The 268456-nt window shown below is 38.2% G+C and overlaps 1 protein-coding gene, 2 long non-coding RNA genes and 1 pseudogene across 3 annotated transcripts in view; 2 read left to right on the forward strand and 2 right to left on the reverse strand.

Moving 5' to 3' along the window:
* Nucleotides 1-59853: 59853 nt before the first annotated feature.
* LOC128662185 (uncharacterized) lies at nucleotides 59854-233419 on the reverse strand. The gene is made up of 3 exons (XR_008402716.1): nucleotides 233366-233419; nucleotides 121368-121456; nucleotides 59854-59872 (listed from the first exon to the last, which is right to left on the reverse strand). It is a non-coding gene; the product is annotated as an uncharacterized LOC128662185 (long non-coding RNA).
* Nucleotides 135495-135613, reverse strand: LOC128665238 (uncharacterized; annotated as a pseudogene).
* Nucleotides 200619-208897, forward strand: LOC128662184 (uncharacterized). The gene is made up of 2 exons (XR_008402715.1): nucleotides 200619-200692; nucleotides 208018-208897. It is a non-coding gene; the product is annotated as an uncharacterized LOC128662184 (long non-coding RNA).
* A 26318-nt stretch (nucleotides 233420-259737) lies between the features above and the next one.
* The window catches only part of ABHD17C (abhydrolase domain containing 17C, depalmitoylase), a 131397-nt gene continuing 122678 nt past the window's right edge, over nucleotides 259738-268456 (forward strand). Inside the window, exon 1 of the mRNA XM_053719364.1 lies at nucleotides 259738-260600. Within this exon, the coding sequence (XP_053575339.1) occupies nucleotides 260056-260600 (545 nt within the window). The 5' untranslated portion in view covers nucleotides 259738-260055. The remainder of the gene's footprint in view (nucleotides 260601-268456) is intronic.

A 268456-nucleotide genomic window follows, 5' to 3' on the forward strand; every position in this document is an offset into this window, starting at 1 on the left:
ATTTACCCCTTTATGCTATATATATATATATATATATATATATATATATATATATATATATATATATATATATATAATTATTTTGGCCTAATGCACCATTTTACATCTCCATTGTGATACATTATACTTATTTAATTTGTCCAACGCCACCATCATAGCTTCATGGTAAGATCAGTCCTGAAGACACCTGAAAAACAACAATCTATAATATGTGTTATTGGGGAAAAACTGGAAGGAAAGGTGAGAAGCCTTCTATCTTCATTGGTTTTCTTCCTGCAAGATAAGACTTCAGACAGTTTACATAGAAATGGTATTGCATGTGGCCTCCCAAAACTAATCACAATGGAGGTATCTGTTATTGTTTTTTTAGAAAGAGAATGCATCAATTAACTATACATTCTTAATATTGGCATTTAAAACTTAATAATGAAAAACACTTAAAATTATTAATTGAACTTAAAACTAAAGTACACATTACACGATGCAAATGTACTGCAAACAAATATGCTTATAAAAAAAAAAAAAATAATGATTTAATTTGAGCCCTCCAGCTCTGTCAGTTGCTTCTTTAGAAACCCAATTTGATCTCTCATTCTCCTGTTTTTTTGTTTGAGTTCCCAATAACTTAAGTTGGCCTTATTGTTTATCTCATTTGACCTCAGCCTCCAATTTTCTCCTCTGTTAATATCGCCATTTAAATTCCTGTCTCTCCAGTTTCCTGTATTTGATGCTCTACTATTCTGATATCCACAAACATTCCTTCTATTGCCCCTCTCTGATTCCTGCCTGTGAATAGTCAGATTATTCTCCATTGACTGCTTCACTGCAGAATTTGCCTTAATGGTGTATGGGTGATAATTCCACCACTTCTCAGCTCTAGTGAGCAACATATGTAGGTTTGTGCAGTTTGGATCATACAGCTTTACAAACTCCTGACATTTTCTGGGGAGAGCTTCAAGCACCCTCTGTATGTGAGCTGGTGACCCCCAGACCATCTGTGGCTGGCGCAGCACACACCAAAATAAAACTCTTTTTGCTACTTCAAATGGCCCATCTAGTGGTCTCATGGTAATTTCACTAATCTCTTTCTCTAGACTAGTAAAATTGAAAAAGGTTTTAGCTATCCTGCCAGCCTGATCACATATACTTGAATTAAATCCTAATAACCTGTTGGCATAGGGGCCCATTGCATCTTGAAGCAATTCGGTCCATTCCGGCATGCTCATACCTAATTTTATGGCTTTTTCAGTTCCCTTGTGAAACCAATGTGAAAAGTTATTAAAGCTGTTTGTGGGGATTGTGCCCCACCATTTCTTAAAAATGTCTTTATCTGCTACAGTCATTGGCCTAGTCTGATTTGAAAAACCTGTAGGAACTTTCAGGTTGCTAAATTTCTCAGAAATTATGACAGGGGCAATTGGAACAGAACTTGGGTTTTTAGTGGGGCCCATTTGCATTTTATCTTGTTTTACTAATTGTTTTGGCTCTTTCCTTTGTGGCAGTAAGTTATCACTATCTGCATTGTTCCCAGAAATATCACTAATTATTTTTTCTTTTTGTTCAATTTTCATCTGTAACTCAGTAATTTTGTTTGAGTATTCGTTACTGATGTGTTCTGTTAATTTTAATTTACGTTGTAATTTACTGATCTGTATGGTGTTAGTTAAAGCAGAAAGCTTAATACAATCTCTGTCAGTCTGTGTGTTATCTAACTTTAATTTAAGGTCTTTATTTTGCTCTGTAAGTTCTCCAATAATGTCTGTTAATCTCTTTATAGTTGAAATCACTGCCTGCGCTATCATACATTTTCTTTTATTATTATTCATCTTTTTAAGACTTAATACCTGTGTTAGTATATCTAAAACACTTTCACACTTGTTGTTTTTAGCTTCTGGGATGAGGAATGGACCATTATATTTATGAATGTAATCGTTAAAGTAATCACAGATTTCCTGTGAAATATAGTTTTTTCCAGACATTTTTAACAGATAGCCGTTAGAACTAAAATAATAATAAAAAAAAATTCTATATATATATATATATATACTAGAATAGTGTGTCTCTTACAGCATAGTAGTTTTTTTTTTTTTTTTTTTTAAATGTTAACACAGGATGTACAAGATACCATTGAGATGCTAATTTTACACAACAAAGGACATAGCAGTTAAGCCATGTAGAAATGGTAGTAATTAGATCTGTTTATAAGCAGGTTAGCATTCCAGCAGAGGTGGTAATATAGTTAAATTTAGTTTTTCTAACCACTGCTGATTATTCTTTATTTTAAATCTGGGGAACAGACTATTGTGTGTCTCTCACAGTATAGTTTGCCAGACTATTTTAACTTCCCCAAATGCAAGGAATTATAATCTCTATAGGGCAATGAAACTAAACAGAAATTAAGCAGAACAAAATTAAAAAATTAAATATTGTTCTCTTTTAAAAGGTGTGAACCATCAATAATACTAACCTAAATAAAATAAATGAACAAAGCAAAGCAAGGAATCCTTTTTACTGATATTTTCCCAAATTGAGGAAAAATTATAAAAATATTTTAAGTACAGGAAGATTCTATAGAACTTCTAAATGCTAATTTCAACTGTAGTTTTGGTTCCAAGATCTGCTCCAAACACAGGAAATGCAAATTTTTAACTTTGTTACCCAAAACAAAGCTTAATTAAACTGTAATTTCTTAACTTTAAATTCTACACAATTTCCCATACAATTCAAAATTAAATTTATGTATAGGGCAAGCTACAGCTCTGGGTGTAACACATTCACAGAAATGAATCCTTTGTAAAAAGAAATAAATAAAAAAACCTTACTGTTGGCAGCTATTACATAGTACTGTAAAGCTTTTGTTTGTAAAAACATTTAGATGGGACCAACACAACACATGTCTCTAAAATTCATTAGAAAACTGATAGAAAACTGGCTCAACAATAAAAGTATCCAGTTTCCAAAAACAAGAAAAATACAGTCTAGTATAATCAACTTCACAATTTACTTCCATCATCAAACTTGCTTTTTTTCTCTTGGTATTCTAAGTTGAAGCCAAACATAGGTAGGCTCATATGCTGGTTTCTAAGCCTTTTAGGGTTGCCTCTTATCACATGCTTTTTTTAAAAAAAAAATCTCTTTTCAACACAAAGAGACACTGTGGGGGTTATTTAAGATTTAGCAGGCTACAAAACAGGCCTTCCCCTATGCAAATGCAAATTTATACAGACCAGAAATACAGGTTTTTTTAAAGCCATGCTTTTCTTGAGAAACATACAACAGGCCTTTGAAACCAACCACTATTTGCGCTTTTTAAATAAAGTACTACATACAAAACTTTGCTATAAAACACCAAATCTACATTTACTGCAGTTAAATTTAAAATAAATCAACATTCATTTGATTCCTGCAAAACTAAATGGCATATGGATTCGTCTACAACTTCATGGCCGCCAAAATGTGGTTATCTATTAATTTAAAATATCTCTACTTTCTACTAAATATAATATACTAAATCTCTATTGTGAAACCACTAAACCCAACACAGATAAATTGTGAAATAAACTCTATGAGGGTCCTCTATTATTTGTCAAACAGTTTATTTAGGAATCAATATATGTTAATAATAAGATAAATATTTACAGGTATATATATATATATCAATCTATTTTACAGATACAGTCCACATTTTAAGATACAGGGCAACTTTTCTAAACTAACCCCAATTGTGCTACACAGAATATTATCCCAGAAATACTTAGCCAGATTCTCTGTGTCCAACATCATCCATCTTTTAGCAGGAGCAGGATACAAAAGAAGAGGCAGAGGCTCTGGTGTTACAGTATTTTATAACCCAATTCAAAAGGGAGTGGCTTATCAAATGCCACTCAAAAAGACCAATGGGAGTGTCTATAGTTCAGAGAGAAAGGTGTACCTGGGGGAAGGGATCCCAATAACAGCTAAGTGAATATTCCAGTGATAAAATGTCACCACATTTACCACCCCCCAACATTACAACCCATCACCCACATACCCCTAATCTAACCCAAACCCCCCTTGGTTCAGCCAATCGGATTGAACTTGAATCTGATTGGCTGATTCAATCAACCAATCAGATTTTTCTACCTTAATTCCGATTGGCTGATAGAATCCTATCAGCCAATCGGAATTTGATGGACGCCATCTTGGATGACGTCATTTAAAGGAACCTCATTCGTCGGGAAGTCGTCGTGCCGGATGGGTGCTCCGCGGCGGAGGAGCGAAGAAAGAAGATTGAAGATGCCGCTTTGCTTGAAGACATCACCGGATGGAAGAAGACTCTCTGCTGCTTGCTTGAAGACATCGCCGGATGGAAGAAGACTTCACTGCAGCTTGCTTGAAGACATCACCCGGATCGGATTAAGAGTTCTGCCCGGCGGGGTGAATACAAGGTAGGGAGATCTTCAGGGGGGTAGTGTTAGGTTTATTTAAGGGGGGTTTGGGTTAGATTAGGGGTATGTGGGTGGTGGGTTGTAAATGTTGGGGGGTGGTATTGTGGGTTTTTTTTTTCAGGCAAAAGAGCAGTTTTCTTTGGGGCATGCCCCGCAAAAGGCCCTTTTAAGGGCTGGTAAGGTAAAAGAGCTAACTTTTTTAATTTAGAATAGGGCAGGGAAATTTTTTTATTTTGGGGGGCTTTATTATTTTATTAGGGGGCTTAGAATAGGTGTAATTAGCTTAAAAATCTTGTAATCTTTTTTTATTTTTTGTAATTTAGTGTTTGTTTTTTTGTGTAATTTAGTTTAGATTATTTAATTGTATTTTAGTTTAGATATTTGTAGTTTATTTAATTTATTGATAGTGTAGGTGTATTTGTAACTTAGGTTAGGATTTATTTTACAGGTAAATTGGTAATTATTTTAATTAGGTAGCTATTAAATAGTTATTAACTATTTAATAGCTATTGTACCTAGTTAAAATAAATACCAAGTTACCTGTAAAATAAATATAAACCCTAAAATAGCTACAATGTAATTATTAATTACATTGTAGCTATCTTAGGGTTTATTTTATAGTTAAGTATTTAGATTTAAATAGGAATATTTTAATTAATAATATTAATATTAGATCTATTTTAATAAGAGTTTAGTTAGGGATGTTAGAGTTAGATAGGGTTATTATACTTAATATATATAATATAATAACGATATTAACTATATTAACCCTAAATCACTTGAAACTGATGCAGTATAACTGTAAAAAGCTGACAGGAAAATATCACCTGAGCATCTCTATGTAAAAAAGGAAGATATTTGACCTCACAATCTCCTCAGCTCAGCAGAGTAAGTTCTGTGTAAAAAGTTATACTCAGCTGCTTCCAGTTGCAGGTAAAAATAAAAAAAAATAGAAAAATGAACAGCAGCCAATCAGCATCAGCAGTGCTGAGGTCATGAACTCTTCTGTGATTTCATGAGATTTGACTTAACTCTCATGAGATTTCATAGTAAGCTTCCTTTACCTGATTGGTGAAATAATATGAGAGTGCACGATGCTCATCCCTTCAGATGTCCCAGGACAGACACACTAAAATGCTGCTTCAAAAATCCTTTACAATGGGAGGTGGCTACTGAGGAACTTTTGAGATAAAATATCTTTCTTTTTTACATAGAGATGTTCAGGAGATATTTTCTAGTCAGCTTTTTACAGCTATACTGCATCAGTTTCAAGTGTTTAAACATTTGGGTATTATGGCCCTTTAATATATATAATATAATAACTATATTAACTATATTAACCCTAATATAATTAGGGTTAATATAGTTAATATAGCTGGCGGCGGTGTAGGGGGATTAGATTAGGGGTTAATGTGTTTAATATAGGTGGCGGCGGTGTAGGGGGATTAGATTAGGGGTTAAATAATTTAATATAGGTGGCGGCGGGGTAGGGGGATTAGATTAGGGGTTAATTAATTTAATATAGGTGGCGGCGGGGTAGGGGGATTAGATTAGGGGTTAAATAATTTAATATAGGTGGCGGCAGGGTAGGGGGATTAAATTAGGGGTTAATTATTTTAAAATAGATGGCGGCGGTGTAAGGGGCTCACTTTAGGGGGTAGGTAAGGTAGATGACGGCGGGGTAGGGGCTCACATTAGGGGGTTATAGATTTAATATAGCTGGCGGCGGGGTCCAGGAGCGGCGGTTTAGGAGTTAATAACTTTATTAGGTGGCGGCGGGGTCCGGGAGCGACGGTTTAGGGGTTAATACATTTTTTATTGTTAGGATAGTGAGGGGGGATAGCAGATAGAGGGTTAGACGTGTCGGGCTATGTTTAGGAGGCGTGTTAGACAGTACGGGTGATTTCATACTTTAGTCAGGTTTTGTAGGCGCCGGCAGTTTCTAAAGTGCCGTAAGTCACTGGCGACTCCAGAAATTTGTACTTACGCAGATTTCTGGACATCGCTGGTTTATCCAACTTACGGCACTTTAGCCTCTGACGGCGCCGTAAATGGGATAGCTCGAGTTGCGAGCTGAAACTGCGGGCGGCAGGGGTTCCCTCTCTTGCGCTGCAAACTACGCTGCATATTGGGTCGCGCCCCAAGTGTCTGAATACAGCTTACCCTTCCCTCATGGGGATATTGACAGCCTTTTCTAGAAATAACATAGTCTGTCTAGAAAAAAATAGACTGAACATACCTTAATGCAGTTTAGCCTGCAAACTGTTCCCCCAACTGAAGTTTTCCTGTACTCTTCAGCCCTTGTGAGAACAGCAGTGGATCTTAGTTACAAAATGCTAAGATCATCATCATCATCCTTGCAGAAATCTTCATCCCTTTTCTGCCAGAGAGTAAATAGTACACACCGGCACCATTTAAAAATAAAAAATTTTTGCTTGAGAAAATAAAAACCTAACATTTTTGTCACCACACTCCTCTTGCCCTTCCTAGCAGTTAAGCAGGCAGAGAGAATGACTGGGGGTGGAGCTAAGGGGGGAGCTATATAGGCAGCTCTGCTGTGGGTGCTCTCTCTGCCACTTCCTGTAGGGGAGGAGAATATCCCACAAGTAAGGATGAATCTGTGGACTCGATACATCTTATAAGAGAAATGTAGTTTTTGGGATTTTTTTTGTGTACAACAGAATATTAACTATTGATAATAAAATATATGTGTATTTATCACATGAAAATAAAGATGATAAATGTAGGTATAGCAAGAAACAAAACACCATGGATCACTCTGTTTTGCAAATTTACATGTCCTCCCTCCAAAACATTCCACGCAATACCGGTAGTGGTTTTAATTTATAGATCATGCTGAAGAATGCCAGCTGAGCTCTGACGCTTGTCTAGACACTGTCAAATGTTCAGTTGTTCTGTCAGATTCTGCTCCTTTGTCAGAATCTGCTCCCTCTGACTGCGCATGCTCTGTATGTCGTAATCGCACTCCACATATGTTAAATAGGAATGTGTGGAATGCGATTATGTCAATCAGCAACATGAGTACTGAGAAGGAGCAGATTCTGACAAGGAAGTTGTGTCAGATCTTGCTGCCGCTACGCATGCAGTGTTGACATTTAATAATGTCACACAAATTAAAAGTGCATGTTATATATATATATATATATATATAAGTTCAATCACTTCTCACAGCGATGAAAAATACAATGATAAAAGCACATTGTCGCATATTTCATCACCTTGAGAAGTGATTGAACTTTGCCCTGTGTATATATAAAATTAAAAGTGTATATATATATATATATATACACTTTTAATTTGTGTGACAGTATTCAATTTCAACAGCGTATGCGTAGCGGCAGCAAGATCCAACACAACTTTCTTGTCAGAATCTGCTCCCTCTGAGTGCTCATGTTGCTGATTGACATAATCGCATTCCACACATTCCTATTTAACATATGTGGAGTGTGATTATGTCATACAGAGCATGCGCAGTCAGAGGGAGCAGATTCTGACAAAGGAGCAGATTCTGATAGAACACCGGGTTGGGGAGGTCTGGTCTCCGTTAGGCACTACTACCACTGTTTGGAACAGTGCCTGTCTCAGAAGGTTATCAATCACATGGGCCAAAGCAGATAATTGGCAGTCATTTACGCAGCCAAGCTTAAACAGCCAGAGGGACTGTCTCTCACAACATACACAAAATATACTCTACTCCGCCCCTGTAATATTGTGTGAAATGGTGCCGATTAAAACACTGACTCAAATTAAAAAAATTACCCGCTGATCTGGCTCTAATCATCAAGCCTCAAAAACGATGTGTGCATATATCAAAAGAACCCATACAGAAGTTGTGGTAGGGAAGCGGCACTGGATTTGAAATTTAAAGCAAACAACTTTTTATTTTTTACACAAAAAGAGTGCAGCTTCCCTACCACAACTTCTGTATGGGTTCTTTTGAGATGTAATTTTCCAAGCTGGACACCCTGGTAATTGACTATTAAGTGAGCGTGCCTGCCTTTTTCAGTTTTATATATATATATGCACGCACATTTTGTGATTGGCTGATAGCTGTCACATGATATGGCAGAATAAAACTGGATGAATTTGATATGAGCAGTAGAATACTGTTTGGCAAATTTCAAAGTAAGTGGTATTTTACTACCTGTGTATTTAGTAATGATTTAATTCTATTGTATTTAGTGGTCCTTTAAGGGTTCATTTATTAAACAACAACTGAGGTAGGTGATGACCAAAAATTCTTTATATGAAAAGTCAAAACATTTATTCAAATTACTTAAAATGTATACATTCTAGTTTATGATTTTGGTTCCTATACAGTGTAATGCACTCAAGCAACTGGTCATTCTTTATGCTGGCTCTAATTCATTAACAATTCCAACTATCCTAATTTTGTTAAGGAATAATCTAGATTTTATTAAAGAGACAGATACGATTATTTTGCATAACCTTTTCCTTTACTGCTCAACAGCCATTCAAATTTAAAAGTAAACAATTTAAATATTTAACATAGCAATAATAGAAATGAATAAAGTGACCAATGAAAAACAACCCTGGATGCTGTGATCTAAAGCAGACCAATCAGAAAAGTTAATTCTGTTACAAACTGTCCACAATGTATCCCAACTGCCTCTTTGATCTTTGATGCTGGAAAAGAAATAGTTGTTTTGATCTTCATATATTAATCCATAAACTGAGAGAAAAAAACATGAGTAAGAAAAAATACAGAAAAAAATAGTTTATTGAAATCCTGGAAAAGTAGAAGTAGTTCCACAAATGAATTCTTGACCTCAAAGAGAATCACCTAGATGAGTGAGAAGTTCAGAATCCAGAAGAGGAAGGAGCTGGAGCTGAAAAATATATACGTTAATTATTGAAAATATCAAAATGTATAACAGGATAAGGTTATAGGGAGGGAAAACAATGTCTCTGTCTCTTTAATAAAATCTAGATTATTCCTTCACAAAGTTAGGATAATCAGAATTTTATTACAAGGACAGATACTCATATTTAGCAGGTTTAAAGCTAAACTACATCAATCTAAAAAAAAGATGCGGAATAGAATGAATACGTTTAAAATAAAATTGTCAAACAACCGAATCTGAAGACCAGACAGCAGCATTTAGAATTTCCCAAAGAGAGGTCGATTTACAAAAAACTTGTGAAGCAGCAGCCCCTCTGATAGAGTAGAAGGGAAAAGATTGATCTATACCAGCCTCATTCATAACCCATTTAACCCACCTACTAATAGTAGTAGTAGAGACAGGAAGACGAGGAGGAGAAAAAGAAATTAAAGGTTGATTAGAAGAAGGAGAATTTCTAAAATAAATAGTTCTACATTCATATTCTTTGAGACAAAGGACCACACATAAAAGAGGACATTCAGAAAAATAAGGGTAAAAAATAGAAGACAAATATTTAGTTCTTCTAGAAATAGTAAAAATAACTCCTTGAGGAGAAAACATCTTAGATGCAAAATCAATAGCTTTGACATCAGAGGCTCTTCTGCAAGATAAAAGACAAAGAAGAGTAGCAAGTTTACAAGAAAGTTGTTCAAGAGAAAGAGATTTGTTAGAAGGTCAGGATTGAAAAAGGGAGAAAATTAAGTTAACATCCCAAAAGAAAGAAAATGTAGCAGAAGGAGGTCTTTTAAGTTTAATAGACTTCATGGGTCTACAGACTGAAATATGTTGACCTATAGGGGAGTTATTAAACAAGAGAAAGAGATTTGTTAGAAGGCCAGGATTGAAAAAATAGAATGTATGCTTACCTGATAAATTTCTTTCTTTCCGGAGAGTCCACAACGTCATTCCAATTAATAGTGGGATATTCACTCCTGGCCAGCAGGAGGAGGCAAAGAGCACCACAGCAAGCTGTTAAGTGTCACTTCCATTACCCATAACCCCCAGTCATTCAGCTGAAGGGAGATGGAAAAATAAGATAACACAAAGGTGCAGAGGTGCCTGAGGTTTAGAAAAAAAAATGCTGTCTAATCTTAAGGGTGGGGTCGTGGACTCTCCATGTCCGGAAAGAAAGAAATTTATCAGGTAAGCATACATTTCAATTACTAGTGGGGACCAATACCCAAGCTAGAGGACACGGAAGGAACAGGGAGAGAGAACAAGACAGGCAGACCTAAACAGAAGGCACCACCGCTTGAAGAACCTTTCTCCCAAAAGAGGCCTCAGCCAAGGCAAAAGTATCAAATTTGGAAAAAGTATGCAGAGAGGACCATGTGGCAGCCTTGCAAATCTGTTCCACAAAAGCTTAATTTTTGAAAGCCCAAGAAGAGGAGACAGCCCTAGTGGAATGAGCAGTAATTTTCTCAGGAGGCTGCTGTCCAGCAGTCTCATATGCAAAATGAATCATACTTCTCAACCAGAGGGAAAGAGAAGTAGAAGTAGCCTTCTGACCCTTACACTTTCCTGAGAAACAAACAGGGCAGAAGAATGACAAAAATCCTTAGTAGCCTGTAGGTACAACTTTAGAGTTAAGTTGTGCAACAGACGTTCCTTATAAGAAGAAGGATTAGGACAGAGAGAAGGAACAACAATTTCCTGATTAATCTTTCTGTCCAAAACCACCTTAGGGATAAACCCCAACTTAGTATGAAGAACCACCTTATTTATCTGCATAAAAAATAAGGTAAGGCAAATTGCACTGCAAAGTTGAGAGCAGAAGAAAAAGCAATAAGAAACAAAACCTTCCAAGATAACATCTTAATAGCTATGGAATGCATTGGCTCAAACGGAGCCTGCTGCAAATCTCTAAGAACTAGGTTAAGGCTCCAAGGAGGAGCAACCGGTTTAAACACAGGCCTGATACTGACCAGGGCCTGACAAAAAGATTGAACATCTGGCACATCCGCCAGACACTTATGTAAAAGAATAGATAAAGCAGAAATCTGACCTTTCAGAGAACTGACTGACAACCCTTCCTCCCGGCCTTTCTGGAGAAAAGACAAAATTCTAGGACTCCTGACCCTACTCCAAGAGTAGCCCTTCAATTCACACCAAAAAAGGTATTTACGCCATACCTTATGGTAAATTTTACGAGTAACAGGCTTGCGAGCCTGGAGCATGATATCAATAACCGATTCAGAAAACCCACCCTTAGCCAGAACTAAGTATTCAATCTCCAAGCAGTCAGCTTCAGAGAAACGAGATTTGGATGGAGGAAAGGACCCTGATTTAGAAGGTCCTTCCTCAAAGGTAACCTCCAAGGAGGAAGAGCTGACATCGTCACAAGGTCTGCATACCAGATCTTGCAAGGCCAAGCAGAAACTAGAATTACAGATGTTCTCTCCTGTTTGATACGAGCAATGGCTCGTGGAAGGAGCGGGAATGGAGGAAACAGGTATGCTAGACTGAATTCCCAAGGGACCGCCAGAGCATCTATCAGAGTGGCCTGCAGATCTCTTGACCTTGAACCGTACCTTGGAAGCTTGGCATTCTGACGAAACGCCATCAGATCTAACTCTGGCACCCCCAACTTTAGGGTGAGCCTCTAGAACACCTCCAGATGAAGAGCCCACTCCCAGGGATGAAATGTCTGTCTGCTCAGAAAATCCGCCTCCCAGTTGTCCACTCCTGGAATGTGGATATCAGATAGAAAACAATTGTGAGCTTCCGCCCACTGAATAATCCGTGCCACCTCCTTGATGGCTATGGAACTCCGAGTTCCCCCTTGGTGGTTGATGTAAGCCACTGAGGTGATGTTGTCTGTTTGGAACCTGATAAACCGGGGTAAGGAAAATGGAGGCCAAGCCATCAGAGCATTGTAGATCAATCTCAACTCCAAGATGTTTATGGGGAGAACAGACTCCTCCCGAGTCCATAGGCCCTGAGCCTTTAACGAGTCCCATACTGCTGCCCAGCCTAGAAGGCTGGCATCCGTGGTCACAATCACCCAGGAAAGTCTCTGGAAGCATGTGTGTGTGTGAGACAGATGATCCTGAGAAATCCACCATGAGAGAATCTCTTGTCAACTGGTCCAGATCTATCCTCTGAGACAGATCTGAATGATCTTCATTCCATTGTCTGAGCATGCATAATTACAGAGCTCGCAAATGGAATCGAGCAAAGGGAATGATGTCCATGGAAGCGGCCATCAGACCAATTACCTCCATACACTGAGCCACTGATGGCCGAACAGTAGACTGTATATAGAGGCAAGAGGAGAGAAGCTTGGATTTTCTGACCACCATCAGAAAAATTGAAATAGATAGGGAATCTTCGATGGTCCCTAAGAAACAGACCATTGTAGCTGGAACAAGGGAACTCTTCTCCAGATTCAGTTTCCATCTGTGGGAACGTAGAAAAGACAACATGATCTCTGTATGAGAGTTTTCTTGTTGAAAAGATGGTGCCTGAACCAATATGTCGTCCAGATAAGGCGCCATTGCAATTCCCCAAGACCTGACCACTGCCAAGAGAGCCCCCAGAACCTTTGAGAAAATTCTGGGAGCTGTGGCAAGGCCAAACGGAAGAGCAATAAACTGAAAGTGCATTCCTAGAAAAGAAAATCTCAGGAACTGGTGGTGATCCCTTTGGATAGGAACATGAAGATATGTGTCCTTCAGGTCTATGGTCATCATGAACTGACCTTCTTGGACCAAGGGAAAAATGGAATGAATGGTTTCCATTTTGAAGGATGTAACCCTGAGAAACCTGTTGAGACACTTTAGGTCTAAAATGGGTCAGAATGTTCCCTCTTTTTTGGGAACCACAAACGGGTTTGAATAAAATCCCAGACCTTGTTCTCTTACTGTAACTGGAACAATCACTCCCAGGGAGGAAAGGTCCTGAACACACTGTAAGAATGCCTCTCTTTTTACCTAATCCACAATTAACCTTGAGAGGAGAAATCTGCCCTTGGGAGGACGAGATTTTAATTATATTTTGTAACCCTGAGATACTATGTCCACAGCCCAAGGATCTGGGACATCTCGTATCCACGCTTGAGAAAAAAGGGAAAGTCTGCCCCCCACCTGATCCGATCCTGATCTGGGGGCAGATCCTTCATGCTGACTTAGTCTTAGCTGAGGGTTTCTTTGATTGCTTCCCCTTGTTCCAAGACTGATTGGGTCTCTAAGAAGACTTGGACTGCTCCTGCTTAGAGGAGGAAGAGGAAGGCTTTGTACCTTTGAAGTTACGAAAGGAACGGAAATTACTTTGACGTCCTTTAGGTCTATTCTTCTTGTCTTGCGGTAGAAAGGACCCCTTTCCACCCGTAATTTCAGAAATTATTTCTGCCAGACCAGGACCAAACAAGGTCTTACCTTTATAAGGCAGCGACAGAAGCTTGGACTTGGAGGTAATATCAGCTGACCACAATTTTAGCCACAGAGCCCTATGGGCTAGAACAGTGAAGCTAGACATATTGGCTTCCAGTCTAATAACTTGCAGTTGACTAGTTTGAGAGCCTTAATCATATCTTGTATCTCCCCCAGCGGAGTCTCTTCTAAAATCAATTCAGACAAAACATTGCACCAATAAGATGCTGCACTTGCTACTGTGGCAATACAAACTGCAGGTTACCATTGAAGACATTGATGAATATATATCTTCTTTTAATAAGCCTCCAGCTTTTTGTCCATGGGATCCTTAAAGGAACAGCTATCCTCAATAGGGATTGTAGTTCTCTTAGCTAGGGTAGCCACTTCTACCTTAGGCACCATACACCATGAATCTCGAATGGAGTCAGCAACAGGAAACATCTTTTTAAAGACGGGAGACAGGGAGAAAGGTATCCCCGGCTTCTTCCATTCCTGTGTAATAATCTCCGTCACACGGTCTGGAACAGGAAACACTTCCACAGAGGAAGGATCATCATAGTTTTTGTTAAGCTTACTAGATTTCTTACGGTTGACAGCGACAGGAGAGTCAAAGTCGTCCAAAGTAGCCAGTACCACCTTTAATAGTAAACAAAGGTGATCAAGCTTAAATCTGAAGTTTACTTCTTCAGCATCAGACAAAGGAATTATACTGTCCGAATCTGAGATTTCACCCTTAGAGGCTACTGAGGTATCCTTCTCATCAGACTTATGAGGGAGGGCAATCTCCGTAGCAGCAGACAGGACAGACATACTCTGAATTTTTTTTAGATTTCCTCTTGCACTTCCCCATCATGGGAAAAGCAGATAAAGCCGCTGATACCGCAGAGGATATCTGTGCAGCTAAATCTGATGGCAAATAAACTCCTCCAGGAGGCTGAGAGGAACTGCAGGGCACTGTATGTGAAGCCGTGGAGGCTTGGGACGTTAGAGGAGAAAGCTGTGGCATTTCCTGAACAGCATCATCCTTAGAGACATTAGGCTCAGAAACAAAAAGTTTACATTTCAAAGTCTTTTCTAAACATGAAGAACAAAATTGCATAGGTAACACAATTTGGGCCTTAAGACACAATAAACATTTATGCATATGAGCAGACTCCTGTTCCATGTCCATAGGTAAAAGAATTCCCAATAATTAAAGGAATGACTGATATATGAAAATGACACTGTCACTTTAAGAGAAAAAAAAACTTTTAATCTCCTCAGAGCAATATTCAAAACAAATAAAAAGGCGCATCTACACCTCATGCAGACTGAGGTGCCCTACCTTAATCTTCAATTCCCAAATTGTTAGGCAAGCAGCTGTATGATGATCGAAAAAACGATCCGACACCAAGAAGCTGTCCAAAATGACGCCACTCTGCTCAGGAACTCAGTCAGGTGAGGGAGGGGTCACATGACCAGGAGAAAAAGAAACTGCGCAGCAATAACTTAAAGCGCGCGTTTCTAGCAGCAACTGCCTAGTAAAAACTTTATACAACGGGGGGCGTGTCCGAACTGCGACTGTGGACGGTCGCATCTTCTTAGTGCTCTTGCTGAATATCTAACAAACCGCCGGTGTAGGATAATCAACACAGTGAACGGACATATAAAGTGACCAGCACTACTGGGCTAGTGGATGGAACATAACAACACATATTAGTCGCTGTATTTGTGAAGCTGGAGCACAAGATTGGGCAGTAAAGGTCTGGAGCGGCAGCTCACGACAGGCACCGGTATCCCCCTCAGTCTTCCGAGGTTTCTAGTCAGGACTGGTCACAGAAAGAACATTTACAATTTCACAGCTCAGTGACGCAAGCAGGATCTTTTTATTGCAGAGAGCCTAAAACTACCGGACATTTGCCACTACGCAACAAACATGTCTGCCGAGAAAGATTCTAGCTGCATGTCTCGTTTAGATGACATCTTAGAAAAAATAGAACCCCCGCTTTAAAGACCTAATACAGAGGGCTCCATGGGACTTCCTAATAACATTGCAGCTGTCTGAGACTGACACAAGGAATAAGCTGGAAACGGCAGAGGTGATATACAGGGGGGATGGGGCCGCAGCAAATGGCGCCCACGTGGTCTCCTCCACCCTGCGAGGGAAAGAGATCAACACTAGTAAAGTAACACCTTTGCAAGTCTCACCACGAGTGCATCTGTCTCGGGCGATGACTAGACCACCTATGATCCACTTACATCAAAATGCCGACTCGATTCAATATGATGATCCGCTGTCTCAGCAAAAGCAAGCCGACAGTGCACGCCATGTTATAGCTTTTAAACATCCTAGGAAGCTCAATACCTCAAACTGTGTTATACCGAAGTCTGGTGCACTTCGCATGAAGGAAAGGTCTAGCTGGGAGAATAAAGGAAAAGTCCGATTCATCACACCTTCGGATAATACACCATGCACAACATCTGAGAATTTACATTTGCAGGTGGCCGTGTCTCATCACTCAGATGACGGGAACTCTAATAATCAGTATAGTAGGGGCTACTGCCGGGACTTCATGAAGCCAGACTGAGGAAAGTTTGGTACTGTCATATATGTTCTAACACTGTTGGCCCAAATATGTTAATTGTTTCTCAATGATGTGTTTTTCTTATAAAGAGCGTGTTTGTTTAAAAGATATTAGAGTATGTTTAGATCTCAGCACTTCCCTGCTTTTCTAAATTCTGAATAATCTGGCTTTAGGCATTCCTGGTGTTTTTTTATATAAAGTACAGACAGGTTTTGGATGTATGTACACACCAACAATCTGTAAGAGGCACAGTAACAACATTAATGCCCTTTTATAATTAATATGTTTCTTGTGGGGTTTAGTGGGTGGCCCCTAGAGGGACATAGTTTTATACTTGTAAAAAAGGGATCTATACTATGTATGTAGCCTCAGTTCTTGGAAGGAAAAGGTTAACAAGGTGGGTCCCCCCAAGGTGGTCTGCGGCCGGGGCCGAGGTTGGGGAACCAAGTATCTACCATTAAAGACAACAACAAGAACTAAGCCTTAAAAGAAGGTTTTAAATTGTGTGTAATGTGTGTTGTAAATCAGGGTCTGTACCATATTTGTATGTTCAGAGAGGGATGTCTGACAATCTGTTAAGAATCTATATTTTTAGCCGCTCAGGACATCTCATTTAGATTATATTTTCAGGGAAATAATTATTTATCTGTTTTGCCAAGTTTTGCAGTTTCTAGTTTATATATGACAGCTGCTCACTTTTGCGTGATATGTGTTATTATAGCAACCAGTCCTGACTCATGCATCTATCACAATTTTTAGGAAACAAGTAGTTTCTTCATTTTATGTTTAATTTTCAAAGGATGCAGTTTGTTTGTTTTTCTTTGTAATCTTTTATTTTTGATGCATACATAACATTAACCCCCTTGGTCTCAATTAATCATCAGAAAAGGTCCAAGAGAGATCTGTATTGCTGTATGGGGGGACTGAAAGCATAAAAAAAAAGAGGAGGATTTTCAATATTTTTGTACATTCATAGTCAGACATGACATGATCATCTGCTGTATTATATTCACTATCTAAAATGTCTGTATCTCTTTTCTTCAATAAAAAATTAAAACATAAAAAAAAAGGTTAATCTTAAAAAGTCAAGTTACTCCTTAAAAAAAAAAAAAAACTTTATACAACAAAGTAGAGCCCAACAATCACATTTCCTAATAAATAAAAGTCCCAATAAACTGAAACTTTTATATAGAAAGCCCCAGAGAAAACATTCCATAACCGCATGAAAAGTTAACCCCATAGTCTCCACACATACATAAAGTGCCTGCACCCTGCCCAGATCAATCCTTCGTAAAGGATTGACTATGTCCCAATAATTACTGCAGGAAAAGATTCTCAAGTGCAAGTCTCCAATACCTAAAAGACAAAAGCACTTACCTGCAAATCCAGCTGTCCGGCAGGAAGACAGCTCAAAAGGCATGACAGGACACATACTCCTATCAGAGACCTGCATAAAAAGAAAGAACAGATTAACCAACTCTGGCTTTCTATACCAAGGGCAGTAGACATGTTAGAAAACTAAGCAAGGACTACCTCACAACTTTCTAACTGCTTAAAAGCCACCACTACTCTTACTCAAGAGATTGACATGGACACAGCTAAACCCATAACCTTGCTTGCAGGGAAAAGTAGCTGAAAAAGGAATCCATTCTTCAGACACCGAACTTTATCTCCATTGACAGAGGCAAAGAGAATGACTGGGGGTTATGGGTAAGGGAAGTGACACTTAACAGCTTGCTGTGGTGCTCTTTGCTTCCTTCTGCTGGCCAGGAGTGAATATCCCACTTGTAATTGGAATGACGTTGTGGACTCTCCATGTCTTAGGAAAGAAAAGGAGAATATTAAGTTAAAATCCCAAAAGAAAAGAATATGTAGCAAAAGGAGGTCTTTTAAGTTTAATAGACTTCATGAGTCTTCAGACTGATATATGTTGACCTATAGGGGAGTTATTAAACAAGAGAAAGAGAAGGCCAGGATTGAAAAACAGAGAATATTAAGTTAACATCGCAAAATAAAGAATCTGTAGCAGAAAGAGGTCTTTTAAGTTTAATAGACTTCATGAGTCTACAGACTGAAATATGTTGACCTATAGGGGAGTTATTTAACAATTCATGACCAGTCGAAATAGCCAATCTATATACATTTATAGACCTATAAGCTAAACCTGACTCGAATAAAGAGGTAAGAAAATGTAAAATTTCAGTTAAACGAGCTGACAAGGGATCCAAAAGTCTTTGATGGCACCAGCTAGACCATTTAGACCATGAGAATAAATAACATTTCCTAGTGCCTGTAACCCTGGAATCTTGTAATAACGATTTAGCTGATGATGAAAGACCTTTGGAAGCCCAGGATCCCCTGAAATTGTCTATGCAATAAGTTGAAGATAACCTTGAAGTACTAGGTCGTGAAAATCTTAGTTTGGGGTGTATATGAGGAAAGGAACTAGAGGAAACAGGATTGGCAATTAAAATTATATTTCTAATAGGGAAGGGTACCATGACTGGGTCGGCCAAAAGGGAGATATCAGAATTAGGGAGATCTTGTTCCTCCTGTCAGCTCCTGATGACATTCAGCACTCACAAGAATCATTGAGAACAGAGGAAAGGCATAAGCTCCCTGAAGGGACCAGTTCTGGAGAAAAGCATCTATGGCTAGAGCCTCTGGATCCGGACGCCAACTGTAAAAGGGAAGAATTTGATAATTTCAACGAGAAGCAAATAAATCTATGGAGAAATGACCTCTGATAGATTGTAAAGTCTGAAAAAGATCTGGATGTAATTTCCAATCACTTGAGTCTGTGATATAACGGGAACCCCAATCTGCTGCAGAATTGGAGAGACCTGGAATATATTTTGCTCAAATAGAAATATTGTTCTGAAGACATTGATGTATAAAAGTCTTTGTGATATTTGACAATTGTTTGGAATTAGTTCCACCTAGAGGATTCAGATATTCTGCATGGGACCATTTACCCCAGTTATTTGAGAACCGCATCTGGCACCCCAACCAGAATTGCTTGCATCTGTTTCTATTATAATATCTGGTGCTTTTCCAAATATATCTTTGCTATTAATTCCATGCTTCTATATTGGAAAGCCACCAGCTCAAATCTTGTCTGGCTACTTCTGATAAAGAAATTTTGTGAAAATATAAAAAACCCATCCTTAAATAGTACATTTTTAATCTCTGCAGGGCTCTGAAATGTAAGGGTGCTGGGAATATTGCTTGAATCAATTTGAAGAAAGAAGTCCCACAATTCGAGAAATAGTCCGAATAGGGTACAAATTTTTCTTCAGAAGATTTGAAATGTCTAATTTTATCTTTTTTATTTTCTCTGAGGGTAAACAGAGTTGATAAAGTTGTATCTATTAAAAAACCTAGAAAAACAAACTTTTGAGAGGGCAAAAGAACTGATTTTTTTTAATTGATTAGGAAACCAAAATTCTTTAGAATATTGATTGTTATTTCTAAGTGTAATAAAAGAAGAGAAGGATCCTGATTCATAAGGAGTATGTATTCTAAATAAATAATCAAACAAATACCTCGCAACCTTAACCAGGCTACTACAGGTTTTAAATTTTTTTGTAAAAGCCCAAGGGGATGAAGAAGGACCAAACGTGAGACAAGTACATTGCCAAATAGAATCTTTCTAAATAAAGCAGAGAAATTTGCGATGAGAATGATGAATGGGGACTGTTAGATAAGCATCTGTTAGGTCTAGTCTCACTAACCAGTCTATGTCCATAAACAATCTCTCAGAAGAATGCCCTCCATCTTGAAATGATTGTAAGAAAGGAGACATTCAGATTTCTGAGATTTATCACAGGACGGAGAGAAACTGCTTTTTATGAAGTACATATTGCTTAGAAATGAATCTATTGAATCTGGAGTAAGTTCTATAGCTTGTTTTAGATGGAGATTTAAGATTTCCTGATCTAATAGTTTTGTGTCTATTTCTGAAAAAATAATTGGATTTGGGGGATATTTTTTAAACGGAGGGTACAAGAAATCTAGGAGAAAACTTGATATGGTCTGTAATACCCAAGAATCTGACGTTATTGAAGACCAGTTTTTTATAAAGAGGTATAATCTGCCCCCAACTTTATGAGGGAAAACATTTGTGTTGTGTAAAGAAAATCTTATTACCTGTGTAGTGGTTCACACCTTTTTCACTCATAAGGTCTGTGATGATAGCAGGATGTGATGTCACTAGCATGTGGGCGGGGCTTAGGTCCGGTGTCTGTGTCACAGTTAGTTTAGTACAATCAACCTGTCTGGATGTGTATTGCTATGCTCTGTAATAAAATAGAGTTGTACCATCATTGCTGTGTCCTGCATATGTCCTGCATCTCATGACATGGTGTCAGAAGTTCTGGACTACGCTTCTGTTTCTGATGATGACGATGTCAAAGTTTACCCCACCTGAGCCTTTTGACTTTTCTCAGCCTGCAGCTTGGCCCACATGGCGTCAGCGGTTTCAGCGCTTCAGGATTGCATCCAAACTGAACAAGGAGAGTGGTGAAGTACAAGTTAATTCTCTTTTATATTCTATGGGGAAAGATGTAGAGCCAGTGTTCAATGCTTTTACTTTCCAAGAAGGGGACGAAGTTAACTTTGATATAGTTATGGATAAACTCAGTGCCCACTTTGTGCCCAAAAGAAATGTGATTCATGAGAGAGCTTGTTTTCACAAACGTAATCAGCGTGTGGGAGAATCTGTGGAGTCATTTGTGCGCAGCCTGTATGAATTAGCTGAATTCTGTGAGTTTGGTGTTGCTAAAGAAGAGCAAATCAGAGACAGAATAGTTATTGGAATTGCAGATGCTGAAGTCTCCCTGAAGCTGCAGTTAGAGCCTGATTTAACGTTAGACGGGGCTATTAGGATGGCCCGCCAGAGTGAACTGGTGAAAAAGCAAAGTGCTGATCTGAGGTCTGAGAGTATTGTGGATGAAGTGCAACAGTCTAGGAAAATTACTAGTGAAAGGCACAGTGTGAGCGGTAGATCTAAAGTACTGGAAAGGCCTAGAAGTGGATGGGCGCAACATGGCCGATGCACACGGTGCTACCGGGCTCATGATCAGAGTGCTATATGCCCGGCCAGAGATAAAAGATGCAGAAAATGTAACAGAATAGGCCATTTTGAAGTGGTGTGTAAAATTGAATACATTAAGGAGATGCAGGTGGACAGTGACCAGGAGGGTCAGGAAGTGTCTTTTGTGGGGTCTGTTGTGGAACGGACAAGCTCAGAGGAAGATTGGAAAGTTACCTTTACTGTAATGGGAGCCAATGTTGATTTTAAGATTGACACAGGAGCTGATATCACTGTAATGTCTTTTGCTGAATTTATGAAACTGCCTCGACAGCCCCAGCTGGCGAAGGTTACTACAAATGTTCATAGTCCTGGTGGCCGCATTGATTGTGTGGGGAAATTTCTTGCCAGCTGTGAGTACAAACAAAGGAAGTTCACCATGTGGGTGCATGTGATCCGAGGTCAGTGTGTTAACAGTTTATTGAGCAGAAAAGCAGCCTGTGACTTGGGCCTCGTGGCCAGAGTGAATGAGATCTCTGAAGATATGTTTGGCGAGTTGGGCCTACTGAGCTGCAAACCTGTCCGTATAGCACTTAAAAGTGACGCAGTCCCGTACAGTATTTCTACTCCTCGTAGAATTCCGTTCCCGCTCATGCCTCAAGTGGAGAAAGAGCTCATGCGCATGAAGTCTATGGGGGTTATTGAAGAGGTTGTTGAAGCAACTGATTGGTGTGCCCCCATTGTTCCAGTTGCAAAGAAAAACGGAAAGGTGCGCATCTGTGTGGACCTGAAAAGGTTGAATGAGGCAGTGAAGAGGGAGAGATTTGTGCTGCCGACACTGGAAGATATAGCCCCGAAGTTGGCTGGGGCGAAGTTCTTTTCCACATTAGACGCTTCTAGCGGCTTTTGGCAGATCCCCCTGGATCCAAAGTGCCGCAAACTGACTACCTTTATCACTCCGGTAGGTCGGTTCTGTTTCTGCAGACTTCCCTTTGGGATATCCTCCGCTCCTGAGATCTTTCAGAGGGAAATGAGTTCTCTCCTGAGTGGCCACGTGGGCACAGCAGTCGTCATGGACGACATTCTAGTGTATGGGTCTACAGTGGAGGAGCATGATCAGCGTTTGAGTTGTGTGCTGCAGGCTATCAAAGAGTCTGGGCTGAAGCTGAATAAAGAAAAATGTCATTTTAGGAAAACTGAATTATGCTACTTTGGGCATATCATCAACGGGGATGGCATCAAGCCGGACCCCGAGAAAATTCGGGCTATCGAACAGATGAAAAGCCCTTCTGATGTACATGAGCTGAGACAGATATTGGGCCTTGTAAATTACGTGGGCAAGTTTCTTCCAGATTTATCTACAGTTTTGCACCCTATCACGGAGTTGCTTAAGAAAGATGTTGCCTGGGTCTGGGGACCCTCACAAGAAAAAGCGTTCCTGCATGCTAAGTCCCTGCTGGGGTCTGCCCCAGTGCTGGGGTTCTACGACCCTTCAAAAAAGACTGTGGTTAGTGCTGATGCAAGCAGTTATGGGTTGGGGGCTGCACTCCTGCAGCTGAATGACAACAAACTACAGCCCATCGCCTACTGTTCCCGCACACTGACGGCTGCGGAGTCAAAATACGCTCAAATTGAGAAAGAGTGCCTGGCTGCAGTTTGGGCCTGTGAGCGCTTTCAGCGTTATCTAGTGGGTTTGGAGAAATTTAGTCTGGAAACTGACCACAAACCGCTAGTCCCTCTTATCAATTCTTATGACATCGACAAAACACCCTTGAGATGCCAGAGACTTTTAATGAGACTACTCAGGTTCAATGTTCAGGCAGTGCATGTGCCGGGGAAGCAGCTGGTTGTGGCAGATACACTGTCCAGGCTCCCGCTGGCTGCTGCTGAAGAATCCTCCACAGAGTCGGATGTAAAAGTGTATGTTGATTCAGTTCTGGCCTCTAAGTCCATTTCTTCAAGGAAACTGGAAGAGATAAAGAAAGAGACATATTTGGACACAGATCTGCAAGAAGTTATAAGGTACATAAGAGATGGCTGGCCCGAGAGCCGGGCAGCCTGGATGTCTTTAAATGCTTACCAGCCAGAGAGGTCGCAGCTCACGGAGCTGGAGGGGTTGGTGCTGTTCCAAGACCGTATTGTAATTCCTGTCAGCATGAGGAAGGAGATGTTAAACAGGATTCACGATGGCCACTTAGGCATTACAAAGTGCAGAGAAAGAGCAGCTACAGCTGTGTGGTGGCCTGGGATCAGCTCCGACATTGCAAATCACGTGTCTAAATGTGCCTTTTGCCGGGAACGCCGGCCTACTCAGAGAAGGGAGCCCTTAATGTCTACTCCGCTGCCTGCGGGGCCGTGGCAGAAAATAGCTGCTGATTTGTGCGAACTGCACGGGAAAAAGTTTCTTGTTGTTATCGACTACTATTCCAGGTATTTGGAAATAGCACCCCTGAATGATATCACAAGTCAGGCCGTTATCATTCGCCTGAAGAGCTTGTTCGCCCGCTGGGGCATTCCAATGGAGCTGGTGAGCGATAATGGCATGCAGTTCGCTTCTACAGAGTTCAGTGCTTTCAGCAGGGAATATGATTTTGTACATTCCACGTCAAGTCCACATTATCCGCAGGCCAACGGAATGGCTGAAAGGGCAGTTCAAACAACAAAATTCATTCTAAAGCAATCTGAACCGTACCTAGCCCTCTTGTCATACAGGGCAACGCCCATTCAAGCCACCGGGTTTAGCCCGGCACAGCTGATGCTAGGACGCCAGATTCGCACCACTTTACCCTCAGTGGGTGTCTTCAAGCCGCCTGGCCCTGTTCCTCGGGACGAAGTCCTTAGGAGGGATGAAGAGGCCAAAAAGGGTTATCGTTTCTTCTACGACAGGAGACATTCTGTCAGGCCTTTACAGGAACTGAAAGCGGGCCAAAGTGTCAGAATTAAACTGGATGATGAGAAGAAATGGAAGACGCCTGCTACGGTAGTGGGCCGCTCTCCAGAACCAAGGTCTTACACAGTCCTTACAGAGGGAGGGACGGTTACACGCCGTAACCGAAGACATCTTCAGCCTGTACCTGAGAGTCTGGAACCGGATACCTCAGTACCACCGCCGGTGGGATCCCCTGTTCTAAGAGAGGTGCCTTCCCCTCAGCAAGATCATAGCGGGGATATATCTTTGCCTCCAGCAGACTCTTGTTCACCATCTTCTGTATCAGAGGACAGTTCATGCAAAGTTACATCAAGCGGAAGAGTGGTGAGGCTTCCGGCCCGATACAGGGACTGACTTTAGCTAGAACAGTGACCGGAAGTATGGGCAGAATAATCCCATGGTCACTGTGGACTAGGGTAGTCTACCCCGATGTCCAAGTCAGGATGTAATTTATTTGTTCATGTTTTCTAATCTATCTGTTTTTATAATGTTCTAAAACAAAATGTTGTTGTATACCCTGTTGGTGTACCTTGTTATTTAATATATGCGAATGTATGCTTTGTCTTTGAAAAAGGGGAAGATGTGATGATAGCAGGATGTGATGTCACTAGCATGTGGGCGGGGCTTAGGTCCGGTGTCTGTGTCGCAGTTAGTTTAGTACAATCAACCTGTCTGGATGTGTATTGCTATGCTCTGTAATAAAATAGAGTTGTACCATCATTGCTGTGTCCTGCATATGTCCTGCATCTCATGACAAGGTCTTAAAGCACAGTTCTATTGAAATATGATTTTCAAGCACTGACCTTTAATAGTATACCAGTGAAACAGGTCTCATTTCTTATAAAGATTTGAGAGAGAGAATATTGTTTTAAAATACATTTTTATTATGCAGAAAAATTAGCTTACAGAAGTAATAAAAAAATGAAATTTATTTAAAGGGACAGTCTAGGCCAACATAAACTTTCATGATTCAAATAGGGCCTGTATTTTTAAATAATTTTCCAATTTACTTTTATCACTAATTTTGCTTTGTTCTCTTGGTATTCTTAGTTGAAAGCTTAACCTACGAGGTTCATATGCTAATTTCTTAGACCTTGAAACCCACCTCTTTTCAGAATGCATTTAACAGTTTTTTACCACTAGAGGGTGTTAATTCACGTATTTCATATAGATAACACTGTGCTCGTGCACGTGAAGTTATCTGGGAGCAGGCACTGATTGGCTAAACTGCAAGTCTGTCAAAAGAACTGAAATAAAGGGGCAGTTTGCAGAGGCTTAGATACAAGATAATCACAGAGGTTAAAAGTATATTAATATAACTGCGTTGGGTATGCAAAACTGGGGAATGGGTAATAAAGGGATTATCTATCTTTTAAAACAATAAAAATTCTGGTGTAGACAGTCCCTTTAAAATCCATTATACATACACAGAGTTAAATTGAATTTATAAAGCTTGCTTATATTAATAATTGTTTACATACCACTCAAAATGACTATTTTTTTAGATGCTCTAGAATAACCTGTCAGATTCACCTGCCTACTGTTTACAACGAGGTGCAAACTTATTAGTGTTTATCTATTGTTTTCATTTTATATTTCATTTTAGCATCAACATAAAGGCAACAAATCTTATCTCTCTTTCTAGCATCACCATTTTTGACAATAACAGCTTGGCCTTGAAAACATGTTATACAAGAATTAGACATACGCACTTTTATTTATTGAATTATATACATGAATCCTCCATTTTAGGATTTGCTAATACAAGGTTAAATAAACCTCCATTTTAGTATTAGCAAAAAAAAAAATCAAACAACATCACTTGATAGCATTTGAATTTCACTAAACACATTTAAAAATCTTGTATTGCAGAACAACTTATAAACACATTTATTAAAGAATGTAAAATGATTTGTATTTAGTAGCTGTGAGAGTCTTTCTAAAGAATGTAATTCTAACTGATGGCATAGCTTTGTACTCAAATAGACATAGTACAAAAAAAAAACTTTATTGCAATGTTGTCTGTGAAACATTTTTCCAGCAGATAAAAAGCAAACATTTAATGCAATAAATACACAGATTGCAGCCAGTCTATTACACCTGTAAATGGTCTTGGATGAGATCTGGATCTTGAAATTCTTGATTCCATGAACGAGATCTCGTGGAAAAGAAATTTGTGAGGGAAGGGTTTGGAGGTGGGAAAGACTGAAATTGAGGCCTATTACTGAAATAGGGGCGACTCGTAAAGCGACCTCTTCCTTTCCCAGCCCAGTCAAAAACACGATTTGGTTGAGTGTAAAAGATTTCCTTTGTATAAGTTTTAACTTTGTTTAATGAATTAAAGGTGTTAACATATAAATTTAGCTCTTTTAAACCCAAATCTAAAAAAAAGTAATCCCTCAGCCTAAGGCCCGATTTCAGTAGGGGCAAAATCTGAAATAGCTTTGTTAACAATTGTCTCTTCAGACAATTCAATTTTTTTTTTTTGTTGGACCCAAGGTATCTAGGAATTTATCCTGACATACTTTTAGAAACCTGTCAGGGCCTTTTTAAAAATTAAAATTCTTATTACCCACAAATTTAACTATATTTGCTTAAATTTCTGGGGTAACAGATGTTTTGTAAAGTAAATTGAGTTGTGAGAATTCTGCCTTTAGGGTAGATCTTGCTTTATTTGATAGGGATTTTCTCATGTAATGGTCTAGAAACTTAGCTACCCTCTTGGAAGGCCTCCAATTAGAGGAGTGAGGGTGTTGAAGGTCTTCTGGCTCTAAATATTCTATTCCCTCATTATCAAGCAGTTTAACTTTTGATAGTTTATTAGATTTTTTGTTTTTTTTAAATCTTTTTATTTTTGGTGAATAATCAAATGATGAATTATCAGAAAATTGTGGGGTATAGAGTGCCAAGAATTATTATCAGTATCCATATTGGAGTCCGAAGACTCAAATGTAGATACTAACAGGCCCATTTATCAAGCTCCGTATGGAGCTTGAAGGGCCGTGTTTCTGGCGAGTCTGAAGACTCGCCAGAAACACAAGTTATGAAGCAGCGGTCTAAAGACCGCTGCTCCATAACCCTGTCCGCCTGCTCTGAGCAGGCGGACAGAAATCGCCGGAAATCAACCTGATCGAATACGATCGGGTTGATTGACACCTCCCTGCTGGCGGCCGATTGGCCGCGAGTCAGCAGGGGGCGGCGTTGCACCAGCAGCTCTTGTGAGATGCTGGTGCAATGTTAAATGCGGAGAGCGTATTGCTCTCCGCATTTAGCGAGGTCTTGCGGACCTGATCCGCAGTGTCGGATCAGGTCCGCAAGCCCTTTGATAAATGGGCCCCTAAGTCTATCTTTCTCTTACCAGCACATTTTTTAGGAGCAATATTCTCAGAATCTGAATCTGAAGAAGATGACAGATTAATTAAATTACGAGAATGAACGCTTAATAATACATTTTTAAATGTTTTGGATAAATGTTTTTTCTTTTGGGTAGCTTTTCTGGGTGAACCAGAATTTTTATTGACAGATTTAATAACTGTCTGAAATTGATCTTTTAATTCTTTTATAGAATTATCTATCATATTTTTAACTGATTCCTCAGGTAAGGAATGAGAACCTTCTTGAGACATCATAAATAAATAATTAATTAATAAATAATTAATAACTAAAGTGGGTTAATAAAATTATTAAAATACTAAAGAAACAGGACAAATAACTAAATGTATAGAAACGATTATAACCTAAAGGATTGTAAATCAAACAACAAACTATGCTAATGAGTACTATAACATTTTTTAAAATTAGAAGCTAATTGTAGCGATATATGTGGGAGTGAACAGTGAGGTAAGAAGATGAGCAGGAATGACATTTTCCTCAGGCAGAAAGAAAAAGCCAACTGCGTCACAGGGGGCTTGGTCGCGAGACCGAGAAGCAGGAAATGGCGGACAGGAGAAGAAATTAATGCCAAAGAAAAAATATCTACAAAACAGAGGTAAGACTTGAGAGCTCAGAGATAGAAGATCCAAAAGACATCAAGACAAAACAGGTAGTACAAACGAAAAAGAAACTTAAATGGACAGTCTACACTAGAATTTGTATTGTTTAAAAAGATAGATAATCCCTTTCTTATCCATTCCCTAGTTTTGCATAACCAACACAGTTTTATAAATATACTTTTTATCTCTGTGATTACCTTGTATCTAAGCCTCTGCAAACTGCCCCCTTATTTCAGTTCTTTTGACAGACATCCATTTTAGCCAATCAGAGCTGGCTCACCTGAACTCCACGTGTGTGAGCACAATGTTATCTATATGACACACATGAACTAACACCCTCTAGTGGAGAAAAACTGTCAAAATGCCCTGAGAGAAGAGGTGGCTTTCAAGGGCTTAGAAATTAGCATATGAACCTCCTAGGTTTAGCTTTCAACTAAGAATACCAAAAGAACAAAGCAAAATTGGTGATAAAAGTAAATTGGAAAATTGTTTCAAATTACATTCTCTATCTGAATCATGCAAGTTTATTTTAAGCTAGACTGTCCCTTTAAATGTAGAAAAAACAAAGAAAAATAAAATAAAATAAAAATTATTGGAAACAAAATATTTATTTGGGAAATAAAGTATAATGAGAAAGAAAACAATGTTAAGAAGAGGAAATTACAAATTTAAAATTACGAGTTATAAAATAGGGAGGATTATAAATCTACCAAATTGATCTCACAAATATTATACTTATCTTATGAGCAGCAAAGAGAAAAGAGGCAGTTGGGATACATTGTGGACAGTTTGTAACAGAATGAACTTTTCTGATTGGTCTGCTTTAGATCACAGCATCCAGGGTTGTTTTTCATTGGTCACTTTATTAATTTCTATTGTTTCTATGCTAAATATTTAAATTATTTACTGTTACCTTGAATGGCTGTTGAGCAGTAAAGGAAAAGGTTATGCAAATTATGGCCTAGATTTGGAGTTTGGCGTTAGCCGTGAAAACCAGCGTTAGAGGCTCCTAACGCTGGTTTTAGGCTACCTCCGGTATTTGGAGTCACTCAAAATAGGGTCTAACGCTCACTTTTCAGCCGCGACTTTTCCATACCGCAGATCCCCTTACGTAAATTGCGTATCCTATCTTTTCAATGGGATTTTTCTAACTCCGGTATTTAGAGTCGTGTCTGAAGTGAGCGTTAGAACTCTAACGACAAAACTCCAGCCGCAGGAAAAAAGTCAGTAGTTAAGAGCTTTCTGGGCTAACGCCGGTTTATAAAGCTCTTAACTACTGTACTCTAAAGTACACTAACACCCATAAACTACCTATGTACCCCTAAACCGAGGTCCCCCCACATCGCCGACACTCGATTAAATTTTTTTAACCCCTAATCTGCCAACCGCCACCTACGTTATACTTATGTACCCCTAATCTGCTGCCCCTAACACCGCCGACCCCTATATTATATTTATTAACCCCTAACCTGCCCCCCACAACGTCGCAGCCAGCTACCTACAATAATTAACCCCTAATCTGCCGACCGCAAAGCGCCGCCACCTACGTTATACTTATGTACCCCTAATCTGCTGCCCCTAACACCGCCGACCCCTATATTATATTTATTAACCCCTAATCTGCCCCCCTCAACGTCGCCTCCACCTGCCTACACTTATTAACCCCTAATCTGCCGAGCGGACCGCACCGCTATTATTATAAAGTTATTAACCCCTAATCCGCCTCACTAACCCTATAATAAATAGTATTAACCCCTAATCTGCCCTCCCTAACATCGCCGACACCTAACTTCAAACATTAACCCCTAATCTGCCGACTGGAGCTCACCGCTATTCTAATAAATGTATTAACCCCTAAAGCTAAGTCTAACCCTAACACTAACACCCCCCTAAGTTAAATATAATTTAAATCTAACGAAATAAATTAACTTTTATTAAATAAATTATTCCTATTTAAAGCTAAATACTTACCTGTAAAATAAATCCTAATATAGCTACAATATAAATTATAATTATATTATAGCTATTTTAGGATTAATATTTATTTTACAGGTAACTTTGTATTTATTTTAACCAGGTACAATAGCTATTAAATAGTTAAGAACTATTTAATAGCTAAAATAGTTAAAATAATTACAAAATTACCTGTAAAATAAATCCTAACCTAAGTTACAATTAAACCTAACACTACACTATCAATAAATTAATTAAATAAACTACCTACAATTACCTACAATTAACCTAACACTACACTATCAATAAATTAATTAAATAAAATTCCTACAAATAAATACAATTAAATAAACTTGCTAAAGTACAAAAAATAAAAAAGAACTAAGTTACAAAAAATAAAAAAATATTTACAAGCATAAGAAAAATATTACAACAAAAAAATGCCCTACCCTATTCTAAATTACTAAAGTTCAAAGCTCTTTTACCTTACCAGCCCTGAACAGGGCCCTTTGCGGGGCATGCCACAAGACGTTCAGCTCTTTTGCCTGTAAAAAAAAACATACAATACCCAAGCCCCCCAACATTACAACCCACCACCCACATACCCTTAATCTAACCCAAACCCCCCTTAAATAAACCTAACACTAAGCCCCTGAAGATCTTCCTACCTTGTCTTCACCTCACCGGGTTCACCGATCTGTCCAGAAGAGCTCCTCCGATGTCCTGATCCAAGCCCAAGCGGGGGGCTGAAGAGGTCCATGATCTGGCTGAAGTCTTCATCCAAGCGGGGCAGAAGAGATCTTCCATCCGATTGAAGTCTTCATCCAAGCGGGATCTTCTATGGTCATCCATCCGGAGCGGAGCTGCAGGATCCTGAAGACCTCCGACGCGGAACATCCATCCTGGCCGACGACTGAACGACGAATGACGGTTCCTTTAAATGACGTCATCCAAGATGGCGTCCCTCGAATTCCGATTGGCTGATAGGATTCTATCAGACAATCGGAATTAAGGTAGGAATATTCTGATTGGCTGATGGAGTCAGCCAATCAGAATCAAGTTCAATCCGATTGGCTGATCCGATCAGCCAATCAGATTGAGCTTGCATTCTATTGGCTGATCGGAACAGCCAATAGAATGCGAGCTCAATCTGATTGGCTGATTGGATCAGCCAATCGGATTGAACTTGATTCTGATTGGCTGATTCCATCAGCCAATCAGAATATTCCTACCTTAATTCCGATTGGCTGATAGAATCCTATCAGCCAATCGGAATTCGAGGGACGCCATCTTGGATGACGTCATTTAAAGGAACCGTCATTCGTCGTTCAGTCGTCGGCCAGGATGGATGTTCCACGTCGGAGGTCTTCAGGATCCTGCCGCTCCGCTCCGGATGGATGACCATAGAAGATCCCGCTTGGATGAAGACTTCAATCGGATGGAAGACCTCTTCTGCCCCGCTTGGATGAAGACTTCAGCCGGATCATGGACCTCTTCAGCCCCCCGCTTGGGCTTGGATCAGGACATCGGAGGAGCTCTTCTGGACAGATCGGTGAACCCGGTGAGGTGAAGACAAGGTAGGAAGATCTTCAGGGGCTTAGTGTTAGGTTTATTTAAGGGGGGTTTGGGTTAGATTAGGGGTATGTGGGTGGTGGGTTGTAATGTTGGGGGGCTTGGGTATTGTATGTTTTTTTTTACAGGCAAAGGAGCTGAACTTCTTGGGGCATGCCCCGCAAAGGGCCCTGTTCAGGGCTGGTAAGGTAAAAGAGCTTTGAACTTTAGTAATTTAGAATAGGGTAGGGCATTTTTTTTATTTTGGGGGGCTTTGTTATTTTATTAGGGGGCTTAGAGTAGGTGTAATTAGTTTAAAATTGTTGTAATATTTTTCTTATGTTTGTAAATATTTTTTTATTTTTTGTAACTTAGTTCTTTTTTATTTTTTGTACTTTAGCAAGTTTATTTAATTGTATTTATTTGTAGGAATTTTATTTAATTAATTTATTGATAGTGTAGTGTTTGGTTAATTGTAGGTAATTGTAGGTATTTTATTTAATTAATTTATTGATAGTGTAGTGTTAGGTTTAATTGTAACTTAGGTTAGGATTTATTTTACAGGTAATTTTGTAATTATTTTAACTATTTTAGCTATTAAATAGTTCTTAACTATTTAATAGCTATTGTACCTGGTTAAAATAAATACAAAGTTACCTGTAAAATAAATATTAATCCTAAAATAGCTATAATATAATTATAATTTATATTGTAGCTATATTAGGATTTATTTTACAGGTAAGTATTTAGCTTTAAATAGGAATAATTTATTTAATAAGAGTTAATTTATTTTGTTAGATTTAAATTATATTTAATTTAGGGGGGTATTAGTGTTAGGGTTAGACTTATTTTTAGGGGTTAATACATTTATTAGAATAGCGGTGAGCTCCAGTCGGCAGATTAGGGGTTAATGTTTGAAGTTAGGTGTCGTCGATGTTAGGGAGGGCAGATTAGGGATTAATACTATTTATTATAGGGTTAGTGAGGCGGATTAGGGGTTAATAACTTTATAATAATAGCGGTGCGGTCCGGTCGGCAGATTAGGGGTTAATAAGTGTAGGCAGGTGGAGGCGATGTTGTGAGGGGCAGATTAGGGGTTAATAAATATAATATAGGGGTCGGCGATGTTAGGGCAGCAGATTAGGGGTACATAGGGATAATGTAAGTAGCGGCGGTTTACGGAGCGGCAGATTAGGGGTTAATAATAATATGCAGGGGTCAGCGATAGCGGGGGCGGCAGAATAGGGGTTAATAAGTGTAAGGTTAGGGGTGTTTAGACTCGGGGTACATGTTAGAGTGTTAGGTGCAGATGTAGGAAGTGTTTCCGCATAGCAAACAATGGGGCTGCGTTAGGAGCTGAACTCGGGTTTTTTGCAGGTGTTAGGTTTTTTTTCAGCTCAAACAGCTCCATTGTTTCCTATGGGGGAATCGTGCACGAGCACGTTTTTGAGGCTGGCCGCTTGCGTAAGCAACTCTGGTATCGAGAGTTGAAGCTGCGTTAAATATGCTCTACGCTCCTTTTTTGGAGCCTAACGCAGCCTTATGTTTGTAAATATTTTTTTATTTTTTGTAACTTAGTTCTTTTTTATTTTTTGTACTTTAGCAAGTTTATTTAATTGTATTTATTTGTAGGAATTGTATTTAATTAATTTATTGATAGTGTAGTGTTTGGTTAATTGTAGGTAATTGTAGGTATTTTATTTAATTAATTTATTGATAGTGTAGTGTTAGGTTTAATTGTAACTTAGGTTAGGATTTATTTTACAGGTAATTTTGTAATTATTTTAACTATTTTAGCTATTAAATAGTTCTTAACTATTTAATAGCTATTGTACCTGGTTAAAATAAATACAAAGTTACCTGTAAAATAAATATTAATCCTAAAATAGCTATAATATAATTATAATTTATATTGTAGCTATATTAGGATTTATTTTACAGATAAGTATTTAGCTTTAAATAGGAATAATTTATTTAATAAGAGTTAATTTATTTTGTTAGATTTAAATTATATTTAACTTAGGGGGGTATTAGTGTTAGGGTTAGACTTAGCTTTAGGGGTTAATACATTTATTAGAATAGCGGTGAGCTCCAGTCGGCAGATTAGGGGTTAATGTTTGAAGTTAGGTGTCGGCGATGTTAGGGAGGGCAGATTAGGGATTAATACTATTTATTATAGGGTTAGTGAGGCGGATTAGGGGTTAATAACTTTATAATAATAGCGGTGCGGTCCGGTCGGCAGATTAGGGGTTAATAAGTGTAGGCAGGTGGAGGCGACGTTGTGAGGGGCAGATTAGGGGTTAATAAATATAATATAGGGGTCGGCGATGTTAGGGCAGCAGATTAGGGGTACATAGGGATAATGTAAGTAGCGGCGGTTTACGGAGCGGCAGATTAGGGGTTAATAATAATATGCAGGGGTCAGCGATAGCGGGGGCGGCAGAATAGGGGTTAATAAGTGTAAGGTTAGGGGTGTTTAGACTCGGGGTACATGTTAGAGTGTTAGGTGCAGTCGTAGGAAGTGTTTCCGCATAGCAAACAATGGGGCTGCGTTAGGAGCTGAACTCGGCTTTTTTGCAGGTGTTAAGTTTTTTTTCAGCTCAAACAGCTCCATTGTTTCCTATGGGGGAATCGTGCACGAGCACGTTTTTGAGGCTGGCCGCTTGCGTAAGCAACTCTGGTATCGAGAGTTGAAGCTGCGTTAAATATGCTCTACGCTCCTTTTTTGGAGCCTAAAGCAGCCTTTATGTGGACTCTCAATACCAGAGTTATTTTTATGGTGCGGCCAGAAAAAAGCCGGCGTTAGCTACGCGGGTCGTTACCGACAAAACTCCAAATCTAGGCCTATGAGTCTCTGTCCTTGTAATAAAATCAGATCCAAGACTTGAGTGGTAACTGTAACAGATCCAGTTAATAAAGAGGAAAGAATTAGTAAGCAGTAAAAGCTCAGGATAAATAATAATAGCTAATCCAATTTATTTTATAGAACTGAGAACATGGTTTTCGGGCTGTTTTTACATCATGATTCATTGATAAACAAGCATTCAAATAAAATTGATCATATGGTGTTGTCCACTGAAAAGACAATCTTGGTTGTGAAGCAAATGAAGCATTTGACTATTTTCATGCATCGTATTGCATGATTTGATCCATCTTTCCTCTATGTGTTTACAAGATACAGATACAGAAAGCCATGAATAAACATATTTGTTTCAGTAACGGACAGTAGTACATTGCTTTTCCTGAAGCTACCTAGATATGCTTTTCAACAAATTATACCAAGAAAATTAATCAAATTATATAATAGAAGTAAATTGGTAAGTTGTTTAAAATTGTATTCTTTATCTGAATCATGAAAACAAATTGTGGGTTTTATGTCCCTTTAAAATTTAGTTATTGTAATGTTAGGTTTTACAAACATGTTCTAATACATTCTACTTAAAGGTATAGAAAGGTCAACATTCTAATGTGCAATGGATGCATTTCAACTTCAAATAGAAGCACTTTGCAATATACTTCCATTAGCAAAAATGCTTCTAGTACAAGTAATTACTGTTTGTCTCATATGCTGTGAGGGCCCGTTTACCAATAGTCAAACAATACACTTTCTCAGAGAATCAGCAGTGGCTTATATGACACAAATTCACAGTCACAATACATCCCCCTGCTAGCTCTCTGAGCTTGAAGACTGGCACACAGTCACTCACAGCATATATGTGTATGCTGCTGTAATAACTTTTACTAGAAGCATTTTTGATAATGGAAGTGTATTGTGAACTGCTTGTATTTAAAAATGCATTGCACATATTTCCGTTTTGACCATTCTTTCCCTTTAACTTATCATATCAAAGATATTCTCATAGCTTACTGGCATAAATATAATAGTTCCACACAGCCATGTCATTTTTGTTGCCCTTATTTTACTGTGTTCTAAAAACCATGGTTTGAATTGCTTTTTAAGTGCTGATAGACTAATAACAAACATCATAAAATTATTTATAAAGAACTAATTTTTTTTTTTGCATCAATTTAGACACCAGTATAAACACTCACATTTAATTATAGTAAATTATGTATCCAGCACTGACAAGCTACACAGATATTGACGTCACCCATTTATTTGTAACAGGTGGGAGGTTCATCATTTTATAACATATATCATCACTCTTAGAAGCTTTTTAAGTAAGAAATGAATGTTATGTTGTTGACAACATAATATATACTAGCTAAAGTCTGTCCTGGCTTCAAATGCAGAGCAATGTCTTTGCAGTTAGTTACTCTACAATTCATACCATTGTTTGTGAATGGTATGAATAAAGTATGTAAAGCATATGAGTCCCTGATCCCCTGTTCTCATTTACCAGCAGATCAATACCATTATGCTGTCAAAGAAATATAATTTTACAAATAGCTAAACAGGTATCAAACCATTCCCTGTGTTTCTCTCAAGGAGAAAGCATTTTGAATCTGTGATATTCTGACATCAGTCTCATATTAAAGATATTTTGAAAATGCTTTGATAAACCTGCTTTGTGGAAAAATGTGTATTTGTGTGAAAGCATTTCATGTGACCATCTACAGTAGATTAAAATGTCCTTTACAGATAGCTAGACCTATTGCTATACTAATAGTAACATTACATATTAAAGAAACCTAACCCTACTCAAATTATTAAACATTATTAAAAGTACTAAATTACCACACAAAAAAACTAAGTTACAAAAAACAAACAAACAACCACATTATGAAAAATAAAAAATAATTACACCTAATCTAATAGCCATATCAAAATAACCCCCCCCCCCCAAATAAAAAAAACCCTTGCTTACAATAAACTACCAATGGCCCTTAAAAAGGCCGTTTGGGGGGCATTGCCCCAAAGAAATCAGATCTTTTACCTGTAAAAAAAAATAATACAAACACCCCCCAACAGTAAAACCCACCACCCAACCAACCAACCCCCCCAAATAAAATACCTATCTAAAATACCTAAGCTCCCCATTGCCCTGAAAAGGACTTTTGTATGGGCATTGCCCTTAAAAAGGCATTTAGCTCTTTGACATGACCAGACCCTAATCTAAAAATAAAACCCACCCAAAAAAAACTTTAAAAAACCTAACACTAACCGCCGAAGATCCACTTACAGATCTTGAAGTCTCGCTTGAAGGATCCATCCATCCGGAGATGTCGCCACCATAAACTGGAACTTCAATGCAAGTGACGCCATCCGAGATGGCGCCCCTTGCATTCCTATTGGCTGAAAGATTTCAATCAGCCAATTGGAATTAGAGCTGCTAAAATCCTATTGGCTGTTGAAATCAGCTAATAGGATTTGAGCTCTGATTCTATTGGCTGATTGGAACAGCCAATAGGATGAGAGCTCAATCCTATTGGCTTATTGGAACAGCCAATAGGATTTTAGCAGCTCTAATCCTATTGGCTGATTGAAATCTTTCAGCCAATAGGAATGCAAGGGACGCCATCTTGGATGGCGTCACTTGCATTGAAGTTCCAGTTTACAGCAGCTACCGTATGAAGAGGATGCTCCGTGCCGGATGTCTTCAGGATGGACCCGCTCCTCGCCGGATGGATGAAGATAGAATATGCCGTCTGGATGAAGACTTCTTGGCGTCTGGATGAGGATTTCTCCGGATGGATCCTTCAAGTGGGACTTCAAGAACTGTAAGTGGATTGTTGGGGGTTAGTGTTAAGTTTTTTTACGTTTTTTTTGGGTGGGTTTTATTTTTAGATTAGGGTCTGTGCATGTAAAAGAGCTAAATGCCTTTTTAAAGGCAATGCCCATACAAATGCCCTTTTCAGGGCAATGGGGAGCTTAAGTTGGTGTAATTCTTTTCTATTTTTGATAATGTGGTTTTTTATTTTTCGTAATTTAGTGGGGGGGTTTCGAACTTAATTTTTTTTGTTGGTAATTTAGTACTTTTAATAATGTTTAATAGTATATTTAAATAATTTGAGTAGGTTTAGGTTTCTTTAATATGTAATTTAGTTTATTTAATTGGTAAGTTTAATTTAATTGTAGGATAATAGTTAGGGTAGGTTAATTAATAGTTTAATATAGTTTATTTTAATTCTACAGGTAAATTTAAATTTATTTGAAGATAGGGATGTTGTAATTTTAATTTAAAGTTAGCGGCTTGTTAGGTTTAGAGGTTAATAGCTTAATTTAGTTTTTGGCGATGTGGGGGGCTGATGGTTTAGGGGTTAATAGGTTTAGTTAGTAGTAGTGATGTGGGAGGCCAGAGGTTTAGGGGTTAATACGTTTATTTAGGTTGCGGCGGTGTTGGGGAGCAGCAGGTAAGGGGTTAATAACTTTATTTAGGTTGTGGCGGTATCGGGGAACAGCAGGATAGGGGTTAATAACTTTATTTAGGTTGCGGCGGGGTCGGGGAGCAGCAGGATAGGGGTTAAACATTTTAGTATAGTGGCGGCGTTTGGTGACAGGGTATGAATACATTTGGGAAAAAGCCAAATAGACGCGAAATCGATGACTGCTAGTTAACAACAGTCCGATGCTCATCACCCCATACTTGGTGTGCGTCTTTTTGCCGGCTTTTTTCATAAATAAGGAGAGCGTATTGAGATAAGCGGCCGCGATGTTAGGTGAGCGTATTGATGCCGATGAATGCAACACAGTTGATGGCTTGATAGATATCCCCTATGTATACAATTTGTATACATAATTAGCTCATCTGATGTATTTATTATAACTATTAGAAGTTACAATTAAAAACAATATTTAATCTAACACTGAAAGTAAAAATAGGATAAAAAAAAGATTAAAAACTTAATATATAATACAGGTAAATTTGATTAAAGAAAATCCCTACATTTAAATTGGCCACTCAAACACATGGATGGTGCTTATTCAGTAATCAGATTCTCTCTATGCTTGAACATTGATAGTGTGAAGTACAGAAGACAGTGACTCCAAGGTCCGAGTGAAATAAACATAATAAAATATTTAATAATTAAACAAAAGGAATATAAATGAGACTTGTTACAAAATATGCTTGTTAAAAATAGTGTAATTTATGAGGTTGTTTTGATGTATATTTAAAATAAATTTCAAAAACTTCCATAGTAGGGATATTTCTAGATTTACTAAATATTTGAAGAAGCTTTGATTAAGAAAAAAAAATACAGATTCCTTCATTATCCTGTATGAGTCACTAAAGTAGGCGGTAACTCTCTAAATTATAGTTAAAGGGGCAGTTTACTATAAAATTGTTTTTCCCTTAATGTGTTACCAATTACTTTTTTTACCAGCTGCAGAGTATAAAATGTATGAGATTTGCTTTTTAAGGCTTATTTGTGTATATGAATTAGCTGATTTTGTGTTTTGAAGCCACAACCAAATAAAATGGGTTGAGCTTGTAGGTATAATCAGATCTCATTACTTTATCACATTGTGTACATATACCTGCTTCTTTATCTTATATCTGCCCATAAACCAATCACCAATACTTGGAGAGAACAATGGAAAATTAAAATTTTATTACATTATCTCTTCTATAACCCACTGGGAGTGTAATTTCTTCTACTGGCTGTGTTAATACAGCTTGGCCTTGTGGCCAAAAACATTCAGGATGGGTGAGGATACCACAGGCTAAATAAACTAATTCAAGTGCCAATATAAGGGTAATGGAAATACTTGTAAACAATTCAATACATTCCAGCAGGTAAAGTGGATCATTGGGAACAAATTAAAGGAGAGAACATTTTTTTAGTAAACTGTCCCTTTAAAGGGACAGTAAAGTCATAATTAGACATTTATGATTCGGATAGAGCATACAATTTTAAACAACTTTCCAATTTACTTCTATTATTTAATTTGCTTCCTTCTCTTGTTATAATTTGCTAAAAAGTTTAACTAAACAAGCTCAGAAGCAGCAAATAACCTAGGTTCTAGCTGATGATTGGTGGCTGCATATATATATACCAATTGTCATTGGCTCACCCATGTGTTTAGTTAGACACCAGTAGTGCATTGCTGCTCCTTCAAGATAAGATAAGATTCCTTTTATTGTCATTGCACAAGTTAGAAAAAAACAAGGGCAACAAAATATATTTAAAAACATCTAACCCAGGCATTGCAAATAAATAGTATAAGGTGCAGAAGCTAATACAATAATAATCCTAGATAATTAAAGATTATAAAATAAAGTATCTTAAGTGTTGAATACATACATTGTGACATATGTAATATCGATAATTAAAAAGTGATATACTCTATGTGTGAATGCATAAACAAATATGTGCAGTATAGGTGTAATATGGCAAGAAACAATGGTTTACACACTGACAATCCCAGTGTGACCATAATTCAGCATAGTAAAAAAGTGCATTGTGCAAATCAATATCAACCAGCAAAAAAAAAAAACACACAGAAAAGGTGTAACAGTGTAGTACAAATTATCAATGTTTTATGGATAAGTGCATAGTGCAATCCGTGTAGTAAGCACAGATAATGAATAAAATATGAGTGATAAACAGCATATATAATCCGAAATAGCCTACAATTAAAAAAAATGAAATAGTCTAAAAAGATATAATAAAAAATTAGCTAAATCAGCACTAGGTATTTGTGTTCAGCATAACAACAGCTCTGGGAAAAAAAAAATATTTTGTAGCCTGGCTCTCTTGCTATTCAGACTCCTGAACAACCTCCTAGATGGCAAAGGAACAAACAGGCCATGGCTAGGATGGAAGAAGTCTCCAATGATGCAGCGCGCCCTTTGCAGGCATCGCCTATGTTGAAGTTCCTCAATAGACGGTAGCTGAACACCAATGATGTACTGGGCAGTTTTCACTACCCGTTGCAGAGCTTTCCGGTCGAGATTAGTACAGTTGCCGTATCACACAGAAATACAGTTGGTAAGAATGCTCTCAATGGTGCAGCGATAGAAATTAACCAAAATCTGAGAGGACAGATGAACTTTCTTCAACTTCCTTAAAAAATAGAGTCGTTGTTGCGTCTTTTTAACTAAAGTGGAGGTATTTAATGACCAGGACAGATTTTCGGTAATGTTGGTTCCCAGAAATTTAAAACTAGTCACCCATTCTACCTCAGACCCATTAAAATAAATGGGCATGCAGGGCCGCCACTACAAATTTTGGGGCCCCTGACTTAACCATTGATCAGGGCCCCCGCCCCCCTTTGACATGTGCAATTTTTGACCAAGTGACTAAAACGTATATGCACTTTATTCTCAAGTGTCTATTTAAACTTGGAAATTTTGTAAAGGTAGTAACATACAAACACACAGACACACTCATACACTGAAACACACACACACACACTCACACATAAGGATTCACATATAGACACTCTAGCAGACACGCAAAGAAACACACAAACACACTCAGACACAGACACCCAAACAGATACTCAGCACTTGATTACATTGACTTGACAAGTAATGAGGTAGACTACAGTTTTGTAAAAAAAAATTTAGAAAACAAAATATGGAGTACTGATTATCTCTTTGTAAAGGAAGATGCCAACTAAATGACAACAGCATGCAGTGGCTGAAAGGAAGGGCCCTGAACTGCCTAAACGATAATTTAAAGGTTAAATGGTGGATTGGTGACTTCCGTAAAGGTCTCATTAGTCTCAAAGTCTGTAGAAAGATGTGAATAATCAGTAGTAAGGTCAAAATGTCCTAAAAAGGAACAGACAACTGCAGAAATTAAGAGATCACTTTTTAAAGAATCATATTTGTAAATGTGTAAACAAAAATAATTCAGTGAATTCAAAAAAGTACTTTTAAAAGGTTGACATATGTTTGTTTGTTTTCCCCCCATTTTCCCCAACCAAGAGCACCACTTCAAATATAGTGTACAAATGTTCCCATCTGTCAGCTGTACTTATGGATTTTGAAAATGCTGTACTCTATATGGTCTTGGTGAAACCATAAGCTGTGGTACTCATACCATTAGATCTGGTTAAATGCAGGATTTAGGCTTGTTGGTATGTATTTCAAAACTAAGTCAGCTGTAGTGTAAACTGAACAGTTTTAAGTTAACCTGTCTCATTTCAAACACTGAGCAATCTTAGTCTGAGAGTATAACATGTTATGCAGATGTAAAAATCTTAGATAAAATGCCTCCTTGTATCTGGAAAGTCCTTGCATAAAGGGGCAGTAAACTGGAATGTAATATATATATATATATATATATATATATATATATATATATATATATATATATATATAAATGCATATCTGCCAAAAGGGCACCTACCATTTGTTTATTGAGGAGGAAGCATTTCTGCATGGTTTTAAACATAGAATTTCCACTGCATTGTCAAATAATCATAAATACACTGCTGCTAAAAAAAAATTATGGACCCCTGGCCTCTGACTCAAGCACACACTATACAAACAAAGTGCGAAGTCTGTCTAACCCTGTGCATAGTTGTTTAGTGCACACTCAGAAATCCTCTCAAATGCTAATACTTTACTCCTTGTAATAACATTTTCCATGCTCAATTTGCATTCTGCTGTAGTACCCACTGGTGGCTGCCAAAATGTAAAAAAATAAAAGATTTTTTTTTTCTTTTTTTTAAGTTCTTGCCTCATGAGTCACCCCTGTCACCCCCTGATGGTGGCCCTGTAGGCATGTGTGTACAGCGTTTGGTCTTCCTGTAGTCCACAATAATCTCTTTGGTCTTCTTGGTATTAAGAGATAGATTGTTATCAGCACACCAAGTTACCAAGTGCATTACCTCCTCCCTATAAGCCGACTCATCATTATTGCTGACCCTGCCTCTGCCTACCACAGTAGTGTCATCTGCAAACTTAATGATGGTATACAACACAAACTTAAGCAGGCAGTCATGGGTAAAAAGGGAATATAGTAGAGGGCTCAGTACACAGCCTTGTGGAATTCCAGTATTAAGGGTCAGGGTAGAGGAGATGAAATTGCCTAACCTCACTGACTGAGGTCTATTGGTCAGAAAGTCCAAGGTCTAATTACAGAGCCAGGTGTTGATGCCCAAGTCATGAAGTTTCGCAACCAGCTTTGTGGGAATAACAGTGTTGAATATTGAACTGAAATCAATAAAGAGCATCCTTACATAAGTATTGTTATTGTCCAAATGGGTCAAAACAGAATGTTTTGAAATAGCATCTTCTGTTGACCTATTTTGGCGGTAGGCATATTGATGAGAGTCCAGTGTACATGGTAAACAGTCTTTAAGGTGGGCCATGACCAATCTCTCAAAACACTTCATGATGATTGGGGTAAGTGCAATAGGACGGTAGTCATTCAGACTCACTGCAGCGGATTGTTTTGGCACCGGCACAATGATTGCTGTCTTAAGGCACACCGGGACAACCGCCTGAGCCAGTGACAGATTAAAAATGTCAGTAAAGACATGGCCGGGAATACCATCTGGGCCGGCAGCCTTGCATGCATCTACCCTAGAAATTGTTTGATACACCTCAGAAACAGAGGCCTAGATTTGGAGTTTGGCGTTAGCCGTGAAAACCAGCGTTAGAGGCTCCTAACGCTGGTTTTAGGCTAACTCCGGTATTTGGAGTCACTCAAAATAGGGTCTAACGCTCACTTTTCAGCCGCGACTTTTCCATACCGCAGATCCCCTTACGTCAATTGCGTATCCTATCTTTTCAATGGGATCTTTCTAACTCCGGTATTTAGAGTCGTGGCTGAAGTGAGCGTTAGACATCTAACGACAAAACTACAGCCGCAGGAAAAAAGTCAGTAGTTAAGAGCTTTCTGGGCTAACGCCGGTTTATAAAGCTCTTAACTACTGTACTCTAAAGTACACTAACACCCATAAACTACCTATGTACCCCTAAACTGAGGCCCCCCCACATCGCCGCCACTCGATTAAATTTTTTTAACCCCTAATCTGCCGACCGCCACCTACGTTATACTTATGTACCCCTAATCTGCTGCCCCTAACACCGCCGACCCCTGTATTATATTTATTAACCCCAAACCTGCCCCCCACAATGTCGCCGCCAGCTACCTACAATAATTAACCCCTAATCTGCCGACCGCAAAGCGCCGCCACCTACATTATAGCTATGTACCCCTAATCTGCTGCCCCTAACACCGCCGACCCCTATATTATATTTATTAACCCCTAATCTGCCCCCCACAACGTCGCCTCCACCTGCCTACACTTATTAACCCCTAATCTGCCGAGCGCACCGCACCACTACTATTATAAAGTTATTAACCCCTAATCCGCCTCACTAACCCTATAATAAATAGTATTAACCCCTAATCTGCCCTCCCTAACATCGCCGACACCTAACTTCAAACATTAACCCCTAATCTGCCGACCGGAGCTCACCGCTACTATAATAAATGTATTAACCCCTAAAGCTAAGTCTAACCCTAACACTAACACCCCCCTAAGTTAAATATAATTTTTATCTAACGAAATTAATTAACTCTTATTAAATAAATTATTCCTATTTAAAGCTAAATACTTACCTGTAAAATAAATCCTAATATAGCTACAATATAAATTATAATTACATTGTAGCTATTTTAGGATTAATATTTATTTTACAGGCAACTTTGTAATTATTTTAACCAGGTACAATAGCTATTAAATAGTTAAGAACTATTTAATAGTTACCTAGTTAAAATAATAACAAAATTACCTGTAAAATAAATCCTAACCTAAGTTACAATTAAACCTAACACTATACTATCATTAAATTAATTAAATACCTACAATTACCTACAATTAAACCTAACACTACACTATCAATAAATAAATTAAATACAATTCCTACAAATAACTACAATGAAATAAACTAACTAAAGTACAAAAAATAAAAAAGAACTAAGTTACAAAAAATAAAAAAATATTTACAAACATAAGAAAAATATTACAACAATTTTAAACTAATTACACCTACTCTAAGCCCCCTAATAAAATAACAAAGACCCCCAAAATAACAAAATGCCCTACCCTATTCTAAATTACTACATTTCAAAGCTCTTTTACCTTACCAGCCCTGAACAGGGCCCTTTGCGGGGCATGCCCCAAGAAATTCAGCTCTTTTGCCTGTAAAAAAAACCATACAATACCCCCCCCAACATTACAACCCACCACCCACATACCCCTAATCTAACCCAAACCCCCCTTAAATAAACCTAACACTAAGCCCCTGAAGATCTTCCTACCTTGTCTTCACCCTACCAGGTTCACCGATCCGTCCTGAAGAGCTCCTCCGATGTCCTGATCCAAGCCCAAGCGGGGGGCTGAAGATGTCCATGATCCGGCTGAAGTCTTCATCCAAGCGGGAGCTGAAGAGGTCCATGATCGGGATGAAGTCTTCTATCAACGGCATCTTCAATCTTCTTTCTTCCGGATCCATCTTGCAGACCTCCGACGCGGAACATCCTCTTCTCTCGACGCCTACTAGCCGAATGACGGTTCCTTTAAGGGACGTCATCCAAGATGGCGTCCCTCGAATTCCGATTGGCTGATAGGATTCTATCAGCCAATCGGAATTAAGGTAGGAATATTCTGATTGGCTGATGGAATCAGCCAATCAGAATCAAGATCAATCCGATTGGCTGATCCAATCAGCCAATCAGATTGAGCTCGCATTCTATTGGCTGATCGGAACAGCCAATAGAATGCAAGCTCAATCTGATTGGCTGATCGAATCAGCCAATCGGATTGAACTTGATTCTGATTGGCTGATTCCATCAGCCAATCAGAATATTCCTACCTTAATTCCGATTGGCTGATAGAATTCTATCAGCCAATCGGAATTCGAGGGACGCCATCTTGGATGACGTCCCTTAAAGGAACCGTCATTCGGCTAGTAGGCGTCGGGAGAAGAGGATGTTCCGCGTCGGAGGTCTGCAAGATGGATCCGGAAGAAAGAAGATTGAAGATGCCGTTGATAGAAGACTTCATCTGGATCATGGACCTCTTCAGCTCCCGCTTGGATGAAGACTTCAGCCGGATCATGGACCTCTTCAGCCCCCCGCTTGGGCTTGGATCAGGACATCGGAGGAGCTCTTCAGGACGGATCGGTGAACCTGGTAGGGTGAAGACAAGGTAGGAAGATCTTCAGGGGCTTAGTGTTAGGTTTATTTAAGGGGGGTTTGGGTTAGATTAGGGGTATGTGGGTGGTGGGTTGTAATGTTGGGGGGGGGTATTGTATGTTTTTTTTTACAGGCAAAAGAGCTGAATTTCTTGGGGCATGCCCCGCAAAGGGCCCTGTTCAGGGCTGGTAAGGTAAAAGAGCTTTGAAATGTAGTAATTTAGAATAGGGTAGGGCATTTTGTTATTTTGGGGGTCTTTGTTATTTTATTAGGGGGCTTAGAGTAGGTGTAATTAGTTTAAAATTGTTGTAATATTTTTTTTATGTTTGTAAATATTTTTTTATTTTTTGTAACTTAGTTCTTTTTTATTTTTTGTACTTTAGTTAGTTTATTTCATTGTAGTTATTTGTAGGAATTGTATTTAATTTATTTATTGATAGTGTAGTGTTAGGTTTAATTGTAGGTAATTGTAGGTATTTTATTTAATTAATTTAATGATAGTATAGTGTTAGGTTTAATTGTAACTTAGGTTAGGATTTATTTTACAGGTAATTTTGTAATTATTTTAACTAGGTAACTATTAAATAGTTCTTAACTATTTAATAGCTATTGTACCTGGTTAAAATAATTACAAAGTTGCCTGTAAAATAAATATTAATCCTAAAATAGCTACAATGTAATTATAATTTATATTGTAGCTATATTAGGATTTATTTTACAGGTAAGTATTTAGCTTTAAATAGGAATAATTTATTTAATAAGAGTTAATTAATTTCGTTAGATAAAAATTATATTTAACTTAGGGGGGTGTTAGTGTTAGGGTTAGACTTAGCTTTAGGGGTTAATACATTTATTATAGTAGCGGTGAGCTCCGGTCGGCAGATTAGGGGTTAATGTTTGAAGTTAGGTGTCGGCGATGTTAGGGAGGGCAGATTAGGGGTTAATACTATTTATTATAGGGTTAGTGAGGCGGATTAGGGGTTAATAACTTTATTATAGTAGCGCTCAGGTCCGCTCGGCAGATTAGGGGTTAATAAGTGTAGTTAGGTGGAGGCGACGTTGTGGGGGCAGATTAGGGGTTAATAAATATAATATAGGGGTCGGCGGTGTTAGGGGCAGCAGATTAGGGGTACATAAGGATAATGTAAGTAGCGGCGGTTTACGGAGCGGCAGATTAGGGGTTAAAAATAATATGCAGGGGTCAGCGATAGCGGGGGCAGCAGATTAGGGGTTAATAAGTGTAAGGTTAGGGGTGTTTAGACTCGGGGTACATGTTAGGGTGTTAGGTGCAGACGTAGGAAGTGTTTCCCCATAGCAAACAATGGGGCTGCGTTAAGAGCTGAACGCAGCTTTTTTGCAGGTGTTAGGTTTTTTTTCAGCTCAAACAGCCCCATTGTTTCCTATGGGGGAATCGTGCACGAGCACGTTTTTGAGGTATCGAGAGTTGAAGCTGCGTTAAAAATGCTCTACGCTCCTTTTTTGGAGCCTAACGCAGCCTTTATGTGGACTCTTAATACCAGAGTTATTTTTATGGTGCGGCCAGAAAAAAGCCAGCGTTAGCTACGCGGGTCGTTACCGACAAAACTCCAAATCTAGGCCAGAGAGTGTTAAAGGATGTTCCTCTGGATCGAACATAACTTTGATGATTGGTTCATTATTGTCCCGATCAAATCGTGCATAAAAGTGATTTAGCTCGTCTGGAAAGGAGGCATCCTTGACTGAGGAGATTGTATTTACAGATTTATAGTTTGTGATGGCCTGGATGCCCTGCCACATACGTCGGGGGTCACAGTTGTTATAAAAGTGATCTTCAATACACATCTTGAAATCATGTTTAGCACTTTTTATTCCCTTTTTTAAAGTTGCCCTGGTAGAGCTGTAGGCTTCAGCATCACCAGATCTAAAAGCAGCATCTCGTGCATCCAGTAAGAGGCGAACCTCCCTGTTCATCCAAGGTTTCTGGTTAGGAAAGATTCTTATCTTTTTAAAAGTGGTTACACTATTGGTACACGAGCTGATATAATCCAGAATAGAGGAGTTCAATATCCATATGGGAATTCCCTATAGCTTGCCTGATAAACATGCTCCAATCAGTGTATTTAAACTGACACTGAAGTTTTGAGGTTGTATCTTCTGGCCACACTATTCAACAAATGATACCAAGAGAATGAAGGACATTTGATAATAGAAGTAAACTGGAAAGTTATTTAAAATTGTATGTTCTACCTAAATCATGAAAGAACATATTTCAGTTTCATGTCCATTTAAGCAGATGTATAGGATAGCAATATACATGGATTGTTCACTGCAAAACTTAATTCTTAGTGAATATATGGGACTGACCAGTGGCGTCACTAGGGGGGGCGGGGGGGGCGGGCCGCACCCGGGTGACACCCTCCAGGGGGTGACACCAAAAAAAAAAAAAAAACTTTTTTTTTTTTTTAAATTTTATTGAAATACAATGTTGAGATGCATAGATTTTTTTTTATTAGAGGGGCTGACATTTGGGAACATTGGTGGGACTGGGGAATTTGTAGACACACAATTGTTTGCCCCTTGAGCCAGTGCTGCAATTTCAACAAATAGTTTTCCCGGCTGCTTTTGCTTGTTTGTACTTTGCTTCTCCCCTGCCCAATTTCGCTATGAATGTTGTGGGCATGCCGTGGGGCTTGCAAAGTTGCGCTGCTAGCCTAAACCTGCCTGCCTATCTGTGCTCACTGCTCAGTGACATGTGGAGCAGTGGAGTCACTCACTGCTGTGCTGTCTCTCTAAACGGGAACTGGCAAATCATGAGGGGATGCCTGGCACCTGACCGCATGACTGTTTGACACTGTCTTTAAAGTGAAGGAGCCACGTATGATGCCCACCAGACCATTACGGTTACGGTACACTAAGTGCACACTGAACAGGTAGGAGGGCGGGCGGGGGTCTGGGGGTGGGCAGAGTGCAGAGGTGATTGGCCATAAGAAGCGGTAGGCACGCGGCCCGGGGCTGTGCACTGACAGGCTTAGAACAGAGTTAGAGAGCAGAATTTTCATAGTTTGCGCCTAAACCTTTTCTTTAGTGATTTATTTTTAGAGTGCTCTGTTTATTTTTCATTTGATGCTCTGCTGAGCCAGGGAGCAGCTCTAGGCATGAGCTTTATAATTAATGCAGTGCAGTTTACATATTTTGTAAGTGTGTGTGTCTGAGTGTGTTTCCGAGTGTTTGTGTGTGCATCTGAGTATGTTTTTAAGTGTGTCTGAGTGTTTGTATGTGTGTGTGCCTGTGTTTTTGTGTGTGTCTGCTTTCCGGGGGGGGGGGGGTGACACCATAACTTACCGCACCGGGTGACACCAACCCTAGTGACGCCACTGGGACTGACGCAGCATAACTTTTTATTTTTTTAGGAAAACATGCTTAAAATACCTTGTCCTATTAATAGGTGCCTTCTGCAGATTGTGCTGAATATGCCATCAATATGGCATCCTTAGGGTTCTTGCCAATGCTGCAGCATCTATCATCTTACTGGTATTCCCACAGTCAGCCAGTGATGTTAATGGGACAGTGAAGTCAAATTTAAACTTTCCTGATTCAGCAAGAACCTCCATTAATCTGGGGCTGAGCATTTAATTTACTGATTGCATGTAGGTGTCTTCATAAATATAATAGGCAAAACCTCTCAACTCAACTTAAAATGGTATCCAAAGTGTATTTTGGTTTAAATGTACACAAAACGGGCATAAAATGCACAATTTAATTTTCCTTCTGGCTTTAAAGCCTCGTATTAATTACTTTTGAAAAATGTAATTTTTCATAAAAAAAATCATATTTAAACAATTGAAATCAATATTGAAGCTAACAAAATATTCCTAGAGACAGATTGCTCTGTGGCCGAAATGGACAACACTGCAGAACTGCTGGTGGACAAGGACACATCTCTACCAACAAGACAACAAAAAGTCATTTTTCTCAGCTCAGTAACGTTGTTTTTTTCTGTTTGTTTTTAAAAGGACAAAACAAATTTTTTTGTAATACATTATAAAATACACTATTCTAGATAACACAAATAAAAATGACTTTAATGCTCCTTTAACATGTAGGGGCCGACAGGCTCGCCGGAAACAGCAGTTAAGAAGCAGCAGTCTAAAGACCTCCGTTCCATAACTTGTCCACCTGCTCTGAGGCTGGGGACATCAAGAACTGCTTGTGCAATGATAAATGCCGACAGCGTATGCTGTCGGCATTTATCGATGTGCGGTGGACATGATACACTACATTGTATCATGTCCATCCGCACTTTAATAAATTGGCCCCGTAGTCTGTATTTTTGGTTATTAAATATTGAACCTTTAAAATCAACAAATACATAAAAACATTACTATTGTCCTCTAATAATCAGTTGTGAAATACAAACAAGGTCTTACAAAAAAGAGATAATCACGTTACCAGTGATTCTATAGCACTGCCCTCCAGCATGGGTGCCAACAGGAGAGAGATGAATAGAAGATGAGACATAGTTATCGACATGAAATGCCTATGCAATACCATTGTCTATGGTGTTAGTACACATTGTGCTAAACATTTTGTTTATCAAAATAAAGAACTGTTGTTGGCTGCATAGCACTTTTTTTTTTTTTAAACCTTGAACATTTTTAAGAACATTAAGCAATACTTTTGAAATACATACTGTCATTGGTGAAATATGCAGTGGGCATTATGAACGGATATGCTAAATATACAGTGTAAGATATAGAGTGAAAGCCATCATGTACAGAAAGGAGTAAATAAACATCTACTGTATATACTGTATGTTTACAGGTCACCTTCCTGTTTTTGTAAGGCCACAAAAGTACACAGAAATAGAATTCAATTCTAACCCCCACTCATATTGCTGACAGCCTATAAACCTATGCAAGTACCTCTACATTAGGGGACTCCAATCTTTTCAAGTGCAGAGCCGCACTGCACTTTTTTCACTTGCTGGTAAACAGTTTTACAAAACATTACTTAAAATAAATATATATATTTGCCTCTATATACAAACAAAGAGGAATTTCTTTAAAAAATACTCCTAACCTATTTATAACCGTATAACCATAAATCATATTATTCTAAAGATCCACACAGATGACACTAGCCAGCACTTTATATTGAAGACGTAGAGAGGCAGGTGATTGGGGTAACAGGAGAAGTGGGGACTCAAATAAAAAATGGACAATAGTATTGTGGTCTTGGCAGCTTAAGTTAGACAATCCTACTATACAAAGGCATGGATAGATAGATAATATATAGATAGATAATAGATCGAAAACTAGATAGATAGATCATAGATAAATAGATAGACTTATGCTAACATAAAAGCGGTTAAAGGACCAGTCAACACATTAGATTTGCATAATCAACAAATGCAAGATAACAAGACAATGCAATATCACTTATTCTGATCTTCAAATGAGTAGTAGCTTTTTTAATAACAAATTTCAAAGTTATGTCTATTTCCACTCCCCTTGTACCATGTGATAGATCAGAATCACAAATGCATATACGTATAGTCTGTGAATTCTTGCACATGCTCAGTAGGATCTAGTGACTCAAAAAGTGTAAATATAAAAGACTGTGCACATTTTTTTTAATGGAAGTAAATTGGAAAGTTGTTTAAAATGACATGCTGTATCTGAATCATGAAAATTGAATTTAACCTGATTGTACCACTAACTGGGGAATCCTCTACTATCTTCCCTGGTGGGTTAACCTCTCCTGTAACAGACCCTCTCCCAGCACTTGTGTATTTAAGGAGGCAAAGGTCATTCTGGTCTATCTGGTGTGACTAATGATGACCTATCACATATCACTAGAAATATTACTAGTATATAAGCTGTTACATGAAGCAAGAGCTTTGCTGTCCCTCCTAACTAAGCTGTTTGTTTGTTTAGGAAAGCAGTAAATAAAAGATTAGCACATAAAACAGCTTTTGTTTGGATATTTTGGTCTGGTCTGTTATGTCTCCACCTGATACACCATACATTGGCTAACGTTCTACAAAAGTGGGCAACGGTCTACCTGTGCTTTGTGTAATATATGCTCTGTTTACAGTGTGGTTAAAGGGACATTATACAATAGAATTTTCTTTGCATAAATGTTTTGTAGATGATCCATTTATATAGCCTATACAGGTTTTTTTTTTTGTTTTGTTTTTTAAAGTATAGTTTTGCTTATTTTTAAATAACATTGCACTGATTTTCAGACTCCTAACCAAGCACCAAAGTTTTAGGGGAATACTGATGTATACCTTTTCCAGCTTGCTCCTGTATGTGTAAAGAGTCTTTTCATATGCAGAGGAAGGGGGAGTGTCTGCTATTTCCCACTTTAAGTGGGTGTTCCAGCTAATCTTTTCAACAGTGCTAAACTGGGAGCTTCTAAGTAAGTTTTTAAATGGTTTTATACTGGATTTTTAGATCTTTATAGTAGTGTCTATTACATGCAGTTAAATGAAAATTGGTGTATACTGCCCATTTAACCTACCTAAGACCCAGGGCCTACATAGACCCCTCTAGTGCTTTATATCTGGGCCCTCACTTTCCCTCCCACAGTATTCTTCAACCACTTCCTAAGGGTGCTTGTCTCTTCTGAAGCTACCTTGAGTCTGTTCTCTGTGAAGATGTTTCTTGTTAAGTGTATTTATGTAGGTTTGGTGCATCAGGAGCTCCTTGTGTAAAGTTTGCTGCTATGGAAATATTTAATAGTGCTTAGTTAAGCAAGATGTGCATTTTTTGTCTACCTGTGAACAAAAAACATGGAACCCCCCCCCCCCCCCCACACACACACACACACACCCTGGTGTGGCTATATTCATTCAAAGATTTTTATAGCTTGAAATGATTTAATTTAATTTGTAATTGTTTCTCTTTCATATGTAAATTGGATTATCATGTCATTTATTCATCAGTTATGTCGTATTTGTTATGTCTTTCCATTGATAACTTTGGTTTGGAGAAATAGACAATAATAACTTTATTTTTATAACATATATGGTAGGTAACCATATGAGAGTCATTATATTCTAAATTTTAGGCACTTAATAGTTTACGCTTTACCATCAATTTGCCTACTCAATAAACCGAAAGGTAAATAATAATAAACATATAGGGATTCTATACCTATACCTATATTTACTACAAATCTGAGAAGATAAAATTTTATAATGTATTGCTCTTACTCTTCCATTTTTAGGAAACCCTACATTTCTATTCACTTATATAATACAGGATCTTTAAGCCCCAATGAACATAAAAAACATAATATAGTAGCTGCTGCTGAATGATTTTAATTATCATGATGATCACTCCGCAGGGTATGAAACCCCTTATTTGAAAGGTGGTCATCCTCTCTTTAACACAACAATCTATGGAATTTTAAGGTAGATATAAGTTCTAAAAATGCCTATCAATTATGTTCCTGTTGTCTACAGGTGCAGGTGACCACCATTGCTAACAGGATGTTAAAAGGGAATATGACCACTTCTTGAAAAGAGGGAATTGTGTATAAAATATAGTAGGATAGAGTTTCTGAAATAGTCCTCAAAACATTTCCTGGTGTCTAGTGTTGCAGATGATTAGCTTTCCTTTGGTGAGCACCTGAATTCTATTCATTTGAAACTTCCTTGAAAAGAAAAGTATCAACTCTTTCAAAGACGGGGTCTCATCCTCTATGGAGAAGAGAGGAGGCTCTATTACATTCCCCTCTTCCATACCATAGCTTTTCTGGTGCCTAGTATTGCAGAAGAGTGCTATTTTCACTTTGTCATTTTTGTATAAATTAAGTAATTCTTTCAAATGATGGGTTTCATGCCCCACTAAGTAGAGCGTGAGCTTTCGCCAGGGAGTTCTAAAAGAGCCACAATCCTTTTCATGAAGAATAAAAAAGGAAAAGCCTTTGCCTTTAGGCACCTTCTCAATATATATATATATATATATATATATATAATGTCATCAGAGATGCCTATGATGTGCTCACTAAATCTCACGTTGAGCTGTTGACAAGTGACCTTCATAACCCTATTCGTATACCTCTAGGCAGTAACCAAATCTGAAATGTAGAGTATGATTTTCACATATTCTCTGCACACTGAGAGGAAAATGGAAATGAATTGTTAAATTATCTGTCAGGATAATAGACCACAAAACATAAATAATTTGTAAAGGTATTTTTTTGCGAATCATCAATAAACACATATCATAGCACTCTGGATAATCATGAAAAAATCTTACCAATTTTTTTTACTTGTGCCCTCAGAGTATAATTATAAGATAATGCTAGTCATAAATTGTAAGTAAAAATTAAATTAATTAACAATAGAGAACTAATTAACAAAATACAGGAATATGCAATCAGCAATAGTAAATTAATTGATTAATAATAAATCAGTGATTAGCAAGCTAATGTCATATCAGAATCAATCAATTACAGTGAATATAAAATTCGCAAACTTATTTCCTAATAAAATATAAGACAACAATAATGACTACTAGGCATGTGCATTTGTATCATTCGCTATGATCGGAATGTGGCAGAATGTGTCTGCTCGCCGCATTTGGCTTTTTTTGGAGCCCGATTTATTCTTGAGAAAGTGAAACACACTAAGATCTGGATTTGCGCAGATCTTAGTTTTGCACTTTCACAAGAAGAAATAAAGTTCCGAAAACAGCTGAAATGCCACGAGCGGCCACCTTCTTACGCATTCAAAACATAACAAATGATTTGAATGCCCAAGCCTAATGACTACCTTTCTCATATACTTGGATTATGCAAAGCAAAATATAGAGAAATTAGAATTATTTGCACATAAAATTTGTTTATTTGTATACACTTTAGCTATACCTAGGGCTGATTCTGTAACTGGATCAGATAGGAACACAGAACCCAAGCAACTTTTGACAAGGGTGGCACAAAGGGAGAGCATATTCTGTGTTTTAAAAGAAATTATACTCATATGGGGTCCACTACCTAGGAATGAGCATGATTTTGTGTTAGCTTTCAATCTACTTAACTATAATTTTTGGTTATGGATAGATTTAAACTGTAGGGGATAGAGAGCTGTGTGCATTATTTAATTATTGGACCCAAGCAGCGCAATGCCTTGAACCAGCCATACTTGTCTATACTAAATAAAATGCATTATTTTTATAAGAAAAACACATCTGTTTCTGGGGCCTTTAGATGAGCACTTACAGAAAATATTATAAATAAGTTGTCCCAAATAACGGAACACAAAGAGAATAAGTAATGTAGTTATATTATATTGCAAAATAACAAGAGTATTAATTGGACTAACATTACATAGTAAAAGACAGGTCTGAAGCATTACGGCTACTACAATCTAGTCTATTATATTCCACTAGTAGTACTGTGTCTGTGTGTGTGGAGCACTATTGATAGTGCAGGGTGCGATATTTATATTGCTGGATCGTGCTTGGTAAAACTTAATTATCAGAGAATGCTTAGCACAGCTGACATCTCTTTAGTGCACCCTATAATTTCAATGAATATTACGACCGGGCTAAACATAGCTCATATTAAAAGTTTAAAGTTATGGATTGCGTTCAAGCGAAAGCCAAAATAGCGCTAGAAGAATTATCATGACCTGAGACCTGAAGTAAAGTGTTAGGGACAAAATAAAAGTTTCACACAACACATGGAAAACATACTCAAATAAAGTATTAACCTAATATATTCTATTTGCCTACCACATATACACATATTTAATTAAAAATATGTTTATTATTGAAAGAAAAAATGTTTAAAAGGGGTATACAAAGGCTATGGTATATGACAAGGTGTTTGACTGGGAAGGGCTCAGAAGTGTATGCATATGTATGGCTATATATTTGTATGTGTGTATGTATGCATGTGTATATACAGGCGTATATTTATATACAGGATTTACACATCAATAAATTTGCAGGGAATATCACCTAAATTAAAAAACGAAATGTTTGTGAGCACATTTCATCTGGTTCTTAAAAGAGACAACAATGTGATCTATTCTGGAAATAGAGAGAGAGAGAAAGAATATTGTTGAAGCAGCCAATACTTAAAGGGACATTAAACTCAAAATTGAATTTCACATACAGCGCTAAATTACGAGTGGAGCGCTATAATTAGTGCTTTTTGAACTTGAATCCATATTACAAGTGGGGGGGTTTAAATTACCGCTAATTTGTTTGCATAAACTTGCAGTAATTTATGCTCCCCATATTTTCTAGTTGCACTAAACTATACTATTAACCCCTAAACCGCCATACCCCCACATCGCAAACTGCCCTGCTACACTATTAACCTCTAAACTGCCACAAGCCTTATCGCAAAGTACTCAGTTAGACTATCAACCCCCTAAACCACCACACCCCCACATTGCAAACTGCCACGCTACACTTTTAACCCCTAAATCACCAAAACCCCATCACAAACTAATCTGCTACACTATTAACCCTTAAACTGCCACACACCCACATCTCAAACTGCTCTGCTACACCACCACAAGCCCCATTGCAAAGTACCCATTAACTTCCTAACAGCTAACCCACATAACAACCCTAACCTAAGTTACCAAAAAAAGCTAACATTGCATTTAAAAAAAAAACTACCATTACAGAAAGTAAGAAACCCTGACATTACAGAATTTATTTATTTTTTTACCAAAAATAACCCCCTCCACAGTTATGCCTATTCTAAAACTATAGCCCCCTTTAAAAAAAACTATACGAACATTAAAATTTACTATAGCAATAGCCCTTAGAATGCTTTTGTAGGGCATTGCCCTAAAGCAATTTAGCTATTTTTCTCTGAAAAATACAACCCCATTCTACAATAGAAGTAACCCCCCCTCTCCAAAAAAAAGCCTATTTAAAACAAAACTACTCAAAAAATTGCCTTGATAAGGGCATTTGGTGGGGTGTTGTTCTAAAGTGATTACAGCTCTTTTGGTATTTAAAAAAACAAAGCTACAAAAAACCCTAAAATAAAAAAAAACTATCCTAAAAACAAATTGCCCAGAAAAGGGCATTTGGTTGGGCATTGCCCTTAGAAGACCATTTGGTAGGGCAGTGCCCTAAAGTGAACATAGCTTTTTCGCTGCCCAAGGGAAAAAAAAAACTATTCTAAAAAAATAATCTTAGAAAATTTTGCTCTGAAAAGGGCATTTGGTTGGGCATTGCTCTCAGAAGGTTATTTGGTAGGACAGTGCCCTAAAGTGAACATAGCTGTTTTGCTGCCCAAGAGAATAAACCCTATTCTAAGAAAAAAAACCTAATCTAAAAAAACCCTATCCTAAAGAAAAGGTTGCCCTGAAACGGGCATTTGGTAGCAAAAACACTACAACCCCATTCTACAGTCAAAGTAATCCCCCTAAAAAAGACTAATCTAACAAAAACCCTAACCTAAAAAAAACCCTATCATAAAAAAAAGGTTACCCTGAAAAGTGCATTCGGTAGGGAACTGCCCTAAAGTTACTATACTCTTTTTTTTAAAAACAAAAACAAAAAACCTTAACCTAAAAAAAAAACCACCCCATAAAAATCTACGGCTTAACCTTAACTATGGTACTCACTGACCTTGAATCCGGCTTCTACATGATTGCCAACTGCGGTGCTCCTCTTCCTTGGGGGGACCATTTTTATGGAGGCGACAGTGGCCCTTCTTCATAGAGGCATCGATCCTCTTCAACCTTCATCCCGGCAGCGATGGTCCAAAGAAGATAAGGAGAAGCATTGGGTGGAAGATGGATGAAGACTTCCTTAGTAGAGCAGGGACAGAAGATGGATGAAGATGCACCATCGCCGCTGGGATGAAGATAGAAGAGGACTGCCGCCTCCATGAAGATGGGCCCCCGCTGCCAGGATGAAGATGGGCCCCGCCATGAAGAAAAGCTTCGCAGTTGGCAATCACGTAAGAGACAAATTCAAGTTAGGTAAATACCATATTTGGGATTAAGCTGTAGGTTAAAGAAAAGAGAGCTATGTTCACTTAAGGGCAATGCCCTACCAAATGCCATAATCAGGGCAATTTTAAGAGTAGGTTTTTTTAGATAGGCTTTTTTGTGGGACTGGGAGTTATTTTTACTGTAGCATATGGTTGTATTTATTTTAGAAAAAGGGCTAAATTGCTTTAGGGCAATGTCCTACAAAACCCCCTTCCAATAGCTATTACTATGGTAACTTTTAGTCTTAGTATAGAGTTTTTTTAAAGGGGGCTTTAGTTTTAGAATAGGCATACATAATTGTAGGTTTTTTATTTTTGGTAGTTTTTTTTCCTTCATGGTAGTTTTTTAATTTTCTGTAATTTAATTTTTTTTATTTTCTTTAATTTTTTTTTTTTTAATTTTCTGTAATGTTAAGTTTTTGTTTATTTTCTGTAATGTTAGGTTTTTTTATTTTTCCATAATTTTATTTGGTAACTTAGGGGTTGTTAGGTTAGGGGTGTTAGCTGTTAGGTAGTTAGTGGGTACTTTGCGATGGGGGTTGTGGCTGTTTAGGGGTTAATAGTGTAGCGGGGCAGTTTGCAATGTGGGGTGTCGTGGTTTAGGGGTTAATAGTGTACCAGAGTAGTTTGAGTTGTGGGGGTGTGGTGGTTTAGGGATTAATCGTGCAGCAAGGCAGTTTGTGGGGGTGTGGCAGTTTAGGGGATAATAATAATAGTAGCAGGGTACTTTAAGGTGGGCTATATGGCAGTTTAGGGTTTATTAGAGAAGAGGGCTTAATCCTATGTGGGTTAGTGTGCGAATAAGGGTGTTCGTTTTTATTTTCGCTCAATTGACTTCTATGAGGGAATACGTTATGCGGGCTCAATATTTTAACTTCGCCTTTTTGACTTTAAATCTAAAGTCGAGCATAGTTAGAGAGCTCCACTCATAATCTAGCCTAAAATGTGTAATACTACTTAATTAAAAAAAATATATATATTATTTTATTTGCTTGTGTTTCCTGTAAAAAAAAATATTGATATTTATTGATAGATAGATAGATAGATAGATAGATAGATAGATAGATAGATAGATAGATAGATATACTGTATAAACCTAAAATAATAAAAAAAAAAGATAACATTTGGTGCAAGGAGATACAAAAAGATACTTGATCAAAAGAAAAAAAGAAAAAACAGCACTGATCATCATTAAAGAAATAAAAGAGATGAAGGAGTAAAGGACAGACAATCACCCAAAAAAGTTTTTCAGGCACAATTGTATCTAAATCTATAACATTTTATTACAGCATAGTACATAAAAAAATGTCACACCACCATTAAAATTCATCCCTCTAGTGGCCACTAAGAGATCTAAAGTCCCAAATGTATAATCCACAACAAAAATGAATTCATCATAAAAAAATAGGATTATAGCCTGTTGCCCATGAGAACTACCACTGAGAGTTACCCGCTCTCCTAACCCCACTGAGGGACCACAGTAATTTGATGAAACAACCTCACCTGAGTTCAACCACATCAGTTGTTTATGGATTCCCAGTTCCAACAGCTTATAAATCAATCAGGGAAAATGATATTGTTACTAAGCGTTTATGCTACATCTACATTCCAATCGGCCCTTGTCAATAGTGGCAATAATTATCGGCTGCAAATTCAAACAATCCCACATTTAGTTACTGCTTATGCTATGTGTCATGATAGCATGTTTTTTTCCTTTTAAAAACTTGGTCATCAAGGTGCAACCTCTTTGAACATCAGCTACAATACTGAGGTGGAGCAGTGTCACATTTGATAGTTTCAGAACTGTTAAAGTCCAGTTTTAGAAGATGAGAGATGTCATTTTAAAAGAAACCCGTAACTTCTTCTTGATTTCAGATGTATAACACTCCGAACTGGAAAACAGTGCATTTAAAATTAATAAATGTAAATATTGAAAAATCAATATTTTTAAAAGAGTGTCAATATAATCACTTAGAAACCATCCAGAGTATGCCCAAATAGCAATCATATTATTTACCATTGATCAGGTGTAAAGGAGCCAATGTATGTAAGTTTCCGGTGGATTCACAGTTTCTATCTTGATAACAAGTCAGTGGCAGACCTAATGAATAGAGCAAAACACAGGTTAGGATGTGATTTCGATGAATGGAGGTGATATTACACTGACTGCAGGAACCTGCAGGCAAGTAATTGTATACAGCTGCGCTGTCAGAGAGACAGCTAAATGTGTGTAGTAAACAGGCTTATATATAGTCCCCAATGGGTTATAAATAAATATATATGTTTGCATTTAATATATAAAATAAAAACAACAAATTCAGCACAATTTAAAAGGCAATCGCCAAAAAGAATATACAGCATAAACATATACAATCTAAAAATTCATGACATAGAAATAAATACTAACAAGCTCAATAATGCAAATGTTGGTAACAGCTCAATAATGTGAATGTTGGTTAGTTGACTGAAAGTCTTTTGACAAGCAAAGTCGTCTTTTTGTAAGCAAAAGCACAGTGGTGTCTTGGTTAGTGGTTGTTAGGGCTTGGCTTATATAGCAGACACATTGATGGTACAAGTTTAAAAAGCTGCAGAGCTGCAAGGCGAGAAGAAGGACAAAGGAATCCTTTAAAACAGAAATATTATTCAAATGGCAAGGTGTATACTTATACCAGTTGCCGTTATTGGTTGTTCTCCAAAAGTTTTTCTCTCTTTGGATATCGTTAGTCTCTCAGGCACTTCCTAAACTCTTGTGGAAGGACTACAGTGAGTCAGATCGAGTTCAATGAACTCCCACGCCATCAGAATTACAGGACTACGGAAGCCCAAAAGAGTTACAGCAAAGAGCAACGAATTTTGGGTGCGTACAGCCTTTCTCAAGCTCAATACTACTGATGCTGCATATGGACTACTTATTTATACGCTAATTTGTTTGTTATTTTGTGTAATCTATTTTTTTCGTTTTGGGGTGGGTTTTTATTTATTTCATGTAATTGGCAAGAGTCCATGAGCTAGTAACGTATGGGATATACAATCCTACCAGGAGGGTCAAAGTTTCCCAAACCTCAAAATGCCTATAAATACACCCCTCACCACAACCACAATTCAGTTTTTACAAACTTTGCCTCCTATGGAGGTGGTGAAGTAAGTTTGTGCTAAGATTTCTATGTTGACATGTGCTTCTCAGCATTTTGAAGCCCGATTCCTCTCAGAGTACAGTGAATGTCAGAGGGATGTGAAGGGAGTATCACCTACAGGGAGTGCAGAATTATTAGGCAAATGAGTATTTTGACCACATCATCCTCTTTATGCATGTTGTCTTACTCCAAGCTGTATAGGCTCGAAAGCCTACTACCAATTAAGCATATTAGGTGATGTGCATCTCTGTAATGAGAAGGGGTGTGGTCTAATGACATCAACACCCTATATCAGGTGTGCATAATTATTAGGCAACTTCCTTTCCTTTGGCAAAATGGGTCAAAAGAAGGACTTGACAGGCTCAGAAAAGTCAAAAATAGTGAGATATCTTGCAGAGGGATGCAGCACTCTTAAAATTGCAAAGCTTCTGAAGCGTGATCATCGAACAATCAAGCGTTTCATTCAAAATAGTCAACAGGGTCGCAAGAAGCGTGTGGAAAAACCAAGGCGCAAAATAACTGCCCATGAACTGAGAAAAGTCAAGCGTGCAGCTGCCAAGATGCCACTTGCCACCAGTTTGGCCATATTTCAGAGCTGCAACATCACTGGAGTGCCCAAAAGCACAAGGTGTGCAATACTCAGAGACATGGCCAAGGTAAGAAAGGCTGAAAGACGACCACCACTGAACAAGACACACAAGCTGAAACGTCAAGACTGGGCCAAGAAATATCTCAAGACTGATTTTTCTAAGGTTTTATGGACTGATGAAATGAGAGTGAGTCTTGATGGGCCAGATGGATGGGCCCGTGGCTGGATTGGTAAAGGGCAGAGAGCTCCAGTCTGACTCAGACGCCAGCAAGGTGGAGGTGGAGTACTGGTTTGGGCTGGTATCATCAAAGATGAGCTTGTGGGGCCATTTCGGGTTGAGGATGGAGTCAAGCTCAACTCCCAGTCCTACTTCCAGTTTCTGGAAGACACCTTCTTCAAGCAGTGGTACAGGAAGAAGTCTGCATCCTTCAAGAAAAACATGATTTTCATGCAGGACAATGCTCCATCACACGCGTCCAAGTACTCCACAGCGTGGCTGGCAAGAAAGGGTATAAAAGAAGAAAATCTAATGACATGGCCTCCTTGTTCACCTGATCTGAACCCCATTGAGAACCTGTGGTCCATCATCAAATGTGAGATTTACAAGGAGGGAAAACAGTACACCTCTCTGAACAGTGTCTGGGAGGCTGTGGTTGCTGCTGCACGCAATGTTGATGGTGAACAGATCAAAACAATGACAGAATCCATGGATGGCAGGCTTTTGAGTGTCCTTGCAAAGAGAGGTGGCTATATTGGTCACTGATTTGTTTTTGTTTTGTTTTTGAATGTCAGAAATGTATATTTGTGAATGTTGAGATGTTATATTGGTTTCACTGGTAAAAATAAATAATTGAAATGGGTATATATTTGTTTTTTGTTAAGTTGCCTAATAATTATGCACAGTAATAGTCACCTGCACACACAGATATCCCCCTAAAATAGCTAAAACTAAAAACAAACTAAAAACTACTTCCAAAAATATTCAGCTTTGATATTAATGAGTTTTTTGGGTTCATTGAGAACATGGTTGTTGTTCAATAATAAAATTAATCCTCAAAAATACAACTTGCCTAATAATTCTGCACTCCCTGTATTGAATGCAATGGTTTTCCTCGCGGGAGATTTATTTCATAGGTTCTCTGTTATCAGCCATAGAGATTCATCTCCTACCTCCCTTATTCAGATCGACAATATACTCTCATATTCCATTACCTCTACTTATAACTGTTTCAGTACTGGTTTGGCTATCTGCTATATGTGGATGGGTGTCTTTCGGTAAGTATGTTTTCATTACTTAACTTACACTTACACTCTCAGCTGTGGTTTGGCACTTTATGCATTAATATAAAATTCTAAAATATGTATTGTACTTATATTTGCCATGAGTCAGGTTTATGTATATTTCCTTTTGCAGACTATCAGTTTCATATTTGGGGAAAAAACAGATTTAGGAAAAAAAAAAATCTTACCTGGGGTATAGTCTTTTCTCAATTGACTGCTTTTTCATTAAATTTTGCGGGCAAAATTAGGCTTGCGAGGGCGCAAAATGCCAAAGTTTATTGCGTCATTCTTGGTGCGAGAATGTTTTTTGGTGTGAAGGTATGTCCGATGACGCAAATTCGTCATTTCCGGCGTCTTAGTTGACGCTGAGTTCCTTGCGTCTTCAATGACACGAGTATGTCATTTCCGGATGTTGTTAGCGCCAAAAAATTGTCAGTTCGCGTTGTGCGTCATATTTGGCGTCAAACAATTTCAATATTTAAAGCCCCATTCCTAGATGCCTCTTGCCTTGTTTCAAAGTCAGAGGGCTATGCTGTTTGCATTTTTTTCCATTCCTGAAACTGCCATAAAAGGAAATTGATCATTTTGCTTAATATGTTGTTTTTTCTCTTACATTTGCAAGATGTCTCAATCTGATCCTGTCTCAGAAATCACTGTTGGAACCCTGCTGCATGATAACAGTTCTACCAAAGCTAAGTGCATTTGTTGTAAATTTGTGGAGATTATATCTCCAGCTGTGGTATGTAATAGTTCTCATGATAAGTTTTTACATGCATAGAATGTGTCCATCAGTAAAAGTACAATGTCTGTTGTTCCTTCAACATCTAATGTACATGATATACCTGTGAATATAAAAGATTTTATTGCTGATGCGATTCAGAAGGCTTTGTCTGCCATCCCACCTTCTAATAAACGTAAAAGGTCTTTAAAAACTTCTCATAAAGTTGATGAAATTTCAAATAACCGACAACATACTGAATTATCCTCCTCTGATGAGGATCTATCTGATTTAGAAGATCATTCCTCAGATGTTGACACTGACAAATCTACTTATTTATTTAAAATGGAGTATATTTGTTCCTTGTTAAAAGAGGTGTTGATTACATTGGATATTGAGGAAACTAGTCCTCTTGATATTAAAACTAGTAAACGTTTAAATTCTGTTTATAAACCTCCTGTGATTACCCAGAGGTTTTTCCAGTTCCTGATGCTATTTCTGATATGATTTCTAAGGAATGGAATAGGCCTGGTACTTCTTTTATTCCTTCTTCAAGGTTTAAAAAATCGTATCCTTTGCCAGCAGTTAGATTGGCGTTTTTGGGAAAAGATCCCCAAAGTTGATGGGGCTATTTCTACTCTTGCTAAACTTACTACTATTCCTATGGAAGATAGTACTTCTTTTAAAGACCCTTTAGATAGGAAACTTGAATCTTATCTAAGGAAAGCTTATTTATATTCTGGATTTCTTCTCAGGCCTGCCATTTCTATGGCTGATGTTGCAGCTGCATCAACTTTTTGGTTGGAAAGCTTAGTGCAACAGGAAATGGATCCTGATTTGTCTAGCATTGTTCGCTTGCTTCAACATGCTAATCATTTTATCTGTGATGCCATTTTTGATATCATCAAAATTTATGTTAAATCCTATGTCTTTAGCTATTATAGCTAGAAGAGCTTTGTGGCTCAAATATTGGAATGCTGACATGGTATCTAAGTCTAGATTACTATCTCTTTCTTTCCAAGGTAATAAGTTATTTGGTTCTCAGTTGGATTCGATTATATCAACTGTCACTGGGGGGAAGGGAGTTTTTTGCCTCAGGATAAAAAACCTAAGGGTAAATCTAAAGCTTCTAACCGTTTTCGTTCCTTTAGACAAAATAAAGAACAAAAACCTAATCCTAACCCCAAAGAATCTGGTTCCAATTGGAAACCTTCTTCAAGTTGGAGTAAATCCAAACCATTTAAGAAATCAAAGCCAGCCCCCAAGTCTGCATGAAGGTGAGGCTCTCATTCCAGCTCAGCTGGTAGGGGGCAGATTAAGATTCTTCCAAAACATTTGGGCAGATTCTGTCCAAAATCAATGGATTAATTCAGGCCAGTTCTGGATCTGAAAATTTTGAATCGTTATGTAAGAGTGCCAACTTGCAAAATGGTGACTATAAGGACTATTCTGCCTTTTGTTCAGCAATATGTCAACAATAGACTTACAGGATGCATATCTTCATATTCTGATTCATCCAGACCGCTATCAATTTTTGAGATTCTCTTTTCTAGACAAGCATTACCAATTTGTCGCTCTTCCATTTGGCCTAGCGACAGGTGCAATAATCTTTTCAAAGGTTCTCGGTGCCCTACTCTCTGTAATCAGAGAACGGGGTATTGCAGTGTTTCCTTGTTTGGACAATATCTTGGTACTAGCTCAGTCTTTACATTCTGCAGAATCTCACACAAATCAACTAGTGTTTTTTCTTCAAAAAAATGGTTGGAGGATCAATTTACCAAAAAGTTCTTCGATTCCTCAGACAAGGGTCACCTTTTTAGGTTTCCAGATAGATTCAGTGTCCATGACTCTGTCTCTAACGGACAAGAGATGATTAAAATTGGTTTCAGCTTGTCGGAAACCTTCAGTCTCAATCATTACCTTCAGTAGCTATGTGTATGGAAGTTTTAGGTCTCATGACTGCAGCATCGGACGCGATCCCCTTTGCTCGTTTTCATATGAGACCTCTCCAGCTTTGTATGCTGAACCAATGGTGCAGGGATTATACAAATATCTCACAATTAATATCCTTAAATCCCAATGTTCGACTCTCTCTGACTTGGTGGTTAGATCACCATCGTATAGTTTAAGGGGCCTCTTTTGTTCGACCAACCTGGACTTTGATCACAACAGAAGCAAGTCTTTCAGGTTGGGGAGCTGTCTGGGGATCTCTGACAGCACAAGGGGTTTGGAAATCTAAAGAGGCGAGATTACCAATCAATATTTTAGAACTCTGTGCTATTTTCAGGGCTCTTCAGGTTTGGCCTCTGTTGAAGAGAGAACCATTCATTTGTTTTCAAACAGACAATATCACAACTGTGGCATATGTCAATCATCAGGGTGGGACTCACAGTCCAAGCTATGAAAGAAGTATCTCGGATACTTGCTTGGGAGGAATCCAGCTCCTGTCTAGTTTCTGCATTTCATATCCCAGGTATAGACAATTGGGAAGCGGATTATCTCAGCCATCAGACCATCCGGGGGAGTGGTCGCTCCATCCAGATGTGTTTTCTCCGATTTTTCAGATGTGGGGTCTTCCAGAAATAGATCTGATGACTTCTCATCTAAACAAGAAACTTCCCAGGCACCTGTCTAGGGATCCTCAGGCGGATGCGTTAGCAGTTCCTTGGTGTTACCAACCTGCTTATATCTTCCCACCTCTAGTTCTTCTTCCAAGAGTGATTTCCAAGATCATCATGGAACATTTGTTTGTGTTGCTGGTAGCTCCAGCATGGCCTCACAGGTTTTGGTATGCGGATCTTGTTCAGATGTCCAGTTGCCAACCTTGGCCACTTCCATTAAGGCCAGACCTTCTATCTCAAGGTCCATTTTTCCATCAGGATCTCAAATCATTAAATTTGAAGGTATGGAAATTGAACGTCTAGTGCTTAGTCATAGAGGTTTCTCTGACTCTAGTATATTTGTTATCTTTTCTGGTTCTAGGAAAGGTCAGAAGGCTTCTGCCATTTCCTTGGCATCTTGGTTAATGCTTTTGATTCATCAGGCTTATTTGGAGTCGGGTCAGGCCCTGCCTCAGAGAATTACAGCTCATTCTACTAGATCAGTCTCCACTTCGTGGGCTTTTAAGAATGAAGCTTCAGTTGATCAGATTTGCAAAGCAGCAACTTGGTCTTCTTTGCAAAGATTTACTAAATTCTACCGTTTTTATGTATTTGCTTCCTCAGAAGCAATTTTTGGTAGAAAAGTTCTTCAGGCAGCTGTCTCAGTTTGATTCATCTACTTATGTTTAAGTTTGTTCTTTTTTCCTTATGAGAATAAATTTATATTTTGGGTTGTGGATTAATTATTTTCAGGGGAGAATGGATGTTATTATTTTATCCCTCCCTCTCTAGTGACTCTTCTGTGGAGTTCCACATCTTGGGTATTACTATCCCATATGTCACTAGCTCATGGACTCTTGCCAATTACATGAAAGAAAACATAATTTATGTAAGAACTTACCTGATAAATTCATTTCTTTCATATTGGCAAGAGTCCATGAGACCCACCCTTTTTATGGTGGTTATGATTTTTTGTATAAAGCACAATTATTTCCAAATTCCTTTCCTGTTGATGCTTTTTACTCCTTTCTTTATCACCCCACTACTTGGCTGTTCGTTAAACTGAATTGTGGGTGTGGTGAGGGGGTGTATTTATAGGCATTTTGAGGTTAGGGAAACGTTGCCCCTCCTGGCAGGATTGTATATCCCATACGTCACTAGCTCATGGACTCTTGCCAATATGAAAGAAATTAAATTTATCAGGTAAGTTCTTACATAAATTATGTTTTTTAAATTAGGGCTTGGGCAGCAAAAGAGCTAAATGCCCTTTTAAGGGCAATGCCCTTACAAATGCCCTTTTCAGGGCAATGGGTAGATTAGGTTTTATTTTATTTTTATTTTGTGGGTTTGGGGGGTGGGGGTTTGTATACTGTTAGGGGGTGTTTGTTTTGTTTTGTAGCAAAAGAGCTGTTAACTTTAGGGCAATGCCCTACAAAAGGCCCTTTTAAAGGCCCCCAAAAGGCCCTTTTAATGGCCCTTGATAGTTTATTATAGATTAGGCTTTTTTGTAATGGTAGGTTTTAAAAAAAAAAAAATTTTAGTGTTTTTTATTTTTTGTAATGTTAGGTTTTAGTGTAAGTCAAAGTATACTAAGAATTAACTTGCCCTGAAAGGTGATTAAATTAAGCTGTACATAAAAAAACAGGCAATCCTAAAAACCTGTTACAATTGGAGAGTACTGTGATAAAAAAGGGGGGGTATATGTAAAGCGCTTAACAATTTAGGCTTAAAATCTAAAAATTGTCAAGCAGTCAAGAAAAGGTATAAAATGTATAAATATTTGAATAATATTTATATAGAACTTTGCCTCAAATAAAGATAAATAATATATCTATAAGTAGGATAGATATATATTATGAAATACAAAGTTTTCAAAGTTCTATATAAATATTATTCAAATATTTATACATTTTATACCTTTTATTGACTGCTTGACAATTTTTAGATTTTAAGCCTACATTTTTAGGCGCTTTACATATACCCCCCCTTTTTTAGGTTTTAGTGTAAGGCAGGTTAGGTTTTATTTGACAGGTAAGTTTGTATTTATTTTAACTAGGTAGTTAGTAAATAGTTAATAACTATTTACTAACTACTCTACCTAGTTAAAATAAATACAAATTTACCTGTGAAATAAAAATAAAACCTAAGCTAGCTACAATATAACTATTAGTTATATTGTAGCTAGCTTAGGTTTTATTTCACAGGTAAGTATTTAGTTTTAAATAGGTATTATAATAGTTAATAATTGCAACTTTAGTTTAGTTCTATTTTAATTATGTTAAAGTTAGGGGGTGTTAAGTTTAGGGTTACGGTTAGGGTTAAGTTAGGGTTAGGTTTAGGGGTTAATATAGTTTAATTTAGGTTGTTGCGATGTGGGGGGCTGGTGGTTTAGGGGTTAATAGGTTTATTTAGTGGTAGTGATGTGGGAGGACAGAGGTTTAGGGGTTAGTACCTTTATTTTGTGGTGGCAATGTTGGGGTGCGGCGGAATAGGGGTTAATAACTTTAATATAGTGGCGGCGATGTTGGGGTGCGGCGGAATAGGGGTTAATAATTTTAATATAGTGGCGGCGATATCGGGAGCAGCAGATTAGGGGTTAATAGCTTAATTTAGGTGGTGGTGATATTGGGAGCGGCAGATTAGGGGTTAATATCATGATGTAGGTGGCGGCGATGTCGGGGGCGGCAGATTAGGGGTGTTTAGACTCAGGGTTTATGTTAGGGTTTTAGGTTTAAACGTTATTTTTTTTCCCCAGAGACATCAATGGGGCTGCGTTACGGAGCTTTTCATTCCGCGATCACAGGTGTTTTTCTTTTTTCTGACCCGCTCACCCCATTGATGTCTATGGGGAAAGCATGCATGAGCACGTCAAAACAGTGCTTGTTTTTTGTGCAGTATGGAGCTTAAAAGCACCCCTTGCACTAGTCTAGTGTGTGTATATACTTTTTTTTTTTAAATCATAATTGACTCAGTTGGTCCCGCTTGCTGCCGACGTCACATTACGTCCTCCCACCAATAGCCGCCTTCCTGCAGTCTGCATGTGGCTTGAGTGAGTCATGCACGTGATCTCCAAGGCTAGGCGGCAATCGTGTTCGGCAGGGCTGAAGAGGACTCAAAGCCGGCAGCTAGTGTACAAGCAGTGGCAGACTGAGTGGAAAAGCAGACGCGTACTCAGGTGAGTGATGGCAGTATGGAGGTCAGTATGGTCCCTGCAGACTGGCTAAGTGGTGCAAAAGTGCTCCGGTGGCTGACGGTCACTGTGACTGAACAAAATAAATAAATTCATTAATATAGCTAATGATGTAACTGTGTTACTGACTGTTGCCTGGGGCTGGCATGTGTGGAGGATGGCCCCAGGTCCCTGATGGAACTGTTAACAACAACATATATATGAGGAATACAGTTTTGTGTCTCTGTGTGAGTGTGACAGTCTCAGACCTAAATAGCAGCACTGACTGTTGCCTGGCATGTATGGAGGATGGTTCCTGACCCTGTTGGAACAACATATTTATGAGAAATACAGTTTTGTGTCTCTGTGTGAGTGTGTTGCAGACATAAATAGCAGCACTGACTGTGGCCTGCCATGTTGGTCCCTGATCATAAACAACTGTAACGCTAACAACATATTTATGAGGAATACGAATACAGTTTTGTGTCTCTGAATGTGACAGTGTAAATATTGTAAAGTGCTAAAGAAAAACTAAAACGCTGTTAATTTAACATTATTTTGAGCCTCAATGACATGACTAGTTAAAAAAAAAAGTGTTTATTTTTAATATTTTGTTAGCTGGGTTAATTAAGCAATTTAAAGACTCCATAACATGGCTTTAATGGTATTTATTACATTTATTTAGAAATTCTATGTGAGTTGTTTTAATCCAGTTTCACAATAAATGTAGTATCATATATAAATATATACTGTGTATATATATATATATATATATATATATATATACACACACACACACACACACACAGATACATATTAAAACAAGTGTGTGTATATATATATATATATATATATCTTTTTTATTATTCATGTTTCCATATATTCATTTATCCATATACTCAATTATTACTATCTCCTCTACTATATATTCCTTTAATACTGGCATTGGCTATAAATTAAATATTGAGATGGCTACACTTTCCTGCAGAATATGCAGGTCTGCTCTTATTTTGACTCTCATACATGCTTTGTAAATGTGCCCCCTCGTGAAAAAAAAATGCCCCCCGATTTCATTCGTTCTGGAGCCGACCCTGCTTTGCGGGTCCGTCCCTTTTTTTTTTAGAAAATAGAGAGACCTTAAATATTGGGGCCTCAGTGAAAAAGTTTGCTTAAAGGGATACTAAACACAATTTTTTTATTTTCTGATTCAGATAGAGCATGCAATTTTAAGCAACTTTCTAATTTACTACTATTATCAATTTTTCTTTGTTCTTTTGCTATCTTTATTTGAAAAAGCAGGAGCCGGCCCATTTTTGCTTCAGCACCCTGGATAACGATTGTGATTGATAGATACATTTAGCCACCAATCAGCAAGTGCAACCTAGGTGCTGAGCCAAAAATGGGCCAGCTACTTAGCCTACATTACTGCTTTTTCAAATTAAGATAGCAAGAGAACAAACAAAAATTAATAATAGGAGTAAATTAGAAAGTTGCTTAAAATTGCATGCTCTGTCTGAATCCCGAAAGAAAAAATGTAGGTTTAGTGTCCCTTTAAGAGAAACTAAGCAGACACTTTACAAAGAACTCCCTTCTCTTGTCTGTAGAATACACCCTGCCAACCAGGACCTTGTGAACATAAGAGTATAGGGCACAGTGTGCAGCTTCCTGATGTTAACCCCACATGGCTGCAAGTCTGCTAATTCATAGTTTGTAACATGCAGCACAAAATGTTTCATCATGCTGCTGCACTGCTTGATGGGCCCCCCATCACTCGGGCTCCAATATCACTGCCCCGCTTGGACCTCCAGTGGGTCCACCCCTGTAACAAGTACCAGAGGCGTAACTAGAAACCACAGGGCCCAGGTGCAAGAATCTAAGAAGGGGATATATAACGGAAATACAACGGAAAGTCTCTTAAAGGGACAGTCTACTTGAAAATTGTTATTGTTTAAAAAGATAGATTATCCCTTTATTACCCATTCCCCAGTTTTGCATAACAAACACTGCTATATTAATATACTTTGTACCTCTGTGATTACCTTTATATAAGCCTCTGCAGACTGTTCCTTATCCTGCCCCTTATCTCAGGGCTTTTTACTTGCATTTTCAAACCACACACTGGTAGACATGACTAAGAACCAGTGTGTAGTTTGAAACGTTGTCGTATTGCTTTATGGACCCTGTGAAAAAGAAATAAAGGTCTTTTAAATTATCTCCTGGAGGCTGGAAATCCATTTATTTTTATTCTATATTGGGACTTAGCTAGTCCTGCTCCTTGCCACAGGAAAGAAATATACAGGTGCTGTCTCCCACACTACTAATCTAAAGCAGTATTACCCAGTCTTTGTTCCTGAATGACTTACTTCACTGAGAGAGAGGGAACTTCATACCACACACACATATTTCACCTTAGTAAACAATTCATATATGTTTCAGGTTGAAAACCTGCAGAAAACAGATTGTGATAAACCCCTATGTATTTAATTTGTACCTAAAGGGTTAAATACATGGCTAAAGTCCTGTCCAGAAGCTATAATATGTTGCAGCTTGTGAGCAGCACACATATGGTGAGCCAACACACGTGTAGCCACCAGACCCTGGCTATGTCCTGCTCAGTAGCTGCAATGTGTTGTGGCTCCAAAGCAGGAATTATAATCATGTTAATATATGCAGATGAGCCCCATTTTGATGGTGACTCAATCCCCATCAGCCATTTTCATGGTTTATCTGCAGCACTTTTTTCATTATTAGTTTGTGAAAAATGTACCTATAACACAAGCCAGTCCTGTTTGTCTGATCACAATCCAAATTCTCAATAAGGACAAACATACTGGGCCATTTTTCACTTATAAAATTGAAAAGCTAAGAGGACTTGCTGAACAATACTTTTCATCGTATTACCGAATACCACAAAAAAATCTTAGAATCTAACATTGTTTTTGTGCCTGGGTGAAGCACACTGGAGTTACAAGATGCCTTACTGGAGGATATTAGGAACCAACATCACAAAAACTGATACAAATACTACCTGATCAATAAATTAACCCCTTAGTGACCAGACCATTTTTCAATTTTCTTACCGTTAGGGACCAGGACTATTTTTACATTTCTGCGGTGTTTGTGTTTAGCTGTAATTTTCCTCTTACTCATTTACTGTACCCACACATATTACAGGGAGTGCAGAATTATTAGGCAAGTTGTATTTTTGAGGATTAATTTTATTATTGAACAACAACCATGTTCTCAATGAACCCAAAAAACTCATTAATATCAAAGCTGAATAGTTTTGGAAGTAGTTTTTAGTTTGTTTTTAGTTATAGCTATTTAGGGGGATATCTGTGTGTGCAGGTGACTATTACTGTGCATAATTATTAGGCAACTTAACAAAAAACAAATATATACCCATTTCAATTATTTATTTTTACCAGTGAAACCAATATAACATCTCAACATTCACAAATATACATTTCTGACATTCAAAAACAAAACAAAAACAAATCAGTGACCAATATAGCCACCTTTCTTTGCAAGGACACTCAAAAGCCTGCCATCCATGGATTCTGTCAGTGTTTTGATCTGTTCACCATCAACATTGCGTGCAGCAGCAACCACAGCCTCCCAGACACTGTTCAGAGAGGTGTACTGTTTTCCCTCCTTGTAAATCTCACATTTGATGATGGACCACAGGTTCTCAATGGGGTTCAGATCAGGTGAACAAGGAGGCCATGTCATTAGATTTTCTTCTTTTATACCTTTCTTGCCAGCCACGCTGTGGAGTACTTGGACGCGTGTGATGGAGCATTGTCCTGCATGAAAATCATGTTTTTCTTGAAGGATGCAGACTTCTTCCTGTACCACTGCTTGAAGAAGGTGTCTTCCAGAAACTGGCAGTAGGACTGGGAGTTGAGCTTGACTCCATCCTCAGCCCGAAAAGGCCCCACAAGCTCATCTTTGATTATACCAGCCCAAACCAGTACTCCACCTCCACCTTGCTGGCGTCTGAGTCGGACTGGAGCTCTCTGCCCTTTACCAATCCAGCCACGGGCCCATACATCTGGCCCATCAAGACTCACTCTCATTTCATCAATCCATAAAACCTTAGAAAAATCAGTCTTGAGATATTTCTTGGCTCAGTCTTGACGTTTCAGCTTGTGTGTCTTGTTCAGTGGTGGTCGTCTTTCAGCCTTTCTTACCTTGGCCATGTCTCTGAGTATTGCACACCTTGTGCTTTTGGGCACTCCAGTGATGTTGCAGAAATATGGCCAAACTGGTGGCAAGTGGCATCTTGGCAGCTGCACGCTTGACTTTTCTCAGTTCATGGGCAGTTATTTTGCGCCTTGGTTTTTCCACACGCTTCTTGCGACCCTGTTGACTATTTTGAATGAAACGCTTGATTGTTCGATAATCACGCTTCAGAAGCTTTGCAATTTTAAGAGTGCTGCATCCCTCTGCAAGATATCTCACTATATTTTACTTTTCTAAGCCTGTCAAGTCCTTCTTTTGACCCATTTTGCCAAAGGAAAGGAAGTTGCCTAATAATTATGCACACCTGATATAGGGTGTTGATGTCATTAGACCACACCCCTTCTCATTACAGAGATGCACATCACCTAATATGCTTAATTGGTAGTAGGCTTTCGAGCCTATACAGCTTGGAGTAAGACAACATGCATAAAGAGGATGATGTGGTCAAAATACTCATTTGCCTAATAATTCTGCACTCCCTGTATATACCGTTTTTTTTCTCGCCATTAAATGGACTTTCTAAAGATACCATTATTTTCATCATATCATATAATTTACTTAAAAAAATTCTAATAAATAATGATGAAAAAATTGAAAAAACACACACTTTTTCTAACTTTGACCCCCAAAATCTGTTACACATCTACAACCACCAAAAAACACCCATGCTAAATAGTTTCTAAATTTTGTCCTGAGTTTAGAAATACCCAATGTTTACATGTTCTTTGCAAGTTATAGGGCAATAAGTACAAGTAGCACTTTGCTATTTCCAAACCATATTAGTGATAGTTACATTGTAACACTGATATCTGTCATGAATCCCTGAATAACCCTTCACATGTATATTTTCATTTTTTAGTAGACAACCCAAAGTATTGATCTAGGCCCCATTTGCTATATTTCATGCCACCAAATGCGATCAAATAAAAAAAAATTGTTAACTTTTTCACAAACTTTAGGTTACTCACTGAAATTATTTACAAACAACTTGTACAAGTATGGCACAAATAGTTGTAAATGCTTCTCTGGGATCCCCTTTGTTCAAAAATAGCACACAAATATGGTTTTGGCTTTGCTTTTTGGTAATTAGAAGGCCGCTAAATTCCGCTGCGCACCACAGTTGTATTATGCCCAGCAGTGAAGGGGTTAATTAGGTAGCTTGTAGGGTTAATTTTAGCTTTACTGTAGAGATCAGCCTCCCACCCCCTGATCCCTCCCTGACCACCCTCAAACAGCTCTCTTACCTCCTCTACCTATTAGCTGCCATGTTAGGTACTGTCTGCCAGTCCCATTTTACTATATTTTTTCTTTTCTTTTTTTTTTTATATATAGAAAAAACATTTTTTTTGGTAGTGTAGCTGCCTCCCCCTCATTCCCCTACCACCTTACCGCCTCCCAGATAATTTTAGTAAACTATTATTTCCCCCTCTCCCTCCTTCCCACTTTTACCGCAGTGTAAGCTGTTCCATCCGCTCCCGCCCCCTCCCACCCTCCTCCTGCCCCCTACAGTGATGGGATGCCCACCGTCTCCCTCCTATCTCTCCCGCGCCACCAACGATCGGCACTATCGCTGGCAGATGCAGAGAAGGCCACAGAGTCTATATATGTGTACATATGTATTTATGTGTTTATTTGTGTATATATGCCTGTAAATAAATAATTACATATATAAATACATAAATACACACATATATCTATACTATAATCACATTTGTAACATGTCCGTCGGTGTTGCCAGTTGCGCACGCATCCTCAAAGGAATATTCGCTGCACGATGCAGCCAAAAGCATGTTGGCTGCACGCGCAGCCAAAAAAATCCACGAAGCTGCATCCTGGTGGATTCCGAAAATAACAGGGTGGTGAAAAAAACACCCTGCCATTTTTGGAATCCACCTGGATACAGCGTAGGCAAACAAAGCCTTAAAAAAAAAAAAAAACACGCAACCGCCCGCACGAAACAACGAAAAAACACATAACCGCCCACAAGAAATAAAAAAAAACTAACCGCCCAAACGGAGCATAACAAAAAAAACTAACCTCCCGCACAAAGTATTACCAAACACCGAAACCGCCAACATCGCAAAATAATAAAGTAATTAACCCCTAATCTGCAAATAACATAATTAAAATATTAACCCCTAAACCGCCAAACCCCCACATCACAATAAACCTAACATTAACCCCTAAACCGACAAACCCCCACATCGCAATAAACCTAACATTAACCCCTAAACTGCCAAACCCCCACATAGCAATAAACCTAATTAGCCTATTAACCCCTAAACCGCCAAACCCCCAAATCACAATAAACTTAAATAACCTATTAACTCTTAAACCGGCAACCCCCCACAATGCAAATAACTAATTTAATTACTAAGCCCCCTAACCTAACACCCCCTAAATTAACCCCAATACTAAGTTACACTTAAATAAAACTTAAATTACAAAAAAATAAAAAAAATTAAAACTAATCCCTATGAAAATAAAAATGTGCCCCCAAAATAAAAACACCCCCTAATCTAAACTAAACTACCTATAGACCTTAAAAGGGCCTTTTGTAGGGCATTGCCCTAAATTAAACAGCTCTTTTACGTTTAAATACTAAGTCGCCCCTAACAGTAAAACGTCTCCCACCCACCAAATCCCCCAAAATAAAAAAACCTAACACTAAAAAAAAAACTAAACTACCCATTGTCCCTAAAAGGGCATTTGTATGGGCATTGCCCTTAAAAGTGCATTCAGCTCTTTTACTGCCCTTAAAAGGGCATTTAGCTCTTTTACAGCCCACGAAATCCCTAATCTTAAAAATAAAAAAATATATCCGAAGACTAAGTCCCAAATAGGTACTCACCATTCCTGAAGTCCGACGGAGAAGGTCTTCTTCCAGGCGGCTCCATCATCTTCTATCTTCATCTGGAGTGAAGGCTGCGCGGAGTGGAGGTGTGGAGCTGGCTTCCCCCGATGCACGGATCCTCAGCGGCGGTCGTCATCGGCGGTTCTCAGCCAATAGGATTTAAGCAGCTCTAATAAATTGAATGCGGTACGAGGAGCCTCCATGCCGCTGAGGATCGCCGCCAAACCTCTGCTTCGTGCCGTCTTCGCACAGGATGAAGATAGAAGATGACAGAGCCGCCTGGAAGAAGACCTTCTCCGCCGGATTTCAGGAATGGTGAGTACCTATTTGGGGCTTAGTTTTAGGATTTAATTTTTTTTAATATTTTTTATTTTTAAGATTAGGGATTTAATGGGCTGTAAAAGATCTGATTTCCCTTTTAAGGGCAGTAAAAGAGCTGAATGCCCTTTAGGGGCAATGGGTAGTTTAGTTTTTTTATTTTAGGGGGTTGGTTGGGTGGGGGGTTTAACTGTTCGGGGGTAATTGGTAATTTTTGTAAGTAAAAGAGCAGTTTAACTTAAGGCAATGCCCTACAAAATGCCCTTTTAAGGGCTATTGGTAGTTTAATATTAGATTAGGGGGTGTTTTTATTTTGGGGGGGATTTTTTATTTTTATAGGGGTATTAATTTAGGTTTGAATTTTTTTATTTTGGATAGCTTTGTTTATTTTTTTCTGTAATTTTACATTTTTAATTTTTTTTAGTAAAATTAGCTTGGGGGTTTGGATTTTTTAAACATAGACTGCCCTCTGGGCAGGGTTATCGCATAGTACATACATATACATATTTAGACAAGTAAGCCGTTTGCCTGCCTTTTGTTCTAACACCTGAGACCTCATATCTGAGCCTTTATAACTTTTTTGTGCAATATTTTGTTTTTAGCATTTTTATTAGATAGCGTTATTATGAGTGTAACTGTACTTTTAAATGTATTTTTGATGTGTTTTGTGACACTTTTTTGTTTCGCGAAACAGTTAACCAGAGCTCTGTGGTTGCGCTATCCTGACGTGCATTAAATTAAATTGTGCTCAAGTGATAGCATTTACTTTCAACTTGTAATACGAGCGCTACATCCGATGCCAGTAAACAGCTGCGATATACCCGATATCGCTTGCACACAACTGTTAGTGCGCCACTTGTAATCTGGCCCAATAACAATGATAAGTACTTTTACACTAATAAAAAGAAATAAACACACGTCTGTTATAGTTTTAAAACATAACAGGTTAATTGCACACATTACCAATTAGCATCACTACACACTATTTAAAGGGATTAGTCAACAAACATACCCTTCAACCTTTAATGTGATTCAGATAGAGCATTTGATTTTAAACAACTTTCTAATTTACTTCTAGTATCAATTTTTCTTCCTTCTCTTGGTATATTTTGCTGAAAAGCAGGCCCATTTAAGAAGCACTATATGGCAGCAGCTTTACAAGAATGTTATCCATTTGCAAAAGCACTAGATGGCAGCACAATTTCCTGCCATTTAGTGCTCCCGATGCCTACCTAGATATCTATTAAACACAGAATACCATGGGAACAAAGCAATTAGAAACTATTTTAAAATTGTTTGCTCTGTCTGAATCACAAAAGAACAATTTTGAGTTTCTTATTCCTTTAATCTGCATATTTGGGTTTTGGATAATTGTTAGTTTGGCTATTTGTTTTTTAATTACTGTTTGTGTTATTAGTTTCTAATGGGGGCATATTTTTAATATATTAAAGGGACATAATACTCATATACTAAATCACTTGAAACTGATGCGGTATAACTGTAAAAAGCTGACAGGAAAATATCACCTGAGCATCTCTATGTAAAAAAGGAAGATATTTTACCTCACAATCTCCTCAGCTCAGCAGAGTAAGTTCTGTGTAAAATGTTAAACTCAGCTGCTCCCAGCTGCAGGTAAAAAAAAATAAAAAATGAAGAAATGAACAGCAGCCAATCAGCATCAGCAGTGCTGAGGTCATGAACTCTTTTACTGTGATCTCATGAGATTTGACTTAACTCTCATGAGATTTCATAGTAAGCTTCCGTTACCTGATTGGTGAAATAATATGAGAGTTCACAAGGCTCATCCCCTAAGATGTCCCAGGACAGACATACTAATATGCTGCTTAGAAATCCTTTACAATGGGATGTGGCTACTGAGGAACTTTTGAGGTAAAATATCTTTCTTTTTTACATAGAGATGTTCAGGTGATATTTTCTAATCAGCTTTTTACAGCTATGCTGCATCACTTTCAAGTGTTTAAACATTTGGGTATTATGGCCCTTTAAATGACTGCAATATTCAGTATATCTTCAAAACATTCATAGCATTTATTTTTGTATTTCTGTAAGTTAGAATTTGTTTCCCTATAAATTAAGTTACCGTCATTTAACTAGACTTGAGTGCTGAATCTCTTTTAACAGTCCCAGAAAATAAGTTTGGGAAATGAATAGCTAAACCTTTTGGCATCATGTTGCCTACAAAAAGGAAGTATTTTGGTTGTTAATGAGGCATCTGACAAATAAAGTTGTAAGTCTTAAAACTTTAAGCCAGCAGTTGTCAGTAAACATTATAATACAGTTAATGCGTTAACCCAGTTGTTTTTAGCCTATAACTTTTTTTTTTACTGGAACATAAATTGCAGCTTTGCTTTTATTTCCAGATATAAAGTAAATAAAATTTAATTACCAACGGATTCAGAGTTGTTCAAGCATAAGTCATTTCCTGCTGTACAAATAGAAGTAATTACGTCATGAACAGGCAACTTTCTTATTTTCTTCTTTTCCTTTGTGTTATCTGAGATTTGATCACACATTAAATGTTATTCCCATGGTAGCTGGGCAGCAGAAATGTCACTTTAGTGGGGGGAAAAAAGAGCCTGCTGTGAAACTATGTTAACATTTTATTAGGAGCAAGTAAGGAATCTGGTTGACTTTTGTAAGAAATAAGCTGAGATCATTTAATAAAGTTCAGCGTGCAAAGCAAACAGGATTCATTACTGCTGACTATTTGTTCTCTGACGTGGATCTCTCACTATTCATGTGGTCTGTAGGTGGAGACTAATTTCACATCTGCACACAAGTTTACTAAACTTTAGCTGCTGCATAAAGGAATTTCTACGCTACAAACTCCAAGCCGAAACCATATAGTCATTTCCATCATTTGTAAATTTTAATCCTAAAACAGTTACAAAACAAAAACATCTACAGCTGCTCATACGTACACTATAGGCACGATGCTCTAAAGCTCTCTGATCCGGTAAAATTACCTCAGAACTAGAAGTTTTGTAAGTACTGTTAGTTTGAGAGCTGTTTAAAGGGCCATAATACCCAAATGTTTAAACACTTGGGGCGCGATCCGATATCGATCGCAGTTTGCGGCGCAAGTGAGGGAACCGGCGTCGCCCGCAGTTTCAGCTCGCAACTCGAGCCATCCCATATAGGTCGCCGTCAGATGCTAACGTGCCGTAAGTCTGACAAACCAGCGATGTCCAGAAATCTGCGTAAGTACAAATTTCTGGCGTCGCCAGTGACTTGCGCCACGTTAGAATCTGCCGGCGCCTATAAAACCTGACTAAAGTCTAAAACACCCGCACTGTCTAACACGCCTCCCTAACATAGCCCGCACTGTCTAACACGCCTCCCTAACATAGCCCGCACTGTCTAACACGCCTCCCTAACATAGCCCGCACTGTCTAACCCTCTATCCGCTATCCCCCCTCACTAGCCTAACAATAAAAATGCTATTAACCCCTAAACCGCCGCTCCTTTACCCCGCCGCAACCTAATAAAATTATTAACCCCTAAACCGCCGCTCCCGTACCCCGCCGCCAGCTATATTATATCTATAACCCCCTAAAGTGAGCCCCTAACACCGCCGCCATCTATATTAAAATGATTAACCCCTAATGTAAGCCCCTTACACCGCCGCCATCTCTATTAAAATGATTAACCCCTAATTTAATCTACCTACCCCGCCGCCAGCTATATTATCTATATTAACCCTAAGTATATTATAGTTAATATAGGTATTACATTATATATATTAACTATATTAACCCTAATTATATTAGGGTTAATATAGTTAATATAGTTACTATAGTATTTATATTAACTATATTAACTCTATCTAACCCTAACTAAATTTATATTAAATTAATCTAATTCATTTATAAACTAAAATGTTCCTATTTAAATCTAAATACTTACCTATAAAATAAACCCTAAGATAGCTACAATATAATTAATAATTACATTGTAGCTATGTTAGGGTTAATATTTATTTTACAGGTAAATTGTTAATTATTTTAACTAGGTATAATAGATATTAAATAGTTATTAACTATTTAATATCTACCTAGTTAAAATAATTACCCAATTACCTGTAAAATAAATCCTAACCTAAGTTACAAATACACCTACACTATCAATAAATTTAATAAACTACTAACATCTATCTAAAAATACAATTAAATTAACTAAACTAAATTACAAAAAAAAACAAACACTAAATTACAAAAAATAAAAAAAAGATTACAAGATATTTAAGCTAATTACACCTATTCTAAGCCCCCTAATAAAATAATAAACCCCCCAAATAAAAAAAATTCCCTGCCCTATTCTAAATTCAACAAATTTCAAAGCTCTTTACCTTACCAGCCCTTAAAAGGGCCTTTTGTGGGGCATGCCCCAAAGAATTCAGCTCTTTTGCATACAAGAAATACAATACCCCCCCCCCATTACAACCCACCACCCACATACCCCTATTCTAAACCCACCCAAACCCCCCTTAAAAAAGCCTAACACTACCCCCCTGAAGATCTCCCTACCTTGTCTTCACCACACCGGGCCGAACTCCTGATCCGATCCGGGCGATGTCTTCCTCCAAGCGGCAAAGAAGAATTCTTCCTCCGGCGATGTCTTCCTCCAAGCGGCAAAGAAGAATTCTTCCTCCGGCGACGTCTTCCTCCAAGCGGCAGCAAAGTCTTCATTCTTCCGGCGGCATCTTCAATCTTCTTTCTTCGCTCCGCCGCCGCGGAGCATCCATCCCGGCCGACTGCTGAACTTGGAATGATGTACCTTTAAATGACGTCATCCAAGATGGCGTCCGCCGAATTCCGATTGGCTGATAGGATTCTATCAGCCAATCGGAATTAAGTTAAAAAATTCTGATTGGCTGATTGAATCAGCCAATCAGATTCAAGTTCAATCCGATTGGCTGATCCAATCAGCCAATCAGATTGAGCTCGCATTCTATTGGCTGATCGGAACAGCCAATAGAATGCGAGCTCAATCTGATTGGCTGATTGGATCAGCCAATCGGATTGAACTTGAATCTGATTGGCTGATTCAATCAGCCAATCAGAATTTTTTAACTTAATTCCGATTGGCTGATAGAATCCTACCCCTCACAAACCCCCCAAAGAATTTGCATGGTTTCTCTCCATGCTAATGAGTGTTTGATCATTGTGCCCTAAGAGATCTCTACCATAGATATTACAACAAAGTTGTACTATGTAGACTTTTTTCATAAACATGTGTTATTATTATTATTATTATTATTATTAATAATAATAATAAAGCCACCGTCATTAAAAACACATTTCTAGAGACACTTTGCAGCAGTGCAATCAAGTACTAAAGTATTATCCACATCTGCCAATGACACCATGATGAAACACAGAAGTTTCACACAATATGAATAAAATATTAAAGGCCGGTGAACTTCCGAGCGGCGGCCATGACAGGTCGCTAGATTGTTTGCTGCCTTACACCATTGCATCAATCTACTTTTAAAAGTACATTTTACTGCCCCATAGAGGATTGCTTGTAACTTCACATTTTTACAGCAGTGAAAGCCCTTTCAAATGATACCACTATTATACAGGTTGAATACCAGAGTCGATCTACCGGAATACAATACAGGTAACTTATCCCACACTAACCTAGGAACCATCTACTTTTATCAAACAGCTACAAGCAGGGACGTTGTCTTAAAAGCACCATAGCATAACTTCATCTGGAAATAGAGGCCCTGGACAAATGGGAATATAGGTTGACACAGACGATACCAGTCCACTATTTAATATTTTTATTTTTCTTTACAGGTACTTAGAGTTTTTGGGATTTTTTCTTTAGAGGTACTTAGAGTTTTTTTTTTCTTTACAGGTACTTAATTTCTTTTGATCCTCTACGGCAACGAACCAGCCCTCACATCTCTCTCACTCCTTGGGAAAATATTTATAATTTATATTTATAATCAGTATTGGACTTTCTTATTTTTGGGACAACATAACTATAATTTTTGGGACATTATATCTATACATAGAAACATTATACTGGACATTATTTTCAACTGGTCAATATACCTTTTTTTTACATTTTTTACCTTATTATATATAAAAGAAAGAGTAGTTGTGGATCGATGCATGGACTACAACTAAATAATGTTTAAAATCTAATTTAATATACTACTACTAATAATAATATTGATAGTATTGAGAGTAGATCACTGGTGGTAAAGAATGTAATGTTTGAATAGGAAAAGTTAATATAGTCAAACCAGCAGTAAACCAGCAATTTCAAGATAATAAATTAATAAATCTTAAAAATACTATATGAATATATAGACACACATAAACTAATAAACTAATAAAATGTTCAATTCTAAGAACCAAGATAACCAGAAACAGGGGGAGCATATAGTAGCTCCTAGATTTAAATAAAAACACACTATTTAATAATGAAGTTGGTACAAAAAGTGCATAATGTTGGTGAAAACAGAAGGCTCAATAATCCTGGTCCCATATGGGTATCTACTTACACTCATCTACCTCAATCATATGAGGTAAGGGCCACACAGTGTAGAACAGATCTCTGTATAGATACCAGGCGTAGCTTGTCTCCACGTCATGTAATGGTATTAGTTTTCCATCTTTGTCCCAATAGCAATCCCAGATTACATGTAATACAAATGGAGAGGGGAATAGTGCAACACAGTATTTATTGAACACAGAAAAGAAACATACACTTTACACCATATGGGTGTATGCTCACATTTAAAACCCTCAATATTTATGAGGTAATACAACAGCACTTTCACAAAATATATACAACTTCTCTCCAACTGGATGCAAATGAGGACAATAGCAATGGCGTTGTCTCACACAAAATCCTGACGCGTTTCAAAGGCACTGTGAGCCTTCTTCATCAGAGGAATTAGAATTACAGAGAACGCCATTAAGTAGGTGTTTAAATAGACGGAGCTGCGGCACGCCCCTCAATTCATTCAATACTGATTGGTTATAAAGTAACCCTCTTATTTACATTCCAAAGTTAATTTATCATTGTTTACATATACACACTTGGTAACAAGTACTCATATATTATATTTGTGGTGTAAAAATCTGATTTCATTTAGCATACAGAAAATAGTATTCACGGAATAAAAGAGGCGTGTATATTAACACTTCTGTGATTGGTTCAAACTGTTTGTATGACAATAGCGAGATCAGCCAATACAAACATTGTGCAGGCATATCACATGGTGTTTGATTCAAGCTATTTGTTGAAAGAGCTTCTCCTTCCATATATTGTAACTATTAAATGTAAGGCTCACATCTAGATTCTTATTGTTTAAAAATACACTCTTACTCTTTTATTTTTAATGATGTGTACATGACGAGGACGGGGCCTACCCTATCCCGGCGGGAGTTCCGGGAGCCCGGTCCGAATTTCGGGGAGGCAGCAGGGGGGACGAGGCCGGCCGTGAGTTCCAGGAGCCCGGCCCGGGTTTCAGGGAGGCGGCCGGGCTGACGAGGCCCGCCAGGAGTTCCAGGAGCTATTTCGACTAATTTTATGTATTTGTACAGTACAGTTTATGAAGTGAAGAGGTTGGATTTTAACGGCATCTACTTGCCATTATATATAGCTCTTGTTTTTCATATATCAAAAGCGAAGCTGTCTTAAAAACACTATAGTGGTGTAAAAGTAGGGGAAATATTTCTACATTACAGTTAGCCCCGTTTGTGCTGGTATATCTTAAAGATCGTATGAAAATCCTAGCATAATCCTCATTTCATAAAGAATAATAATAGAGAATATAATAAAAATCAGTCATTATAGTTAAAAACATTTTACCTTTCTAACATACACAGAACATTCACATTCAATCTCCTGTAGATAATCCCATACAGATTACAATGTATTCGATTGATATGGTCACATTAATATTTTTAATCCAATTTCTTTTTATTGAGAACATATCAAATGAGTTACATGTTACATTTCCAATTCAAATAAACAATATATCAAGATAGATACATGAAAACAAATATGGGTAGTGCAAATATATTTCTCAAAATTTTTCTTAACAGATTAGTTGATTATCTGAGTCCCAAAAGGGGCACAGATTATGGTTGTTAACTGTCAAACAATCTAACTAAATACATGTCAATTTCAAACATCCAAACTATTAACATCTGCTGAAGTAGAAAGTTTAACATGGTCTCCTGTTGCTCAATGTCTGGTTAGGGTCTAAGTATTTTTCATCGATTTCCTATCAGTTTCTGTGATTTTAATCTATATTGTTCCCAGATGGTCTGGGCTGTTATATAAGGATCTCTTGTGTCGTTTTTAAAGGAACTATATTCTTCGAGCTCTATTAACTCTGTGACTCTATTTCTCCATATGTTTAGGTCTAGGGCTACACTGGCCTTCCAATGTTTGGCTATAGTGGATTTCACACCGTTTATCATTATTTGGAATAGACATTAATATTTTTTAAACATTTTTTAAATTTTTTTTTTAAATACCTCATTAAATAATATTAGATACAAATAGTCCCAATTAGGGATACATAATTGGGACTACATACTGTAATGTAGAAATATTGCCCCTACTTTTGCACCACTGTAGTGTTTTTAAGACAGCTTCGCTTTTGATATATGAAAAACAAGAGCTATATATAATGGCAAGTAGATGCCGTTAAAATCCAACCTCTTCACTTCATAAGCTGTACTGTACAAATACATAAGATTAGTCGAAATAGCTATCTTATATATATATATATATCTTAAATAGCTACTTATATGAGTACTTGTTACCAAGTGTGTATATGTAAACAATGATAAATGAACTTTGGAATGTAAATAAGAGGGTTACTTTATAACCAATCAGTATTGAATGAATTGAGGGGCGTGCCGCAGCTCCGTCTATTTAAACACCTACTTAATGGCGTTCTCTGTAATTCTAATTCCTCTGATGAAGAAGGCTCACAGTGCCTTTGAAATGCGTCAGGATTTTGTGTGAGACAACGCCATTGCTATTGTCCTCATTTGCATCCAGTTGGAGAGAAGTTGTATATATTTTGTGAAAGTGCTGTTGTATTACCTCATAAATATTGAGGGTTTTAAATGTGAGCATACACCCATATGGTGTAAAGTGTATGTTTCTTTTCTGTGTTCAATAAATACTGTGTTGCACTATTCCCCTCTCCATTTGTATTACATGTAATCTGGGATTGCTATTGGGACAACGCTGGAAAACTAATACCATTACATGACGTGGAGACAAGCTACGCCTGGTATCTATACAGAGATCTGTTCTACACTGTGTGGCCCTTACCTCATATGATTGAGGTAGAAGAGTGTAAGTAGATACCCATATGGGACCAGGCTTATTGAGCCTTCTGTCTTCACCAACATTATGAACTTTTTGTATCAACGTCATTATTAAATAGTGTGTTTTTATTTAAATCTAGGAGCTACTATATGCTCCCCCTGTTTCTGGTTACCTCGGTTCTTAGAATTGAACATTTTATTAGTTTATGTGTGTCTATATATTCATATAGTATTTTTAAGATTTATTAATTTATTATCTTGTAATTGCTGGTTTACTTCTTGTGACTATATTAACTTTTCCTATTCAAACATTACATTCTTTACCACCAGTGATCTACTCTCAATACTATCAATATTATTATTAGTAGTAGTATATTAAATTAGATTTTAAACATTATTTAGTTGTAGTCCATGCGCCGATCCACAACTACTCTTTATTTTGTATTTTCTTCTCTATATTGTGTTTGTAGATTTCAGGGAATCTAGAAGCACAATAAGTGGTTCTTTGGCAGCACAACGATTATTAACCTCTAATTCACAGTGCCCAGGCTACATTTTTCTTCTTTTACAATATATATATTTTACATCCTTTTTGCTGCAGCTCTGTACTGCACCTTCTCCGCATATATTCTGGCCATGATATCAGACATGTCTTTTCTATAATGGATATTCACTGTTATTGTTTTTATATTTCTCATATTGTGTGAACATATTCACTCTGTTTAAATTATCATCAGATCATCCATATACACAGTGTATATCTGTATTTCTTATTCATCAATTGTTTATTAAATTGTATATTAAATTGTGTATTTAACGCCCTATAGCACTCAGTAGCACTTGTAACACATAGTAGCACTTTGCAGCACTAGTAACCTTTTTCGGCACTCACTACATTTTACTTTGATTCTAGATGTATTATACACTCTGTAGCACGCAGTAACATCTGAATCATAAGTATCTTTAATTACTTTTATCACATAACCTTTTGCTTCTAAATAACTCTTAAGAGATATTATCTAAGACATAACTAACATATTTCACTAGCACACTTTAGCCTCCTCTGTGTGGCACTCCTTCCAATCACTTTTTTCTTTATCTAGAATGATTCTGTTAGTCAATCGTTCATTCCTTTGTAAGCTTGTGCATTGTCCTATTTGGCGCTGATCACTATATATTTTTCACTCCGATACGAGTCCACTACCAGACCTTAGAGGAAGAGATATGCAAGCTCCTGATAACTGCATGGAACACTAAAAAGGGTCAACTTGAAATCATAGCCCTTTCCAAAAGAGACCACGAAGATGGACCCGCACCTGACCCGACTGGCTCGATCAGCGCTAAGTCCTTTAGCTTCAGCTGTAAAAAGGACTGCACCTCCTTTATTAATAAAAAACCTGCTCCTCACCTCGATTCCCCAATGGGAGGACACTGCGGACTCGGAAACCTTAGCCTGCGCTGTGAAGCCGCCAACTGAGCTAGCGAGGGCCGCATCTGTAGTAGAGGTGGAAATCTTCCCTGCGCTGATAGAGGAAACTGTTCTCCTTCACCCCACACAAGCAGCAAGCTGGGACAACTTGGAGCAGCAGAGAGGATCAGCACTCAAAACCACAGACCAATAAACTGATCCGCAGCATGGTGAGACGATTACCAAACACTTACCTCCAACTGCACCTGGAACTGAGGGCCGTATAAATAGAGAACTATGTTCAGTATCTACACATGCAGACTATGAGAAGTCCAGCTATCTGCTGGTGCTAACTCCTTGGAAATAGCAATTACCTTACTGGAGGTCCCTTACCCTGGATAATATATTTCTAAGGGTGAGACAAGGTGTAGGATGAAAGAAGAATATTACCCAGGACTAATACCCATGGTGTGACTGAAAGATCAATAGCCGTAAGATAAGATAGCTCAATGGTATCCCCACTAGTATTAGTCCTGCCCTGAAGTAGACTAATAACTCACAACATTCATGAGGACTTTTTGCCTGAAGATATGCTGATAATCATAGTCTACTTTTATTTACCCCTGCTACATTTCACCCCCACACATACTCCAAGTTACTGGCCCCAAGCTGTATTGAGTGCCTTAGGATATACATAAGCACCCTAACTAAGTTATTCTTTGTAAAGCTACTGTTTATTAGTGATGTCGCAAACCTAAAAATTTGGGTTCGCGAACTGCGAATGCGAACTCCCGCAAAAGTTTGCGAACCGGGCAAACCCCCATTGACTTCAATGGGCAGGCGAATTTTAAAACCCACAGGGACTCTTTCTGGCCACAATAGTGATGGGAAAGTTGTTTCAAGGGGACTAACACCTGGACTGTGGCGTGCCGGAGGAGGATCCATGGCAAAACTCCCATGGAAAATTACATAGTTGATGCAGAGTCTGGTTTTAATCCATAAAGGGCATAAATAACCTAACATTCCTAAATTGTTTGGAATAACGTGCTTTAAAACATCAGGTATGATGTTGTATCGATCAGGTAGTGTAAGGGTTACGCCCGCTTCACAGTGACAGACCAAACTCCTGCAGCGGGTACAACATCATCATCACACCGTACGTCCATGTGTGTAATGCTGCCTGACTGAGACATATCCCTGTTATCTAAATCCTCTGGCAATAATGGTTGCGCATCACTCATTTCTTCCAACTGATGTGTAAATAACTCCTCTGACAGATCAAGTGAAGCGGCTGTGGTGCTAGTGTTGGTGGTGGTGGCAGGCGGGCGAGTGGTAACTTGAGAGGTGCTGCCCGAAGATAAGCTGGAGGAGGATGGTGCGTCAAGGTTTGGAGCGGAAGCTATAGAAGATTGGGTGTCCTGTGTTAAAAAGTCAACTATGTCCTCAGAACTTTTCGAGTTCATGGTAAGTGGCCTCTGAACACTGGGAATTATTCTAGGGCCAAAGGGAATCACAGCACCACGACCACGACGGCACCTGGGGGTGGCCTGCCTCTGTCTGTCATTTTTTTTAAATGTACAATTACACTACTATTAAACAAGATATGAGTGGTGCCACTGGGCAAGTGCGCTGTGAGCCTGACACAAAAAAGCAGACTGATGTTTCACAGTCCAAAAAGTTTTTATTTTTTTAAATGTACACTTACACTACTATTAAACAAGATATGAGTGGTGGCACTGGGCAAGTGGGCACAGTATACGCTGTGAGCCTGACACAAAAAAGCAGACTGATGTTTCACAGTCCAAAAACTTTTTTTTTTTTAAATGTACACTTACACTACTATTAAACAAGATATGAGTGGTGGCACTGGGCAAGTGGGCACAGTATACGCTGTGAGCCTGACACAAAAAAGCAGACTGATGTTTCACAGTCCAAAAAGTTTTTATTTTTTTAAATGTACACTTACACTACTATTAAACAAGATATGAGTGGTGGCACTGGGCAAGTGGGCACAGTATACGCTGTGAGCCTGGCACACACGCTGGCTGGCAGGCAGGCAACTGCAATTAGATTACACAAGCAGACTGATGTTTCACAGTCAAAAAAGTTTTTTTTTTTTTAATTTACACTAATGTTACACCAGATATGAGTGGTGTCACTGGGCAAGTGGGCACAGTATACGTTGTGAGCCTGGCACACACGCTGGCAGGCAGGCAACTGCAATTAGATTACACTAGCAGACTGATGTTTCACAGTCAAAAAAGTTTTTTTTTTAAATTTACACTACTGTTACACCAGATATGAGTGGTGGCACTGGGCAAGTGGGCCTTGCACACACGCTGGCAGGCAAGCAGGCAACTGCAATTAGATTACACAAGCAGACTGATGTTTCACAGTCAAAAAAGTTTTTTTTTTTATAATTTACACTACTGTTACACCAGATATGAGTGGTGGCACTGGGCAAGTGGGCCTGGCACACACGCTGGCAGGCAGGCAACTGCAATTAGATTACACAAGCAGACTGATGTTTCACAGTCAAAAAAGGTTTTTTTTTAAATTTACACTACTGTTACACCAGATATGAGTGGTGGCACTGGGCAAATGGTTTGGCAGGCAGGCAACTGCAATTAGATTACACAGAAAAAAACAAAAAAACAGACTGATGTTCTAGCCCTAAAAAGGGCTTTTTGGGGTGCTGTCCTTACAGCGGAGATCAGATGAGTCCTTTAGGACTGTAGTGGACACTGAAAAGTTTTTTTTTTTAATTTACACTACTGTTACACCAGATATGAGTGGTGTCACTGGGCAAGTGGGCACAGTATGTGCTATGAGCCTGGCACACACGCTGGCAGGCAGGCAACTGCAATTAGATTACACTAGCAGACTGATGTTTCACAGTCAAAAAAGTTTTTTTTTTAAATTTACACTACTGTTACACCAGATATGAGTGATGGCACTGGGCAAGTGGGCCTGGCACACACGCTGGCAGGCAGGCAGGCAGGCAACTGCAATTAGATTACACTAGCAGACTGATGTTTCACAGTCAAAAAAGTTTTTTTTTTTTAAATTTACACTACTGTTACACCAGATATGAGTGGTGGCACTGGGCAAGTGGGCCTGGCACACAAGCCGGCAGGCAGGCAGGCAACTGCAGTTAGATTACACAAGCAGACTGATGTTTCACAGTCAAAAAAGTTTTTTTTTTTATAATTTACACTACTGTTACACCAGATATGAGTGGTGGCACTGGGCAAGTGGCTTGGCAGGCAGGCAACTGCAATTAGATTACACAGGGAAAAAAAAAACAGACTGATGTTCTAGCCCTAAAAAGGTCTTTTGGGGTGCTGTCTTTACAGCGGAGATCAGATTTTTTAAATTTACACTACTGTTACACCAGATATGAGTGGTGGCACTGGGCAAGTGGGCACAGTATACGCTGTGAGCCTGGCACACACGCTGGCAGGCAGGCAACTGCAATTAGATTACACTAGTAGACTGATGTTTCACAGTCCAAAAAGTTTTTTTTTTATAATTTACACTACTGTTACACCAGATATGAGTGGTGGCACTGGGCAAGTGGCTTGGCAGGAAAGCAACTGCAATTAGATTACACAGAAAAAAAAAAAACCAGACTGATGTTCTAGCCCTAAAAAGGGCTTTTGGGGTGCTGTCCTTACAGCAGAGATCAGATGAGTCCTTCAGGACTGTAGTGGACACTGAATACACTAGCCTAGCTATCAATTTCCCTATTAAATCAGCAGCAGCTACACTGTCCCTCCTCTCACTAAGAATGCAGCTTCCAAATGAATCTAAAATGGATGCTGTCCAGGAGGTGGGAGGGTCTGGGAGGGAGTGTCTGCTGCTGATTGGCTGTAATGTGTCTGCTGACTGTGAGGTAGAGGGTCAAAGTTTACTCAATGATGACGAATAGGGGCGGATCGAACATCGCATATGTTTGCCCGCCGCAGTGAACGCGAACATGCTATGTTCGCCGGGAACAATTCGCCGGCAAACTATTCGCGACATCACTACTGTTTTTGTTAACTGTTTAATTTAAGTATAATATGTCTTAAACTGTGGTTATTTAATACTACAATGACCCATTTAATACTACAATGACCCATATTTTTCACGTATTTTTAAATGCTGCAAAAAATTGCCTGCTTAAAGGGACAGTTCACCCAAAAACTTTCTCCCCTTTAAATTATTCCCAATGATCCTTTTTACCTGCTAGAGTGTATTAAATTGGTTGCAAGTAGCTCCTTTACTCATATTTCAGCATTTGAAATAGCTGATTTAGCTTGTGGTTTCCCAACCTATACTGAAGGTTTTGATACTTGTGTATATGCTATTGACAAGCCTAAGTAAACATAGCCAGCAGAAGAGATTACACCCTCAGTGGGGGGCATGATAGTTAAGTAATAAAATGATAATTTTCCATTGGTCTCTCTATGTATTGAGCTTTGGTGTTCCAGACAAATATAAGATAAGGAAGCAAGTCTGTTTACATAAAAGTGATAACATAATGAGATCTGATATTACCTGAAGCTCAACCCATTGTAATAGGCTGTGGTTTCAAAGCACAAAACCAGCTACTTCAGATACACAAATAAACCCGAAAATGCATTTTCTCAAATATTTTATACTCTGCAGTTGGTATATAGTCATTTAAAATACATTTATGGAAAAACAATTTTACAGTGTACTGTCCCTTTAATATTTTTTAATTTTCAAATAAAGTTGGGATATTAGTCACACAATATGGTCCTAACACTATAAAATTAGCCTTACTGGGCTAAATCATACAATTCTAATATACCAAAATAGGATTCCAACACTGTAGTGCTATGCCTCAAATCAAGACTGCATAGAATGAGACTCCCAGGCTTTATATATATAACTCAATTTCACTGTCTGGAACACACCTGAGCAGGGTGGAGTGCTTTAACCAAGGGGATTTGGTCAGTCTCCCTTAATTTTAAAGAAATACAACAAGGGGGTTTGGTTAAGCAAATCTAACAAAAACATCTTATATATTGTTGCACATATTGAGTGACAATATAATGTTGGCACTAGATCGCTATGTAGCGCTGTCCTTGTCCTTACATAGAGATCTAGTGCCAACATATCCTGGTGATTCCCCTATGACAGCGTGATAGCCGCAGGGTGATTGGCTGTTGCCTATCCTGTGACGTATCGTGCTTCAGAGCGTTACTTCCTTGATTATGAACGGAGCGGAACCACTCCGATTGGCTGCTACTTTGTCTGCAGGGGATCACAATTTATTTAGAGGGTAAGTTGCCCTTATATTTAACACAGTGGCATCTACTTATCAAGCCGTCAACTTACTTGCATTAGACGGCACCAATACGCTCGCCTAAGATCGCCTAACATCGCTGTCGCGGACCTGAATACGTTCTCCAAAGTTACAAAAAAAACTGTCAAAAAGCTGCGCACCAAGTACGGGGCGATGAGCAGCGGACTGTTGTTAACGAACAGTCATCGATCTCACTGCTCTTCGGCTTTTTCCTAGCTTTATTGGTATACTGTCACTAAACTATACTGTTTTACCCCTATACTGCCGCTCCCGGAGCCCACCACAACTCTAATAAATGTATTAACCCCTAAACAGCTGCTCACCGACCCCGCCGCAATTAAATAAAGTGTTTAACCCCTAAACCGCCGCTCCCGGAGCCCACCGCCACCTACATTATATTTATTAACCCCTAATCTGCCCCCCCCCACACCGCCGCCAACTACATTATACTTATTAACCCCTAATCTGCCCCCTACACCGCCGCCACCTACATTATACTTATTAACCCCTAATCTGCCACCCCCAATGTCGCCGCCACTATATTAAATTTATTAACCTCTAAACCTAAGTCTAACCCCAACACCCCCTAACTTAAATATAATTTAAATAAATCTAAATAAATATTCCTATCATTAACTAAATTATTCTTATTTAAAACTAAATACTTACCTATAAAATAAACCCTAAGCTAGCTACAATATAACTAATAGTTATATTGTATCTATTTTAGGGTTTATTTTTATTTTACAGGCAAGTTTGTATTTATTTTAACTAGGTAGAATAGTTACTAAATAGTTATTAACTATTTACTAACTACCTAGTTAAAATAAATACAAATTTACCTGTAAAATAAAACCTAACCTAGGTTACAATTACACCTAACACTACACTATAATTAAAATAATTCCCTAAATTAAATACAATTAAATAAAATTATCTAAAGTACAAAAAAAAACAACACTAAATTACAGAAAATAATAAAAAAATTACAAGATTTTTAAACTAATTACACCTAATCTAATCCCCCTAACAAAATAAAAAGCCCCCCCAAAATAAAAAAAGCCCTACCCGGGGGGCGTGTCTAGGCAGCAGCCATGCTAGGTCGCAATATCTGGAGCTCTGAGTTGGATGTTCCTAACCCGCCGGTTATTGAGCCCATTCTGCAATTTAGACCAAAAGCATTGGTAAATATAAACAGCACACATACTGTAGATTCCAACAATATCAAATTTGCAGAGTTTTATGAAAGCTAGACCCAGATCTGGACCGCTGGAACCTGGGGCGGCGGCCTCACTACAAGGAATCAGCAACCCCCCCCCCCCCGCATGTGGGGTATAGCAGTTGTGTTCAAACTGCCTTTTCCACTTAAAACCACTCTTGCATTTATTATGGAGGCCATCAAGATCAAATTGTTAGGAGATATTGAGAGACTGCTTCTTGATCACTTTGACCGCAAGGAGAAACACCTACTTGGTGCGCTCCTTATCGATCAGGCCCACGACAGAAATACAGATGTGGCCCATACCGAGCAGCATGGGCAGAGATCTCTGGATCCAGATAGATCTAACGTAGCCAGCCTAGTGGAGGTAAATCTAAAGGAGAGAGGAAAGAAATCGGATGTGACACTACCTGATCTGACAGTCTACGGCAGTGCGCGCTGTATGGCTGGCCCTGGCGCGGTGACGGGGCAGGGAGAGAGAGAGAAGACAGATGCTGGAGCAATCCGCTCAAGTGAAAAGAGTGACCTGCAGATGGATTTTCAACATGCGCCTATGCCTGTTAAGAGAATCATGCTGGAGAAGCTACGGGCGCATCTTACAAATCTTCCCCTCACCCGGATCACGAACCCTAAAACCATGCTACTGTCAGGCCGACGTAGATTGAGGGTTTATTCATTCACAGCTCCTGAGAGTAAGCCGGTGGTGAGAGCTAAACAGCTTCATGACATAAGTTTAAGACACTATAAGTCCCATTCCCACAGGATTATAGCTTTTGTGAGCCCCCAATACAGCAGAAGAATTTCTATTGCACAATTTTTTCAGAGATCTGGAGTGGGTTAAGCAGTTTAACTTTACATTCTATCCGTATGTGAGTAATTTATGAGCGCCCTCTGGGACTCCAGTATGATAACATTAACTGTTAGATTTTGGAAGTCCCTCACCAAATAAAGACACAGACATTGCAGTATCTGCTTACACTTTTATCCATAAAGATTTGCTGGACACGAATATTGCTATGATCCATGACCTTCATATAATCATATGACTCTTTATTAAACCTCTATAACAGAAAGTATCAGTATGTGCAATGCTGGATTGTAATTTCACCCATGTTTGTTATTGTGCCCCTATTCAGTGAGACAGGTCTCTTTAATTTTTACACTTGAGTATATGCCTCTTTTGACCTCTGTGATATGTATATATTAGTATAACTTGTTATAATCTACTACTCAGCTGTTTAAATACCATAGTCAGAGGTAGACTACACCACCTTTTTCCTGCATCTTATTGCTATGTCAACGTTTAATGGGTGTCCATATATTTTGCATTGTGATGCCTGCCTAGAGTCACTCTAATTCTGCCATCTAATCCCCATTTGTATATATGATTTGAAACTACTTTTTTGACCGCATGTGGGCTGAATAGTTCAGAGGGATAATATAGAATATAGCTCTAAATTTTATACTCTGTTAGTAACAATAGTCACATTTTATGCTTCTTATTTGTTTGATTAGTGTCGAACTGTCGGCGGCCGAGACGGCAAGACATTCTATATCTATGTAAAGTAGGAGCTAGAAAGTTCTATTAGAATCTGATGAGTCCCCTGGGACATTGTATAGCTGTGACTAGTTATCAATCATTGAGTTATCATGGAGTTCTATATTTGTATAGTAAACTACACCATAGTTTCTTTATTGCTTATGAGACCGCTGGGATCACTGAGGTATCGCACCTATGTCATATGCTGTCAGTCATAAACATAACACTCAGCTCTATATATGCAAGTAAATTCAGTTGCAGATTTATATATTCTCCCCCACACCCTAACCCAGGTTGCACTGACTTCACATAGCAGACACTCTGTACCACTAATGACATAATAGTATTAGACCCTTTTGGATAATGATTCATGATGCTTTATTTGGTTATAATTATTTATCTTGCTCCCTTTAGATTAGCAAGCTGCAGATTCCAATTCGATTTTGTTGTATAAAAATTTACATTCTAGTATCTTTGTGTGTTGTTCTAGGTGAATGTTAGCGTTTCAATTCTAGTTTTTTAAATAAGTGTCTATGAGCAAGATCACCCTGGACCTAATGTGTTATATTTCCTATGCATATCATACTATAAAGCACTATAGATATGTCTCTCTTTAAGGCTATATACTAATCCTCCACATTTCCCAAAGAAGATCCTCATAGGCCTTATGTATCCACTTTTACATCCCTAAGCCGCCTTGCAGCTTTCTTAGCCTAGCAACTCGGTGTTAGTGACATAGACCAGCTACTGACCCATATTAAGTTTTATTGAAGGCTGCCTGGTATAAGCAGATGTGAATTATACTCTAAAAGAAAGTAGCACAGTTTTCTCCTCTGCTATTGATCAGGAATGCTTTGATATCTATAGTATATAAAATAACAAAACAAGAGTTGGTTATATATTGGTATAAGTCACGGGTTTTATGTAAGTTTTTCAGGTTAAGTTTATTTTATAGATTTGAACCCTAAAAATTCAGAAAATAGAGATTCTCCTCAGGAGATCCAAAAGTGGTCTCCGTACTTTTAGACGCTACCTTCTTTGTTTCTGTTTAGAGTGTTATAAGGGTCCATGAGTGGCCCCCTAGATCATTTTGAAGGTACAGAAAGTAACTGGCATTAAATGTACTACCTAATCTATGATTGTTATGGCATGTAATCACACTTTGACTAGGTAACCTAGTAAGTATTGCTTGTATTTGTGGAAAGTACCTATCTGTAAAACTTTCATTGACATGTATGCCCTGTTTGCCTGTTAACGAATCTCAATAAAAACAATTAAAAAAAAAAAAAAAAAAAAAGCCCTACCCTACTCTAAATTACAAATGGCCCTTAAGAGGGCCTTTTGCGGGGCATTGCCCCAAAGTAATCAGCTCTTTTACCTGTAAAAAAAAAGTACAAATCCCCCCCCAACATTAAAACCCACCACCCACACAACCAACCCTACTCTAAAACCCACCCAATACCCCCTTAAAAAAACCTAACACAAACCCCTTGAAGATCACCTTACTGGAAGAAGTCTTCACCCAACCGGGCCGAAGTCCTCAACGAAGCCAGCATAGTGGTCCTCCAGATGGGCAGAAGTGGTCCTCCAGACGGGCAGAAGTCTTCATCCAGACGGCATCTTCTATCTTCATCCACCCGGCGCGGAGCGGCTCCATCTTCTAGACATCCGACGCGGAGCATCCTCTTCATCTGACGTCTTCTTGAACAATGACGGTTCCTTTAAGTGACGTCATCCAAGATGGTGTCCCTTCAATTCCAATTGGCTGATAGAATTCTATCAGCCAATCGGAATTAAGGTAGGAAAAATCCTATTGGTTGATGCAATCAGCCAATAGGATTGAAGTTCAATCCTATTGGCTGATCCAATCAGCCAATAGAATGCGAGCTCAATCAAATCGGTGTTGGGGGGGCAGATTAGGGGTTAATAAGTATAATGTAGGTGGCGGTGGTGTAGGGGGGGGCAGATTAGGGGTTAATAAGTATGTAGGTGGCGGCGGTGTAGGGGGGGGCCGATTAGGGGTGTTTAGACTCGGGGTACATGTTAGGGTGTTAGGTGTAAACATAACTTTCTTCTCCCATAGGAATCAATGGAATATTGGGCAGCATCGAACATGAGCTTTCGCTGCTTTCAGACTCCCATTGATTCCTATGGCATCCGCTGGGCCGGAATAGTGGCGAGCGTACCTGGTAGAAAATTGATAACTAGCAAAAGTAGTCAGATTGTGCCGAATTTGCATTCAGAACATCTGTAATGACGTAAGCATCGATCTGTGTCGGACTGAGTCCGGGGAATTGTATGTTACGTCACAAAATTCTACTTTTGATGGTCTGTAGGGTTTGATAACTAAGGAGAATCAGGCTTGCCACAAATACGCTGCGGAATTCCAGCATATTTGCGGTTGACAACTTGATAAATAGATGCCAGTATATTGTTATAGACATCTGTTTTATTGTTGTCTTGATCTTATATGATTGATCACCATTATGCCAATTTTATTCTGTGTTTGAGTGGGGTCTGATATATTCCTCTGTGTATGTATTTATGCTCCCTTTGTTTTCCTTCGTAATTTTTGAGTCACTTTCACTGTAAAAGATAGATACTCAGACAGTCTATGTAAATCACTTTCGGCTAGATTACGAGTTTGGTGTTAGCCTTAAAAAGCAGCGTTAAGGGGTCCTAACGCTGCTTTTTAACGCCCGCTGGTATTACGAGTCTGGCAGGTACAGGTGTACCGCTCACTTTTCTTCTGTGACTTTTCCATACCGCAAATCCCCTTACATCAAATGCATATCCTATCTTTTTAATGGGATTTGGCTAACGCTGGTATTACAAGTCTTGGAAGAAGTGAGCGGTACAGCCTCTACCTCCAAGACTCCTACCGTTAATATAAAAGTCAGTAGTTAAGAGTTTTATGGGGTAACGCCGGAACATAAAGCTCTTAACTAAAGTGCTAAAAAGTAAGCTAACACCCATAAACTACCTATAAACCCCTAAACCGAGGCCCCCCCACATCGCAAACACTATAATAAAATGATTTAACCCCTAATCTGCCGACCGGACATCGCTGCCACCTACATTATACCTATGAACCCCAATCTGCTGCCCCTAACATCGCCGACACCTACATTATATTTATTAACCCCTAATCTGCCGCCCCCAATGTTACCGCCACCTACCTACAATTATTAACCCCTAATCTGCCGACCGGACATCGCAGCCACTATAATAAATGTATTAACCCCTAAACTGCCGCACTCCCGCCTCGCAAACACTAGTTACATTTTATTAACCCCTAATCTGCCCCCCAACGTCGCCGACACCTACCTACAATTATTACCCCTAATCTTCCGACCCCAACGTCGCCACTACTATGATAAAGTTATTAACCCCTAAACCTAAGTCTAACCCTAACACCCCCCTAACTTAAATCTATTTTTAATCAATCTAAATAAAATTACTATAATTAAATAAATTATTCCTATTTAAAACTAAATACTTACCTATAAAATAAACCCTAATATAGCTACAATATAACTAATAGTTACATTGTAGCTATTTTAGGATTTATTTTTATTTTACAGGCAACTTTGTATTTATTTTAACTAGGTACAATAGCTATTAAATAGTTATTAACTATTTAATAACTACCTAGCTAAAATAAATACAAATATACCTGTAAAATAAACCCTAACCTAAGTTACAATTACACCTAACACTACTCTATAATTAAATTAATTACCTAAATAGGAATAATTTATTTAATTATAGTAATTTTATTTAGATTTATTAAAAATAGATTTAAAGGGACAGTAAACCATAAAAAAAATGTTATATAATTCTGCACATAGTGCAGAATTATATAACATTATAATAGCGCAAACATTGTAAAACCAAATTTCCCCTTTGAATTTAAAAAATAACTGCTGTTTTACAGACCCGCTCTCTGTGATCTTCTGAGCGGGTCTGTTTTTTTCTAACAGCGCATCGGGCCAGCTGTATAGTCACAGCCCGGGCCGACCGCGCCATAGCACTAAGTGCAGCTCACTCCTGCTCTGTCAGGAGCTGCACTTAGTGCTATGGCGCGGTCGGGCCGGGCTGTGACTATACAGCTGGCCCGATGCGCTGTTAGAAAAAAACAGACCCGCTCAGAAGATCACAGAGAGCGGGTCTGTAAAACAGCAGTTATTTTTTAAATTCAAAGGGGAAATTTGGTTTTACAATGTTTGCGCTATTATAATGTTATATAATTCTGCACTATGTGCAGAATTATATAACTTTTTTTTATGGTTTACTGTCCCTTTAAGTTAGGGGGGGTATTAGGTTTAGGGTTAGACTTAAGTTTAGGGGTTAATAACTTTATTATAGTAGCGGCAACATTGGGGTCGGAAGATTAGGGGTTAATAATTGTAGGTAGGTGGCGGCGACGTTGGGGGCGGCAGATTAAGGGTTAATAAATATAATGTAGGTGTCGGCGATGTTAGGGGCAGCAGATTAGGGGTTTATAGGTATAATGTAGGTGGGAGCGGTGTCCGGAGAGGCAGATTAGGGGTTAATAATATAATGCAGGTGGCGAGGATGTTGGGGGCAGCAGATTAGGGGTTAATAAGTGTAAGATTAGAGGTGTTTAGACTCGGGGTTCATGTTAGGGTGTTAGGTGTAGACTTAGAAAGTATTTTCCCATAGGAAACAATGGAGCTGTGTTAGGAGCTGAACGCTGCTTTTTTGCAGGTGTTAGGTTTTTTTTCAGCTGTCTCAGCCCCATTGTTTCTTATGGGGAGATCGTGCACGAGCACGTTTTGCCAGCTTACCACTACCGTAAGCAACGCTGGTATTACAGTGAGAAGTGGCGCTAGATTTGCTCAATGCTCACTTTTCTGAGGCTAACGCAGCCATTCAGAAAACTTGTAATACCAGCGTTGTTTAAAGTGAGCGCTGGAAAAAAAAAGGCTTGTTAGCACCGCAAGTTTTTACCAACAAAGCTTGTAATCTATCCGTTTATTATTGTAACTATGACTCAGTGGTTACCTTGACAACCGTTTTTTTGGCGTTTTTTGTATAATTAGGGGGTGGGGTTTATTATTTGTTTGGTTATAAATAGACATGTGCATGGCGAAAAAATTGTTTTTGAATTTCGGTTCGGATCGATTCAAATTCAGAAAAATTTGAATCAATTCAGTTCGGATTCATTTCGGATTTATTCGGATTCGAATAAATTCGGCTGGATTCGGTTCGGAAATTCGGAATTTCGGTAAGTATTAGGTGGGATGTGCTGTGTATTAGACTAGTAATATGTACTGTATATTAGGTGTAACCCATAGCAGAGTGATATAACCTAATATACTGTACAATACTAGTGTAATCCATGGCCATCCGAATCTACCGAATAAATCTGAATAAATCCGAACTAATTCGGATTTATTCAGTAGATTCGGCACTATTTTAATTCGGAAAATCTAATCGATCTGAATCCCGAATTTACCGAATTCGGACGAATTTCCCAAATTCGGCCGAATTTCCGAATTGATCCGAAACTAATCGCACATTTCTAGTTATAAATGCACTTCAGTTTGTAACACGTGTCTGAGGAAGGGGATATATTATCCCCGAAATGTCACACGGTCACAGTAAAATCTGTTTAAAAATCCAGTGAGTGCAAGTTTTCTTTTATGATATTTACAATTATCTACTAGCACCCTGGTGGATGTTTTCAAGGTGAGAGTGCACATCTCTGCTACGTTATATACAGTATATATTCATATACATATATATTTACAGGGAACACACAGTTCCCATAGACTGCTATGTAAAGGCATTTTTCAGTGCCGTTTTTTTTCTAACATCCTTCAGCTGCCACTTTTAACCCCTTATAACTGCTTTTTTGCAGTTACTTTATTAAAAAATAAAGATGCTACCATTTTTATTTTTTAATAAAGATTACTAAATTGAAATGTGGGGCCAATTGGGGGACTTTTAGAAAATTAACCAGAGATCTGATCTCTGGTTAATTTTCTGAGCACTAATTTGTAATGCCTGGTTATTTATTGAGCAATAAATTAGCGCTCCACTTGTAATCTAACCCTAAATATTGTATTTTTTCAGTCTAATCTGTAAACTGCTGGATATTCACAGAGGCCAGTTGGCAAAATGATATATTCATTATTCTACCCTTCTCATGTTAAGTGCAAAGAGACTTAAAGTGAAAGTAAATCCTAGCATTTTACAAACGCTAGAATTTACTATTGAAACAAATAAAGGTCACTTTCATTCATGAAGTATAAGGTATTTCATGTAGAAAGCTCCTTTATTTGATTCAATCGATCACCGTTTTTACCTTGTACAACAGCCCACGGCAAAAAAAGATTTGGACTAAGAGGTGACGTTTTCACCTCTTAGCTAACAGCAGTGCGGTAAATCCAGATAGCCAGATTTACCGCATGGCTATTGGCTAAGAGATGAAAACTTCACCTCTTAGCCAAATTTTTTTTTTGCTGTGGGTTCCTGTACAAGGTAAAAACGGTGATCAATTGAATCAAATAAAGGAGCTTTCTACATGATGTACTGTATCTTATACTTCATGAATGAAAGTCCCCTTTATTTGTTAAAATAGTAAATCCTAGCGTTTGTAAAACGCTAGGATTCACTTTCACTTTAAATACCATAATATATAAACAAATATATATATATAAGCCCAACAAAGAATTCCTATTTGATTTTCACAGTTAAGCATCCATTCCAAACCTACACCTGAGAGCAGATTTTTTCAAAGTGGGACAAATACCAGGGCTATTATACTATGGAACATCAAGCAAAAAAAGGGGAGCTGTCCTGGGAAAATCAGGACAGTTTGCTGTAGTATACTTAGGTGAATGAATGTTACAAAGGTGTTTTGGTTCAGTTAAATCCCTGTGGTGTGCATTATATGCTAGAGGATAATAAAGTAATACTAAGAACCCAGGTGGGTTATATATGTTCTAAAAAAAATCAACTTTAACAATCAATATATTCTCTCAAAATGTCTCACTGTTGCAACTACAATCCACATAAATGACCCCACCCCTTATGTCTCCCAACCATTCAACCTGTACAATAACAAATCCCCAGTAACAATTTAAGCACAGTAAAAGGGCCGATCACTGTCTTTCATGAGAGGAGCACTTTTGTCAATTTACGTCAGATTGATACGTCATCCAAAATAGCCTTTCTGTAACCACAGCTATAAAAGTCCCAGTCAAATGGTCTAAACTAGAATCCTCAGTTTACAGCATGGGATTTAAAAAGTAAAATAAAATAAAGGCTAGATTTGTAAGCTTGACACTTGAATGCTAAGACACAATGCCTGCAACCTACTTCAGAATTATCTAAACCCTAAGTTAAAGGGGTAGTAAAGTCAAAATTAAACTTTTATTATTTAGATAGATCATGCACTTTTAAACAAATTTCCAGTTTCAAATTTGCTTAGCTCTTTTGTTATCCTAATTATGTGCACTAATTTGCTAAATCATGTCATTTTCGCATTACCGACTCTAGATAATGACGTGTTTAATCCCCACAAAGGGATAGCTATGGTGTTCTTCACATCTATCATTTAATAATTAATGACATTTTAATGGCTGCTGATGAGCCCTTTTCTACATCGATGTGCTCACAGCCATTCCTTTTCCTTATTTATCAGCAGCACTTTTTTTTTAGTTAAAATTTTTTCAATACTTAACATGTGCTAGTCCTATTTTTTGATCACAGTCCAAATTCTCACTACTTAAAGAAAGAAAGATGCATACAGAACAGTGCTGATTGGCTAGCACGGCTATTGGCTTAGAGTTGGAAACATCACCTCATTGAAAAAAAGAGTGCTGTGCGATGGGTCGCCAAAGCCGCATAGTTTAGTGACGAGGCAGCGGCACAGAAAGGGTGCGATTAGCACACTTTTTTTTACAAAGTCATCACTGAAGGTCCTTTTTATTTTTAGTGTTGGTAAATCCTAGCGTTTGTGAAAGAGTAGGATTTAGCATCATTTTTACAACACATTTAAAGCTATTTTTATATATTGAGTGCTACAGCAAAAAAAGACTTGATACATCCGGGACAACACTTTTCAACTTATTAATTGAAGTTAAAAAGTATTAATAAGCAGTTTTACACCAATAACAATGAACTAAATCAATAACTCAACAAACACTAATACCCACTATACAAAAATGTCCCTGTCATATACCCTTAAAAAGCCCATACACATAACTTTATGGCTTTGGAGCACAACAGGTTAATTGCACAAGTTATCTATTAAAGGGACACTGAACCCAATTTTTTTCTTTCGTGATTCAGATAGAGCATGCAATTTTAAGCAACTTTGTCATTTCCTCCTATTATCAATTTTTCTTCATTCTCTTGGTATGTTTATTTAAAAAACAAGAATGTAAGTTTAGAAGCCGGCCCATTTTTGGTGAACAACCTGGGTTGTCCTTGCTGATTGGACAGCACCAATAAACCAGCGCTGCCCATGGTGCTGAACCAAACATTTGTAGGCTCCTTAGTTTAGATGCCTTCTTTTTCAAATAAAGATAGCAAGAGAACGAAGAAAAAATGATAATAGGAGTAAATTAGAAAGTTGCGTGAAATTGCATGCTCTATCTTAATCACAAAAGAAAAAATTTGGGTTCAGTGTCCCTTTAACATCACTATTAAAAGAGATCAGTCAACATACAGGTCCTTCAACTTGTGAAGTAGCTACTAAACTCCCGAAATGGCTATTTTGTATGTATTTGTATTATGAATTCAGATAAGATTCAGATAATGATTTTGTTTTGTTTTTGGGACGTAACATTTTTGAGCTTCAGGGGTATTAAAGGGACATTACATCCAAATGATGAAGCACATGCAAGTGATGCAGCATAGCTGTAAAAAACTGACTAGAAAATATCACCTGAACATCTCTATGTAAAAAAAGGAAGATATTTACCTCAAAATGTCCTAAGTATTGACACCCCATTGTAAAAGACTTTAAGCAGCCAAATCAGGCTACTAGTCCCAGAATTAAAAATAAAATAAAAATGACAGTCTGGCAAACAAATATACTATGTCATGTCAGCAGGTACAGAAATAAAAGTAACTTACAGTTTATGATAAGCTGGTCCCCTTTTGTATTTAATATATTTGAGACAAAGAATTTCACAGTTTCACTTTTCCACTCCAGTGATTACTTGATACAGAGCCAATTTGTTGGACTTGGATGCTGCGCTTCTGCATTTTGTCTCTAACATTTTAACAATACAGCTTTATTAATGTATCCACTGGGAAAAATACAGATATATTGTTCGGTATGATTGGGCTAAATACCAACAAAGCACTGAGTGCTTCTTACATTCTAATCAACCAGAAATAGACTGTGCACTGGACAAAGTGAAGAGCATAAAAATATTGTCTAATATTTTAGATTCAGCTAAGTGAGGCAAAGATTTTCTGACTGTAAACAGATTCAATTTAAAGGGACATGAAAGTCAAAATTAAATTTTCATGATTGAGATTTTTCAATGTACTTTTGTTATTAAACTGACTTTATTCTCTTGGTATCCTTTAAAAAGCATAACTGGGCAAGTTCGAGAGTAGTAATTTACTGGTGAATGGTGGTTGCACACATTTGTCTCTTGTCATTGTCTCACCAGATGTCTTCAGCTAGCTCCCATTAGTGCATTGATGCTCTAGAGCTGACTTAACCCCTTCACTACCGGGACTTTAAGAGAAGAACGTGCTAAAAATACCGGAGAAGTTTTTGCTATGATGCCATTTAAACAAAAATAGAGCCTTTTTTTTTGTTTTTATTTTTATTTACCAGTCAAAACTATATATTTTTTTAAGTAGACAGCCCAAGGTATTGATCTAGGCCCATTTTGGTATATTTTATGCCATTGTTCCACTACCAAATGCGATTATATAAAAAAAAAACTCAAGCTTTTTAACAAACGGGTTTCTCACTGAAATTATTTACATACTGCTTGTGCAATCATGACACAAATGGTTGTAAAATCTTCTCTGGGATTCCCTTTGTTCAGAAAAAGCAGACATACATGGCTTTTCCATTACTTTTTCGGAATTAAGAATGCCGCTAATTGCAGCTGCACACCACACTAGACTTCTGTTATTCCCGGCAGTGAAGGAATTAATCAGGTAGGCCTAGATTTAGAGTTCTGCGGCCAAAGGGGTGCGTTAGCTAACCGTGCTTTTTTTCCCCCGCACCTTTTAAATACCGCTGGTATTTAGAGTTCACAGAATGGCTGGGTTTTCAGTGCGTTAGGCTCCAAAAAGGGAGCGTAGAGCATAATTTAACGCCACTGCAACGGTGCTTACGGACGCAGCCAGCTTCAAAAACGTGCTCGTGCACGATTCCCCCATAGAAAACAATGGGGCAGTTTGAGCTGAAAAAAAAAAAAGCAGCGCTCAGCTCCTAACGCAGCCCCATTGTTTTCTATGGGGAAACACTTCCTACGTCTGCACCTAACACTCTAACATGTACCCCGAGTCTAAACACCCCTAACCTTACACTTATTAACCCCTATTCTGCCGCCCCCGCTATCGCTGACACCTGCATATTTTTTAACCCCTAATCTGCCGCTCCGTAAACCGCCGCTACCTACAATATCCCTATGTACCCCTAATCTGCTGCCCCTAACACCGCCGACCCCTATATTATATTTATTAACCCCTAATCTGCCCCCCACAACGTCGCCTCCACCTGCCTACACTTATTAACCCCTAATCTGCCGAGCGGACCGCACCGCTACTATAATAAAGTTATTAACCCCTAATCCGCCTCACTCCCGCCTCAATAACCCTATAATAAATAGTATTAACCCCTAATCTGCCCTCCCTAACATCGCCGACAGCTAACTTCAATTATTAACCCCTAATCTGCCGACCGAATCTCGCCGCTACTGTAATAAATGGATTAACCCCTAAAGCTAAGTCTAACCCTAACACCCCCCTAAATTAAATATAATTTTTATCTAACGAAATAAATTAACTCTTATTAAATAAATTATTCCTATTTAAAGCTAAATACTTACCTGTAAAATAAACCCTAATATAGCTACAATATAAATTATAATTATATTATAGCTATTTTAGGATTAATATTTATTTTACAGGCAACTTTGTATTTATTTTAACCAGGTACAATAGCTATTAAATAGTTAATAACTATTTAATAGCTAAAATAGTTAAAATAATTACAAAATTACCTGTAAAATAAATCCTAACCTAAATTACAATTAAACCTAACACTACACTATCAATAAATTAATTAAATACAATACCTACAATTATCTACAATTAAACCTAACACTACACTATCAATAAATTAATTAAATACAATACCTACAATTATCTATAATTAAACCTAACACTACACTATCAATAAATTAATTAAAGAGTGACGTCCATCCTCGGGCTGAAGTCTGGATCCAAGCAGCGGCTGAAGAACTCCATCATCGGGCTGAAGTCGGAAGTCCATCATCGGGATGAAGTCTTCTATCAAGCCGCATCTTCAATCTTCTTTCTTTCCCGGAGCAGAGAGGAGCCATCTTCTTCCAAGCCGACGCGGAACATCCTCTTCAACCGACGCCTACTCGCCGAATGACGGTTCCTTTAAATGACGTCATCCAAGATGGTGTCCCTCGAATTCCGATTGGCTGATAGGATTCTATCAGCCAATCGGAATTAAGGTAGGAAAATTCTGATTGGCTGATGGAATCAGCCAATCAGATTCAAGTTCAATCCGATTGGCTGATCCAATCAGCCAATCAGATTGAGCTTGCTTCTATTGGCTGATCGGAACAGCCAATAGAATGCGAGCTCAATCTGATTGGCTGATCCAATCAGCCAATCGGATTGAACTTGAATCTGATTGGCTGATTCCATCAGCCAATCAGAATATTCCTACCTTAATTCCGATTGGCTGATAGAATCCTATCAGCCAATCGGAATTCGAGGGACGCCATCTTGGATGACGTCATTTAAAGGAACCGTCATTTGGCGAGTAGGTGTCGGTTGAAGAGGATGTTCCACGTCGGCTTGGAAGAAGATGGCTCCTCTCCGCTCCGGAAGAAAGAAGATTGAAGATGCGGCTTGATAGAAGACTTCATCCCGATGATGGACTTCCAACTTCAGCCCGATGATGGAGTTCTTCAGCCGCCGCTTGGATCCAGACTTCAGCACGAGGATGGACGTCACTCTTCAGCCCCCCGCTTGGGCTTGGATCAAGACTTCGGACCCTCTTCTGGAGAGATCGGGACCCGGTGAGGTGAAGACAAGGTAGGGAGATCTTCAGGGGCTTAGTGTTAGGTTTATTTAAGGGGGTTTGGGTTAGATTAGGGTTATGTGGGTGGTGGGTTGTAATGTTGGGGGGGGTATTGTATTTTCAGGGCTGGTAAGGTAAAAGAGCTTTGAACTTTTTTATTTTAGAATAGGGTAGGGCATTTTTTTATTTTGGGGGGCTTTGTTATTTTATTAGGGGGCTTAGAGTAGGTGAAATTAGTTTAAAATTGTTGTAATATTTTTCTAATGTTTGTAAATATTTTTTTATTTTTTGTAACTTAGTTCTTTTTTTATTTTTTGTACTTTAGTTAGTTTATTTAATTGTATTTATTTGTAGGTATTGCATTTAATTAATTTATTGATAGTGTAGTGTTAGGTTTAATTGTAGATAATTGTAGGTATTGTATTTAATTAATGTATTGATAGTGTAGTGTTAGGTTTAATTATAGATAATTGTAGGTATTGTATTTAATTAATGTATTGATAGTGTAGTGTTAGGTTTAATTATAGATAATTGTAGGTATTGTATTTAATTAATTTATTGATAGTGTAGTGTTAGGTTTAATTATAGATAATTGTAGGTATTGTATTTAATTAATTTATTGATAGTGTAGTGTTAGGTTTAATTGTAACTTAGGTTAGGTAATTTTGTAATTATTTTAACTATTTTAGCTATTAAATAGTTATTAACTATTTAATAGCTATTGTACCTGGTTAAAATAAATACAAAGTTGCCTGTAAAATAAATATTAATCCTAAAATAGCTACAATATAATTATAATTTATATTGTAGCTATATTAGGGTTTATTTTACAGGTAAGTATTTAGCTTTAAATAGTAATAATTTATTTAATAAGAGTTAATTTATTTCGTTAGATTTAAATTATATTTAATTTAGGGGGGTGTTAGTGTTAGGGTTAGACTTAGCTTTAGGGGTTAAAAAATGTATTAGAGTAGCGGTGAGCTCCGATCGGCAGATTAGGGGTTAATACTTGAAGTTAGGTGTTGGCGATGTTAGGGAGGGCAGATTAGGGGTTAATACTATTTATTATAGGGTTAGTGAGGCGGGAGTGAGGCGGATTAGGGGTTAATAACTTTATTATAGTAGCGGTGCGGTCCGCTCGGCAGATTAGGGGTTAATAAGTGTAGGCAGGTGGAGGCGACGTTGAGTGGGGCAGATTAGGGGTTAATAAATATAATATAGGGGTCGGCAGTGTTAGGGGCAGCAGATTAGGGGTACATAAGTATAATGTAGGTGGCGGTCGGCAGATTAGGGGTTAAAAAAATGTAATCGAGTGGCGGCGATGTGGGGGGACCTCGGTTTAGGGGTACATAGGTAGTTTATGGGTGTTAGTGTACTTTAGAGCACAGTAGTTAAGAGCTTTATAAACCGGCGTTAGCCCAGAAAGCTCTTAACTACTGACTTTTTTCTGCGGCTGGAGTTTTGTCGTTAGATTTCTAACGCTCACTTCAGCCACGACTCTAAATACCGGCGTTAGAAAGATCCCATTGAAAAGATAGGATACGCAATTGACGTAAGGGGATCTGCGGTATGGAAAAGTCGCGGCTGAAAAGTGAGCGTTAGACCCTTTAATGACTGGCTCCAAATACCAGAGGGCGGTAAAAACCAGCGTTAGGAGCCTCTAACGCTGGTTTTGACGGCTACCGCCCAACTCTAAATCTAGGCCGTAGTTTGTAAGGTTAATTGTAGCTTTAGTGCAGATATTACCCTGTTACCTGACACTTCACACCCCCTGATCTCTCCCTAACAGCTATTTTCCCTCCATCACTGGTCACCAACATTTTAGGTACTGGCAGACAGTCTGCTAGTATTATTTTTATTTTTAATTTTTAAATTATTTTATTATTTATTATTATTATTTTTTTTTTTAGAAAAATAAATAAATATCTGCAGTGTAGTGATCCTCCTCAACCCTCCCACCTCCCTGATCCCCCCAAATAGCTGTCTAACCCTTCCACTAATTGTGGCCATCTTTAGTACTGGCAGCTGTCTGCCAGTATTCATAAATACACTTTGGAATGTAATATAAAATGATAAATTGTGTATATATATATATATATATATATATATATATATATATATATATATATATATATATATATATATATATATATATAAAAACTCTGCAATATACTTTATTAATTTTGTCCCCTTTTCCTGTAATTCCAATTTGAAATTGTGAGTTTTTCAGTTCCTGTTAGAAATGGAAATGCAGAACACTGTTATATTCTACATAGCCATTGGCTGCACTCTAGTGACCTATGTATAACTGTCCCTTATTGGCCACAGCAGAGACGGTAACACAAGTTACAACATGGCAGCTCCCATTGTTTTATAGACACTAAAACTTTACACTTATTTTGTAAATATTTAAACACCTAATAAAACTTTAAAAATACATCTACATGTTATTCTCAGACTAATCTTTTCTTGGAATGCATCATTCTATCTAGCATTTATTTAGTGTTTATTGCCCCTTTAAAAGTTAAAATCCCTTTATTTGAGACCTTTTATAACATATTTGCAACTTTTGTTTTTCAAATATTTTGCTCCATTTGTTGATTGTGTGTGTGTTTATTATTTTTATTATTTTATCTCCAAACCCTTCATGAGTATAAATAACAGTGATGAGAAACTACAGCACAGCAGTGTTGTTTAGTCCATCCGGTACATTGTTGTCACATTAAGCAGCAACCAGATTTATTAAACCACATTTTTTGAACACAAGGAACTTCATGTTCTGGCATCTTCATTGCTTGTACTGGGATGGGTGTTGGCTGTGGTCTATTATTGTCATTGAGGTAGATTCTATTTAAAGGGATAGTAAACACCAAAAACGTTATTGTTTAAAAAAGATAGATAATCCCTTTATTTACCATTCCCCAGTTTTGCATAACCAACACAGTTATATAAATATACCTTTTACCTCTGTAATTACCTTGCTTCTGCAGATGGCCTCCTTATTTCAGATATTTTGACAGACTTGCATTTCAGGAAATTAGTGCTGACTCTTAAATAATTCCACGTGCGTGAGCACAATGTTATTTATATAAAACACATGAACTAATGCTCTCTAAAAAAACTGTCAAATGCATTCAGATAAGAGGCGGCCTTTAAGGGCTTAGAAATTAGCATATGAGCCTACCTAGGTTTAGTTTTGATGATAAAAGTAAATTAGAAAGTTGTTTAAAATGATGTGCCCTATCTGAATGATGGAACTTTAATTTGGACTTTACTATCCCTTTAAGTTTCTTTTCACATGTCTATTTAAACAAATACCCAGAGAGCCAATACATTTATAAGACTCAGAAAAAGTCACAAATATTTTACAATTGTTTGCCAATCCAACTGCTTCATTATTTAATGGGACATATAAACTCAAACTGTAATTCCACATACAAAGGTTTATTATGCATAGTGATAACATTTTGCAATCATTTTCATTACTTATGTTGCTTGGTTTTCCTGTAATTGTATTGTTTCCACTGCATCTGTAGAAGCTGGCGTACATTCCATGTATTCAGCACTATGGTCCTCTTACATACCGCACATTACATTATTAGCTATTAGCAGGAGCTCATTTATATATGTCCTTAAAGGGATATGAAACTCAAAAAATGTATTTTGTGATTTAGACAGAACAGACCATTTTTAAAAAAGTTTCCAATTTACTTCTATTATCAAATTTGCTTAATTCCCATCATATTCTGTGTTGAAGAGATACCTAGGTTGGCATGTGGAGCACTACATGGCTGGAATAATGCTGCCATCTAGTGTTCTTGAAAAAAATAACATTCTTGCAAAACTGCTGCCATATAGTGCTCCAGAAATTGGCCGGCTCCTAAGCTTATGTCCCTGCTTTTCAACCAAAGATACAAAGAGAACAAACAAAAATAATAATAGAAGTAAATTACAAAGTTGTTAAAAAAATTGCATGCTCTCTCTGAATCATGAAAGAACATTTTTGGGTTTTATATCACTTTAAGTGACCAAAGCAAAGGAGAAAAGATAAACAAAACTCAAAAGTAGTGTGTCCCTGGGCTGCAAATAAATGCAGATTTTTGTAACAAAATGACAGTTTTGATTATTTGAAATCATTTATATTTATGCAGTGATTAATTTCTGATACATACATACAATTACTTTAATATCCGTTTAACAATACGTTTAGGGCCCCATGTACGATGCTGATGAGAACAACGTTTCCAAACCTGTCTTTGCAGACGATGGGCAGCGAGCACTGTACACCCACTGCCCATATGCATCATTACACACTCAGTATGTATTTAATACCACCCCCTTCTCTTGCATGACAAATCACCACCAAATTCTGTAGGACTGGTTATAGGCTAGATTACAAGAGGAGCGATAATTTATCGTGCGCACAATAAATAACCAGCCATTACCACAAGTGGCTGGTTGTTGCTACCGTGAGCATGGGGTAGCAATTAGCACTCAGAAAATAAACCAGGTATTAGATCTCTGGTTCATTTTTAAAATGTCCCCCAATTACCACCAAAATACAGTGTAGTGTGGTTCTTAATAAAATAAAAAAATCTAGTACTTTTTGTTAAAAATAACTGCAAGAAGCAGTTATGAGGGGTTAAAGTGGGTGGGAGTGCCTTTACATTGCGGCCTATGGGGACTGTGCGTTCCCTGTAAATATATATGTATATGCTTATATACCTATCTATTTATGTCTTAATATGTGTATAAACACATAAATATATATGTATAAATTCATATACATATATATTTCAATTTGCTGCTCATCGCTGCCTGACTTATCCCCTTTGCTGTGCTAGGTTCTCATGCTGTGTTTCACGGCATGAGAACGAGGCGCCCAATGGTGTGTGCGCAAATAAGTGGAGTGCACATATTACTCTCGCAAAGCGATCATTTTGCACTACACTTGTAATCTATCAGAAAGAAACAGAGAAAGCGAAAAAGCTAATTTGATATTATCCCTTATGTGTCTAGCCGATTGAAAACTGGATTATAATGTACTTGACCACTGGTGTCAGGTTGTCCCAATGCAAGGTATATGGAGTGTTATTATGTTCCTAATGCATTTGAAAGCCTTGTGATACATGGGTTATAGTGGGGTATCAAATGGGCAGGAATGGGTTAAAATTTTAGAGCACCCAAAAATGTGAATTTAAATTTGAAAACCATAATAAGACTGAGCAAAACTTCAAATAACAAAGAATGTTGACTTTTTTCAAATACATTGGTATTTAAAATCAATTACTCTACACTTTTAATCCAATTATATATATATATATATATATATATATATATATATATATATATATATGAATAGCACAGAAAGGGTAAGTTTAGCATCCTTTTTTACCTATATGATCACTGAACATCCACTTGATTTTTAGGCTAGGCAAACTCTGTATGTGCTTGGCCTGAAACTGTGCCCCAGCTCCCCACGTGCGCCTGAATTTATAAAAAAAATAGACGTAACTTTGCGCAGGTGAGCTGGGGCGTAATAATGATAAATTTCGCCTGTCGAAAAAAGCATTTCTATTTACTCCCTATTTATCACAGTACATCCTTATAGATATTTACGCTACCATGTCTTGATTATTAAAAAAGCATTTTTTTAGGTAACTATTTAGCTTATATTTTTATTATATAATGTTTCTGTGCTGTTTTTGCCATATGTTGATAATTTAAGATCGCAAAAATAAATATATCAATATATCAATATATATATAAAACTGTTGGTACCCATATGCGCCTGTGGAAGAGCAAATGTCTGTCAATAACAGTCTCTTCTTGGTCGCTGAGCCTTTGAAAAATTAGTTAAAAGAAGAAAGTTCTGCATGACAAGATGTAAAAACGTGTATTATAATGGCGAAATATACAACACGCAATTGAAGCCAAAATTTCAGTTCCCTATCGGCGCAAAGCAATGATAAATAAGAAACTGGGAGTATTTGTAGGTCAGGCTTTTAAATTACGCCTATTACTAATGTGTATTGTTGCACTCGGGAGTGCGCCCGTGCGCCTAGGCGAATGCAAGCGGAGTGCGAAGAAGTTTCTTTCAGATTTGCGCAATTATAGGCGCAGAGTGCTTTGATCAATATGACGATCAGTTCGTATGCGCTATTTTGGATGGAATTAAAGAAGAATGGCTTTGATAAATCTACCGATTAGTGATGGCAAATCCTAGCGTTTATTATACGCTTGGATTTACCATCACTTTAAACTGCTGTCATTCATTTGTATATTTAATATTTCCATTACATTTTGTTTTCTAATGTTGCAGAGCTGAAGAAAATTGTAGACCAGCGTAAGCAATAAAGTAAATGCTTCCAATATGGTCCTCGAAAAGCTCTATACATCTACAAAGCAGATAAAATAGCTAATAAACTGTTGTGCTTGCTCAGCTTACCATAAGTTATTTTTGTGGGATATTATTATCAGTACAGTGTATATATGAACCAGTTATTTCCAGTAAAATCCAAACCCAAACAGTTCTAACTATTAGAATAATAATCCCAATTTTCCTTGCTCCCAGCACATTCCATAAATTCTTATCTGGATTCCTATCATCACATCAGCAAGAAGATGCACCCAGGCAATTCAACAAGACAGCTGTTAAACGTCTGACTGTCTCTTTATATGCAGGTCAGGGAAAGTGGCCAGAAACAGACAAGACAAAATCTTCATTAGATTTGGTGCAGCTGTCAGGAAAACAACTTTGAAAACTGTGGTTCTTACTGGATCAGAGCAAAATAACAACTTTGAGACAAACAAGAACAAATATATTAATCATACCTAAGTTACTGTCATGTATTCATTTAGAGAAAGACAAAATGTACCTGATTTAGAATACAAGTAAACATGCTGCTCATAATTCTCCAAAAATAATGAATGAATATTCCATTGTAATGAAAAAAATACAATGAAAACAATTCCTTCTGCTGTATGTAAAGCAATTTGTACTTCTTCAGCATATTTTCAATCAATTTTCATACATGGCGAGTATCCAGTATTTAATCATAATGTCAAGTAATTTGATTGATTATTCAATTAAACATATATAGACCCATATATATATATATATATATATATATGTGTGTATATATATATATATATACACATATATATATATACATACAGTATATATATACTGTATATATTAAAATTTGACACTCAATTGATTGTGTCTGGTCTGAGGTCTAATGTTGGCATATAGTTGACATGGATTTCATGGCCATAAGTCTGGTATAACGTCAGACACTTAACTCCTTCCCCTGCTAGTCATTTAATATTTTTGTAAACTATACTTGGCCACCCTATATGTATGCTGTTTTTCTATATCTATGTAATGTGGATCGCCCAAGGGTAATGACTATACTCTTAGTTTCCTTGTGATTATATAATATATATTACCAATACAATAAAGGGATGGTCTACTTGATTTCTTCATCCTTTAAAAAGATAGATACCGCCTTTACTACCTATTTCCAGCTTTGCATAACCAACATTGTTATTTTAATTTACTTTCTAACCTCTAAGTTTGCCTGTTTCTAAGCTCTTGGTTCTTTTTATTAGCTTTTTAGATCTCTCACAGCAGCTAGACAGTGCTAGTTTATGTGTGCCATAGAGATAGCATTGGGCTCACTCCCGCAGAGAATTATAATGGTTATATGAGAACCAGAAGATTGTAAAAAGCACTGAGATAAGGGGCAGCCTGCAGGGGCTTAGGTACAGGTAATCATAGTGGTAACATTTATATTAATATAACAGTGTTGGTTATGCAAAACTGGGGAATGGGTAATAAAGGGATTATCTATCCTTTTAAACACTAACAATTTTCAAGTAGACTGTGCCTTTAAAGCAGTGTTTGCAAAACAGAATGAGAAGCAGTCTGCCAGGAACGAACAGCAGCATCAATAGCTTGTTCTATGGCCCGGTTACCACCTGGTAGTAGCTTCTTTCTGCCCAATTGTGCTTTCACAGAGGAAAACTTTCCTGTAGTATATCAGTCTGATCCCGCCGACATGGTCAGTCCAGCCCCGAAATACCAGGCAATTCTCCTCTGAACAAGGAACATGACAACCCCAGACGATCGTTTCGGCCTCCTTTGGGCCTCGTCAGTGAGGTGCAGCCATATCCCTCTAAGCACATTGGGCAAGGAGTCCACGTCTGGTTTCCCCCATCACCCTTAGGGAGACTATCCCCAGGGTCATATTTACATATGCAAAACAGAATGAGAAGCAGTCTGCCAGGAACGAACAGCAGCATCAATAGCTTGTTCTATGGCCCGGTTACCACCTGGTAGTAGCTTCTTTCTGCCCAATTGTGCTTTCACAGAGGAAAACTTTCCTGTAGTATATCAGTCTGATCCCGCCGACATGGTCAGTCCATCCCCGAAATACCAGGCAATTCTCCTCTGAACAAGGAACATGACAACCCCAGACGATCGTTTCGGCCTCCTTTGGGCCTCGTCAGTGAGGTGCAGCCATATCCCTCTAAGCACATTGGGCAAGGAGTCCACGTCTGGTTTCCCCCATCACCCTTAGGGAGACTATCCCCAGGGTCATATTTACATATGCAAAACAGAATGAGAAGCAGTCTGCCAGGAACGAACAGCAGCATCAATAGCTTGTTCTATGGCCCGGTTACCACCTGGTAGTAGCTTCTTTCTGCCCAATTGTGCTTTCACAGAGGAAAACTTTCCTGTAGTATATCAGTCTGATCCCGCCGACATGGTCAGTCCAGCCCCGAAATACCAGGCAATTCTCCTCTGAACAAGGAACATGACAACCCCAGACGATCGTTTCGGCCTCCTTTGGGCCTCGTCAGTGAGGTGCAGCCATATCCCTCTAAGCACATTGGGCAAGGAGTCCACGTCTGGTTTCCCCCATCACCCTTAGGGAGACTATCCCCAGGGTCATATTTACATATGCAAAACAGAATGAGAAGCAGTCTGCCAGGAACGAACAGCAGCATCAATAGCTTGTTCTATGGCCCGGTTACCACCTGGTAGTAGCTTCTTTCTGCCCAATTGTGCTTTCACAGAGGAAAACTTTCCTGTAGTATATCAGTCTGATCCCGCCGACATGGTCAGTCCAGCCCCGAAATACCAGGCAATTCTCCTCTGAACAAGGAACATGACAACCCCAGACGATCGTTTCGGCCTCCTTTGGGCCTCGTCAGTGAGGTGCAGCCATATCCCTCTAAGCACATTGGGCAAGGAGTCCACGTCTGGTTTCCCCCATCACCCTTAGGGAGACTATCCCCAGGGTCATATTTACATATGCAAAACAGAATGAGAAGCAGTCTGCCAGGAACGAACAGCAGCATCAATAGCTTGTTCTATGGCCCGGTTACCACCTGGTAGTAGCTTCTTTCTGCCCAATTGTGCTTTCACAGAGGAAAACTTTCCTGTAGTATATCAGTCTGATCCCGCCGACATGGTCAGTCCAGCCCCGAAATACCAGGCAATTCTCCTCTGAACAAGGAACATGACAACCCCAGACGATCGTTTCGGCCTCCTTTGGGCCTCGTCAAGCAGTGTTTCCCAAACCCAGTCCTAAGGAACCTTAATAAGCCAGATATTAATTATATCTTAAAAGGACAGTTTACTCAAAAAATGACTTCCCTTTAATTTGTTCCCAATGATCCACTTTACCTGCTGGAGTCTATTAATTGTTTACAAGTATTTCCATTAACCTTATATTGGCATTTGAATTAGTTTATTTAGCCTGTGATATCCCCACCCATCGTGAAAGTTTTGCCTTCAACACAGCCAGTAGAAGAAATTACACTCCCAGTGGGATATAGCAGAGATAAGGTAATACAATGTTGATTTTCCATTGTTCTCTCCAAGTATTGGTGATTGGTTTATGGGCAGATATAAGATAAAGAAGCAGGTATATTTACACAATGTGATAAAGTAATGAGATCTGATTATACCTACAAGCTCAACCCATTTTATTAGGTTGTAGCTTCAAAACACAAAATCAGCTAATTTATATACACAAATAAGCCTTATAAAAGCAAATCTCATACATTTTAAACTATGCAGCTGGTAAAAAAAAGTCATTGGAAACACATTAAGGGAAAAACAATTTTATAGTATACTGTCCCTTTAACTAGAGCACAGGTGAAATAATCAGCTTATGGATGAGCTGATTATTTCACCTTTGGGAAACACTGCTTCAAAGGGACATTAAGACATTGAGATTGTGAAGCAAAATGGTTAATTATATGTAGTTAAAACAACTTTGCAATATTCTTTTAATATGAAATGTGCCCCCTTTTTTTCTAAGAATTTAATTCTGAATACTTTAATTCTAAACACCTGTTAAAAATGAAATGCAGACTCCACACTTAACACTGCTATATTCCATGCAATGATTGGCTGCACAGTCTAGTGACCCTATTATAACTGTACATAATTGGTCTCAGCAGGGAAAGAAATCTAGGTTACAACATAATGGCATCCATAGCTTCATGCATACTTAGGGTTGCCACCTCAGCCATGTTTTCTTGGATACTTGTGAGTTACACATGCTGCAGGGTGTGCAGGGAGGAACATGTATTGTGTTTCTGGACAGCACTATTTATATTCCTCCCTGCACACCCTGCAGCATGTGTAACTTATAAGTGTTCTGTATTTTACGGGACGGGTGGCAACCCTATGCATACTTAAACTTTACACTTATTTTTCCAATGTTTACACAAAAAAATCGTTGTTCCCCAGATAACACCTCTTAGGTATAATATGTATAGGTTGCCCTTTGTCCTAATATACAGTGACGAGTGCTCAGCTCTAACATAGGCAATTACACAGCCTGAAGCCAAACATGAGAGCAGTTGAAACCAGCAACCATTTATAGAGATAGTAACTTCATTATTTCCCTCTGCAGCTCATCTTCTTCCCTCTCATTTCATCTCCCCTACCACACTTGTTCTCTGAAATTTCTCTGAGAATGCAGAGTATTGATTTTGAGATTTTTGCAGTATGTTTGTGCATTTCATTAGTGGGTTTAATAAGACAAGCTATAGAGAACAGGCTGTGAAAAGGAAAAAACCCTCTGGAGCACTGTCATTGTGAAATACTGTTGGTAAATGCCGAAATGATGACAAATCTGCCTGCAGTGAAAGTTTGGTTTCCAGTTGTAGCAAAACTGAGCAACCAGTTTGTATCATAGGCAACAATTCAGTTTAATATCAGACTCCATATACTTTGTGCAATTAAAATTTGCATTAATTTTTTTTTTGGGGGGGTGAGCAGTAGGACTCTGTTGATGTTTTATGTCTACCAAGCCAAAAGTGATATGTTACTGTTACTAGTGATATGTTACTGTTATTTACTGTCACTAGTGGTATGTTACTGTTATTTACTGTTACTAATGATATGTTACTGTTACTAATGATATGTTACTGTTACTAATGGTATATAACTGTTATTTACTGTAACTAGTGCTATGTTACTGTTATTTACTGTTACTAATGATATGTTACTGTTACTAGTGGTATGTTACAGTTATTTACTGTTACTAGTGGTATGTTACTGTTACTAGTGGTATGTTACTGTTATTTACTGTTACTAGTGGTATGTTATTCTTGTTTACTGTTACTAGTGGTATATTACTCTTGTTTACTGTTACTAATGGTATGTTACACTTGTTTACTGTTACTAGTGGTATGCTACTCTTGTTTGCTATTACTAGTGGTATGCTACTAGTGGTATATTACTCTTTTTTACTGTTACTAGTGGTATATTAGTCGTGTTTACTGTTACTAATGGTATGTTACTCTTGTTTACTGTTACTAGTGGTATGTTACTCTTGTTTGCTGTTACTAGTGGTATGTTGCTCTTGTTTACTGTTACTAGTGGTATGTTATTCTTGTTTACTGTTACTAGTGGTATGTTACTCTTGTATGCTGTTACTAGTGATATGTTACTGTTATTTACTGTCACTAGTGGTATGTTACTGTTATTTACTGTTACTAATGATATGTTACTGTTACTAATGGTATATAACTGTTATTTACTGTAACTAGTGCTATGTTACTGTTATTTACTGTTACTAATGATATGTTACTGTTACTAGTGGTATGTTACAGTTATTTACTGTTACTAGTGGTATGTTACTGTTATTTACTGTTACTAGTGGTATGTTATTCTTGTTTACTGTTACTAGCGGTATATTACTCTTGTTTACTGTTACTAATAGTATGTTACACTTGTTTACTGTTACTAGTGGTATGCTACTCTTGTTTGCTATTACTAGTGGTATGCTACTAGTGGTATATTACTCTTTTTTACTGTTACTAGTGGTATATTAGTCGTGTTTACTGTTACTAATGGTATGTTACTCTTGTTTACTGTTACTAGTGGTATGTTACTCTTGTTTGCTGTTACTAGTGGTATGTTGCTCTTGTTTACTGTTACTAGTGGTATGTTATTCTTGTTTACTGTTACTAGTGGTATGTTACTCTTGTATGCTGTTACTAGTGGTATGTTACTCTTGTTTACTGTTACTAGTGGTATGCTATTCTTGTTTTACTGTTACTAGTGGTATATTACTCTTGTTTACTGTTACTAATGGTATGTTACTCTTGTTTACTGTTACTAGTGGTATGCTACTCTGGTTTACTGTTACTAGCGGTATGCTACTAGTGGTATATTACTCTTTTGTACTGCTACTAGTGGTATATTAGTCTTGTTTACTGTTACTAATGGTATGTTACTCTTGTTTACTGTTACTAGTGGTATGTTACACTTGTTTGCTGTTACTAGTGGTATGTTGCTCTTGTTTACTGTTACTAGTGGTATGTTATTCTTGTTTACAGTTACTAGTGGTATGTTACTCTTGTATGCTGTTACTAGTGGTATGTTACTCTTGTTTACTGTTACTAGTGGTATGCTATTCTGTCTGCCTTTAGTGGCTTAGAAACAGGTAGAAATTTAGAGCTTTAAATGTTATAAAATATATTAATATAACAATGTTGGTTGTGCAAAGCTGGGAAATGGATAGTAAAGGTGTTACCTATCTTTTTAAACAATAACAATTCTGGTGTAGTAGACTGTCCCTTTAAGGGTGTCCCCAGGTACTTGTTAAACTGTAAATGGTAGTAATCCAGTGAAATACCGTTCTATTTTATTTTTAGTTTAGTATTTACCAAAGATAGTGATTTGTTTTAAAGATTTAGAGAACCCTTAATGGTTAAGCTAGTGTACAAGAGTTTCTATGGTACAACCTGTCCCTTCTGGAAAGCATAGGGGTACACATATTATGGAGTTTAATTTAAAAACCATTGTGTAAGGATGTAGTACAATTGTGCAAGCAGCTGTAGAAAACGAATCACAGTAAAGGTCAGATAGCATCTATGTTATAAATAGCTTTGGGCATGTGTCTCTGAAAGATTAGTACACAAAAAACAACTTTTAAGCTAAATTGCCAGGGCATGTTGTCACTATTCCAGGTTATGTTTAAAAAAAAAAGAGAGAAATATGCTGCTGCAGGGTATAAACTAAGGAAATAATAAATACTTACCATGAGCAGAAACCAAATCCAGATAAGGATCAGACTATACAGATAAGGGTTCAGGTGCTTTTTAGTTAGGTAAAAGTACATTGTCAGCACTGGAAAAGCCAAAGGAAAAACATCATGGTTAAAGAATAATGCAGCTATATTTAAAGGTCAGAGTTTCCATATCAACTTGTTCTTTTAAATGTTTTAAGCTCTAGACTGAAATTATATATTTGAATGAAAATTTGTATTTAAATGGATAACAAATGCTTTGCAATTTCATAAAATATCTGTTGCCTTGCTATAGAATAAGATATCAGCAATGTTTTAAATAAGTTAACATCTTGTTTGCAGTTGTTTTTCAATAGCCAAATTCCACCCACCACTTGATTTATTTGGAGGAGACAGTTCAGGCTTAAAGGGACATTATACACTAGATTTTCTTTGCATACATGTTTTGTAGATGATCCATTTATATAGCTTATACAACTTTTTTTTTTTTTTAATAACATCGTGCTGATTTTCAGACTCCTAACTAAGCCCCAAAGTTTTAGGAGAATACTGATGTATACCTACTCCAGCTTGCTCCTTTTTGTGTAAAGAGTCTTTTTATATGCAGAGGAAGGGGGAGGGTGGGGTCTTCTCTTTTTGGTATACAACCACTTTCAGTGTGTGTTCCAGCTAAACTTTTCAACAGGGCTAAACTGGGAGCTTCTAAGTAAGTTTTTAATGATTTTATACTGGATTTTTATATCCGTATCTGTGCATATTATTCTTTATAGTAGTGTCTATTACATGCAGTTAAATGAAAATTGGTGTATACTGTTCTTTTAAGTCTGTAGGTAACAATTCTAACCAAATTCAATATGTTAATATAAAGTTCAGTGTTTTGCAGTTGATATTTTCTAAAGCCAGATAGGGAAATATGTGTAACAGAGTTAGCTTTGAGATATATGCAGTGTGCTTTTCCACTAGGAACTCAACATTTTTCGGAGCTCAATTACATTAAAAGGTGCCAGAATAAATAAAGCAAGTTTTTAAATACACATAACTAAACATTTGATATATAAAACCTTCAAGGTGTTTTCTGTCCCTTTAAGAAGTTTAAATAAATGAGTTTTATTTTTTGAAGTTAAAATACAAGTCTAGGGGAAGCACTTTGAAACGCGCTGTTGTCACCGCGTTTGGATTTATTGTGCATGAAGGCGTGCGCCCTATAAAAACCTGTTGATGCAGGTGCAATCACATTTGAAGGACTCCTAGGCAGATACAATGTATGTAGCAATACAGCGGATTGACACTTTACAGTTTCAGCAATGTTAAAATCAGGTATAAGAAGAAAAGTTCTATCCATAAAAACCTGTGGTAAAATGGTAACAGGGCTTTAACAATCAATCAGCTAGACTACGAGTTTTGCGTTATGATTCAAGTAGCATTGTTATCGTCCATAACGCTTCATTTTCCCTAACGCCGCTATTACAAGTCTTGTAGGTATAGGTGTACCGCACACCTTTTTGGCTGTCACACAACGTCAGTACTTTTTCAATGGGACTCCCATAGCGCCGGTATTACGAGTTTGCCTGGGACGCCAAAAAGTGAGCGGTACACCCTTTACTGACAAGATCTGTACTGCCATCTAAAGTCGGTAGTTATGAGTTTTACGTTACAAATCGGTAACATAAAAATCATAACTAAGTGTTAAAAAGTACACTAACACCCATAAACTACCTATTAACCCCTAAACCGATGCCCTCCCGCATCGCAAACACTTTTAAAAACGTATTAACTCCTAATCGGCCGCTCCAGACATCGTTGCCACTATAATAAACCCTAAACCGTCGCCCTCCCGCATCGCAAACACTATCTAAATATTATTAACCCCTAATCTGCTATCCGCCCACACCGCAGCTATAATAAACCTATTAACCCCTAATCCGCAAGCCCCCCACAATGAAATGTACTTAAATAAACTATTAACCCCTAAACTGAAAGCCCCCCACAGCGAAATATACTAAAATAAACTATTAACCCCTACACCTAACGACCCCCTAACTTTATATTAAAATTACAATTTCCCTATCTTAAATTAAATTAAAACTTACCTGTCAAATTAAATAAATTAATTTTAAACTAACAATTAAACTAAAATAATTATTAAACTACAATTAAACTTACTACCAATTAAATTAAACTAAACTACACATTAAAAAAATCCTAACACTACTCTAAAAATTACAAAAAGTATCTAATTACAAAAAAAAACTAACAAACAAACAAACACTAAATTACGAAAAATAAGAAACACATTATCAAAAAAAAAAGGAATTACACCTAATCTAATAGCCCTATCAAAATAAAAAAGCCCCCCCAAAATAAAAAAAAACCCTAGCCTACAATAAACTACCAATGGCCCTTAAAAGGGCCTTTTGTGGGGCATTGCCCCAAATAAATCATTTATTTTACCTGTAAAAAAATACAAACACCCCCCTAAAACCGACCACGTCCACAACCAACCCCCACAAATAAAATAACTAAAAAAAAAAAAACCTAACCTCCCCATTGCACTGAAAAGGGCATTTGGATGGGCATTGCCCTTAAAAGGGTATTTAGCTCTTTTACATGCCCAGACCCTAATCTTAAAATAAAACTCACCCAAAAAACCTAAAATAACACTAACATCCGATGATCCACTTACAGTTCTTGAAGTCCCGCTTAAAGGATCCATCCAGCCGGTAAGAAGTCTTCATCCAGCCGGTAAGAAGTCTTCATCCAGCCGGCGAGGTCCTCACTCAGGCGGCAAGAAGTCTTCATCCAGTCGGCATCTTCTATCTTCAACCATCCGGCGCAGAGCGGGTCCATTCTGAAGACATCCGGCATGGAGCATCCTCTTCATATGGTCGCCGCCGTAAACTGGAACTTCAATGCAAGTGACGTCATCCAAGATGGCGTCCCTTGCATTCCTATTGGCCGAAAGATTTCAATCAGCCAATAGGATTAGAGCTGCTAAAATGCTATTGGCTGTTCCAATCAGCCAATAGGATTTGAGCAGATCTCATTCTATTGTTGATGAGAGCTCAATCCTATTGGCTGATTGGAACAGCCAATAGGATGAGAGCTGCTCAAATCCTATTGGCTGATTGGAACAGCCAATATGATTTTAGCAGCTCTAATCCTATTGGCTGATTGAAATCTTTCAGCCAATAGGAATGCAAGAGACGCCATCTTGGATGACGTCACTTGCATTGAAGTTCCAGTTTACGGTGGTGACCGTATGAAGAGGATGCTCTGCGCCGGATGTCTTCAGGATGGACCCGATCCGCGCCGGATGGATGAAGATAGAGGATGCCGTCTGGATGAAGATAGAGGATGCCGTCTGGATGAAGACTTCTTGCCGCCTGGATGAGGACTTTGACGGCTAGATGAAGATTGAAGAGGCTGTCTGGATGAAGACTTCTTGCCGGCTGGATGAATCCTTCAAGCGGGACTTCAAGAACTGTAAGTGGATCATCGGGGGTTAGTGTTAGTTTTTATAAAAAAACACTTGCTGCACTGTATACTTTGGATCAATATATTTTTGACCCATTGGACCTACTGGAACTCTGGTATATGCTGTTTGCCTTGTTAAAGTCTGTTGGGTGACTGCATTGATCCCTTCCTGCCTTATTAGCATCATTGGAGATGCTACACCAAATGTGAGTATATATCATACCATTCATACTATATACTCCTGGGTCCAAACTGTACTAGGCCATATAGGCACCTTTGTGTCTTCTTGTATTTCCACATTACAGATTATCTATCTCTCCCAAGAGGTTGGTCTGCTGGGTGACTGTTATAGATCCCAGACTGCTCCCACGGCACTATTTGGAGTGCTTCAATACATGTGAGTGTAATTCTGCACATTTATATCATACACATCTTTTGGAACAAACAATATTGAGCCATGTGGCGCATCTGTCTCTTCTCTTGTTTCTAGGTTTATTTAAGGTCTTTTTGGGTGGGTTTTATTTTTAGATTAGAGTTTGGGCATGTAAAAGAACTAAATGCCCTTTTCAGGGCAATGGTGAGCTTATGTTTTTTTAGATAGTTATTTTATTTGGGGGGGTTGGTTGTGGGGTGGTGGGTTTTACTGTTGGGGGGTTGTTTGTATTTTTTTTTACAGGTAAAAGAGCTAATTTCTTTGGGGCAATGCCCCACAAAAGCCCCTTTGATAGGGCTATTAGATTAGGTGTAATTCTTTTTTATTTTTGATAATTTGTTTCTTATTTTTTGCAATTTAGTGCTTTTTTTATGTAATTTTTTTTTTCATTTTTCGTAATTTTAGGTTTTAGTGTAAGGCAGGTTAGGTTTTATTTCACAGGTAAGTTTGTATTTATTTTAACTAGGTAGTTAGTAAATAGTTAATAACTATTTACTAACTAGTCTACCTAGTTAAAATAAATACAAACTTAGCTGTGAAATAAAAATAAAACCTAAGCTAGATACAATATAACTATTAGTTATATTGTAGCTAGCTTGGGTTTTATTTCACAGGTAAGTATGTATTTAGTTTTAAATAGGTATTATTTAGTTAATAATTGTAACTTTAGTTTAGCTCTATTTTAATTATGTTAAAGTTAGGGGCGTTAGGGTTAGGTTTAGGGATTAATATAGTTTAATTTAGCTTGTTGCGATGTGGGGGGTTTAGGGGTTAATAGGTTTATTTAGTTAATAATTGTAAATTTAATTTAGCTATATTTTTCTTATGTTAAAGTTAGTGGGTGTTAGGGTTAGACTTACGGTTACGTTAGGATTAGGGTTAGGTTTAGGCGTTAATAACTTTAGTATAGTGGCGGCGACATCGGGAGCAACAGATTAGGGGTTAATAGTTTTATGTAGGTGGCGGCGATGTTGGGGGCGGCAGATTAGGGGTTAATAATATTATGTAGGTGGCAGCGATGTTGGGGCAGCAGATTAGGGGTTAATAACTGTATGTAGGTGGCAGCGATGTTGGGGGCAGCAGATTAGTGGTGTTTAGACTCGGGGTTTATGTTAGGGTGTTAGGTTTAAACATTATTTTCTTTTTCCCCATAGACATCAATGGGTCTGCGTTACGGAGCTTTTGTTTCCACGATCGCAAGTGTGATGTCTTTGGGGAAATCGTGCACAAGCACGTCAAAGCAGCGCTTGATTTCGGTGCGGAATGGAGCTCAAAGCAACCATATCGCCCGCACAAGCCTGCCTTTTTAAAAGTTGTAATAGCAGCGCTATAGGGAGGTGAAATAACGCTGCTTTTGTGGCGGTCGTTAAAATCTCTATAGCACTCAAAACTTGTAATCTAGCTGAATATAAATAAATATTTTCAAAAACAAAGTTAAAAAATGGCCATATTGCAATAGCAAAATGGTGCACAGTCTGCCAATAATGAAAACATAAAGGGTGCAATTAAATGGTTTAGCAGTGGTGGGGATGGAAACAGATTATAGTAGGTTCTTATGAAAGTCACAAATGCGCAATCCCATTTTAAAACAAGATTATGAAGATGTCAGTACTGTTAGTGACAATAAACAATAAAAGCACAACATTTGAAGATGTTGGGTCCTAAAGTAAATTTTCCTGCAAATCCCCTTAACTGTGCAAGATACCCATACTCAACACATATACATACTGTATGTATATGAACCTATACATATACAAATGTGTGTCCTGTCCATTGTATACAGCCTCTACAATAGGGATGAATGGAGCTTTAATGAATCAATACCATGTGTGAATAGACCTCTACGAGAGTTTTCCCATATGCAAGAGAAATATTTGCAAAGATGTCCAAAATGCCCTTTTAATCACTAAGAACTTTTTGGTCCCATAATATAAATAGAGCTTTTAGCAAGGATCTAAAAACACGTTTGTGAGTGTAGGAAAGAAACAAAAATGTGCTATTGTGATCAATTTGTATCCTTTTCTGCCACAAAAAGAGCCAAAAAGACTTCAGTTGATAAATTGTGATCTAGGCCAGAATTTCAAATACACACTGTACATTTTATTTTCTGCTCTAATGTCTCTTTAAAGGGACAGTCAAGTCCAAAAAAAACTTTAATGTTTCAAATAGGGCATGTAATTTTAAACAACTTTCCAATTTACTTTTATCACCAATTTTGCTTTGTTCTTTTGGTATTCTTAGTTGAAAGCTAGACCTAGGAAGGCTCATATGATAATTTCTAAGTCCTTGAAGGCCGCCTCTAATCACATGCTTTTGTATTTGCTTTTCACAGCAGGGGAGAGCTAGTTCAGGTAAACCCTATAGATAACATTGTGAGCACGCCCGTGGATTGTGGCAGACACTGCACTAATTGGCTAAAATGAAAGTCAATAGATAATAAATAAAATGTCATGTGATCAGGGGGCTGTCAGAAGATGATTAGATACAAGTTAATCACAGAGGTAAAAAGTGTATTATTATACCTGTGTTGGTTATGCAAAACTGGGGAATGGGTAATAAAGGGATTATCTAGCTTCTAAAACAGCAACAATTCTGGTGTTGACTGTCCCTTTAACTAACAGGATGTGCTTTAACAGAAATCAGATTTGTCTATTTGTTCGTTTCTTTGATACAAACATTCAAAATTGCAGGTCATTAGATTTGTAGATTATCCTGTCCATATATACAGCAAATTGGGAAAATCAAATTTATTCTATTTATTAATTTAGAGGTCTGGCTTAGATGTAGCTTCAGTCTGACCTGACCAACCAACTAATTTTGTAATTAAAAAGATAAGTTCAGTTGGCTTTTTTAGTTCCTATAATTGATATTATTAACATTATTAAGAACCATATGGCTAGATTTAGAGTTCTGCGGCCAAAGGGGTGCGTTAGCTACGCTTGCTTTTCCCCCCCCCGCACCTTTTAAATACCGCTGGTATTTAGAGTTCACAGAAGGGCTGCGTTAGGCTCCAAAAAAGGGAGCGTAGAGCATATTTACCGCCACTGCAACTCTCAATACCAGCGTTGCTTACGGACGTGGCCAGCTTCAAAAACGTGCTCATGCACGATTCCCCCATAGAAAACAATGGGGCTGTTTGAGCTGAAAAAAACCCTTAACACCTGCAAAAAAGCAGCGTTCAGCTCCTAACGCAGCCCCATTGTTTTCTATGGCGAAACACTTCCTAAGTCTGCACCTAACACTCTAACATGCACCCCGAGTCTAAACACCCATAACCTTACACTTATTAACCTCTAATCTGCCGCCCCCGCTATCGCTGACCCCTGCATATTATTATTAAGCCCTAATCTGCCGCTCCGTACACCGCCAAAACCTACATTATACCTATGTACCCCTAATCTGCTGCCCCTAACCCTGCCGACCCCTATATTATATTTATTAACACCTAATCTGCCGCCCCCAACGTCGCCTCCACCTACCTACAATAATTAACCCCTAATCTGCCGACCGGATCTCACCGCTACTCTAATAAATGTATTAACCCCTAAAGCTAAGTCTAACCCTAACACTAACACCCCCCTAAATTAAATATAATTTAAATCTAACGAAATAAATTAACTCTTATTAAATAAATTATTCCTATTTAAAGCTAAATACTTACCTGTAAAATAAACCCTTATATAGCTACAATATAAATTATAATTATATTGTAGCTATTTTAGGATTAATATTTATTTTACAGGCAACTTTGTAATTATTTTAACCAGGTGCAATAGCTATTAAATAGTTAATAACTATTTAATAGTTACCTAGTTAAAATAATTACAAAATTACCTGTAAAATAAATCCTAACCTAAGTTACAATTAAACCAAACACTACACTATCAATAAATAAATTAAATAAAATACCTACAATTATCTACAATTAAACCTAACACTACACTATCAATAAATTAATTAAATACAATACCTACAAATAAATACAATGAAATAAACTAATTAAAGTACAAAAAATAAAAAAATATTTACAAACATTAGAAAAATATTACAACAATTTTAAACTAATTACACCTACTCTAAGCCCCCTAATAAAATAACAAAGACCCCCAAAATAAAAAAATGCCCTACCCTATTCTAAAATTAAAATAGAAAAGCTCTTTTACCTTACCAGTCCTTAAAAGGGCCCTTTGCGGGGCATGCCCCAAAGAATTCAGCTCTTTTGCCTGTAAAAAAAACATACAATACCCCCCCAACATTACAACCCACCACCCACATACCCCTAATCTAACCCAAACCCCCCTTAAATAAACCTAACACTAAGCCCCTGAAGATCTCCCTACCTTGTCTTCACCTCGCCGGGTTCACCAATCCGTCCACCGAAGTCTTGATCCAAGCCTCCGAAGTCTTGATCCAAGCCCAAGCGGGGGCTGAAGAGTGACGTCCATCCTCCGGCTGAAGTCTTGATCCAAGCGGGCAGAAGAGGACCTCCGGACCGGCAAACATCTTCATCCAAGCCGCATCTTCTATGTTCTTCAATCCGATGACGACCGGCTGATCTTCAAGACCTCCAGCACGGATCCATCCATCTTCACCGACGACTTCCCGACGAATGACGGTTCCTTTAAGGGACGTCATCCAAGATGGCGTCCCTCGAATTCCGATTGGCTGATAGGATTCGATCAGCCAATCGGAATTAAGGTAGGAAAATTCTGATTGGCTGATGGAATCAGCCAATCAGATTCAAGTTCAATCCGATTGGCTGATCCAATCAGCCAATCAGATTGAGATCGCATTCTATTGGCTGTTCTATTGGCTGGTTTAATTGTAGCTAATTGTAGGTATTTTATTTAATTTATTTATTGATAGTGTAGTGTTAGGTTTAATTGTAACTTAGGTTAGGATTTATTTTACAGGTAATTTTGTAATTATTTTAACTAGGTAGCTATTAAATAGTTATTAACTATTTAATAGCTATTGTACCTGGTTAAAATAAATACAAAATTTAAATTATATTTAACTTAGGGGGGTGTTAGTGTTAGGGTTAGACTTAGCTTTAGGGGTTAATACATTTATTATAGTAGCGGTGTGGTCCGGCAGATTAGGGGTTAATGCTTGAAGTTAGGTGTTGGCGATGTTAGGGAGGGCAGATTAGGGGTTAATACTTTTTATTATAGGGTTATTGAGGCGGGAGTGAGGTGGATTAGGGGTTAATAACTTTATTATAGTAGCGGTGCGGTCCGCTCGGCAGATTAGGGGTTAATAAGTGTAGGCAGGTGGAGGCGACGTTGTGGGGGGCAGATTAGGGGTTAATAAATATAATATAGGGGTCGGCGGTGTTAGGGGCAGCAGATTAGGGGTACATAGGGATAATGTAGGTAGCGGCGGTTTACGGAGCGGCAGATTAGGGGTTAAAAAAAATATGCAGGTGTCAGCGATAGCGGGGGCGGCAGAATAGGGGTTAATAAGTGTAAGGTTAGGGGTGTTTAGACTCGGGGTACATGTTAGAGTGTTAGCTGCAGACGTAGGAAGTGTTTCCCCATAGAAAACAATGGGGCTGCGTTAGGAGCTGAACGCTGCTTTTTTGCAGGTGTTAGGTTTTTTTTCAGCTCAAACTGCCCCATTGTTTTCTATGGGGGAATTGTGCACGAGCACGTTTTTGAAGCTGGCTGCGTCCGTAAGCACCGTTGCAGTGGCGTTAAATTATGCTCTACGCTCCCTTTTTGGAGCCTAACGCACTGAAAACCCAGCCATTCTGTGAACTCTAAATACCAGCGGTATTTAAAAGGTGCGGGGGGGAAAAAAGCACGGTTAGCTAACGCACCCCTTTGGCCGCAGAACTCTAAATCTAGGCCTACCTGATTAATTCCTTCACTGCCGGGAATAACAGAAGTCTAGTGTGGTGTGCAGCTGCAATTAGCGGCATTCTTAATTCCGAAAAAGTAATGGAAAAGCCATGTATGTCTGCTTTTTCTGAACAAAGGGAATCCCAGAGAAGATTTTACAACCATTTGTGTCATGATTGCACAAGCAGTATGTAAATCATTTCAGTGAGAAACCCGTTTGTTAAAAAGCTTGAGTTTTTTTTTTATATAATCGCATTTGGTAGTGGAACGATGGCATAAAATATACCAAAATGGGCCTAGATCAATACCTTGGGCTGTCTACTTTATGTTTATTATAGTAGCGGTGCGGTCCGGTCGGCAGATTAGGGGTTAATAAGTGTAGGTAGGTGGCGGCGACGTTGGGGGCGGCAGATTAGGGGTTAATAAATATTATGTAGGTGTCGGCGGTATTAGGGGAAGCAGATTAGGGGTACATAGGGATAACGTAGGTGGCGGCGGTGTACGGAGCAGCAGATTAGGGGTTAAAAATTTTTAATAGAGTGGCGGCGATGTGGGGGAACCTCGGTTTAGGGGTACATAGGTAGTTTATGGGTGTTAGTGTACTTTAGAGCACAATAGTTAAGAGCTTTATAAACCGGCGTTAGCCCAGAAAGCTCTTAACTACTGACTTTTTTCTGCGGCTGGAGTTTTGTCGTTAGATTTCTAACGCTCACTTCAGCCACGACTCTAAATACCGGCGTTAGAAAGATCCCATTGAAAAGATAGGATACGCAAATGGCGTAGGGGGATCTGCGGTATGGAAAAGTCGCGGCTGCAAAGTGAGCGTTAGACCCTTTCCTGACTGACTCCATATAACAGCGGTAGCCCAAAACCAGCGTTAGGAGCCTCTAACGCTGGTTTTGATGGCTACCGCCAAACTCTAAATCTAGGCCTTAGGTATTCATTGCACTAATCAAAAACTTTCACATTGAAAAAATGGATATAAAAAATTGAGAATAGCTGATCTAAAATTGATTTATTTGTTTTAGGTTTTGTGAATGGTTAAAACATAGAAACATCTATCCTGAAGTTATTTGCTTTAAAAGCTTGTTTGTGAACATTTCTTAACTGTGACAAATTTACCTTCTACATATTTCCTTATATGTAGTCATTAGAAAACTGCTACATAATAAAAAAAAAATGTTGAATAACCTGGTGGTACAACTGTTGATTTTTAATGCAAGTGTTGTGGGTTTGAATCCTAAAGTCCGCAGTCAGCACTCATGTTGAAAAACGTTGTGCTCTTTGTGTTACCTCAAAACAATATATCTATGTCTTATATCATAACTAATACAGAATCAGCTGAATAACAACATTTTTGCTTACCTGATAAATGTATTTCTTCAAGATATGGTGAGTCCACGGGTTCATCTTAATTACTGTTGGGCATATCACTCCTGGCCAGCAGGAGGAGGCAAAGAGCACCACAGATAAACTGTATCACTCCCTTACCCACAACCCCCAGTCATTCGATCGAAAGGAAATGGAGAAAAGGAGAAACACAATGTGCGGAGGTGTCTGAGGTTTAGCCAAAAAAAACTATCTTTAAAACAAAAAGGGTGGGTCCGTGGACTCACCATATCTTGAAGAAATAAATTTATCAGGTAAGCATAAATTTTGTTTTCTTCCAAAGATCCAAAGATATGGTGAGTCCACGGGTTAATCTTAATTACTGTTGGGAACCAATACCCAAGCTAGAGGACACAGATGAATAGGGGGGGATAAAAACAAGCATGCCTAAACAGAAGGCACCACCGCTTGAAGAAACTTTCTCTCAAAAGCTGCCTCAGCCGAGGCAAAAGTATCCAATCTGTAAAATTTGGAAAAAGTATATAAAGAAGACAAAATTGCAGCCTTGAAAATTTGCTCCATGGAAGCTTAATTTATAAAAGCCCAAGAAGAGGTAACAGCCCTGGTGGAATGAGCCGTAATTCTCTCTATAGGTTGCTTCCCAGCTGACTCATATGCTAGATGAATCACACTTCGCAACCATGAAGAAAGAATAAGAAGCAGAAGTTTTCTGACCTCTACGTTTCCCAGAAAAACAAACAAAAAGAACAGAAGACTTGCGAAAGTCCTTAGTCGCCTCTAAATAGAATTTAAAGGGATGCTAAACCCAATTTCTTTCTTTCATGATTCAGATAGAGCATGAGATTTTAAGCACCTTTCTAATTTACTCCTATTATCAATTTTTCTTTGTTCTCATGCTATCTTGATTTGAAAAAGCAGTACTGTAAGCTTTAGAGCCGGACCATTTTTTGCACTTGTTGATTTGTGGCTAAATGTAGCAAACCAATCAGCAAGCTCTACCAAGGTGCTGAACTAAAAATGGGCCGGCTCCTAACCTTTTATTACTGCTTTTTCAAATCAAGATAACATAAGAACAAAGAAAAATTAATAATAGGAGTAAATTAGAAAGTTGCTTAAAATTGCGTGCTTTATCTGAATCATGAAATAAAAAATGTGGGGTTAGTATCCCTTAAAGAGCACGAAGCACATCTAAATTGTGTAAGACACGTTCTTTCCCCGAAGAAAGCTTTGGACACAGAGATGGAACAACGATCTCCTGATCAATATTTCTATTAGAAACCACCTTAGGAAGGAATCCTAACTTAGTACGAAGAACCACCTTATCCGCATGAAAAATAAGATAAGGAGAATCAAACTGCAAAGCTGAGAGTTCAGAGACGCGCAGAGAAAATAGCCAAAAGAAATAAAACCTTCCAAGATAACAACTTAATGTCTACGGAATGCATTGGCTCAAACGGAGCCTTCTGCAAAAAATTAAGAACAAAATTAAGGCTCCAAGGTGGAGCAACAGGTTTAAACACAGGCCTGATTCTGACAAAGGCCTGATAAAATGCTTGAACATCTGGCACATCTGCCAAACGTTTATGTAACAAAACAAATTAGGCCCAAATTTGTCCCTTTAGAGTGCTAATGGATAACCCTTTCTCTAGACGCTCCTGGAGAAAAGACAAGATTCTTTGAATCCTAACCCTACTCCAAGAGTAGCCATTGGATTCACACCAATAAAGATATTTCCGCCATATCTTTTGGTAAATCTTTCGAGTAACAGGTTAATGTGCCTGAATCATGGTCCCAATGACCGACTCAGAGAACCCACTCTTAGACAGAATAAAGCGTTCAATCTCCAAGCAGTCAGCTTCAGAGAAACGAGATTTGGAAGATGGAAGGGACCCTGAAGTAGAAGGTCCTTCCTCAAGGGTAGTCTCCAAGGAGGTAGAGATAGCATCTCCACTAGATCCACATACCAGATCTTTCGAGATCAAGCAGGAGCAATTAGAATGACTGATGCTCTCTCCTGTTTGATACAAGCAATTAATTGTAGAAGCAGAGCCAACAGAGAGAATAGGTAAGCTATCCTGAAGTTCCAAGGTACTGCCAATGCATCTATCAGGAAGGCCTGAGGATCCCTCGACCTGGAGGCGTACTTTGGAAGCTTGGCGTTCTGTCGAGACACCATCAGATCCAACTCCGGTACCCCCCATTTTGAAGTTAACCTGGAGAACACCTCCGGATGGAGTTCCCACTCCCCGGGATGAAATGTCTGCCTGCTCAGGAAATCCGCTTCCCAGTTGTTCACTCCTGGACTGTGAATGGCAGAGAGACAGCAACTGTGAGCTTCCGCCCAATGATCAGAGCCACCTCCTTCATGGCTATGGAACTCCGAGTTCCCCCCTCGTGCTTGATGTAAGCCACTGAGGTTATGTTGTTTGACTGGAATCTGATGAACTGGGCCAAAGACAGTTGAGGCCAAGCCATCAGAGCATTGTAAATAGCCCTCAACTCCAGAATGTTGATAGGGAGAGTGGACTCCTCCCGAGACCAAATTCCCTGTGCCTTTAAGGAGTCCCAGACTGCTCCCCAGCCCAACAGGCTGGCATCTGTGGTCACAATCACCTAGGAAGGTCTCCAAAAGCAAGTGCCCTGAGAGATCCACCACGGGAGAGAGTATTTCGTCTTCTGATCTAGAACTATCTTTTGAGACAGATCTGCATAATCTCCATTCCATTGTCTGAGCATGCACAACTGCAGAGCTCTCAGATTAAATTGAGCAAAGGGGACGATATCCATGGTAGCCACCATCAGGCCAATTACTTCCATACATTGTGCTACTGAAGGATGTATGGCAGTCTGAAGTGACTGGCTCTTTATGAAGATGGTGCTTGAACCAAATGTCGTCCAGATATAGAGCTACCGCAATGCCCCTTGACCGGATCACAGCCAAGAGGGCCCCCAGAACCTTTGAGAATATTCTGGGAGCTGTGGCAAGTCCAAACGGATGAGCCACAAACTGAAAAAATTTGTCTAGGAAGGCAAAATACACATCTACTGCACCTGGTGTTCCCAGACGGACTCCCATACAGGTACTGACCGGGCCTGACTCTGCTAAACTACAGAGATCAGACAGGATCGGGTACATTCAGAGTAGAGAGACAGTAGACCCTTAGATCTTTGGCCGTCATGAATTGACTTTCTTACCCTAAAGGAAGAAATGTGCAAATAGTCTCCATCATGAAGGATGGAACTCGGAGAGATTTGTTTAGACATTCCTAGTTAAGAATGGGACAGAAAATCCCTTCTAATTTTAGAACCACAATTAGGTTGGAGAAAAAAACCCAGAGGCCCTGTACCTGTGATGAGACTAGAACTATCACTCCCAGGAATGAGAGATCTTGCACACACTTCAAAAACACTTTTCTTTTATCTGGTCAGCAGATAATCTAGAAAAATGAATTCTTCTCCACCCGAAAGACAGCTGTTAAGACTGCCGGTCTCAGTCCAAACAAGGTCTCACCCTTGTAAGGAATCACCAGAAGCTTAATTTGGAGGAAAAATTAAAAATATTCCAAATATGGACACAGTTGACACATGTCTTGGTCCAATTGAGTATTGAACCTGCATCTGCAGTGTTATAAAGGCTAGGCTATGCCACTAAGTCACAAATAGACTTAAGTAGACAAAGCATCACTCCAGATGATCAACAACCTCCAGCTTCTTAACCATTGATCTGCAAAGGAGCAACAATCCTCCATAGGGATCGAAGTTCTCTGAGCCAAAGTAGAAATATTCTCTTCTAGTTAAGGCACCGTGCATTATAATGAAGTCAGTTACAGGAAAAACCTGAAAAAAAATTCATAGCACGTCAATGACACTCCTTCAAAGGAAGTAACATCTTAGAAAATGTATTAAACTTCTAAATGTTGACTGACAACAACAAGGTATCGGTGTCGTTCATTAGCTAAAACCTCCAAAACACACAAGAGGTGTTCCAGCATACATCTGAAGGTGGTTACTTGTGGTTGTACGAATCTGAGATTTTGCCCTCAGAAACTACTGGCGACTCCTCCTCACCATACTTAGGAGAGAGAAAACCTGTGTAGCAGAATGCGGAACAGACACCTTACCATCTGAATCTTAATTGCCCTTTTGAGTTAACCCTGTAGAAAAAAGAAAGGCATATAAGCCGTAGATATTGAAGAAAATACTTGAGCTGCAAATTCTGCAGGCAAATACACTCCTCCAGGAGATTGAGAGGAACCGCAGGGCACTGCATGTGATGCCATAAAGGCTTGGGACGTTTAAGGAGAAAGCTGTGGCTATGCCTAAACAGTATCATCCTGGGAGACATGAGGCACAGAGTGCAACATCTACCCGTATCACAGAAATGGAGACATTAACAAAACTGTCTAAAAATGTGTCCAGATGACATGAGGCTCCAAAACAAGGACATCCTTAATCTGAAAAATGCATTTAAAATGAGGGGGACAAATGTTTTAACAGAAACATTTGGTCCACAAATTATTTAGCCCGGATAGGCACTCCTAGAAGGAGCGTCTTTATTATGAAAATGTTGTATCCAATAATGACATCAATGTGTACACAAACACAATAAGTCCACAAGAGCCAGCAAACTATACAACTAGGCTGTGAAAATTCGTCACTAACGGCTAGATTTAGAGTTTTGTCGGTAACGACCCGGGTAGCTAACGCTGGCTTTTTTCCCCCTCACCTTTTAAATACCGCTGGTATTTAGAGTTCACAGAAGGGCTGCGTTAGGCTCCAAAAAGGGAGCGTATAGCATAATTTACCGCCACTGCAACTCTCAATACCAGCGGTGCTTACGGACGCGGCCAGCTTCAAAAACGTGCTTGTGCGCGATTCCCCCATAGGAAACAATGGGGCAGTTTGAGCTGAAAAAAAACCTAACACCTGCAAAAAAGCAGCGTTCAGCTCCTAACGCAGCCCCATTGTTTCCTATGGGGAAACACTTCCTATGTCTGCACCTAACACCCTAACATGTACCCCGAGTCTATACACCCCTAACCTTACACTTATTAACCCCTAATCTGCCGCCCCCGCTATCGCTGACACCTGCATATTTTTTTTAACCACCCTTCTGCCGCTCCGTACACCGCTGCAACCTACATTATACATATGTACCCCTAATCTGCTGCCCCTAACACCGCCGACCCCTATATTATATTTATTAACCCCTAATCTGCCGCCCCCAACGTCGCCGCCACCTACCTACACTTATTAACCCCTAATCTGCCGACCGGACCTCACCGCTACTCTAATAAATGTATTAACCCCTAAAGCTAAGTCTAACCCTAACCCTAACATCCCCCTAAGTTAAATATAATTTTATTCTAACGAAATAAATTAACTCTTATTAAATAAATTATTCCTATTTAAAGCTAAATACCTGTAAAATAAATCCTAATATAGCTACAATATAAATTATAATTATATTGTAGCTATTTTAGGATTAATATTTATTTTACAGGCAACTTTGTATTTATTTTAACCAGGTACAATAGCTATTAAATAGTTAATAACTATTTAATAGCTACCTAGTTAAAATAATTACAAAATTAGCTGTAAAATAAATCTTAACCTAAGTTACAATTAAACCTAACACTACACTATCAATAAGTTAATTAAATAAAATACCTTCAATTATCTACAATTAAACCTAACACTACACTATCAATAAATTAATTAAATACAATGCCTACAAATAAATACAATTAAATAAACTAACTAAAGTGCAAAAAATAAAAAAGAACTAAGTTACAAAAAATAAAAAAATATTTACAAACATTAGAAAAATATTACAACAATTTTAAACTAATTACACCTACTCCAAGCCCCCTAATAAAACAACAAAGCCCCCCAAAATAAAAAAAAATGCCCTACCCTATTCTAAAATTAAAATAGAAAAGCTCTTTTACCTTACCAGCCCTTAAAAGGGCCTTTTGCGGGGCATGCCCCAAAGAATTCAGCTCTTTTGCCTGGAAAAAAAACGATACAATACCCCCCCCAACATTACAACCCACCACCCACATACCCCTAATCTAACCCAAACCCCCCTTAAATAAACCTAACACTAAGCCCCTGAAGATCTTCCTACCTTATCTTCACCACGCCGGGTATCACCGATCGGTCCAGGCTCCGATGTCTTGATCCAAGCCCAAGCGGGGGCTGAAGACGTCCATCCTCCAGCTGAAGTCTTGATCCAAGCGGCGGCTGAAGAAGTCCATCTTCGGGCAGAAGTCTTCATCCTATCCGGGCAGAAGAGGAGATCCGGACTGGTAGACATCTTCATCCAAGCAGCATAGGATTCTATCAGCCAATCGGAATTAAGGTAGGAAAATTCTGATTGGCTGATGGAATCAGCCAATCAGATTCAAGTTCAATCCGATTGGCTGATCCAATCAGCCAATCAGATTGAGCTCGCATTATATTGGCTGATCGGAACAGCCAATAGAATGCAAGCTCAATCTGATTGGCTGATTGGATCAGCCAATCGGATTGAACTTGAATCTGATTGGCTGATTCCATCAGCCAATCAGAATTTTCCTACCATAATTCCGATTGGCTGATAGAATCCTATCAGCCAATCGGAATTCGAGGGACGCCATCTTGGATGACGTCCCTTAAAGGAACCTTCATTCTGTTTTAGGACGTCGGAAGAAAAGGATGTATCCGCGCCGGAGGTCTTGAAGATGGAGCCGCTCGTCATCGGATGGAAGAAGATAGAAGATGCCGCTTGGATGAAGATGTCTACCGGGGCTTAGAGTAGGTGTAATTAGTTTAAAATTGTTGTAATATTTTTCTAATGTTTGTAAATATTTTTTTATTTTTTGTAACTTAGTTCTTTTTTATTTTTTGTACTTTAGTTAGTTTATTTAATTGTATTTATTTGTAGGTATTGTATTTAATTAATTTATTGATAGTGTACAGGGAGTGCAGAATTATTAGGCAAATGAGTATTTTGACCACATCATCCTCTTTATGCATGTTGTCTTACTCCAAGCTGTATAGGCTCGAAAGCCTACTACCAATTAAGCATATTAGGTGATGTGCATCTCTGTAATGAGAAGGGGTGTGGTCTAATGACATCAACACCCTATATCAGGTGTGCATAATTATTAGGCAACTTCCTTTCCTTTGGCAAAATGGGTCAAAAGAAGGACTTGACAGGCTCAGAAAAGTCAAAAATAGTGAGATATCTTGCAGAGGGATGCCGCACTCTTAAAATTGCAAAGCTTCTGAAGCGTGATCATCGAACAATCAAGCGTTTCATTCAAAATAGTCAACAGGGTCGCAAGAAGCGTGTAGAAAAACCAAGGCGCAAAATAAATTCCCATGAACTGAGAAAAGTCAAGCGTGCAGCTGCCAAGATGCCACTTGCCACCAGTTTGGCCATATTTCAGAGCTGCAACATCACTGGAGTGCCCAAAAGCACAAGGTGTGCAATACTCAGAGACATGGCCAAGGTAAGAAAGGCTGAAAGACGACCACCACTGAACAAGACACACAAGCTGAAACGTCAAGACTGGGCCAAGAAATATCTCAAGACTGATTTTTCTAAGGTTTTATGGACTGATGAAATGAGAGTGAGTCTTGATGGGCCAGATGGATGGGCCCGTGGCTGGATTGGTAAAGGGCAGAGAGCTCCAGTCCGACTCAGACGCCAGCAAGGTGGAGGTGGAGTACTGGTTTGGGCTGGTATCATCAAAGATGAGCTTGTGGGGCCTTTTCGGGTTGAGGATGGAGTCAAGCTCAACTCCCAGTCCTACTGCCAGTTTCTGGAAGACACCTTCTTCAAGCAGTGGTACAGGAAGAAGTCTGCATCCTTCAAGAAAAACATGATTTTCATGCAGGACAATGCTCCATCACACGCGTCCAAGTACTCCACAGCGTGGCTGGCAAGAAAGGGTATAAAAGAAGAAAATCTAATGACATGGCCTCCTTGTTCACCTGATCTGAACCCCATTGAGAACCTGTGGTCCATCATCAAATGTGAGATTTACAAGGAGGTAAAACAGTACACCTCTCTGAACAGTGTCTGGGAGGCTGTGGTTGCTGCTGCACACAATGTTGATGGTGAACAGATCAAAACACTGACAGAATCCATGGATGGCAGGCTTTTGAGTGTCCTTGCAAAGAAAGGTGGCTATATTGGTCACTGATTTGTTTTTGTTTTGTTTTTGAATGTCAGAAATGTATATTTGTGAATGTTGAGATGTTATATTGGTTTCACTGGTAAAAATAAATAATTGAAATGGGTATATATTTGTTTTTTATTAAGTTGCCTAATAATTATGCACAGTAATAGTCACCTGCACACACAGATATCCCCCTAAAATAGCTAAAACTAAAAACAAACTAAAAACTACTTCCAAAAATATTCAGCTTTGATATTAATGAGCTTTTTGGGTTCATTGAGAACATGGTTGTTGTTCAATAATAAAATTAATCCTCAAAAATACAACTTGCCTAATAATTCTGCACTCCCTGTATTGTTATTTTTAATTGTAGATAATTGAAGGAATTTTATTTAATTAACTTATTGATAGTGTAGTGTTAGGTTTAATTGTAACTTAGGTTAGGATTTATTTTACAGGTAATTTTGTAATTATTTTAACTAGGTAGCTATTAAATAGTTCTTAACTATTTAATAGCTATTGTACCTGGTTAAAATAAATACAAAGTTGCATGTAAAATAAATATTAATCCTAAAATAGCTACAATATAATTATTATTTATATTGTAGCTATATTAGGGTTTATTTTACAGGTAAGTATTTAGCTTTAAATAGGAATAATTTATTTAATAAGAGTTAATTTATTTCTTCAGATTTAAATTATATTTAACTTAGGGGGGTGTTAGGGTTAGGGTTAGACTTAGCTTTAGGGGTTAATAAATTTATTAGAGTAGCGGTGAGGTCTGGTCGGCAGATTAGGGGTTAATACTTGAAGTTAGGTGTCGGCGATGTTAGGGAGGGCAGATTAGGGGTTAATACTATTTATTATAGTGTTATTGAGGCGGGAGTGAGGCGGATTAGGGGTTAATAACTTTATTATAGTAGCGGTGAGGTCCGGTCGGCAGATTAGGAGTTAATAATTGTAGGTAGGTAGCGGTGACATTGGGGGGGGCAGATTAGGGGTTAATAAATATAATATAGGGGTCGGCGGTGTTAGGGGCAGCAGATTAGGGGTACATAGGGATAACGTAGGTGGCGGCGGTGTGCGGTCGGCAGATTAGGGGTTAAAAAAATGTAATAGAGTGGCGGCGATGTGGGGGGACCTCGGTTTAGGGGTACATAGGTAGTTTATGGGTGTTAGTGTAGTTTAGCGCACAGTAGTTAAGAGCTTTATGAACCGGCGTTAGCCCAGAAAGCTCTTAACTCCTGGCTTTTCTCTGCGGCTGGAGTTTTTTCGTTAGATTTCTAAAGCTCAATTCAGCCACGACTCTAAATTCCAGCGTTAGAAAGATCCCATTGAAAAGATAGGATACGCAAATGGCGTAGGGGGATCTGCGGTATGGAAAAGTCACGGCTGCAAAGTGAGCGTTAGACCCTTTCCTGACTGACTCTAAATACCAGCGGTAGCCCAAAACCAGCGTTAGGAGCCTCTAATGCTGGTTTTGACGGCTAACGTCAAACTCTAAATCTAGGCGTAAGTTAATAAATCCTTAACGTAAGGATTAACATGTCACATACACATATAAGCAATTAGTAAGAACGTGTTCACCAGGAACACGTATCTATATGCACCATTTGCAAGTAGCTACTTAAACAAGTGAGAGAAGAGACAAAACTATGTCTCTAAATTAACTGACATTGTAGCCTAAGAACGCTGCTCCGTTCCAGTCAGAGAACTAGGCAGAGTTAAAAACCTGACTCATTGACAGCCCAAAATGGCGCCTCTCCGATTCCCAAAGGGGAAGAAGGAGGAGGGAGCAAGAAAAAACTGCATGGAAATGAAGTGATAAAGGATAATAAAATAAGACACCGCTCTCAAAGATAAACGGGGAACACAACGATTGGAGGAAGACAAAAAACATCATTGATATGCTAATGAAAGCAGGAGCTGTGGACAGAGGATCGGCGTTATGTTCACCATAACACAAAGATAAGTATTTTTTTAAAATAAGCTTCATTGTAAAGTTTAATGAATTAAAGTGCCCCTGTTTTTAAGATTATTTTTAGTTACTGGGCACTTATTCATTAAACTTTACAATCTTTTAACCTTGACCTTATGTGAATCAGGATTGGAAACCCTAGCTGGTTAATGAATTAAATTTACATTACATTCGTAAAGGGACAGTAAACACAAAAATTGTTATTGTTTAAAAAGATAGATAAAGCCTTTACTACTTCCCCAGCTTTGCACAACCAACATTGTTATATTAATTATACTTTATAACATTTATACCTCTAAATTTCTGTCTGTTTCTAAGTCCCTAAAGACAGCAGCATGATCACATGCTTCTGTATTTGCTTTTCACAACAGGGGAAATGTGAGTTCATGTGAGCCATATAGATAACATTGTGCTGACGCCCATAGATTCTAACGACACAGCACTAATTGGCTTCAATGCAAGTCAATAGATACTAAATTTAAAGTCATGTGATCAGGGGGCCGTCAGAAGATGTTTAGAAACAAGTGGGTAGATTTAGAGTTTGGTGTTAGCCGTCAAAAGCAGCGTTAAGGGGTCCTAACGCTGCTTTTTACCGCACGCTGGTATTTAGAGTCAGCCAGGAAAGGGTCTACCGCTCACTTCCTTTCGGCAACTCCAGGCTACCGCAGATCCCCTAACGTCAATTGCGTATCCTATCTTTTCAATGGGATTTGCCTAACGCTGGTATTTGGAGTCTTGGAAGAACTGAGCGGTAAAACCTCTACCGACAAGACTCCTACCGCCAAAAAAAGTCAGTAGTTAAGAGCTTTATGGGCTAACGCCGGAATATAAAGCTCCTAACTACTGTGCTATAAAGTACACTAACACCCATAATCTACCTATGTACCCCTAAACCAAGGCCCCCCCACATCGCCAACCCTCTAATAAAAATTTTTAACCCCTAATCTGCCGACCGGACACCGCCGCCACCTACATTATCCCTATGAACCCCTAATCTGCTGCCCCTAACATCGCCAACACCTATATTATATTTATTACCCCCTAATCTCCCCCCCCCAACATTGCCGCTACCTAACTACACTTATTAACCCCTAATCTGCCGACCGGACCTCGCCGTCACTATAATAAATGTATTAACCCCTAAACTGCCTCACTCCCGCCTCGCAAACACTATAATAAATTGTATTAAGCCCTAATCTGCCTCCCTAACATCGCCGCCACCTACCTACAATTATTAACCCCTAATCTCCAGCCCGCAACGTCGCCGCTACTATAATAAAGTTATTAACCCCTAAACCTAAGTCTAACCCTAACACCCCCCCTAACTTGAATATAATTTAAATTAAACGAAATAATATTCCTATAATTAAATAAATTATTCCTATTTAAAACTAAATACTTATCTATAAAATACACCATAATATAGCTACAATATAACTAATAGTTATATTGTATCTATTTTAGGATTTATATTTATTTTACAGGCAACTTTGTATTTATTTTAACTAGGTACAATAGCTATTAAATAGTTAATAACTATTTAATAGCTACCTAGTTAAAATAAGTACAAAATTACCTGTAAAATAAATCCTAACCTAAGTTACAAATACACCTAACACTACACTATCATTAAATTCATTAAATAAATTAACTACAATTAGCTAAACTAAAATACAATTAAATAAACTAATCTATAATACAAAAAACAAACACTAAATTACAAAAAATAAAAAATTTTTACAAGAAGTTTAAACTAATTACACCTAATCTAAGCCCCCTAATAAAATAAAAAATCCCCCTACCCTATTCTAAATTACAAAAGTAATCAGCTCTTTTACCAGCCCTTAAAAGGGCTTTTTGCGGGGCATTGCCCCAAAGTAATCAGCTCTTTTATCTGAAAATAAAAATAAAATACCCCCCCAAAATTACAACCCACCACCCACATACCTCTACTCTAACCCACCCAAACCCCCCTTAAAAAAAATCGGAATTGAAGGGACGCCATCTTGGATGACGTCCCTTAAAGGAACCTTCATTTGTCGGGAAGTCGTCGGTTGAAGAGGATGGCTCTGCGTCGGCTCCTTTGAAGATGGCTCCGCTCTGCTCCGGATGGATGAAGATTCAAGACCGGATGAAGGACCTCCTCTGCACACCTTGGATGAAGAATTTGGCTCGGCTGGGTGAAGACGACTAAAGGTAGGATGATCTTTAGGGGGTTAGCGATAGGTTTTTTTAAGGGGGGTTTGGGTGGGTTAGAGTAGCGGTATGTGGGTGGTGGGTTGTAATGTTGGGGGGGTATTGTATTTTTATTTTCAGGTAAAAGAGCTGATTACTTTTGGGGCTATTAAATAGTTATTAACTATTTAATAGCTATTGTACCTAGTTAAAATAAATACAAAGTTGCCTGTAAAATAAATATAAATCCTAAAATAGCTACAATGTAACTATTAGTTATATTGTAGCTATATTAGGTTTTATTTTATAGGTAAGTATTTAGTTTTAAATATGAATAATTTATTTAATTATAGGAATATTATTTCGTTTAATTTAAATTATATTTAAGTTAGGGGGGGTGTTAGGGTTAGACTTAGGTTTAGGGGTTAATAACTTTATTATAGTAGTGGCGACGTTGCGGGCGGGAGATTAGGGGTTAATAATTGTAGGTAGGTGGCGGCGATGTTAGGGAAGGCAGATTAGGGGTTAATACAATTTATTATAGTGTTTGCGAGGCGGGAGTGCGGCGGTTTAGGGGTTAATACATTTATTATAGTGGCGGCAAGGGGTTAATAAGTGTAGGAAATGTAGCAGCGACGTTGGGGGGGCAGATTAGGGGGTAATAAATATAATATAGTGGTCGGCAGTGTTAGGGGCAGCAGATTAGGGGTTCATAGCTATAATGTAGGTGGCGGCGGTGTCCGGAGCGGCAGATTAGGGGTTAATAATAAAATGCAGGTGTCAGCGATAGCGGGGATGGCAGATTAGGGGTTAATAAGTGTAAGGTTAGGGGTGTTTAGACTCGGGGTTCATGTTAGGGTGTTAGGTGCAGACTTAGAGAGTGTTTCCCCATAGGAAACAATGGGGCTGCGTTAGGAGCTGAACGCTGCTTAGGTTTTTTTCCAGCCAGCTCAGCCCCATTGTTTCCTATGGGGATATCGTGCACGAGCACGTTTTTCCAGCTTACCGCTACCGTAAGCAACGCTGGTATTGAGGGTTGAAGTGGAGCTAAATTATGCTCAACGTTCCCTTTTCTGAGCCTAACGCAGCCACTCAGACAACTCTAAATACCAGCGTTGTCTTAAGGGTGCACTGGGAAAAAAAGCAGCGTTAGCTACGCGGGTCTTAACCGACAAAACACTAAATCTAGGCGAAGGTAATCACAGAGGTAAAAAGTGTATTAATATAACCATGTTTCTGTGCAAAACTGGGGAATGGGTAATAAAGGGATTATCAATCTTTTTAAACAATAAAACAAATTGAGTTGATTGTTCCTTTACTTCCTATAGGCATTGTTATATTGACTGTTGTCAAGTCCAACATGTCATGTGTCATGTCTACTTTAACCTTAAAGGGATATGAAACCCTACATTTTTATTTTGTGATTTGGACAGAACATACCATTTTAAAAAAGTTTCCAATTTACTTCTATTATCAAATTTGCTTCTTTCCCATGATATTATGTGTTCTGAATAGATACCTAAGTAGGCATCCAGTGCACTATATGGCAGGAAATGGTGCTGCCATCTAGTGCTCTTGCAAAAATGCTGCCATATAGTGCTCCAGAAATGTGTGGGCTCCTAAGCATTCATCCCTGCTTTTCAACAAAAGATAACAAGAAATCAAAGAAAATTGATAAAAGAAGTACATTACATAGTTGTTTAAAATCTCATGCTCTATCTAAATCACAAAATATTTTGGGTTTCATATCCTTTTAAAGGAACACTCAAGTCAAAATCAAACTTTCATGATTCAGATAGAGCAGTGTTTCCCAAACACAGTCCTCAGGACCCTTACTCAGGCCAGATATTCATTATATCTTAACTATCAGCTCACCCATCAGCTGATTATTTCCCCTGTGCTCTAGTTAAGATATCATTAATATATCTAGCCTGAGTAAGGATCCTGAGGACTGGGTTTGGGAAACACTGAGATAGAGCAAGCAATTTTTTTTTTTTTTTATATTCTTTATTTTGAATCCATTTTCATTTAACAGCAGTATATGAGAGAAACAAACAAACAGAAAACATAACAATATCCTGCATTTCATATCATTAATACCAAAAAAGGAAAGTTTTAAATCCATTTTCATTTAACCGCTGTATATAAAAAATTAACAAAAAAAACAAAATAATATCATACGTTTCATATCACTAATATCCATCTTAGAGAAAAAAAAATTCTTCCCTTCTCTCTCCTTTTTTCTTTCCAATCCATACATAATCCTAGAAAAACATTATACCATTTGGCAATATATCATATTATTAGTCTGTCTTTTTGTATCATATCCCCTCAGTAACCAATCCAAAAATGGATACTTATTTTGCTTTTCCTTCCCCCTACCCATACCCAACCTAATATCCCAATCAATCAGATCAAAAACAACTGAACAAATAAAAAAAAATTAAAAAAAAAAGAAAAACAAAGAAAAGAACAATTCTCCTCTCTCCTCCCTCCCCCTCATTAAATTGGGGCCCAATCAGAACTGACTACCACATCCCCAGCAACACTAACTCTGAGTTCCTGAATGGATATATCATATGATCTATCTCATTTGATGGCAGTGTTTTAATAAACACTGAACATTTTTTAAAAAACCCTGCAATATCCTTTTCTTTTTCCATATTAGTATCCTTCTGTTCTAATATACATTGTTTCTTTAAGCAGTTTTTGAGCTCGTTAATGCTGGGGCTTGCACGGCCTTTCCATTTTTAAAAAATTAAGTATCTTGCTGCTAAAATGATCATATTGACTATTTTATTATGCCTCTGAAGATCTTTTATTGCTTCCTACAGGAAAATTATACAGACCACATCTAATCTCAGGGGGGAGATTATCATCACGTGATTAATCCAATGTTCTATCTTTAGCCAGAAGTTTTTGATCCTAGGGCACTCCCATATCATATGGATAAGATCTGCCGAGGGAAATGAAAATTTTGGACACTTTCAAAAATTAATGTTTCCATATCTAAACCCCTTCTTCGGAGTATAATAGACTCTGTATAATAGCTTGAGGTGGGATTCTCGCCATGTGGCCAATAAAGTAACTTGTGATACTTTTAAAATAGACACATGAATTTTGTTTACATTTATGGGGTATTGAGGTATAATCAAATTCCATGTAGATACTAAATTTTCTATGTTTTCCTCTTCATTTTTAGAAATCAACATTTGATAGCAAGGCGAGATTGACATGAACCCATTTCTTACCAGCACAAGCCATTTCTCCAATTTCCCCAGAGACCAGTTCCAGCCATATTCATTTACCATCTTAGTAATAAAGTGTCTAATTTGTAGATATGCAAAAAATTCTTTATTACAGAGATTGAATTCTCTTCTTAAAGTCTTGAATGTTTTAATACAATGGGGGGTAGTTATCAAGCCATCTACTTTACCTGCCTTTGCTGGTCCAATACACCCGCCTAAGCTCGCTTACCATCGCCGCCGCGGACCTTCAAAATTTCGCCTAAGTTATCAAAAAAGCTGTCAAAAAGCCGCGCACCAAGTACGGGGCGATGAGCAGCGGACTGTGAGAGTTATCACTCATCCGATCTCGCTGCTCTTCGGCTTTTTGACAGCTTTATTGATACCCCTGTCACTAAGCACCCACACTAACTACACTGTTCTACCCCCTATACCGGCGCCCCCGGAGCCCCCCGCAACTCAATAAAGTTATTAACCCCTAAACCGCCGCTCCTAGACCCCGCCGCAACTCTTATAAATGTATTAACCCCTAAACCCCCGCTCCCGGACACCGCCGCCACCTACATTATACCTAGTAACCCCTATCCTGCCCCCCCTATACCGCCGCCACCTATAATAAAGTTATTAACCCCTATCCTGCAGATCCCGGACCTCGCTGCAACTAAATAAATAGTTTAACCCCTAAACCGCCGCTCCCAGACCCCGCCGCCACCTATATTAAACTTATTAACCCCTAATCTGCCCCCCCTACACCGTCGCCACCTATAATAAATTTATTAACCCCTATCCTGCCCCCCCTTCACCGCCGCCACTTTAATAAAATTATTAACCCCTAAACCTAAGTCTAACACTAACCCTAACACCCCCCTAACTTAAATATTAATTAAATATATCTAAATAATATTTCTCTTACTAACTAAATTAATCCTATTTAAAAAAAAATACTTACCTTTAAAATAAACCCTAATATTGCTACAATGTAAATAATAATTATATTTTAGCTATTTTAGGATTTATTTTTATTTTACAGGCAACTTTCAATTTATTTTAACTAGGTACAATAGCTATTAAATAGTTATTAACTATTTAATAGCTACCTAGCTAAAATAAAGAGAAATTTACCTGTAAAATAAAAATAAATCCTAAAATAGCTACAATATAATTATTATTTACATTGTAGCAATATTAGGGTTTATTTTAAAGGGCTTTTTTTATTTTTTGTACTTTAGTTAGTTTATTTAATTTAATTGTAGTTATTTGTAGCTAATTTATTTAATTAATTTAATGATAGTGTAGTGTTAGGTTTAATTGTAACTTAGGTTAGGATTTATTTTACAGGTAACTTTGTATTTATTTTCGCTAGTTAGAATAGTTATTAAATAGTTATTAACTATTTAATAACTACCTAGCTAAAAGAAATACAAAATTACCAGTAAAATAAATCCTAACCTAAGTTACAATTAAACCTAACACTACACTATCATTAAATTAATTAAATAAATTAGCTACAAATAACTACAATTAAATTAAATTAAATAAACTAACTAAAGTACAAAAAATAAAAAAAGCTGTTACAAAAAATAAAAAAAATAAGTTACAAACATTTAAAAAATATTACAACAATTTTAAGCTACTTACACCTAATCTAAGCCCCCTAATAAAATAACAAAGCCCCCCAAAATAAAAGAATTCCCTACCCTATTCTACATTAAAAAGTTACCAGCTCTTTTACCTTACCAGCCCTTAAAAGGGCCTTTTGCGGGGCATGCCCCAAAGAATTCTGCTCTTTTGCCTGTAAAATAAAAATACAACCCCCCCAACATTAAAACCCACCACCCACATACCCCTAATCTAACCCAAACCCCCCTTAAATAAACCTAACACTACCCCCCTGAAGATCATCCTACCTTGAGTCGTCTTTAGCCAGCCGACCACCGATGGAACCGAAGAGGAGATCAGGAGCGGCAGAAGTCATCATCCAAGGGGCGCTGAAGAAGTCTTCCATCCGATGAAGTCATCATCCAGGCGGCGCTGAAGAGGTCTTCCAACCTGGCGATGTCTTCTTCCAAGCGGCATCTTCAATCTTCTTTCTTCCGGATCCATCTTCATCCCGCCGATGCGAAATATCCTTCTTCCCCGATGGACTAACGACGAATGAAGGTTCCTTTAAGGGACGTCATCCAATATGGCGTCTCTCCAATTCCGATTGGCTGATAGGATTCTATCAGCCAATCTGAATTAAGGTAGGAAAAATCTGATTGGCTGATTGAATCAGCCAATCCGATTGAAGTTCAATCCAATTGGCTGATCCAATCAGCCAATCAGATTGAGCTCGCATTCTATTGGCTGATCGGAACAGCCAATAGAATGCAAGCTCAATCTGATTGGCTGATTGGATCAGCCAATAGGATTGAACTTCAATCTGATTGGCTGATTCAATCAGCCAATCAGATTTTTCCAACTTTAATTCCGATTGGCTGATAGAATCCTATCAGCCAATCGGAATTCGAGGGACGCCATCTTGGATGACGTCATTTAAAGGAACCTTCATTCGTCGGGAAGGATGTTCCGCGTCGGCGGGATGAAGATTGAGCCGGAAGAAAGAAGATTGTAGATGCCACTTGATAGAAGACTTCAGCCGGATGGAAGACCTCTTCAGCCCCCGTTTGGATGAAGACTTCAGCCGGATGATGGACCTCTTCAGCCCCCGCTTGGATGAAGACTTCAGCCGGATGATGGACCTCTTCAGCACCACGCTTGGATAAAGACATCGCCCGGATTGGATGAAGAATTCGGCTCGGCTGAGTGAAGACGACTCAAGGTAGGAAGATCTTCAGGGGGTAGTGTTAGGTTTACTTAAAGGGGGTTTGGGTGGGCTAGAGTAGGGGTGTGTGGGTGGTGGGTTTTAATGTTGGGGGGGGTTGTATTTTTATTTTACAGGCAAAAGAGCTGTTTTCTTTTGGGCATGCCCCGCAAAAGGCCCTTTTAAGGGCTGGTAAGGTAATAGAGCTGGTATCTTTTAAATGTAGAATAGGGTAGGGAATTTTTTTATTTTGGGGGGCTTTGTTATTTTATTAGGGGGCTTAGAGTAGGTGTAATTAGCTTAAAATTGTTGTAATATTTTTATAATGTTTGTAAATTATTTTTTTTATATTTTGTACTTTAGTTAGTGTATTTATTTGTAGGTATTTGTATTTAATTTATTTAATGATAGTGTAGTGTTAGGTTTAATTGTAACTTAGGTTAGGATTTATTTTACTGGTAATTTTGTATTTCTTTTAGCTAGGTAGTTATTAAATAGTTATTAACTATTTAATAGCTATTGTACCTAGTTAAAATAAATACATTGTTACCTGTAAAATAAATATAAACCCTAAAATAGCTACAATGTAATTATTAATTACATTGTAGCTATCTTACGGCTAGATTTGGAGTTTTGTCGGTAACGACCCGAAAAACTAACGCCGGTTTTTTTCTGGCCGCACCATAAAAATAACTCTGGTATTGAGAGTCCACATAAAGGCTGCGTTAGGCTCCAAAAAAGGAGCGTAGAGCATTTTTAACGCAGCTTCAACTCTCAATACCAGAGTTGCTTACGCAAGCGGCCAGCCTCAAAAACGTGCTCGTGCACGATTCCCCCATAGGAAACAATGGGGCTGTTTGAGCTGAAAAAAATCCTAACACCTGCAAAAAAGCCGCGTTCAGCTCTTAACGCAGCCCCATTGTTTGCTATGCGTAAACACTTCCTACGTCTGCACCTAACACCCTAACATGTACCCCGAGTCTAAACACCCCTAACCTTATACTTATTAACCCCTAATCTGACGCCCCCGCTATCGCTGACACCTGCATTTTATTTTTAACCCCTAATCTGCCGCTCCGTAAACCGCCGCTACTTACATTATCCCTATGTACCCCTAATCTGCTGCCCCTAACACCGCCGACCCCTATATTATATTTATTAACCCCTAATCTGCCCCCCTCAACGTTGCCTCCACCTGCCTACACTTATTAACCCCTAATCTGCCGAGCGGACCGCACCGCTATTATAATAAAGTTATTAACCCCTAATCCGCCTCACTAACCCTATAATAAATAGTATTAACCCCTAATCTGCCCTCCCTAAAATCGCCGACACCTAACTTCAATTATTAACCCCTAATCTGCCGACCGGAGCTCACCGCTATTCTAATAAATGTATTAACCCCTAAAGCTAAGTCTAACACTAACACCCCCCTAAATTAAATATAATTTTAATCTAACGAAATTAATTAACTCTTATTAAATAAATTATTCCTATTTAAAGCTAAATACTTACCTGTAAAATAAACCCTAATATAGCTACACTATAAATTATAATTACATTGTAGCTATTTTAGGATTAATATTTATTTTACAGGCAACTTTGTAATTATTTTAACCAGGTACAATAGCTATTAAATAGTTAAGAACTATTTAATAGTTACCTAGTTAAAATAATTACAAAATTACCTGTAAAATAAATCCTAACCTAAGTTACAATTAAACCTAACACTATACTATCATTAAATTAATTAAATAAAATACCTATAATTACCTACAATTAAACCTAACACTACACTATCAATACATTAATTAAATACAATATCTACAAATAACTACAATGAAATAAACTAACTAAAGTACAAAAAATAAAAAAGAACTAAGTTACAAAACATAAAAAAATATCTACAAACATAAGAAAAATATTACAACAATTTTAAACTAATTACACCTACTCTAAGCCCCCTAATAAAACAACAAAGCCCCCCAAAATAAAAAATGCCCTACCCTATTCTAAATTACTAAAGTTAAAAGCTCTTTTACCTTACCAGCCCTGAACAGGGCCCTTTGCGGGGCATGCCCCAAGAAGTTCAGCTCTTTTGCCTGTAAAAAAAAACATACAATACACCCCCAACATTACAACCCACCACCCACATACCCCTAATCTAACCCAAACCCCCCTTAAATAAACCTAACACTAAGCCCCTGAAGATCATCCTACCTTGTCTTCACCTCACCAGGTATCACCGATCCGTCCTGGCTCCAAAATCTTCATCCAACCCAAGCAGGGGTTGGCGATCCATCATCCGGTGGCTGAAGAGGTCCAGAAGAGGCTCCAAAGTCTTCATCCTATCCGGGAAGAAGAGGCGATCCGGACCGGCAACCATCTTGATCCAAGCGGCATCTTCTATCTTCATCCGATGACGACCGGCTCCATCCTGAAGACCTCCACCGCGGACCCATCTTCTTTCCCGGCGACGTCCAACTGAAGAATGACGGTTCTTTTAAGGGACGCCATCCAAGATGGCGTCCCTCGAATTCCGATTGGCTGATAGGATTCTATCAGCCAATCGGAATTAAGGTAGGAATATTCTGATTAGCTGATGGAATCAGCCAATCAGAATCAAGTTCAATCCGATTGGCTGATCCAATCAGCCAATCAGATTGAGCTCGCATTCTATTGGCTGTTCCGATCAGCCAATAGAATGCGAGCTCAATCTGATTGGCTGATTGGATCAGCCAATCGGATTGAACTTGATTCTGATTGGCTGATTCCATCAGCCAATCAGAATATTCCTACCTTAATTCCGATTGGCTGATAGAATCCTATCAGCCAATCGGAATTCGAGGGACGCCATCTTGGATGACGTCCCTTAAAGGAACCGTCATTCTTCAGTTGGACGTCGCCGGAAGAAGATGGGTCCGCGGTGGAGGTCTTCAGGATGGAGCCGGTCGTCATCGGATGAAGATAGAAGATGCCGCTTGGATCAAGATGGTTGCCGGTCCGGATCGCCTCTTCTTCCCGGATAGGATGAAGACTTTGGAGCCTCTTCTGGACCTCTTCAGCCACCGGATGATGGATCGCCAACCCCCGCTTGGGTTGGATGAAGATTTTGGAGCCAGGACGGATCGGTGATACCTGGTGAGGTGAAGACAAGGTAGGATGATCTTCAGGGGCTTAGTGTTAGGTTTATTTAAGGGGGGTTTGGGTTAGATTAGGGGTATGTGGGTGGTGGGTTGTAATGTTGGGGGGGGGTATTGTATGTTTTTTTTTACAGGCAAAAGAGCTGAACTTCTTGGGGCATGCCCCGCAAAGGGCCCTGTTCAGGGCTGGTAAGGTAAAAGAGCTTTTAACTTTAGTAATTTAGAATAGGGTAGGGCATTTTTTATTTTGGGGGGCTTTGTTGTTTTATTAGGGGGCTTAGAGTAGGTGTAATTAGTTTAAAATTGTTGTAATATTTTTCTTATGTTTGTAGATATTTTTTTATGTTTTGTAACTTAGTTCTTTTTTATTTTTTGTACTTTAGTTAGTTTATTTCATTGTAGTTATTTGTAGATATTGTATTTAATTAATGTATTGATAGTGTAGTGTTAGGTTTAATTGTAGGTAATTATAGGTATTTTATTTAATTAATTTAATGATAGTATAGTGTTAGGTTTAATTGTAACTTAGGTTAGGATTTATTTTACAGGTAATTTTGTAATTATTTTAACTAGGTAACTATTAAATAGTTCTTAACTATTTAATAGCTATTCTACCTGGTTAAAATAATTACAAAGTTGCCTGTAAAATAAATATTAATCCTAAAATAGCTACAATGTAATTATAATTTATATTGTAGCTATATTAGGGTTTATTTTACAGGTAAGTATTTAGCTTTAAATAGGAATAATTTATTTAATAAGAGTTAATTAATTTCGTTAGATTAAAATTATATTTAATTTAGGGGGGTGTTAGTGTTAGGGTTAGACTTAGCTTTAGGGGTTAATCCATTTATTAGAATAGCGGTGAGCTCCGGTCGGCAGATTAGGGGTTAATAAGTGTAGGCAGGTGGAGGCGACGTTGAGGGGGGCAGATTAGGGGTTAATACTATTTATTATAGGGTTAGTGAGGCGGATTAGGGGTTAATAACTTTATTATAATAGCGGTGCGGTCCGCTCGGCAGATTAGGGGTTAATAAGTGTAGGCAGGTGGAGGCGACGTTGAGGGGGGCAGATTAGGGGTTAATAAATATAATATAGGGGTCGGCGGTGTTAGGGGCAGCAGATTAGGGGTACATAAGGATAACGTAGGTGGCGGCGCTTTGCGGTCAGTAGATTAGGGGTTAATAAGTGTAGGCAGATGGAGGCGACATTGAGGGGGGCAGATTAGGGGTTAATAAATATAATACAGGGGTCGGCGGTGTTAGGGGGAGCAGATTAGGGGTACATAAGGATAACGTAGGTGGCGGTCGGCAGATTAGGGGTTAAAAAAAATTATTCGAGTGTCGGCGATGTGGGGGGACCTCGGTTTAGGGGTACATAGGTAGTTTATGGGTGTTAGTGTACTTTAGAGTACAGTAGTTAAGAGCTTTAGAAACCGGCGTTAGCCCAGAAAGCTCTTAACTACTGACTTTTTTCCTGCGGCTGGAGTTTTGTCGTTAGATGTCTAACGCTCACTTCAGAAATGACTCTAAATACCGGAGTTAGAAAAATCCCATTGAAAAGATAGGATACGCAATTGACGTAAGGGGATCTGCGGTATGGAAAAGTTGCGGCTGAAAAGTGAGCGTTAGACCCTATTTTGAGTGACTCCAAATACCGGCGGTAGCCTAAAACCAGCGTTAGGAGCCTCTAACGCTGGTTTTCACGGCTAACGCCGAACTCCAAATCTAGGTCTTAGGGTTTATTTTACAGGTAAGTATTTAGCTTTAAATAGGAATAATTTAGTTAATAAGAGTTAATTTATTTCGTTAGATTTAAATTAGATTTAATTTAGGGGGGTGTTAGGGTTAGACTTAGCTTTAGGGGTTAATAATTTTATTATAGGTTGCGGCAGTGTAGGGGGGGCAGATTAGGGGTTAATAAGTTTAATATAGGTGGCGGTGGGTCCGGGAGCAGCGGTTTAGGGGTTAAACTATTTTGTTGCGGCGGGGTCCGGGAGCGGCAGGATAGGGGTTAATACATTTATTAGGGGTGGCGGAGGTATAGGGGGGCAGGATAGGGGTTAATAGGTATTATGTAGGTGGCGGCGGGGGCCGGGACCAGCAGTTTAGGGGTTAACAGATTTATTATAGTGGCGGTGGGCTCCGGGAGCGGCGGTTTAGGGGGTAAACCTGCTATGGCGATGGTAGGCGTACCTGCTAGTTTTTTGATAACTAGCAAAAGTAGTCAGATTGTGCCGCACTTGTGTGTGGAACATCTGTAGTGACGTAAGCATCGATCTGTGTCGGACTGAGTCCGGCGGATCGAAGCTTACGTCACTAAATTCTACTTTTGCCGGTATCTAGGGCTTTATAACTAAGGCGAATCAGCCTCGCCACAAATACGATGCGGAATTCCAGCGTATTTGAGGTTGACGGCTTGATAACTAGGGGCCAATGTGTGTTCCAATCTACCATCTGACAAATATTATTCAGGCCTAAAGTATGCCATTTCTGAAAAGGTGCCGATTGTAATCCTGCCTGAAATTTAGAGTTTCCTTTGATTGGCATATAATCAGAAACACTACCTTCAATAGATAATATCTTACAAATCTTCCACCATGCTCGCAAGGGGCACATTAATGTTTTAAATTTTTTAATTTCTTGAGGAACTGATTTAGCATTACAATGTATTAAAGCTGTGGGAAGATAGGGTAGGCTTCCATTTTTTTCAAATTCAATATTTGTTACATAGTCTTTATTGAGTATCCAATCGATTACTATTCGAGCAAGAAAAACCAGATTATACAATTGTATGTCTGGTAACGCAAGTCCCCCGTATTTCTTAGGTAATGAAAGTTTTGTTAGTGAGATTCTGGGTTTCTTATTCTGCCATATAAAACCTCTCATCATACTATTAATTTTTTCAATATCCTTCCATTTAAGAATTATTGAAGTATTCTGCAAAATATATAATAATTTTGGGAAAAGAATAATTTTGAATGCAGCAATACGACCCGAGATTGAAAGTGGAAGCTTTTGCCATAACTTCATACTAGTCCCAATCTCACTAATTATTGGTGTTACATTAAGACTATAAAAGTTATCTGAGTCTACCGTGATCTCTATCCCCAAATATCTAAAGGATTCAGAAACTCCAAAGGGTATATCTAATAAAGAGTCAGGTTTCCTCCTAATCCATAATAATTCTGATTTTGACACATTGATCCTGTATCCCAAGAACGATCCAAATTGATCTATAGTAGAGATAATTATAGGCATATTATTTCGTACATTAGAGACATATAGCAGGATATCGTCCGCATAGAGCACGATCTTAAGCTCTTCCCTTCGTATCCTAATACCTTCTATTTTCTTTCTTATTGCTATCGCCAGAGTTTCAATTGAGAGGTTAAAGAGGAGAGGAGAGAGAGGGCATCCCTGCCGTGTTCCTCTTTCCAATAATATCTCCGGAGACAGTATATTGTTAACAATAATTCTTGTAAATGCTTTTTTGTACAAGTTCTCCACAAATTTAAGCAAGTTCCCTTTAAAACCAAATTTGTACAGTGAGCAAAATAGATGATCGTGGTGAATTGAATCAAATGCTTTCTCTGCATCAATTGAAATGATTGCTAGATCTGAGGAGTCCCCCTCTCTCCTCTGCCCCGTCCGCTCATTAGATTTAAAATAGTCTATTGTTACCAGAACTTCCCTGATTTTTGCTGATGAGTTACGCTTCTGCATGAACCCTGCTTGATCTTTATGAATTATTTCAGAGAGTACTCTTTGTAATCTCCTAGCTATGATAGAAGTCAAAATCTTATAATCGGAATTTAGTAATGCTATGGGCCTCTAGGATTCCTTTTTAGTTGGATCCTTCCCGGGTTTAAGAATCAGGGTGGTATATGATGCGCAAAATTGAGGGGAAACTACATTCCCATCGACATATATATGGTTAAAAAGCTTACTCAGAGGTGAAGCAATAAGTGGTGTAAGAATTTTATAAAATTCACTACGGAGTGCATCCAGACCTGATGCTTTATTTAATGGAAGATCCTGAATAACCTTTAGAATTTGGAGCATTCAAGGCTAACATTTTTTCACTACTAAGTATAGGATAGGTAATTTTACTCCAAAATTCATCAGATTTAATCTTATCTGAGTTTTTTAAGGAATAAATTTCCTTGAAAAAATCTGCAAAGATATTAGCAATATCTCCTGTCTCTATGTAAGTTTTCTCTTTGTGATATAAGTTTCTCAATTAGTGGGGATCTTCTTTCCCTTTTCATCAAATTGGCTAATAATTTTCCTGCTTTATTACCATAACGGTAAAGATCCTTTTGTGTTTCTTTATAAATTAAAAACGTATCTGTTTCATTTTTTGCTCTAGTGTATTTAGCCCAATTCTCCGGAGAGTTATTAAGTATATAAGAATTATATGAGTTAATTACCGATTGTATCACTTCTGTTTCTCTTATTTTTAATGTTTTAATTCTATTGGCACTATATGAGATTATTTCTCCCCTGAGAACTGCCTTTGCAGCTTCCCAGAAAATATCTGGGCGATTAACATAGGTTTTATTAAACTCAGCATATTCTTCATATCTACTTTTCAACCAATTTTTAAATTTTAGGTCATTCATCAGCCATGTGGGGAAGAAAAAGCGAGAAGATCTTGATCTGAACTCATTATTATGTATTTCTTGTGATAGGGCTATGATCTGATATGGAGATAGGCAGAATTTTTGCTCTAATTCGCATTTTACACAGTCTTTTATCAATAAGAAATAAATCTATCCTAGATAGAGTTTTATGAGCTCTAGATAAACAAGTAAAATCTCCCACATCTGGATTCTGTACTCTCCAAATGTCCCTGACCAACAGGTTTTGGTATATTTTCTTAAACATCTTAGCTTCTAAACTATCTAGCTTACTCTGCCCCAAAATAGGCTTCTGCCTGAGCCTGTCCAGGGGATAGTGTGGAGCCATATTATAATCCCCCCCTAAAATTAGATACCCCATTGATTCAGTAAGGATTTTGGACTGCAAAGTGTCCCAGAAAATTGGGTCAAACACATTCGGTGCATAAAGATTACAAAATGTATACAAGATTCCTTCTAATTTTAATTTTAAAATTAGAAATCTCCCTTCTGGGTCTGAGATATGATGCAAAATTTCATAATTAATTCTTTTTCCTAACAGAATTGTGACCCCTCTCTTCCTCTCTATACCTGTGGGGGCAAACACCTCCTTAACCCATAAAGACTTTAATTTTAATACTTTTTCTAAATTTAAATGAGTTTCTTGGAGAAAATCTATATCGGTATCAATTTTTCGTAAATGAGCTAGAATTAATTTTCGTTTAATGGGGGAAGTGAGACCTCCAATATTCCAGGAAGTTATTTTACATTTATCTACTTTACTCATTTCTCAACCAGCAAAACCTGAGCACCAGGAAGAGAGAAGAGGGGAGAGAGAGGAGGAGAAGAGAGAAAAAAAACAAAAAAAAAAACCCAAATTAACCGTACGGAAAAAAAAAATTCCCTTCCCCACTGCTCTGATGCAGGGAAGGGTTCCTAAGACTAAGTACTACCCCAATGCGGGGAAGCCCGCATAGCCCCTTGATCACCCTTATACCTTGTATCAGCCAATCAGATTGAGCTTGCATTCTATTGGCTGATCGGAACAGCCAATAGAATGCGATCTCAGTCTGATTGGCTGATTGGATCAGCCAATCGGATTGAACTTGAATCTGATTGGCTGATTCTTCCTACCTTAATTCCAATCGTAATTCGAGGGACGCCATCTTGGATGACGTCCCTCAAAGGAACCGTCATTCGTCGGGAAGTCGTCGGTGAAGATGGATGGATCCGCGCTGGAGGTCTTGAAGATCAGCCGGTCGTCATCGGATTGAAGAACATAGAAGATGCTGCTTGGATGAAGATGTTTGCTGGTCCGGATGTCCTCTTCTGCCCGCTTGGATCAAGACTTCAGCCGGAGGATGGATGTCTTCAGCCCCCCGCTTGGGCTTGGATCAAGACATCGGAGCCAGGACGGATCGGTGTGATACCCGGTGTGGTGAAGATAAGGTAGGAAGATCTTCAGGGGCTTAGTATTAGGTTTATTTAAGGGGGGTTTGGGTTAGATTAGGGGTATGTGGGTGGTGGGTTGTAATGTTGGGGGGGGTATTGTATGTTTTTTTTTCAGGCAAAAGAGCTGAATTCTTTGGGGCATGCTCCGCAAATGGCCCTTTTAAGGGCTGGTAAGGTGAAAGAGCTTTTCTATTTTAATTTTAGAATAGGGTAGGGCATTTTTTTATTTTGGGGGGCTTTGTTATTTTATTAGGGGGCTTAGAGTAGGTGTAATTAGTTTAAAATTGTTGTAATATTTTTCTAATGTTTGTAAATATTTTTTTATTTTTTGTAACTTAGTTCTTTTTTATTTTTTGTACTTTAGTTAGTTTATTTAATTGTATTTAATTGTAGGTATTTTATTTAATTAATTTATTGATAGTGTAGTGTTAGGTTTAATTGTAACTTAGGTTAGGATTTATTTTACAGGTAATTTTGTAATTATTTTAACTAGGTAGCTATTAAATAGTTATTGACTATTTAATAGCTATTGTACCTGGTTAAAATAAATACAAAGTTACCTGTAAAATAAATATTAATCCTAAAATAGCTACAATATAATTATTATTTATATTGTAGCTATATTAGGGTTTATTTTACAGGTAAGTATTTAGCTTTAAATAGGATTAATTTATTTAATAAGAGTTAATTTATTTCGTTAGATTTAAATTATATTTAATTTAGGGGGGTGTTAGTGTTAGGGTTAGACTTAGCTTTAGGGGTTAATACATTTATTAGAGTAGCGGTGAGATCCGGTCGGCAGATTAGGGGTTAATTATTGTAGGTAGGTGGAGGCGACATTGGGGGCGGCAGATTAGGGGTTAATAAATATAATATAGGGGTTGGCGGTGTTAGGGGCAGCAGATTAGGGGTACATAGGGATAACGTAGGTTGCGGCGGTGTGCGGTCGGCAGATTAGGGGTTAATAATTGTAGGTAGGTGGCGGCGACGTTGGGGGCGGCAGATTAGGGGTTAATAAATATTATGTAGGTGTCGGCGGTGTTAGGGGCAGCAGATTAGGGGTACATAGGGATAATGTAGGTTGCGGCGGTGTGCGGTCGGCAGATTAGGGGTTAAAAAAAATTAATAGAGTGGCGGCGATGTGGGGGGACCTCGGTTTAGGGGTACATAGGTAGTTTATGGGTGTTAGTGTACTTTAGAGCACAGTAGTTAAGAGCTTTATAAACCGGCGTTAGCCCAGAAAGCTCTTAACTAATGACTTTTTTCTGCGGCTGGAGTTTTGTCGTTATATTTCTAACGCTCACTTCAGCCAAGACTCTAAATACCGGTGTTAGGAAGATCCCATTGAAAAGATAGGATACGCTAATGGCGTAGGGGGATCTGCGGTATGGAAAAGTCGCGGCTGCAAAGTGAGCGTTAGACCCTTTCCTGACTGACTCTAAATACCAGCGGTAGCCCAAAACCAGCGTTAGGAGCCTCTAACGCTGGTTTTGACGGCTACCGCCAAACTCTAAATCTAGCCGAGTGTTTCTTATTCAGTATACCATTAAAATACAATGTATATTGCTTCCCCTAGAACCAATCAATCTTATACTTTAAATGGTGTTTTAACATAAGTCATCAGCAAGCAATTTATCACTGTTTTCTGTTATACACAGATTAGATTGTTATTTAACAGGACTTTATCTCTTAGATTTCCTAAGACCAGTTAACCTTATGCTTATATGACTTTACATAGTAAGCAGCCCATAGTTAGTTTGCAAGCTAGTGAACTTCAAAAATAATTGATAGTTTCCTCTCTTTTCTCCTTGCAATAGAGAAACTAAGAGAAAATGTAAAAAAAAGAAAAAAAAAGTCAGAGATAAACAGAGCAGCAAGCAGACAGGCAATGTTATTTCAAGGGATTATTAGCACAAGCAGTTAGTATAGCGCATGCAGTTCCTTTTCCCCCTTTTCTTTTCCCCCTTTCTCCTGCCACCTTTTCCTTGAAAAAATTATACTCAAAGTGTCTCTTTCCTTTGAAATTAACTTATATGTTCTTACTCTTATGTATTAGGAATGCTGTGAAAAGGTTTTGGGCTTAATTCCTCTAATTAGTGAGGCTTTCTGTACAAAAGACTTTTTCCAGTACTCTGATCCGTTAAAGTGTACCTTTAACCTCGCAGCTCTGTGCAAGGTTATGTCCAGGATTCGGGCCTCACACTCCTGCTCAGCCTTGTCCGTTTTTTTATTTCTCAATTTCTTACCGAGTCTGCCTATAGCCAACCGCCAGTTCCAGTCACAACCTGGGTATATGCTAAGTTGTGATGGGGAAGCTGTCCAATTCAATGATCTTTCTTCCTTTATAGGATCAGCGACTTAGGATATCGCCTCCTCTACTCCCTCATACAACATCAGTGAGAGGGGTGAGGGCCAGCAACCAAGCTCATACAACACTGTCTCAGCTGGGGAAGCCAAATGATTCCTTTGGGGGAAAAACAATCCCCAAAGTTATACTTGACCCACTGCGGAGCGTGGCAACCACATTACAGCAGTTATACCTTGTCCCCAGTGCTCATCCCGGCCCAAAAAGGTCTGTCTCCGTTGCCAGTATCTCCTCTACCGCGTCGCGCAGCACCAGTGGGTGGGGTAGGGAGCAAGCCGCACACCTTCTCCTCAGCATCAGCGCCCAGGAGTATCGTCTCCTCTGTCCCCTCACGCAGCACCGGTGGGAGGGGTGAGGATCCGTAGCAAAGCTCCAGCGACGCTGTCTCAGCCTGAGAAACCAGGTAGGTGTTTTAAGGACCGGGCGATCCTAATAGGTGTAGATGACTTAATGCAGAGCCTGGGGATTATATCCAAATGATTATGCGCTACACTCCAGCGCTATCATATCCAAATGTACAGCCTCCAAAATTAGCGTCTCTTCTACCACCTCTACAGCATCGGTGAGAGGGGTAGGGGGAAAGCCATAGAACCTTTGTTTCCCCTCAGAAGGGAAGGGGGAGAAAGTAAGCCCAGTTTCAGAGTGAGCAAAAGGAAATGAAAGAGGTATAAGGGTAAAAGCAATATGGTGCGATTTGCTTGCACCGGTGTGGAACGGGTATCCTGTATTTTTTCGGATAAATCGTCACCCAGGACAAGGGTTTCGGCGTGAGTTACCGCCAATGACTCACACGGGAGTAGCAGAGAGAGCTTGCTCAGAGCCTGTCCTGCATTCAGTCTCCTCCCCCGGAACCCAGAGCATGCAATTTTAAATAACTTTCTAATGTACTTCTATTAACAAAATGTTCACAGTCTTTTTATATTTACACTTTTTGATTCACCATCTCCTACTAAACATGTGCAAGAATTCACAAAATATGCATCTACACATTTGTCATTGGCTGATGGCGGTCACATGACACAGGGGGAGTGGAAATAGACATAACTTTAAAAATTGTCAGAACAAAATCTACTGTTTATTTGAAGTTCAGAATAAGGGGCCGATTTATCAAAGCTTCAACTGTGAATGTGCTGGAATTCCGCATCAAATTAGACCCTAAGTTGATCCTTTGTAGTTAACACAGCGTCAATGTTGAAATGTTCGACATAATATACGCTCCTGCGAGATCAATTTGATGCAAATCGATGCTTGCGTTATTTGAGAGTAATACTGATCATCCACCTTCACTTTCAACTCTATTCAAGCACAATACTTATGATCCCCCTTCACATTCGACTCTGTTTGACCCTCTTACCAATTTATCAAACATTCAATAGGTAGGCTCACGTATATTCCGACGCAGCATACCTATCGTTCAAACCGCCATAATGCCATAAAATGCCATAGGAGTCTGAAAAGAGTTTGTTTTCATCACAGACAGTTAACATGCAGAATATTTTAAAATTTGCGATACTTTTATGACGCGGAAGGAGGATATTAATTAACCATCTGAATCATGAAGTCTAATAAAAATATTTTATGTCCCTTTAACCTTTTGTGATAAAAAAAATATATTGACCTGCCCTTATTACTAAATAAAATCAAGTAGGGAGACGTTACCTTACTTATGGGTTATGTTTCATCTTTATCTCTCTGTTGTAGACAGAGCAAAGGGACAAGTTATTATTCATACAGAAATGAAAGAAAGGACCACAGTCCCTGACTTTTTCAACGCAGAAGGAGGAGATTAATAAACCAGCAAGAGGCTGCACAAGTAGATGTGCATCAAAAAGTGCCAAAAGTATCTCTCCCAAGAATTGATCTATATCCTTTGAGTGAAATGGATGAACTCCTTTCACTAGTAGCTGCTGTCAAACAAGAGAACAAAAGAGATATTACATAATATATCTCGATTACCAAAGAGTATAACTTCATTTGTTAAATCCAGGAGATGATGTTCATAGTTGAAAAGCAAATACAAAAAGAACTCTCACAACATTTCTGCTCCTTCTTCCACGCAATATTCCAACTTCTAATAACAACCAAATAAGTCAATTATCGACCATGTTTTATTGGGAAATGCATAATCACATGATTAATTAAATAAGTGAATTAACAGTTAACATACATTTTCTACTCTCAATAACTAATCCAATTGGTCAATACAGGTGGACTTGGTGTGGCAGTAGTAGTTAGTGTTATGTTAGAGACAACAAAAAAGGGATTATAACATTTATGAGATGATGGGACGCACGTACCACGTATCTGGGACAATTATGACGCAGGGAATATGTATAAGGCAATATAGTGACATTCGATGACACAAAAAACAGTGTTATAAGGATATCAATTGTCAAAAATTGTGTATTATAATTGCTAAGACATGCAATAGCTATCACTTTCACTTCATGAACAATTGGTCGTCACATGAACATAACCAAAAAAAGATCAGACAATTTAATATTCAGAAAATACATAATTAGTCAACATTTGTAAGAGTATTATAATCAAATAAATTCTGGAAATGATGTTTGATTCAATATAATCGTAAACAGAAAGGGATTGTCTACATAATATTAAACTGTCATGATTCAGATAAAGCAGCAATTATAATCACCTCTATAATGTTTTCCTATTATCATTGTTTGATTCCTTCTCTTGAACTATTTTAGAATTTAAAAGTTTAATCTAGAAGGCCAGCCCATGATTTTAACACCTGTGTAGTATTGGTCTTGAAATAGAAACTCCAATCAGGAAACAATACACAGGTGTAGCACAAAAAACAGGGCCAGCACTAGAACTTGCATTATTTTTGAATGAAAATAAATTAAAAGATAAATAAAAATGTAAATATGTTTGCAAAACATTTCAGAAATAAAAGAATAAAAGATATGTATGTGCAAAGAGATAGGTACATATTCGAGCATTAAGAATCATATAAAATTGAGTATAAAAGATAGAAGCTTTTTGCAAAAAAATATATATCCACAGGTACATTTCTATGATATTTATTGTTTGTTCAGGTATAAATAGAGCTATTTCAAAAACCTCTCTGCAACATCGATGGTTCAGATTTATCAATGGTCCGATGCTATTTGCGTTGGACTTGACGCGCATGTTTTTGACAGACTTGTTGATAAATAAGGCCGTCGAATGTAGATTTGCGCCAGCTATGTATGGTAAGCATACAGCCCATCGCCAATGCGTTGAGATTGACGCCTTGATAAATCAAATTGTCTTGTTATCATGCATTTGTTTTTTATGCCAATCTACTGTATTTATTTACTGGTCCTTTAATGAAAATGTGCTATTCTGTACATACATCCGATACATATGTTTCTTTACAATTTTTAAAATATTTTTATACATTTAGGGCTATATTACGAGTGGCACGCTAACTGTTGTAAACAAGCGATAAGAGGTTTATCACAGGTTTTTCCTCGCATTGGAAGTAGCGTGACTATTACAAGTTGAAAGTAAACATGTTGGCTCAAAAGCAATTGGAATAGTGCAACTTCAGGGCTCTGGTTAACTGTTAAATTTGATTATAAAGTTGCACAAACATATCAAAAATATATTTAAAAGAACAGTTACACTCATAATAACACCATCTGTTAAAAATTATTTTAAAAAAAAATTGCATTAAAAAGTTATTAAGGGCTCAATGATATGAGGTCTCAGGTGTTAGGGAAAAAGGCATGTAAAGAACTTTAACATAGAGATACATACATATACATGTCTAAAGATGTATGTGTATATATGTGTGTACATATTTATTTATGTATTTATATGTTTATAAATGTATTTACAGACATATATACACATAAATAGTCTGACAAGTCAGCAGCCAAGACATGTTTCCAAAACTGTCAGGGTGCATTGGCCTTTAATCCACAGAAAGGACAATATAAACATAAACAAAAACCTACTCCATTTAGGAGGTTTAGTAAACAGTTTAACACTCCTGTCTAACCACAAACTGGACAGCTAATCTGGTTACCAGTCAAATAAACATTTCACAGCAAATATAGTACATAACTAGCATTTGTCTCTCTTACCAGTTTCTCTCTGAAAACTGTCAGCAGCAATTTCCCCAGCTTTACCTCCCTGGTAGCTGCCTGCTTAATGAGAGAGAACCCGCTTACCACAGACCTGCCTATAAAGCCCCAACCTGATTAAATGTGAGATAGGTGTGTGAATTGCAGTAGAAAGTTAACCCATACATTACAGAGGAAACTCGGATCTTTCTAATCTCATGCTGACATAAATGCCTTGTTTCAACCTGTCACATATCCCCCTCCCCAACATAACACCATCAGGTGGCGCGGCCACTGCTGTAAGCCCATGCACCCGAGAAAGAGCATCAGCATTACCATGAAATAAATATGCCCTATGCTTCACCACAAAGCTGATAGGTCGCAATGACAAAAAGCACCTTGTGATTCTTGAGTTCTTATCTTTATTTGTATGCATTAGTATGCATCCACTTCAGCAGGGAATGATGTGTGTCTAGGGTGAAATGTCTGCAGAGTAAGTAATATTTAAGGGCTTTCCATTGCCTATTTAATCGCTAGGCATTCTTTCTCTACAGTTGCATAGTGTTGTTCTTAGTCGAATAATTAAATAAAGAATGGAGTTTTCTTCCTTGTCTGTGTACTGTGTCAGAATAACTCCCAAACAACCTCAGAGGCATCTGTCTGCAGAACAAAAACCTCTATATTGAAGTCAGATGGCACCAGGATGGGCTGGTAACATAGTGTGGAGAACAAATCCTTAAAACAATTCTCTGCCTCACTGTTCCATTTGACTGTATCTGGACTTTTAGCTTTGATAAGATCAGCAACGTTGGGAAATAAGCATCAATAATAACCAATTCCCAGAAAGTTTCTAACTTGTTTTTTCTGCAGAGGCCTAGGCCAGTTCTGAAATGCTTCATCTTTATTTTTTTGAGGATTTACCATCTCTTTCCCCACAATATACCCAAGGTATTTAGCCCCTGTCAAACAAATAGTATATTTAGCAGGATTTGCCATTAATCCAGCTTTCCTAAATGTATCAAGTACTGTCTTTATTTATTTTTTTAAATGTGAGTCCCAGTCCTGACTATGAATTATTACATCATCCAAATATACAGAGACATATTGAGTAAGTATGAGGTCTTACCAGTTTGTTCATAAACCATTGGAAAGTTGCTGGGCTCTACTGAGACAAAAGGGCATCACCTTGTACTGGAAAAGCCCAACAGGTGTAGCAAATGCTGTTTTCTCTCTGGCCCTCTTTGGTAGATGTATTGCCAATAACCTTTTGTGAGATCTATTGTAGAGAGAAATCTAGCCTTTGCCATTATTTCCATCAACTCATCAACTTGGGTCATAGACTATGTATCAAATTTGAAACCTTGTTAGGTTTCCTAAAATTATAGCAGGATCTTAGAGAACCATCTGGTTTGGGCTCAGGTGTTAGAGAATGACCCCTGGTATTATCCTCTACAATTACACAGGATTCTGGGTCACTCCATGGCTTAAGAAGATTTACATGAAAAACCTGTTCTTTCTTGTGGCGATCTGGCATACTAATTTTGGAGTTTACAGGGCTTCATTTTTTATATAATATAACAGGGGCCCTGCCAATGTGCCAGGAGTTTGATTTCTGCTGTTGGCACTAAAATCATTGCTCTGTCCCCTTATGGAAATACCCTTATGGCAGCACTTCTGTCATAATTTAGTTTCTGAGAGCCTTGTGCTTTCTCCATGTGTTGGCGAACCATACACTCCATCTGTTCTTTGTTCTTTATCACATTAGACCCTGGGACAACCTTTTCCTCCCACTTTTTCTTTAGCACATCAAACATGCCCCTGGGGTGTCTTCTATACAACAACTCAAATGGGGAAAAACCTGTTGAGCTTTGGGGAACTTCCCGAATTGCAAATAATAAGTATGGAAGTAACATGTCCTAATCCTTTCCATCCTCCTAACAACTTTCCTCAACATTCCCTTTAGGGTATGGTTAAACATTTCTATAAGTCCATCTGTCTGAGGGTGATACACAGAAGTTTTTAAAGCCTGTATTTTTAACAACTGTCACAACTCCTTCATAAGTCTAGACACAAAAGGACTACCTTGGTCAGTTAATATATCCTTTGGGATACCTACTCGTAAAAACACATGAACCAATTATTTTGCTATATTTTTAGTGGTAGCTTCAGGATATCATGTATATGTATTGGTGGCCTTGTGCTGACTTTTCTAATGGACCCACCAAATCCATACCAATCCTTTCAAAAGGAACATCAACTACTAGGAGAGGTATAAGTGGAGCTCTCAGTTTGGGTTTTGGAGAAGATAATTGGTACTCAGTGCAGGAAGCACAAAACCTTTTAACTCTTCATCTACTCCTGGCCAAAATAAGCTTTTTTAGTACCCTTTCTTGAGTTTTCTCCACCCACAGGTGACCTCCCAAAAGATGTGAGTGGGCAAACTCTAACATTTTTCTGGTTTAAGATGAAGGTACTACTAACTGTTCAAGTTCCTGTTCTTCCTCTTTAGCTACTTGATTATAGTAGATTGTGATTAAGGATGAAGTAAGGATAGGCATCTTTTGTTTGATCTTCTACAGGTACCCCATTTACTTCTATCACCCTGGTCCGTGCATTATGTAACAAAAATTATGTGTCAAAATTGACATGGATTACTATTCTCAAATTCTGTTGTTGTATCTGTTATTGGTGCCTCTGCGGAACCCCCTAATTAGAGCATTTTCCACACTCATTCAACAAAAATTCTCTTAGGACTCAGTAAACCTATGCTTACTCACCCTTCATTCTCTTCTTGATTACCTTTGTTTAGAGTTTGCAAAATACAAATCGGGGTGTGTAAAAGGGAAAATTTTATTGGGGCTCTTACCCACTACTTTACTTTCAGGCTTTACCCAGGACCGTATTAAGCTTCTCCATGTGACTAAGGGATAAGGAAGTTATAGCACAACTAATGCTGATATTTGAACTACTTTACCCAATACATAGACCTCTATCATAGCAGTAGGATAGTGTACAGTACACCCATGGATACAAAGCACCCCAATATTATTATTTCTTCTTAACTGAAAGGGTTCTTGCAAGTGACCAGACACCAATGGTAGGGTACTACCCGAATCTACTAAAGCTACTGTCTCTGTTTTATTCAAAATAACAGTCACACAGAAAGTCTGTGCACCTTCCACCATTTTTGACAGGCATACCAGTCCACAAAAGTCTACTGGACTCTCCCCAAGACCACATTGCATTGGTTCTGTTAGGTTTGGGCACCTTGCACTGACATGTCCCATCTGCCCACATTCAAAACATGTTTTTCTGAAGTCCTTCTCTTTTATAAGAGCATGATCTCCACTATATGTTTTCTGCGAGTAAACTCCATATCCCGGCCTGTTTCCATCATACTCCCTCTTAGTTCCAAACCTTTGGGACCTCCCAAAAGTCTTGTTTTTCAGATACGAAGGGCTGCATGGATTGGTCTTAGGTTTTGTGGGAGATGCTCTTGCAAATTAATTGACAGATAGACATTTCTCAACCTGGGCAACCATGGCATCATAGATAGTATACTTGATTTGGCCAACCCATTCACTGATTCCACGTGAAAGTTCCCTCAAGGAACAGTCTAGTACCAGTTTCCACAATCTGCACTGGACTTTGGGACTCTGATTTAAGTCATGTCTGTGCCAGATGAATTAAGTCAAATATCTGAGACCTCAGAGCTTTTTCTTCATTGAATCTCCAGTTGTAGAAATGTTGGGCTCCGATAGTTGACGTCACCCCCATTCTGGCTAATATTTCTGTTTTAAGGCAGGAATAAAAAGCAGAATCTTTCTCTTCCAGATCATAATCTGTGAGCTATGCTTAACTTACTCACTGCGGAACTACCCGCTACAGTTTCCTACTTGAATTCCATTCTTCTCTACAGCAGGAGCGATGGTGCTCTGGGTACCCAGCAGCCATTGTCTCCTCAAGATGATAATGCGCTTGACCCAGAGATAGAAGGGTTAACATGGACAGTTCAGCTACAAGGACTTGTGCCATGTCAAAAGAAATCGGTAAACACTGACAAAATTTACCTGGATGGCAGCATTGACAGCTCTGATGACTGTTAGGTGTACCAGCAACTTATTCCTCTCCTACTTCGGTGACATGCAGGAATGTAGATGCCTCAAAACTTTGGGAAAACTTCAACATGTACAGTGTGAAGAGGACATAAATATAGCATATTTTCCTTGGGGAGAAACTCTAAGACTAATAACTGACAAAGCACACATTCCAGAAAAGCACTTTCCCTGGGACAATCTGAGATCCCATAGGCCTCTGAAATCTGCTACTCTTGAGAAGAACTTTAGCCAAGCAACTCCCTTTTGTCTCAATAGAGCTGGAATAGCTTGATCCCTTCATATATTGAGTTTGCATAAACCTTCTACTATGTACTATCCTGCAATTCAGATTGTGCTCTAGATTGCGCTCTGTTTTACCATTATACCTGTGCATTATGATGGCTATTTTGCCTGATACAGAGACAGTCTACTTGATTTTTTTTATATTGTTTAAAAAGATAAATAACACCTTTACTATCTATTCCCCAACTCTGCAAACCAACATTGTTATATTATTATTATACTTTATACCATCTAAATCTCTGCCTGTTTCCATGCCCCTGCAGGCCGCCTCTTATCTAAATGCATTTTATTAGCTTTTTACAGCCAGGCAGTCTTAGCTCATGTGTGGCATGAAGATAATATTGTGCTTATGGAACCAGCACTAATTGGCTAAAATGCAAGTTTGTAAAAAGCACTGAGATAAGAGGGAAGTCTGCAAGGGCTTAGATACAAGGTAATTATAGAGGTAAAAAGTATATTAAAGGGACACTGAACCCAAATTTTTTCTTTCCTGATTCAGATAGAGCATGCAATTTTAAGCAACTTTCTAATTTACTCTTATTATCAAATTTTCTTCATTCTCTTGGTATATTTATTTGAAAAGCAAGAATGTAAGTTTAGATGCCGGCCCATTTTTGGGGAACAACCTGGGTTTTCCTTGCTGATTGAACAGCACCAATAAACAAGTGCTGTCCATGGTTCTGAACCAAAAAATTGCTGGCTCCTTAGCTTAGATGCCTTCTTTTTCAAATAAAGATAACAAGAGAACATAGAAAAATTGATAATAGGAGTAAATTAGAAAGTTGCTTAAAATTGCATGCTCTATCTGAATCATGAAATATTTTTTTGGGGTTCAGTGTCCCTTTAATATAACAGTGTTTGTTATGCAAAAATGGGGATTATCTATATTTTTAAACAATGACAATTTTCACGTAGACTGTTCCTTTAAGGTCAGATGTTTACAATCTTCTTATAGCCTAGGCCATCTTTATGTAGAGCAACAATTATTTTTTTCAGATCCTCAGAGAGTTCTTTGCCATGAGGTGCCATGTTGGACTTCCAGTGACCAGTATGAGACAGTGTGAGAGCGATAACACCAAATTTAACACACCTGCTCCCCATTCACACCTGAGACCTTGTAACACTAATGAGTCACATGACACCGGGGAGGGAAAATGGCTAATTGGGCCCAATTTGGACATTTCCACTTAGGGGTGTACTCACTTTTGTTGCCAACAGTTTAGACATTAATGGCTGTGTGTTGAGTTATTTTGAGGGGACAGCAAATTTACACCGTTATACAGGCTGTACACTCACTACTTTACATTGTAGCAAAGTGTAATTTCTTCAGTGTTGTCACATGAAAAGATATAATAAAATATTTACAAAAATGTGAAGGGTGTACTCCCTTTTGTGAGATTCTGTATTATCCTCCTGCTATTTATATATTAGCATGTTTAATGAGACCCAAGAGTGGGGTTAAAAGGGTGCATAATATCTCCTCAGCCTCCTCCTCAATATATCTGTTTGTATCTTTGTAATAATGGAATGGAATAAATACAGCTGTGGTCAGGAAGGGGTTAAATCCTCATTCAGATATACTGGGATGAGGAGAAAAGTCACTCTGGAATCTACAGAGATCCCATTACCAGGAGTCTTAAGATACTGTCTGCTAATTAGGACCAGCTGTGTGATGATATAGCTATAAGGGCCATTTTGTTCAAAAGGCTATTTGCACTACCCCCAACCTCATGGAATGGGTAACCATATACCTGGACAGTATAAGGGGGTTGGATATGAGTGACATCATCATTGGGGGAAGGGTGAAAACTTACAATAAAAGATCCTACACATTTGGGTTTGCTTTTTTTTTCTTCTCTGGATGCATGCATGGTAACAACATTTGTGAGATCTTTCTGCTGAAAACCTCCATTACATCACACTACTCGCACATAGAATGGGCATATGTATTAGTGTAATATTGATGTTTAATTCAGTACTGTATATTTATATGTAATCTGCATATTGTACTAATGTTTATGATAATAAAGTTGCATTGTTGAAGCAAGATTTGTGGGTTATGTCCTTACATTTAGTTTAAATAAGATAGTGATTGTGTGTTAATATTTTATAGTTGGTATAATAATTCATAAGGGATTATTAAGAGGAATATTAGCATATCACTACAAGTATAGCAAACAGACACTAAAAATATAGATATATTTCAATCTGTAATGTTATCAGCATGCTATAATTGCTCTTCTTTATGTTTGTAACCTTTAAACGTATCACCTCAATAAAAACAGAAGCTTTTGAGAAAGATCTATACAATTTCCATTCCTTGGAGCCTGATTTTGAAGCCCTGAATGCCCCAATGTTGTATGAAGAATTGTATATAATATAATGATTTCCCTGATCTAGTATGCATGCTTTGTACAATCAAATGTTGCAAGGGTATATCTTCCCCATTACTATTACCCTAGCTGTTGCTACACCCAAACAGGTGGAAGGATTCCACAATGTATAGGCCATATTGCCCAGTTTCACTTGTAAATAATGACTTACAATTTTATGCTAAGGTACTGGTGGCTAGAATCCTTCTCCATCTACTTGTACCCTTAGACAAGGTGGGATTTATCTCAGGGCATTTGTGTTTGGACAACACTTAACAAGTGCTTAGTACAGTCAATCTTATGTACCAATGCCAGAATTCAGCACACTTAGTCTATACAGAAACATAAAGGCTTTTGATAAGAGTTGATTGGAAGTTTACCTATACAGTAGTATAAGAATTCAGCATTTAGGAGGGTTTTAACCTAACTTAATCCCTATATGCTAAAGCAGGGTTCTTCAAACTTTTTTCCCAAGACACAGTGCCATGATACGACATACCTTTGCAACCTTATCTTTATGCTTGGTCTCAACAAGTGACTAAAATGTGTGCATACTTTATTGTATGACTACCTGATTGTAGTCAAAATTGAAAGTGTTGTAAAAGGTAATAACATAGACACACTCTCATACAACACACACATTACACACACTCTTATAAAACACACCCACCACACATACTCTCATACAACACACACACTGTCTTGTTCCGATGTATATGTGCTCAGAACAGCAATGTAAGATATTCAGGCTTCAGAGTAAACTGGTAGAAGATTGACTCAGGTGCAAAGGTTTGTTGCAGGTTCACAGTACATAATATTATATAGAGCTGTGTGTCAGTAATAAGCAGAGCAGCACAGGTGATAGACAAGTTCCAAGTTTAAGGCATTAAATACGGTTTGAGCATATATTGGAGAATCACAGAAAAGCTGTTTAACTGAACATATAGATGCAGAGTTCTGAATATAATATTAACATATTTGGAGGTGGATATTTCAGCTATAACAACTTGAAGCAGAGATTGAGAATAGTTATAAAGTTCTGAGTAAGATGCTGTTGTAGTAATTAGAGAGTGATTATAAGCAAATGCATACTTGTAATTTAGAATAAAGTTCAGAGTTTGTTAAGTAGCAGTGTCCAGGAAACAAAATGGAATTATACGGATACTTGCGATTAGATGATTTTAAGCATAACTAAAAGGAAATGCTGTAGTTTGAATTTGCTGGTAAAATCCATGCAGGAACAGTCACAGTGCTCTGTTGTTCTGGAACAAAACTTTAAAGCTAATGCAATGCACATTAGGCCTGAGATGGTTTAAAAAGAGGCTGAGGGTTACCGACTACAGCGATTGTTACCAGAAGAGGACTGATAACTGTCACAGTTTTTATTATACATACTGAGTTCTGTATTTTAAATGTACCTATAGGTTTAATAGTTATGTGTGCATAAGGCATATTGCAGTCTAATCTATTTACAGTTCTATGTTTTTCTGGAGGATGATACATCACTGAAAACATCTTGCACGGTTGGAACCTAAATTTCTTGCTGGGCACATGTTTTCTAAAATTTGTTCCAGTTGCTGCCCTTTATACATATTAATTAATTGCTGGGGACACTATTTATTGAACACTGGCCATTTTTATATTCCTACTTGGTATGGTCCCATGACAGATATAACTACATGTATACTTATTGTGAGTTGATATGCATTGTCCACCAGTTGTGCCACATAGAAGCTGATTCCCTCTCTAGTATATTATAGTTTTGTTGTTTGAAGTTGGTACCATGGGCTTACCCCTATAAGAATATATGTTGCGTCCCTGCGCATTCTGAGTTATAGATATAGTATTCACCACACCCTGTTTATATAAGTTTACATGTTAATTTTCAATATTTCTGCAGCTTATTTCAGTTTCTCATACTTGCACCCTGTTAATATACATGTACTGTTGCCTTCTATTAGATAGTGAAAGGTTGGACAACTTGCAGGCACCTAACCCTTTCCTTTCTATCATACAATCCAGTTACATGTCTTCAACTAATCTGTCCTCTCCAGGAGCTTAGCCTAAGTAAATAGTATCATAGAGATCTGAACTTTCTCCAGAGTTACATCTCCCAGGAATAGGTAGTGACAAGCGATTTGATAAACCTTCTACTATGTACTATCCTGCAATTCAGATTGTGCTCTAGATTGCGCTCTGTTTTACCATTATACCTGTGCATTATGATGGCTATTTTGCCTGATACAGAGACAGTCTACTTGATTTTTTTTTATATTGTTTAAAAAGATAAATAACACCTTTACTATCTATTCCCCAACTCTGCAAACCAACATTGTTATATTATTATTATACTTTATACCATCTAAATCTCTGCCTGTTTCCATGCCCCTGCAGGCCGCCTCTTATCTAAATGCATTTTATTAGCTTTTTACAGCCAGGCAGTCTTAGCTCATGTGTGGCATGAAGATAATATTGTGCTTATGGAACCAGCACTAATTGGCTAAAATGCAAGTTTGTAAAAAGCACTGAGATAAGAGGGAAGTCTGCAAGGGCTTAGATACAAGGTAATTATAGAGGTAAAAAGTATATTAAAGGGACACTGAACCCAAATTTTTTCTTTCCTGATTCAGATAGAGCATGCAATTTTAAGCAACTTTCTAATTTACTCTTATTATCAAATTTTCTTCATTCTCTTGGTATATTTATTTGAAAAGCAAGAATGTAAGTTTAGATGCCGGCCCATTTTTGGGGAACAACCTGGGTTTTCCTTGCTGATTGAACAGCACCAATAAACAAGTGCTGTCCATGGTTCTGAACCAAAAAATTGCTGGCTCCTTAGCTTAGATGCCTTCTTTTTCAAATAAAGATAACAAGAGAACATAGAAAAATTGATAATAGGAGTAAATTAGAAAGTTGCTTAAAATTGCATGCTCTATCTGAATCATGAAATATTTTTTTGGGGTTCAGTGTCCCTTTAATATAACAGTGTTTGTTATGCAAAAATGGGGATTATCTATATTTTTAAACAATGACAATTTTCACGTAGACTGTTCCTTTAAGGTCAGATGTTTACTATAAGTAAATGCTCTCATATTATATGTAACTCCTATCTTTTTATGGTTGAACACTGGTTGTAATGTTATAGCTTATTACTATATATTTAGTTTTTCTGGCTATCTAATAAGTGTGTAGTACTTTAAATGTTTTTGATGATTTGTGATATCTTGAAGCTGTTAGGCCTTTTTCTAGGCAGAGGGGTATCACTAGTCTCTGAGCTATTTAGTTAGAAAATTATTTGTCCCTCTATTAGTGCATTCTCATCCCTTAACTCTTACCAGTTGGTATGCTCCATGCATTTCCCAACTCCTGTCAGCCTAGCTAACCAATCTTAACTGTTAGCCATTATTATGCTGTTTGTAGTCACCGCTATTTCGGTACCCAATATAACACTCTGGTTCTGGAACTAAGTATAAATATCTCTTAAATACTATTTCAATGTGCATGTTTTCTCATGAAAGAGCATAATTATATTCACGGGTCCAAAAGTGGTCCCTAGACCTGCTCTAAATCCTCCACCACTTTCAACACTTTACTTTGTCATTGGTTGAAAATGAAACCTTTAGATTTATAGGAGAGCAAAACAATTCTAAATCTACAGTATCTCACAAAAGTGAGTACACCCCTCACATTTTTGTAAATATTTTATTATATCTTTTCATGTGGCAACACTGAAGAAATGACACTTTGCTACAATGTAAAGTAGTGAGTGTACAGCCTGTATAACAGAGTAAATTTGCTGTCCCCTCAAACTAACTCAACACACAGCCATTAATGTCTATACCGTTGGCAACAAAAGTGAGTACAACCCTAAGTGGAAATGTCAAAATTGGGCCCAAAGTGTCATTTTTTTTTTGTGGCCACCATTATTTTCCAGCACTGCCTTAACCCTCTTGGGCATGGAGTTCACCAGAGCTTCACAAGTTGCCACTGGAGTCCTCTTCCACTCCTCCATGACAACATCACGGAGTTGGTGGATGTCCTCATCCCCCACCTTCCGTTTGAGGATGCCCCACAGATGCTTAATAGGGTTAAGGTATGCAGACATGCTTGGCCAGTCAATCACCTTTACCCTCAGCTTCTGTAGCAAGGCAGTGGTCATCTTAAAGGTGTGTTTGGGGTCGTTATCATGTTGGAATACTGCCCTGCAACCCAGTCTCCGAAGGGAGGGGATCATGTTCTGCTTCAGTATGTCCCAGTACATGTTGGCATTCATGGTTCCCTCAATGAACTGTAGCTCCCCAGTGCTGCAGCACTCATGCAGGCCCAGACCATGAAACTCCAACCGCCATGCTTGACTGTAGGCAAGACTCACTTGCCTTTGTACTCCTCACCTGGTTGCCACCACACATGCTTGACACCATCTGAACCAAATAAGTTTATCTTGGTCTCATTGGACCACAGGACATGGTTCCAGTAATCCATGTCCTTAGTCTGCTAGTCTTTAGCAAACTGTTTGCGGGCTTTCTTGTGCATCATCTTTAGAAGAGGCTTCCTTCTGGGATGACAACCATGCAGACCACTTTGATACAGTGTGTGGCATATGGTCTGAGCACTGACAGGCTGGCCCCCTACCCCTTCAACCTCTGCAACAATGCTGGCAGCTCTCATACGTCTATTTCCCAAAGACAACCTCTAGATATGACGCTGAGCATGTGCACTCAACTGCTTTGGTCGACTGTTCTGAGTGGAACCTGTCCTGTGAAACCGCTATATGGTCTTACCCACTGTGCTGCAGCTCAGTTTCAGGGTCTTGGCAATCTTCTTATAGCCTAGGCCATCTTTATGTAGAGCAACAATTATTTTTTTCAGATCCTCAGAGAGTTCTTTGCCATGAGGTGCCATGTTGGACTTCCAGTGACCAGTATGAGACAGTGTGAGAGCGATAACACCAAATTTAACACACCTGCTCCCCATTCACACCTGAGACCTTGTAACACTAATGAGTCACATGACACCGGGGAGGGAAAATGGCTAATTGGGCCCAATTTGGACATTTCCACTTAGGGGTGTACTCACTTTTGTTGCCAACAGTTTAGACATTAATGGCTGTGTGTTGAGTTATTTTGAGGGGACAGCAAATTTACACCGTTATACAGGCTGTACACTCACTACTTTACATTGTAGCAAAGTGTCATTTCTTCAGTGTTGTCACATGAAAAGATATAATAAAATATTTACAAAAATGTGAAGGGTGTACTCCCTTTTGTGAGATTCTGTATTATCCTCCTGCTATTTATATATTAGCATGTTTAATGAGACCCAAGAGTGGGGTTAAAAGGGTGCATAATATCTCCTCAGCCTCCTCCTCAATATATCTGTTTGTATCTTTGTAATAATGGAATGGAATAAATACAGCTGTGGTCAGGAAGGGGTTAAATCCTCATTCAGATATACTGGGATGAGGAGAAAAGTCACTCTGGAATCTACAGAGATCCCATTACCAGGAGTCTTAAGATACTGTCTGCTAATTAGGACCAGCTGTGTGATGATATAGCTATAAGGGCCATTTTGTTCAAAAGGCTATTTGCACTACCCCCAACCTCATGGAATGGGTAACCATATACCTGGACAGTATAAGGGGGTTGGATATGAGTGACATCATCATTGGGGGAAGGGTGAAAACTTACAATAAAAGATCCTACACATTTGGGTTTGCTTTTTTTTCTTCTCTGGATGCATGCATGGTAACAACACTTGTGAGATCTTTCTGCTGAAAACCTCCATTACATCACACTACTCGCACATAGAATGGGCATATGTATTAGTGTAATATTGATGTTTAATTCAGTGCTGTATATTTATATGTAATCTGCATATTGTACTAATGTTTATGATAATAAAGTTGCATTGTTGAAGCAAGATTTGTGGGTTATGTCCTTACATTTAGTTTAAATAAGATAGTGATTGTGTGTTAATATTTTATAGTTGGTATAATAATTCATAAGGGATTATTAAGAGGAATATTAGCATATCACTACAAGTATAGCAAACAGACACTAAAAATATAGATATATTTCAATCTGTAATGTTATCAGCATGCTATAATTGCTCTTCTTTATGTTTGTAACCTTTAAACGTATCACCTCAATAAAAATATTATTAAAAAAAAACATCCAACTAAAACAGAAGCTTTTGAGAAAGATCTATACAATTTCCATTCCTTGGAGCCTGATTTTGAAGCCCTGAATGCCCCAATGTTGTATGAAGAATTGTATATAATATAATGATTTCCCTGATCTAGTATGCATGCTTTGTACAATCAAATGTTGCAAGGGTATATCTTCCCCATTACTATTACCCTAGCTGTTGCTACACCCAAACAGGTGGAAGGATTCCACAATGTATAGGCCATATTGCCCAGTTTCACTTGTAAATAATGACTTACAATTTTATGCTAAGGTACTGGTGGCTAGAATCCTTCTCCATCTACTTGTACCCTTAGACAAGGTGGGATTTATCTCAGGGCATTTGTGTTTGGACAACACTTAACAAGTGCTTAGTACAGTCAATCTTATGTACCAATGCCAGAATTCAGCACACTTAGTCTATACAGAAACATAAAGGCTTTTGATAAGAGTTGATTGGAAGTTTACCTATACAGTAGTATAAGAATTCAGCATTTAGGAGGGTTTTAACCTAACTTAATCCCTATATGCTAAAGCAGGGTTCTTCAAACTTTTTTCCCAAGACACAGTGCCATGATACGACATACCTTTGCAACCTTATCTTTATGCTTGGTCTCAACAAGTGACTAAAATGTGTGCATACTTTATTGTATGACTACCTGATTGTAGTCAAAATTGAAAGTGTTGTAAAAGGTAATAACATAGACACACTCTCATACAACACACACATTACACACACTCTTATAAAACACACCCACCACACATACTCTCATACAACACACACACTGTCTTGTTCCGATGTATATGTGCTCAGAACAGCAATGTAAGATATTCAGGCTTCAGAGTAAACTGGTAGAAGATTGACTCAGGTGCAAAGGTTTGTTGCAGGTTCACAGTACATAATATTATATAGAGCTGTGTGTCAGTAATAAGCAGAGCAGCACAGGTGATAGACAAGTTGCAAGTTTAAGGCATTAAATACGGTTTGAGCATATATTGGAGAATCACAGAAAAGCTGTTTAACTGAACATATAGATGCAGAGTTCTGAATATAATATTAACATATTTGGAGGTGGATATTTCAGCTATAACAACTTGAAGCAGAGATTGAGAATAGTTATAAAGTTCTGAGTAAGATGCTGTTGTAGTAATTAGAGAGTGATTATAAGCAAATGCATACTTGTAATTTAGAATAAAGTTCAGAGTTTGTTAAGTAGCAGTGTCCAGGAAACAAAATGGAATTATACGGATACTTGCGATTAGATGATTTTAAGCATAACTAAAAGGAAATGCTGTAGTTTGAATTTGCTGGTAAAATCCATGCAGGAACAGTCACAGTGCTCTGTTGTTCTGGAACAAAACTTTAAAGCTAATGCAATGCACATTAGGCCTGAGATGGTTTAAAAAGAGGCTGAGGGTTACCGACTACAGCGATTGTTACCAGAAGAGGACTGATGACTGTCACAGTTTTTATTATACATACTGAGTTCTGTATTTTAAATGTACCTATAGGTTTAATAGTTATGTGTGCATAAGGCATATTGCAGTCTAATCTATTTACAGTTCTATGTTTTTCTGGAGGATGATACATCACTGAAAACATCTTGCACGGTTGGAACCTAAATTTCTTGCTGGGCACATGTTTTCTAAAATTTGTTCCAGTTGCTGCCCTTTATACATATTAATTAATTGCTGGGGACACTATTTATTGAACACTGGCCATTTTTATATTCCTACTTGGTATGGTCCCATGACAGATATAACTACATGTATACTTATTGTGAGTTGATATGCATTGTCCACCAGTTGTGCCACATAGAAGCTGATTCCCTCTCTAGTATATTATAGTTTTGTTGTTTGAAGTTGGTACCATGGGCTTACCCCTATAAGAATATATGTTGCGTCCCTGTGCATTCTGAGTTATAGATATAGTATTCACCACACCCTGTTTATATAAGTTTACATGTTAATTTTCAATATTTCTGCAGCTTATTTCAGTTTCTCATACTTGTACCCTGTTAATATACCTGTACTGTTGCCTTCTATTAGATAGTGAAAGGTTGGACATCTTGCAGGCACCTAACCCTTTCCTTTCTATCATACAATCCAGTTACATGTCTTCAAATAATCTGTCCTCTCCAGGAGCTTAGCCTAAGTAAATAGTATCATAGAGATCTGAACTTTCTCCAGAGTTACATCTCCCAGGAATAGGTAGTGACAAGCGATTTGATAATTACCATTTTCATTTATGTAGTTTATTATAACACCACGCAGTTGTTATTCTACAACAATACGGCTAGCTTTGCTGATAATCTAGCCTTGTTACAAAGGCATTTTTGTGCCTCCTGCCCATCTGTTCTGTGTGGTTGCACCACTGGCGGCCGAGGTGGTGCTCCACACGTAATAGGCACAATTACACTTTACTGTAGGAGGTAAGCACCAATGCTTGTTAACAAAGTAGTTGCAACTGGTTAAATATATATCTTTCTATACCATGTTCTCTAAAGCCTTATCAATTGTCAGGAATAGGCTCTACAGCACAACCCTTAATCCTGCAATATTGTTTTCATGCATGTCTATACCCAGTTACCTCCTGTTTTTCCACCAAACCTCCCCCCCCCACCCCCTCTAATTAAAGTACTTTGGCATTTTTGCCAGAGGCTAAATAAGCGGTTTATCTTGTAAATACCGCTAATGTGCTCCTACCTTTTTATACATAATTGGAGGTAGGTGAAGATTACCTTACTCACCCATAGTTATTGCCCCCTATTCCATAACTATACGGTGTTAGACTTAGTAGTGGTCGTTTGCTTCATTGGGGTTCCTTTCTCTCTCTTAGTGCTCCAAATAATTGTGGGTACGGGTAAACCAATTAATTATAAGTTAATTCAATATTATGCTAAGTTGAACTCTTCACTTGCCTTCAGACCTTATTTTAGCTAATTTGTGAAGTTAACATATGCTAAAACCATTACTACTATGCTATATTATTCAAAAAGAGGTTACAGTTATGATTGTTTGCTATTATAATTATAATAAACTTGTACTATTTTACATAACGCCTATATGCTTTGTTTCAATGCTCTAATCACAGTGATATGTCATTGCACAATCATATTGTATATGTACCTAATCTTTGTTTTATATTATAACCTCAATAAAAAATGAAATTAAAAAAAAAAGAGGCTGAGGGAATCAGGTGCATGAATGATTAATTAATTAGGTAGGTAAGTTAAATGCAGATACTCCCCAAACAGTATGATTGTCAGTGGCAGGGAAGGCAGTCTTAAAGGGACAGTGATATCAGGCAGGCATAAATTACAGAACCCCCTCCTTAAAGGCGACCTCCGGGTGCCCAGCGTAATCCAAATGGAGAGAGAACATCAATAACATGGAGAGCAGGTAGTAGCTGAATGGAGGTAGTGAGTCCAATCCGAAATCAAGAAAGGAGGATTGGAAATCTCTTGAAAAAGCAAAATGACAATGTGAAGGCCATGGATTTCAGGTATCAAAAAATCTTGAAAATGATGAGAGCAAAACTTGAAGTCATCTTTCTTGTAGTCATCATGAGAATGCTTGAACGTAACATACAATGAGCTTCCAACCAGAGAATCATCCTGTGGGTTTATAGGCGAATGTACTTCATGACAGATGACCATGTACACAGCCAATGAAAAGGCACCCAGTCCTAGACATATAAATAGGCTTTCCACAACTTCAGAAATAGAGATGCAACATTCTGGATTGTAAACCAGACTATCCACTTTTGGATCAGAGATTTGAGTACCCTCAGAATTAACCTCTTGGCTGAGGATTATATATACTCCAAAAGAAAAATCTATAGCAAGAATCTAGAGTGCAAGATTTGACCAGTTCTTGCCATCTTCTGGTTCAATATCAAATGTGTACTTACTGGATTCAGAATCAAGAGAGTGTCCTCACTAGGATCAGGAATATGAATACCTATTATGGGGCCAGGTTCAGGAATGTCTTTACTAAGATCATGTAAAGGAATGCCCACACCAGGGCAAGGTTCAGGAATACCCACATCAGGGCAAGGTTCAGGAATATCCTCAGTAGGATCAGGTAAAGGGATGCCCATGCCAGGGCAAGGTTCAGGAATACCCACTTCAGGGCCAAGTTCAGGAATATCCTCAGTAGGATCAGGTACAGGAAAGCCCACTCTAGGGCAAGGTTCGAGGACAGAAGAACTGAGGAAAGGTGTGCCAACGTCAAGGCTTTGTTCATGGACAAGAGGCTTGAAGACTGGTATGCAATCATTAGGGTTAGAAACATGTGTCCAAATTTGGGACAGTTGCTGAGATACTTGTACTGGGATTAGGGTTCAACTATAGAAAAAGAACCCACTTTAGAGTCAGGAACCATACTCTCTTCTGCGCAAAGGGCAAGGCTTTCTTCAGGGTTCACAAACAAAGAATTTACAAGACCCACTTTAGAGACAAGAACCATACTCGCTTCTGAGCAGAAGGCATGGCTAGCTTCAGGATCAAGTATTATTACACCCATTTCCGGGTTAAACAAAGGAATACCCATACCAGGGTCAAAAACAGGAGAGTCCACCTTGATGCCAGGTTTAGTAGTATCATCATGGGAAACAAGGTCAGGAATGGCCACTGGGGAATCTTGTTGAAAAACTTTAATACATGTTTCAGGGTCAAGAATGTCCACTTGGGAACTAGGTTCAATAATATCCTCACAGGGTTCAGTATCAGGAATTCCTGTACAGGGAACAGATGTAGTAGAAAATGTAGGTTAATGTGAAGTATCTTCCAAGGAAAACATTTTCTTAGATGCAGTAACAGAAGAACTTTGAGAAGGTGGAGTGTACTGAAATATGCCAATCTCAGGTAGATGTGGAGGAATTGTGACACAAGATTCTTTTTTTAATATTTTTTTCTTTTATTGAGGTAAATTAAAATAAGTGCAGGCATATCAAGACATTGTGTCTCTTTGAGTTACATCATCACTCAGAGACAATTATATATACAAACTGTGTCAGCTGTACATAAATAAGAAATCGGAAAAGAACTAGCTTGATTATGAACAATAATGAAAGTCTACTTATAGCAATTCAGTCAATATCCAGCACTTACCTCAGTAGAGTTTTATGAAAGTTAAGAATTCCTTACCCTGTCCTATTAACAAACTGTTGTACCTGTGGATTCTCCGGAAATCTAAGTCAAAGGTCCTCAAACATGACCTCAATCTGACATAGCCCTCTCCTTATCCCTTCGGTTACATCTTACTGTATGGGGATCCAATTCAATTTGTTGGGGGATACACTCAAAATGTAGGAATTAGGGTATTAAATATGAAAATCTTTTATTGTATAGAGATAAGGTTATGATATATATTTTTGAGAGGAGCTGAACCTAAATGGGCAGGGGAGAGATTTGGCATATTATTATTTGCCTACTATACCCATTTCAACTGCTACTTTCACGGTGTATCCAGGCAGGCAGAGGTAAAGGAGGAGAGATGGGTCAGAAGAGGCGGGGGGGGGGAAATACGGAGAAGAAGAAAGCAGGGCTTAGTCAGATAATAGAAAGGGGGGAGAAAGACTCCCATACACAAGGGGACTCACAGCCAACTGTCCATAAACTAGCTGGGCCCACATATTCCAGGTTCATTTTAATGGGTGCCTGACCGATCCTGTCTATGTGCCCAAAGGTCCCAGATTTTCCAATACGACTCAATTTTGTTCAGGTGGAAATAGAATCCCTTTTCCATCTAGGCATATGTTTCCATAATCCGATTAACATCAGTCAACGATGGTGGGCCTACCTGTCTCCACATTCTAGCAATCAAAGCTTTAGTGGCGGAAAAAATAAAGGTAGCCAATTGTTTCTGAATTTTATAAGTTGTCCGTGGGAAGAGATTCAAGAGGGCTACCTTGGGTGTTTTCGGAATGGAAATCCCAATCAACTCGCACAACTGGAAAGTGTCCTTCCATAGTTGTTGCAAGACTTGGCATGACCACCAGATATGAAGATCTGAGCCTACTTGTGTGACACAAGATTCTGATTGAGAAGTTTTCTGGGGTTTAACAGGCCTACTTATTTGAGTTTGAATTTCAGAGCTAAATTCTCCAGGGACTACCTCTGGAAAACTGAAAGGTTGTATATCTGGAACAAAATGATCTTTTGCTTCTAGCAAAGGGTTTACAGACATTGAGGCAGCATGAGTGAGAGGGATGTAAGGAATCAGCAGTTGAAAGCAGTGTTTGTAATTATAGAGTTTGAGAAGAGAAAACATTAAGTGCCTCAAAAACTGATGGCGACTAGAGACAACATTCAGCTTGGTGTGGGGAGTATCATGAGGCAAGATAGGATCTGGCACAACAGGAACTGAAACAGGAGATTCAGGCTGAGTTTTATCTTTACTCTTCTAAATTTCTGTAGGCAGAAAGATTTTCTTTTTTTTCTTTTTTTTAGCGAGCTTAAATAACTGATATTTCTTCCCAATATGAGGCTTCTTAGGATGGCGCCACTGTTGCCTGGAGTACCTTATATCAGTTTGAGAGCAGAAATCCTCTTCATCACTGGATGCATAATTCTGAAGTAAAAAATCAGCATAGTTCTTAAGGGGACCATTTCTCCAAACAGCAGTCTGTAAACCAGATGTCTCTTCTTCCAGCTCTGAATCTGCCCAATCTACAGAATCCCTGGGAATATCAACGAAATATGAAAATCAGTATTTCCATGAGAGGTTTCATGATGGGAGCTGTCTACAGCATCTATATTGTAAATATAGCATCCCAGGATGTCATTATAGCCAATAGGTTGAGGTTCTGGCATCTATTTATCAAGCCGTCAACCAATTCCGCAGCGTATTTGTGGCGAGCCTGATTCCCCTTAGTTATCAAACCCTACAGACCGGCAAAAGTAGAATTTTGTGACGTAACATACGATCCGCTGGTCTCAGTTTGACACAGATCGATGCTTACTTCATTACAGATGTTCCGAACGCAAGTTCGGCACTATCTGACTACTTTTGCTAGTTAACAAATGTCTACCAGGTACGCTCGGCACTATTCCGGCCCAGCGTACCTGGTTTTCAATCCGCCACCCTGGAGGCGGCGGATGCCATAGGAATCAATGGGAGTCGGAAAGCAGCAAAGTTCATGTTCGCTGCTGCCTGATATCCCATTGATTCCTATGGTAATGTTTACACCTAACACCCTAACATGTACCCTGAGTCTAAACACCCCTAATCTGCCGCCCCGACATCGCCGCCACCTACATTATACTTATTAACCCCTAATATGCTGCCCCTACACCGCCACCTACATTATACTTATTAACCCCTAATCTGCCGCGCCGCCACCTACATTATACTTATTAACCCCTAATCTGCTGCCCCGCCACCTACATTATACTTATTAACCCCTAATCTGCCACCCCTACACCGCCACCACCTACAATATACTTATTAACCCCTAATCTGCTGCCCCTACACCGCCACCACCTACATTATACTTATTAACCCCTAATCTGCTCCCCTATACCGCCGCCACCTACATAATACTTATTAACCCCTAATCTGCCGTCCCTAACGTCACCTCCACTATATTAAATGTATTAACCCCTAAACCTAAGTCTAACCCTAACACCCCCTAACTTAAATCTAATTTAAATAAATATAAATAAAATTACTATCATTAACTAAAATATTCCTATTTAAAACTAAATACTTACCTGTAAAATAAATCCTAAGATAGCTACAATATAACTAATAATTGTAATTATCTTAGGGTTTGTTTTTATTTTACAGGCAAGTTTGTATTTATTTTAACTAGGTAGAATAGTTACTAAATAGTTATTAACTATTTACTAACTACCTAGCTAAAATAAATACAAAAGTACCTGTAAAATAAAACCTAACCTAAGTTACAATTACACCTAACATTACACTATAATTAAATAAATTAACTACATTAAATACAATTAACTAAATTAAATTATCTAAAGTATAAAAAAAAACTCCCACTAAATTACAGAAAATAATAAACAAATTACAGATATGTAAACTAATGACACCTAATCTAATAGCCCTATCAAAATAAAAAAAGCCCCCCCCCCCAAGATAAAAAAACCCTAGCTTAAACTAAACTATCAATAGCCCTTAAAAGGACCTTTTGCTGGGCATTGCCCCAAAGTCATCAGCTCTTTTACCTGAAACAAAAAATACAAGCAACCCCCACCAACAGTAAAACCCACCACCCACACAACCAGCCCCCCCGCAAAAAAAATAACTAAAAAAACCTAAGCTCCCCATTGCCCTGAAAAGGGCATTTGGATGGACATTGCCCTTAAAAGGGCGGTTAGCTCTTTTGCAGCCCAAACCCTAACCTAAAAATAAAACCCACCCAATACACCCTTAAAAAAACCTAACACTAACCCCCTGAAGATCACCTTGATTGCTGATTGGAACAGCCAATAGAATGCAAGCTCAATCCTATTGGCTGATTGCATCAGCCAATAGGATTTTTTCTACCTTAATTCCGATTGGCTGATAGAATTCTATCAGCCAATCGGAATCTAAGGGACGCCATTTTGGATGACGTCACTTAAAGGAACCTTCATTCGTCGGGTAGTGGTCAGCCGAGGAGGATGCTCCGCATCGGATGTCTTGAAGATGGACCCGCTCCACGCCGGATGGATGAAGATAGAAGATGCCGTCTGGATGAAGACCACTTCGCCCCGGCTTGGATGAAGACTTCTGCCCGTCTGGAGGACCACTTCACCCCGGATTGGATGAAGACTTCTGCCTGTCTGGAGGACCACTTCTGCCCAGCTTTGAAGACGTCTCCCGTTAAGGTGATCTTCAGGGGGTTAGTGTTAGGTTTTTTTAAGGGTGTATTGGGTGGGTTTTATTTTAGGTTAGGGTTTGGGCTGCAAAAGAGCTAGCTGCCCTTTTAAGGGCAATGCCCATCCAAATGCCCTTTTCAGGGCAATGGGGAGCTTAGGTTTTTTTTTGGGGGGGGGGGGTAATTGTGTGGGTGGTGGGTTTTACTGTTGGGGGGGTTGCTTGTATTTTTTGTTTCAGGTAAAAGAGCTGATTACTTTGGGGATATGCCCCGCAAAAGGCCCTTTTAAGGGTTATTGATAGTTTAGTTTAGGCTAGGGTTTTTTTTTGGGGGGGGGCTTTTTTATTTTGATAGAGCTATTAGATTAGGTGTAATTAGTTTAAATTTCTGTAATTTGTTTATTATTTTCTGTAATTTAGTGTTTTTTTGTACTTTAGATAATTTAATTTAATTTAGTTAATTGTATTTAATGTAGTTAATTTATTTAATTATAGTGTAATGTTAGGTGTAATTGTAACTTAGGTTAGGTTTTATTTTACAGGTAAATTTGTATTTATTTTAGCTAGGTAGTTAGTAAATAGTTAATAACTATTTAGTAACTATTCTACCTAGTTAAAGTAAATACAAAGTTGCCTGTAAAATAAAAATAAACCCTAAGATAACTACAATGTAACTATTAGTTATATTTTAGCTATCTTAGGCCTAGATTTGGAGTTCGGCGGTAGCCGTCAAAACCAGCGTTAGAGGCTCCTAACGCTGGTTTTGGCCGCCCGCTGGTATTTGGAGTCAGTGATTAAAGGGTCTAACGCTCACTTTTCAGCCGCGACTTTTCCATACCGCAGATCCCCCTACGCCATTTGCGTAGCCTATCTTTTCAATGGGATCTTTTTAACGCTGGTATTTAGAGTCGTTTCTGAAGTGAGCGTTAGAGCTCTAACGACAAAATTCCAGCCGCCTGAAAATAGCAGGAGTTAAGAGCTTTCTGGCTAACGCCGGTTTATAAAGCTCTTAACTACTGTACCCTAAAGTACACTAACACCCATAAACTACCTATGTACCCCTAAACCGAGGTCCCCCCACATCGCCGCCACTCTATTTAAATTTTTAACCCCTAATCTGCCGACCGCCACCTACGTTATACTTATGTACCCCTAATCTGCTGCCCCTAACCCCGCCGACCCCTATATTATATTTCTTAACCCCTAACTTGCCCCCCACAACGTCGCCGCAAGCTACTTAAAATAATTAACCCCTAATCTTCCGACCGCAAATCGCCGCCACCTATGTTATCCCTATGTACCCCTAATCTGCTACCCCTAACATCGCCGACCCCTATATTATATTTATTAACCCCTAATCTGCCCCCCTCAACGTCGCCGACACCTGCCTACACTTATTAACCCCTAATCTGCCGAGCGGACCTGAGCGCTACTATAATAAAGTTATGAACCCCTAACCCGCCTCACTAACCCTATAATAAATAGTATTAACCCCTAATCCGCCTCACTAACCCTATCATAAATAGTATTAACCCCTAATCTGCCCTCCCTAACATCGCCGACACCTAACTTCAATTATTAACCCCTAATCTGCCGACCGGAGCTCACCGCTATTCTAATAAATGTATTAACCCCTAAAGCTAAGTCTAACCCTAACACTAACACCCCCCTAAGTTAAATATAATTTTTATCTAACGAAATAAATTAACTCTTATTAAATAAATGATTCCTATTTAAAGCTAAATACTTACCTGTAAAATACATCCTAATATAGCTACAATATAAATTATAATTATATTATAGCTATTTTAGGATTAATATTTATTTTACAGGTAACTTTGTAATTATTTTAACCAGGTACAATAGCTATTAAATAGTTAAGAACTATTTAATAGTTACCTAGTTAAAATAATAACAAAATTACCTGTAAAATAAGTCCTAACCTAAGATATAATTAAACCTAACACTACCCTATCAATAAAATAATTAAATAAACTACCTACAATTACCTACAATTAACCTAACACTACACTATCAATAAATTAATTAAATACAATTCCTACAAATAAATACAATTAAATAAACTAGCTAAAGTACAAAAAATAAAAAAGATCTAAGTTACAGAAAATAAAAAAATATTTACAAACATAATAAAAATATTACAACAATTTTAAACTAATTACACCTACTCTAAGCCCCCTAATAAAATAACAAAGCCCCCCCAAAATAAAAAATTCCCTACCCTATTCTAAATTAAAAAAGTTACAAGCTCTTTTACCTTACCAGCCCTGAACAGGGCCCTTTGCGGGGCATGCCCCAAGAATTTCAGCTCTTTTGCCTGTAAAAGAATAAATACAATACCCCCCCCCCCAACATTACAACCCACCACCCACATACCCCTAATCTAACCCAAACCCCCCTTAAATAAACCTAACACTAAGCCCCTGAAGATCTTCCTACCTTGTCTTCACCATACCAGGTTCACCGATCCGTCCTGAAGAGCTCCTCCGATGTCCTGATCCAAGCCCAAGCGGGGGCTGAAGAGGTCCATGATCCGGTCAAAGTCTTCATCCAAGCGGGGCAGAAGAGGATCTTCCATCCGATTGAAGTCATCATCCAGGCGGCATCTTCTATGGTCTTCCATCCGGAGCGAAGCGGCAGGATCCTGAAGACCTCCAGCGCGGAACATCCATCCGGACCGACGACTGAACGACGAATGACTGTTCCTTTAAGGGACGTCATCCAAGATGGCGTCCCTCGAATTCCGATTGGCTGATAGGATTCTATCAGCCAATCGGAATTAAGGTATGAATTTTCTGATTGGCTGATGGAATCAGCCAATCAGAATCAAGTTCAATCCGATTGGCTGATCCAATCAGCCAATCAGATTGAGCTCGCATTCTATTGGCTGTTCAGGATCCTGCCGCTTCGCTCCGGATGGAAGACCATAGAAGATGCCGCCTGGATGATGACTTCAATCGGATGGAAGATCCTCTTCTGCCCCGCTTGGATGAAGACTTTGACCGGATCATGGACCTCTTCAGCCCCCGCTTGGGCTTGGATCAGGACATCGGAGGAGCTCTTCAGAACGGATCGGTGAACCTGGTATGGTGAAGACAAGGTAGGAAGATCTTCAGGGGCTTAGTGTTAGGTTTATTTAAGGGGGGTTTGGGTTAGATTAGGGGTATGTGGGTGGTGGGTTGTAATGTTGGGGGGGGGTATTGTATTTATTCTTTTACAGGCAAAAGAGCTGAAATTCTTGGGGCATGCCCCGCAAAGGGCCCTGTTCAGGGCTGGTAAGGTAAAAGAGCTTGTAACTTTTTTAATTTAGAATAGGGTAGGGAATTTTTTATTTTGGGGGGCTTTGTTATTTTATTAGGGGGCTTAGAGTAGGTGTAATTAGTTTAAAATTGTTGTAATATTTTTATTATGTTTGTAAATATTTTTTTATTTTCTGTAACTTAGATCTTTTTTATTTTTTGTACTTTAGCTAGTTTATTTAATTGTATTTATTTGTAGGAATTGTATTTAATTAATTTATTGATAGTGTAGTGTTAGGTTAATTGTAGGTAATTGTAGGTAGTTTATTTAATTATTTTATTGATAGGGTAGTGTTAGGTTTAATTATATCTTAGGTTAGGACTTATTTTACAGGTAATTTTGTTATTATTTTAACTAGGTAACTATTAAATAGTTCTTAACTATTTAATAGCTATTGTACCTGGTTAAAATAATTACAAAGTTACCTGTAAAATAAATATTAATCCTAAAATAGCTATAATATAATTATAATTTATATTGTAGCTATTTAGGATGTATTTTACAGGTAAGTATTTAGCTTTAAATAGGAATCATTTATTTAATAAGAGTTAATTTATTTCGTTAGATAAAAATTATATTTAACTTAGGGGGGTGTTAGTGTTAGGGTTAGACTTAGCTTTAGGGGTTAATACATTTATTAGAATAGCGGTGAGCTCCGGTCGGCAGATTAGGGGTTAATAATTGAAGTTAGGTGTCGGCGATGTTAGGGAGGGCAGATTAGGGGTTAATACTATTTATGATAGGGTTAGTGAGGCGGATTAGGGGTTAATAACTTTATTATAGTAGCGCTCAGGTCCGCTCGGCAGATTAGGGGTTAATAAGTGTAGGCAGGTGTCGGCGACGTTGAGGGGGGCAGATTAGGGGTTAATAAATATAATATAGGGGTCGGCGATGTTAGGGCAGCAGATTAGGGGTACATAGGGATAACGTAGGTTGCGGCGGTTTACGGAGCGGCAGATTAGGGGTTTAAAAAAATATGCAGGGGTCAGCGATAGCGGGGGCGGCAGATTAGGGGTTAATAAGTGTAAGGTTAGGGGTGTTTAGACTCGGGGTACATGTTAGAGTGTTAGGTGCAGACGTAGGAAGTGTTTCCCCATAGGAAACAATGGGGCTGCGTTAGGAGCTGAACGCTGCTTTTTTGCAGGTGTTAGGTTTTTTTTCAGCTCAAACAGCCCCATTGTTTCCTATGGGGGAATCGTGCACGAGCACGTTTTTGAGGCCGGCCGCGTCCGTAAGCAACTCTGGTATCGAGAGTTGCATTTGCGGTAAAAATGCTCTACGCTCCTTTTTTGGAGCCTAACGCAGCATTTGTTTGAACTCTCGATACCAGAGTTAAATTTATGGTGCGGCCAGAAAAAAGCCCGCGGAGCGTTAGCAGCCCTTTTACCGCCGAACTCCAAATCTAGGCCTTAGGGTTTATTTTACAGGTAAGTATTTAGTTTTAAATAGGAATAATTTAGTTAATGATAGTAATTGTATTTATATTTATTTAAATTAGATTTAAGTTAGGGGGTGTTAGGGTTAGACTTAGATTGAAGGGTTAATAAATTTAATATAGTGGCGGCGACATTGGGGATGGCAGATTAGGGGTTAATAAGTGTTATGTAGGTGGCGGCGGTGTAGGCGGCAGATTAGGGGTTAATAAGTATAATGTAGGTGGTGGTGTAGGGGCAGCAGATTAGGGGTTAATAAGTATAATGTAGGTGGCGGCGGTGTAGGGGCAGCAGATTAGGGGTTAATAAGTATAATATAGTTGGCAGCGGTGTAGGGGCAGCAGATTAGGGGTTAATAAGTATAATGTAGGTGGCGGCGGTGTAGGAGGGGCAGATTAGGGGTTAATAAGTATAATGTAGGTGGTAGTGGTGTAGGGGCAGCAGATTAGGTGTTAATAAGTATATCGTAGTTGGCGTTGGGTTCCGGAAGCGGTGGTTAAAGGGTTAATATTTTTATTTCGTTGCGGCGGGGTCCGTGAGCGGTGGTTTAGGGGTTAATACATTTATTAGAGTTGTGGTGGGCTCTGGGAGCAGCGGTATAGGGGGTAAACAGTATAGTATAGTGTGGGCGTTTAGGGTACTGGGTACTAATAAAGCTGGGAAAAAGCTGAAGAGCAGCGAGATCGATGACTGTTAGTTAACAACAGTCTGCTGCTCATCGCATCGTATTTGGTGCGCGGCTTTTTGACAGCTTTTTTGATGTTAGGCGATCTTAGGCAAGCGTATTGGTGCCATCGAATGCAAGTAAGTTGACGGCTTGATAAATAGATGCTTCTATCTGATTTTGTGGCGAATTAAAGTTGCGCTCATACCAGTTTAATGCCAGTTCAGCTGGATCTGTGAAGTCATCCTCCTCATTGACATATTCAGATTTAGAGTCAGTATCACCAGGATGGGAATCACAGACTGGAGGAGTAGATGGTATTCTGGAACAACAGTCCTGTCTCTTTAAATATCTGATTTTTTTTCTGCTGAATCTATGGATACATTCTCTTCATTTTCATAGTCAGATTCAGAATCAGTTTCCCCAAAATGGAAATCACGAACATGAGGAGTAGAGGATACTCTAGAATGGGAGTACTGTGTCTTTAAATTTTTAAAAGTATGAAAATCTTCTGTTTTTCCTTTAGGGATAGCTTGGGTCTGAGATAGGTTGTAATTTTTTATTTTTCTTCCAGGGTCGGTGCATTCACTACAACTGCAGAGTCCTTTTTTAGGCATTACCTTTCTGTCATGTTTCGATGTATATGCACTCAGGACACAGACCCTCAAGGCAGTGGTAGGGAATTGGAGACACCGACCCCTGACCCAGGAAAGAGTTTCCTGGACGTGGATAGATGATATTCTGTGATTCATAGTTGCAAGAAGTTATTGTAGAATTCATGGAGAGTGAAACATATGTATACAATATATTCTGGTGTCAATGGAAACATAAATTGATACTGTGACTTATAGTTAATAGGAGTAGCTGCAGGATTTATGAGTGAAAAATATAGCAATGTAAGATGTTCAGGCTTTAGAGTAAACTGGTAGAAGATTGACTCATAGATGCAAAGATTTGTTGCAGGTTCACAGTACATAATATTATATAGCGCTGTATGTCAGTAATAAGCAGAGCAGCACAGGTGATAGACAAGTTACAAGTTTAAGGCATTAAATACTGTTTGAGCATATATTGGTGGATCACAGGAAAGCTGTTTAAATGGGCACTAAACGTTTGAAAAAACTTGTCTTAGATCGCTATATCCATCTTTGATAATGATATTTCTAATAGGCTTTGCTTGTCATATTATTGCCGTTCTCTGAATATCCTGCTGCTAAAATAAATTGAATTCCAAACCCACCGTTATAAGCTGTATTTTGAATAACAAATCATTCACGATAACCTGAGTTTTCCAAGATAGCCGATTTCGTCTGTACTGCACATGCGCGATCGATCTAACACGTCATCCTATACGTCACGTCCTCTGAATACGTCACCGTCCTCTGAACAGTCTGAATGATACTCGCAAACAGATGTGACAGCGGTCTAGAACAGGCAAGATCGTAACGCTGCGCTGCGAGAATTACCCTTGCAATAACGAGCAGTAAATTTAATTAATTATTTCAGATGCATTCGGTTTACTGTGGAATTGTATTGTGCATGCGCTGGGTGACGAAACGATGAAGTAATCATATGCACGAAAACGCATTGTGATTTGAGATACAATTTTGTATTGAAGTCACCATAAAAGGGGGTTTGGCTTTTATGACGTTTTTTGCCAAATAAAATATAGCGTTTTATTATGTTGATAATGCTTGTTTTAAGGCCAAAAAGTTATGTAGATTAGTTTGTGATAATTTAATTATATGCAAAAAATGAAACTTTTGGAATCCTTTAACTGAACACATAGATGCAGAGTTCTGAATATATTAACATATTTGGAGGAGGAGATTTCAGCTATGACAACTTGTAGCAGAGAATAATTATAAAGTTCTGAGTGAGATGCTGTTGTAGTAATTAGAGAGTGATTATAAACAAATACATACTTGTAATTTAGAATAAAGTTCAGAGTTTGTTAAGTAGCAGTGTCCAGGAAACAAAATGGAACTATATGGATACTTGTGATTAGATGATTTTAAGCATAGCTAAAAGGAAAGGCTGTAGCTTGAATATGCTGGTAAAGTCCATGCAGGAACAGTCACAGACCTCTGTTGTTCTGGAACAAAACTTTAAAGCTAATGCAATGCACATTAGGCCTGAGATGGTTTAAAAAGAGGCTGAGGGAATCAGGTGCATTAATGATTAATTAGGCAGGTAAGTTGAATGCAGATACTCCCCAAACAGTATGATGTCAGTAGCAGGGAAGGCAGTCTTAAAGAGACAGTGATATCAGGCAGGCATATGTTACATACACAGACCACGCACTCTCATACAACACACACACACTCTCATATAACACTCACAGATACACACACTTTCAGTACAACAGACACACATACCCCCAACTGTCCAGATTTTCGCGGGACAGTCACGATTTTAGGGGTCTGTCCCCCTGTCCCGGGTTGCTAGCCATCTGTCCCGCATTGCCCCATGCATTATAAAAAATTTTTTTTATTATTCTATTGGGCACATACTCACAACGCAGATACTCAAAAGTGCTGGCTTTTCTCTCCCAGGGTTATATACCTGTTAGATTCCTTGTGGGAAAGTAATGGTGTGTGGGTTAAGCAGGAGTAGGAAGGCTGTATACCCTCTGACCTCAGGTAATGGTGACCTCTAACCCCTGGTAGTGATGACGTCTTACCCCTGGTGATAATACTAGCATGCCTTCAGTTTTATACGATGAGCAGTGCTAAAACCAGCCAACCCTAGGACCCCATGCAATGAGTTACAGATACCCATATATGATATAGTGTGTGTGTCTATCTGTATCTATAAGTGTGTATGTGTGTGTATCTGCATGTATAAGTGTAAGCTGTGTAGTGTGTGTATGTGCATGTATAAGTGTGTGTGTGTATCTGTATGTATAACTGTGTGCTATGTAGTGTGTGTGTCTGCATGTATAAATGTAAGCTATGAAGTGTGTGTATCTGCATGTGTAAGTGTATACTATATAGTGTGTGTATCTGTATGTATAAGTGTATGCTATGTAATGTGTGTGTATTTGCCTGTATAAGTGTATGGTATGTAGTGTGTCTGCATGTGTAAGTGTATGCTATGTAGTGTGTGTGTATCTGCATGTGTAAGTGTATGCTATGTAGTGTGTGTGCATGTGTAAGTGTATGCTATGTAGTGTGTGTGCATGTGTAAGTGTATGCTATGTAGTGTGTGTGTATCTGCATGTGTAAGTTTATGGTATGTAGTGTGTGTGTATCTGCATGTGTAAGTGTATGCTATGTAGTGTGTGTGTATCTGCATGTGTAAGTGTATGCTATGTAGCATGTGTGTGTGTGTGCATGTGTAAGTGTATGCTATGTAGTGTGTGTGTATCTGCATATGTAAGTGTATGGTATGTAGTGTGTGTGTATCTGCATGTGTAAGTGTATGGTATGTAGTGTGTGTATATCTGCATGTGTAAGTGTATGGTATGTAGTGTGTGTGTATCTGCATGTATATATGCTATGTAGTGTGTGTGTATCTGCATGTGTAAGTGTATGCTATGTAGTGTGTGTGTATCTGCATGTGTAAGTGTATGCTATGTAGCGTGTGTGTATGTGTAAGTTTATGCTATGTAGTGTGTGTGTATCTGCATGTGTAAGTGTATGCTATGTAGTGTGTGTATCTGCATGTGTAAGTGTATGCTATGTAGTGTGTGTGCATGTGTAAGTGTATGCTATGTAGTGTGTGTGTATCTGCATGTGTAAGTGTATGCTATGTAGTGTGTGTGTATCTGCATGTGTAAGTGTATGCTATGTAGTGTGTGTGTATCTGCATGTGTAAGTGTATGCTATGTAGCATGTGTGTGTGTGTGCATGTGTAAGTGTATGCTATGTAGTGTGTGTGTATCTGCATATGTAAGTGTATGGTATGTAGTGTGTGTGTATCTGCATGTGTAAGTGTATGGTATGTAGTGTGTGTATATCTGCATGTGTAAGTGTATGGTATGTAGTGTGTGTGTATCTGCATGTATATATGCTATGTAGTGTGTGTGTATCTGCATGTGTAAGTGTATGCTATGTAGTGTGTGTGTATCTGCATGTGTAAGTGTATGCTATGTAGCGTGTGTGTATGTGTAAGTTTATGCTATGTAGTGTGTGTGTATCTGCATGTGTAAGTGTATGGTATGTAGTGTGTGTGTATCTGCATGTGTAAGTGTATGGTATGTAGTGTGTGTATATCTGCATGTGTAAGTGTATGGTATGTAGTGTGCGTGTATCTGCATGTATATATGCTATGTAGTGTGTCTGTATCTGCATGTGTAAGTGTATGCTATGTAGTGTGTGTGTATCTGCATGTGTAAGTGTATGCTATGTAGCGTGTGTGTATGTGTAAGTTTATGCTATGTAGTGTGTGTGTATCTGCATGTGTAAGTGTATGGTATGTAGTGTGTGTGTATCTGCATGTGTAAGTGTATGGTATGTAGTGTGTGTATATCTGCATGTGTAAGTGTATGGTATGTAGTGTGTGTGTATCTGCATGTGTAAGTGTATGGTATGTAGTGTGTGTATATCTGCATGTGTAAGTGTATGGTATGTAGTGTGTGTGTATCTGCCTGTGTAAGTGTATGGTATGTAGTGTGTGTGTGTGCAGTGTCAGCTCTCTAATTAGGCCAATTAGGCGGCTGACTGGGGGCCTCGCGAGCTGGCAACTAGTTGATTAGTAAAGTCTAAAGCAGCCGCCTAATTAGAGAGCCGCCACTGAGTCTGATAGATTGTCAATCATTGTTTTTCCAGTGTGTCTCCGCCCCACCTCCTTCCTTTACCCATCCCCACGTCACCCGCACATACACTGCCGCCATGTTTGTTGTTGGTTGCGGGCGGGCCACACTGACATCACGGTCAGATAAGGATGCAGCGTTGAGCGCGCTAAATTTAAACAGCAGAGAGTGGCAGTGAGAGGCGCTACGTCGAGGAGAGCAGCCAGCCAGGTCTAGAACAAGAAGACAAGTGAAGGTAGGGAGGTTCCACTTCACTTTCCCCTTATTTAGATTAACTTTAAGTGGCGGTGCATGAACTTTCTGGGGGGGGGGGGGGCGCTCTCACATTTGTGCAGCAGCGGTGGAAGTCTGGGGCCGGTGTGAGTGCTGTGCCTCCTGACTCCAGGATCCATTCTCCTACTTACACTTGCTGCACATGTCAGCAGTGCAGCTACTGATTACTAGTCTGACTCAGACTAGTACTCAGTAGCTGCACTGCTGACATGTGCAGCAAGTGTAAGTAGTAGGATGGATCCTGGAGTCAAGAGGCATATAGTGGCAAGTTAGAGTTGGAGAGGCAAAGAGTTTTTACTCTGCAGCTAGTTACCAGTCCCTGCCCTGCTGACCTGCATTCTACCTGCCGCACTCTATCCTGCTGGGGGGGGGGTAAGGTAAGACCACAGTGGGAGAGGAGGCTAAGGCTTTGAGGCATGGGAAAGATCCCCCCCCATATGTGTCTCTGTCTGCAAAGCGGGTCCCAATTGCACTGGCCTGTACTGCTAGAGAGGGTCAGGGTAACGTTAAGATTGAAAAAAGTCAGACAGTCACATGTTATTTCTGTCTTTATACTTAAAAAAAACCCTACAATTTTTAAAAGGGTGCGTAGACTTTTTATTTCTACTATAGATCATTGATAAATAAGGGCAATTTTGCCATGTTCTGTTACTTAAGGCAATTAATTTTGAATTTCGGCTTTCCGCATTTATTCACACTGATTGCTTTAGCACAAGGTTCTTCAAACTATGGGTCTAGGTCCCATAACTGGGTCGCAACACCACGTTTATGGGTTGTGACTTGTGTGTGTGGCATATAAGAGTGTGTGGGGTGTGAGCATACCTCCCAACATTTCAAAATTCAAAAGAGAGACACCGCACCCCCACCCCCCGCAGCAAAAATTTGAAATGTGGTGGGCAGGCGCGGGGACGGGGCTTAAAAAATCATAAGACCAAAGTAATATAAAATTCTAAATAAAGTCATATCTTGTAATACTCTTAGGCAGCAAAACAAACACAAGCTCAAACCACTGGTATAGCTATGTGAGCTCTGTATTTAATTAACCTTTGCAGAGAGAGTGCTAAATATTTTTATCTTAATTGGACATTTAATAATAGATTCTTTAAAACTGCTCTTTGCTTTCCTCATTAATATTCTAGATTCTGGCCTTTAAAGTTAGCAAAAATGCACAGTAACACACTACATAGCATACACTTCCACATGCACACACACTACATACCATACACTTACACATGCAGATACACACACACTACATAGCATACACTTACACATGTACACACACACACACACACACACTACATACCATACACTTACATATGCTATGTAGTGTGTGTGTATCTGCATGTGTAAGTGTATGCTATGTAGTGTGTGTGTATCTGCATGTGTAAGTGTATGCTATGTAGCGTGTGTGTGTGTGCATGTGTAAGTGTATGCTATGTAGTGTGTGTGTATCTGCATGTGTAAGTGTATGGTATGTAGTGTGTGTGTATCTGCATGTGTAAGTGTATGGTATGTAGTGTGTGTATATCTGCATGTGTAAGTGTATGGTATGTAGTGTGTGTGTATCTGCATGTGTAAGTGTATGGTATGTAGTGTGTGTGTGCAGTGGCGGCTCTCTAATTAGGCCAATTAGGCGGCTGACTGGGGGCCTCGCGAGCCGGCAACTAGTTGATTAGTAAAGTCTAAAGCAGCTGCCTAATTAGAGAGCCGCCACTGAGTCTGATAGATTGTCAATCATTGTTTTTCCAGTGTGTCTTTGCCCCACCTCCTTCCTTTACCCATCCCCACATCACCCGCACATACACTGCCGCCATGTTTGTTGCTGGTTGCGGGCGGGCCACGCCGACCTCACGTCAGATAAGGATGCAGCGCTGAGCGCTCTAAATTTAAATTGTCTTACAGCAGAGAGTGGCAGTGAGAGGCGCTACGTCGAGGAGAGCAGCCAGCCAGGTCTAGAACAAGAAGACAAGTGAAGGTAGGGAGGTTCCACTTCACTTTCCCTTATTTAGATTAACTTTAAGTGGCGGTGCAGGAACTTTCTGGGGGGGGGGGGCGCTCTCACATTTGTGCAGCAGCGGTGGAAGTCTGGGGCCGGTGTGAGCGCTGTGCCCCCTGACTCCAGGATCCATTCTCCTACTTACACTTGCTGCACATGTCAGCAGTGCAGCTACTGATTACTAGTCTGACTCAGACTAGTACTAAGTAGCTGCACTGCTGACATGTGCAGCAAGTGTAAGTAGTAGGATGGATCCTGGAGTCAAGAGGCATATAGTGGCGAGTTAGAGTTGGAGAGGCAAAGAGTTTTTACTCTGCGGCTAGTTACCAGTCCCCGCCCTGCTGACCTGCATTCTACCTGCCGCACTCTATCCTGCTGGGGGGAGGGGGTAAGGTAAGACCGCAGTAGGAGCGGAGGCTAAGGCTTTGAGGCATGGGAAAGATCCCCCCCATATGTGTCTCTGTCTGCAAAGCGGGCCCCAATTGCACTGGCCTGTACTGCTAGAGAGGGTCAGGGTAATGTTAAGTAGGGGCTGGCCTGGTGGACCAGAGGGCAGCTGCCAGCTAGCGATGAGTGAGTCTCTCCTGGGGGGCCCAGGGGAAGAGGTTACCAAGCCAGGGCACAATAAATGAGGCTCCCCACTGTGTGTGTGTCTCTGTCTCCCCCCTGTGTGTCTCTGTCTCTCTCCTCTGTCTCTCCCCTCTGTCTCTCTCATAAAAAAGAATTAGTAACACAAACATATACATACATATATATGAGGGCCCAAAAATTGCTAGTTGAGGCCCTGTGGGTGTGGATGACTCTGGTCCACATATTTATAATAGCCAGACTCAAGCCGGCTCCAGCTCCATCCACCCAGACGCTGCACTCCTTACACTTTTGACTGCGCAATGCGCAGATATTAAAATCAGAGGAGGCAGCAGGATATAGCAGCGTGCGGAACATGTGAGGCGAGTGAAGGAGGCAAAGGCACTAGGCAGCCATCATCTGCATCTATTTCACATTAAGGAGAGAGCAACAATAATATTGAGTCATCGCCACACACTTTTATTTTTTACTACCGGTGTCAGTAGGGGCCTCATGTTCAAGTTTCGCCTAAGGCCTCGCAAAGTCTTGTGCCGCCACTGTGTGTGTGTATGTGCATGTGTAAGTGTATGATATGTAGTGTGTGTGTACATGTGTAAGTGTATGCTATGTAGTGTGTGTGTATATGCATGTGTAAGTGTATGGTATGTAGTGTGTGTGCATGTGCATGTGGAAGTGTATGCTATGTAGTGTGTTACTGTGCATTTTTGCTAACTTTAAAGGCCAGAATCTAGAATATTAATGAGGAAAGCAAAGAGCAGTTTTAAAGAATCTATTATTAAATGTCCAATTAAGATTAAAATATTTAGCACTCTCTCTGCAAAGGTTAATTAAATACAGAGCTCACATAGCTATACCAGTGGTTTGAGCTTGTGTTTGTTTTGCTGCCTAAGAGTATTACAAGATATGACTTTATTTAGAATTTTATATTACTTTGGTCTTATGATTTTTTAAGCCCCGCCCCCGCGCCTGCCCACCACATTTCAATTTTTTGCCGCGGGGGGTGGGGGTGCGGTGTCTCTCTTTTGAATTTTGAAATGTTGGGAGGTATGCTCACACCCCACACACTCTTATATGCCACACACACAAGTCACAACCCATAAACGTGGTGTTGCGACCCAGTTATGGGACCTAGACCCATAGTTTGAAGAACATTGTGCTAAAGCAATCAGTGTGAATAAATGCGGAAAGCCGAAATTCAAAATTAATTGCCTTAAGTAACAGAACATGGCAAAATTGCCCTTATTTATCAATGATCTATAGTGGAAATAAAAAGTCTACGCACCCTTTTAAAAATTGTAGTTTTTTTTTTAAGTATAAAGACAGAAATAACATGTGACTGTCTGACTTTTTTCAATCTTTAATGTGATCTTCCAACAAACAAAAATCCAGAAAGAAAATAGTTAATTATTAAGAATATTTTAAATAAGAAAAAAACTACAACACATTACTTTTGCATTTATTTTAGCAGCAAGTCTTTGTGAATAAGTCTCTATTAAAGGGACACTGAACCCAAATTTTTTCTTTCGTGATTCAGATAGAGCATGCAATTTTAAGCAACTGTCTAATTTACTCCTATTATCAATTTGTCTTCGTTTCCTTGCTATCTTTATTTGAAAAAGAAGGCATCTAAGCTTTTTTTTTTTTTTTGGTTCAGACTCGGGACAGCACTTTTTTTTATTGGTGGATGAATTTATCCACCAATCAGCAAGAACAACCCAGTTGTTCACCAAAAATGGGTCGTCATCTAAACTTACATTCTTGCATTTCAAATAAAGATACCAAGAAAATTAAGATAATTTGATAATAGGAGTAAATTAGAAAGTTGCTTAAAATGTCATGCTCTATCTGAATCAAGAAAAAAATTGGGTTCAGTGTCCCTTTAACTCTGCACATCTAGACTTTGCAAATGCATCCCCTTCATCTTAGCAAAAAAGTTCAATGTTCCTTAAAATTGCAACAGGATAGCCTGTGTACTGCTCTCTTTCGGTCATTCCACAGGTTTCTGAGGTCTGACAGCGCCATTCCAAGACTTTTATTTTCCTTTTATGAAGCCATGCCTTGGTCGACTTGTATGTGTACTTCATTGTCATTTTGGAATGTGAAATTCCTCCTCATTTTCAGATTTCTGACAGAGGCCAGCAGATTTTGTGCCAAAATATCTTGATATTTGGAGCTATTCATTTATTAAGCATGGGCATTCGAATGCTTTGTTAGCATCCAAATGCAGAAGCAGGCGGCAACTCAAGGCCTTCGGCACTTTTCAAAACCACATTCCTTCTTATGAAAGTGCAACACACTAAGCTCTGTGGAGTTCCAGATCTTAGTGTGTAATAATTTCAAAAGAAGAAATCCGACCCCGAAAAGAGCCGAACGCCATGAGTGGCTGCCTTCTTCCACATTCAGATGCTAATGAAGAATCCGAATGCCCATGCCTATTCATTATCCCATCTATTTTTACCAAGATAGACCAAGCTGAAGAGAAGCAGCCCCAAAGCACGATGCTATTACCACCATGCTTCAAAGTTTGCATGGTGTTCCTTGGATGATGAGCTTTATTGGCTTTGCACCAAACATATCTTTTACAATTTAGGCCAAAAAGTTCAATCTTTGTCTCATCAGACTATAGCACAGTTTCTCACATGGTAAAGGGGTTCCATCTTCCACCCTATCCCACAGCCCAGACACGGGCAGAATATGAGAGATGGTGGTCACATGAAAGATCATACCGGCACCTGCCAGAAACTCCTGTAGCTCCTTCAGTGTTGCTGTTGGCCTTTTTGTAGTCTTTCTGATAAATTTTCTCCTCATCCTCTCATCAACTTTGGATCATCTTGATCTTTGCAATGTCTCTGTGGTGCTACATTTTCTTCACTTATTGATGATGGTTTTGATAGTGATGCATGCCTTTAATATTCTTTTATATCGCTCTCCTGGTTGGTATTTTTCAACAATTAGCTCTCATAGCAATGTGGACCATGGCTCTCCCAGTAGGATGCAACCCCAAACATTCAAGAAAATCCTACAGCAGGTGACTATAATCTGGGATTAATCAGAATCACTTTCATTGATGGCAGGTGTATTTCTGTCTTTAAATTTAAAAAAAACTGTAATTTCATTAGGGTATGTAGAGTTTTTATATCCATTGTATGTTATGGCCATGGATGCTTTGGCATCCTGCACCTGCAGAAAACAAAATATTGCAGGCACTTTCCCTGGACAAACATATTCCCAATGGCATGCCTCTTGCAGTCTCATTCCTAATTACCGCTCTCCAAGTGGTAATGTCTGAGTTTAAATATATGTCGAGAATCAAAGATACAGCTCCAGCCTCCTTTTCTTTAAAAAGCACCTTTATTTACTACATCTGGATCCCAAGGTTTGTGAACAGCGTCTCTGACCTACAATATGTCCTTAATCATGTCAATATTAAGGACATATTGTCCTTGTAGGTCTGAAACGCTGTTCACAAGCCTTAGGACCCAGATGTAATTAATAAAGGTGCTTTTTAAAGTCCCTATTTGGGAATAAAGTATTTCAGCTGTATGTCCCCATTCTCTAACTATACACTGAAATTCAGGAAAACAGATTATTTAACCTTTTATTTATCTGAAGGCGAAGCTACTTCTCCTTCTAAATGTCAAAAACTACAAATGACATATTCAGGTATCGTTGATCACTAAAAATCATATTTATCTATGTTGTCTTAACTTTCTTCTTCAGCTTGACAAATTGGCAACGTCCTTAAAGTACTGAAGAAACTTTTCTCTTATGTAGTTTTGTAGAATTACAAAATGCTTTAGAGTGCAGTTATTTTCTGTGCTTGCTGTAATAGGCAAAATATTTCCAGTGCAATCTTTAAGCAGCACTCATACACATTTTCCATTGGATATGTAGTGGCCCGTGGATTAAGAGGCTAAATGGCTATAAATTGCTTATAACTCAATACGTAAGAAATAAAGTATTTATAAAATACTGTACAAATGACAGAACATTCCATAAAGCTAAGGTCACATCTTATAATACTGGACACATGGAGAATTTGAGGACTTGACATATTTGAAGACAGTATCCAAAACTAATCAATATATGAGGAGCCTGAGTTTTTTTATTTTTTTAACAATTTGCAACAATAACACATTGTAATAGAAAAATATCCTGCAGTTTTCAATTTAAAATGTGATCCAGATGTACTGTTGTCTGCAAGACTAATTGTTCTGATATGCATGGCATCATAGAGATATATTGCAAAATATTGGATTTTAAAGATACCTTGTTTATAAAATACATAATATATTTGGTATGGTAGACTAACCATACTAGGGGGAACAAAACCTGTCTAGCAGACTGTGTGGCTGATTTAACCAAGATAGGGTCCCTGGGTAGAAACATATGGAGTTCAACATATTTACTTTATTATTATTTTTTTTACTTTGTAGACCCAATCTTAAATAAAATTCAAGCACAAAGGTTCCCACAACTCTCTATTGGCATTGTGTATGCTAACAAGACTGATGGGTAATACATTGGCCATGGTTGACCACCTAGATGTCCAATGTATGCCGGACGTTTCATTTATTTTTTATTCAAAACGTTTTTTTTTGCAACTCCCTGTCCCACATTATGTCGGATTGCTTTCAAACAAAATAAATGGAAGATGTAGTAAACTAATTTTTAGTGATAAATGTACATTATGTTTAAGAAATGTAAAGAATATCATTGACCAGTGAGGTGCAAGAAGAAACCTGAGTGAAGAGGAAATTAACTCTGTGATCCCAGCTAGGCAGCACTGCTCTTTTCCAAAGTCTTCTTTAGGGGGGGAATAAAAAAATATCTGGCTTTTATTCAACCAATGAAGAAGACTTTGGAAAAGAGCAGTGCTGCCTAGGAGTTTCTGTGATTTATATGGGTCTATGCTGTTACGCTTATGCTTGAACGCAATTTACACAGGTGCTGGTTACTTATTTGAAAATATGTATTTTGTGATCCTATTTAAGGTCTAATATACAGCAAGAGGCCTGGTAAGAAGCAGCTGAAGGAGAGCAGCAGTAAGCAAGACTAAAAGGTCCTAAGAATTCAGCAAGGTGAATCCAAACATTCAAGTGAACAGTGTATCTAGAGAAGACCTTGGGACTAAAACCATAGCTTCAGGCAGTCATGGACAAATCAAAAGCAATGAAACATAGTCATGATAGATATGAACTAATCAGTGTCTCTAAATAAGACAGTAAGGAGGAGAATGCAGCATTTTTGAGGATTGGGTACACCAAACAATCTCAAGGCATGTGGCCTTCAACCTAAGTAATAAAGAGTTTATTGGATAGTTAGAAGAATGATTATGGTCTTTAGAATTTTACATTGCCTATGCTTGGCTCACAATCTCTAGTAGACTAACCCTTTACCCACAGCTGAAGATGATAAGAAGCTTACTGTGCTTAAACCTTAAAAGTGTAAAATCTCCTACATCCGCTAACAAACAGTAAACAGCAAACTAATCCATTGATTCCCTATGTAATTATATTCCTAGCTAACAAAATTATCTATATTTAGCAGCCTCTCCTCGTGCAGAGAGATTGGATTTCTTGTGGATAGTTATTAACTGGATAATATGTTGAAAAGAAATATAAGGAGCTGTGCAAAGAGCAGAAATGGGAATGGAAGTTATAGAAATTGTGTGAAAACAGGTATATGGAGCCTGAAAGGACAGAGCTTGTGAGAAACTGTGGAAGTGGAGTAAGGTCAGTACATAAACTATCAATGTTAAGAGGGAATTGTAAGGAGAAGCTGCATATGAGTATGGTAGCTGTGTATGCAAGGAGTACAGAAATAATCAAGGGATGATACTGGTATGCTAGAGCAAGAAGGAAAAGCATAAGAGAGCATAAGTGATGGATGGTGTGATTTTTTTCCCCCCAGAGAACATTATGAAAGGACAAGAGGGCAAAGAAACAGATTGGACAGCGCAACATTTTTCTCTACAGAAATTAAGGAACTAGGATACAGATAGGAGACAGTGTGCGTGAAAGCAGAAATAGGAAGTACAAACAGTGGCTTTTAGCCATTCTGGTATATAGCTTATTTCATCTACTTTTTTTATCAATTTAATAGAAAAAATATCAGTCTGAAAAATAACTTCATATCTATTTTTTTTTATAGATAAATTGTGACAATACATACTGTATAATTACATGGTTCCAAATGAGCCAAATACTTTACAAAGCAGCTTGTTGTCCCCTCTATATTCCCCACATGCACCACCAAGTGTAAAATGATGATGAAGGGAGTGGGTTCCTATTTATGGAATTCATTACATCTTTTTTTCTTTTTCTCTATTTTTAACAATCATGTTAAAAAAAAATATGGCAATACTTATTTTTCTAAATTAGAAGCCCTACATAACAATCCAGCTGTCATAATTACTTTTATACCCCTTTTAAGAAGTACAGTTCCTTAGTGGCTCTAGTCCCCATCAAAATCACTGGATCTTGGGAGAGGTTGAGCTAAAATAGGGGTTTATTTGAAATTACATGATGGAGGTCTAAATTACATTGCTCTATATTGTGCAGTTTGGAATATTTTAGTTGTTTAACATTAACCTTTTCTTATGTACAGGACATTTTCTGTTAGCTGTTCAGAAATTGAAAGAGACTGGAGCAATGTGAATGTTGTGCAGTTGTCAAATACTTAATGAATAACCTCTCATTCCTCTTACCCTACAGTTAAAAAGTGGCATTGAAAGTTTAAGCTGAGAAGATAGACAAGTGCTCCTCAAGAAGCCCCTCACTTGGGTCGCCCAACAATAGTTGCCACAAAAGAAGCCATGAAGAAAATTTGTGACATATTTATTGGTTAATTAAGACAGAGCCTATGCAAAATAGCTGTGTTCACAGTGTAAGACAATTTTAAAAGATGGCTTTTAACCATGAGAAAATTGTCAGCACCATGGCTTCCCAAAATGTTGTCTGTAGAACAGACAGTGGGTGGTCAGTTTCACAAGAACGTCTGACAAGAAAATAAAGGTAACCTAAAGATTTCTATAGTTGATTTATCACTGTAGTTGTGGATACACCACTCTTATCCTGATACAACAGCACAATCTAAAATGTGGAACTACGGTTGATCTCCTACCGCTTGGAAATGTAACATCCAAGTGCTGGCAAACGTTTGGAATCTGTGATTTGGGATGCATAGGGAATTTAGATGATTGACAGCTTGCAGCATGGAGAGACCATAACAGGTAACTACTGAACCAAATTGAATGGAAATTAATGCAAAGCAATTAAAGGATAGAGATATGGAAAGCTTAGAAAGTGCTGTTGATCCAAGACAATGTTCAAATGCACAAGTCTTTGTTCACCACTGCTGAAGCTGGATTCAAATTTCTGGATCAACCCCCATATTCACCAGACCTTGTCCCCAGTGACTTTTACCAGTTCCCATGTTTGAAAGATTACTTGCAAATAATACAGAGAAGGTGGCTGTTTGTGACTCGCTACACAGTCAAGAATAACCTTTGTTTTTAGAAGGCATAAAACATTGTTTGCAGGAGTGTGTTGAGCTTAAGGGGGATTACATTAAAAATAAAAAGATAAAATAATATTTTAAGTGTTTTCTTCCATGACAGGATTCAGACTAAATTGCCATAGTATTGTACAGTATCATTAAAAAATTGGGATTTATGGTTAGTGCAGGGCTCAAAATATCAAGTGAGCCAAACTTTTTTTTTTTTTTTTTTAAATTGGTTGCTATTTTCTTATTATTTTTACATTTCTTACATAGACTTTGTTTATTTAAGATACTGGCCTCTAGTTATCAACGTGTCTACTTACCTGCCTTCGCCGGCCCAATACGCCCGCCTAAGCTCGCCTACCATCGCCGCTGCGGACCTGAAAAATCCCGCCAAAGTTATCAATAAATCTGTCAAAAAGCCGCGCACCAAGTACGGGCGATGAGCAGCGGACTGTGATAGTTATCACTCATCCGATCTCGCTGCTCTTCGGCTTTTTGACACCTTTAATGACAAGCTGTCACTAAGCACCCACACTGAACTACACTGTTCTACCCCCTATACCGGTGCCCTCGGAGCCCCCTGCAACTAAATAAAGTTACTAACCCCTAACCCGCCGCTCCTAGACCCCGCCGCAACTATAATAAATATATTAACTACTAAACCGCCGCTCCCAGAGCCCACTGCCACTCTAATAAACTGATTAACCCCTAAACCGCCGCTCCCGGACCCCGCCGCAACCTACATAATATCTATTAACCCCTATCCTGCCCCCCCTATACCGCCTTCACCTATAATAAATTTATTAACCCCTATCCTGCTGATCCCGTACCCCGCCGCAACTAAATAAATTGTTTAACCCCAAAACCGCCGCTCCCGGACCCCGCCGTCACCTATATTAAACGTATTAACCCCTAATCTGCCCCCCCTACACCGTCGCCACCTATAATAAATTTATTAACCCCTATCCTGCCCCCCCTACACCGCCGCAACTATAATAAAATTATTAACCCCTAAACCTAAGTCTAACCCTAACACCCCCCTAACTTAAATATTAATTAAATACATCTAAATATTATAACTCTTATTAACTAAATTAATCCTATTTAAAACTAAATACTTACCTTTAAAATAAACCCTAATATAGCTACAATATAAATAATAATTATATTGTAGCTATTTTAGGATTTATTTTTATTTTACAGGCAAATTTCAATTTCTTTTAACTAGGTACAATAGCTATTAAATAGTTATTAACTATTTAATAGCTACCTAGTTAAAATAAAGAGAAATGTACCTGTAAAATAAAAACTAACCTAAGTTACAATTACACCTAACACTACACTATCATTAAATAAATTATTCCTATTTAAAACTAAATACTTACCTGTAAAATAAACCCTAAGATAGCTACAATGTAATTAATAATAATTACATTGTAGCTATTGTAGGATTTATATTTATTTTACAGGTAACTTTGTATTTATTTTAGCTAGTTAGAATAGTTGTTAAATAGTTATTAACTATTTAATAACTACCTAGCTAAAATAAATACAAAGTTACCTGTAAAATAAATATAAATCCTACAATTAATAATTACATTGTAGCTATCTTAGGGTTTATTTAACTAGGTAGCTATTAAATAGTTAATAACTATTTAATAGCTATTGTACCTAGTTAATAACTTTATTTAGTTGCGGCGGTGTAGGGGGGGACAGATTAGGGGTGTTTAGACTCGGGGTACATGTTAGGGTGTTAGGTGCAGACAATTCCCATAGGAATCAATGGGATGTTGGGCAGCAGCGAACATGAACTTTCGCTATGGTCAGACTTCCATTGATTCCTATGGGATCCGCCGCCTACAGGGCGGCGGATTGAAAACCAGGTACGCTGGGCCGGAAAAGTGCAGAGCGTACCTGCTAGTTTTTTGATAACTCCCAAAAGTAGTCAGATTGTGCAGCACTTGCGTGCGGAACATCTGGAGTGACGTAAGAATCGATCTGTGTCAGACTGAGTCCGGCGGATCGAAGCTTACGTCACAAAATTCTACTTTTGCCGGTGTAAAGGGCTTGATAACTTAGGCGAATCAGCCTCGCCACAAATACGCTGCGGAATTCCAGCGTATTTGAGGTTGACGGCTTGATAACTAGAGGCCATTGTCATATTACATAGTGGTAAATGTTAAGATACCTTCAATAGTGGCAAATAAAGCAAAAGTGTCAATACATAGAATAATAATGTCTGTATTTAGCTACATGTGAATATGGAAGATATGAAATTCTGATTTCTGCAGAATACAGCTATTTTGATTCATGCAAAAGGTAACAAACAAGCAAATAAATAAATAAAAATAAATAAATATTAAAGGGACATGAAACCCAAAAATGTTCTATTATGATTTAGGTAGAACATACAATTTTAAACAACTTTTCAGTGTACTTCTATTATCAAATTTGCTTCATTCTCTTGGTATCATTTGTTGAAGGAGCAGCAAAGCACTACTGGTTTCTAACTGAACACATGGGTGAGCCAATGACAAAGAATAACAAGAGAAGGAAGCAAATTAAATAATAGAAGTAAATTAGAAAGTTGTTTAACATTGAGTGTTCTGTCTAAATCATGAATGTCTAATTGTGACGTTACTGTCCCTTTAAGTTTAACATTAAATGAAAACTATAACTAGTAATGCCTGAATGTATAAACAAGCCTCATACTGATGAACTGGTGAGGAGAATGAGTGTGGCATGGCTTGGGTAACTGCAAGTGTCCTATGGATGAGGCCATTTGAATTATGCATGATGTTCTCATACAAGGCCAAAAGACACTGCTTATCCCAGAAAAATTAAATCCAGATGTTCTGAATTTGATGTTCATCAGGTCAGGACTATGTGTACGGAATTTGTCAGTCATGTCTCTTTGGACTCAGATTTTTAATTTCCATATCATCTAAATTATGTATTGGTCCAAAATACTGATTAGATTGAAATCTAGTCCAGATTTGGTAAAATATGTTTCTTGTAAAAACACAAACTTCTATTAAAGACATTGTGGAACTAATATCTGTCCATGAAAGTCTAGAATAGTTATACCAGTGGTTGTCAAACTTTTTTTGACCAAGGCACACTGAAATGAGACACACATTTCCATGGTAAACCGACTTAGCTGATAGGTTCTAAATATCACATTCATTACCTCTAAGCAACCATGATCGGTAAACCCTCAGTGAAGTCATCTCTCCCTGTTCATAGCTTAGACGTGTTCCAATGCCACTCTTGTAACATAATTTACAAGCAACAAAAGCTTATTAACTTTAAAGACAAATTAAGCCCAGATCCAAGTCCTCATAGCATACTAGATGGATACATAAAATGCAGGTGATTGCTGTAGATTTTTGTTTCTCAACCTGTGTTACATATCCCCCTGGGGGTACCTGGAGCATAGGCAAGGGGGTACTTCAGTCCCTGTCTCCTCAATACTCAATGTATCCCATAAAGCAGTGTTTCTCAGTTGTACCCTCAAGCACTCCTAACAAGCTACATTTTATTTCCTTGTCTGGCTGGTTAGCTGCTCACTTACTGAGACATACTCGCCTGTACTCAGGTAGGGAAAGCTTAGAATCTGGTTGGTTAGTGATATTTGAGGATGTGAGGTGAGAAACATTGATAAATGTTAAAATGGTGATATAAAACAACACTGCATTCAAATACCAATAGAATCTCTCAGCAAACAATTCACTATAGAAATCTCCCAAAGATTATATAAGCCACATCCTTCTTTCAGAGTAAGGTAAACCTCAAAAAGAACAAGGTTTCATAGCGTAACTTTGTATCTAATATGTTTCTTTAGTTGTACAAGCAATGGTACTCACATAAAGTAAAGCTACAATAGCTCTAAGTAATGTGCCCAGTAATGGGGAAAGCGCAGGTTTTTTAGGGGGGAAATGTTAGCACTCGCTAAGCAAAACATACTGTTAGGATGCTAGTCCTGTGCTAGATGTTAGTTTGATGTTTTATTTTGTGTCTTATTGTAAGAGTCCGTCCCTCTTGACAAAGTAGGAAGGTGAAACGTACATGGGATATTAACACTATTACATCACAAGAAGGGGTGGACACTAAGCACCAAGCTGAGGGACATCTAGCGCAGGACTTGTATCCCAGAGAGAAATCTCACAAAATATTTCAGACTTTTTTGAGCATTATATTGCAATGCATGTGTCCCTCCTTTACATACAGAAAAACACATTTCAAGATTAAATTTGTCTTTCTAAAATTATTTGAGGGACCTCAAACTATTTGGGATACTTCTTAGATAATCTTTTGTGAGTGGAGAGTATTAGATCATTGGGCTCTAAATCTGAAAACAGTTTATCACATTTTAACCTTATTATATTTATGCGGTGCAGTTGGGAGTATAGTCTATGGAGGAGTGGTAAAGTTCCTATCTCTCAAGCTGATCCCTTTCCCTTTAAGCAGCATATTTTCATATCCTTTGCCTCTTTCAGAAGGGGTACCACAAGGCTCTCTCTTTCGTTCTTTGCTTTTTTACATCTATAGATCCTCCCTTGGAAAACTTATATCCTCCTTCCAGTACCACTTATATGCTGATGAACAACAAATCTATCTGTACTCAACTGATATTTTTAGCGCTTTACTTAACCAGGTTACCAAGACTTAGTTTCCATTGAAGTGGTAAGTTTCCAAACTTTACCATCTCAATGGAAACTAGGTCTTAATCTGTCCAAATCTGAGCTGCTTCTTATTACCCCCTCCCTTCTCCTGGACATTCCACACCTGACATTTATCTTGCAGTTGGAGTCTTTATTCTCAACACATCATATATTTCTGCATTAATGGTGCCTTCACAGATGTGTAAGTTACCCATACCCCAATACCATGACTTCATACTTAATACTTTTCCTCTTTGGCCAGGAGAACACGATGGCTGTTTTTTCCAAAAACTATTTGAAATGTTCAATTGTCAGACCACAATACACAATTCCACTGTGCTACTGTCCATATCAGATGAGACCGAGTCCAGAGAAGTCGGCAGTGCTTCTGGACAGTGCTGATGTATGGCTTCTGCTTTGCATAGTAAAGCCTTAACTTGCATCTGTGGATGCAGCGGCGAATAGTGTTGACTGACAAAGGTTTACCAAAGTATTCCCAAGCCCATGTCAGGATATCCACTACAGACTCATGACGTTTTTTTAGACAGTGACGTCTCAACCCATCCTTGCTCTTTTTTGGAGGGTCCTTACATACTATATTACATGATTGCCTCACCTGTTTTATATCACCTTCATATTTCAACTTGTCACATCGCTATTAGTCCTAAATTGCCCCTGTCCCAACTTTTCTGGAATGTGTTTCAGTCATCAAATTTGAAATAAGTCTATATTTTTAAAAATACATGAAAAATTTTGGGTTTCATATCCCTTTAATAAGAAATGTATATATCTGCAAAATATATAAATAAAACAAGCATATGAAAAAATATATAAGTAATACACCAGATTTTATGAAGTCATGTTTCTTATTATTTTTAAAGATACTACTAATGGGAATTTGCTGAGTTAGAAAATCCAGAGTTTCTCCTGAATCAAAACATCTGTTCTGTTACTATGTAACTAAGTATAAGTCCCTGCATTTTTCTAAAGCCTGAAAATACTCAATACTACAAGCAATCGGCTAGATTACCAGTTGTGCGTTAAGGTAAAAAAGCAGCGTTAACAGGTCCTAACGCTGCTTTTTCACTACCGCTGCTATTACGAGTCTTGCAGGTTTAGGGGCACTGCACACTTTTTTGGCCATAAGGCAAACCGACATGTAAAGTTCGTAAATCCTTTTTTCTATGGGACTTCCATTGCGCCGGTATTACGAGTTTGTCCTGTGAGGCCAAAAAGTGAGCGGTACACCCTCTACCTCCAAGATTCCTAACGCATTCTAAAGTCAGTAGTTATGAGTTTTACACTAAAAAGCTGTAGCATAAAACTCATAACTAAAGTGCTAAAAAGTACACTAAAACCCATAAACTACCTATTAACCCCTAAACCGAGGTCCTCCCGCATCGCAAACACTACCGCTCCGGACATCGCCGCCACTAGAATAAACATATTAATCCCTAAACCACCGCACTCCCATCTTGCAAACACTAGTTAAATATTATTAATCCCTAATCTGCCGCCCCTAACATCGCCGCCACCTACATTATACTTATTAGCCCCTAATCTGCCGCCCCTAACATCGCTGCAACCTACATTATATTTATTAACCCCTAATCTGATGCCCCTAACATTGCCGCCACCTACCTACATTTATTAACCCCTAATCTGCCGTCCGAACGTCACCGCCACTATTCTAAATGTATTAACCCTTTAAACCTAAGTCTAACCCTAACACCCCCTAACTTTAATATAATTTAAATAAATCTAAATAAAATTACTATCATTACCTAAATAATTCCTATTTAAAACTAAATACTTACCTATAAAATAAACCCTAAGATAGCTACAATATAACTAATAGTTACATTGTATCTAGTTTAGGGTTTATTTTTATTTTACAGGCAAGTTTGTATTTATTTTAACTAGGTAGAATAGTTATTAAATAGTTATTAACTATTTAATAACTACCTAGCTAAAATAAATACAAACTTGGCTGTAAAATAAAAATAAACCCTAAGCTAGATACAATGTAACTATTAGTTATATTGTAGCTAGCTTAGGGTTTATTTTACAGGTAAGTATTTAGTTTTAAATAGGAATTATTTAGGTAATAATAGTAATTTTTATTTAGATTTATTTTAATTATATTTAAGTTAGGGGGTGTTAGGGTTAGACTTAGGTTTAGGGGTTAATAAATTTAGAATAGTGGCTGCGACGTTGAGGGCGGGAGATTAGGGATTAATAAGTGTAAGTAGGTTGTGGCGACATTGGGGGCGGCAGATTAGGGGTTAATAAATATAATGTAGGTGGCGGCGATGTCCGGAGCGGCAGATTAGGGGTTAATAAGTATAATGTAGGAGTCGGCAATGTCTGGCAGCAGATTACGGGTTAATAAGTGTAAGATTAGGGGTGTTTAGACTCGGGGTTCATGTTAGGGTGTTAGGTGTAAACATAACTTTTATTTCCCCATAGGAATCAATGGGGCTGTGTTACTGAGATTTACGCTGCTTTTTTGCAGGTGTTAGACTTTTTCTCAGCCGGCTCTTCCCATTGATATCTATGGGGAAATTGTGCACGAGCACGTACGACCAGCTCACCGCTGACTTAAGAAGCGCTGGTATTGGAGTGTAGTGTGGAGCTCAATTTTGCTCTACGCTCACTTCTTGTCTTTTAACGCCAGGTTTGTAAAAACCTGTAATACCAGCGCTGCAGGTAAGCGAGCGGTGAGAGAAAAAATGCACGTTAGCACCGCGCAGCTCATAACGCAAAACTCGTAATCTGGCCGATTGTTTCCTATGACAGGCATTAAAAATAGCCACTTATCAATATGTATTTAAAATAGACGTTATATATCTATAATCCTAAAGAAACCCTGAATGTCAAAATTGCACAGGCTTTTTATGACATTCAGGTTAAAAATGTAAAATAATTTTTAGGATTTCATTTTATTTATGTTGACTTAAACTCATTATTGCTGGTAAGTCCTAAAGAAAATCCAATATGCACAAATAAAATGAACAGGGAGAATGACTCACAAAGATTTCATGAGGTAAATAGAACTGCACAGTTTTCTATCAGCCCTCTTCTTCTATTGGCTGAAATATTTAGGCTAGTTTAAGTTTCAGGGGAGGGATAAATGATAAAACTCACAACCATACATTGAATTGTCACTCTATGCAAAATATATGCAAATGAGTATATTTCCAAAGTACACATTTTGGTGATGAACCTTCTACCATTAGATGCTGTGTTACACATGTCAAGGAACTTTCAACCAACAGATGGCGCTATGGCATGTTACACAATGTACATGTATGTGACTGGGAAACAGTTACAATTTTATTTTATTTTTTTTAAAACTGGTTCTTAAACAGCTCTTGTTTATTTTATAGAGTTTACAACAAATTGTTTTTCTTTGTTTGTAATTTTAGTTAATACATTTGCTTTATGTTTAAGAGTTAACATCTTGATGCTCTAAATATAAACATTAAAATGTTAAGTGCTTGTTTGCTATTTAGAACCAGCAACACAGTATCGTTGAATATATGGGTTATTAAAGGGACAGTCTAGTCAAAATTAAACTTTCATGATCCAGATAGGGCATAAAAAATTTAAACAACTTTCCAATTGACTTTTATCACTAAATTTGCTTTGTTCCCTTGGTGGTATTTTTCAAAAGCTAAACCTAGGTAGGCTCAAACTGATTTCTAAACCGTTGAAAACTGCCTCTTAGCATTTTGAAAGTTTTTCACAGTTAGACAGTACTAGTTCATATGTATCATATAGATAAACATTGTGCTCACTCCCATGTAGTTATTTAGGAGTCTGCACTGATTGGCTAAACTGCATGCCTGTCAAAAGCACTGAGATAAGGGGGCAGTCTGCAGAGGCTTAGATACAAGGTAATCACAGAGGTAAAACATATATTAATATAACTGTGCTGGTTATGCAAAATTTGGGGAATGGGTAATAAAGGGATTATCCATCTTTTTAAACAATAACAATTCTGGTGTAGACTGTGCCTTTAAGCATTTTTTTTGCTTTGCCCGCTTCTTGCATATTACCAACAACGATTGAACATAATTATTTTGTTGTACAACATGTATGTTGCATTAATTTTGGGTGACTGACAGTTATGTGAATATGAATAATTGAGCTGTACAAATGATATGGACTTGCAGGGTTTGGCTGCCTTGAACCACCTATCCCCCTCAACCTTTTAGTCACACAAGTGATTGTACCTTTTTGGGGGGATTAAATGGTACAGACATGGACTCTTTGACAGTTGAAAACATATTTGTACCTTATTTACTGCTAAATGGTACATATTAGTTCCTTAAGGTGTAATTATGATCCATTGAGGGTACAACCACAGCAGTTGTACCCTAGGTGTTCACAAACGGACCCCAACCGTACCCTTTTTCTGACAGTGTATTTCTATATCTATCTGTATATACCTATATCAATATATCTATTCCTATATATATATATATATATATATATATATATATATATATATATATATATATATATATATATATATATATATATATATATATATATATATATATATAAGTATAGATATCTATTTAACATTATTATATATATATATATATATAAGTATAGATATCTATTTAACATTATATATATATATATATATATATATATATATATATATATATATATATATATATAAAAAGTACATTATTTTCTATGTGAAGAACATAGGAATGTAAAATATGTGTAACGCTTATCAAGGTTGGCAATTTATGTCTAACATGGTCAGGTTATCGCACATGAAGCATTCCTAACTTCAATGCACTTTATTAAAAAATTAAATATAAATTATTAAAAAATATTAAACATAAAGTAAAATACATATATATTCTAGGGATTACTTAGAATATTTTACAGTATGTATAATATTTTTTTATACATTGGAATGTGAAATATTAATAACTCCTGTTGGGTTAGCGCGCAAGTGAGAGGTGTTAACGCAGTCACAATATTTTTTTTTTTTTACTTTCGACTTGTTTTACGTGTGCTACACAACATTGCCAAAAAGCGGAGTTTACGCTAGAGCAGGAGCAATAAATAGTGCTCCATTTGTAATGTAGCCCTTCATTTGTACCATACAAACCACTGTTGACTCTCTGAGAAGGTGTAGTGTTTGAATACTGGTGCACGGGGCCTACACGGCATATGTGTGTATGCCACTGAAAAAAGAGTAATAACGCTTACTAGAAGCATTTTTGCTATTGCAAAAATGCTTCTGTTTAAAATTGAAATGCACCCATGCATGTTTCATTTTGTGGAAATTGTATGCGATTTTCATTGGGTGTTATGAGGTGGAGTAAAGTGGGAGGAGCTATAAGTCAGCGGGCCTTGCCAATACTCCTGTAACATTCTTGATCAATCTGCTGCCAATTGTCCTTGGAAATTTTGATTCAAATTTTGGAAACTATTACCTACCACTATTGTCCAAAAAATATCTAACATAATACAAATACTAGCTAGACTTGCTCACTGCTATTCATTTAATGACCTAATTTCAAAAAAGACAAGGCTAATGCACTTTCCCATTACAATGCCACAGCTTCATTCCTCAGTGGATATTATTCATTCTCTGTGTCATTACTATGATTTGAAACTATGTCTTTAGGAAGGTTTTCAGAACTTGCCCAATAAACAATTTAAAGGGACATTTTACTCTAAAATTGTCTCCCCGTTGTCATATAGATAACATTGTGCTAATGCACGTGCAGTTATTTAAGAGTCAGCACTAATTGCCTGAAATGCAAGTCTGTAAAAAGATCTGAGATAAGGAGGCAGTCTACAGAGGCTTATATACAAGGTAATTACAGAGGTTACAGAGTTTATGCAAAACTGGGGAATGGTTTTTAAATAAAGGGGTTATCTATCTTTTTAAACAATAACATTTTTGGTGTTTACTTTCCCTTTAACCCTTTCCGGTCCTAAGTAAATCTTGCAGCCGGCAGGTTTTATTTAATTTTCGCGCCACACTTTTGAATTTCTTAGCTAAATAACAAGTCACTGCTAGATGGCGCTATTTAGCTGTGAAATACAAAACTGGAAATGTCGGAATATATCCAGAGTTTGACCGCATGCGGTAAAGCGCTTTGTCGGATATATCCCGACAAAGCACCTGAAAGGGTTAATGTGTTCCCAATGGTTCATATTACCTGTTGGAGTGTATTTAATTATTTGTGAACAGCTCAGTTACCTTGTGCTATATAAAAAAAGTGCTTTTGCCTGCTTAAAACACCACCTATACTGCAAATATGAATACAGATGTATTCTCTCTACAAAAGCTATGTAAACAGTAGATAATAACACTAATCAACCTTCCAGTGGGGGATGAGAGCATTTTATCTGAAATAGTTGGCTGTGCTCATTAAATCCTCCAGCAATAGTAAGCATTTCAATACCTATTAGGCTGCATATTTAGCCAAATATAAAATAAGCAAGTCTGCTTTACCTGCAGACTTAGGCCATTTATATGGGCATGTCTTTGAGAATAATAGGTGATGGCTTTAATGGACAAAAGCAGTTTTTTCAAATACAAAAATAGACATGAAGGAATAATTTCCCATATATTTAATACTTTGTAGTAGATATAACAGTCATTTGAAAACATTAAAGGGACAGTATACACCAATTTTCAGATAACTGCATATAATAGACACTACTATAAAGAATAATATGCACAGATACTGATCTAAAAATCCAGTATAAAACCGTTTAAAAACTTATGGCTAGATTACGAGTTTTGCGGTATGAGTGAAAAAGCAGCGTTAAGCCTCATAACGCTGCTTTTTCACTACCGCTGGTATTACAAGTCTTGCAGGTTTAGGGGCACCGCACACTTTTCTGGCCTTAACGCAAATTAAGTTACGCAATTTGCATAAAGTCTTCTTTCAATAGGACTTCCACATCGCCGGTATTACGAGTCTGCCTGGGAGGCCAAAAAGTGAGCGGTACACCCTATACCACCAAGATCGATACCGTAAACTGAAAGTCAGTAGTTAGGAGTTTTATGCTACAACGCTGTAACATAAAACTCACAACTAAAGTGCTAAAAAGTACACTAACACCCATAAACTACCTATTAACCCCTAAACCGAGGCCCTCCCGCATCGTAAACACTAAAATAATATGATTAACCCCTAATCTGCCGCTCTCGACATCGCTGCCACTAGAATAAACATATTAACCCCTAAACCGCTGCACTCCCGCCTCACAAACACTATTTAAATATTATTAACCCCATAATCTGCCGCCCCTAACATCGCCGCCACCTACCTACATTTATTAACCCCTAATCTGCCGCCCCCAACGTCACCGCCACTATACTTAATTTATTAACCCCTAAACCTAGGTCTAACCCTAACACCCCCTAACTTTAATATGATTACAATAAATCTAAATAAAACCTACTATTAATAACTAAATAATTCCTGTTTAAAGCTAAATACTTACCTGTAAAATAAACCCTAAGCTATCTACAATATAACTAATAGTTACATTATATCTAGTTTAGATTTTATTTTTATTTTACAGGCAAGTTTGTATTTATTTTAACTAGGTAGAATAGTTACTAAATAGTTATTAACTATTTAGTAACTACCTAGCTAAAATAAATACAAATTTACCTGTAAAATAAAACCTATCCTGTCTTACAATAAAACCTAACCTTACACTACAATTAAATAAATTACCTAAATTAATTTCAATTACCTAAATTACAAAAACAAACAAACACTAAATTACACAAAATAAAAAAAGAAATTATCAGATATTTAAACTAATTACACCTAATCTAATAGCCCTATCAAAATAAAAAAAAACCTAGCCTAAACTAAACTACCAATAGCCCTTTAAAAGGGCCTTTTGCGGGGCATTGCCCCAAAGAAATCAGCTCTTTTACCTGTAAAAAAACAGCCAATAGAATGTGAGCTCAATCCTATTGGCTGATTGCATCAGCCAATAGGATTGAGGCTCAATCCTATTGGCTGATTGCATCAGCCAATAGGATTTTTCACCTTTACTTCCGATTGGCTGATAGAATTCTATCAGCCAATCGGAATTAAAGGGACGCCATCTTAGATGACGTCATTTAAAGGAACCTTCATTCAGCAAGAAGACTTTGATTGAAGAGGATGCTCCGCACCGGATGTCTTGAAGATGGAGCCGATCCACGCCGGATGGATGAAGATAGAAGATGGTGTCTGGATGAAGACTTCGGCCACTTGGATAAAGACTTCTGTGGGCTTCGATGAGGACTTCTGCCGCTTCGTTGAGGATGGATGTCAGGTCTTCAAAACTGTAAGTTGATCTTCGGGGGTTAGTGTTAGGCTTTTTTAAGGGTTTATTGGGTGGGTTTTAGTTTTAGATTAGGGGTTTGGGCAATTGAAAAAGAGCTAAATGCCCTTTTAAGGGTAATGCCCATCCAAATGCCCTTTTCAGGGCAATGGGGAGCTTAGGTTTTTTAGCTAGGTTTTTATTTGGGGGGTTTGGTTGTGTGGGTGGTGGGTTTTACTGTTACGGGGTTGTTTGTATTTTTTTTACAGGTAAAAGAGCTGATTTATTTGGGGCAATGCCTCACAAAAGGCCATTTTAAGGGCTATTGGTAGTTTAGTTTAGGCTAGGGTTTTTTTATTTTGGTGGGTCTTTTTTATTTGGATAGGGCTATTAGATTAGGTGTAATTAGTTTAAATATCTGAAAACTTATTTTTTTATTTTGTGTAATTTAGTGTTTGTTTGTTTTTGCAATTTAGGTAATTGTATTTAATTTAGCTAATTTATTTAATTTTAGTGTAATGTTAGGTGTTAGTGTAACTAAGGTTAGGTTTTATTTTACAGGAAAAATTGTATTTATTTTAACTAGGTAGTTAGTAAATAGATAATAACTATTTACTAACTATTCTACCTAGTTAAAATAAATACAAACTTGCCTGTAAAATAAAAATAAACCCTAAGATAGATACAATGTAACTATTAGTTATATTGTAGCTATCTTAGGGTTTATTTCTTAGGTACAGTATTTAGTTTTAAATAGGAATTATTTAGTTATTAATAGTAGGTTTTATTTAGATTTATTTTAATTATATTTAAGTTAGGGGTGTTAGGGTTAGACTTAGGTTTAGGGGTTAATAAATAAAGTATAGTGGAGGGGACGTTGGGGGCGTCAGATTAGGGGTTAATAAATGTAGGTAGGTGGTGGCGATGTTAGGGGCGTCAGATTAGGGGTTAATAATATTTAACTAGTGTTTGCAATACGGGAGTGCGGCGGTTTAGGGGTTAATATGTTTATTATAGTGGCGGCGATGTCCAGAGCGGCAGATTAGGGGTTAATAAGTATAATGTAGGTGTCGGCGATGTCGGGGGCGGCAGATTAGGGGTTAATAAGTGTAAGATTAGGGGTGTTCATGTTAGGGTGTTAGGTGTAAACATAAATTTTCTTTCCCCATAGGAATCAATGGGGCTGCGTTACTGAGCTTTACGCTGCTTATTGCAGGTCTTAGGCTTTTTTTCAGCTGGCTCTCCCCATTGATGTCTATGGGGATATCATGCACGTAAAACCAGCTCACCACTGACTTAAGCAGTGCTGGTATTGGAGTGCGCTATGGAGCACAATTTTGCTCTACGCTCACTTCTTCCCTGTTAACGCCGGGTTTATGAAAACCTGTAATACCAGCGCTGTAAGTAAGTAAGCGGTGACAATAACGTGCAAGTTAGCACCGAGCAGCTCTTACCGCAAAACTCGTAATCTAGCCGTTACTTAGAAGCTTCCAGTTTAGCTCTGTTTAAAAGGTTATGTAACACCCACTGCAAGTGGGAAATATCAGACACTACCCCCCCCCCCCTGCATATGAAAAAACTCTTTACACAAAGTATCAATAGATTCTCTCCTGCTAGTGATTTTTTACTGCTAGCAGATATCTGGCACTTCTTTAGCCTATAAATTCACCCTTCAAAGTCCAAGGATTAGCAAATCTATGTCTTTTTTCATTTGCAGTGATTAGAGTTGCACTGGATTAGTAAATCATTTTTGCATGCTTTTAAAGGGACAATACAGTTTTTATACGCACAATACAAATCAGCAATAACGCATTAAGGGCTAGAAAGTGGAGTGCTAATTTATCCCGTGCCCGTAAACGGGTAAATTCACCCATTTACGGGCGTGCGATAAATAACCAGCTATTACAAGTGGCTAGTTATTGCTACCGCCAAAATTAAGTATATTTTACTTTTTTTTATTTTTAAAAAATGTAGCTGTTTTTTTTTTTTTTTAAATAAAAAATAACTGCACAAAGCAGTTTTTAGGGGTTAAAAGTGGGATGTTAGAAAACAAACGGCACTGAAAAGTGCCTTTACATTGCGCTCTACACATATAAACTCATAAATATATGTACATAATCATATACATATAAATTTAAGATCTGCTGCCCATCGCTGCATGTCTTACCCCCTTTGCTGCGCTAAAACGATGCTCCCATTGGAGCCTATGAAAGTGTGCTGTCTTGAGCACAATGCTTCTGTCCAATGTGAACGTAAGGTTGTGTTCGCATTGCACTTCACTTGTAATACCAACGCACATTAGCATGCGCTGATATTACAAAGTGGAGCGCAAATATAACCTTCGCAAAAGCAATATTTTGCGCTCCACTTGTGATCTGGCCCTAAATTAGAAAAGCTATGCATACATTTTAAAAAAAAGTTGCAAAAGCAGTTAACTCCGTAATTTAATCTCGTTTACTGTAACCAGTTAGAGACAGATATATGTGTGGAATGTTGTTGCTCAGGGTTATGGATTGTGTGGGATGCACTTCTGCCTCTCTAGAGTCACATTACAGGAAAAAAAGAGCAAAATAAATAATTAAAGTACATTACATTGTTTTTTATGTCCCATTATTAAGCATTTCATGGAGAATACATTTTTTGAGTTTAATGTTCCTTCAATCCCCTTTCTTGGATACTTAAGATCTCTCTCATTTCAAATTTTATGCATACACCCTTTCAACATTGGCCAGAATGTAATTTTTGCTTTATTTGATTATTTGTAATATTAATAAAGTTTGTTAGAAGTAATAAATGCAAACAAATGCACATTTGACATTACTCATTTTTATTAAACACAATTATCAAATACATCAAGGTCCAAAATGCACTATAGCAATAACTAAATCAGTTAAAATTAGGTGATAACAATCTTAACTCCCAAGGGAAATAAAACAAAGCAACTGTCATTTTACTAAACAGTTTTCATTTAGAAAAAAAAATGATGAAAGGCTAAATCATGAATATTCTTTTAAAACTTTATTGAAAAAAAAAGAAGAAAAGAATAAAAAAAACGAGCATATTGGAAAAGAGCCATTTTACAATAAAGCCATCGACTAGCTCCATCCAACTTCTGCAGCTTGATGCTCATCTCATCCAAGTGGAAGCACATTTTTAGAGCCAATTTTTTTTAAACTAATCTTTTATATAAACTCATGGGTTGTTTTTCTTTGATCATAGTGCTTGTATTCAAAATATTTTCTTTTATTAAGTGATTTATGCAAATTTGCAATCATTTAGAACTTTAGATTTATCTTATGTTACAATTATATTAGCTTCTCATTGAAGCCTGGTATTCAAAACATCGACAAAAAACAATGAAAAACTGCCTGCTTGGGTTCGATATCTACAAAAAAAGGAGCTGACCCACGAAGTGTCGAAGAGTGACAATGTGTCTTCCAAAGAATATATTGATTGCAGCTTCTGCAAAACATCGCCACTCATCGGCACTATCAGCGCGGGGGCGGAGGCACATTTGAATTGTTCCAACACAGTACAGACAGTGTGTTCATTAAAACAAAAAACGATTTCTGTGTAGGAACACTTCAAATATTACACACCTAACCTTACTGAACCTTCACTACCTGCTCACACTGGAAAATATATCCACTGAAAAGGTGGTAAGACAAATATGTCTGAAACCCTGTACCTAAACTGCAGGGCTGTCCATGGGATATATCAAACTACCGGCAATGTATCCCAATTAAAATGCAGGATACTCGCCTGGAACACCCAGCTAACTCCCACAAAACGCCTAAATCTATGTCATGTCATCACTATACCTGTCTAATAAAGATGTGCAGCCAAGACATTTTCTTTAGGATGAAATTTTAATTCGGTATATTCAAGGAAATTTGTTTCTTCAAATATTTGGTGACTGTATTATTCTGTATTTAAGTTAAACAAATGTAAATGTTTTAAAATGTTCCACCTGTAGCTACAATACTTACCTTACTATGCTCTGGATAGCGTGCTAAGGTAAGTATTAACTCCTTTAAAAAAAATAAACGGCTAGATTTAGAGTTCTGTGGCCAAAGGGGTGCGTTAGCTACGCGTGCTTTTTCCCCCCGCACCTTTTAAATACCGCTGGTATTTAGAGTTCACAGAAGGGCTGCGTTAGGCTCCAAAAAGGGAGCGTAGAGCATATTTACCGCCACTGCAACTCTCAATACCAGTGGTGCTTACGAACGCGGCCAGCTTAAAAAACGTGCTTGTGCACGATTCCCCCATAGGAAACAATGGGGCAGTTTGAGCTGAAAAAAAACCTAACACCTGCAAAAAAGCAGCGTTCAGCTCCTAACGCAGCCCCATTGTTTCCTATGGGGAAACAGTTTCTAAGTCTGCACCTAACACCCTAACATGTACCCCGAGTCTAAACACCCCTAACCTTATACTTATTAACCCCTAATCTGCCGCCCCCGCTATCGCTGACCCCTGCATATTATTATTAACCCCTAATCTGCTGCTCCGTACACCGCCGCAACCTACGTTATCCATATGAACCCCTAATCTGCTGCCCCTAACCCCCGCCGACCCCTATATTATATTTATTACCCCCTAATCTGCCCCCCCCAACGTCGCCACTACCTACCTACAATTATTAACCCCTAATCTGCCGACCGGACCTCACCGCTACTCTAATAAATGTATTAACCCCTAAAGCTAAGTCTAACGCTAACACCCCCCTAAGTTAAATATAATTTTTATCTAACGAAATAAAATAAATCTTATTAAATAAATTATTCCTATTTAAAGCTAAATACTTACCTGTAAAATAAACCCTAATATAGCTACAATATAAATAATAATTATATTGTAGCTATTTTAGGATTAATATTTATTTTACAGGCAACTTTGTATTTATTTTTAACCAGGTACAATAGCTATTAAATAGTTAAGAACTATTTAATAGCTACCTAGTTAAAATAATTACAAAATTACCTGTAAAATAAATCCTAACCTAAGTTACAATTAAACCTAACACTACACTATCAATAAATTAATTAAATAAACTACCTACAATTATCTACAATTAAACCTAACACTACACTATCAATAAATAAATTAAATACAAATACCTACAAATAAATACAAATAAATACACTAACTAAAGTACAAAAAATAAAAAAAGAACTAAGTTACAAAAAATAAAAAAAGAACTAAGTTACAAAAAAAAATAATAATTTACAAACATTATAAAAATATTACAACAATTTTAAGCTAATTACACCTACTCTAAGCCCCCTAATTAAATAACAAAGCCCCCAAAATAAAAAAATGCCCTACCCTATTCTAAAATAATAATTGAAAAGCTCTTTTACCTTACCAGCCCTTAAAAGGGCCTTTTGCGGGGCATGCCCCAAAGAATTCTGCTCGTTTGCCTGTAAAAAAAACATACAATACCCCCCAACATTACAACCCACCACCCACATACCCCTAATCTAACCGAAACCTCCCTTAAATAAACCTAACACTAAGCCCCTGAAGATCTTCCTACCTTGTCTTCACAACGCCGGGTATCACCGATCCGTCCAGAAGAGGGTCCGAAGTCTTCCTCCTATCCGGGGCTGAAGAGGTCCATCATCCGGCTGAAGTCTTCATCCAAGCGGGGGCTGAAGAGGTCCATCATCCGGCTGAAGTCTTCATCCAAGCGGGGGCTGAAGAGGTCCATCACCCGGCTGAAGTCTTCTATCAAGCGGCATCTTCAATCTTCTTTCTTCCGGCTCCATCTTCATCCCGCCGACGCGGAACATCCATCCTGGCCGACGACTTCCCGACGAATGACGGTTCCTTTAAGGGAAGTCATCCAAGATGGCGTCCCTCGAATTCCGATTGGCTGATAGGATTCTATCAGCCAATCGGAATTAAGGTAGGAAAATTCTGATTGGCTGATGGAATCAGCCAATCAGATTCAAGTTCAATCCGATTGGCTGATTGGATCAGCCAATCAGATTGAGCTTGCATTCTATTGGCTGATTGGAACAGCCAATAGAATGCAAGCTCAATCTGATTGGCTGATTGGATTGATTTTTAGTTCTTTTTTTTATAATTGTAGGTAGTTTATTTAATTTATTTATTGATAGTGTAGTGTTAGGTTTAATTGTAAGTTAGGTTAGGATTTATTTTACAGGTAATTTTGTAATTATTTTAACTAGGTAGCTATTAAATAGTTATTAACTATTTAATAGCTATTGTACCTGGTTAAAATAAATACAAAGTTGACTGTAAAATAAATATAAATCCTAAAATAGCTACAATATAATTATAATTTATATTGTAGCTATATTAGAGTTTATTTTACAGGTAAGTATTTAGCTTTAAATAGGAATAATTTATTTAATAAGATTTATTTTATTCTGTTAGATTAAAATTATATTTAATTTAGGGGGTGTTAGTGTTAGAATTAGCTTTAGGGGTTAATACATTTATTAGAGTAGCGGTGAGGTCTGGTCGGCAGATTAGGGGTTAATAATTGTAGGTAAGGTAGCGGCAACGTTGGGGGGGCAGATTAGGGGTTAATAAATATTATGTAGGGGTCGGCGGTGTTAGGGGCAGCAGATTAGGGGTACATAGGGTTAATGTAGGTTGCGGCGGTGTGCGGTCGGCAGATTAGGGGTTCAAATTTTTTATTAGAGTGGCGGCGATGTGGGGGGGCCTCGGTTTAGGGGTACATAGGTAGTTTATGGGTGTTAGTGTACTTTAGAGCACAGTAGTTAAGAGCTTTATGAACCGGCGTTAGCCCAGAAAGCTCTTAACTCCTGGCTTTTCTCTGCGGCTGGAGTTTTGGTAGTTAGATTTCTAAAGCTCACTTCAGCCAAGACTCTAAATACCGGCATTAGAAAGATCCCATTGAAAAGATAGGCTACGCAATTGGCGTAGGGGGATCTGCGGTATGGAAAAGTTGCGGCTGGAAAGTGAGCGTTAGACCCTTTCCTGACTGACTCTAAATACCAGCGGGCTGCCAAAACCAGCGTTAGGACCCCCTAACGCTGGTTTTGACGGCTAACGCAGAACTCTAAAACTAGGCGAAAGTAAATTATGAACCCTGGCACTTTTTTTGTTTTCTTTCATTTTCGTTGTGCATTCATTCAATTTAAAAAAAAAAAAAACAACTTCCTATTATAACTATAGGAGCGATGTCAATGCATTTATAAAAATGTTAAAATAATATGTATTGTACAAGAAAATACATATAATTTAAAGTATTATATATATTTTTTGGATGTGTTCTTTTTATTACTTTAAACATAAATATATCATTTACAATATAAAGGTATGTTATAAAAGACAGTAGCAGAAAATTTATGTTTCCGCTACTAACTTTGATAACATAATTATATATTTTAAATTAAATATTTATGTTTAAAATAATAAAAAACGCACAAAAGACTGTTTAAATTCTATAGAATAATTTAAATAGTATGCATTATATAGGAAAATGCATATCATTTAAACATTGTATATAAATGTAATGCTACTCTAAACTATTAATACCTTATGCGCCCTCACCCCCAGTGCAACCTAAACTCGCAACACTATTAATCCCTAATCTGCCATAACCCAATAACCTAAACACCCCCTAACCTATTAACCCCTAAACTGCCAAAACTTTACCGCAAGAAACCCCTAGCCTATTAATCCCTAAATCACCAATACCCAACTACAAGAAACCCCTAACCTATTAACCCCTAAACTTACCTCACCGCAAGAAACCCCCTGACCTATTAACCGCTAAACCGCCAATACCCCACTGCAAGAACCCCCCCAGCCTATTAACCCCTAATCTGCCAATAGTCCACTACAAGAAACCCCCTAACGTATTACCATAACCCCATCACAAACTATCACAATACCCCTACACTACTTAACCCCCTAACAGCTAACCCCCCAAAGCTCCTAAACTAACACCCCTTAAGTTACACAAAATAAAAAAAAAATAAAAAAATTACAGAAAATATAAAACACACTACAAAAATAAACAAACACTACAAAAAATAAAAACTCCAAACAGTAAGGCCTATCCTAACACTAAAGTCCCCTTAAAAAAGGCCCACTACAAAATAAAAAACCCTATACTAACACTAACACATATTCTAACCTAAACAGGTAATTTTGTACGGCATTTCACTTGGTAAAAAAATAAAATTCTATTATAAAACCAAAGTAACCCCCCTCCACCCCCATATAAAAAGCCTATGTTAAAAAACCTTAACTAAGAATTGTCCTGATAAGGGCATTTGGTAGAACATTGCCCTAAAGTTATTATAGCTATTTTTTTATTTTTTTTTAAATCCTATTCTAAATAAAACCTAGACTAAAAAAAAAACATATCCTAAAAAATAGATTGCCATGAGAAGGACATTTGGTAGGGCATTGTCCTTTGATGAGCATTTGGTAGGGCATTGCCCTAAAGTTTTACAGCTGTTTTGCCCTGAAATAAAAATGTTAAAAAATCACCTAAAAACAAACAAATATCTTCTTAACAAAAGATTGCCCTGATAAGGGCATTTGGTTGAGCATTGCTCTTAAAAGTGCAGCTGCTTCTCCAAGACAATGCTCCTCTTCTATCTTCATCCATAGCAGTGGTCCTTCTTCCCTCTTCAGCCATGGCAGCGCTCAGCTGGGGATGTCCTCTCTCATTCGACCGGTCTTCATCTAACTTCCATCTTCTGAACTTTTCATCTTTGGATCTTTCATCGCCAACGTCCTTTTCATGCGGTCACCACCATACTGAAGTTTGAATACGGGGTACCCCCTTATATAGGGGTACCCTTGAATTTCTAATAGCTGTTTTTTAAAATCAGCCAATAAAAAAGCTTTCATTCTATTGGCTGATTTGAATTTGGTTTTGAAAATCAGCCAATAGAAATGCAAGGGCACCACTATATAAGGGGGTACCTCTCATTCAAAATTCAGTATGCGTCGGTGACTGCATGAAGAGGACGTCGGTGACGGAAGACCCAGATGAGGAAATGAGAAGGTCAAAAGATGGATGAAGACTGTTCAAGTAGAAGAGGCCATCCCCAGTGGAATGCTGCCATGACTGAAAAGGGAAGAAGGACCACCACTATGGATGAAGACAGAAGAGGAGTTCCGCATTGAGAGTAGCAGTTACCCACCTAGGAGCCGGATTTAAGTTGGTTGAGTACCATCTTTGGGGTTTAGAGATAAGCTTTTTTTTGTGTGGGTATTTTATATTTGGATAGTTTTCTGTAGTGAAGTGTTCCATCCCTCCCTCTCCCTTCAATTTTTGTTCTGTAGCGTAGGGTTACTCCCACTCCCTCCCCCTTCGACGCAGGGCTGCCTACCCTGCCTTCCATCCCATAACTGCTGCTGTCTGTAACAATCTGACAATCTGCCCTCATTTGGTAAAGGGAGCATGATCAATAATCTTAGCTGTCAGAGCGGACAACTGGGTTTGCAGCATAAGGCAGAAGGTAGGACGTAGCTACTATGTCAACAGGGTATGCTAAGCAAAGTACCTAGCTACGTCCATATGTCTTAAAGGGTTAAGCCCTCACTGAACCACAAATCAAACTGTGGATATCTATTGCTGCCTTATAATCATTTTAACACAGGAACATTCTTTTGAAAGAAGATGATCTCATCTTTCCAAAAAGGGGTCCCATGGGGTTTGATAGAGGGGCTATTTAATTACCCATATGCCTCAAGTGATCACTGTAGCCACGCCATAGAACATCTGTTAGCCACCTGAGCATGGCCCCTCATTTGAAAGATGTATCTCTCTACTTTTAAAATTATATAAATGCCTCCATTTTAATTCTTATATGGGGGTACTAGGGTCTCTGTTAGTGCCCAGAGCCTCTAAAATGTACTTATTAGTCAGATGATTGTCCTGTAGCACTCACTTTATCTGGAGGGGCACAAGACCACACATTGAACAAATGAATCCCGAGTTGTATTAAGATATTAAAGGGAAGGAAGACTTCCATTTGGGGTGGAGCTACACAGACACCTAAATCAGCATCAGCGTCATGTTTGAACGCTCGGATTATCATCCACCCCTGACACAAGCCGTATAGCCTCTATCTGTTAGGGGCATACTGAGGCAGCAGGCGGTAGCCTGCAAGCATCGGAGCTCTAAAGGCCATATTTGGCCACAAGAAGAATCCCCATCCACTACCACAGAGGCTCACACCTTCTGCTTTCTGCATAGCCAGAATCCTTACCCCTGGAGGATCAAGAGTGGCTGCCTGGTCCAGCCAGTACCCACCGGAGGCGCTTCCATGCATTGGAGTTAAAGCAGATAAAGAGTGGCTGCCTGGTTTAGCCAGTCCCTGACGGAGACGCCGACCTTACAGTGGTTCCACAAAACCCAGCTGAGCCAAAACGCTATCCCTGCCACACTATTCTGCCGCTTGAAGTTGATGCTGTTTTCCCGCGGAGGGATCCAAGGGAGATGCCAATACCTTGCGGCATTAGAAGGTACGAAGGGAAGAATCAGCAGATTTGGACACCAAACACATCCAAGCTGAGGTCTTAACACAGAAGCACTGATTGTGCACTTACTGTGGAGATGCATACCTCAAGATCCTCACAACTTCTGTTGGGTGTTAAACGCAAGTAACTTACTACCTTTCTACAGGGCAAAATAGTGTATTGGCTGTAAAGGCATTGAACTCCTTGTTATAATGTATATACTCAGAAAAGGGCTTGTGGCCTGACCGCTACCAGATGTTACCCTAAAAAACTAATTGGCGGTGTTATTTAAAGAATAACCTTGGAAGGCAATAAAAAACAAACTCTCTATACATAAAGCCAAGTCCAATTGTTTCCAATTTGCACTGCCACATTATCTATATAGAGCTCGAACCTACAGTGGTGCTTTGACTTTTATACTCAAACTAACTGTTTGGAGACACTATTTTTCTTTTCCAGAGTAATGCAAAGTATAAACATTATACTGTTCTTTTGAGTAGATGGTAGATTATTAGGATGCATAAGCAATACATTTGCTATTTAGATAAGCTATTTTGTATTGTAAGTTTAAAAGGGGTATCCTATGCACGCTATATAAGTATGTCATTTCACTGTTTTCTCTTGTCATAAGTTTACTTTGCTATCCCTGCCAGCTGATAAAATATTATCCTATATTTGGTGCTGGACACTTTCAGTGCCCTAATAACGTACTATAAATTATCTGCATTGCAGTGTTTAGCACATCTACAGATTTTCAGTATTATTGAGGCTCTTTAGACCCTGATAAGGATCTCACTATATTTGTCCTATAAAACCTCTATAAAAAGAGAAACTAGCTCCATAACTTGGCCATTAATTTTTCATTTGGGCTAATAATAATAATAATATCAGTTTTCAATTAATCGCAGGCTCTTAGAATTATTTTTCTGTTTTATTAGGTCCCACTCTAAGTCTCTCTTATATTCACTCTCTCACCTAAAGATTTTCTTTAAAAGGGAATCACACTTATCTGTATTTTACCCAGAAGCCAGCACTATTGGCAGGATAATTTTTTTTTATGTTCACTATATACATGGTATTTTCTTTATGCACTTACCTTAATGGAACAATTTGTTACTCAGGTGAAACAGAGTTCACCCATAATGCCTCCTAAAGATAAAAAAAACAAAGTATCAGATTTAAGTACGGATTCTATCTCCGAAAATATGACCCCTATACATGACTATCAAGCTTTGATAACGCATTTGAATCAGCTTTTTACCCCTCAATTTGATACAATTAAAAAAGAGCTATCTGGCATTTCAACCAAAACCGGTTCCCTATCAGCTGAGGTTAAAGAATTTGCCCCCAGATTGTTAGAAGCATAGAATATAATATCTGATCTGGAAGATTTAGTAAACACACAAGAAAACACGCTCTCTAAACAAGAATCTAAAATCCAAAATTTACAACTACGCCTGGAGGATCACTCCATGTTTAACAATATTAGAATTGTAGGCCTTCCAGAAACCTTGGAATACGAAAATGTATTAAGTTTTAACTCTACGTTACTCCCTCAAGCCCTAGGATTTCCTCCCTAACAGCTACCCCTAGCAATAGAAAGGGCACACAGAGTAGGCCCCAGGAAACTCAATAAAGATGGTACAACAAAAAGTAGAATGTGTATCTTTAAACTTCTTAGATTCCAAGATAAGCTTGAAATGTTAAAATTATTTTAAAAATTTCAAATATTCACTATCGCAAATAAAAAAAATTACTATTCCAGGACTTCTCAAATGAGACTGCCCTAAAGAGAAAAAATATAGCTCCATTTTGAACTCAAATGATAAATAAAAGGTTTAAATGCACGCATGCTGTACCCAGCAAAAAATGGCAACAGGTCAGTTCTGAACACTATAGCAGAAGCCAAAGAATATATCATCGGTATATAACACTGCAACATAGTTGAAATATGTTTTCTTTGACATCCCCCTATAATTTAGATATAAATGGTTTATGTATGTATATTAAGTAATCTGTATAACATCCTGGATGGTTTGATTATTCACTATAATGCACATAAGTTTACAACTTCCCTCTATACGCCCTTCTTCTATTCCCCCGTCCTTTACTGCTTCTTCACTTTAATTTAATAAGAGGCCTAATTTTAAATAAAATACGATATTGTCTGAGCGAAAATTTTAAAATCACTTCCTTGAATATTGGAGGAATATCATCCCAAATAAAACATAAAGTCATGATAAAAAAAACTAAGCAAACTTGATCCAAGTGTGGTTCTTTTCCAAGAAACACACCTTAAAGATGTTGAAATCTCTAAACTAAAATCCAAATGGGTAGGAAAAGTTATTGCTACACCCTGCATTAATAGAACGTGTGGAGTAGCTATTTTAATTAACAAAAAATTAACATATAAGATTATTAATGTAGACAAAGATGTAGAAGCAAGATATATCTTATAACAAATCCAAATCAATGATATTACATTCATAATTTGTAATATATATATATACACACGCACAAAATACATTTTCCTCTGAATTCTGGGAAAAAATTAAGGCTAAACTCTTTAATTTCATTAACTAAAATCTTATTGTAGGAGGCGATTTTAACATATCTCTATGCCCCAAGCTAGATAGATTTGTTAAAAGAAATAGAAGAGAGTATAATAAGTATGCTAAGTATTTTAAACATTTTTGTAACAAACTGAAATGAATAGATATCTGGAGGATCAAAAATCCCGATACGTGTACATTTACGTGTGAATCCAAGGCTCACAAAACCTTCTCCAGAATAGATTATCTATTGATATCTGAATCTTTATCCATTTTAAAAGTAAAGCCCCAAATAAGTGACATAATGGTATCGGATCATGCAATTATATCAGTTCTATTTGATACATTGGGTAGTCCTAAAGGTAAAAATCAAAGTTTCTTTTTCCCGACAATAATTCCAGATTTATACTCTGGATGAAGCAGAAATGGAAAGACTATTGTACACATAACATAGCTTATTATAATAGGATATAGACTTTCTGGGAAGCCTCAAAGGCTGTATTACGAGGTGAGATTAAATATATCTATATATATATATATATATATATACACACACACACTAGGAATAAAAAAGCCAAGGCTAGGGAAATTCAGCTTGCTAATTAAGTCAGAAACGCGTATAGGAAATATTCCATGGAACATAGTCAAGATAATTAGTACAATTACATTAAAGTTAGACAAGATAGGGATCTATTTTTTAAACAAAAATGCCAAGAAGAATCAAAGACCAATCTTCACTATAGAGGGTTCCACGAATGTTCTGCAAAGTACTTAGCCAAATTAGTCAAAAATAAAAACTTTATTCTAGCTATTAAAGAGGGAAATAATAGATATACTGAATTTAAAAGATATAAGTAAAGTCTTCTACACTTACTATCAGCAATTATATACGGGGTGAAATACGAACAAGCTTAATCAAGAAGACTTCTGGTCCAAAATTAAAATCCCTAAGATTACAGAGTATGAATTTACAGCATTAAATATGCCTAATACAATTGACAAGATAACAAAGGCGATAGAGGGCTAAATTAAACAAAGCCGCAGGACCGGATTGTCTACCAGTAGAGTACCTGAAAATATTATTGGATGATATTAAAGCTACTCTAGAAAAACTTTTTAACAATTATTTCCTACTCAATAATCCTACAAAATACTTCTCTGCTGCAAATATATCTATCATACTTAAAAAAAGGTAAACAATAGTGAGTCCTGAACACTGATTATAAAATTTTAGCTTCCATTCTTGCAGCCAGGCTTACTACATGTTTAGATGATATCATACATTCAGATCAAACAAGCTTTATGCAAGCAAGGAACTCCTCTAAAATATTCGTAAGGTTATAAAATTTCTGGACCATATGTGGAATATAGGGAGAGATAGTTATAGTCAAGGCAGAAAAGATTCAGCAATTATTACTCTTGATGCCGAGAAGGCCTTTGACTCGATTGCATGGGAACATTTATTCAGATCAATTTCTGAATTTGGATATAAGGACCATTTTCTTCTCTTTATTCATAATATATATAATTATCCAATATCATATCTACTAATCAACGGGACTCTCACCCCAAAAATAGTTTAAGGAAGAGGCACAAGACAGGGATGTCCTTTATCCCCTCTTCTTTTCAATATAGCTCTTGAGCCTCTAGCAATCTGGTTAAGGGATAATCTGGAAGGGATAAGGCTAGGGAAACATACGGCTAGATTTAGAGATTTGTCGGTAAGGACCCGCGTAGCTAACGCTGGCTTTTTTCTGGCCGCACTATAAAAATAACTCTGGTATTGAGAGTCCACATAAAGGCTGCGTTAGGCTCCAAAAAAGGAGCGTAGAGCATATTTAACGCAGCTTCAACTCTCGATACCAGAGTTGCTTACAGACGCGGCCAGCCTCAAAAACGTGCTCGTGCACGATTCCCCCATAGGAAACAATGGGGCTGTTTGAGCTGAAAAAAAACCTAACACCTGCAAAAAAGCCGCGTTCAGCTCCTAACGCAGCCCCATTGTTTGCTATGGGGAAACACTTCCTACGTCTGCACCTAACACCCTAACATGTACCCCGAGTCTAAACACCCCTAGCCTTACACTTATTAACCCCTAATCTGCCGCCCCCGCTATCGCTGACCCCTGCATATTATTTTTAACCCCTAATCTGCCGCTCCGTAAACCGCTGCTACTTACATTATCCTTATGTACCCCTAATCTGCTGCCCCTAACACCGCCAACCCCTATATTATATTTATTAACCCCTAATCTGCCCCCCACAACGTCGCCTCCACCTGCCTACACTTATTAACCCCTAATCTGCCGAGCGGACCGCACCGCTATCATAATAAAGTTATTAACCCCTAATCCGCCTCACTAACCCTATAATAAATAGTATTAACCCCTAATCTGCCCTCCCTAACATCGCCGACACCTAACTTCAATTATTAACCCCTAATCTGCCGACCGGAGCTCACCGCTATTCTAATAAATGTATTAACCCCTAAAGCTAAGTCTAACCCTAACACTAACACCCCCCTAACTTAAATATAATTTAAATCTAACGAAATTAATTAACTCTTATTAAATAAATTATTCCTATTTAAAGCTAAATACTTACCTGTAAAATAAATCCTAATATAGCTACAATATAAATTATATTTATATTATAGCTATTTTAGGATTAATATTTATTTTACAGGTAACTTTGTATTTATTTTAACAAGGGACAATAGCTATTAAATAGTTAAGAACTATTTAATAGCTAAAATAGTTAAAATAATTACAAATTTACCTGTAAAATAAATCCTAACCTAAGTTACAATTAAACCTAACACTATACTATCATTAAATTAATTAAATAAAATACCTACAATTACCTACAATTAAACCTAACACTACACTATCAATACATTAATTAAATACAATACCTACAAATAACTACAATGAAATAAACTAACTAAAGTACAAAAAATAAAAAAGAACTAAGTTACAAAAAATAAAAAAATATTTACAAACATATGAAAAATCTTACAACAATTTTAAACTAATTACACCTACTCTAAGCCCCCTAATAAAATAACAAAGACCCCCAAAATAAAAAATGCCCTACCCTATTCTAAATTACTAAAGTTCAAAGCTCTTTTACCTTACCAGCCCTGAACAGGGCCCTTTGCGGGGCATGCCCCAAGAAGTTCAGCTCTTTTGCCTGTAAAAAAAAAACCATACAATACCCCCCCCAACATTACAACCCACCACCCACATACCCCTAATCTAACCCAAACCCCCCTTAAATAAACCTAACACTAAGCCCCTGAAGATCATCCTACCTTGTCTTCACCTCACCGGGTATCACCGATCGGTCCTGGCTCCAAAATCTTCATCCAACCCAAGCGGGGGCTGGCGATCCATCATCCGGTGGCTGAAGAGGTCCAGAAGAGGCTCCAAAGTCTTCATCCTATCCGGGAAGAAGAGTAGATCCGGACCGGCAACCATCATCTTCCAAGCGGCATCTTCTATCTTTATCCGATGAGGACCGGCTCCATCTTGAAGACCTCCACCGCGGACCCATCTTCATCCGGCGACGTCCAACTGAAGAATGACGGTTCCTTTAAGGGATGTCATCCAAGATGGCGTCCCTCGAATTCCGATTGGCTGATAGGATTTTATCAGCCAATCGGAATTAAGGTAGGAATATTCTGATTGGCTGATGGAATCAGCCAATCAGAATCAAGATCAATCCGATTGGCTGATCCAATCAGCCAATCAGATTGAGCTCGCATTCTATTGGCTGATCGGAACAGCCAATAGAATGCGAGCTCAATCTGATTGGCTGATTGGATCAGCCAATCGGATTGAACTTGATTCTGATTGGCTGATTCCATCAGCCAATCAGAATATTCCTACCTTAATTCCGATTGGCTGATAAAATCCTATCAGCCAATCGGAATTCGAGGGACGCCATCTTGGATGACGTCCCTTAAAGGAACCGTCATTCTTCAGTTGGACGTCGCCGGATGAAGATGGGTCCGCGGTGGAGGTCTTCAGGATGGAGCCGGTCCTCATCGGATGAAGATAGAAGATGCCGCTTGGAAGATGATGGTTGCCGGTCCGGATCTACTCTTCTTCCCGGATAGGATGAAGACTTTGGAGCCTCTTCTGGACCTCTTCAGCCACCGGATGATGGATCGCCAGCCCCCGATTGGGTTGGATGAAGATTTTGGAGCCAGGACCGATTAGTGATACCCGGTGAGGTGAAGACAAGGTAGGATGATCTTTAGGGGCTTAGTGTTAGGTTTATTTAAGGGGGGTTTGGGTTAGATTAGGGGTATGTGGGTGGTAGGTTGTAATGTTGGGGGGGTATTGTATGTTTTTTTTTACAGGCAAAAGAGCTGAACTTCTTGGGGCATGCCCTGCAAAGGGCCCTGTTCAGGGCTGGTAAGGTAAAAGAGCTTTGAACTTTAGTAATTTAGAATAGGGTAGGGCATTTTTTATTTTGGGGGTCTTTGTTATTTTATTAGGGGGCTTAGAGTAGGTGTAATTAGTTTAAAATTGTTGTAATATTTTTCGTAAGTTTGTAAATATTTTTTAATTTTTTGTAACTTAGTTCTTTTTTATTTTTTGTACTTTAGTTAGTTTATTTAATTGTATTTATTTGTAGGTATTGTATTTAATTAATGTATTGATAGTGTAGTGTTAGGTTTAATTGTAGGTAATTGTAGGTATTTTATTTAATTAATTTAATGATAGTATAGTGTTAGGTTTAATTGTAACTTAGGTTAGGATTTATTTTACAGGTAATTTTGTAATTATTTTAACTATTTTAGCTATTAAATAGTTCTTAACTATTTAATAGCTATTGTACCTGGTTAAAATAAATACAAAGTTACCTGTAAAATAAATATTAATCCTAAAATAGCTATAATATAATTATAATTTATATTGTAGCTATATTAGGATTTATTTTACAGGTAAGTATTTAGCTTTAAATAGGAATAATTTATTTAATAAGAGTTAATTAATTTCGTTAGATTTAAATTATATTTAAGTTAGGGGGTGTTAGTGTTAGGGTTAGACTTAGCTTTAGGGGTTAATACATTTATTAGAATAGCGGTGAGCTCCGGTCAGCAGATTAGGGGTTAATAATTGAAGTTAGGTGTCGGCGATGTTAGGGAGGGCAGATTAGGGGTTAATACTATTTATTATAGGGTTAGTGAGGCAGATTAGGGGTTAATAACTTTATTATAGTAGCGGTGCGGTCCGCTCGGCAGATTAGGGGTTAATAAGTGTAGGCAGGTGGAGGCGACGTTGAGGGGGGCAGATTAGGGGTTAATAAATATAATATAGGGGTCGGCGGTGTTAGGGGCAGCAGATTAGGGGTACATAAGGATAACTTAAGTAGCGGCGCTTTGCGGTCGGCAGATTAGGGGTTAATTATTGTAGGTAGCTGGCTGCAACGTTGTGGGGGGCAGGTTAGGGGTTAATAAATATAATATAGGGGTCGGCGGTGTTAGGGGCAGCAGATTAGGGGTACATAAGGATAACGTAGGTGGCGGTCGGCAGATTAGGGGTTAAAAAAATTAAATCGAGTGGCGGCGATGTGGGGGGGCCTCGGTTTAGGGGTACATAGGTAGTTTATGGGTGTTAGTGTACTTTAGAGTACAGTAGTTAAGAGCTTTATGAACCGGCGTTAGCCCAGAAAGCTCTTAACTACTGACTTTTTTCTGCGGCTGGAGTTTTTGTCGTTAGAATTCTAACGCTCACTTCAGACACGACTCTAAATACCGGAGTTAGAAAAATCCCATTGAAAAGATAGGATACGCAATTGACGTAAGGGGATCTGCGGTATGAAAAAGTCGCGGCTGAAAAGTGAGCGTTAGACCCTTTTTTGAGTGACTCCAAATACCGGAGGTAGCCTAAAACCAGCGTTAGGAGCCTCTAACGCTGGTTTTCACGGCTACCGCCAAACTCCAAATCTAGGCCATAGTCTAAAAATTATTTTCTACACTGACGATCTTTTGATCTTCTAGGATAATATCATAAAAATAATACCTCTAAGCGGCAACAGAAGAAAAAAATAAATAAATATATATATATATATATATATATATATTTTTTTTTAAGATTGCTCCCAATAATAAAATCATATTCTCTATATCCAAAAACGTATACTTTTCCCCTTCCTAAGCTCGGAAAGCTTTACAGAATTTGTGCTATTAGACGAATTTCCGATATCCGGGATTTCGTGCTATATAGAACACTATTAAATCTATTACATTAAAATGTAAAAGCCTTGGAGCGGGGCGAGGATCTTTGATAGACGTTACAATAATCGGGGCACTAATATTATTCGCAAAATTTCATTTGAAGTATTGTACAATATCTCTTTTGTTTTAGTATAACTATAAAACACCAACACTGGTGGTAGAAGAATATATAAATATATTTTGAGTAGGTTACTCCAATATCTGTTTAAGTTATTATTGAAAATCTCGGTTTCGATATTTTTTGTTTTTTCTTCAGTGGGGTATTATTTCAATATACCCGGCGAGGTGTGAAATTGATACTTCAGTTGCTATTGTACCACCTGTTGGATATAAATAAAGGATTAAAAAAAAAAGAACAAATGAATCCCTTCTTCCATAAAAGGCTACTGTGTGTTTTGTATGCAGTCTTTAAGAAATAGAGCTTACTATGCAACTATCTAGTGTATAGTTAGGGCAGATGATCAAAATTACCATGGCTATATCCTTCAAAATAGAGCAGGATCTTACGTTCATTCAAAATAGGGAAGTCCCTGATTTCAAATAAGGGGTCTCTTTCTCCTCTAATAAATAAGGAGGAGATAGGGGTTATGTAACATTTTCTCTCTATCTCCATAGAAACAAATATCTGGTTTACAGTGTGCAAGAGATAACAATTTTTAACAATATAACCTGAATCCTAGGGGGACAAGTGACCCTTCATTTAAATGAGGGGCTTTTACCTTTTGAAATAAGAAGGCCCTTGTCCCTTTAAATCAAACAGGAGGAAATGGGAGCTCTATATAGCTGCCCTACCCCATAGCCAAAACTGCAGACACTGCTTTTTTGCAGGTGACATATTTGCCTTTATCGGGAATCACTGCAGTCTAGAGGAATCGTTCACCCCTTCCCCATTCATCTGTAGAGGAACATATGACAATAAGGAATCATATGTCCCTCTATGTGATGGGGGGACAAAATATGGACTAATAAAATGTCTCTCGTACCCACATTACTAAGATAGAGGAAGTGTCTCTGCTACTTGGCACTTCCATGGTGATGTCACACTCACCAAAGCCTTCAGCTGGGGAGGAACTTTAATACTGTGGGACCAGCTGGATAAGGGTCCAGAGAACAAATCATCAGTTAGCTCCCATTAGTACATTGCTGCTCCTGGGTCTATCTTGTAATCATTTTCAAAAAAGAATACCATTTCATACCCCTTTAAGCTATTAGAGGTATCTAATGGGAAGTTATGCAAAGCACTCTCAGAGTTAAATCCTACAACAGAATTATACAAACTTGTATTGTAGTTGACTGCAGACATATAGTGGAAACAGAAACTATGGTAAGCTGCATTACCTTATACCATAGTTCATTGAAACATTGCTCATTACTGATTGCAATAATATTTGATTATACTTTATTTAGTCTACAAAATAAAGTGGAAAACTCCTTGCCAAAGAAATCATTATTTATTAATTGTAGATGCATTCATTGTGTAATAAATTTTGTATTGTTTAGTGTCACCGCAGGTTACATTTTGGCTTGGTCAGCACATTACAAGGACATAATACAACTTTTTATTCTAACATCAGATTAATAAGAAACTAGGAACTTTGAATTAAAATTTGATAGAACTTGGCAGGAATAAACTCAATCATGTATATACTGTCTTCACTAGTAAACCATAAATTACTAAACGTATGTCATAAGTTGGAAGGCATGTTTTCTGCCTATTAATACACAGATGGTGCACACATGGTCTCTTCCATTCAGCAGGATATACCACAATCAACAATCAAACAAACTGAGTTAAAAAAATGAAAATTACTTTAACAGATAAATAAATATCACATACCAAATCCGCTTTCTACTGCACAAAAATAATACTTGACATATTAAATGTATTATTGTAAGTCTATGGTTACTTAACTTACTTATCAATGTGTATTAAATGAACATTAAAGGTCCATTAAATAAAGAAGGATTTAATAATTGATAAATGTACAATAAAGAAAGACAATGCAACTGCACTTACTTTGAATATGAAATGAGCAGTAGAATATTTTCTGGCAAATTTCAAAGTTAATACAATTTTCACTCCTCCTGGACCATGTGACAGTCATCAGCCAATCAAAAAATACATATATGTATTTACTTAGTACTTTTGCACAGGCTCAGGAGCTGGAGCCTTGGAAAGTGTGCATATGTATAAAAAGAATATGCATGTTTAAGCAATGGACGTATATTTGAAAGGTTTTTTTTCTAAATTGCATGCTTTACCTGAATCTTGAAACATTAATATTGACTTTAGTGGCCCTTTAATGTCATTTTTCAAAGCATCCTAAATTATTTACCACATTACAAAATATATGCATACAAAATAAATGTATTATATGAATTTACAACGATAATTTTGTTAGCAAAATGTATAAAGCCATATGAGTGTTGTTTATTTTTTCCCCCTTTACTGAGATCAATAAAGGATAGCAATAAATGAGCTCCTGCACTAATCAAGCAATACTTGTGCAGTATGTAGGAGGCCTAGGCTTCTGAATTCCACAGAATGCATTCCAACCTCTGTGGGTGGAGTTCAAAAACTAGAGTTTTCAGGTCTAAATTACAGAGGAAATTAATAAATAATGATGAAATTCATTGCATTTTTTGTCAATTAAAGTGAATGTCAACTTTCAAGAATGAGTGCCCTGTTTTTAAAAATACTATTGAAAACAGGGGCACTTTCACCCGTTTTGTTAAAATACTTACCTTTTCTTCTTGAAGCCTGAGAAGCGATTCCCCCTCCTGCCGCTTTACGTCAGCAATGACGATTACGGCTTCCTCCAATCACGGCGTTGCCTCAGGCAATGATTCCCCTGGGGGGGAAGCCATGATTGGAGGATGCCGTATTCGTCATTGCTGACGTAAGAAGAGATGAGTGGCATGAGGGGGAATCGCTTCTCCGGCTTTCAGAAGAAAAGGTAAGTATCTTAACAAAACCGGTAAAATGTAAACTTTTATGAATGAAAGTGCCCCTGTTTTTAATAGTATTTTTAAAAAACGGACACTCATTCTTGAAAGTTGACATTCACTATTTATATATATAAATATTTTTTGCAATGTCCTTTTAAAGGGAAATTATTTTTTTAGTTAGCAGATCTCTGTTCACCTTCAGAATAATTGAGGCGGAAATACTGGCCCTGCCATGCTGGGAGCCCACAGGTAACGGGGGCCACAACCTGTACAGCTTTTCAGGGCTAGTGGGCCTCTGTAAGGCCACTTTAACTGCTAGGGACCAGTGTCAGGGAGCAGAGGTAAACAATGGAGTGACCTGTGTGCACAGTGCATCTTGCAAGGTGTTCCGCTGCAGGCCAGGCAGTGGTGGTGGTGGTGGGGGGGGGGGGGGGTTAGGGGTTGTTTTCCCTCTAAGGCCAGTTTTGTGAGCGGCCCAGCAGTGTAACAGTTAATTACAGCCATTAGTAAACACTACAAAATGCAGACTGCAATATGTGGATCCCTTATTAAATGTTTCACTGCTGGGCCGCTTACAAAACTGGCCTTTGAGGGAACACTGGTTAGGGGGAAGTTTAGGGGCCACGGAGGCCTAGAACAACAATTGCTAGGGGGGCCTAGAAAAAAAAATGTTCAGCCCCTAATCTCTGTGTCAACAAGAAAAAAAGGGGGTTTATTTAAAGATGCTACACTCTTGTCTCTTACTAGCTAATCCCGTGTGGGTGAACTAATCTCTGTGTCCCCCAGCTGACACTGCTGAGACCTGGGAAGACTATGTAATGCAGTGTTTCACCAGATCATTGAGTACCCAAAATGACAGTACCAGGGCCTGGGAAGACTATATAGTGCAGTGTTTCAGCAGATCACTGGATCCCCCAGTTGACAGTACAAGGGCATGAGAAGACTATATAGTGCAGAGTTTCAGCAGATCACTGAGTCCCTAGTTGACAGTACAAGGGCCTGAGAAGACTGTGTAGTGCAGTGTTTGAGATCACTGGGTCCCCAGTTGACAGTACAAGAGCCTGAGAAGACTATGTAGTGTAGAGTATCAGCAGATCACTGGATCCCCCAGTTGACAGTACAAGGGCCTGAGAAGACTATGTAGTGCCGAGTTTTAGCAGATTATGGAGTCCCCAGTTGACAGTACAAGGGCCTGAGAAGACTATGTAGTGCAGAGTTTTAGCAGATTACGGAGTCCCCAGTTGACAGTACAAGGGACTAAGAAGAGTATGTAGTGCAGAGTTTTAGCAGATTAAGGATGAACCCAGTTGACAGTACAAGGGCCTGAGAAGACTGTGTAGTGCAGTGTTTGAGATCACTGGGTCCCCAGTTGACAGTACAAGAGCCTGAGAAGACTATGTAGTGTAGAGTATCAGCAGATCACTGGATCCCCCAGTTGACAGTACAAGGGCCTGAGAAGACTATGTAGTGCCGAGTTTTAGCAGATTATGGAGTCCCCAGTTGACAGTACAAGGGCCTGAGAAGACTATGTAGTGCAGAGTTTTAGCAGATTACGGAGTCCCCAGTTGACAGTACAAGGGACTAAGAAGAGTATGTAGTGCAGAGTTTTAGCAGATTAAGGATGAACCCAGTTGACAGTACAAGGGCCTGAGAAGACTATGTAGTGCAGAGTTTCAGCAGATCACTGGGTCCCCAGCTGACAGTACCAAGGCCTGAGAAGATTATGTAGTGCAGAGTTTCAGAAGATCACAGAGTCCCCAATTGTCAGTACAAGGGCCTTAGAAGACTAAGTAGTGCAGAGTTTCAGCAGATCACAGAGTTTCAGCATCACAAACACCACACTAAGTGCTAGATTGCGAGTGGAGCTCCTTTGTTAACTTTGCATGATGGAGGCTTTTTGCGCACATCGGGTTGTGCTCGTATTACAAGTTGGAAGGAAAAAGTTTGCGCGCGAGCATAAACCCGACGTGAGCAAAAAAGATATCGCAACCGCATTAACTTCTCCCATAGATGTCAATAGAGCGCAAAAATAAAAAACTCAAACATCCTTACTCGAGCGCTAATCCGACCGCGTATATTCAAGAGCGCTAAACCTGACATGAGATATGAATATTTCAAATTCCAATGTCCTTCACATAGCATAATATGTTCTATTTATTCTTAAATACACACACATATTTTTATATATATATATATATATATATACACACACACACACATACACATATACATATATACACACACACATATAAGGTGAAACTCGAAAAACTCGAATATCGTGCAAAAGTTAATTTATTTCAATAATGCAACTTAAAAGGTGAAACTAATATATGAGATAGACTCATTACATGCAAAGCAAGATAGTTCAAGTCGTGATTTGTCATAATTGTGATGATTATAGCTTACAGCTCATGAAAACCCCAAATCCACAATCTCAGAAAATTAGAATATTGTGAAAAGGTGCAATATTCTAGGCTCAAAGTGTCCCACTCTAATCAGCTAATTAAGCCATAACACCTGCAAAGAGTTCCTGAGCCTTTAAATAGTCTCTCAGTCTGGTTCAGTAGGAATCACAATCATGGGAAAGACTGATGACCTGACAGTTGTGCAGAAAACCATCATTGACACCCTCCATAAGGAGGGAAAGCCTCAAAAGGTAATTGCAAAAGAAGTTGGATGTTCCCAAAGTGCTGTATCAAAGCACATTAATAGAAAGTTATGTGGAAGGGAAAAGTGTGGAAGAAAATGGTGAACAAGCAGCAGGGATGACCGCAGCCTGGAGAGGATTGTCAGGAAAAGGCCATTCAAAAGTGTTGAGGACTTTCACAAGAGCCACCACACACAGACGGATCCTGGACATGGGCTTCAAATGTCGTATTCCTCTTGTCAAGCCACTCCTGAACAACAAACAACGTCAGAAGCGTCTTACCAGGGCTAAAGAAAAACAGACCTGGTCTGTTGCTCAGTGGTCCAAAGTCCTCTTTTCTGATGAGAGCAAATTTTGCATCTCATTTGGAAACCAGAGTATGGAGGAAGAATGGAGAGGCACACACTGCAATATGCTTGAAGTCCAGTGTGAAGTTTCACCAGTCTGTGTTGATTTGGGGAGCCATGCCATCTGCTGGTGTTGGGCCACTGTGCTTCATTAAGTCCAGGGTCAACGCAGCCATCTACCAGGAGATCTTCCAGCAGGACTTGGCACCTGCCCACACTGCCAAAAGCACCAAAACCTGGTTCAATGACCGTGGGATTACTGTGCTTGATTGGCCAGCAAACTCGCCTGACCTGAACCCCATAGAGAATCTATGGGGCATTGCCAAGAGAAAGATGAGAGACATGAGACTGAACAATGCAGAAGACCGCTATTGAAGCATCCTGGTCTTCCATAACACCTCAACAGTGCCACAGGCTGATAGCTTCCATGCCACGCCGATTTGAGGCAGTAATTGCTGCAAAAGGGGCCCAAACCAAGTACTGAGTACATACAGTATACATGCTTATACTTTTCAGAGGTCCGCTATTGTTCTACAGGTATGTACAATCCTTGTTTTATTGATTGCATGTAATATTCTAATTTTCTGAGATTGTGGATTTGGGGTTTTCATGAGCTTTAAGCCATAATAATCACAATTATGACAAATCACAGCTTGAACTATCTTGCTTTGCATGTAATGAGTCTATCTCATATATTAGTTGAATCTTTTAAGTTGCATTAGTGAAATAAATTAACTTTTGCACGATATTCTAATTTTTCGAGTTTCACCTGTATATCTATATCTATATATCTATATATATATATATATATATATATATATATGTATATACCTTTACCTATATATCAATTCCTATAGATATATAGGTATAGATATGTGTTTTTTACATGAACAGTATCAGATATATATATATATATATATATATATATATATATATATATATATATATATTTAAAACAAAAAAAGTACATTATTATAAATATTATTAAACATACTATAAAATATAAATATATATTCTATGGAATATTTAGAATATTTTAAAGTATGTTTAATAATTTGTATTCATTTTTTTAAATATTTTATATGTAATATTTCAATGAAGAGCCTTAAAGGGACAATTTACCCAAAACATTTCTCCCCTGTGATCCATTTTACCTGCTGGAGTGCATTATATTCTTTACCCTTATTTGGGCATTTGGAATAGCTGATTTAGCCGATGGTATCCCCACCTATTCTGAAAGTTTCTACTCTTAAAGGGACAGTCAACACCAACAATGTAACAGGCGTGAGCACAATGTTATCTATATGGCCCACATGAACTAGCAGTCTTCTGGTGTGAAAAGATAATAAAAAAGCATGTGATAGGCTGTCTGTAGTGGCATAGAAACAGGCAGAAATTTAGAGGTTTAAAAGTTATAAACTATATTAATATAACAATGTTGGTTGTGCAAAGCTGGGGAATGGGTAGTAAAGGAGTTATCTATCTTTTTAAACAATAACAATTTTGGTGTTGACCGTCTCTTTAAGGCCAGATTAAGTAAACACAGCCAGCATAAGAAATTACACTCCGGGTATGTAGAAGATATAACTAATAAAATGAAAATGTTCTATTGTTCTCTCTAAGGCCCCAATAATCGAAAGTGCTACGATGTGGCAAAATATTCCGAGGGATCCGCAGCTATGCCAAGCGAGCCTGTCAAAATATTCCAAGCTCTCGACAAAGCAGCATTTACTATACAAGCCATTGGTCAGCGATGCTGGCTACAGACAACACCCAGCATTGCCGCCCATATTGGCGATGTATAATAAAGGATCCCTGAAATAGATAACCACTAATCTTAGATACCCCTAAACCGAAGTACCCCACGATCGCAAACTAACACTACAATAATAAAGATCAAAAACGGCCCCACACACACTCTGCAAGTATCTATCCTATTAACCCCTATGCGGCCACATACCCACCGCAAGTAACTATGCCCCAGGAACTAGATTGATTGGATAGTCATAGAAATGGTGTGGGGTAGAACTCCTGCCTTTTTTTGTTGCAATATACATCTCCAAATTCTTGGTATTCTTGTGACAAAGTAGGAGATATCTCCGCGGAAGCCAAAAGATAATATGGAAAGGTGCAGGTACCGTAATCTTAGTCTTGGAGGAATGAATTGCAAGGTTTAACCTGGCTCCTCCAACACAGGATATACCCTCCCTTTACGGGAAGGGCAAGACGATAACATATATCCATTCAGTCCACAGTATAAACAAAGGCCTGGGGACTTTACTGTCTCTCTGCTTCTGCCAAGTTGAGAAGAATGTTGACTTCCATGAGTTCTGTGGGTTCAACTGAAGTTTTTTTTATTTAGGCTTAGGTGCTATTTGAAAATGATTTCATTCCCTCCCCTGATGCCTTTCATGATATCAAACATCCAGTCAGACACATAACTCAATTAACTTTTTAAGGTCTTCTGGAAGATCTTTATACACCAGTTAATCTTTTATGCACTCTGCAAGGCCTCTGTGAAAAGCTGCACATAAAGCACCAGCATCCAAATTTGTCTCTGCAGCCAGGGTACGAAACTCTACAGCATATTATGCCAGAGTTCTTGCTGTATGTCCAAAACAGAGAATTCCGCTGCAGAGACCCTGACTGGTTTGTCAAAGACAGTCTGTAGGGAAGACAGAAACTTCTCTGCATCCTGCAGTAAAGGATCATTGTGTTCAAGATAAGGAGAGACCCATGCCAAGGCTCTCCCCTTTTACAAAGAAATGACAAAAGTCACCTTAGTTGTAGAAGTGCAAAATATCTCAGGGTTGTTGCGAAAATGTAGACAGCATATGTTTAAAAAGCCTCTGAGGTCTTCAGTATCATCCCCAAATTTTTCAGGAGAGGAGAGTTTGGGTGGCACAGAAGAAATAGTTTGGACTGGTACAGAAACAGGTGACTGAACTGGTGTAGGGCAGGCCTGCAGCAAGGATTTCACCATATTTGTGAGGTTGTCAAGCTTAGAATCCAGGGAAGAAAGATGTGTCTTGTGGGCACCAATCAACTGTCCTTGTTGTGTAATAGCCCTAACTAACTCAGCTGGGTCCACTGTCATTGTGGCCCGTTTACTATATAAGGTACCTGCAAAAAGGTAGAGTCCAAAGTGGGGCTTAGGCTGAGTGATAAGGCAAAGAGGAGGTCAGGCAAGCAGAGTCAGCAACGGTCTGGCAGAGAGGCACAAAATCAGGATCCAAGAGAGAACAGGCAGAGGTCTTTACACAATCTGGCAGCAAAGTACAGTATCAGCAGGTGGAAGAGTAGTCAGGAATCAGGCAAATGTCACAACGACAATCCAGCAGTAAGCACAGGAACAGCACACCCAGGAAATTAATCCAAATAATTGGGCTCAGAATACAGGAAGTGCTGGGTATTTGAAGGGACATGAAACCCAACATTTTTATTTCATGATTCAGATAGAGAATGCAATTTTAAACAACATTCCAATTTACTTCTATTATTTAATTTGCTTCATTCTTCAGATATCCTATGTTGAAGAAATAGCAATGCACATGAGCCAATCACGCTAGGCATCTATGTGCAGCTACCAATCAGTAGCTACTAAGCCAATTTATAAATGCTTTTCAACAAAGGATATCAAGGGAATGAAGCAAATTAGATAATAGAAGTAACTTGGAAAGTTGTTTAAACTTGTATGCTCTTTCTAAATTGTGAAAGAAAACAAATTTAGGTTTCATGTCCCTTTAAAGGCTGAGTTGATTGCAGATTTATTGCCGCTAGCAGGCAGGTGAAGCCAGATAACCCAAAAAGCAAATGTACTTGAACAGAGAAATTGAGTGTTAGTTGAGTGACAGTTGAGTCCTGCCTCTGGCTGAATGGTAGAGCTTCAGCACTAGCAACTGAACAGATCCAGGTTCAAACCCAACAGAGGACAGATTACAAGTCGCGTGGCAAATCAGTTACGAAAACACTACACACGTTATTGCTTTTTCGCATTTGGGGTTGCACAGCTATTATAAGTTGCAAAACAACTTATTTTGTGTGTGCGTTAAGCCGCGTAATGCAAACAGCCAAATTGTGCGCGTTCACGTATTTCCCATAGAAGTCAATGGACAAGACAAATAGAATTAAAAAAACACACAAAAACCCTAATATCTTACGCAAAGCCCATGACGTATTCTCCTTGAAAAGTGTACATGAAAATGAGAATACAGGTAGCCCTCAGTTTACGCCGGGGTTAGGTTCCAGAAGGAATGGTTGTAAATTGAAACCGTTGTAAATTGAAACCCAGTTTATAATGTAAGTCATTGGGAAGTGAGGGAGTTAGGTTCCAGGCCCCTCTCAAAATTGTCATAAGTAACACCTAATACATTATTTTTAAAGCTTTGAAATGAAGACTTTAAATGGTAAACAGCATTATAAACCTAAAAATACACTGTAGATTGTATCATCATCATCAAACTAAGTTTAATAAACAAAAACATTTGCTAAACCGCACCTAATGAAATTATCACACAAACACAGACTGTATCATCATCAATCTAAGTTTAATGAACAAAAACAAAATCACACAACAGACTGTATCATCATCAAACTAAGTTTAATGTAGAAAAACGTTTTTTTACTTGCATTTTTCTGCAGCTAAGGGAAGTGGCTGCTAGATCTTGTTCCTTTAAAAACGGATCCATTGCTCAGGTCTGGTTATACACTGATTAGCCTGCCTGTGTTTAATCACACAACTGACTGCATCATCATCAAACTAAGTTTAATTAACAAAAACGTTTTTTACTTGCCTTTTTCTGCAAACAGTTCTCTGCATTGAGTCTGCAGCTAAGGGAAGTGGCTGCTAGATCTTGTTCCTTTGAAAGCTGATCCATTGATCATGTCTGGCTTGCTTTTCTTTGAATGTGTTTGCTGCAACACAAGCGGACAGCTCCACCTACTGGCTATTTTAATGTATGCATGTGCTAATGCTTTTTATAGCAGTCAATGCTTTTCAATAGCAAAAAAAAGGGAGTTATTCTGAAACGGCGCAAACTGAACCGTCGTAAACCGAGGGCCACCTGTATTTCATATTGTAAAAATCTTTGTCCCCAAGACCAAAAAGCATCCAGATCCACCTTGGTGTCGACACCAGCAACTCAGGTCTAGATCCAACTCTGAGGATCGAAAAGACACGAGAAATCCCTAAAAGTCTATTAGCAGGCGAAGGTAAGAAACCCAGAAAAGCCGAGAGCTGGGAAATACCGTAAAATCTGGAAGCAGGATACTGCCATCTTAAACCCCAGATCCCAAGAAGGTTCAGAACGAGGTTTACAGAAAGATATGGTTCCCAAGAACCGAATTTGGACAAAAATGATGAAACAGGAAAGACATCCCTCTTCCGAACAAAAGAAGGGAGAACTTTACATTCTCCAGTAAAAAGAACTGATAAGCTCTGCTTTAATATCATAGAACCCAATTAGGATGGGAAAATCCTCCCCCTATTAGGGCATGCACCAACATTGGGAGAAAATATCCCGCAGTGAGATAGATACCGGGACAATGACTCCAAAGGTCCCTTAACTTCTCTGACAAAACAATTGCCCAGAAAAAAATGTCTAGTTCGGGTCTTTAGGACCCCTATATCCATATGATCCAGTATCAAGCACCTATCCCAGATAATACCTAAACAGGTCCAGCCTGTTAACTAGGATAGATGGGCCTGCTGTACCTGGACCGGAATCTAGAAGAAAAAAACTCCTCCTAAGCAGAAGGAAGGAACAGACCGAACTAGTATTCACAACAGGTCCTGTCTGTCATCTAGGATAAAACATATCTTCTGGAACACTCCCGGGCTAAAACAAAACTTCTTAAGTTTCAGCAAAGCTAGAACTGAATAATCAAATTAAAAGAAGTTAAGCTCCGAGGCTGAAATTCTTCTTCTAAAATATCGGGGGAACTATCACCCCTATCAAGAATCTATAAGCTTCCACCGGAAGTCTCCAACAATCTTGACTTTAAAGTCGATAGTATCAAAAATCCCATGTGACGAAACGTCTTTTTAAGAAGAGTTTCTAAAACAATCCAGAGCTCAAAAAAACCCAAAAAACTATCCGGAACGGAATAGCAAAGAAAAGGAAAGTACCACAGTGATAAGCTGAAAAGGAGTGTGTAAGCAAAAACAGGTCCTGCCTGTCATACGACAACCCCCCATAGAGCTCGGGACAGGGATTCTAAATAAACGATAAAACAAAAAGTAAAACAAGATGACAAGGAATATCACCATCCTCCACTCGCCTTATCTGATTAAGAGTACTAAGATTCAACTGACGGAGCAGTACTGGATATCTCTAACATCGCCAAAACATCTCTCAGAAGTAAACACAGGTGTGTCAATCTAAATGCTAGGCCCTCCGCAGTCAAAGGACCCAAGTCAGCAGAGGAAACCGCATCCCCAGAGGACTGATCGGAAACCAATTGTCCTTTGGCAGGAGAGCCCGGATAAACACCTCGCTTGCGCTTAGCAGGAATAGGTAACCTTGCTATGGCCGTAAAGATGGCCATGCGGAACTGCGTAGTAACCTCTGGTGGAAACAAACCCCTTGCAGGCGAAGGAGGATTGGAACTCAGGAAAACTGCTTATGTAGGAACAGAATCAAGGGAACACACCTTACTGGACGATGAGTCCTCAGAGGCGGATGGTTCAGTGGTCTCTAACATCTCAACATTGGTTGATGAGAACACTCTATTGCGGCAAACGGAACATAATTGAGCGGGCTGTATTACCCGGTCCTCCTCACAATATACACAGGTATCACATTCTGTATCAGAGGGAACCCCCTCTAAATTAACAGAATCCTCCATAACTCGTCTATATCAAATTATAATCCACACCAAGAAAAAAAGAGCAGCACCGCCACACGGATCGTAATTAAAACGTTGACTTTATTCACAAAAAGTTAAAAGTTTTTTCTATAGCCGGATCAAAACACCACTATGACAGTGGAGATGGAGAGAGGAGCTCACTCCTCAACACTGCTGCTGATGCATTTCGGAAAATACAGCCGTAATCGTAGCTGCAGTGTATAGATCAATTAGACCTTTTAAAACACATAATAGTATGTGATTGGCTAAAAACATTAGCAATGAGTAAAGCTTCAATCTCCACCCCCTAATTATATGGGATGCACATCCCCTTAAATTTAACATTTTATGTTACAGGTGCATTGTTATAGGATTAACCTATTGTTAAGTTTAATACATTGTTAAGTACAACAGAAAAACTAATAATGAGCAGAGACAAATAAAGACTTGTCTATCACTGCTGTGAATTTCAGTGATTGTGCATGGTGACTTTTTGGAACAAAAAAGAGGATATAGAGAAGTGATTTTTAACAGATAACTGTCACATTAGGTACCCAGACTTAAAACATAAAATGTCCACTTCTAAGAATAAAATATCCATACATTTTCCTAAAATATTTATCTAAGGATAAATTAATCATTTTTTTTATTAACCCCTTGAAAACAACTCGAGATAAATAAATTATTGTGACAGATATTATATGAAGTTAGGCACTGTATGATGAGCCAGTGTCATGATGGCTGGGGCACTCACTTAAGATGGTGGGGACAATTGTGGGGTGGGGGAGGGATGAGAGCTGTTCGAGAGGGATCATGGGATGGGATGTGTCAGGTGGGAGGCTGATCTCTACACTAAAACTAAAATTAACCCTTCAAGCTCCCTACAAGCTACCTAATTAACCCCGTCACTGCTGGGCATATTACAAGTGTGGTGCGCAGCGGCATTTAGCGGCCTTCTAATTACCAAAAAGCAACGCCAAAGCCATATATGTCTGCTATTTCTGAACAAAGGGGATCCCAGAGAAGCATTTACAACCATTTATGCCATAATTGCATAAGTTTTTTGTAAATAATTTCAGTTAGAAACCTAACGTTTGTGAAAAAGTGAACATTTTTTTTTATTTGATCGCATTTGGCTGTGAAATGGTGGCTTGAAATATACCAAAATGGGCCTAAATTAATACTTTGGGTTGTCTTCTAAAAAAATATATATACATGTCAAGGGATATTCAGGTATTCCTGACAGATATCAGTGTTCCAATGTAACTATCGCTAATTTTGAAAAAAAGTGGTTTTGAAATAGCAAAGTGCTACTTGTATTTATTGCCCTATAACTTGCAAAAAAAAAAAGCAAAGAACATGTAAACATTGGGTATTTCTAAACTCAGGACAAAATTTAGAAACTATTTAGCATGGGTGTTTTTTGGTGGTTGTAGATGTGTAACAGATTTTGGGGGTCAAAGTTAGAAAAAGTGTGTTTTTTCCATTTTTTAATCATATTTCATAAAAAAAATTATTGTAAATTATAAGATATGATGAAAATAATGGTATCTTTAGAAAGTCCATTCAATGGCGAAAAAAACGGTATATAATATGTGTGGGTACAGTAAATGAGTAAGAGGAAAAATTACAGCTAAACACAAACACAGAAGAAATGTAAAAATAGCTTTGGTCCCAAACAGTCAGAAAATGGAAAAGTGTGATGGTCACTAAGGGGTTAAAACCCCCCACTGTTCAATAACCCCCCTCAGGAGATATTAAAGGGACACTGAACCCAAATTTTTTCTTTTGTGATTCAGATAGAGTATGAAATTTTAAGCAACTTTCCAATTTACTCCTATTATCAAATGTTCTTTATTCTCTTGGTATCTTTATTTGAAATGCAAGAATGTAAGTTTAGATCCCGGCCCATTTCTGGTGAACAACCTAGGTTGTCCCTGCTGATTGGTAGATAAATTCATCCACCAATCAAAAACTGCTGTCCAGAGTTCTGAACCAAGAAAAAAAGCTTAGATGCCTTCTTTTTCATATAAAGATAGCAAGAGAACGAAGAAAAATTGATAATAGGAGTAAATTGGAAAGTTGCTTAAAATTGCATGCTCTATCTGAATCACGAAAGAAAAAATTTGGGTTCAGTGTCCCTTTAACCCTGGATTCCATAAAGATAAAGGAGTCACACTGTGACCCTGTCTTCTATTGTTAACATGTTGTGTAAAATAATGAAACGATCTTACCGGAATCTATGCAGTGGAACAGTGACACGGTTCTTTAAGTTTGACAGATTGTAGCAGCGCTTCTGACATGGACTTGAGTGAAGAAAGCAGGCAGCAAAACTCGTCAACGCTGATTGCTTAAGGAGCTGTTAATATGAGTCTGGATAGGTTTGCAGGAAGACTCTCCCTGCATCTCCAGACTCTAACTTTTATCAATGCTCTCACTGAGAGGCTGACAAGACTACTTAAAACTCCAGTCCCATCTCGAAGAGTACTACCCTCCATTTGAGACTACTGCGAAATCTTCTGACACTTCTCTGCCAACCTCCTGTGACGAAAGGCAAAGAATGACTGGGGGATGAGGGAAGTGGGGGAGGTATTTAAGCCTTTGGCTGGGGTGTCTTTGCCTCCTCCTGGTGGCCAGGTTCTGTATTTCCCACAAGTAAGGAATGAAGTTGTGGACTCTCCTCATATTAAGAAGGAAACATTTACTTTGCAGTTTGATTTTATGCAAAGCATAATTTGTTAGCTGATAAATTATGCATGTATATAAAACATACAGACCTTTTGCAGTGCAGCTCTTAATATGTTTATGTATGCAAGATATAAATTAGAAATTAAGCCTGTATTGCAATAGGTTTGCATACACAATAAGGCCTAGATTACAAGTGGAGTAATATTGTTATTGTGAGTTATGCAAATAATTTTGTAAGCTAGCAATAAGTTTTCCACTCAAATCTTGAGTTGGGCATTAAAAAATATTTCAAATATTGCAAGGTCACTTGCATAAGCAAATGTTCTGGTAAGAGGGCGAACTTTGGAAAACAGTGAACCATGTCACTTCCTGTGACGTTACATCAGCTGTTTCACAAATTTTGCCCGTAATGCGCATGCGTACCAGCGTCATCACATACCTGGCAGCATATGTCACTGCTAGAATATTTAGTGCTGTAAAATTCCGGGACCCTTTCTAGAGGGCATGCGTGGGATTTTGTATCACAAATAGTGCGCTCATGGAAAGCTGTTTCTTCTGCAATATTCGGAACTCCGCCCCTTACTGCAACTACTCACATTACTAATAATACTCTAAAACTGTCTCTGTGCTCGTGCATGATAAACAGCCCGCCCCGCACTTGGCTATCGCCACTGCTTCTTCTGCTGATCCAATGCAGCTTTTCAGAGACTCCCTTCAAAGTCATTGTGTTTCATACATCCCCAATGAATTGGAGATGTATGAAACACAATGAAATTGAAGGGAGCCTGTGAAAAGCTGCATTGGATCAGCAGAAGCGATAGCCGAGTGTCTGTTTGTCATGCACGAGCATGAAGACTCAGCTTTAGAGTATTATTAGTAATGGGAGTAGTTGCAGTGGGGAGGCGGAGTTCCGAATATTGCCGAGGAGCCGAAGAAACAGCTTTCCATGAGCACGCCATTTGTGGTACAAAATCCCACGTATGCGCTCTAGAAAGGGTCCCGGATAATTCCTTATTACCCATTCCCCAGTTTTGCATAATCAGCACTGTTATATTAATATACTTTGTACCTATATGATTACCTCTAACTAAGCCACTGCAGATTGCTTTTTATTAATTTTTTTAAACTTTTAACAGTCTTGAATTTTAGCTAATTGGTGCTGGATTGGTTCTTGTGAACCTATTATCATTCTCCACAGAAATTAACATAATGTTATCTATATGGAATACATAAACTAGCACTGTCTGGCTGTAGTGCAAAACTGGGGAATTGTTAGTTACGGTGTTATCTATCTTTTTAAACAATAAAAAAAAAAAAGTAGATTGTCCCTTTAAAGTGAAAGTAAAGTTACATGTTGCACTATTAATATTCGGATATAACATTAAAAATAAGGTGCAGTTTCATTCATCATTTTGTAAGGTTCAATTTCAAAATACCTTTTTTTGTTTGATTACTGTGTACAACTTAATATGTGTTCCTCCACCCGCAAAAAAAAAAAAATATTTCTGTTGCGGTGACGAAACTATCGGTATCTAACCGATTGGTTCCCCCATTGGCGTCCCGAGTGCTTTGTATAAAGCCTACGTCTTCTATTGCGCATGCGGCTAACTGCGATCTCATTCTGGTTCTCGTTAGACGCATGCGCATAGAGAAAGGGAATCCTTCTGTCCTCATTATTTACAGGTACACGGAGCTTGAGATCATACCGCGCATGCGCCAAATTATCAGTGTCGGGTATAGTGACGTGAATGACGGCAATGTCAGTTGAAGTGTAAAGCACACACTAACCCGGAAAAAGGCGAGGGGGGCGGAGGAACACAGTAGAAAATGCTATCGGTAAATAGATAAATAATATAAAACATGCTACATTATAAAAAAAAAAAAACTTAGCGACTTTAATATTTGATATGATTGCTCTCTATTGGTATCTTCCATGTAAGCTAACTTTACTTTAAGGAACCAACCAAAGTATAATTGTTTCATTCAAAATGCTGTTGGAAAGTATTTAAAAGTATGTTTTTGTCTATATTGGATGATTTTTATATAATTATTTTGAAAGATTTTTCAGTTATATTTATTTTTTTACTGTACTCTAATAGCAACAATAAAAATATACATATAAACAGAAAATGTTGGTGCCATTGTGACTGCTAGATAAAAAGTACTATTATGGGTTTTTCATAGTGTTAATATTATCGGTTATTTGTAGAGCGCCAACAGATTCTGCAGCGCTAGTGTTAACTCTAAAGTCAACTATATGACAAATGAGGGGACCTCTGACATTTAAAGTCACTTTAAAGGCACAGTCTCTTTGAATATGTTTATTGTTTAAAAATATAGATAGATAACTTTATTACCCATTCACCAGTTTTGCATAGCCTACTACACTGTTCTATTAATACATCTTTTACCTCTGTGATTAGCTTGTATCTAAGTCTATACAGACTGCCTCTTATTTGACAGTTTTTCACAGCTAGACAGCACTAGTTCACGTGTGCCATATAGATATCATTGTGCTCACTCCCGTCGAGTTATTTATGAGTCAGCACTGATTGGCTAAAATGCACGTCTGTCAAAAGAACTGAAATAAGAGGGCAGTCTGCAGAGGCTTAGTTACAAGGTAATCACAGAAGTAAAAAAGTATATTAATATAATCGAGTTGGTTATGCAAAACTGGGTAATGGGTAATAAAAGGATTATCTATCTTTTTAAACAATAACAATTCTGGCGTAGACTGTCCTTTTTAATAATGAAAGTCTAATTTTGGCTACACTGTCCCTTTAAGAGGTTAGTGCAACACCAAGTCCCAATAATAATAGTAGTGCCACTGCCTAGAGAACTATTGTTCCCCTTTTGTCCCAGGTGACATACACTGTTGTATTATTCAGAGTCCCCAATATCAATTTTTACATTGAAATAAAAATGTAGAGTCAAGAAAATAACTTAGAACACTAGATTCATTGTTTTTTTACCTTTTATTGTAAAAAATATCTTCTGAAGCTCAAACATCATAATAACAAATTCAAGTTTCTCTTTAGCAGCAGTAACGCCAAATTACATGAAGCACAATAACTTACCAACCACATTTTATAGTCATTCGTTAAGCTCAAATAAAAGTTTAAAGGCGCTGTACACATCAACTGATGCTTTGAAACAAGCAGTTTACAGTCTCCAGCTGTACTGTCACATCACTCCCTGCTTCTATCTATACGATCTCCGGTGTCATCCCTCCTCCACGGTGCACTCCTCCCCTTCTCTTTCCGCCATGATAGAGGGCAGCACTACCCCACATCTCCTAGTTACCCAGGTTTTTTCCCCGGAAGCTACTGCCAGGCCTGGCGGGGGATGCTGTCAGAGGCGTGTGTAACCTTTGGTTACTAGGAGCAGGCCTGTAGCCAAAGACGGGCCGCCTAAATCCAGGCCCTGAGCCCCGCTAGCTAGCGGGTGCTCCCTTTTTTTTTTTTTACACAGTCAAGCCGTTCTCACCTCGTTGGCTTGGGCAGTCCCAATGCCCGAGCAGGGCCCCAGGATGAACGGCTTCTCTCTAGGGGAGCTATGCTGGCTCTTCTGCTGCCCGCCCTGCCCGAGTCGTATCGCCGCTAAGCTGGCCTTCCTACCGCCGGAGCCCACCTACACAGTGCGAGAGACTGAGGCTCCACCAGGCCCGGCTCCACAGCGGGAGGATGAGCAGGGAGACCCCGCGGCTTGCTTGCCTCCCCCCTGCAGCCTGCACCTGTCAGAGCGGGCGGACTGGCAGTATTCACAACGGGAGCTGGATGCAGTGGAGGTTTTTCGTTGGAGGACAGAGCGGGGGAGCTGTCTGGGCTGTATGTACGTGCGCTGCGCCCCTGGCAGCCGATACACGCTGCTTTTCTCACACGGAAATGCTGTGGATCTGGGCCAGATGTGCAGCTTCTACATCGGCCTGGGCTCCAGGATCAACTGCAACGTCTTCTCTTATGATTATTCGGGCTACGGAGTGAGCAGTGGCAAACCCAGCGAGAAAAACCTGTATGCGGATATCGAGGCGGCCTGGCACGCCCTGAGAACTCGGTAACCAACTTGAGTACCCCTGTATACATAGCCATGTGCTAAGTGGCCTGGCACACCCTTTGCACCCATAACAATGACTACATACATAGCTGTGTGGTATGTGCTTATTAAAGTGATGCTAAACTCGTACATGTTTTAAAATGAGGTCTAGAATCTAAGTGATATTTTACAGGGACTTTAATTGATGTCTTCTGATGAAGATGCACTGTAATTTACTCTTTAATCTAGCCCTGGCATTTTAATATCCCACGCTTTGTCCACCCACTTTAAAACTAATTTTTTTGTGAGCTAACCTTTTGAACTGTTCTCCAATTGGCACTCTAGTTTCAAAAGAAGTGCCATACGGCTAGAGTGCCGATTGGAGAACAGTTGGCTCATAAAAAAAATAACTTTGAAGTGGGTGGCCGGTGTTCTATCAGATTTTGCTACCTTGTCAGAATCTACCACTGAGTGCGCATGCTCTGTATTAGTAATTGTACTCCACATATGTTAAAAAGAAATTGTGTGGAATGTGAAATCAGCAGCATGCGCACTGAGGTAAATATATATATATATATATATATATACAAACACGTATCTTTTTTTTATCACTGTGACAAGTGATTAAAGTGTGTGTGTGTGTGTGTATATATATATATATATATATATATATGTGTGTGTGTTATACGTAATTTTGTTTTATTAGTGTTGTGACATTTAATTTCAAAAGCGCATGCACGCATTTATTCGCCGCAGCAAAATCCAACAGGACAACTTTCTTGTCAGAATCTCTCAGTGCGCATGCTGCTGATTTACATAATCACATTCCACACATCCTTTTTAACATATGGGGAGTGCGGTTATGTAATACAGAGCATGCGCAGTCAGAGGTAGCAGATTCTGGCAAGATAGCAAATACTGATAGAACACCAGGGTGCGGGGTATTAGAATGGCACGGCTAGATTAAAAAAATACGTTACAGCGTATCTTCATTAGAAGTGATCAATTAAAGTCCCTGTAATATATCGCTAAGGTTTTATACCTAATTTGAAAACTTAGTTTACCATCACTTTAAACAGTCAGAAATGCCCTAGCATATTGTGTTTTCCAAGTGTATATGGTTTATCTGCATATAGCTGTGCATCTACAATCTGAAGCAGTTGTCATGCCCTCATTGCCTAAATCAAAAGCAATAATTAATTACACTTTGAAGTTTAATTCTAGGAGCTAGCTTAAATTTAAAACCAGAAGTTGCTAGAACACAGAATGTTTTAATGTCAGGGAGGTTCTGGTTTAATACAGGAGTATATTTTGGGCCAGGCAGACTACTTCTAAGGGGTAGGTAAATAGCATGATGCCTTCCTATTCCTATAGCCTTCAAATGTTTAAAAGGGACATAAAAGTGAAAAAACAAACAAAAAACATTTGTTAGGCCATTTTATTTTTGCGTCATTGCTCGCATGTAACTGTGTGTTTTAAGCCCAACAAAGTGGTTAAAACGTAATTGTCAACTCCAGAGCAGCAATGCACCACCAGGAGCGAGCTGAACTCATCTGGGTAGGCTACCAATCACCAACTTGGCCCCAGTAGTCTGTTGCTGTCCCTGAGCCAGCTTGCAGTGTTCTCCACATAAAATTTTGCCAACCAAGGTAGCATTATGAAGTAACCAGGAAGGGTCAGTGTAATATTTTCTAATATATCACTTTTTGCTATCCAAAGCACAAATGAAGAGCATAGTTTAACATAAATGTATTTAATGATGACTTTTGCAATAAAAAAAAATATTTTTAATAGCAGCTAATTTTAGCTTAATATTGGCTAAAATTTTATCTGGGAGGTCTGTAAAATCAGCAGGGTTGTGCATCAGCTAAAAAGATACTGTGGAGAACACGGCAAACTAGGTATGCTTTTCAACAAAGAATTAAGTATATTTGATAACAGAAACAAAATGAATGTAAACTTTAACGTTTATATTAACAATATTAGTAAACTTAAAATAAAAGATGGTGACTTTAATTCATGAGAGTCTTGATAAACGCTTACTTTTTTTTCCAATAATTCCACATTCATGTGTTCATACAATCCACCCGTAACGGATACTCTATTTCTTAATTCAGTGGCGATTCAGGCTGTAGCCAATCGTACCGTTCCCCCTTTGGCCTCTAGCAAGTAAATATCCCCCCTGGCTTTGGACGCCAAAGGGGGTATGATACGATTGGCTACAGCCTGAATCGTCACTGAAATTAATCGGTAGATTGTATGAACACATGAAAGTGGAATTATTAAAAAAAGTAAGCGTTTACTTAGACTTTAATTAAAGTCCCAATCTTTTACTTTAAGATTACTAATATTGTTAAATGAATAGCCTAGTCAAAATTTCTATTTGCATGATTCAGATAGAGCATGCAACTTTCTAGTTTTCTCCTATTATGAATTTTTATTTGTTTTCTTGGTATCTTTATTTGAAAAAGCAAGAATGTAAGCTTGGTAGCTGGCCCATTTTTGGTTCAGCACCTGGGTAGAGCTTGCTGATTGGTGTTTAAATGTAGCCGCCAATCAGCAAGCGCTACCCAGGTGCTGAACCAAAAATGGTCCGGCTACTAAGCTTACATTCAAATAAAGATACCAAGAGAACACAGAAAAAATTATAATATGAGTAAATTAGAAAGTTGCTTAAAATGGCATGCTCTATCTAAACTATGAATGTTTAATTTTGACTAGACTATCCCTTTTAATAAAAACATTAAAATTGCATGCTTAATCTGAACCATGAAACTTTTTAATTTTGACATTTATTTACAATTGATCCCTGGTTGTTTAGTGTGGTTGCATGATCCCCATCCATTCACCACTGACCACCTGTCCATAGAAGAATCTGAGATTTATTTTTTTGTTTTTGGTGGTGGCGGCCAGTTGGAAGCTGATTTTCCAGTGCCTAGGGCAGCACTAACAAAATTCAACCCTGGTTTTAAGGAATGTAAAAAGGGTGTTTCTCAAAATATTTATAAGTAAAGCATGCAGGATGTCAGAAGTGCGCAGTCAGCAGTTTTGATTACACAAAGGTCATGCACAGGGTGGATTTGATTTAAATTGATTAAAATCATTCATATTTAGTAAACTTTTCTGTAGTACTTTATTGGAAGGAAAAAAAATAATCATTACCCTAATAATAATAATTTAAATAGTTTTATTTAACTAAAATAAAATGATAGGTTTTGCTTTTTCTTTTTACTGCTTGCCCCTCCCTCATCGCCCACAGCTCCTTATGATTTATTCTACTCTAATCTTCACTTCATTGAACTTGTTGAAACTAACTTAGTACTTTAGTGTTAAATACAGTAGAACTGCATAATTGACACACACAATAAAAAGACAATGCAATAGCACCAATTATGAACTTCAAATGAGTATTATATTTCTTTTTTCTTCTGACAACTTCAAAAGTTAAAGTGCTATAAAACCGGTTGAGATCTGTGCATATCCTAAAAGGGCTAATTCATTTAAAATAGTTTGCACAAAAAAAAGTTTAAAAATTGCTGGAAAGTATTTTAAAATTTTCAAAAATAAGCAAAATGAATTACATAGCTAAACTGCCTGGAGCAGCTAACTCAACCCCTCTTATCAGTGTTTAGACACAGGCATTGCATTTCAACTGAGTTCACAGCTTCTATGCATGCTCCAGCAGATAATCCCTATTCACTTTTGCATTTTACCAAAGGAACAATAAACATAGATACAGCCATAAAAGGAATTGTGTGGGGGGAGTTAGATCTTTACAATTCAGAAGGGTTAATGGGGAGGCAGTACAGTATAAATTTGCAGGTAAAGTAATTAAAGAGCATATATTATTTTGTCTCTATCCCAACTTGTTTTATGTCCCTTTAATTCAATTTTTCCTTTTACTGTATCATGACAGCCTATTCCAAAACACACACACACATACTTTTATACAGTGCACTCTTGCACATGCTCAGTAGGATTGGTGCCTCAGCATGTGCTTAATATAAGATTGTGCATGTTTTGGTAATGGGAGTAAATTGATTTCATTTTTAATTGCATACTACTCTATCTAAATCGTGAAAGCTTTATTTAGAATGTAAGAAATTAGGAGTTGATTCTGTGTACAAAGATTTTCAGATATACAATGGGGCTAAAGGGCCATAATAGTCAAAAAATTAGATGCTCTAATTCATTAGAACATGAAGTTTTAGAACTATCGACCCTACACTAATGTGTGTTTAACCCTCCTCAAAGGGGTTAACCACAAAATAAGTGCCCCTCGGCACCAGCTGAGCACTGCAGATCTTGAGTGGAAAACGCAGCTGATCCAATTAGCAGCGCTCGTCGCACACATTGGGTTGTGCTCAGGACAGCATGCTTCGTGGGTCCAAAGTGTCACTTCTACCGTTTAACTCATTTGTGGGAGGGGGATTAAAAGCACAGTAGTGTAGGGTCGATAGTCCTAAAATTACATTCTCTAACAAACTTTTTACTTGTAATACAAACAAAAAAAGCTTCTAGCGGAGTAGGTGATTGACCAGGAGCAATACTACATACCACTCCACTTGTAATCTGGCCATTAATGTGGTTAATTAGAAGCCAGGTTTAAGTAAACTATAGCACTGATCTGAACAGTCACAATGTGTAGCATGTGACAGGGTCATTAAAGGAACATTAAACCCCAAACATTTCTTTCATGATTCAGATAGAGAATACAATTTTAAACATTCCATTTTACTTGTATTATCTAATTTGCTTCATTCTTTCGATATCCTTTTTGAAGAAATAGCAATGCACATTGGTGAGCCAATCACACAAGTTATCTATTTGCTGCTACTGAGCCTATCTAGATATGCATTTCAGGAAAGAATATCAAGAGAATGAAGCAAATTAGATAATAGAAGTACATTAGAAAGTTGTTTTAAAATTGTATTCTCTATTTGAATCGTGAAAGAAAAATGTTGTGTTTAATGTCCCTTTAAGTCTGGAGTGCATACAGCATGCTCACAGTAGTGCACTGATCCTCCTTCAACAAAGGATAATGAGAAAATTAAGCAAGTTTGATAATACAAGTAAATTGGAAAGCTGTTTAAAATTGTATGCTCTATCTGAATCATGAAATATATATTTTGTGTTTTCATATTTCTTGAACAGATTTAAAGAGGGGGATTTAGAGTGCAATGCCCCTTTACATTTGTCAACTTCTGCTAACTCAGTTGTTTGTGAAAAAAGTGTTTGAACAGTGATCCACATTCCTATTTTTTTGGGCTGCAGACTTATGTTGATAGGTCTTATCACAGCTTCAAGAGATAGTTGTGATAATACCATGAAGTTCAAATATCACCTGAAAACATAGTAACAAGTGTTGGAGAGAACCCCCCCAAACATTTTTGTTTACAAAACAAAACAAAAAAAACATCCCTTATATACCCATTCCACAGTTTTGCATAAGCAACATTTGTTATATTAATATACTTTTTACCTCTGATTACCTTGTGTCTAAGCCTCTTTAGACTGCCCCTTATCTCGGTGCTTTCACAAATTTGTATTTTAGCCAATTAGTGCAGCTTTATAAATATCTCCACGGGATTGAACTCAATGTTATTTACTTATATGGCACTAATGAACTAGCATAGCTGATAAAATGTACTGAGATAAGAAGCGGCCTGCAGAGGCTTAGAAACAGTCAGTAATTCAGAGTTTTAAAGGTTATAAAGTATATTCATATAACAATGTTGGTTGTGCAAAGTTTGGGAATGGGTAATAAAGGCTTTATATTTTTAAACAATAAAAAAATTAAAGTGAATGTAAATTTTAATGAATGAGTGCCTGGTTTTTAAAAATACTATTAAAAACAGTGGCACTTTCATTCATGAAAGTTTACATTGCAGCGGTTTTGTTAAAATACCTTTTTCTTCTTCCAAGCCGGACCAGCGATCCCCTTGCCCGCTTCTCATGCTGTACTTAGCACAGCAATGATGAAACCGGCTTCCAATCACAGGGTGGCCTCAGGAAATGTTTGCTCTGTGGGGGAAGCCATGATTGGAGGAAGCTGGATTTGTCATTGCTTACGTACAGAGGATCTGCGGGCTGGGGATCGCTGGTTGGAAGAAGAAAAAGGTAAGTATTTTAACGAAACCGCTGCAATGTAAATTTTAATGAATGAAAGTGCCCCTGTTTTTAATAGTATTTTTAAAAACTGGGCACTCATTCATGAAAATTTACATTCACTTTAAGTAGACTGTCCCCTTTTAAACTTACTAAACCTCTTTTTTTTTTTTTTTTTTCTGTAATTGGAAGTTGGGTATAGCCATTACAGTTTGTATCTAGAAATATTGGTGTTGAGCGGTACACATTTTAATTGGTAGCAGTAGTAACACAAACAAAAAGCAGGGTGGATAAAAATCAATGATTGTTTTTAAAAGAAAAAAAAGAGGATTTTTTTTTTTTTTTTTACATTTTTAAATGGATTTTTCCTCCAAAAAGCATTTTATTTTTAAAAACCCTATGTGAAAATAGTTTCTATTTAAAGTGAATGTCAATTTTCAGCAATGAGTGCCCGGTTTTTAAAAATACTTTTAAAAAGAGGTGCACTTTCATTGATGAAAGTGTACATTGCACCGAATTTGTAGAAATACTTACTTTTTACTTCTGCAAAGCCGGATCCACGATCCCCCCTGCCTTCTTCCTCCTGCTGTACAGCCACAGCAATGATGAAACCGGCTTCCTCCAATCACAGCCAGGCATCAAGAGATGGACGCTCTGGGGGGGAAGCCATGATTGGAGGAAGCCGGTTTTGTCATGTCAGAACTGAGGCTGGGATCAGCGATCCGGCTTTGGAGAAATAAAAGGTAAGTATTTCTACAAATCCGGTGCAATGTAAATTTTTATCAATGAAAGTGCCCCTATTTTTAAAAGTATTTTTAAAAACCGGGCACTCATTGCTGAAAATTGACATTCAGTTTGATGCATTATAATCCAAAGGTTATTCATATAAATTTGTTTTTATTTTATATATATATATATATATATATAGCAAATTTGTTTTATATTCATAGCTGTAATGTGTTTTTTTGCTTTAGTAAATTCCATTAATCCATTCACAAGGTCATGCTCTCCCAAAGGTTTTTGTCAGATTATTTTGGGCAATTTTTATATCTTCAAGCTATTACATATTATTGGTTTTGTAGTTCTCAAAACTGAATTTTGTATCTGCAGAAATAACATGCCCATTTTTTACAGCAAAATGTTCTAAAATGAACATACAGAGTTGGTAAGTAAGCAATGTACACAATCAACCCATACTAAGTTTCAAGAAGCTCACTGAATAGAAGATTATTTGGAGTGGAATATATCTGCACAAGGGCCTAAGTGTGAGGAGGGAGGGGCACGCATTAAAAATCATAAATGTTATTGTTTTAGTTAAAACTATTTCTATTATTAATGTAATCATTTTTTTTTTCTTCCAATAAAGTACAGGTGAAAAAATTATCAAATATATATTAAACTGGAGATAGTTCACCTCAAATTATTTAATTCATTTCAATGCTCTATCTATGCATATCTAATTATATAACCGAATCAGTAATGGTCTGATATAACCGAAAAAATAATCTAAAAATGAAAACCACAATTTAAATCTGTCTTATGACTAGTGATTTAAATCAAATCCAGCCTGAACAAAAGCATAACTACATTTTTATGATTGCCTGTGTTAAAGTTTATTAATGGAATATAATCTCCCTTAACTTCCTTATTTATCCCCCGTAGATATGAGTAATTGTGCTAATGACGCGCAAAGGATGTAGCTGATTTAATGTCAGGAAATCTCTACATCCTTTACTACATGCGTTCTCCCTATATGTACTTTTGGGTGC

Source organism: Bombina bombina, chromosome 6 (assembly GCF_027579735.1).
Source record: "Bombina bombina isolate aBomBom1 chromosome 6, aBomBom1.pri, whole genome shotgun sequence".
Lineage (NCBI taxonomy): Eukaryota > Metazoa > Chordata > Amphibia > Anura > Bombinatoridae > Bombina > Bombina bombina.